This window comes from Melospiza georgiana, chromosome 5 (assembly GCF_028018845.1).
Source record: "Melospiza georgiana isolate bMelGeo1 chromosome 5, bMelGeo1.pri, whole genome shotgun sequence".
Classification (NCBI taxonomy): Eukaryota; Metazoa; Chordata; class Aves; order Passeriformes; family Passerellidae; genus Melospiza; species Melospiza georgiana.
In genome coordinates this window covers 13,901,649-14,130,421 of record NC_080434.1, presented here as the reverse complement: position 1 = coordinate 14,130,421, position 228,773 = coordinate 13,901,649, and the positions used below count along the sequence as shown (strand labels likewise).

Sequence of the window (228,773 nt, the reverse complement as noted above, 5' to 3'; positions counted from 1 at the left end):
ATTCTACCTACAAACATTGCCTCACCCACACAACAGCTGTGGTGTGACTCTCCCATGCTGAAGACATGGCTGAGGTGGTAAAGCAGGATGACCACTTCCTTTCCTGCCACTCGCTGGCTCACTGCAAACCATCTTCAGCAGCAGCAGGAGTTTAAGCCAAGGCACCTGACTCGGGCTGACGCAGGGCGGGAGCGCTGCAGGATCCATTCCAGCGCTCATTAGATGGGCGGCAGCAGCAGCTGAGGGCAGAGCGTGGCTGAACTGCTCCAGACAGAGCTGAAGCAAATAAAATAAAACCTGAAAAATTTTCCATGAAGTTATTTCCTGCTGTTTGAAAACAGCATGGTCTCAGCTGCTTGTTACTGCCTTTCAGCCAGTGGGCACCATGCTTCCATTTCTGCCTACCAGGTGGTGTTCCCTGATCCTCTGTGGGTTTAGTTTAAGGACAGAGATCAGTTTAAGCAATGCTGAAACAATGATTTCCATTAACCCCAGTGTTTTTTTTTTTCCTATGTTGGGTTACAGAACGCCCATATAAATCAGCTTTCTGGAAAATGGTGGTGTGGGGCAGCACTAATATCTTCAACTATTGCAGCTGGATCTAAGAAAGGATGTTTGTCTCCAGCCTCACTGGCTGGGGTCACTATGGATATTCAGCCTCTAATATGTGATATATGGAGAAAGCATTAACTTTGCAGAGCATCAGGTGTTTCATTATTTATAGTTCCCCAGGCACACATATATTGATTTCAGCAACACCTCCTTGAAGGAGTGTCAGCTGCACAAAAGATTTTCTGGTGACCACATGGAGGCTGGTCACAGTTACTATAATAAAAAGCTATGTAGGGAGTGCTCTTCTTATAAAAGCAGAGAAATGTAATTAAAATTATTTTTTTCTGGTAGCCATCATTTAACCCTTACTCACACACTAATTTGCCAAACTCCTTTTGCTGTGAAATAATAGATGCTTTGCCTTCTCTGTGGAAAAATTGTGTAGTTGCCAGAATCTGATTGAAAATAATATACCTGAGTTGGTCTTCAAAAGTAGGACAGACTTTATACAGATAGTAGTAGTGGGGTGTTTCAGTTTCATTCCAGATATACCACAATGCCTTCACTCCACCTGTAGAGCATGTTGCTGCTGCCTTCTGTGGGCAATTACTTCAGAATTTGTCACTCAGATATAACCATTTAAGGTAGGATTACTGAGATCAATATTTTCACATTAACTTTATTTCTAGTCCACTTATCTCATATGCTGTCAACTAGACTTAATCGTCTGTCCCAATTTTGTGTTTCCATTTTATGGATCTTCATTAATCTCTTTGCTGTCAATCCCATTCTGTTTCTCCACACCTTCCCAGCTGCAAATCCAATCACTTTTCAGATGATTGCTCAAATATACTTAGATTTGCCTGAAAAGATTGGTTTTGTCCTACACGTTAAATTTATCCCATTATCCACTACAGGATGAGGACATTTCTTGTTATGCACAATATATAACTTTATTGTGATCCTTTATTATGAGCAAAGTTTACAGGAAATATTAAATATTTATTAATTCATTTATTAATTTATTTATTAATTTAATTTTGTTAATATTTTAAAATATTAACATAATTAATTTAATTGTACTAGGTAGGTGTTCATTCAGATTTTGACATCCTAACTATATATCTATACCTATATTTAGTTTATAAACTTGGTCACTGATTTAATTAATCTAGCAATGAGATTTTATCCAAAAGTAAAAGACCCCATATTTGATAGCTGTTCACTGCCTCATTTGTTATTAACATGATATGGGGTTATCTTTAAAACAGAAAAAAAGGCTTATTTCTTTAGCTGCCTGTTATTCCAACAAGCTGATGCAGATTTGAAGAAATCTCTTTAGGATGACAAAGGGTTCACCCTTACAGGCCAGGAATAAACATGCAAGAGCTTCCCACTACATGGGTTGCAATCCACATAAAGCTGTCCTTTGCCATCTGCTTGCCACTGCTGAATCCAGACCTTGGTGGCCTCTCTAAAACCTGAAAGGTAGCTCCAGAAAGTGTGAAAAAATATATCCCAGGCTGGATTTAATACTCCTTGGATATAATATCTCCCTTGACCACTATGTTGAATTTTCACACAAAATTTATGAGATTATCTACATTACCAACTTTTCTCACACAGTAATAGATTACAACCTGCAATCAGATCCAGTAGTCAAATTCTATGTGTGTAGAAGAATGAAAGAAAAAAAGATGCAGATGTGAGAAACAAAATGGGACCAAATCCTGTTGTTGGGTGTGTTTGAGCTGCAGCTGATACTGAAAGTATGCAATGAGGAAACACATTTGCAGGAGCTCCAAATCCAGATAATCTTCACCTGAATGCAGCCTCTTAAATCAGCAATGTAAGTGCAGCATTATGAAAGTTATTCCATATCTACAGGAGATGATATCCTAGCACTTACTATGCTTCCCAATCTATGTTTCTCTAAGCTTTGAAGCTTTAAAGATCAAGAACTGTCTGAGAGCATGCAAAACAAAACCATTACAACTGTATCTAAAGACCCAGAAGTCGTCAAGCAGAGGATTGCTCTGAATTAGCTCTTCCCAGATTTCCCTTCAGTGACGTCAGTGAGCTGATGTGAATGTTGGCCCGCACTGTGCGCAGCACTGGTGGTGCCAGCGAGCCAAAATACAGTACGTGGAAGTTAAAAGTCAGTTAGCAGAGTTCAAGCTGCAAACAAGATGCAAATAGCAAGAACGATTGCAATGGCATGCCATGGGATAGGATGCATTTTCTGTCCCTTGCAGTCTTTAAATCAAGGTTAGACAGCTAACAGACTTGTTCTATTTCAGCCACAAATGACAGGGCTTTAGGCAGGAATTACAGAGTTAAATGAAGTCAGGCTAAACGATTAGGCTGTTCCTTTCTGGCTTTCCCATCTATGAAAATCCAGCTTCCCAGGGCAGCTGCCCTGATCACAGAAGAGCAGCCCACACAGTGTGCTTGAGACTGGAAACCTGCTGCTATCACTTCATCAGCTGAGGTCCCCGCTGAGGACTTGTGGCACTGAGAGGAGGGAGGGTCTACACATAAAGCTGTATCTTAATATGCTAAGCCACTCTGCCAGCTGATTCCCTTGCTGCATTGAGCTAAGTAATTATTTTAAATAGCTGTAAATCAGAAAAGAGCTTTGCTTGTAAAAGTGAAATATACTATAATCCACGTGTGAATTAATGCCCCTGGCTACTTTCTGTCTCTCACGTGTACAAACACTAAAAGCAATGAATTCACCAGCAGTTTTGAGCCTTTGTATTCCTCTTCCAGATTATAATTTCATAAAGAGTTTTGATGCCTGAGTTTTGGCTGCTGTGCTGCAACTGACACTACCACAATTGCATTCCTGAAAGGTTCACATGTTTTCTTAAACAGTCTATTAAGACAAAGCTATAAATACACAAGAACAAAGCAGTTTTCCTTGTCCCACTCTAAGTGCCCTGACCTGCTGATTTTCAGGGCACACAGTATTATGCAGTACTATGTATTTCTTTGGGAAGTGACAGCTGGAGGTGTGGCTGGATGGGGTGAAAACACCCCAGCAGCCATAGGGGAGCAGATGTTTGTGTTACCTCCTGCAGCAGGTTTGTTTCTATTGGCAACTGTAATACAAATGCCAATGTGTACAATTGCTGGTAATTCTGCTCATGTCACTTTGGTTGGTGGTAGTGGAGCACCTAGCACCTTCTGCATAGGGACTCATTTTTACTAGATGTGAAAACAAATTTATCCAAATCTTAACTAATAAATCCTATTTGATTGAAAGTACACCAGATGAGTGCTGGAGACAAGATGATTGCCTGTTTTAATTTAGGTCATATAAGCTGCATCTAAAAGCAGCTCTCGACAGCTTCCTCGAGCCTCTTCATGTCAGCAGGGGGAAATCCTACTTTTACAGTGCTGTCACTGAATTATCCAAGATCTTATCATTATTTTTATAGGGTTTATCACTACAGAATCTTTATGGGGCTGAGAAGGCTCATAATCACCATTCCACAGAGGACTGCAGGCAGATGCTAAGATAAGGCACATTTACATCTTGCCATGGACAGAGACCCCTGAGGCGAAACTGAACCTGCTCTTCAGCTGGAGGTGTCACAGCACCACCCTAAAGGGCCCCAGCCTGAAAGAGCAGACCCAAGGTGGGGTTATATGCCAGAAAAGCCCCAACCATCTCACCATCACAGTTTCTAGTGCCAAACAGTCTTTGCAGTTTTGCAAAGACAGTGATGACAGACAGTGAATGCACTGGGGTGGGGAGCTCCCTGTGGAGCCCTCACTCCATGTGTGCATCAGCAATGCAACCTGCACTTCCTACATCCCAAGGCACTGGCTTTGGGCTTGTTCTTCGCTGCTTGCTTTTCCCAGCCTGTTCTAGCTGTATTTCACTGCTAACCTTTTTCTTTTTTTCTCTGTGTGTGTGTGTGTGTGTGTGTGTGCATTCAAGAATAAAATAACACAGGCTTTTACCAATTTCAGCTATGTATTTTCTGCTCTGGTGGTGGGAATGTCAACTATGAGATGCTTGAGATCACAGCATCACAGCAGTGGTTTTAAAGCTTCAAACATGGACATCACACTGTTACCCACAACAGATTATTCCCCACCATAAAATAGTCAATAAAAATATATTTCTAAATGTTTTTTCATCACTCCTAGAATATTCACAAATATTCACATCTTTGACTATATTACCTTTAACTTAACCCTAAGCATTGGTTGCAATACTTCCATGTATCACACTGCAGTAAATACAGAAATCAGTGTGTTTCAGAGTGAACTCAGCCAAAAAGGATAGGAAGGAGAAGCTTCTTAAGCCTTTAAGTAAGGCATAAGATAAACTTCTGTAATGTATTTAGAGGAAAAAGAAAGATTGCTAGGCATCTGTAAAAGGAATGCAGGACTTCTAAACCCATGTACATTCATGCACTAGAATATGACAACAGGAACAAGAAGATACCATAAAGAGACTAAATTCCTACAGCTAATTTTAGGCAAGAACTGTCTGTAGGCCCAGCTTACTATTTCAGTTATATTTGCCATGTGTTCATGCCTGACTTGACCACATTGTTTCTGAATTCCTGCATCAAAGGGTTTATGGCTGCTTCTTTCAAAATAACTCAATGTGCATCCCATCTCTGAACTGTGCTGAAAAATGCCATCAGGAAAATGAAACTGGATTCCTTAACATGTTTATCAGAGTAGGTGTCTTGGGTACAGCACAGCTGGGGTGGCCTCTCCCAGTGCCACAATGCCCCCAGCCACAGTCGTACTCTAAAACTGGGTGCCAGCACTTTGGGGATTAGAAAAGTGCATCTATTTTTAAATACATTTTTTTCCCTAACAATAGTTACTAGCCTTTTTTAAGTCACCCAGGAAAAGAATTAATGCTATGCTTTTCAGACTTTACCAATAAGAATGATATGACACTTTTGAAAGGAATTGTGAAGTGTTTAGCTCTAGAACAGGATATACAGCAGATCGCACACTGAGGGAGTAGACCTCAGGCAGAGGGAGCTGTGACTGCCTGGAAGGGGCAGTTTATACCAGAAATCCCAGTTTTGTTCACATCTAGCAAAAGTAAACCAGCATTGAGAAGGGCATTAAATATCCTGGTGAATTCAAATGACATTGTTCCTCTACAGCACAGTACTTATTTGACTGAAAATTCAGAGAACAGAGAAACTGGGCACTCTGCTGACTTTGGCCTCTGCCCAGAGTCATGATACAGATCAGCTCCCCACTGCCACACAGGGGCAGGGACATCAGGCTCCAGATCATGCCTGCCCCACACAGGGACTCACTCTGCCTTCCAGCCTCCCAGCCCTGACCACATGTCCCTTCCTCTGCCCACCCCAAACCTACATCTGCCTACCTCCAAAATGAAAACAGGCAAAATGCTCAGACCACCACACAAACCCAAGTAATCACACAGGGCAAAATGACATTGTCCCTTCAGTAAAACCTGCGTGTGCTCTCTCTGACTCCATCTTCAGTTCATTGCTGCATGGTGGGGAGGGAAGGGGAGGAGGCCACTGAACTCACTGCGGCTGTAGGTATTTTTCTAGGTCTGGGAGCAGTTCACAACTTCCTCACTTATTCTAAAGAAAACAACACACGCAAAAGTGCTCCTGCAGGGCTGAATATGGAGTCTCTCTCAGGCTCAAATCTCAGTTTACACCCATAGAAAAAAACATATTGCCAGCATGAGCTCATGACAGGGTGATGTCTCTCTGAATGCTCATTTTGGCTTATGCACTTGGAACAGCTTGCTGTTTTCTCTGTAGCTCAGTCGTGCGATATTTCACCTCACTCTTCATCAAGAGCCAGGAGGGGTCTGTAGTGCAATGGAATGAAAAACTAACAGCAGTTTTAATTTAATGTGCATTTCTTTTATGAGAGGGCCTTTTGAAATGATAGACAAAATTTTTATTTTCATGCACAAAGCCATTCTCTGCTAGGGGAAGAGTTTAGGTCTGAATTTTCTCTTTCTTTTTTCTCTCTGTCATGAATGAGCTTTCAGTTGTTGACACAGGCTGTCAGAATTTCATTGCACTAAACAGATTGTTGGCAGCTGGTGGGAAGGTAAAATGAATTCATCTACATTGAAATAATAGTTTGTACTTTAGAAAGTGGCATTCATTTACAAGCCTTAAAGCTCTCTACAGATGTGAATGAATGAATGAATGAATGAAGCTTTACAGTGATCCATTGGAGGGGTAAGCAGAACATGCACTTTTCAGTCCCAAGCACAGAAGGCACCTGACTTGTCCAAGGTTAGACTAAATGCACCTGAACCAAGATCTACTGAAATCAATAAAACATTTCCTGCAACTTCATGACATGCTGAGCTGAGAGCTAAGCTAGTGACAGGAATAGAAAATAATTCATAACCCTCAAATCTCTCTTCTAATTGCTATTTTAGGCTACTTTTCTTCCTTCTGTTTTAGAACAGGCTTAAACCAGAACATCAGCCAAACCACGAAAATTTATTACATGATAATATGATACAAGAGAACTTGTGTTAAAGATTTCCAGAAAAAAAAACACATTTCAAGGACAAATAATAGTATTTTGTGGCCAAGATAATATTTAAAGGAAATCAGAATGAGTTGAAATATTCCCAAAGGCTTCTTTGCTTGAACACTAAAGCCTTTATCTGAAATTTTTATTTACTGCAACAACTTTATGCCATTACTGCCTAGGTTAAAGGCACAGGGCTATAGCAGAAGTACCAGCTAGAACTCAGGACTCAGTAGTATACCAGGGAATTGAAAAATCCAAACCACTCCAAACTGTGCACTGTTAGGCTGCTAAACAGATGCAAGTCTTTAGCAATGACTTTAGCAATGACTAAAATAATCTTTTAATTTAAACCACACCTTTTTAATTGCAATAATTGCCATGTAGTCACTGTAGGATCCACTTGGAAATACAGATGTCTTTTAACTACAGGGAAGAAAATTATCATGGGTGGGATTAGTCATACCACAGCAACAGGAAGATACCCAGTTGCTCTGAAAAGACAAGCTTATTTACTTGCACACAATACCATCCAAACAGCTCTACTGCTTTCACACCCAAACTGGGCAAAGCAGAACTGCCAGTAAAACTTTGGGACTTCTCTACTCTGCAGTCAACAGCATCACCAACATTTTTATCCTATCAATTATTTGTAATATCTGCTCCTGCCCTGATTTACATGGGCTTTATATTAGCTATGGTTTTATTTTCTCTAGGTGGTCACTTCACTGCATATTTAAGCTAAATGCAGTTACAGTAATGGAGGATTCCCCCAATTACCTGCTAACCAGAGTCCTGCAACAGAAAATATCATGGCACTAACTTCATCCTCTTTCTCTCCTTCCCCAAGTTCCAAACCACTTATTCATCCTCTGGAGATGTTCTGACCAGGACAAGAATGGAAGTTTCTTCCAGAAACAGAACAGAAATGGCTCTCCAGCTAGCCCTTTTCTCTCTTACATTAGCAGCCTTCCAGGCTGAGGGCCAGCCCTAACTGGTGGCTGAGCCAGGAAAGGACGAGATCCTTTGGACTGTTGGAACTTCCCAGGCCAAAACTAACATATTCCAATCAAGGCAAGAGGTGGCCAAAGCAGGCTGTGGAGCACAGGCACAGGGGATAAAACCAGCCCATAATATCTGTGGGTATCAGTTTCTCATCAGGCAGAAGATGCATCTTCATAAGCAGCACGTTGAAGGAGCCTGATGCTGGGAGGCAGAAACCTGGCTGAAATGACAAGGTGTGTGTCCACAAGGATTCTTCAGAATCTCCCCACGCCGGGAAACAAACAAATAAACCCCCCAAAGATCTCCTGGCTACTAATGATTTCTTAAGCATTTAGAAATCCAGCCAGAATGAGGTTGGAAGCCCAATTAGGCCTTTGGATCATAGACTTGGAACAACCTAAGACAGACATCCTCAAAGGGCAAGATACTCTGCTTTCTCTGCTGATTACAACCCCCATCCAGAAAACTCACCTCAGCCTCCTTCAGATCTGGTTTCAAACATTTTCTTCCCATCTGTGCTGCTTTCTCAGCTAACTCTGTGCAATGCTGCTGTTGATGGATTACACAAAACACAGATACAAGATCAAGTATGTATTGGTAATGTGGTAAAGACTCTCCCATCCATATTTATTTCCAAGGACCCCACTATAAATGAAGGCTGCTCCCCCTAAGCCAGAGAAGAACAATCCTTGTATATTCTCTACAGGACTATTTTAGTTCATTCACGAATTATCATAACATATAAAAACATATGTAAAAAGTATCGGGTGAAACGCCTGCCTGACTGGAGTCAATGGCAAATCTCCCATTTACTCCAAAGGGACAAAATTTCATCCACTAAGTTCCAAAATGAACATTTTCTGCCTTTATTTTCTTGGATATAAATACTAGGCAGATGCTCTGTGTTTGCTCAACAGCTAAAGAAAGTCATTCTTTTCATGCAAAATGCAGTATTGTCTCCCCACTAGAAAATGCACTTTGAATAATTTCTTCAGAAAAGTATACCAAATTGTCAGGGTTTGTACTGTCTAATCTGGGTTTGGCATAACCAAGTGAATTTGCTGGCTGCTAGCCCTGCCATTAATAGTAACAGCACAGTTTGGGACTTCTCTTTTGGTTTTCCACTTGCACATGCCTCTGTGTCCAATTTCAAACACAGTTAATCATGAGGCAAGGAAAAAAATGGCCAAGTGGAAAGGTTGAGGATGGGGAAATTCATCTCAACTCCTCTCAGTGAGTAAAAGGGCAAAGACCTGAGCACCAGGGAGATTAAAATGGGGCAGAAAAATATGTTCAGAGAGGATGCCTGGCCATTCTGGCAGCAGTTATGACTTGCTTTCTGCTGCTTCTCCACACAGGTTGTTGCCCCTCAGCCACAGGACAAGATGCAGGCCAGCATTTCATCTGCTCCAGTTCACACCTCTGTGCGTTAACCTCAATTTGCTGCCTCAATTCGCACCAATAAACTGGGCAGTGAATCACAACAGGCTGGGACATAGACAGGCTCCTGCCAAGGGCTGCCTCTGGCCTGACATGGAGGGCAGGCGTGTACATGGGTGTTTATCCAGGGATTGCAGCCAGTTCTCCTGTGCACTCAAGTCATGGACAGCAACATGGCATATCCAGGGACATCCAACTGCTTCTGATCACAGGTAAAAAACTCCCCAAGAGGTGAAGATACCTGGGAAAGAAACTGTCTTCTGGGGGAGGATGAAGAGTGTTGAAATTCTCTCTTGGGAGACTTTGATTTCCTACTAAATTACTCCGCTGTGAATTCATGCCTGGCTTTCCCTCTACCCATCAATTAATGTATTAAAAAGCCTCACCAGAGTGCTGGGAGATGCAATTCCCTCTTCAAAACCTACATCTAAAGCAGCCATTCAATGCAGGGAGCTTTTGTATGCCCAATTTCAGAAGCCACTCCACATTTTTTGACCTGCTAGAGAGACAAAACCCTTTGACTAATATCTCCACCTGGGTTTTTTTTCCCTCTTTGAAGAAACAAAGAGAAAAGGCAAAGGCACAACAATGAGAAAATGGTTCAAACTGGAATTTTAAATTGGTGGTTAGACAGAACAAACATTGATCCCTTGGTTCATCCCTTTCTGAGGTGGGAGAGGACATGAAAGAAAGAAGCAGTACATTAATGCAGTTAGAACATTTCAGAATTAATTGAAACACCCTATCCCAGCAAGCCCAGCACAGACCCTCTGGCTGCCTTACCCCAATAAACATTTACTGATTGTAACTGATTATACTTTGAAATACAAAACCATTCAATGTGGTAGAAATCACCTCCCCTGTTATGACTAGTAAAGACTGAGGGCATAAATGTGACTGCAGAATTTGCTGAAGAGGGCTTATGACCAAAAGTGCTGGCAGAGAAAAGACATTTTAGAAAATGCAGCCATGAGGACAATGTAACTTGTAAATTTCTCTGCCAGTGTATGCTGGGTGGATTTATTTACCTTTGGTCTATGAGGCAAGAGTCAAGACTTATGTGTTGGCTTAAATCTCTACTTAAGGGGAAAGAGGAAAAATTAGGAAGCTTTATAGTATGAAGTTTGGGAGGTTTGATCCTATGGCCCTACTTCTGCGGTGGGTTTATAGGACACAAAAAGCTTGTGAAAAATCTTACTTCAGTGTTCCTTCTCAATACTTATTCTCTTGTGCACTTTTTATTTCTACTTTCTTCTGTCAAAGGAGAAGAAGCACAGAACAGATGTGGAAGATGTAGATAGATGGAAAGTGAATCAACCAGCCAAGAGAGACATTTCAAAAATGTTAGTGCTCTTTTCACCATCTTGTCCCTGGTACCTCCAGCATCCTGTTCCCATCACACAGGTGAGGTGGGCAGAGTTCACAGCAGGCTTGGGCTCACACTGGGGGTTTCTGTGGGCAGTACCACACACATGAAAGCACATTAAATGATGTATGCATGAGCAAAGCTGGCTTAAAGATGTGAATCAAGGAGAAAAAGAAGGAAAATGAGTGAAAAGAAGGACAAGGCAAAGACAGCAAATAACACCAGTTTATCAGACCATTGAATGAGAGTGTTTTTTAATTTCAAATGCAGTATTTAAAAATAATAATAAACTCATCATATTAACTGAGGCAACTGATGGAAAACAAATGCATGGCTTCAATGAGCCAGATATGGAAAATATGCCAAAGAAGAAATTTTGGCAAGACAAAGAAGACTTCAGAGCAGAGCAAATACAAGAACACTTCCTCTCCCTCCTCCTGTTATGGGATGCAACAGCAAGGATCACCATACACACGGAGTGCATATCACAACATTCACATCTTGATTTAAAAGGAGAAAGGAATGTGAAATAGGAACTGCAAATTTAGCTTCTCAAAATTTATTTCCTCAGCAATGTGCATACGTTTTATTTTCTCCAAGCTTAATATCCAGCATGTAAGTAGATGGTTGTATGGGGTTTGCATGCCAGGTTTTGGTAGTGTGTGCTGGTGGGGATGGATGATCAGGCAGCAAACAGCCCAAGGAGCTGGGCACATTTCCAAATAGCTGACACTGGCCTGCTGAAGTTGCTGTCACTGCCACTAGTTTCAAGGAAAGGATGGCAAGAGGTGAGACATGTATGGAGCAGCACAGGCTGGATCTACCTCAGTATGTGTGTGAAAACCTCCAAACTGAGAGGTGGCTGGTAGACTCACACCACCTTGAGCCCTGTAGGAAACATTTTGGATTTTAGTAGCAGAAATGCTTCAAAATTAATATTTGGACCAATGGCCTGAATGCAAAACTATCCTAGCAATCCCCAGAGATTTGTAAGAAACAAGCTTTGCAAGCAACTGCAGTCATCCAGCCCCTGAACAGGAACTAAGCACGATGGGGCAGGATCCATTTCTGTGCTATGCTTAGTTACTGCTCAGGCTGTGTATTTGCTAGGGACAATGATCACTGCAGGGAGGCAATGAGCAAAGCAGCTGTAGAATTTCTGTTTCCCAAACTGCATTGACCTTGCCAAACAAAATTTAGAAATCCAATGGAGCGAATCAGTGACACTTCTCAGTCCCATTTCAAATGCAAATGCAAATGCAAAAAAAAAAAAAAAAAAAAAAAGCATTATAGTTGTGGCAAATTATAGATCACAATCATTATTCTTATTGTTGTGATGCTTTCAGACAGTAGAAACAACAAAGTTGTCAGCAAAACAGCTTTAGAGTCTCTTCAAACTCCAGAGTGTATTTTAGAAGACATGACCCTGTAAACACAACTCCAGTGTTTCCAGCAGGTGATCCCTTTCTAACCTCTAGGCATCAAGAAACCCATTTCTTCTTCCCCTGTAATACACTCACTTTGCTGATGGTCTCTGGTGCTCAGGAAGGAAAAAACAGATTATTATTTCATTCTGTTCATGAGCCAACAAGGAGGGTTTTGGTAGGAGTGGAAGAAGGGGCAGAGCTCTGGGATGGGAGGACAATGATGTGGCTGTGTCTCTGCTCACCCCTCCATTCTGGAAGGGGCAGGCTGAGAAAGAGGAAGGTCAAGGTGTGCACAGGAAGGAGGAAAGCAGCATCTCACTATGCTGACCATAGTGAGATGCTGCTTTTTAAGATGTCTTAACCAGCCTCAGCACAGGGGGAAATTACAGCAGTCTAAGCAAAACTAAAAGCACTGAAAATGAATCTAGAACGCTGACCATCAAACACATTTTTGCAGGAGGCTTAGCTGACTATAACTACTTATCATCAAAATGAAAGGCTAAGACATTTTAATTTTTTCCAGAGTAAGGTTCTCAGGGGACATTACCTTTATTCTCTCTTGCATAATACAAATTATATTCCCCTTTTACTGAAAGAGAGAAGTGATTTCACGTGAACTGCACGTGAGAACATACAGGAAAACCTTTCAGAAAATTTTAAAAAAGGGAGAAAAAAAAGGAAAGAAGGAAAGAGGATGAGGAAAGTGTAAGTGTATTCTTTATACAGGAACATTTCTAAATTCAACCACATACTACCTTGGTCCTGTCTACACTAGAGAAAAACACCACATTAAAAAAAAGTGAGAACTGACATGGCTTAAAGCAAGGAGAACAGTGTGAAAACACAGTATTGCCCTGAGGTAGGAGTGACAACAGCTGTGTTATTTTAAAACATGCTGGCTCCTAGTGGTTAACTGTGAGGTGTGTCCTGCAGAAAATCACTAGTTCTGTCACATCCCACACACCTCTCCACACAGGTATCAGTTATCACCAGAGTTGTTTCAAATTAACTGCTGCAGTATAAGCAGGGTGTAAGACACACACTTACAGAACAGCACACAGACATTTATGTTCTGGCTGTTCATTTTATAAACACACCTCACCTCAGCATCCTTTCTGTCTTCCCTTTGAACAGAGCAACAACATTTAGGCCTTTCTTTTTGGAAGATGTGTATGGAGATGCAATATCCTCCAGAGTAGAAAGTTCTCCCATTTTCTACTTGTGACCATTATTGGTAATGGCTCCTTGCCTGTGATTTTTTCTTTTATTTCTCTATAGGTACTGTGTTACCATGAGACTTGTATGTCCTGGAATATTCCTGAGTCCAAAATTTTAGGACAATTTAGAAGTTTGACCACAATTTAAAGAGGACAATTTAGAAGTTTGACCACAATTTAAAGGTCCTTATTACCTGCAATACTAGATCTGTTTACTATTCGCAGCAAAAATTTAGGACGTTTAAGAAACTAAGGAATTGTGAAACAGTAAAAAGCTAGACATTTTCTCATCACAAGGACAGCTTTTCACTCAAAGCCATTTTGGCATTTCTCCACCAGAATGTCTCCTGCTCAGCTTCTCCAACCCAAAGCAACTGCCAGGACAGTCAGCCAGGTTGGCCTGAATGTTTCTCAGTGGAATACTGAGGTTTAGCAACTATTACTGGGCACACTGCTGAGCTGAATATGTTAAAAAGAGAAAAAAACCAGATGTGATTTACTTGAACATCTTCCTCACTTTGGTTTAGGTTTCCTTTGTGTGTGTCTCATTCAATCTCAGGCTTTACTGCTTGCCTATTTTCTGTTACAAATGTGAAAACTGTTGTCAGATTTTGTAATTAAAACCAGTGTGAGGCATTGTTAACAACCACTGGTACATCTTATACACAGTGTGCTGTACTACTATGATTTCTCAAGAAAAATCAAGTAAGGTGAGAGGAACTGTGAGGATGAAGGCAGAACAATTATCTATCAATCTATCAACATTGGGTTGCAGATCAGGTTATTCAGTCAGTATTTTCTGTCTCCAAGAACAACTTCCCACCACAAAACACTCCTCCTGCATAGTTCTGTCAGTGTTTGATGCAGCAAGGCTGAACCACACAGGGACCTGAAAGAGCAATTGATAGCACTGCTCACTGCACCTGGCCAACATGAAGCTCTCCAAAACAGCTGAGGATCTCACAGGCTCCTCAGGGATGTTGTTGATGGAAGAAGGCCAGGACAAGTTTGGGGGAAAAAAGAAAGGAGTTATCAGATCATAATTAATCAGGCTGGAGATATGGGCTAAAGATAGCTTCCAATTTCTTAGCAGTGTTTTCACCATTAAAGTTTCCCAAGAACAAAAACTGAGAAATTGAAACCTGTGAGAGAATACAAAACTAAAATTGCACTGCCACAGGGTTATGTTATGGGCAGCGTGTGGACCTTCTCTTCAGTGTCTGAATCTTTGAAACTCACTGTGCCATTTTAAGCACAGTCTTTCTGTTCTAATCACTCCAGAAAAACTGCATCACTGAACTGGCAACTAAAACTGCACAAATTCCAGGAGCAGTTTCCTCTTATACAATTAATGGACATTTACAACCTCACCAAAAAATTAAAAAACAAGCAAACAAAATCTAACTAACAAAAAAATAATTCAAAAAACCCAAAAATAATCAATGAGGTTTGCCCAGGAAAACAAAAAAAAATGCACTTCACTACAATAATTTATGTAAGCAGTAAGCAATTTTATCTACGCTTTCATTTAGCTGCTGTGATTAATTGCTAGTTACTTTCAAATTTCCTGTTGAAGTTTGATTTAGGGCAACACAAAACTCCTTCACTGGGATTTTCAGTTCCAAATAGAACAAAGTCATTAACAGAATTAATATATTCTGGCTGGTTTGCATTGCCAAGCTTTCTTTAAAAGAAACATGCTCATTAGCATGTTGCATGGGAAGAAAAGACATTGAATGAGCAGGAAAGAATTAATACACCTACAGGACATGAAATGTGACTCATCTGGCAGCTGAAGCCATGCTCAAATTTTTGTATGGAGCTCTTACATTCATAATCTACACTGCTGCTTTACTGAGAGCAGATCTCTAGTTGTCAGTGCAGGAAGTTGGCTTGTCAAGGGGATTTACTTGGAAATAGTTAAGCCACATTATGATTTGTAGTGTCTTTTTCCATTAAAAAAAAAAAACAAAAAAACAAAAAAAAACAACCCAAAAAAATCCCACTTTTGGATGCAGCACAAAGGTTTTTCTGATTGCACAAGCTACATTCTTATCACAATAGTCTCCCAACAGCAATGCATCCTCTCAGCAGGATATTCTGTGGCTATAAACTCACTTCTCATTCCTCAGCTCACCACTTACCTGTCAGAAAAAAACCAAACTCAGTGTTGTAAGGCAATTCCTACATTCAATCAGCTGTAAAAAAAATTATCCTATTTTTTTAAAGATATTCACCATACAAACTTTGGCTTTACTCTTCACACTTTACTTTTAAGCCTTGTTTAGAACTCTGCTTGCAAGCACTTCCTCAGTAAAAATCCCAGTGCAGCTGCAAATCTCTCCAGACTTATCATTCTGCAGTGGTCCACAATTCTTTACCTGCCACTGAATTTTCTGTAGTATACTGAGTTATAATTTGGAGCATGAGAGCACTGGAACATGCAGGTACATACGATACCTGCACTTTTCAGAAATACATTTATAGCTTGCTGTAAAAAGATTTGCATCAAACTGCCCACATTTTCATTTCACCATTGGCTGCACCCACATTAACACACTCTTGCTCCTTCATTATTCCATTCTAATCCAGAAATGTCTCCCCTACTCCAGCCTGCCAGGTAAATATAGTAAGTTTTCAAATATTTCCTTTCAGACATAATAGCTCTTGTCTCCTTTAGTCTTAATTCTTCCACCATCCTTTTCACCTCCCTGAGAGGTTTCAGTTAATTACAGTTTTCTTATCTGGCCTCTGCCAAGTCTTATTTTTCTCTACGTGTAGCCTTTGGTTCTCATAATTCATACTGATGCTGCATTGACTTTCCCTTGCTCTGAAGGACTTAGCCCTGCATTACCTGGGAAAAACCAAGACATTTGCATCAGCATCTAAAACACAAAAATTGTTATTAGAGCAGAAAGAGTAAAGCTGACATGTCTTGCAGACATGCTCTCCCTAAAAAATAAAGCAAAGGTTGCAAAAACACATTGGCAGAAATGAGCATTTCACACATTACCTGCACTTCTCAAACACAGGGGGGAACGTGTGCAGGTTTTTTGAAGAAAGAAAAAAACTCCAGCACAATATAAATTTCCCAAGCATTTTCAACTACAGTTTTCTTGTCAGTGATTTCAAACTTCCTTGCAAGGAGACATTTAACAGATTTAGCTAACAGACATTTAGCTCAATTATTTTACTGCTGAGGTCTAATTTGCAGGGGAGTGCCTCCAATTAATCCATGCTTTAGATAGAAGTTTGAGGCTTGTATATTCATTATATTCAAACAAAAACCCTAAAGGAAGGTTAACAAAACCCTGGTGCAAATATGCACCTGGAAGAAGTTAACATGTTACTGACTTAGGTAACACAATTAAGTGTTACAAACACTTATCCCACAGATTCAAGAAAGCAGCAACAGGAAGACAGTAACGCCTAAGGGATGATCCTGCCACAAAACTCTCACCCAGAACTCATCCTAGAACTCATACTTCACTCCAGAGGTGTTTCTGGGTTTTATAAAAACACACTAGAGAAAATGCATGAATGTATCTGTTTTGCTAATCCCTTCATGCAGACAGGAAGCTCTGCATAAAACAGCAATCAGTACTTTCTCACTTCCCATTACAGCTGATGTGCAAAAATGTTTGTTACTGTGCTATGGGAAACACTCCATGTCGATACTGAATTACTTTCACTTCAATACAGTTCTTTTTTGCTCTCCTTACTATAAAAACCTTAATGGAAAAAAGACATGAATTCATATTGTATGGAAGGTTTTATTGATTGCTAAATTGCTGTCACTTACATCAGGTGTAGCACTTTCATTCCAATCCAACAAAACTAAAAAGCAGCTGCTGTTAGACACTTGTTTCTGTGAGCCTTTCAGCTGCCAAATACAAATTGTTCTGCACCACTCTCGTGCTGCCAGCAACACAACAGCATTGTAGTTGCACAGTTTACACTGTATGCCTCAGTATCAGCAAAGAGTCATCTGAAAAATTCATCACTTTACCAGTTACACTTTTTTATTTTACAAACAAAACCCATTTCCTCACTTCTCTGCAATTTTATACACAGTATAAAACAAATCTCAGGGTTTGTGGTAGAAGCCTATACAGAAGACAATATCAAATTTTATGGAATTAAGTACAGTAATTATTTTCTGCGATTAGACTCCCATTCAAGATTACTTAAACTGACACTGCACTGTGACCCTTTCCAGAAGCATGGATAATCCATCCAGTAGATCAGATCCTCCTCTTTTGCTTCACCTTATGACTGACATTGACAAATCTAATGCCACTGTGTATCCTACACGATCAGGCCTATGTGTGTCACAGCTGACTATCCAGGCTTACTCAGCACCAGAGAAGTACTTTGATGAAATCTGATAATCTTGATGCACCATAAACAATACTTACATAAAAACATGTGATGATATTCACATTACTGTCAAAGGGAAGAAAAAACTGCTGGGAAGGAAACAAACAAGTCAATCAAATGTTCAAGAATACACTTAAAAAAACAAAAAAAATCACACTTAGAACTGTGGCAGCCTATCCTAGGGCCAAAAAGGAAACATATTATCCCAAGTAATAGTGCACGGCCTTTAATGTAAAAACAAAATCTTTACTGAGGGCACAAAAAAAAAATGCTCTCATAACCACTGTCCCAAGATAGCAGATGTCCAGAGAAGAAACACAGGTTCTTAAGGAGACTTTCTGATCACTCTTCAAAATTATAAAGAGTAAGTAAAATAAATGCAGTTTCTGAAGTAAAGTGCCAGTACAGAAAAGACATGCTAGAACTGTGGCCCATAGCTAGAGAAGTAATTTCTCCTTCCTCATTCCAAATTATAAAAAAAAAAAAAAAAAAGATACTTCTTAAAAAAAACCCAAAACAAAATGGAACAAAAAAAATCCTCAGCAATCCCACCTCTTTTCAAGTTAAGTTGTTTCTCTCTGCTCTGATTTCCTAAACAGGATTTCACTGTGAGTAAAAAAAATCTGCACAACACCAATAATTCACTGATTTCTGGAATGACGCATTAGTAGCTGTATACATGCATAAGCTACAATCTGGATTTTTAACTGTTATATCAGTTACCATGGAAAGAACTGTAATTAAGATCCAGAAAAATTCAAATTACCACTCAAATAAAAGATTCCTAATCCAACTCGTAAATATCAAATATTCCATTTCCTATTTTGTGAAGTTTTTTCTGACAGTAGCTGTCAACTAAAATTCAGTTATTTATGCAGCCTGGACTCCCTTAAAATGACACTGTCAGACATTCAGATTATAAATACAAGACTTCCTATGTATCATAAAAAAGACAAAAATTGTCATAATATAAACAACACATAATTTTACTAGCTTTTTGTAAATTACATTGCAAATAACTCACTTCTCTAACACAAATCCTAGATTTGAAAGAAGTCGAACTGCTAGAGAATAGAAATAATTATTGTGAACTGCTTGACATCAGTGCTTGATATCAGTGAGGCCACAGAGTAATTCTCTAGCCAATGCAGCTATTAATCCTGCTAGCAAATTTGCCAATAACAGAATGGCCAGATGACAATGATTTTCTCTATTGCTCTGTGAAGAGAAAGTACTTTAGAGCAGCACAGACATCACAGATAGTAGTAGCAAGGAGGTTTACATGGTTTACTGCTTGTTATGTGACTATTCATAGAGCCAATGAAAGATTTGTCCCTCCACAAGTACAAACTATCTTTCAGTAACAGTTTATTTTAAACTCCTTCTTAAGATCGTGGGAAGACAGCAACCTGTAAAATAAGGCTTAAATGAGCTAAGAGCTTTTCCTCTAGCTGAGTTTTAAAACTTCACTGCACTCTACTGTCATATATGCTTTAGATAACTGGAAAAAGCAAACAGTTCATCTGCAAAGAAAGTCAACTGGTCCTGCAAACAAAGTGATTTGACAGCAGTCCTTGCTACAGAAGGCCCACTCTGAAATAACCAAGTGAAGATGAGTGCTTCCATTTGAACACTTTCCTGGGGAAAGATACACTCTGAAGATCCATTTCCTTCAATAACACAGCACCAGCAATGTTCAGTGGCCGTGTTTATAAAGCCAATTACCTTATTATTGTGTCGTCCTGCTTGTTTGTAAATTACTCAGTAACTCTAATTCAGTATAGACTTAGACTATGTACAATAAACAATATTGGTCTAAAATCTGAAAGTGTCCCTAAGGAACTTCCAGAAGATGACTTCTATGCATAAATTTGTGATTAACTTTTGAGGTCAACAAGGGTGCTTCAGACAACTTAGCTCATCAAAATATTTTTATAAGAATCTGTTGAATGTAAGCCTAAAAATTAACCACCTGCACACCTATCTTTTTCATGAGCCATACATGCTTCACAAAGTAAAGATTCAACTGGTTTGCTGGAATTGCAACAAAAAAAGACAAAAGGAAAGAGAAATAAAATTTATTATAAAACATGTTGAAATAGCAATGACTTAGCTGACTTCTTGCTCTGCTGTTCTAGGCAGAACAAAATCTGACTGAATGCTCTCAGGAAAGCCAAAACAAAATTACAGAAGTAGTATGTTGCCACACTAAAATCGCTTTCTCTTGATAATTTCTGGTTTCCAGCTGACCGGATGGGTTTCTTCAGTCTAAAGGGAAAAAAAATTATCTCATAAGGATTTTTATATTAAACTTGAAACTCACCTATAATTGAGGTTTAGTTTAAAATACCATTTATGAAGTATATGTACTCTATTTCATAAGTAGCATTATTATTACTTAATCTACAATGTAATTAATTTACCCAAATTAAATTTTCTATCATCTCACTGTCTGAAATACATAGCAATACTTTTTCTGTACTTGTCTTTTTTTTTTTTCCAGCAAGGAAAATGATCAGGTTGCCAGTGGCATTTCCAAAACAACACTGTGGTTATCAAAGCACATGAGCAGGAGCTGCCAGTGACAGGCTTTCCAGACATATCTACATCAGTATTGGTAGATGTCATGGAGTGTATTTTGCCCAGCTTTAAAACTGATAAAAAATTCCTGATTCTTTATACTTAAGAGTTACTCCTAGTCTAATTCAGTGCAAAATTCCAAGGTTTGATTAAAATTCTTATATTCTTTATATTGAAGACATACACAGATAAACTATACAATCATCTGTTGTCCTCTCCACTGGTAAACCAATTCATATTTTAGAATAACAGTTTGAAAATAAGCTCTTGACTTCAAATTCTAAAAACTGTCAAGGCCAATAACTAATTCAAATGATATAAATAAGTACAATAAACCTTAAAAGTGCAATCCTTTTGCTGATTCCCATATTTTTATCAATACAACCTCACATAGTTCCCCACTGGGTTCAAAACCCAATGTACATGATTGTATTCAAATTTCTCCAAACTTCACCAAAAAGGCCCTTTACAGAAGAGTTCACAGACCTGACACTTATTTGTACTACAGCATATAACAATAATTAGGAATGCAGAAATTAGCTACTGTCCTGTTAATGCTAATACAGAGATTTCTTTCAAACTTCAACAAAATGGATTACATAAGTATGAAAATGTCCCCTACAGATATGTGTTATATTTGTCTGAATTTTTCTGATTTTATGAAAATACTTTAAAAAGACTTTTTGACATACCGCAGTATCATCTTCTTTGTATACTTTTATGGTTTTATCAGCTTCAGCCGTTAGCAATCTGCTTTCTGACTGGTCAAAAACACAAGCAAATATTCCTGATTCACTGTCCAAAGAACCTGGCTGTACAGCTGCATGTACTCTCTGGAAATTGTATCCAGTTCTCCAGTCCCAAAGGTGCATAGTGCCATTATCAGCTACAACAAACAAACAAACAAGCCAGTAAATTTCTATCAGTCTTCTAAAACCACCATCATGAACAATTAGTAAATACATCAGGAAGACATAACACCACATTCATGTAGAATAGCACAGTACATCCTATAAATTTTCCTGTTTTCTGCTGTTTTCCTTCTCAGAATCTCATCCAGATTTTCATCAGATAACCCCGAGAGATGATACATTACATCACAGGGCAATTGCACATGTTGCTTTGGAGGCACAGTAAGGACAGGTATTCTGAAAATCAAGCTCCCTGCTCAGTAGCTCCACTGAAGTTGAATGAGGAGGCATCATCCTCCCAAAGAGATTAGGACATTGACTTAATGCAAAGTAGGTTTAATGTTTGCAGAGATTTTATTCCAAATCCAGTTTAAACCACCTGCAGTGTTGCTGCTACTGGCATCAGCTACAGGGCATTCACAGCAATCTGAACGCTCTATTCAGAAGGATACTCTCAAGAAAATTTTTCAGTTAGAAAACCCAATACCCCTCAAAAGCATCATCTAGCCAAAACAGATTTATTAAAAATTAAATTTCTCCACAGCTGCCAGCTAGACTAGAAATCCAGATATTTCAAGAAGAGTGTTTCTACAGTAGAAAACTCCAAGGTAAAATCAACTTATTTTGATTCAGTATCACCTTCTCTGAAGCTGCTGTAGATAGCATTAGGATGTAAAGGGGAGAATTGAAACCCCAATTTTAACTTTTTAGAACTCACAATTAATATCAGTAAAATGGTAATAGGGGTTTTTTATGTGGAGAAGGTGTTTTTTAAAACTCAGCTACTACAAACATTAAAAAGTCATAAAAGGATGTTCTGAAAGTGTCTTCAAATAATAATAATGACATGTAAGTCCATTTCAGTATTTTGTGAAGTTCTTGTTCTTACACGGGTGAGCCATTTGTTAAACACAGCTTTATCCAAGTTTTAAAATCAAGGGCCCCTTTCACATAGATGGAAACATAACCAGAGTAAGGTGATAATGTAACTGGCTGTTTCCCAATTTCTGCTTAGCACATTTCCATCTTACCCCACATCCCCAGCCTACAGGACCAAGGGCACATTGGACAAAGTGCTTTATTCCCATTTAGCTTTAGCAAGATGCTTCTACATCTGCTAGCCAGTGTCACTGCCTCAACATGCAGCTAATTCCAGAGGAGGCACTAATGACCAGCAGATCATAAAGGATGGACTCTGGAGCCTTGCAGCAGCAGCCAGCTGAGAAGAGAAACCTCTTCCATGCAGTACATTAGAAGTCCTTCAAATTTATTTTATTTGCATGCAGCTCAGAAACATCCGAGGTCATCAAAGTGGCCCTACTCACAACAAAATGAAATTATGTCCTGCAGCAGTCTGACAGGCCTAGGTAAGGCAGAGCTCCATGAGCATCTCTGCCTAAGGATCTCCAGCCATATGTACATGGGGGAGAGGAGAGGAATGTGTATTTCTCATTTTTACCTCCTGAGACCAGAACACCATCGGAATTTACAGCCAGTGTGTTTATAATAGCATTGTGACCAGAGAGATTCTGGATGAAGTTTCCATCTGGGAATTTCCACTGCTTAATATTATCTGGAGAACCAGATGCAAATGTGTAACTGAAAGAAAACAAACAAAGTATATTAAAGCTCAAAATAGCTGTAGTGAGAGCAAATGTCCTTCATTAAAACTACTGCTAAATGCTAGTTGCAAAATTACTTAATATTAAAACTGCTTTTCTGACAGGTTTACTTCACATGAAATTAAGCAATTTTATGAAGCCATGAATTACCTACTCCCACTGTTTTCTTTCCTCTTCATAAACTAAACTTTATAACATCCTGTATGCCATAGATTTCATATGCAAATATCTGAAATGCACATTAAGTTCTCTTCAGTTGTTATTCTGGCAAATTTTCAGGTATCAGGGCATCACCAGAAAAGGTAACAGGATAAAAAGGCAACAAACCCCAAGCACAGGCTAATGCCTAGTCTTCCAAAATTACATAAGCAAGGAAAAAGCCCTGCAAAAATGTTACTAAGAAATATAATTTCTTCCACTGAGTCACCCCAAAATAAAAATTTCCTTCATTTTAACATGTGCAAGCAGTTACATGGTTATTTGGGTAGCACATACAATAGCCTGTAGGAATACTTTAATTTGCCACAATATCCAGAGAATTTGCTGTCTATTTAAAAGATAGCACAAATAAAAAAGTTGAGTTGAGAAAATACTGCAACATTAAAAAAAATAGTAATATTGAACTGTAGACTGACAGTTGCTATCATTTGACAAGAACACTTCAAGTTTATTTTCAGAAAGGTATTATCAATGAAGTTGAACCCTGAATTATTTTTTTTTTTTCAGAATGTAAGTAAAATAGAGCCTTTTTCTACAGCTAACAGACTACACAGTTTTTCAGGCACACACTGGAACAGAGTTTATTCATATCAAAGATGATGAATTTCTGATAGAAATGACAAAATGTAATTTTAAAATATTAAAGGCACAGAAGCAATCAAGTTCTATGTAAACTCCTTTTGTCCACTATTTTAATGGAGATCCAAACAGGCAACAGTTGTGCATCAAAATACAGCATCTAAATTCAAAGCACTTCCAAGAACATCTGCTTCAAAGCTTCAATTCTCACACTGAGATTTTTTTAAGGCCAGTTAGATTGAAATGTCTTGTGCAGTGAACCACATATTAAAAAGACAGACCACTCTATTAATCACTGTCTCCTTTAGCATTAATCTCATGTGTGCATTGGCCCATTACAAAACTACTGCAATTCCCGCCCACAACCATTCAGTTACATATTTATCATTAGCCTTATGAGCACTATATCACTGAATTTTAAGGACTGAATGAAAGGCACACACATAAGCAGCTCTGGGATATAAGGCAATCTCAGGATTGCTAATGTACACCAATGCCAACACTAGAGAAGCACACTCAGTGCAGTAAAATGTATCTGATAATTGATATGTACATTTTTGCATCATCCTAAGTGCATTAGTTTCTCACATTATTATGCTCTACCATTCTAGATCATCACTCACATTTCCTCTGTTGAATTCTCAAAAAACTATGAAAGTGTAGCAAAATAAAGAAAACTTACTGTCTTGGATGTAGCACTACTGCTCTTACAGATTTCTTGTGATTTGTTAAAGTAACACGAGTTTTTCCTGCCACCAAGTCCCAGAGCCGTATGGTAGTATCATGACTGCCTACAATGAGAAGAAAATTAAAAAAAAAAAACAGTAGAAACCATCATCTTGATTTTATCATAATCATTACTTTGCTAAGGCAGCCAGATTGATGTGAGAGAGACATAAATACTGTGCTAATGCCACCTCAGATGAAGAAGATTCCAGATTGCAAAAGTATTTTTACTCAGTTTTAAGAAGTATCCAGTTTTGCAGGATAACTTTAAGAAGTTACACTCCAAAGCTTGATTTTGACATAATGGGAAAGAAGATGAACACTTAACCACAGTACTGGACACTCCTGAACTGAAATAGGGAGAACTGAAATAGGGAGAACCGAAATATCACAGAAAATGCAAGTCTCAATACATATTAGAACACAAATGAAAACACCAGAAAAAAAGGAAGTGCAGAAAAGCATTCAAGCAATGCACAGCCATATTTGATTAAACATACCATTAATAGTATGTAATAACCATTGCATGGCCCATTTTCAACAGAAACTAGTACGAGATTTGAAAAATTAACCAAGATAACATTATGAACATCACACAATTACTGAACAAACACATTCACCATTAGGTTTTTCCATCATGTTACTCATGAAACTACACCTACTATACCTGTAATAATTTGTGGTTCTGCAGCTTGGCACTTCACAGTTGCTACTGCATTTGTGTGTCCTGACAGTGTGTGCACACTGGCTTTTGTCCTTACATCCCAAATCTATGAAATCACAGCAAATGTGTCAGAGGTCAGTAACAGGAGAATATTCAATGTATTTTAGGCACTAACACCGATTACATAATTTCCTTGCCATAGTCTTACAGATTAAAAAATGGTATTTAGGTGGTATTTTTCACCCAACCATTTATTACAGAACTGCCTCAGCTGGCAAATTTCAAGAAGAGCAGGAACCTGCCAGTTATATGCCTTCCAGGCATAGGGATAATTCAAGCCACCATAATCCCACACCGCCTTCTAAATACTAAGCAATCCTACGTATGCTATGTAGTCTACCTACTAAACTAAGAAATAAAACATCATCCTGAAGTGACATGGCAAGTTTGTGTATTTGGGCTTCAATTTTATTAACAATGTAAGACAAAGCTAACACAAACCACCTTAGCATTTCATCTAAATTGATGACAACTTTTGCTAAGTGCTCATTTTTACAAGTGAAGGTATTGAAATACACACATCAAGATGTTCAAACACGACACTTACTCGTGCTGTTGAATCCCTGCTGCATGTCACCAGCACATCTATTGTTGGATGCAAGTCTAAGCCATAAACAGCACTTAGATGACCGTGGTAATGTCTGATAACCTAGATGAATAAAAAACCATGCAAACTAATAACTGAAAAAATATTCTAAATGCTTTGATTTTTGTATTTGCTACTACCAATTCCTTCAATTAAAGAAATTGCAGCTTACCTTATTGTACTCAAGATCCCAGCATTTCACTTGTTTGTCTTCTCCACAAGAAAAGAGGTATGGACTTCTTGCACTTACTATCACCCCGCGTACGGTACTGATGTGTCCCGTCAAAGACAATTTCAATTTGCCACTAGCAAGGTCCCAAATCTGCACCAAAATAGGTATTTTAAGGTAGACAGGAAAAAGTTACACAGTGAATCTGGGTAAACAGCCCAGATGTAACTGATCCTGCTGCAATGTAAGATAAAAATACAGTCACACAAACACTTGCTCTCCAGATACTACCATGTAAGAAATGAAATCTCAAAAGAAGAACGGCAGCTACTCCACAAATCCTTTATGACAAGGTAACAAAAGAAAAAATGTTCTGCAGTTCATTATTCCACAAACAGCAAACAAGAAATTGTTTCCAAGGGCTGGAAACATTTTTAAATAAAAAGGGAACAAAAAAACCCCACCCCTGCAAACTCTGTCAGTCATTTCTTCCAAGCTCTTACCTTTATGGTTCTGTCAGCAGAGCCAGTAACAAACCACTGATTTCCTGGTTCCACTGCAATGCATCTCACCCAGCCCAGATGACCACTGATAACCTTCAGAAAGAACCAAAAAAACTTTATATCAGAAATAATACAACACCTTTTGAAGTAATTTTCCTTCTTCAACACTGAAATTTGCTAGTATTTACCAAGAAAAGTCAAATGTGAAATCAGATCTGAAGACAGCTTGATTTCTACTCCAGTTAAAGGGAAAACTAGAAATTTACATAATACACCAGACTTGGGGAAGCTGCAATATGTAAAGACCTTGTTTGTATAAGCGACTTTTTAATATCCTTTGCGAGTCCATAACACTGTGGCTCAACACTTGAAGCTTTGCAGAGAAAGACCATATTTGAGCACAGATTCCTTCTGCTGCTGGACAGTGTTTATACAAAGAACAATTATAAAAACACTGGCTATTAAATCACATTTCTATATAATAACCCCTTAAAGCACACCATCGCCTTCTTTTCCCCAAAACAGGGGTAATATGAGAGTTGGACACTTTCCAATAAAAAATAATGGAGCTTGATCTCACAAGAAATACTCTGCCAACACATGCTTTGCTTTCAGCAGCCCATTTCTCTAAATTTTCCAAGGTCAGACAGCTAAAATCAAACCTCATAACTACTTTCACTGGATGTCATGTTTCAGGTACTGTCATATGGCTCATTTTGAAAGATTTAAAACACAATGAAGTTTCTTAGGCAGAAATACAGCAAACCTTTCACCAAATTTAACATAACACAGCTACGAGAATAAAAGAGAGGTTCAAAGCGAGACTGTGTATACATAACTTAGTTGTGATCACTTTTTGATCACATTTTTAAATCACATTTTATTATATTTTTGTGAATGAGAACAAAAACTATGATTTGAGGTCTTACATAGAGTATGTCTACTTTTATATGCATGTTCATGTCATGTAATTTCTAACTTACTCTGTAGAGTTTCCAAGGTGGATGCCACTGAGGCTTGGGCATGGTTGGAGCCTTCTTTGGCATTAATGCAGAATTTTTGTTTCCACCAGCTTCCACCATAGCCTGTAAATTAAAAGAAGTGTTAGTCTTCTGGTTGGTAGTTTATCTCTTTGTCCAAAGCCTAAAACATTCTGCCTTCTCAAAACTGATTAAATTTAGTCAGTCAGGAGATCTCCAGACAACACACACAGATCCAGAAGCAATCTGGTCAACACCATGTACCGTTCCAGTTAGATGTGCAACAGACTCACCACAGCCATCCCAGGAGGCTGGGAACGCTCAGACATTCCAGCATGCCTGTAAATGTCACCCACACCAGCAGCTGTCCTGTTTGCATCCAGCCTGGGGGGAGTGAAAATGGGTCATGACTGGCAATTGACTTTCTCCTGCTAAATGATAAGGCATCACAGGGCTGCACCCAGCTGAGTGCTGTACACCTCTCAGGATGGAGAGTCCACAACCTCTCCTGGCACCCTGGCCAGGACCTGGCCACCCCAAGGTACAGATATCACAAAGCTTCACATTCTTCTCTTCTAACTAAACAAAGTTTCCCTTGTCCCAACTTCCACCCACTACCTCTCATGACAATACAAAATAAAAAGCATACATAAAAACAATGCCTGTCCACACTAAAAGCAGTTCCTTTAAGAATATTCTAATTACTCCATGTAGCTCTTATCCCAGCTTCTGTGATTTGCCTTGCAATTCCCACAGATAACAATGTCAATGAGGCAACACAGCAGTACCTGGACTGGGAAGCAGGAAGTGCTACAGCTAAGGACTGTGCTGCAGATTCACTTGGCATCCTCTGGACCTTAGTATCTGCTGTCAAAGCCACACCTTGAAAAAAAAACAAAAAACATATCAGAAACAAAAACAACTCCATTAAACAGGAACTCAAAAGTGTATTATACAAACATATATAAACACATATACCTGCAAACAAGGGCCTGACACATCTGTAATATAAACTCTCATCCTTCAGTAACATTTTCATATCCAATTCAAATCTACTGAAATCTTTATTTTGGCACAAATCCTTTCCATCTTGATCTACTACATATATGAGTACAAAATTTCTAGAGTTTAGAACAGTATGCCATTGGAAACAAAAAAAAAGTCTAATTAGGAGCAGCATCCATCTCTATATCCAGCTTTAACTGCTATGGAAATCCAAACATCACAGAAATAAACATGATCTTGTAAAGCATTTGCTAACTTAGGCCCTTTAGTACAATTTATAATCCATCCCTATGCAGTGTTTGGCATCACACAGTGGTGCCAGAACTACAGAAGGTTTAGTCCTACTGAAGTGAGAATTTCAGCTACATATTCAGATTTTTAACCTTGTCAAGAACAGCAGGTGTTGTCTAAGAAGAAATTAAAAACTCTTTGTAAAGTACAGTTTTGGTGCAGACTGGTGAATTTAACTCATCATTTTATTTCTTCTCCTAACCACTTCTGTCAGTTGACAACAAACTCAGTATTTGGGCAAAATATTCAGGTTAAAACAAGAAACAGCCAAGAGAGTCTGATTTTGAACCCTGATATAAATGATTCTATTAAAAGAACACTAAACTGAAAGAAGACACTGTGAGTAATTCTTGTCCCCATAGTTAAAAGCAACTATGCCTGTTTTTTTAACCGTTGAGGGTTCACTGAACACTCACATCTGTTAAGTTATAAATCAAGACAACAGATTTCCCACTACACATAATAAACTTAAGCACAATAAAAGATCAACAGCTAAAACTAAATTCTTACAAGAACAGAGCAGGATCAGTCAGTAGCAGTGGCAATGAGCAACTAGTGCCTGTAACCCTTACAAGCACTAAAATTATTACACCCTCAAAACTCTTCCCCAGAGCAAGATGGTGAAACTTACACCTGGTGATGAAAAGCAGGCAACATTCCACTACTATTAATTATGGATTCACATCAAGAAGAAGCCTGCTCCTGCTAGGATGGAGGATATTTTCTTCATACAGGAACCCAAAAAATCCATACAAACACTTGCAAAATTTTACTTACCAGGTCCAGATGGGTATGGGTGAGTACCAGTTACCATATACTCAACTTCTTGCCCTAAAGAGCAAGAGAATGTTATATTAATAATTACATTTTATAATGCACTCAAACAGCAAATAGAGGAAAAGAGAGCAGATAATACACAGCAGAAAAAACTAGTAATCACCTTCAATGTACATAGACATTTCTCATTTTCATTAATTTAATTTGTTCTGGTTATCTCCATTTTAGAAAATTCAACTGTAAAAAACAATTAATTTGAATAGTGAAGCTACCATTCAGTTATCAAGAGGACTCAAGAAAAAAATCTTCACACTGCCTTTGAAGGAGATATCATAACTACAAAGAGCATGGGTGTCTGAAATGTAAGCTAGTTGGTTGGTTGTCTGCACTGTCAGAATTGAAAAAGGTTCTTTTTTTCTTAAAAGATTTTTCATTCTCTCTCAACGTGTTTCACAATACTTCCAAATAAAGCACCTTGGGCGGAATCTCAGTATCAACTGAATATCAACTACCTCAACTAAAACGAGGCAGCATTTTTAGAAAAGAAATTTTCATATGAGATCTAACTAACACACACACATACACACACATTTTATACATCACAAAACATATATTAAAAAAACTCTACAGATTTGAAATAAAGCGTTTTCTGGTTTAAAAACTGCACAACTAAAAGACTGTAAATATACTATGAAACAAAGCTAAAATAACAAAAAAACCACCCCAAACAAAAAACAACATGCAAAAATGCAAAACAAACAAAAGTAAAAAAGAGGATGTCCTTAATCATGAACTTGCAGACATAAGAAATACATTATTCAACTCTAACACTTAAGTATATTACACACTAATATTACCAAAAGTTACTCTTTTCACCAACTAATCACAATAAAAAATCCACAGCACTCAATAACTCCTTTGTTAAAATCAGCTTCCCCCTTCTTCTGTATCACTTACCTCTTGTGGACCCTAGCAAGAAAAATACCAATCAAAAAAGGTTTCTTTGATATCTGTATTTATCTCCAGTGGATTAACACTGGACTGCATTCTGCAGATTTTACACCAGTGAGACCGTGACAAGAGAAGGACAAACAGAGCACTAAGGGCACACTAACCTTGGTTTCCAGAGTACTGTTTGTGTCCATAGGGATCCCCGGAGTTGGGGCCCCCCTTCTCCCGCAGGTTCTCCTTGAGCGAGGGCATGTGCAGCACCGAGCCGTACTCCGTGCGCAGCTTCACGGCCATCTTCACCTTGTGGCTGCACGAGAGCAAAGCAAAACCTCACTGAGCCCCAGCCTCTGAACTGCTAACACGTTCTGGAATATTGCACAGGGATGTCATACAACTTACTCGACAACTCTAATATTTCTCTCTCCCCCCAAGATTACAGTGTTGACAGTACAGAAACATCTGAATTTCTGACTTGAGTCAGAAATTGACAATCACTGACAGAGTTTAAAACTTCACTGGGTGCAGCAGCACTTACCTTTCTTCATCCAATGGGATAGGCTTGGCATTGTCAGCTACAAACATGTCATGGGTTCTCTTCAAAGATCTGAACACAAGTGTGTGCACAGAATGCTTCTGGACTTCCTAAAATAAAGAAAAGAGCATTTAAATAAGTTTGAACAGATTTAAATGAAAAACTGAACACTGAAACATAAATTGAACTGAGTAGCAATTTCTCAGTTCTGTTACATGACATGCAACCATTCTGTTCACAGAAGACACTAATCTTCTTGGAAACTAAAAAATTCATTATGTCAGTTGTTTATTCAAAATTATATTCTATTCCTTGAAAACTTACAAGACTTTGAAAAGCAAGCCAAAAACTTTTATCAAACTTTCTGCACTGGTATCTACATGACAAATCCATGAGTATAAAAGTTCTATCCCACATCCTTCCCAAATCTGTTTATATATGTAGGCAATAAATAAGTCAATTCTTTCTGAAAAAAAAAGAAAAACCTGTAAATTTTCCCTCTGTAAAATTTTCCCTTTTTACTACCACTGTAAACAGAACATGAGCAATATGAATTTCTGTGCACAGTACCACTTCATGTTAACATGGCTAATTACCACCTAACAACAGCAGCTGCTGACACCACAAACGGAGGAGTAGGTACCACAATGTCTCCCCAACAGGGAAGAAATTTCTGCAAGTAATTTTTGACAGATGCTTTTCTGTAAAACACCAGCTCGTAGTGTTGCATCTGGCAGCAGTCGTTGCACCTCCTTCTATAACCCCGACAGCCCCATGTGCCTTCAGAAGTGCATGAAATTCACCCCACAGTAAAGATTCTACAACCTATAAAACCAGTGGGCTTCTCCACAGCTGTGCTCCCAAACCCTCACAAAAAGCCCCTTTTTGTGGTTTCCCTTATGGGCTAACAGTCGGTAGCTCTCTGGTGGTAAAACACCCGGGCATCAGCTCTCCACAATCACAGAATGTGCTGAGCTGGAAGTGGCTCACAAGGATCATCGAGGTCTGGCCCTGCACAGGACACCCCCAAGAGTCACACCCTGTGCCCAAGAGCATTGTCCAAATGTTCATTGAGCTCTGTCAGCCCTGTGGCTGTGACCACTGCCCTGGGGAGCTGTTCTAGCACCCAACCACCCTCTGGGTGAAGAACCTTTTCCTAATATCCAACCTAAACCTCCCCGACACACCTTCAGGTCATTCCCTTGGATTCTGTCACTGGTCACCACAGAGATCAGATCAGAGCCTGCTCCTCTGCTTCCCCCTCACGAGGAAGCTGTAAACTGAAATGAGGTTTCTCTTCACCCTCTTCTCCAGTCTGAATATGGCAAGTGACCTCATCCATAAGGTTTTTCCTCTAGACCATTCATCTCCATAACCTTTACACCTTTTTCTGATACTGTGGTACCCAAAACAGTACCCAGCACTGGAGGTGAGGCCGCCTCAGAGCAGCTTGGAGCGGGACAATCCCCTCTCCTGACGGGCTGGCGATGCTATGCCTGATGCCCCGCAGCACCAATTCCGCATTCGGCACAAGCCTGGCAAAGCAAACCTGCTGCTCACTCCCGCCCCAGACACGCACACTCCCATGGCCCGCACCCGGTGCGTTCTGCGGGCACCTCGGTGTCCCCGGGCCGAACCGGGCGGGGGCCGCAGATGGAGGCGCCGCCACGGACCGTCCCCACAGCGGCCTTTCCCACCCAGGGGACAGCGACGGTGGCGGCTGCGGGGCGGCTCCCGCCCGGCCCCGACCCGCTCCCGCTCCCTGGTCTCGCCCAGAGCGCCTCGTCCCTCACCTCCGCCATGGCGCCGCCGAACTCCCCCGGCCGCGGCCGCTATGGAGCCACTTCCGGCGCCCTCCCGCGCCGGACCGGAAGAGACGCATAAAGAGGGAAATGGACGGAGCGCCAAAGCAGAGGGGCGGGGCTTATGGGAACCCCTCCGCTCGGCGTGCGGGCGTCGCGGGTTCGAGCCCCGCTGGCGCTGCCGGGGCAGGCGGTGCGAGTCACTTCATCAATGTGTACAGATATATGGAGGGGTGGTGACGGGAGAATGGAGCCAGGCTCTTCTTGGTGCTGCCAAGCAACAGGACAAGAGGCAGTGGGCAGAACCTGATGCACAGGAAGTTCCACTTGAACATGAAGAAATACTTCTTATACTGTGCAGTTGATGGTGCAGCGGCACAGACAGCTTGCGGAATCTCCCTCACTGGAGATAATCAAGAATTCTGTGGACACAGCCCTGTGCCGCATGCTCTGGGATGGCCCAGTCTCATCCGGCAGGTGTGACCCGGTGACCCCACTCCCTGCTGTCCTGACCCCACTCAGTGCGCTCCCTCCAGCCGGAGTCATCCCGGAGCCATCCCCCGGGTACGGCGTCTCCGGCGGGCGCAGCGCGGGCAGCGGCCGGTAGAGGGCGGTGTGGCGCTGCGGGAGAGGCGCCGGCGCTGCCCCGCGCCCGGCCTGCAGCGGGGCCCGAGCGCTGCCCCCTCAGGGTGAGGGATCGGGCCTGGGCTGCGCAGTCCCGCCATACACTGTTGAAGCGCGGTGATACTGGATGTTAGCCATTAGAGCGGACCTTTTGGGAAGAGTGTCTTTAGTTTGGCTCCAGGGGACCTCATTTCCATGGAGAGTGGAGCATGTGAATGAGCTGGGAACCGCCGCACTTCATGGCAAAGTGTTGGCTGTGAAAGGGCAGAGGCTGTAAATCTCTTCCAAATGTACCCTGCTACTCCACCTGACATTTCACTTCCATTCGTGAGCAGGATAACCACATGCATATGTGCAAATTTCAAATAGGCACCTACTTTCTCCACATACACTCATCTGCTCGTAATTCCAGGAACTCCTGTCCTCCTGAGCAGTAGCTGGGATTTGGTCAGCTCATCTTTTGCAGCCACTCCTTCATGCTGCTCTTTTTTACCCCTCACTCTGTCTGCTTGCCTGCATGCCTGAGCTGTGAACAGTTTACAAAACAATTTGAGATAGAAGTAATTCAATGCAACGTGGTTCAAACCCACCGTCTTTATTAGCTACAGGACAGCAGTAGCCTGGGATTGTTTCTGGCACACAGCTTGCCTGCTTGACATGAATATGGTATCTTTTCTGCAGTTGATGGGTCACGTCTGGTGGCTGCGCTGGTGGTTTGTATTTAGTAATTTAGAATACAGTGATGGAAAAGTGCTTGAAGTGGCTTTGAGCCCCAGCTCCTGTTCTAGGTAGAGCTGGAGAAGATGTGCCAATTACATTGTGTCAGTAGCAGTGGAGAACTATTGCCAGCTCAGCTTCAAGCCAAGGCAGCCAGGTTTCATGTTTAACATGTCAGCCTATTTTGGTAGTCCCTCTGGTGAGGCTGGCAATTCCTGTTGGATTTCAGAGCTTCCCATAAAGACCAGCACAGCATCTCATGGAGGGGGAGTGTTGTCTGTCCTTGCTTAAAGTGCAACTAGAGTGCAAACTCCAGGGCAGTGTGTCAAAATGGGGCAAGTCTCTATCATCCTCTTGGACTGATGAGGTTAGACTGAAAATACACAACATTTGAAAGGAAACTTGGGGAGAGCTAGGAATTTCAAACAGGTTTATCTTTCTTTTTTAAGGTTGCACACAGAGTAGCATGTGCCTGCTTGATCAAGCAGGATTTGATGTGTGGAAATGGTTTAAAGGCTCCAGCTGTCTGTAGAGTTGTTTCTTTCCTATTTTCTGTTGAAATAAGTCAACTTATTTCCGCTGCCTTTTAAAGGGAAACCAAATTTGAAATATACACTCTGGTAAAAAAATAAAGAAAAAAATATATTTAGCAAGAAAACTTGTGTGTGCTTGTTGTTACTATTAATATTAGTATTCACATGGCCCTGGAGTTGCTGTAGTTTTCTAATTTTTTTACACATAAACATTCCTCATAAATTTATAGTCTGAACTTGTTTCCTGTTATCCTTGTAATACTTCAGAAACTCAGAGGACAAATTAATCTTTTCAGAGATTTCAGAATGCAGTTAGAGGACAAATTTAATTTTTTTCCTAGAAGGTTTAGTCTAGGGTGAAATTTAGTCCTGGAGCATCAATAAATCATGTCAGTAATATTAATAAGAATATGCACTTCATTAATTTTCTTTGTTACATATGGCTTCTTGATGTGTCTTGCATGTCAGCAACAGCTGCAATTCTGGAAATAGCTAGCTTTGTATTTTTTATAAGCACTATTTCATAGAAGGTGACTAGCAAATTGCATGAACTTTTAGTGTTCTATTAAAGCCAAAGGGAATAGCCCAGTCATTAATGTTGCTCCCAGAACATGGAGATAGCATTCATTATCATTTACAAGAAAGCTTTGAAGTAATATTTGCTACCAGTAAAAGCAAAGAAGAAAAAAGGATGTTCATCTCAGTGGAGGTGAACATTTAGGTTCACAATATTCTTTTCATAGGATGACACTGTTACAACACTAGTGGTTTAAAAGGACATTTCCAAATCAACAGCTATTTTTAAATTGAAACACTATAACTCAGTGTAAGCCAAGAAGGTTCTGTTCCCCAAGACCTCTTCTGGGGATCCATCCAGCTCTGAAGAGCCGTGATCTGGTGATCGTGCCTGTCCTGGGTCAGGGGGTTTGTGTAAAGAGGGTTGCATCACTGGCCAGCACTACAAACACAAGGGCACCGAGCAAACAGTTCCTCAAAACACACACACACCTCTGCCAGTAAGTGCCTTTTTAGTAAAAAATGCTGTACACAGGGGTGTTCTGGAACACCAACAGGTCCATGGAGTATTATTGCAGTTTCCAGCAGACATGCTGTGGTATCACCACCCCATTAGCTCTGGGAACACACTATTGCAGTTTCCAGCAGACATGCTGTGGTGTCACCACCCCATTAGCTCTGGGAACACACTATTGCAGTTTCCAGCAGACATGCTGTGGTGTCACGACCACATTAGCTCTGGGAACACACTATTGCAGTTTCCAGCAGACATGCTGTGGTGTCACCACCCCATTAGCTCTGGGAACACACTATTGCAGTTTCCAGCAGACATGCTATGGTGTCACCACCCCATTAGCTCTGGGAACACACTATTGCAGTTTCCAGCAGACATGCTGTGGTGTCACCACCACATTAGCTCTTCTCATCAACCACGTGAATTGGAGGAGGGAGTATGAAGGAAGAGAGGTTCTTCTGTTTTTGAAGAGAGCGCTTCTTTGATACCATTTTTAGAAGAAATTTAAGCTATAGTTTTGCTTCTTCATAAGGCTTTATTCAATCCTTATAAAGTGTCAGCCTGACTGTAATGGTTGCAAGCATGAGAGTTAAATCACATCTCACAACCAAGATGCTAATGGAGATGAACTTCTGCTGCCAAAATGCTTTCCTGCATGCGTGTATGTTTGCCAGGATAGACTCCTCTGTACGCCAGTCCAAATTTGGACCGTTTTTGCTGATAAAAGTCTCCAGGCACAGCCTCTGCAGTGCAGACAAGGCCCTTGCTCACCAGATGGACAGTCCCACGCTCCCTGCCCTGAGGTGTCTGGTCATTTGGCGCGAAGCCGCCAGCCTGCTGGGGTATGACATGCACGTGTTGCTCATGGAGAATGCCCATGGAGACACCACCACCCAACTCTCCAGGGGAAGCCAATGAAAGGTACTGGAGCTGAGGGGTCAAAGGCTGAGTTTCAAAGGGGAAATCCCATCTGAAGGCAGAACAAGCCTGGGGGTTTCCCATGATGGGGCTCTGCAGTTGGCTTGGCGGCTCCTGCACCAACCCTTGTCATTCAGTCTCTGACAGCCTCTGCACAAACACAACCAGGGCTCTCCATCAGGAGCTAAAGAGAGCTTAATACCTGGAGGAGGACACCATAAATTACTGCAGAACATGCTGATCATTTCAAGTCAGATTTACCACAAATATCACTTGATATTATTAATATTTAATTAAGATTTTTGTGAACTGAACTGGGATAATTTGTGTTTCCAGCTCAGGAATAGTGAGGCCTAGTTGTAGTTCCACTGTACCACAGGCTTCTTGTAAGCCCTGGGCAAAAGTTCAAGGACTAGATCCCTTCCATCTGTAAGATGAGGGTGGCTGAACTTCCCTCAGAGGTAAATGGAGGGAAAACTGTAGTTAAAGTTAGGATATTCCCGAAATCAATGATAACATCTTGGCTAGCATCCATAAGTGGTGATAACTTGTTAATTATGTTACTTTTGGCCTTAGACAGATTTCTTAGTGTCTGTAGGGAGAAGTTTGTGTTCTTCCAAATCTAATAGTGATGGTGATGTCCTCATGCTGGAGATCAAATTCAGTGGAGTTTCAGCTCCTTGAGCCATGGCTGATTTGGGCCCAAACTGTTTAATAATTAAACCAGTCAGGTTAAACAGGTTTCATATTTTGCAAATCTCCATAGTTTACTAGAATTCTGACAACAGCACAAATACAGGAAAAAGCCTAACCAATAAATTTTAGCTGTTCTTAACTTTGCTTCCCGTAAAATCCTCCTCTCCATCAAGTCAGTCTTTGAAATGGAAGCTCAGACCACAGTTTGCATCCCTTCATTGGTTCAGACATTGATATGATTGACTTCAGAAAAGTGTGCTGGCTCCCACTTTAATTTAATTTAATTCAGTACATTATAGTCATCTGTAATGCCAAAGAAAATCACAGGATATAAACACACTGAAATGTTGAAACTCTGCTAATATGAGAGCAGTGATATGCAACTTCCTATAAAACATTAGAAAGTATGTTTGAGTATTTCGTTATGATTTCAAGTAACTTCATGCTGTGTTCCCTTAAAAGATTATTTAAAACATTCAAATAATATTTGAAAGATGTAATTTTTGTATTAAAAAAGAAAACTAGCAAATTAATATATAAAATTGAATTATTTTAGTTCATTTACAATATCCCAGAGCTATATTAATGGAATAATATTGGCTTATGCTTACAGTATTAATCTGATCTTTAATAAATCAAAACATTGATTTTATGCAAAATTATTAATGTAATGAATATAATGTACCTTTTTTTTTCACTTTTGTGTTAAAAGACCCAAAGATTTGCATACCTATCAGGCACCATGAAACTAGTTAGAAAAATGCAGAAATCTGTATGATGTGAGTTGTCTTCACATTTAATAGCATATTTCTGAAACATTCAGTAGGGAAAGAAAAAGAAGCCATCACAACATGACATCTAATAAAGTTTTTTTCTTTGACCATTCCCTTTTCCAGCTGCTTTAACACACTTGTGATTTTTGAGAAAATGATAACCTTGTGTAATCTGAGCAAGAGGTGCTTTTAGGGATCTGAACATGTATTTGATGCCAGCATCAACAGAGGTCTCTGGGACATATAGATAAGAGTTTTCCAGAGGAATTGCTCAACAACTGATGTATTCAGGCACAGAGTGAAGAGTTGAATATTAACAGAGACTCTGATTGCTCAGAAGGGTTGACCCTATCGCTGTGAAGCTGGAAATTAGTGCTGCTGCATATATATAAAAGAACAGAGGTGACCTGTCCCTGTCAGAGCTGATGAAAAGAGGAGATCCCTGAGCTGCTCAAGCAAGCCAGCACCATGAAACTGCTCCTGCTGTTCCTGCTCTGTGTGTCCTCCGTTCAGTCCCAGGGCTCTCTTGACTATGACGAAGAGGTTGTAATACTGATATTGATTAATAATTAGTCATTAATAATTAATTTAATTTAATTGCATGCATGACTTCCTCAGCTTATATAAGTTAGCTAAATTAGAAGTTGTGGGAAAAGATAATCCAGTGCATATTCCTTTTCCGATTGAATTGGTCAAAAAATTAACTTTTTATATGTAACCCCACAATAGCTATCTTCTGAGTTTGGAGATATTTTCTTTCTATTTCTTTTTCTGCAGGGAATGAAGAATGTTTGATGGTAAGATCAGTTATTTAGCTGAGTTTATTTAAGGATACTAATTTAGCAATGTTGACATATGATATTACAATTAGTATTAGGTAAAAAGGAGTAGAAGTGTGTAATAAATCATATCCTGTCTCAAAGACAGTTAAATCTTTTCTGAAGAGTCAGTAGACATTAAAAAACTGAAACTAAACAAACTACCAGTTTATACAGCTTAACACTGGAAATTAAGAGGTACAATTGCGAAACAGAAGGAAAAGCAATGAGAATAAATATAAAATAATGATTTAATATATATATTTTCGTTTAAGTAAAATATTTCAGTGGGAAACACAATTTAGAATTTTGGTGCACTTCTTTATTGTTTGAAAATCCCTGTAAAAATTGAATTGGTCACACTTTCTGATAATCTGAGCACTTGTGTCTGCACATTGACTACTGATAACACTAATGTGTTAAATAATTTTCAGCAATTCTGTGTATTGTATGCTGCTTATTTTTGAAACTACTTGAAGCCTCTGATGCTGGATCCTTTCAAAAGTTTGTTATTTGGAGCTAAGTCTCAGTGGGATTGGAAACGGCTGTAGGTTTTGATTCAGCAGCTCAAACAACTATTAATTCGAATGGTTTTGTTTGAAACAATGCTTAGGGACCAGGCCTGTCTCTTGCTCATCCTCCTAGACTTTGCTGTTTCTGCCAGATATGGGGAATGTATGCGTCAGAGAGCTCTACAAACCTACTCTGAGAAATGTTATTAAATGGTTTTCCTAATTTCACCAGTTAACAGCGGGTACGTGGCTTGAGACCTGATGATGTATTTGACAGTAGCATGATTTTCTGAGACCTTACAAATATTCCTGTAGCCCAATAAAAAACTGAGACACTGAAAATGTGCTGCTGAATACACTTCTTAGCCCCTTGGATGTCTAATTTTTTTGGTAGCCTACTACTTCAAGTTTCATGGTGCTTAGTAGCGCTGAACTATGTAAGATTTATTCCTTGGTCAAAAATTGTTATTGAAGTATAATTTTACTGTGGTTTGAAGAATTTTTATCTAGGTGTGAAGAGTGTGACTAGTCTTACAAGGGAGGGGATAGCAATGACCTTTACATAATGGCAACGACTTGCATAATGTCATACAACATTTCCATTATGGCTTTTTCATTCCATTCCCCGCTTTTCCTTGCTGTTTAAAATACTAAAGAGTGCTGAACGGATGCTCCACCGCGTGCAGCCCGTTTGGCAGCGGCAATCCCACATTCAGAGAGTTTCTCTCTCCCTGGCCGTGCAGGATGAGAGCCCCGTGGTTGACGTTCGCGGCCACCGCCCCGTGGACAAGAGGGTGGAGACGGCGCCGCCGCTGCGGCCCGTGGCGCCTCCCATCAGCGGCAGCGGGTACCGGCCCCGGCCCCCGAAGCGGGGCAAGGCGGAGGAGAAGAAGGAGCGGACCGTCTATCCTGATGCCGGGGGCTGCCAGCGAGCGCTGGACGAGCTGGTGGGTGTCTGGCTGCTGAGGCAGCTGGTGACATAGTGCCCTTTCCTTCCAGCGCGCCCCACGCGGGAGTTTCCCTTGCCAAATAAAGCACGGCCATTCATTTAAAGCAGACCAGCTTTTCTTCGCTCTGCTTAGGTTTGCTGGGACTGCAGTCAGAAGGGTGATATGTCAGAGTCCATGGGATTAGCGGCGGAGTCAGCCTACTAATGACAAGATGGGGGGAAGAGAGTTGAACTGTAAACCAGGAAAGGAAGTATCTGTGGGTTAGCTTGCCCCTTCTGCCTGATTTTGCATAGGTAATTGTTCAGGACAGGAAAAACCTCTGCAGAAGTGCTGGATTCAGTTTCAGACAATCTTGAGGAAACCTAGGGACCAAAAAAACCCCATCCTCCCATGTCTTTATTAAAATTCGTTTCAAAATGTAATTCTACTCTACCCTCAGTCACTGCTGCAGCTCTCACTGCGTACGAGCATGCTTGGCAGCCAGCACACCCCTTGCTGCCTTGCCATGATCCCTGCTGGAAAATGCAAGCTGCAGCACTGCTGAGAGGCATCTTAGTGACTGAGCACAAGTTTGAGTGTGGAGGCTCACAACAAAAAATGAAGTTTGTTAAAGCTTATCTAGATGCTTAAATACCTGTTCTCTCATGACAAACTCTTTGCTGTGTTCAAAGGTATGGCTGTTCACGGATGGGTCTAGAACTTCTTTACTTTTATTCACAGCCTTTTTTCCTTCTTTTAAGGGAGTGCTGTGTCCAACTGGATGTGAGCTGCGAACTCTACTGCTAAAACAGGAAAAATCAGTGAAACCAGTTATTAATGATCTAAAAGTTAAAGTGAACTCTCTTTCGGAGAGCTCCTTAACTTTCCACGAATATGTGACTGTTCTAGAAGATAAATTGGTAAAGACGCAAAAACAAAGAAAAGGTATGCTACTTCTGTGAACTACTAGTGTAGATGGTATTGAAGTTTTATTGGCATTCCTACAATTACTTTTTAGTAGGACTTCTTTAAAAAATTAAAAATACCATGGACTATCTAGCAAAGCAGGATTCTGTGACCGTGACCTCTTAAATCTTAAAAAACATCCTTTGAGAGAGGCGAAGGAATGGATTTCATGCTAAGGCAAGATTCTTATGAGCCCTCTAAATGTAAATCATTCACATGTTCCCCTTACCTGTTTTCCTATGTCCATCCAATCCATTTATGACCAACCTCTGGATTGGCACCATGGCTCTCCAGAAAGAAGGGAATTACTGCTCTTTGGCAGAGTAAAGCACCATTGATAAACCTATTAGCTAGCAAAGAAACAGCAGTACACATGGACCACTTCCCTGAGAGTATCTGCACAGTTTTTGCACACTGTGGAAAAGTAAGCAAAAGAAATGCCCTTCCTGCCTTCCTTCCTAGTGGCATCTCAAATTGTACTTATAAACTGCTCTTCTTCATTTCCTAACTGGGAAATATGTTGAAAACTAATCTGCTTTTCATCTCTTTGCTCTTCTAGACAATGATGATTTACTTTCTCAGTACAACACAGAAGTGGAATTGCAGTATAATTATATAAAGGATAATCTGGACAATAACATCCCATCTAGCCTCAGGGTCCTTCGTGCAGTTGTGGATTCTTTACATAAAAAGATACAGAAACTGGAAAATGCCATTGCAACCCAGGTGGACTACTGCCGTTCCCCATGTACTGTTTCCTGTAATATTCCTGTGGTTTCAGGCAAAGGTACTCATTCAACTCTAATGACATCTTTTCTCCAGTTTATGTCACTGTGCAAATTGATGCATCTGAAGCCTGTACAATTGATTAGGGTATTAGGAAAGATGGAAATCCTAGGTGAAAAAAAAATAAAACTTTTCTGGATTATGCTGGTCAGACCAAAGACCCTCTTATCCAATATCAGTCTTCATAAGTGATCAGTTGGATTTTAGAGAAATATGTGCTTCAGGGCCTTTGTAAGGTGGAAGTGATGCTTTTGTGACTATCATAGCTGTACTCTTGATTTCTTTCAGTCAAGAAAGGTTCTTCTTTCAAAGGCTTGCCTAGTTCAAAAAGTCATTGTAAGGTATACAGTGTTGCATCACTTAGTTTGAAGTTTCAGAAATTTCTCTTTGGAAAAGCTGCGTAGTGCAGTATTCTTTCTTCCATTATTCTTTCACTTGATGTATTACAGAAATCAAAATGAAAGTAAAATATTATCTATAGATAATTTAAAATGTTCCCATATAACAGCAAACAAAAAGATAAGAAAACTGTTCAAGTTCACAGATCTTTCAGTACTAGTATCTGTTTTATTCTTGCAGAGTGTGAGGATATCATCAGAAAGGGAGGTGAGACATCTGAAATGTACCTCATCCAGCCAGATCCTTTTGTCAAGCCATACAGAGTGTACTGTGACATGGAAACAGACAATGGAGGTTAGTGTGAAATAACTATGTTGTTATAATATTGATTTACCAATGCTACCAAAAAATCAAATTAGTAATTTGTATTTTATAAAAAGAAATATGAAATTTTATCTTTTGTAATTACTTGATAATTAAATCTGATTGACTTGTTCAGAGAAGTCTTGTTGAGTTCATCTGCTGATGCAGAATAGGATACTTCTGTAGTGAAACTGGAAATAAATTGTGTATGTATCTCACTATGACCATCATGGATTTGCATAGATGGGCAGAGAACGACAGCCTGGCTCATTTCTTATCCTGTCACTTGACAAAAGACCAGGGCTGTCCTTCAAGTTCTGCTTTTTCCACCTTTCCTTATGAAGCAAGGTTCTACTTAAGTGTGAGCAAAAGGGGCAAAGCTGAGCTCAAAAGCAGTGAAAGGACATGCTGCAAGGAAGCCATATGCTCCTCTGCTCCTGAGGTGAAGTTAAAAGGGCTGTATCTTAGTGTCAGATGCTCCTTTTGTACTGGTAATTTAATCTAAATACTCTTGCTTCTGCAGGCTGGACTCTGATTCAGAACCGCCAGGACGGCAGTGTTAATTTCGGAAGAGTGTGGGATCAATATAAAAAAGGATTTGGAAATGTTGCAAAGAGTGGAGGGAAGAACTACTGTGATACACCAGGTAAAACACCGAGCACAAAATGCAAAGAGCTGTTCTTACTGAAACCATTTTCTTCTATTTTTTGAAGCTCTTAGATATTTTTAAAATTAACTAATCTGCTCCAGCAGACCTATAGGCAAATAATAAAGTTGCCTTGAAGTAAATTGCGAAGTCTGTTTCACAGAGCTCTCACTTGTTGCTTCTCAGGTGAATATTGGCTTGGAAATGACAAGATCAGCCAGCTTACCAAAATAGGGCCCACTGAAGTTCTAATTGAAATGGAGGACTGGAATGGTGATAAAGTATCGGCTCATTATGGAGGTTTCACCATACAGAATGAAGGAAACAAGTATCAGCTTTCTGTTAGTAACTACAAAGGCACTGCAGGCAATGCACTGATGGACGGAGCTTCCCAACTGCATGGAGAAAACAGGACAATGACCATTCACAATGGCATGTACTTCAGTACTTATGACAGAGACAATGATGGATGGTATGTACTTGCACTTGACATTTAAAATAAAAATAGAGCTGGATATATAATATTTCTGTAATTTGCCATTAGTTTTCACAGCATTTTGTAGCATGTCAAAATATGTTATGTCCCTGCAAGTTACCAGCTAAATGTCAATGGAGTTCTCTTGGCATAGCCAAAAGCCAGGTAAAACTATATATTAGGTTAGTGACAGTCTACAACCAAGTAAGAAGCAAACATGCTGAATTTTATTGCTTCCATGAATGACTTACCAACAAAAAAAAACCCCAAAAAACCAAAACAAACAAAAAAAAACCCCAAAAAAACAAACAAACAAACAAACAAAAAAAACAGGTAGCAAATCTGGATGCAATATATTCATAGTCAGAGACTGACAGCAGCAGTGCTGAGGACACTAAGCAGGAATATTGGAACTTACTCCATAAAAATATAATGGATCCTGAAGGAAAAGGCAGGTAGCATGTCCATTTAAAAAGCAATGTTCTGCCTACTCAGAAGACAGGAGCTCAGTTGTAAAGTATATAATAGAGCACTGTGTCTCTAACCTGTGCTTAATACCTGATTACATAGTCATGAATAAAGGAATTGTTTAGGTTGGGGAAGACATACATTTCTCATTGCTTTCTATCTTTAAATTTCATTGATATTGTACTTATCATTATGAACTGCAAATAATCACAGTTATCAATCAGTAAACTAAAATGATATTCCCCAAGAGATGCAATTAAATTTTGATTTTTCTTAGCTGCTTTATCTTCTGAGAGCACTGTGTAGTGCTTGTGATGGTCAATCCCTTAGAGAAAGTTCAGAGAGGACTTAAATTGTTTATTATGGTTTGAAAATTTCAGTGCGCAGGCAGGTATATGTACTCTGTTGATCTGCTAGCCTATATTACAGATGTCACTCTCAACGCCTTTTTATTTTTTTCCCCTCATCAGGTTAACTGCAGACCCAAGCAAACAGTGCTCCAAACAAGACGGTGGTGGATGGTGGTACAACCGCTGCCACTCAGCCAACCCCAATGGCCGATACTACTGGGGAGGGGCCTACAGCTGGGACATGGCAAAGCACGGCACAGATGATGGTGTCGTGTGGATGAACTGGAAAGGGTCGTGGTATTCAATGAAGAAGATGAGCATGAAAATCCGGCCATACTTTCCACATTAACCGTTATCAAAATGTACAGAATCAGGAGTTTTCTTTTAGTATTTGTACGTGGTTGTCTTTTTAGCATGGTACTCAGTCTTATCTTTACATATGAGAACCCAATCTCTATGTACAACCATATTGTGACCTAAAGTGAAAAGCTGTGTCAAATATAAATCTAAAGCTGTCCAATAAAATAGCTCACCAGTGTATTTTTCCCATTTTTCATTTGGGCATAAGACAGAATTAACTATTATAGAATAACACTGATAAAATAAAACCAACTTGTTTCACTCTTTTACAAAGGTCTTTTGTATCTTTTTTAAAGAGGGGGAGGATTATTTCTAAGTGTTTTCTATAAACTAATGAAATCTTAAAACTAAAGTATTCTTCAAATTATTCTTAAGTATTCATGCATGATCTGGGGAGAAGGAAATGCATTCCACTAAATAAGAGGCAGTTTTATTCTTTTGTATTATAAAAGTAACAGTAGCTACCTGTGTAACAAGTTGAGAAGGAGTAAAATTGGAAAGAGTATTGAACAAACCAGTAGGTGACTGGTCCCTTGGCTCAAATCCTGTTGCTGGATAAAATATGTCCTTTTCTGGGACCTGGTCATGTACTTGCTTTCACACATATGTGCTTTCATACAATCCCTATGATGGGACTGGAGTAATTAATGTCCCCAGTCACAGAGTAGTGGAGGTTGAGTATTTCATCAAACCCAGTAGTCTGTGTTCCCTTGAGCAGTCAAAGACAAGACTGCCCAGCCCTGGTAGACAGGATGAACATCTCAAAGGGGTCTGCCTTCCTCCACAAAGAAAGGGACCCAGATCAGTAGGGGTGGATGGATCCCACCTGAAACCTTTAGTGTTTATTTAATCTGTGAAGCCCAGGAGGACAAGAAAGAGACATAATGGCAGCTTCTCACTCGAGGAGCACATGGATGTTCAGCATCCACACAGGCAGGCTTCCACTGAGGCTAAGGAACAAAAACTGAATGTGCAAGTGGAAACCTGTTTTCCAAAAGCACAGACCCCTCCTCACACATGAGTGTAAAGATGTCTTTGCTCTTCAGCAATCTTTCTGAAAAGAGCAGACAGTGCTTGTATTTGAGAAGTGCTGAAAAAAAGACTAAAAGTGAGCTGCCTTACCAGTATTTGATGATCTTGTTAAATGGTATGCAACACGTCAATGAGATTAGAGGTAAGGAAGTTTGCTCACGCCTCTCTCTAGAAGCACAGAAATATTACTCAGTGTAAATACTTGTGTAATTTATGCCATAAAATATAAAGGTAAATACAATGTGGTCTTCTGCAATTGTGTGACCAATATAACTGATATTCCATGCAGCCAGCTTTTTTCTAGAAGATCCTTAGCATACACTGTCAGCAAGCCGATTTAAACCCCTTAGAAGAATTCTTGTTTGGCATCTGTGCTGAGAAATATTCAGGTAGTTCCTCATCTTGCTTGGTCTGGTTAGTCATAACCTTTTAGCGGTTGCTAGAAAATAATAGCCTGCTTTGGGAGTTGCATTTTGATGAGTTATCACAGAATTGTCTTATTTTGAAGCTACTAGTATGCATGATAAGCTATCTAGGATTCATCAATGGGATGGTCAATCCATGTCCATATTTATAAAATCAAAGCTTAGGAGATTCTTACAAGTCAGTCCTAAAATGCATGCATTCTTTATCAAAGTGTACTCCATGCTGCGTGTGTGACAAAAATGAGAACCCACACCATCCTTGGTTCTGTCTGAGACCTGGCTCCCACTGCTATTGTAGTCCCCTTAAAATGGAAAGGAGAATGTGAATGTTGAACTTGGTTAGACTTTCACAGTCCATGTCAGTGGAGGCAGGATTTTGTTGTGAACATACTTCTAAATCTTTTTACTTCTTTAATACTCCTAAAACAAAGTAAATAACTCAAATTAAAAATTTTTAACTCAAGTCAATGTGTGAGCTGCCAAAGACATGGACAAAGTTCATATCAAAAGGGTTTTTAAATCAGTATTTCCTTGTCAGTTAAAAACAAAATCAAAAAAGTCTCGTTGATAATTAATCACTTTTTATTTTTTAATCTCCAAATGTGCTCAGTTGCCTTCAAATTCACAGGGTACATACATACATACATGTATAAAAAAATCTTTTCAACTTGTAGCCATAACACGCATTAAAGGCCTGAATTTCTACAGCGTTTCTATGGGCCTGATTTTCATTCTAACAGTTTTTAGGGAATAATCAGAGGCTTTAAATGGCAGCCAGACTACGCCATTTTCGATCTCGTAGGGGACATTGTACCTGGGGTCGTAGTGGCCGCCTGGGTAGTAAATGCCATTGAGGTTGGCAGCCTGGCAGCTGTTGTACCACCAGCCCCCCCCATACATCTCAGCACAGTTCTCCTCCCAGTGGTCCTGGTCCCGGTCAAAGGTGCTGAACTTCATCCGGGCATGGGAGGTGTACTCGGTGCCCTCTTCCAGCCAGCCAGCCACCAGGGCGTCCCCGGCGGTGCCCTCGTAGGAGGACACGGCCAGGGTGTACCCCTCCGCTTCGGACCCTACCTGCACGAGATACTCTGCAAACACAGCATTCCCATCCCAGTCCTCTAACTCTACCCGCAGCACAGTATCATTCTGAGTCAGCAAGTGCAGGTTTTCATTGCCCAGCCACAACTCTCCTCGCCCCCTGCCATCCACGCTGCCGAAACCTTTCTTGTAGTCTTGCCAGGTGCGGTTAAAATTCACTGATCCATCCATTCTTTGTTGGACCAATAGCCATCCTCCCAAAGTGGTCTCTTGGTCGCAATAAACTGACAAAACCTTATTGGATCCCGCTGGCTTGATTTTGAAAATGCCACTTTTGGCACCAGAAGTGTGTTTCTGGCGGATATCATCACAGTCTAAAAAAAAAAGTTGATCTGGTTTGACAGAAGTTATCAGCAAAATTTAATAAAAGGTTCAGAGGAATCCAAATACCAATAGCTCAGAGGAAAAGTGTTAAACACGTCTTGGACTATGCTAGGTGTAGTGACAGGCAACATTAGAAAGAATTCAGGAAAGAAAACTTTACATATTTCTTACATTGTGAATTGTCTATGTAATACCTGAGTATTAATGAAATATTTTCCCTTTTGTTTCTGAGGTGGTAACAAACAGACACAGTGCTTGCATTTAATCATCACACTGTTGTACTACAGTATCTAAAATCAATGTGTCAGTTTGGTTATGGATGGAGTTTGGCTCCATTACCTCAATAACTACCTTTCCCAGTGCTGGGTGTCCTTCGCTTCCCTCCTGGCGATCTGTAGCTGCGTGCCTGAAAGTCTGGGGTATCCTCTGCACTCTGATCATGTTCCAACCCACCTAGCTGCTCATTTATTTCACGGATCTTTACTGATTTGGTTTCAAAAGTAGAGCCTCCCTTCTTGAAACTAGAAGAGCTGGTTGCTACAGTCTTGGAGTGACTTGCACTGCCAGATGGGAATCCAGATGGCTGAAGTCTTCCAAAGTCATCTTCTTCCTCCTCTCCTAAGTCTCCAAATTTGACTTTTCCCCCATAAGCTCCTGTACCTATGTGGCTACTGCCTGTGTGCTTGCTGGTAGTGAAGCTGCTAGATCCACTAACGTGCTTAGTAGCAGCGGATGGAGAGTCGGGGGTAAAAAATGACTCTAGCTCAGGGAATACAGTCTCTAGCTTGTGCACGGCATCTGCACCACTAAAATGGTAGGTGGTCCCTTCCCCTCCAACATTTCCAGGTAAATAGGCGCAGTCTGAGCCATCAGAAGAGACTGTTTTCTCAAATACTTCTTCTCTAGGGCCATCAGGCCCAGAGACGACTTTTCTGGTGGTAGTTTTGGTGCATCTACGAACAGCGGAGGAGGTTTTGTCTTCCAGACTAAGGGTTTCTCTCCCATGAGTGGGAAAAACTACTTTGCTGGGGTATGAAGATTCATCCCCCCTTGCTTCTGCCGTGCGATACGAGCTGTCGCCTCGGGAGGGTTTCGTGTCTGCTTCTGGTCTTTCTAATACCACTTCCATCTGCTTGATGTCATTAATTATGTTCAGAGCTTGCATTTCTGGGAGAGGCTTATGCTTAAAATGATCAGGAATATTAGAGTCCTTAAGTGGCCTCATTTTCAGTGTGCTCAAGGGAATTGTTTGAAGCTCTGGGTGCAAGTTGATGGAGTTGGCTTGGACAAGCTGCTTCTGGATGTTGTCGTAGCTTTCTGTGTCCACCTTGTAATCAAAACTTCTAGCACAGGTTCCTTTGCAAGCTCGTATCTTAATATCAATGTCCACCTACATAACCAGAGAGAAGTAATTTGGTTAGGGAGCTTTCCCAACTTTCTCAAGCAAGGATATCTTCTACTGAGCAGGGGAAAGATGAGAGCTGCCCTAGTACCTCCCACCTACAGCTGAGAGTGGAAGATTCTGTCATGGGGTTACCATTGCTTTCTCAAATGACCAAAATGATGGATTTCTAGGAATCAAAATGAGCCTTTGATAAAAACCACTGTTTGTGCCATGACTTTTCCTTGCGTTACCATCAGAAGAACTGTTTGCAACCTGGGAACACAGGTTCTCATACCCAGCCTTGCTGTGGGCAGCAGTGGCAGCGCTGGGGATTGACAGAGCACATCCCTTTTCTAACTACTCAGCAGCTCCTTACAGGAGGAGAAACGCCTCATACAGAAGCAGTTATCAGTGGAGGGATCATGGCTGTGGCCTGAGAGAAAAGTAGCAGAAGGGACTAGAAACTCACGTGACTCATGTTGGTTCCTACAGAGCAGAAGTAGAAAACCAGGATGGATAGACAGCAACTCATTTGGGGATTTGTCTCAGCAAGTCAGGTGCTGTGAGATTTGCACCATGTTTTCTCCCAGCAGGAGCACTGCTCACCACAATGCACGGATCCCCTTTCTGTAGCTAAGCACTGGAGAGCATGGGAAGTGCACGGCACCACCTACCTCCAAGCGCTTCATCTCCACCACTTGTTCCTGGATGCTGCTCTGCAGAGCTTTAATCCTGTTCACTTGAGTGACAACTCTCTGCTTTAATGTCATAATTCTCCGTCTCAGTTCTCCTGACAGGCGACCATAAGTCTCATCAAGCTCTGAAATAAAAATGCCTCACAGTCAGCTATGCCTGTGTGCTTTTCTTTCCTAAATATGTATCATATTTTAAAATATGTAATTAAACACATAATTGAGAACATATTTCTCATAGTACTGAGCAGATTAAATTAATTTTTGCTAACTAGTTAAAAGTCTGTTACTATGATTGTTCTGTTTCCTGATAATAATATCCAGTGCAGCCTGTATTTTCACTACATATGGCTTATTCACAAGAAAGCAGTAATTCAGTAATGGATAATAAAACTGGGCCCAAGATACTCACCCTGAGCACTGTCCAGGTTTGGTTTTATTGTATTTACAGTTTCCACAATTATCTGATTGGACTTCTTATAGTTGTTTTGATTATCTGAGAGCAGTTTCTTGATTTTTTCTATTCTTTGACTGAACTCCTGGTCCTTTTCTTCAATCAGTCCTTGCATTCTGCATCCTGATGGACATTTTGCACCCTAGAATTGAAAAAGGGAAATAACTGTGCTAAAATCCTCAAGAGTAAACATCTTGTACAATAGAATCTGTGAAGCATGTACTCAGAAACCTGCTGTAACTGTGGGGTGTGGAACAAGTAAACCTTTAGTTTCCCCTCTCCTCTGTTCCTCATGGGTGAGATTTTTTTGTAGATACATATATATTTCCTAAGGGTCTGCTGTAAGAAGTCTGTCATCCAGTTTGAGGGAGGATGTTAGAAGCTAGCATTTTTAAGCAAAGTTTTCCTCAGAAAAGCTTAGTGTTCTGATGGACTTAAGCTCTTTGCCAAGAAGTCACCAAATAAATGTAGCATAGAAAAAAAAAAGGACTAAGATGCAAGAGGCAAGAGAGGAATTTATAGCTTATGTACAAAAACATCTGGTCAATTATTATGAAACATTTACCGAGCATCTTGTTATCTGACTTCCTGAAAAATTAACTAGTGAGTGATTTGAGTATGTGATTTCTAGCTACTTCTTTTCTTTTTATCACAATTCTCTTTCTGATGCCTTTATTTTATGAACTCCAAATGTGGTAATACCAAAATTCTGAGAAGAAACAATTCTTATGTTTTTCTACGGCGAGCCTTTGTTTATTTAATCTGTCTTTTCCAGACTTACTTTCTCTTCTCATTCTGCACCACTGCAAACTTCCCCCTGTTTATTTTGTCTTCATTTTCCCCTTTTCTCCTTTGTTTCCCACAGGAGACCTGTGCAGGCTGCCCCAACCTGTAGCGTTACCTCGGTCGTAATGCTGAACCCTGTGCTGGCCTGTGGCACCTGATGTAGTGATCCAGCTGCTGATCCAGCTGCTGATCCAGCTGAGCCCCCCCTTTCCCCCCAGTGCCAATGGCTCACCCAGTCATCATCTGCACAGAAGGGCCAGTTCTTCTCAGACTGGCAGCTGGACGGGGACTTGTGCTCCACAATCCTGGGACCACGCACTCCTGCACCCCCCTGCTCAAAGGCAGTCTTCCCATCTTGGGCCTGCCAGCAGGAAAAAGGGGAAAAGTAAAAGCAAGGTTCAGTGAACAGCTGTCAAGGAAGCAGAAACACAAAGCTGATGTCCTCACGCAGCTCGTGGGTGGCTATGACAGCCATCTGGTAAGCATCACACCCAACATTTCTTGTAAGATATTATATCGTTTGTTTAGTCAGCATAAAGCTTTACATCTCTTAAAATTAATGCTTTCATGTAGAGAGCTAGTGATGCTTAGGATATATTATGATCTTATCATTCCACAGAAATATTTTGTCCTGTGTGTAAATATAAAATTAACTTGAAATTAGACTGAAACTGGAAAAGTAAAAATAAATACTTTAAAAAATACTATTCCTATTAGCTGCAACACTCTAAAATTCTTATTGTCACTTCACCACCTTCAGTCTACACAAAAGTAGCTTACAGATATATGATTTTTCCACTAGAGTTTCTGATTATAATCACAGTTGCTAACTGGAAGCTTGTAACAGGGTTTTGCCTGACAGAAAGAGCAAGAAAGCTACTAACACAAAAAAACAATTTCAGTGGTGGATGGATTTCACTATGTTAATAGAAAGAAGCAAAATAAATACGCTGAGGTTTTCTTCAAACCTGAGAAGAAAAAGTGATATACAAGTTAATTCCAGGCCAAAACACAATGAAGATTCCCGCAGTGTTATCACTTAGTAAAGGACCATTTTTTCCCTTTTTTTTTTGTTTTCATTAAAGAAACCTGTGTTTAAGATGTAATTAAGTCTGACTGGAATCCTCTGTGCACCTTTTGTGCTTTTCAAACATTATAATTAATGCTTGAAAATATTAATGACTACTTATTATGATTGATGATTAATTCTGAAGCTGAGAAAGTGATCCTAATTCTAATCTCCAGGGTCAGAACCTCTCTGAGGAACTGGAATGTTTTATTAAAATCAGCAGATTCAAATTCATTAGTTTGATTAATTAATGATTTGATCTGGCCCAAGTGCCTCCTAAAAGTAGCACATATATCCAAAAATGCCCTTTAGGCATTGACAATTCCAATATGACTGCTTCTGTTTTGTCTCAGCTGCTTCATATAATTTCTGTCATTTGTTAAAACAGGCACTTTATTTTAAAAAATACCCAAACCAACAGTCACAAAGAAAAATGTAAAGAATGTAACATAAGATTATGGACTGAGTCCTCGATGGGGGAAAAAAAAGGTTATATTAGCACAGTTGAAAATCGAGTTAATCTCTTTCCTTATCAAAAATTTGATTCTTACTTAGCTGTAGTTTAGGCTGATGTTGCTGCTACAAGAATCCTTGTTTTTAAATGTGTCTTTCATACTAAAAGAATTGTGTGTCACTTGTACGTAGAAGATCCTGCTGAAATGAAAGGGGCACATTCCTATACTGAAATACTGTCCAAAGGAAAGCACAATTCATCCCAATAAACATGAAAATTCTTGAATGGCTGGAGCTACTAGCATCCAGCCAGTTATGTTAAAGACTTAGAGCATCACCTATGAATGTTTGAATTCATGTAAATGGATTTGCTTTGCTGCGCTTGAAGCCTGGCAAATTCAGCAAAACTGAGTTAAGCAAAACTATAGAGGTCTAGATACTCCAAAAGTAGTGATGAAACTTCATCAGTGAAGTAGTTACACTAAGCTGCTGCATATGTGTGTGCACTGAATTTTACAAGCTAGGTGATAGACAAAATGTATCTATGTCATGAATGAACATTAAATAAATGCTTACTATTCAAAGCAGAAAGATACAAAAAGAATCAAGTAAGCAAATTCATACCCAGGCTATGCTGAGGCACAGGAGCACACTGAGGATCCTCACAGGTATCATCTTCAGGAGAAGAGCACCAACTCTGACTGAAAGGATGCTTTCTGCCAGTCTTTTGGTGCAATTTAAATCTGAATGTGAAGCTGAGATTAATCATTATGCTCCCTTCTGTTTGTAGAAAAAACACACCACATGCCTCCCTCCCCCTTCAATGATTACTTAAGGCCTCTTGCACAAGTTTCTGGTGTTATTTGCTCCAGATAAGTTCGTTCAACACCAACATGCGGGCAACACCAAGAATTCCAGGAAAAAATTCTGTCTAAAACTGTTTCTTGTAACTGGACAGCCAACCAAGATGTGTGTCAGAGCCAGTGGGATCCAGCAGTGCTTACCTGCTGGAAAACACACACTCAGTGTGATGGGCATTTGGCTGCATAAACAAAGAGCTGATATTTGAAAAAGGAAGTTATTGCTTTGCCTGCATGTTGGTGTTGAACAAAATATACTGAGGTCCATGGAGAATGTCCAAAAAAGCTCAGTTTTTAACTCTATAATAGACACAAAAGTCCAGTGAAAATCTCTTGTGAGTTTTGTGAAAAAATTTGTGATCACTTGTGAAAAAGCTTGTGATCTTCCTGCTCAGGAGCACAGGAATTGCAGGTGCAATCTTTGTGGGTTCCCCTTGGGCATACAGTCATGGACTGTGCTTTACCACAGGATCATATATGATATTTCTTCCACTGAACCCCTTCTGCCTCACACTGAGCACGGGGATGGTGCTCCACAGGCAAGCATCTGCCCAGAGCTGTACACTCTTTTCATTGTAGGGTGATGCTCTGCAGACTGCTTAAAGCTTTAAGGATTTTCCTGTGATATATTATATTCATTCCCTGGCCATGAATTTCCCCTTTTCACAGTTGTAGAAACCAGGTGGGAAGGTTAAGTCCAAAAGCAGCTATTAATTTTTGGGATCCATTTTGATAGCCTGAAGCCTTCAGAGCACACCCTAAGTGCAGCTCCCATTGCTGGCAGCTGCCTCTCTGTGCCAGCACCACGGGGCTCAGGGGGAACAGCTGGCAGCCAGCTCGGGGACACACGAGTGTCTTTCCTCTGGTCCCACAGGCACTGGCTGATCAGGGCAGGAATAGCCCCTAATTCTGCAGGGTATCAGCTGTAAGTAAGGCACCACTGTGCCCCACCCTGTCCTGCTACCTATATGTGTTAGAATCTATGCAACAACTAAAGCATCCTTCATAATGCAGATGTGAGATGTGCCACTTGGGTTCTAACTATTCCCAGTTTGTCAATGCTTTATTTTGTGATCATCAATAATAACATTATATTTGTAATTTAATGGGCCTTAAAAATCAATAGTAGTAAGAGCACACAAAGCAGAAGAATTTCTGCCTTTTCAACCACGGTGACAGAGGATGTGACAATTTGCTAGGAGATGTTCCAGGCACTGGTCACCAGGGTAACAGGGGACATGGCAAGTAGCATGTTCCAGACCTCTTCTGACCCTGGGGGATGGCACAGCTCTCTGGTGACACTCAAACACAGCAAACTTAACTCTGGTCCAAGTAAAACTCAGCCACCAAGGCTAGAGGGACTGGAAAAATAATTGATATCTGATCATAAACATTAGGTAAGCTAAGAGGGGTTTCCCGCTTGCTGTGAAGGCAGCTGCTGGGGGAAGCTGGGGTGAAGGAGGAGCTTCTCAGGCTTTACAGTCAGGGGCTGAATCTGTGTGCCTGACCTTCAGCCTGTACCTCTGCTTTCATGTTGCAATCATTCAGTCACTTCTGTCGGTGTTTGTTTGAAAGGCTGGAGGCCAAGAGCTAGACAAACTTTGGATTTAACTTTAATTCAGGATCAAAGGACAGAAGTGCAGTTCACTACTTCATCTGCCCTGCTTTTGGCTAAAAGCCACAGTATTAGGGCTTAGAGGTGGTTTGTGTGCCCTAGATGTGAGCCTCACCTTGTTTGCCCAGCACCCTCTGTGTCTGCTGCCCCACCACCAGCTTCCAAGTGGTGCCTTCTGCTCCTCCTGCTTGCTCATTCATAACCTGCCTTTGGATGCTTTGTCTGAGACTTTATTCTCCTTCAGACTCAGCTCTCATCTTCACTTTCTCTTCATATGCTCCTCAGACTACCTAACACTTCTGAAGTCATTACTAGTCAGTCCCAGCACTTTGTCCCACATTTTCCCAATGCAATATCCCAGAACTGAGGAACCCAGAAGTCCTGCAGTCAATCCACTTTATTTGCTTCTTTCTTCCTCTACATCTTCCTCATTCAGTTTTTCTTTTCCTCTTACTTTTGGAGTTAGATTCTTCTTTTTTGTGCTCCAGTGGTCTTTGGAAGAGTCACTGAAAGCTCAAGGTGTGAAACAAAGGCTACCAAATCCTTTAATAAACTTTTATAAAGCGAGAGGTACAGACTTTTCTAAATACAGGTAACTTTTACTATAGGCTACAGTCTGAGGGTCATGTATGATAAGAAATTATTTAGAAAAGAGAAATATGCTCAGCTCTCAGCATACAAAATAGGGGCAGTAAGTTCAATTGCAATGTACTTGCTTGCAAAAAATAATACTGAGAGCATTATTCTATTTTAAGAGTTAGAAAAACCAGGTCTTTTCCAGCCTCTTTCTGAGAAATATGGTATTGGAAACCTTAACAAGGAGCTTCCAGAGGCACAAGTGTTGCTAGATTTCTTCCAGGGCCCAGAGAACACAACAGTAGGCTGGGACCCTGAAGACTCACTGATTAACTCTGGCATAGGACTTCATTGAAAGATCAGGCTTCTTGGATTTGCTGATTCTGACCCTTCTGAGCACTGGAGCAAATGCTTCTCTCCAGAGATGAAAATGATTTTTGAAAACTTAAAGATACCCATCAGCAAACCAACTGGAAGAATAAGCTGATCTTGGTTAGGGTGAGCAATCCATAAAATGCCAACTCATATCCATGAAATGTGTGTAATTACAGCAGATGGCCATCAAATTGCAGCCAAAATCTAAACCAGGAGAGGCAATAACAATTCTCATCTAGCAGAGTGTAAATACAGAGGTGAAAAGAATACTTTTTAAATCCATGTTGCAAATATATAAATAATATCAACCTAAAGTCATGCCATAGGTGGCATAAATTGAAAACAGAAAGTGGAAGGGACTCAACCAATGTTACTCAAGTGGTGTTGGCAGAACAAGGAGGAGACTGGGCTTGCCAACCCTTCCCTTCCATCCTTCTCTCCAGCCTCTCTACACATACTGCTTCAGCTCCATGGAGCAACAGGAGAGGCCTTACAGCACAAAATGGTCATGAGGAAAACTGCTTTGCTTGGTGAGGAATTGAGTGTCAAGGCCGGCAGGGAGCTGTGCACCATGGCTGGTTGGACGAGTGCAACAGATTTGTGCAAATATACCAGTTCAGTGGTGTGGAGGGGTCATTCCTCTTCTCAAGCCATTGTTAACCTCATCTGACCCTAGCTAATGAGGCCTTCTTCTCTCCTGAGAAACCTGTCTTCCTCTTAAATTTTGGCCCAAGAGAAAAAATTCAACTATGTCAAAATCTTAATAAAAATGAGAGAGAGTTGGCAGTTTATTGTGATGTGGAGACTCAGATTCAGGAAAGATGCTCAGCACCAGCCTCAGGAGGCATCTGGGCATCAAAACTGGAAAACTGCTGAGGTAGCATGAACTGACTGTAAGGTCTCTTTTATCACTGAAATGTCCTCCTGTCTCTAAAATAAAGCACTTGAATGTGCTATTTAGAGGTACCAGGCAAACTTCTGGTCTTTCATAAGTAGCTAAAAATATAAAGACCAGGATACACTTCCTATTTTACTTAATGCATCAGTTGAGATAGTTATAGTTTCTAGCTCTGGGTGTATCTTTTGTTGAGCAATTTGCTCACAAACCTAATTTGGTTTGCTAACACATCCCTCAAATGCACTCATCAGATTTTGAGGAGATACATTCAGACAGCACTGCAAACTCTTTGTTGGTCATGACCTGTGCTGTGGATTTGCTGATGTGGATCACATGGGAAATTATTATCAGGTCCAGAGAAAGAAAATACAAGTAAAACGCAATCAATTTCTGCTGCAAATTTTATTATTTCTTGGTTGCATGGCACTGAATACGTTGAAGCAATTTTAAAATATTTGTGTACTACTATGTGTCATATAGGAAATGAAACTTACTCCGAGTAAAATTTGACAAACTTGTTAATGTGTATGGTCTGGAGTAAAATACCTTTTCTTGGTCATTGATACTACCTAGCACATCCCAACTAAAAATGTATTCATTACTTTGTGGTAACCTAAGTTAAATAGTCTTCAGCAGTAAAGTAGGCTACTTTCAACTTGCTATGTACTTTGATCTATGTCACCAAACAACTTTATTAGAAAACTTGAAAACTTATGGATACTTGCCACATTTATGGAGAAATAGGTTGAACACATCAGTCTAAACAAAGAGCAGGAACTGCTGGTGTGAAATTCAGGAATGACTGAATCAAGTAGGTTTGATCCACCTATCAAAAGTTTTCATTGCCTTGCTTGGCCAGCTGTAGACCACAGACCACAAACTCAGGCCTTTTTGTAATAATCAAAAATTTATTGAGAATGTGTACAGAAAAAAAAAAAACAACCATCAACAAAGGTAAGCACTGCTCAGGGAAGGGGTTGGGTATCTTACAGTCAATGCTGCTTTGTAGTCAAAACTGAACTGTGTAATGTTTGTTAAGTTCAGTGTCTTAGAAAAGATTTGCTTTTCCTGTTCAGACTGGTCTTTTTCAAATCATTCTTTATGCATCTCCAACCTAAAACAGAAAAAAAGAGTATTTTAATGTTCTTCTAATGAAAGAAGTACATAAGGCTACGATGGATGACATGTTGATAGTGTCCATACATAGTTATATTAGTGGGAAATTAAAAATGCAGCATTTAATATACACAAAAGCAAGGGATTATTCTTGATCATGAGATTATCCATTTATCCATCCATTAAAAGAAACAGTAATGTAGAAGGTGCACTAAAATTAAAGTACTAATGTGACTACTACTACTGTGACAAAATAATAAAAAAAGCCAGCTTCTCTAAGATGCAGTGGGCTTAACTTCAGCTGTCCATGCTCACTATTTAAAATTATTACTGAAGTGTTTCAACTATTATTGAAATGTTCTGTGTTAATTTTAAATATCTCCTTGGCCCTGTGCTCGAACCTGTTTGACATTGCCTAAGCTGTGCTGCTGTCCATCCACTGACAGTCTGTTGAATGGGATGATTTTCATGGCAGATTTCTTCATGGAGTACCACCGGTCACGCCAGGTTGCCCAGATAATGCCATTGTCAAATCCAGCAGGACCAGCATCTTCTGATGTGTACACACCACCTAGGAAACACCAGTTGGAGCAAAACAGTTGGTAGCTTTCTAAAATAGTGCCCATACATTTTTCTGGTCCTGACACCTCCATGGCACCCCTGGATGATCTAACAGACTCCGTTCACTCTCTTTCTCCCCCTATTTTGTTTCTCTCAGGATTGATTATCCCACTTTGGAATGGAGAGCAGTAACAAATTCCTACCACTGGTGTTAACAATTATTGCAAAGAACAGACTATGCCAGCTTTGGAAAATCCAGAAGGCAAAGTGTACTCTACAAACACGACTCATTTCCCTTTGTCACTGAAACGTGGTGTCCTGGATATAAGCATTCAGAAGACACTTACCTACATAATATTTGCCATTGAGGTGGCCAGCATGGCATCTATTCATCCACCACCCAGATCCATCCTGCTCAGCACAGTTGCCTTCATAGTTATCGTTGTCACTGTCGTGGGTACTGAACCGCATGCCATTGTGGTAGGTGTAGGATTTATCACTTGGGTCATCCCCAAAATTGAATCCATCAAAGGCATCCCCGGCGTCACCCCCGATGAAGTAGGCGTAGGTCAGTCTGTACTTGTCCTCTTCACTCCCCACTCTGAACACAGCGTAGTCGGCAGTGCTGGGAACAGAGGGCAGGGCTCAACATGGGCATGCTGCATTCCCAGCACATGCACAAGTGAAAAATGCATCAGCGCTAAAACTGCAGAAAAGGCATTTATTGCATCCTAGCATTTCAGAACGGATTGTTTTTATGTGACTGTGGGCCTCAGTTCAGTGACATACATCCGATCAACTTTTGTGCTCCAGTACCCGACATATTTTCTGATTACTAGTCTTTAGTGATGTATGAAATATCTACATTATAACACACACACAGACACACACAGACACACACATATATGTAGTCCATAAGATATGTAAGACAAAGAAACTTGGAGAGAAGAAGGAGATTCTTTCTGCCTAATAAATGAGTGCTGACAGCATGTGGCCTTATGACAGGCCCACGTGACTGCAACACCCAGTGACTGCTGTCACAGCTGTAAGCTCAGGAGCCAAAGCAGTTCCATGCACACGTTATCTGGTCTAAGAGTTCATAAATTTTTAGGAGCAACCTTTTGTCAGTACAAACTGATGCAGCAGTGGGAGCAGGAGGTTTTAAGCTGTCATTCTCAGAAGCAAAATAAGCAAATACCTTTTTTTGCCACTCCAGTCCTCCAGCTCTATTCGTAAGGTGTATGGCAGAGTGGACTGTGTAGTTATTAAATGCATCTTTTCATTGCCCAGCCAGAACTCAGTGGTGTCATCTGGAGACAGATGTCCAAATCCTTCCTTGTACTGAACCCAATTTTTACTGAAGTCTTCGCTCCCATCCAGTCTCTGGAGAAAGAATACCAAAAAAAAAAATAAAAACCTCAGTCAAAAAGATATGTATCATATGTAGGTAAATAAAAACAGTACTCATGCAAAAAGATTGTTTACAGCAATAATACATAAGTGACATACCCTTTGTAGTACTGTCCAGCCATTGCCATATGAGTCAATCTCACAGTAGACTAGGAATGACTGCTTGGCTCTCTGAGGCTTGATAAAGTACAGTCCACTTTTCCTTGCACCCTTATTTGCAATGTCCTGACAATCTGAAGTAAAGATATTCCAAAGATCATTTCCAATCTAGCTACAATTCTATCCTTACATTTATTTTATATTTTAACTTTTTTAGTGCAAGAAATGCAACTTATCTAAATACCATTGTTGCAAATTAAGCCACTGAGTCCACACAGTTCAATGTCATTGCCATAAAAAACCCTACTGAGGGTCACAGGACTTGTGTAAGGTGAAGATGAATTTAGTCTCATGTAGAGTTTAAGCAGTGTAAAACATAGTCATTGCATTGATTACCACAGCAACAAAGAAAGTTAATTCTGGACCAAATGGAATAATTACATTTTTTTCAACATGGCTTAGTAGAAATTTGATGAGTTATCTTCTCTTAGTCCCAGGTCCATGGAAACTCCAGTTACATCCCTTGTGTTTAGCACACATTTTGGGATAATCGTATTTTGGCCAAAGAGGCCAAGCAAGAACTAAGTTCCATTTGAATCCTTGCCTGCAGATCATCTAATCTGTACTGACTGGCTTTATAATGTGCAATTTTATGTATCTTTGCAGAAGTCTATGACCCACAAGATTCCAAGTGAATCATTGCTGTGATGCCAAGCAGCAGCACTCATAGTGAATTAACCCTCTACCATAGAGGGAACATTCTGCTCACCTCTTCCAGTGGTCTCGTAAATTTCAGCCCGGTCCTTGCACGGCTCCTGACAGAGTGACTCAAGCTGGGCAATCTTCTGTTTCAGCTCTGTGATCCTGTTGCCGTTCATTATATGTGTGTCTGTCAACTGTCTGGACAGAAAGACACAAAAATGGATTGTTGTACCTGCTGTTTGAGAATGTGTAATTCCTATTCACTCCCCTGGACACATGCCTCATGGATCTAATGCATCCCTGTAAAATGGGGTGCCTCTCTCAGCACTGGTATTCAGAGTTAAGGACAGGCAAAATGGGAAAGCACAGGCTTAACCTCATGCAAAACTTAACCATATGCAAAACTTGACTCTAACCAGCAAAACTCTAACCAGTAATTAATGTATTAATATAACTCTATGGAAAGTTTTACTTTCCTCTCCTGATGTAAAGAATAAACTCCTCTTCAATTATGGATGTATTTGTAAAACATAAGTGCTCTAAATAAACTGCTGAAAGTGTCAGAATGCCTAAGAAAATCTTTGACATAATGTCATAGAAGCAGAGGTCTGTCAAAAAACATATCCTTAAGATTTAGTAAGATTAATGATGTTTTCAATTCTATTTCCAATGTTTACTTATAAAAGACTATCATTAAGTTTATAGTTACTTATGGTTTAGAACTAGGTAACTGAGCTACTTTTCATGGATGTATGCAACAAAATTGGCCAGAGTAAATGATTGCACAAACATTCCACATGCTCTGCTTTACAGCAAAAACTCATGACCTCCAAAGGTCATGAAAAAAAATTTAGGGAGAGCTGGCACAGCAGGGGAAACATAAATAAAAATATTGCCAGGCTTCATGGCAATTCTTATCTTGTACTTCTTGCACAATTAAGTTTGTCCAGGTGAGCAGAGAATTCAGTATCAGATCCTCATGATCCTTCTGTGTCTTGCTAGGTAGCTACTAATGCCAGTGTGGACAGAAGTGTCCTCAAGAGCACAAAAAACCTTTCTGAGAGAGGCTTTTTGGCACTTGACAAAAGAACAGAAAGAAAACAATTTGAATTGTCACTGACTAAAGAACTGGAAGATACCTACTGTATAGTAGTTTCATGAGACAATATAGTCTTTTCATATCTGACAATTTCTTCAATTATTTTCCTGGACCTCTGAGTGTAATCATCAAGTGCATCTGTAAAACAGAAAAGGTACAAAATAATTGTAGTTAGGAAAATTAAAAAAAGAAAACCACATAAATAATATTTTTCAGTTGTGTGCTTATTTTTATATGCTCACTTGGTAATATCTGCTTTTCTGAAGGATAGAGGTCTTGGATGTGTTGGATCAGTTCGTTTGCTGTTACTGTGGCATTAGAAACACGCTGCAAAAGTCTCTCCATTTCCAGCAGGTCATTATCCACAGTGGCGTGGTATTTAGCAAAGAAATCTGCAATGCCACAAGTTGTTGGGCAGAAGCTACCCTAAGGAATAAAGGGACACAGTTGTCAATGTTTCAGGGCAAAGCAAGCAGAGCAGAATGTGTGGGCAGAGGAACTTTCAGTCACTGCTGGCACAAATGATAAAGGATAAAAAAGGGCAGGCATTAGCAGCAGACTTTGAATTTTCAGAGGCACTACATGCACGCAGCAAGAAAACTGCATGCCATTATTGTAGCATCTGCTGGATATGTGCTTTCATCCACTTTTACCAAGCATATACTGCTATCAGTAAATGACAGGTTTGAGCAAAGCACACTTAATAAGTACAGAAAACAATGATGGGGTTCAAGTGATAACACTGGTTAATAATCAGCATAGAAAAGCTTTAGTTACATTCTTAAGACAAAAGAAAATTGTTCAGGTACTTACAAATCTGTCATCCAGTATGCAGCAGTTTTCTCTGGTAGCAATGTACTGAAGAGAAGAAAAGAGGGCTGTTTTTAGTGGGTTTTCTCCAAGACCCCTTTCTGCGCTAGCACGCAGTTTCCTTCAGGCTGTCCCTTCACTTACCGCCGTGCTGGTGGACAGGAGCAGGGCGAGGAGCGAGCCCAGGGGAGCCCAGCGGCACAGCCTCAGCCCCATCGCGTCTGTCCCACCAGGGCCCCTGGCGCAGTCCGCAGCCGAGAATGTCCAGCCCAGCGCAGGGGGCAGCAGTTTAAGGCAGCAGGCTGAAGCTGGGGGCGGGCACTGGGGGGTGGTGGGAAGAGGTGGGGTAGGGATCTGAGGTGGATTCCCAGAATTTGCACATACACTCCTCCCATTTTCAGAACCCGCTTTGCGCTTAGTCGCCTGATCTCTGCTCCAGCCAGCTCTCAGGGGAGGCAGGAAGGTGAGATAAGGCATGGAGACGCTACACCTCGTCACAAACATCATCAAACTCACACATCGCTTCGTAACGGGCTGGCAGAGGTTTCACTCTAACAGCACAGGGAAAAGCCACAGTAGCAATCTGAATTATCTGCACCAACTATCAATTGCCTAACAACAAATGATATTTTCGGATTAAGTAGGTCATTCCCATCACAGATCTCTACATGTTTTGCAAAGAGACTCAACACCATTTTCCCAGTTCTGTAGATGACAAAACTGAGGCAGAGAAAGGTGTGAAGTCATTGGGCAGTGGCATATCCAGAAAAGAAGTCCGTGGTATTTCTCACAGGCAATGAATGTTCCCTATCCTTCAAAACAGTGAGTCCATTCCAATGACTTTGGTCAATGCTTCCTTGCTGGAGAGCTAATGTTGTTGGTATCTGCCTTCTTCTATACTGCTACAAGAGTGCTGACAAGCCCTGTCTTCTGCCATGGGCTTTGTTCCAGCAAATTACTTTAGTATGTCCTTTTGCATGCTCTCTGTATTGGGAGCATTGACACCCTTCCACTCATGACCCAGACCCAATGTCTGAACTATGGCTTCTGCAGAGAAAGTCTGATTTTGTGCCTGTACAGCACAATGTGTGAAAAGGCAGTGTTGAATGAGGCTTTTGACTCCGTTACACGTTTGACCAGATGATGAGAAGAATGGTGAGAATGGGGCTCAGGGATAGATCTGTTGTTACTGGGGTCAGCTTTGTGATTTCAGGCAAATGAGTTTGTCTCTGTACAGCAGGATCAATTCTTCAACTTGGCTTAATAGGGATTTTAAAAAGGGGAAAAAAGCATTCTATAGGAACCAGACTATTAGAAAATTAGATATGATTATGCCCTGAAACATGGAGAGTTCCTGACCTGTATGTCCTCTTTCAATCTGGTCAAATCGGATCAAACAGAAGGCGCCCATCATGTTCAGAGATCCACCCACATATTGCCAGAAGGAAATGTGAGTGTTTAGGATGCTAAAAATCAATCTGATGTGACACAAGTTAGGCTGAAGCATTGTGCCTGAGTGTCAGCTTTCCAGTAACTGCACTGATCACCAGTGAGTTAGTCGCCAGGCTGCCAAAAGTCTTTTCCAAAGGATGATCGATGCTAAAGGTTTGTCTTTCTAAATCTGCTATTAATTCCCTTCAAGAGCTATGTGCAGAATGAGCTCTTGTTGACCTTACTGATACAAATAGGACCTTTTACAGAGTCACTTCTGTTTCCTAAAGTGGGAAAATAAAGTAAATAGGACTGGATAGAAGTCAATCTGCTATTGTGTTTTTTACTGTTGCTTCACTGGTGTTGTTAATATTGACTGAGGAAACTGTGGCTGAACCTCCTTGTCACTGCTGCTCATACACCGAGCTTGCTTTGCTTCATCTTTGCAGCTCATGACACAAGTGTCCACAGTGTCCTAGAGATACCATTCCAGAGGCTGTGCACCAGCAGGACTCCCTTAGATATGGCAAGAGAGCATGAGTGGGCTGCTTGGATGAACTTTGTTAAGTAACAGCTTGAACACAGATGTACACTGCACGTACTGTTTGTGATGCAATAGGTGAACCACGTAGCACAATTCAGGTATCCCTCATCCTCTGACAGAATAAAGAACACATCTTTCCTTTTTGTTGTTAGAAGTAGCACATATAGGCTTGAAACTCTATCAGAAGAATATTTGGTAGCAGAAAATGAAAAAAAAACTGTCTTGTGTTCCTAGGCAAGAATTTCAGAGAAGATGACAACATTGAACTCTGGCAGTAAAAACCTAGTTCATATTGAGTTTAAAACCCCAAGATTTTATAGTTAAAGCATAAATATGGCTATAATGACATAATCACAATGTCTAAATAGAGTTTCAATGTTCAAGGTAAATGTCTAATTGGTGGGAAAAACAAAAGGATCATTATTCTTACAAATGGCTTAGGAATAGGAAAACTGAATTTTCAGTCAGATGCTTATGTTACACAAAATTATCATATTTACATTCATGAAGGAGTCAATTTTCAACATTGCCTCAATGATTACCAAATATTTGCACACTGCAATTATAAGTGTTGCTTACCTGTATTTGTCATTACAACTGTGGTACTTCTCAGCAGAAGATGTAAATATTTAAACCTCAGGAAATTTTTGTTTGCTTTACTGATTACATGGTCATGAATAATTAATCAATTCATACGTTTGCTTATTTTTTCTTTTCTTCTGTTATTACACTTTTCATTACTTAGAAAGATCTTTGTCCTACTTTTAATTAAGTTGAAAGCAATACATATTCTTAGTGGAATGACTATGTGGTGTTTTTCCTCTTCTACATACCATTTCGTCTTGGTGGGTCCTGGTTGCAAAACAGCTGACCCACTTACCAAACCAGTGTGCCAGAGACCTAATTTTACCCTCAGATGTGTCCAGCCTAATTTAGCCAAGTTGATTTTCTGGTCAGTGTTTTCTTTCCAGTAAGTCTGATTGCTGGTTTGGTAAGAGATGAGGAACAATTCCTGGTAGCACAGATGGAAGGAAGAGTTCTCAAACTCAGTGTACTCTTTTCCTGCAATTTATTTTTGAGGAGAGAGTAAAAATCATTATTTGTTTGAAAGAGCTTTCTTCAACTCAGTATTGATTAGCATTTTTTGTCAGCCACTGGGACACTAGCCAACACCTGCCCATCATTCATAGAAAACCCTTCCTCAGAAAAACAAACATCTTTGTGTCTGTAAATTAGTTCCTAATATCAGAATATCCTTATGGCTGCCTTGGAGAAACATCTTTTTTTTAAGCTTATACTTACTTGCCTTAAGCATGTAACCTGAGAAATCAGTCTACAACATTTTAGAAATGTTTAGTGATGAGTTTTAAGATTTCCAATGGGCTTTTATTACTATTTGACTGAAAGTGTTCAGTGGAATTGAAATGAACTTGCATTTTTTTGATGCTTCAGAAGATATTTTTCCTATTTAAAAATAAATAAATATTGAAAGATACCAAATACTAAGTTATGAAAAAAAATCCCTACAACACTTTGCTATTTATCACCAACATTTATCACCCTGCTTGCATTACTAAACAGATTAGTGGGCAAAATCCCCTTTTCTAGGTCAAACAATAAGTGTGATAATAAGGATGAGAACTATAGACAACTAAAAAGCTGCCTCGTAGCAAAGCTACACCAATGGTGGGTGAGAAAGCCAAATGCACTAAAGTGAAAATGAAAAAAAAGTTTTGTAACTTATCTTTCTCTTTCAATTTTCAAAATGTGGGCGAAAGGTAAATGACAACATTTTTTTCCAATTGCATAGTCCACTCTGTGCAGCACATTTCTTCCTCACCCTTCCTGAAGTGAAATGAGTAAACAAAATCAGTTGCTGTGCAAGGGAGAGCCTTTAATTTCTTTACACTTGTGACACCAGTACAGGTACTTTGCTCAAATACTGGCTGGAAATAGTTGTTTCTTTGAAAACTGAGTGAAGAACAGTAAGAAATGTATGTACTTCATGTCAGGCATAACCTTTCATTTTGGAAAGAAATTATGGGGTATTTTGCTGCCTCCACACTGGGAATATGCACTTTAGAGTGTATTCTTTAATACTTACAGGCTAATGTATTTTCTTAAATCAAAACATGGAAGTTACAGTGATTCATGACTGTTCATATCAGCACTTTTAATAACATAAAAGATGCTTTGTTTTTTTGCAAAGAATAACCAAAGGTTATTGCTTTAATACATAGTTTTTATTTTGACTTAAATATCACTAAAAACAAATTTAAATAAATATGTTAAAATTAAAGGCCAAAAATCAAGACACCTAATCATCATAATAGTTCTGAAGATACCTCATATCTATAGGTCAGATATTGATGGTTTGAATGAGCTAGTATCTTATTTTTGAAAAATCCTATTATGTTTCTGTTTAGTTAGTTCTGCTGGCCTAATTTGATGCATTACAGATTTTATTTAAACTTCTTTCAAATCTTAAGGTATTAAGAGTGATCTTATGTCTGAAAAAAAGAATGTGATATAAAGGAATGGAGTCAGGATGGTTCAGAAGATAACTGAACCATCCTGACTCTGATAACATTCTGCTGTTTTGTCATAACTGAGGTTTTCCTGTTAGTTAGTTAGTTAGTTAGTTAGTTAGTTAGTTAGTTAGTTAGTTACTAACTAAAATTTTTGAGAATGTTAGTTAGTTACTACAGTACTAACATCCTGTAGTACATGATGTTATAACTTGAAATTCTAAAAAACTCCTACAAAGCCCTAAACCATGTCCAGTGAAACATAATTTTTGAGCTTATTTAGGGGTATTTAGTGCAATATAGTAAATTCCCTGCCTTTACTGATCTACAGAAACTGTTTTCAGCTGTTGATTCACTTAGAAAAGGTTGGTATTCAGACTGTCTTCAGAAGAGAGATTGCAGTGTATGCTTTACCTTGAGGGCAAGAACAGTGAACTTATTTGTTAAACAAAGAGATGCACTAATTTGAGGGAATGAGATAAGTAGTAAATTCAAATATTTGCTGAGTATTTTGTAATTAGTTGAGAGGACAGAGCCTCAATAAACTAAACAGAGTCTACTTCAATAATCAAACATATAGGCTGATATTACTAGCTTGGACAGGAATTTTTTGACAATAACATTAAAGAAAATACAGCAAAAATGTAATGTATTTCACAATAAACCTCTGGAAAATACTTTGCTTGTACTTTTTAAGCAATCAGAGAAAGCCTGACTGTCAGAGAAATCCTAGAAATATAATGGAAAGTGTATTTGTTTTGGAAAAATGCCCTCTGTATTGTCCTCCCTGACTTCCAGGATTAGGCTTGAATGCCATTAATTCAGGATGATGGAAGCAGAAGAATGAATTCCACAGTTCTCTTACACATTACCTGTGCTCCATGCTGGTGCACCAATCTGTTTACAGGAAGAGAAGCACAGGCTTATGTTTGAAACATCAATAGCTGATTAAATGTAAATATAAGCATTTAGGGTCACTGAGGGAAAGAGAATCTCAGATTTTTCTACATGTAAATCATAAGCAGAAAAAAAAAAATCTTCTTTATTCTTCTTGTTTTAATCTGTAGTCTTTTTATTTCTCTGGCATAAAAAATAAAGCCAGAAGATTTTTCTTTCTCTTGCTTTCTTCTCACAAATGATGAGAGGAATTCTGGCTTATTCTTAAAAATTTTACATTAAGCAATGGGTTCCTATCACGCGAGTGAGTTGTGACAGCTTTTATTGTTGACCCAAATCCCCTACACAGGTGACAAATACAGTCTCTTTACTAGCACCTCCTGCCTGTGAATTCCACACAGGCTTGTTACTCGTTGTGGTTTCTTTTGGGCCTCACCGACAACCACACAGTGCCATCTGGTGTGCTCAAAGAGCAATAAACTGTTCCTAAAATCTCTTAAATCATCTCTAAAAAACCTCAAAATAAAGACTTGACCATCACAGAGCATTGCTTCCCAAGCGTACCTGGAAAAGAACCACTATATAATTTACCTGTGTTTTCATTCAAACAATCCTAACCTCAGGTGTAAAATAATGGGCTCTGAGCTAATCATTACTACTCAGGATGGAATGATGATGGTAATGAAAATTCAGTATATTTTAAGAAAATAATTTCTGAAATGGAGGGGATAGAGGTAGTGAATAAATTATTCTGTCAGCAAAATGGATGATTTTTCTAGAATCTCAATAAGCTTATTAAGCAGTGTATTTATTTAAGGACAAGTTAAGTTGAGTAAGAAACACATTTGCTGGGGTGTTATTGTTAGGTTGGATGTGACATACACACACGTGATTAGGGTTTAAGAAGAAAAAAGTTTTTATTCTGCATGTTTTCTAGCTTATATACTTTTAACAAAGTGTGATTTCAAGTCATTAATTATATTATAATAACTTATATTTATTGGTGCAAAGCAATTAGCATTAATATAATTGGCAAAAGTTTTACAGAAATTTAATAAGGCATGTATATACATTTACATATACACATAATTTAGTTTACAAAATTTTTCATGAATTTTTTCATGTATTTTTTCTAATGTGTTTCTATGCTAACAGCCTTGTCTTTTTCTTTACTATAGATATATTCAAAAATCATCAATTGTTATTTCTTCTATTAACTCAGCTTTGCTTGCAAGCCAGCTTTCAAACCCCTCCATACTGGGGGAACTGACAGAATACAGGCTTTGATCTCTTTATCACTTCACTGCACCATTGCAAATAATGGAAACGATCCTAAGTCCTTTCCTTGTGTTTTTGGGATATTAACTAATGGGTGTGTCTTAGTATTAAATATATGTTGGATATTAATTGTCTCACACAGCTGTCAACATCCATATACAAATTTGCTAAAATTGTATTTAAGGTTCCATAAGGACCTTGAAATGGTTTCTGACAAAGCAAGATCCAGTTCTTCCCCTGAACCATGAGCAGTGGCTGTCAAAATCCATGCTCTGAAAATACCTGAGAGAAGATAAAAGAAAAAAGCACCTTCTAGACTCCAAGGCAGTTTCACCAAGGTACACACACACATGTGAATATTTATTTCTTAACGGAGATAAAATGCCTGCTTCATCCAGAGAGGCAGAAGGGCACAGAGGATGCCGGCTGCAGGGAGCAGCAGGCTGGTTTTGGGGCCAGGGACTGTTTTTAGGCGAGGAGGGTGTGGACAGCAGTCAGACACAGCCACCTACCAGCCTCCGGGCCCTTGGCCTCGGCAGCCAGCCCTGCTCACACCCACGAGTTCAGCTTTGCAGCATGAAAACGTGCCCCAACCCATTCCAGTGCAACCTTGACTTGCATCCATGGGCAATCAGGGATTCTCTTTATCAGGGATTGGCATTTATCCTGGATGGGTTCAAGCACAGAAGGCAGGACTGCAGCACGCTGGTAATAGTGTCCCAGCCAAGTGAACCACACTTGAATTTCACCCCAGGGTTTGAGAGGGTTGCATGACTTGCAGAGGATTAGCCCCGTCCCCTGCCATGCCGCAATATGTTGGCATGTGACTGCAATGCATTCTGCATCAAAACACACGTGGAAGACACTTTAAAGTTCACTTACAGAAAGCATCTGTCTTTATGTTTATACGGGTAGCCATGTATTTTGTACCAGATGGTGCTCTTTCTGATTCTTGCTTCAAAGTTGACTTTAAGGAGCTACAATAAATATATATTTAGGACAAAGCTCTCTAGAGTCAAATATACATAAATTACCTGGAGGTGAATATGCATAAACCACCTGCTGGTTTTCCTCCCCTACTGTGATTATTTGCATGTTTACTACTTTATAGGTACTCAAAACTTGCAAATTTTCAACATAATAATGAAATACTTTCATAGTGTAATAATAAAAATCTGTATAGGGAACCAATTGTTTTTTTCTTTATGACCTCCTTGGTTCTGCCTCTTTAATAGATTAGGACAGGAATTGTTCATCACTCAGGCACTGAGAACATAAAATGGTGTTTTATAGCCCTTCTTTGCCATAGGAAAACATTGTATCTTGCTAAATAAGGAACCAAATTCTGAGATCAGAGCACGATTATTTCCTATCTTCTCTCAACTGTATTATTTCTAATCACAATTTGAAAATAGTCTAACTGGAATTGTCTTATAGACAATTTCCAGAAGTACTTATTTATTTTCAACATGGCTGTTGTTTACATCAGTAAACCCCCTCTCATCATCACCACGTACTTAGCATTGTCAGTGTTACAACAAACGTTTTATTTTTCATCACTCTTGCAAAGTGTTATTGGTTATTGCAAAGGTTATTGTATCATTTGCAAGATATAATTAAAATCCATTTAGAATAGAAGCGTACTTGTTAGGGAAGGCCAAGCTGTTGCTGTGCCAGAGCAGCCTCGTTGATGCCACACACGGAGGATTGGCTCTGGAGCACCTGTACACGATCAGCTCTCCGTGCAGATACCCAGAGACAGCCTCCAGCTCAGACACCAGGAAATCGTTCCTCCTTATACACGAGGGAATTTCCTGGCGTGGTGACACTTTCCTCACGTCCACAGACTAGAAATTCAGTCCAGGACCTGAGAAACTCTTTCTGTCAGTACAGAGACGTGCGAAAGTCTTAATCTTTAATAAACACATTTTGTATTTAGGCGAGGAGGAAAAGGTTTCATAAGGACTCCATAACCGGACTATCTGACACACTTCTGGCGTTATCCCGAGCCTCATGACGGGGCTTCTCCTGCCGAGGCTTTCCCCGACACACGATTCGGAGAGACACGGCTACTCTCGCCAGGCCCGCAGCTCCTGGGGATGCGACAGCCCCGCCACCGACCCTGTCCAGCACGGGGCCGGGCACAGCCCGAGCCGGAGAGGCCTTGCTCGGACGCGCCCGGGGCCGGACCCATCGCTGCCCTACAGCTGACTGGCGCAATGAGTACACCCGGCAGCAACCGTACACCTCCCAGCGCTCTCGCCCGCGCACCCGGGATTTATGAACTTTCTCCCGCCCCTTTTCCCAATCGCCTCCGCAGGCCCCAGCTCCTCCCCAGCCTGTGTCGGGCAGCCTCAGGCGGGGCGGTGCCCGTACTCCCGCTGCCCGCACCATGAGCTGCGCCGCGCTGCTGGCGCTGCGGGGCCCGCGGCTCCTGGGGGCCGCCGCCCGCCCGGCCCGCTGGAGCCGCCGGCGCAGCGCGGGCTGCGAGCCCCCGGCGGGCGCAGCGGTGCGCATCGGCTGCGCCTCGGGCTTCTGGGGGGACACGGCGGTCGCAGGTGGGCGGTGGGGCGGCAGCGGCTGCTCGGGGGGCGGCCCGGAGACCCGGCGGGGCGGCGGGGACCGGGGTCAGCCCGGCGGGCGGCGGCCCCAGCGCCACGGAGAGCCCCGTTGCGCAAGCGGCCGGGCCGGGGCCGCCGCCGCACGGCCGGGCGGGGCCGGCACCGGGACCAGGGGTGGGCACCGGGGGTACCCCGAGCTGATGGTGCCTTCTTGCCTGCCCCGGCAGTGCCGCAGCTGCTGTACGGAGGGAAGCTGGATTTCCTCGTCTTCGATTACCTCTCCGAGATCACCATGTCGCTGCTGACGGCCGCCAAGGCCCGCTCTCCCGTAAGTAGAGCCGGTGTCCGGCGCCAGCGTGCCGGGCTCGGCCGGGGCGGGCGCGCTCTGGTACTTTGCGACCTCCCGAGCTCTCCTTCAGCACAAATCGCGCCCGAAACCTGTTTAAGACATACCTGGTCACGGGGACACGGTTTCTTAAGTATACTTGTTATTCGCATGTATTTATTTACATCTGTTCAGTTTCATCTGGTGAAAGTGTTCGTGTCGTTTCCCATCGTTACTTAAATGATGGTATTATTTGAGACGTAGTGGTTCTTCGCTGTTTTCTGTGTTAACCAAGGAGAGGGGTTGGGTTGACCTACGTGTAAGAAATGGTTACAGCTCTTAATTATTTCAGGTTTTAGGCTACACTCCGGATTTTGTCTCCACTGCCATGGCTCCCTATATAAACGATATTCACAGGAAAGGTATGCTACTCCTTGCACGAGTTTCTGTGTTAATTCAGTACACCTGCTTAGGTAAGCAGGCTGACAGAGTTGGGACTGTTCAGTCTCGAGAAGAGAAGGCTCTGGGAAGATCTTACAGCGCCTTGCAGTAGCTAAAGGGGGCTTGCAAGAGAGTTGGACTTTTTGCAGGGATATGTAGTGATAGAAGAAGGGAGAATAGCCATAAGCTGGGGTAGATTTAGATTGGATGCTAGGAAGAAGCTCTTTACTGTGAGGGTGGTGAGGCACTGGAGCAGGTTGGCTGGAGAAGTTGTGAGTACCCCATCCCTGGAAGTGTTTAGGGCCAGGATGGATGGAGCCCTGAATAACCTTGCCCATAAGAGGGGACTTGGACCTAGGTGATCTCTAAGGTCCTTCTAATCCAAACTATTCTAGAATTCTATGAAAAATCCCATTGTAATTGATGTGGGGTACAGGTCTGATGGTGAAATTGGGTTGATTTAAGGTATTTGTTGCAATTGCAAATACATACGTGTATTTCCATGTATTTCTTACTATAGCTTCAATCTGTGAATGGTAGATTGTTTTACAGATCTTTTTTAAAGCGTGAGAGCTAGATGTTTTCAAGGTATTTTAAGTTTTTCAAAATTCCCACATAGTTCTACAATATGATTTTCCACTGGGTTTTTTGTTTGTTTACATTAGCAAAGCTTCACAGTGTCTATTGCTGTTCTGCCGGAGGTGTTTGATGGTGTCTGTCTGCCTCATTATGTGTGTCTTTCTGGTCACTTTCTCCTTCCATTCATAAATGATAGATGAGAAGTATCTATAGGAGTTATTTTTCTCTAAACAATTTTGCACTGGCTTATTCTGATCCTTTCACAGGTTAAATGTGGTTTTATTTTAATGTGGTTTTTGTATTTTGCTTGACTGAATGTCTGTTACCTTGCAAAGATGATACCTTGCTTGTGCTCCAGCACACTTTTTAAAGTACAGGTGATTGATTATTGATGCTGCTGAACTTTATTTGCGTTTGTTTTTTTTCTGTTAGGTGTCCGTGTCGTCAGTAATGCTGGTGGAATTAATCCACTTGCTTGTGCAGCTGCCCTTCAGGAGGTGGCAAAGAAGGCAGATGTTGATTTGAAAATAGCTGTTGTTGCTGGAGATGATCTGATGAGTGAGGTATTTCACTGTGTTTTACACCCTAGTAGCTCAAGTCTGTATAGCATGAAGATGGCATTTACTGTCCCATAGGAACCCTGTGTGTCTCTATGCACTAGTCTTCTACTATCAGAAGCATTGTTCTTCATAATCTTTTATGTTCTTTTAGTTCATGAATATAATTCTTGGCACATCTGCTGTTTGGTATACAGTGGGGGTGAATTTTATAAGGTTCTGCATCTTCTATTTAGCTTTTTGAAGCAAAATGTGCATCTTCTGTAAAGTCTGTCTGCTCTTCAGGAGAAGCTATTACATGCAGTTATTTACTGCTTCTGTCTAAACTAGGTAATCATGCCAGTTAATTCTTCTCAATGTGGTGTAGCTACCACACATTCAAATGTTTATCCCTTCTAGCTTTTTTAGTGGTTTACAGGCATTTCCTGATGGTACTTTGTTTATAGATAGTTGGTTTTCTGGTTTTAAGTAATTAGTTTACAGCCAGTAAGGTAATGTTAAGTGAGAGGATTGAAGTTCAAATATAAAAAAAAATTGAAAGATTAAATACATGGGATTTTTTTTTAATTTAGAGAATTGCACTTTATCTATGAAATCTGCAGAAAAAGGTTGGCCATACCCAAAAAGCTATTGCGAAAAGAGTTTGTACATAATAGTAGTTAAGAGAGGAGAGGTTTGCACTGTGGTTAAATCTCTGCCTGTAACTTGGAAAATGATTTATCTGCATAGGATCTGTTACCTCTTGCATGCTCTTGAATGTGGAAGACTGTCAAGTAAGATTCCTTATTTGCAAGTTATGTGTGGTGCTTGGACTTCCTTTTAAGCCACTTCTGCCCTGCTGAGATTACTGTCTGTGGGCCAGAATTTCATTACTGGTACAACAGTGGTTGTTGTTTGAGCTTGTTATGAACGTGTCTGATCTGAAATGCATTGTTTTCTGTGCTGTTGCCAGTACATAACCTACAGGAACAAAACGACACAGCTTTTATGGTCTACAGACAACTTCTACTGTTGATACATGAAATATGGTAAATGTTACTTGTGGTTTGGAGGATTTCGGTCATTTAGAATACCAAATTAGTTCAGAGTGGACGTTTGGGTTTTTTTTCCCCACACTAGAGATCCCACCTGTAAATTAGTATTTACAGTTTACATGGGTGTTGTGTCTATGCATTCACTGTCCCCTCAGTCCACAGGATTGCCAAGCTAATGCCTAATTCATGGTCAAAACCACACCCTCCCCTTGCCCCTACTTTTCCAGAAACACAGCTTATTCTAAGTACCATATCAAGCTGCAGGATTAACCTTGTTCTCTGACCATGACACCATTGCTGATGTGGCAGATACATTTCTGATTGCAGGGCTTGATTTATTTAGTCCTACAGCAATTAAACACCTTTTAAAGCCTAGGAAATACACCAGATCATTGTTGTTGGTCATATATAAATGAACATTACATTCTTTAAAGACTACCTTAATTTTCTGCATGCTGGAAGAGTTGTGGTTAAAAGTGTATCTAAGGCTTTTAGCCATTCACCGGATTGGTATTGTTAATACTTTTAATAATTATACTTGGCTTAGATTTGCTATGATGTGGATCTGTTGTTTGATACTAAAGAGAGACTAACAGTAGAAACTTCAGAATATTCACAACTTGTGTGTTCTGCTTGTTTTCTAACAGAAAGACAACTTAAAAGGAGCTGGTGTCACCGATTTAGAGAGTGGCAAACAATTTCCAGAGAATATTCACAGCATGAATGTGTATCTTGGGTGAGTTATTTTAGCAAGGTGTATTTATTATGAACAACTAATTTTAACACCTTGAATACAGGAATTTATTTTGCTTTGCAGTTAGAACTACTCAGTAGATGAGGTTCACCTTTGAATTAATTCAGGCAACCAGAAAAAAATTTGTTTGTAACTAAGTTTTAGTTATAACATTGTAAGTTATGACTTCTTAGGAGTACACCGTCTGAATTATCAGGTTTTAGTTGAAGCCAAAACAGTGTTAGTTCAATTATAACAATTGCAAAAGTGCTTTTTCATATGCTGAGTATTCTGTTGCAGAATGGAGTAGTTTATTGTGTTGTCACTAGAGAAGTGCAAACAGGGAATTCAAGTACTGGGATGTGGTCAGTGCTGTAGGAGGTTCTGTTATGTTGTGCTGAACTCTGTCAGGCTTTGTACAATTGAAATTTTGGAAACCAGTTTTTCAGGATAGTCACTTGTTTTGAAAGATCTCCCTTCCCTCCTTTATGATGCTTAGGGTTTCCATAAGTCTGTGAATGCAGTTATTCTAGCTACCTCTTTGTGAAACTGCATTTTCATTGTCACCATCCACTTCTGATGAATCAGTGTGAATCAGGTCTAGTAAAGGGAGATTACTGAGAAATGAGACAGTGGTCACAGACATCTCTTCCAATTGATGGTCCTGGTGATCCCATTCTTGCACAGTGCTCTTGAAGTTGGACAATATTGTGAGTTCTTAAATCACATGGGTAATTGACCTGAAAGGTTTAAAATTGGAGGACTAAGTCACCAGGTTTTGTCCCTGAAGAATGTTCATCTTTATACACTTTATGCACACTGAAAATTAAATGGTTAATGAATCTCTGAAAAGCACTCTTTTCTGTAATTTATTTAGAAATGTCCCACTCTGCACTTTATCCAAGAAAGTTTCCATGGACATTAAGGGAAGTGTTCCAGTTATGTTATGTAGGTACCTGAATCTGATAGTGCCCTGATGACTGCTCTTTAAAATACTCTTGATGTACATACCTAACCACAGGTTTGTTGTTGTAGTAGATTTTACTGATTTCTTATGCAATTTTTAAGTGTTTTTTTTAGCCTGTGTGTGTCAGGGAACTGATGCTTTAAAAGATGAAGGTACTTACTGCTGTGTTTTGTCATTTTTAGAGCCAGACCAATTAGCAGAGCTCTAGACCTTGGAGCTGATATTGTTGTGACGGGCAGATGTGTCGACAGCGGGATCGTATTGGGACCACTCATTCATTCTGTAAGTACAAGTTAATTTCCAAATGCTAATGAATAAATGTGAGTGAATATTCAGCAGTTGTCAGACAATTTTTGTCCCTTATGAAAATGTAGATACTAAATAAAAATAATGAGCATCTGTATTTTTTTTCTTACATGCGTGAAAAGTGTCAGCTTCCGCTTCTCCTAGATTGATTGCAGGCATATTTGTTAACTTGTTAATTTGTTACCATTGAACTAGAAAGTACAGGTGAAGTTCAGGAAGTCTTAGCCTCTTTCACCAATATTTAACTCTTACCATTTGTTTTGGATTTTTTTCCCTTGCCTTTCTGAAAAATTTGGTGTGCAAGTATATTTTTCTTTACCACCAAGTGTCAGTAGTAGAGCTCACTCTGGTTGGGGGGTGGCATGTGAGGTGGTGTAAAACATTGGGGTTTTCTGTTCAGTGGGTAAGCAGTTTTGTTTAAAGTAGTCAAGTTTCAATGCAGCATTTCTGAAAGTCCTTGAAATTCAAAAATTACATTGGCATAGTATGTAGTTTTCTGAAGTATTTTTAATAGGCTTTCATGAATTTTTGTGAAGGATCACACATGGCCAAATATAGAAGCTTTCTTTTGGTGTGTATTTAAAAAAAATAGGGTATGTGTTTATTATACTTTCTATGACATCATACTCTTTTGACTTCAAACATTGCCTAATTAATTTTCCATTTATAACTTCCATTATGACTTCTTGCTTTATTCCTTGTTGTTAACTTTCACAAAATAACAACTGTCATTGTGTATTACCTACTCCTGAGAGACCTTATCTAATTTATGTAGGAAGGGTTTTAGGAAGATTTCTGCAAAGTGCTAAATAAGAAACAATTACTGTATAGCTTGCAGGTTGAACTCAGGGAAAAGACTCTAGCTAAAATTTCTAATTAAACAGAAATCGTCCCGTTTTTGAGAGTGACTGGTAGTACTCCAGGAACTGATAATTTTCAGAAGTTGAAGACACAGTGGTTTGTCCAGGTGACGCAAGATAGGTACTATACTTTCAAACCTGTAGGTTGTTCACTTTTAAGTAATATGGGTGTTGCCCTTCCAGTTTTTTTGAAGAGGGTATGACTTTCAGAGTTTAAATCTGTTGTGGTGTATCAATGGGAGCAAAACTGGAGCATGTCAGAAGTTTTTTTTGCTGATTTGCTGTATAGGAACTCAAATCCATGTACAGTGCCTGCCAGTTATTGTTATTTAGATTTAAAATATATCCAATGCATTGTTACTCAAAGCAATGAACATACTGTGTGCAGTTTTTTGTACTGTATGAAACTTATGTGCATTTAAAATATTTTTGTTTTTTCTTCTAGTTTGGCTGGAATAGGGATGACTATGACTTGCTAGCTGCAGGAAGGTAAATGATATAAGAAGAAATGGGGTAAATCTATATTTGATATCATAATGTCAAGGTAGCAGCTTTTTCAGCCCCTACTAATTTTTCATATTATCACTGCATTAATTTATTTGCATGTTTTTGTTAGGTTTTGAGTTTTTTCAATGCTCACTTACTACTCTCACTTGGAATTGAAATTATAGAAACTTCATTCTGGAACCAGCTTAAAATAAGAAAAGAAAGAAAGGGTTGAAAGATTTTATTTAACAGCTTAACTTTCTCTTGCTGTTCATTTTGTGTTGAGAGATGAAATCTTATACTTCAGGCCACTGATTCCCAGGTTTTTCTGTCTGGCTGCCACTGTTGATAATTGGAGTGGTTGCAGGGCTAACTCTGAAAGATGCAGAAAAGCAGGTTTGGTCAGAAGGCAGCATCCTGGTATGGTTTTGTTGAAGCTCAGTGTCGTGCTCCCATTTACAAATCCTTGTTGTAGTCCTAAGGTTAGGAATGTGTTTCAGAAAGGAGTAGAATTATGCCTCCTAATTTAATGTTGTGCATAATTTATCTGAATTGAAGTCCTCATTATGAAGACTCATTATATGAAGTCCTTAGCCTGAGCAAACTCTAGTGTTAGTGTTCTTGAACTTCTGCTTGAGGAAAAAATGTGGAGAGAAATTCATTCAGGCTCCACTGAGGGATGATGGAAATGAAGATTTTCCCCATAATTCTGTTAAATAGTTATGGACTATCACAATCAAAATTAGAAAATAGTAATACATAATTATAATACACTGTAGTGAATATATAAATGCAGAGGTGAATTTTTTTTCTCTTCATTTAAAATTGGTCTTTGTCTGTTTAGTTACACACAGTGCAGACTAGTAAGATACTGAATTTTAGGTCAAGATTTGAAATGACTAGGAGAACTTGGTTTTAGGTGTGAGGTAATCTAGGTATTCATTTTGTGTAAGAAAATTCTTGCAAAACTTTTCCCTTTAAACAATTCAGGATCCCTTTTTATGCTTAATGTATAATTCATAATTGTGTTAGATACTTGTGGAGAAAAATGGCATGTTTTTAATTTAGCTCTATTTCCATTGTATTTTAAAGCTGAATTTGTAAAAATTTATTTTTGCATTTTACTTAGTTACTTTAATGCCATTTTCCCAGTCTTGCAGGTCATCTCATTGAATGTGGTGCTCAGTGTACAGGTGGAATATTCACTGATTGGCACACAGTACCAGACTGGTAGGTAAACTTGAGACCAGCATGCATGTTTGTAGTGGACTAAAGATGAGATTTTCTGCCTGTATCTGTGTTATGAAAACTGCTTCTACCTTTTTCTTTTTGGGGACACAATATGGGCCTCTTGATATTTTGCCACCTCAACATTACTTTTCTACAAGTTCTGGTTTTCCTTTTTGGTCAGACAGGGTCTTTCTTTTGTTAACTTCAGCAGATTTTGAAAAACAAATTAGCCCTTTGATTATTTTTTTCCCCTTTAAAACTATTTTTTTCCTGTTCCCTTCAGTATCCTCTGCTTTTTGAAAAGATTTATTATTGGCTTTCATGTATGATTGTATCAGAAAAGTCAATATTGATGTTTTGGATGCTGTTACAATAGTCTTCGGTTAGATGAGAGATGCTTGCTGGTCAGTCAAAATTTCACATCATTTGCTTTGGTAGGTATGAGTATATGCCTTAGTTCTGTCCTGCTGAATAACCCAATGAACACAAATGTGTTGGATGGTCAGTCCTTCCAGAAAATTCTGTGTGTGTCTTGTGTTCAGAGGTATTGAATTAGAGTTACGTGTATGTGTGCTGTTCTGCCTGCTGAGGGAGCCAGCTTTTTACCAACCTGTTTTTAAAAGTAGTTGGGGAACACATGAGAAAGGCAGGATGAAGAGCAGCAGGGAGATGCAGGAGAGAAGAGTGCTTTAATGCAGTGTGTTCCTGCACTCAGGCTGACTCTGGTCCAGGTGGTGACCCAGCAGGACTGTGCCCTGCTGTCTGAAGAGCCATAGGGCTCCCTGGATTTTTTCTTCTCCTTGTCTTCTCCTCTGCTGCTGATTCAGAGTGTGATCCTAAAAGATGTATGCTGCTTTTCTGAGTTCCTAAGCGCTGCTGATTAAAGGTGAATGCATGTATGGCATTGAAACAAACAGGATTGGACATTTCTTCTCACCTACTGGAAGTTTACTGAGCAAAGTGCACTCACTCTTCACTGTTGTATTCTATGGGAAATCAAAGGAGAGAGTTTATAGTAACAAGTTGGTTTGGAAATTTAGAATTCCTATTCTGATGTCTTTCCCAGTCATTTAATTGTGATGATCATGAAACTTCTTAAAATCTTTTGTAACTGTGACTCCAGAAGACCTTGCTTTATAAAAGAATTAAAGTGAAAAAAGAGAATAGTAATTTTCTTATTAAAGTGTTTGATAGGTTTTTATTTTTAAGGATTTTTCTGTGAAGAGTGTCCATCTGGCTTTTAAAAAGAAAGGCACCTTGAATATATGAAGCTGTTGTGAGCTATTGGAGTGGGAGTAGCTCATTTTCCAGAAGGGTTTAAGTACACGAATATGCGTAGCTAATAGTTTTGTATCTGTAAAATCACAGAACTTTGTCTAAAATCATAGTAGACTTGTGACAGCTGACTGGTGCTGAATTGAATCTCTGTTAAAGAATATAGAGGTTTAACACCTGATACTGCTGTTACCGTGTCCCCTTCGATATGTGTACATACCCTGAAACCATACATGACTGTATTTGTGTTAATATAACAGTTATTTATTTACCTTCAGTTTAAGTCTGCTAAAAAGTTGATTATGGTGCCTTAAACTAGTCAGTTTGTTGGCAATTTTTGAGTCTTAGACAGGTAATTGATGAAATTCTTGAAATAAAATAATGTGACACATCAGCCTGTATGATAAGCTGCTAAAATCAGTCAAAACCAGAGTAATGTATGAGCTTTGATTTTAGGTTTTGAGCTGTAGAGTGGAGATCCACTTCACTAACTGAAGTGGAATTGGGATCCAGCCCATCCACTTAGAATATGGGGAGAAGAAATGCAGGGAGAAGATTATTTGGATAAATTTTGGCTTCCTGATGAATAGTGGTTGTCTATATTTAGGCCCAAAAACATGGAGGGCAGATATTATTAAGAGTCTTGGGATGCAGAAAAATTTGTCTTCCATTTAATAGTTTAGTAGTAACCTGTTCTCTCCTGAGTTTTACAAAATTTTCTGGCTTGGGGTTTCTCGTTGTTTAGATAGTCTGAATTTGTTTTCAGATAATGCATTCATAATAATGTACAATAATAACATGGTGTCTCAGTAGTGACCAAAACATCCCATACCTGCAGCCACTAACTATATTGCAAATAGTTCACCAGAGCTCTGACAGAGTTTGCAGAAGTTACATGACTGTGTCTGTTAATGATTTCTTGCTCCTTTAGAAAAAATGACATTTTTAGCAGTCTCCTGGAAATAAGTGAAAATAATTTACATCTCAATAAATCATTGTGTCTGTGGTACCTAATGTTAAATCCAAACCAGCCCAATTAAATTAGTAAATAGGAGGGGGAAGAAGCCAAGTTAAATCTGTGTTTATCATTAATGTGCCTTTCACATAGGGGTTTCCCACTCCATGAGTGTATCTCTGCAGCCCAAGAGCAGAAAACCCATCCCGTGCACTTACACTGGTGTGTGGAACCTGAACACTGGAGGGCAGCCTCTCTCCTCCTCACACCTCACTGCGGAGGGTGAGCTTCATTAGCCTCCAACTGGGGTCACTTTTTGGACTGTCCTTGGGGTTTTTTTCTCTCCAAGAACAGTAATCCATGGGGCTGTTCTAAGAAGGACTGATGGGTATGTTTTTTTTTCTAACTTGTAAACAAAACCCAAAGAATTTGCTGCATTTCAGGTTTATAAAGCTTATCTGTCTATTGTTTATGCATAAGCAGAAATGATTACCTCTGTAAACAAGAGTACTTTGGTTAATCTAAATGAAGCCAGACAAGTTAGAGCTTACATTCTGTCCATTTGCTATCATGTCTTGGTGAGTATTGAGGCACTGGATTGAATCCACTTCATTCATCCAGCATAGTTGGTGGATTTTTGATGTGGGTGGAGGGGTTGTTTGTTTTTAATTTTCTTGAAATGTTTGATGCAGATACTTCTGGGAACTCAATTCCATTGCAAAAGGGTGCTTTGAATCTCAGGAATATTTGTGTGGGCATTTAATGGTTAATTACTAAAACCTAAGCTATTCTTTAATTTCCTTTGTTGTCTCCTGAAAGTAAGTTTTTAATGTAAAACAATTGAAGTGCATGTTCCAGCTTGTGACTCTCCAAGTTACTTTAGTTGATGGAAGCTGAACTTACTTGCTTTCTTTGTGTTCACCTAAGGCACTGAGATTTGTGCTGTGTGTATCTCCTTAGTGCATTTGGGATATAGGTGGGAATCTTGAAGCTGTAAGGTTTTGTCCAGTTTTCATGAAGACAGCAGATAGGTAGAGGGGATAGGTGCTGTTTATTTTTCCAGTGAGAGGGTGGGTGCTTGACTCTTGTGTGGATTCTCTGATGTTTAGCAGAGAAAGTGCAAGAAACCGTTAGTTCATAGTCTATAGAAAGAGTAATGTGCATTCCTAAAGTCTGATTTTAAGTTAGTGTTAACAAAAAAGACACTTAGTCCATTTCTGTTATTTGTATAGTAATACACATCAGCAGAGGGTCAGCAGAAGTGATAATACAGCACTGCTCCCAATTTAATGTCTGTTAGCAGACATTACATTATGTTGTCTGCAGCTTCCAGTGGGGAATTCATGTCATGTGTGAAAATTAACTGTACTGCTAGAACTACACTGATAATTCACAGATCTCTATTTAATTTCGTTTGTCCCCAGACATTGCTGTCTCTTGCTCTTATTTAGTGCCAGTGGGTGATTAGTACATTGTTTTGTTTTGTTTTGAAATGCAGGAGAGAATAAACTAAGGCTGATCAGTAGATAATCATTTTGAGGAGATGATAAACACTGACATTTTGCCCTAAGCCAAGAGTACATTGGTTGAGACTGCATAATCCTCTGGCCTGGGATGACCAAAAGGGTAAGTCAATAGCTGTAGACTCTTAAGGGCTGGATCCAGATTTCTTAATTTGAGACTAGAACAAAATCCAGCATGCAAGTCCCATTCAGCAGTGAGGAATGTTATTTTCTCTGTAGCACCCTCTGTTCCAGGCAGGTGAGAACACCAGGCAGCTGGTCTGTTTAGCCTGAAATTGTCTGGCCATTTGAAATGGAGGTACAAGACATAGAAATACCCTAGTCAGAGGGGATAAGTGATGCAACCACTAAGTCTTGCCTCGAGCAGAATTGCATGTTAGGAAACATTTTGGTACCTACACATGAGGAGATGCTTATACCTTTGCTTTGTAAGTTTGTGCTGATCTTGCCTGATGTAGTAACAGTTTCGAACCTGTTGTCAAAACGCTGCTAGGAGTGGTAGGAGCTTCTGGTTTTTGCCTAGTAGCATTCTGGTTAAAATGCATAGCTAAGGAGTTGAGAAGCTTGGCTCAGAGCTCTCCTTGGTGTGACATTCACTGAGTCACGTCCCAGGCAGCTGCATTAGCTGTAGAGCTGAAAGTTCACACCACAGCTTACTTGGATCCTGGTTCACTTCCACTGTGCATTGCTATGGGGTTTTGTTTTCATTCTTGCAGCAACTTCCCCTGCAAGTAAATGTACTGCACTCCCTGTCCCATCTTCTGTTGCCAGTAATCTCCATTGAGCAGTAGTGGTTAGAATGAGGTACTTGAGGGATTTGACACTTTTGATGGGAGAAATACATGTTCCATCTCAAATGTCTCTTTCCCTGAGCCAAAGTACTGGTCATGGATTTTACTTTGCTTGTAATGCAAATGGTGTAAGAAGTATGGCAAAACAAGGAGGAAGTTTATCTTGATGGCTCCTCAGAGGCTTCTGAGTAGTGTTCCAGAGTAGACAGGGAGGAGATCCTTGCTTAGACAGCTTGATTTATCACCTGTGACATGCCCATAAGCTGTAACTTTTCTGAGAGCCGAAGCTGAAGAAAAAATAACATTTTACATGGAAAAAATTAATCCAAGAGTAAGTTGTTGGCTGGCAGAGAACTTGACAGAAAACTCAGATTCTTGATTGCTATAAGAGTAAGTTGATGAGATGGAGACTTCAGCAGCAAAACCAGTTTTGTAACTTGGTTATTCCTGTGCTGTAGGTCTTCATTGAGACCTGCTTTAACTGTTAACTCCTATCTAGGCCCAGTTTGGAGGGGTTTTCTGAGGTATAATCTTAGCTTGGTCTCATTCAGTGCTCTGGTTTATTAATGTCTATATTATATATACATTCATTTATAATGGATTTACTTGCTAAGTGGCAAACGTGCAACCTGAAATGGACCTTTTGGACTGAACAATGGTAGTTGTCATCTCCCCTCAGAAACTGATGTGTGTTTCTTGTGTATATTGACCCTGTGCTGAAAGAACGGCTTAAATATTTTAAAAGTAGTACTTGATATTTATTTCTAGTACTGTATTTTATTAATTTGTATAATTTAATTAAAGTGAATTGTATTAGTTCCCTTTTGGAATTGTTTCCATTGCTTGCTACCGCTTCATCCTGCATAGGAATTCTGTCACTAAACTGATGCAGTTCTTTAATTGATGAAGGATGCCACTTTGCCAAGGTACCTTTGGATGCTGTGACTGTAGTTGCTGATAAAGTTCATAGTTCTGTGCTTACTCCCCTGCTACACTATACAAAAGGACAGCTTGGCTATGGGTTATGGACAGCCTAAAGGTGGCATGTTCCCCACAGAGCAGATGTCATGTGGTGTGTTGTCATTCAGCAAAGCCTACAAGTTAATCAGGCAAAGAGTTGCTGTTTTGAGTGATGGTCAGGGTGATGGTGTGACTATACTGCCTGTGGTATACCCGAGCCAGGCAACTACTACTGCTGAAGAGCTTTTTATGCCTTTAAGTAGCTGTCATTTGCCTGTATCTTAGCAGTGACAGACCAGTTTGTTTCCAAGGTGAAAAGTAATTTTAAGTAATGTCTTTTAGCAGTTTACAAAATAGATTTTTGTCTTAAGTGTGTGTATGTTAATGTGGGTTATTAATGCCATCTGCTACAAGATAATACTGGATATTTGTATTTTCCCAGTCATCCAGTTACAATAGAGGTAGAATCCAGTTGCTTCTTACCCAGATCATTGCATCTCTATGTTGTGAACTGTTAAAAAAGTGAGGGAAGCTTTCAAGGCTGGCATAACCTGGGGGAAAAAGCACATCTTCTGCAACCAACTTGCCATGCAGAAAAGTTCATTGGGTGGTGGTGTACCACAGGGGGGAAACAATATCTGCTGTATTTTGATCACATTAGGGGATGAAATTTCTGTCTATTTTGTCTCACTATTACATTTAGGTTTTGTTTTTTAATGGTTTGGGGGTTTTGAGAGTGCAAGTTGGGCAAAATGAAGTTGAATCAATGTTAGTAGACTCAGTGGTTCAGAGTAGGAAGTTGAGTATCTACAGTTCAGTTCTTCCTTCAAGACAAAGATCACTGGAGAGCACTGTAAGAGTTGCAATCTTTTTTGAAATTGCTGATGGCTGAGATTCCAGTGGGCTGCAGCAGGGACACTGGCTGTCAGTGCAGGGACATGGACTGCTCTGGGTGATCTGTCTTCATGTGAGTGCTGTCTCTTCTGGGGATCTGATCTGATCAGCCTGCCTGCTAGCAGGGCACTGGGTGCTGTTGCATTGAGACAGGACAGATAGGTGGTAGGGTCAGGCACACAAACATGGAACTGAGAGGATAAAAGCTTCTTAATTCTAGTCTTGTTCAGTCACTGATCCTGCTTTGTTATCCTGGCCAAATCATGATGCTTCCTCTCTGTGTCTCCTTGCATCTGAAATGGGGATAATTACACATTAGTCTGTTCCCAGATGTTTATGTTCTAGACCAAGAATTGAGGGCTTTTGTGGCTGTTGTTTTTTACTATGTCACACTTCAAAATTTTGAGTAGTACATACTTCTACTACCATCTTTTCTCTCTCTTTATCCCCTCAACCTCCCCCCCACTAGAAGAGCCTGTATATGAAATTGTTAATTCCATTCAGTTCTTTGCATTCACCAGGGCAGGCTGGTTTTGTTTCCTATATCTTTTTAGTGGTGTAAATAGTTTCAAAGACCAGTCAAATGGAGTATTACCTTAACTGATTTGATGTGGTGTCCACCAGCTACCATACTTTTCAGTTTTGTCTGCTATAAGTGTTAAAAGTTGCTGATCTCTAGTAACAGATCTTGTGTCTTAATCCTTTCTTTAAAATAATGGAGTTATGTTTGAATATTCTTGATGATAAGGAATCTGCTCAAACTCCCATGAACTTTTACATATGTCCCTTAAGAGTTCACTGGTATTTTTGCTTACTTTCTTTCAGACTTTGTGGATTTATGTTATACAAACTATGTTCATGTAACCTTTGCTGATAACCAATTCAGTTGTATGTTCAGCACATTGTTACCACTACCACCCAAAAATAATTAAATTGAGGGATTAACTGGTTTTAAGTTTGTATGGAAGACCTGAAGGTCATTGGCTTTAACGAGCATGGTAAAGTTCATCACCTTTCATTATTATGACTTTTTTAGAATGGTTTAGCTTTTGCAAGGGACTGTATCTCCTTAACTCTGCTTGTGGTATTTATTTTATGTTGTGGGACACTTGTACAAATTTCAGGCTTCCTGTGAGAGGGAAGGGAGCCAGGTAGAATTTTCAGAAGAATCTTTGCATTCTTAATTTTAATTATCAGGTACTTCTGAAAAGTTTGAAGTTCTTAATTTTGCTCAAATTCTCTGTAAAAAAAATGAAAGCCTTTTAGCTAGAAAAGCAGATGTCTGGATCTTGTCCACACTGTAATGACCAGTATGTGCCTCCTATTATGAGTTATTTGATCACTTTTTGTATATTTTGTTTGTGAGAATGTGAGAAAGAATATTTTAATTTATGAACATGTCTGTAGTTTCACTGCTTTTCTTTTTGCTGTGCCTTGTAATTTTCTGTTAGTTCTGTCTTCTATGTGCTGAAGATCTTTCCTTTCATATGTCTTCCTGTTTTTAGTTATTACTTTCCTGTGTATAATTTATTATTAACGTGTGAAGTTATCCTTTGTAGGTGTGATTATTCCTGTTTCCTACTTCTCTTCATCTCTGAGGTTCCCAGCACGGTTTGTTCTCCCTGCTTTGACTGCCTTTTTACAAATCAGAGTGCAAGGTTTGTTTAGATGTCTTCACCGTCATGCTGTGTGTGCTGCTGTAGCCAAATGGGGCCAGAATTAACCATGGTTTATTTTACTCTAAATTTACATCTTTAATCATAGTCCTGTAATTCTTTCAGCTTTTTACTTGAACTGTTTCTGTCGGTGTCCTTCTCCATTCCCTTCCCTACACCAATGTTTGCAGGTGGAATCTCCTGTTATATCTATGTTTCTTTGCCAGACAGTAGACTACATCCTCATATTATTTCAGTTGAACAATTTGTTCAAGGCTTGTTTTTTTTTTAGTCTATGTTTCTGTAGAAACAACCAGATAAATTGTAACTCTTGACAGGTTTTACTTGATTGGCCATTACTAAGAAATTTTGGTTTGTTGTTCATATTTCTTTTCACTTTCCCTTCGTATTTATAAGGCTTTTTTCTTAATGTTTTTATATTCTAGGCACAACATAGGCTTTCCCATTGTAGAATGTTCCTCTGAAGGAGACTTTATTCTTTCCAAACCACCAGACACAGGGGGACTGATTTCTTTTGGCACTGTAGCTGAGCAGCTGGTGTATGAGTTGGGCAATCCTCAGCGCTATCTTTTGCCAGATGTTACGTGTGACTTTTCCCAGGTTTCCATCACTGAAATTCCAGGTTAGTCCTCTTTCATGTAATGATATCTGTGTCAATGAAGTGTGTTATCAAACAAAAGCAGCTACTTTAATTTCCATTTAGTCTCTGCATATTTCTTGTTAAATCAGTTCCTTAGAGTCATGTTGTATTAAACTGATACTTTCAAGGACTTCTTCTAGAAATTCTTTTAGAAATTTTAAATGTAATCTTATTTATCTTGCTGGCTGACTTATTTTTTATTTTTGATCACTGCTCCTTTTGCTTTACTTTTTAATGCCTGCCTTGCACCTGTCAAGTCCTTAGACTATTTATTCAGTGAGAACAACATCAAGACAGCTTCATTATGATTTCAGTATTTTTTTTAAACTGCAGCTAATTTTTTTTTCTCAAAAAAATGTTTTGTACATGGTTTTACTTAGGACATTTGAAGTGTTGGTAGCAATGAAAGGCTGTGTCTTTCAAAGCACTGCTTGGCAATGGCGTTTTTCTTAGACATTTAGGTGGATCGTGCTAGAAGAATGATTAGGTACAGGATTTCCACCAGAGAATCTTTTTTTAAAAAGTCCATTTGCAATCCTCAAAACACTTAACAGCCAGTAAACTAAAGATAGATATAATGTATGTTCAGAATTTAGCTTCAAAAAGAAAACAAAAAAACTCCAGGCTTAACAGATACAGAGACCTGTAATTTGAGTAAGACAGCTTGAAAAAAATTTTATCTACAGTCATCTAGAGTTTGCCTTTTACTGGATCTATATTATATTTTTTTCCTTCTAATGAAACTTACTTGTGACAGAATGCCAGGTGTCTTTCTAAAGCTTAGAACAATCGAAATCTCGAATTAAAAACTTACTGGAATAAAACTGAAATTGTGGTAACATAAAGCATATATTGCTTGAGTAAAAAAGTACATAACAGGTACAGTGAATCTTCAGCTCATGCAACAAACGGCTGTCTGATAAGGCCAGCTTGCTGCTTTTAGCCCCTAGTCTTTCTCTTTTTAAAAAAAGAATCCCTAACCTTCCTATGAACTTTTAGCTTGCAAATGACCTGATATGACATGTTTGAACTTAAAATGAACTTTCACATGAACTTTCAGTTAGTCCTCTTAGAAATATAACAGATGGAAAATGGGCAGATTGCTTAAATATTTTAGTTTGAAGTGCTTTGACACGTACACCAGTAAAAAGAGGCAAGCTATCTAATTTTGCTGTTTATATTGCTGATTTTATTGTTCTGTTGGATTACTTGCAGGGTTTGAGCTGAGAGGAGCTTGTTTTCTTTTTGTCAATGGATGCTATGCATTTGGTTTTGTGGTATTTGCTTTCTTGTACTATGCTTTCACCTGGAACATAAAACTCTTCCATATCTTCACCCTGAATGGAGGGATGCAGTTCTCTATTTAGAGAATTAAATTAACCTCATGTCAGTCTTGAGAGACAGTGATGATGTTATTTGAGTAAAATTTGTACTAGTGACATTTACTTTTTTAGATAGGCTCTGATCTTTTCAGAGTATTTATATAAGGCTTTGAACTGCTTCTTAAATATTTACAAACACAGGTTAGTCACAGGTGAACTACACTATAATTCTGGCACTAAAACATGAGGTGCCAATCCTGCACTGCTGATTTTCAAGGAGTAGCACCTACTGATTTTCTCCACCTCAAGCTTGAACCTGATGGCATCCCAGCAATTTTCTGCTTTTCTCTTTTTGCAATAATATCCCTAATACTGAACATGGTTGTTGCCCTGGCAAATATATTCAGACTGTTTCTGTTATTGATAAGAAAGCTAACATTAAGTTACCCTTCCCTTACTAAGCTCTCAGCCAACAGCTCTTGCTGGTTTCTCATCTTGCTTTGATTCTTTACCAAGTGAGGGATTGCAGTCCACTCCAGCCAGCTGCAGTAAATTGTATGCTCTGTGTGTGTGTGTGTGTGCAATAACTGGATATTAAGAGGAATGAAACTATTGAGTCTAATGTCCTAAGGCTGCTTTCTTTGTCAAGTATTTTTTAAGTGCATGAATAAACATTTCAATCGCCCTCTTAAAAGGCTCATGGCAGACATAAATTCAGTCACCAGTTTGCTGCTGTGCCTTCTAAGGCAGGAAGGACTGTTTTCTGAAAGGTTTACTCTTCTGTGGCAGTACAGCTATCAATGATTTGCTTTTTAATTAAATGCATTTGATTAATATGTATCACAAAAGAATGTCTTTGAAGTTATATTGAAGAAGCTGAAGTACTGATTTTTAACTACTCTAGGTTTTGATGGTGGAGCAGTGAAAGTTTGTGGAGCAAAAGGATTGCCTCCTTCAACATTTTATAAGGTATTACCTCATTTTTTGATGTGAACGGTATATTTTGATTTACAAGATCTTAAATTTTGGAGACACTGCTAAAACTTACCACTATCCTCATCTTCTCTGCCCTAAGAGTAAAAGAAAGAGGGGGAAAATCTGGAAAGGCAAACCTTTTTTATATGCAAAAACCTGTTACTTTGTTTAAAAAGTATGTATTTGTATAGATAATGATTGCCAGAGAGCGTTTATAGCCTGTCAGTACTGAATTCCATGTAACTTCATAATCTCTTTATCATTAGGTAAATGCCACTTATCTTGATGGCTTCAGAGCTACTGCTGTCTGTCCAGTGGGAGGCCCAAAGGCAGTTCAAAAAGCAAAACGCACTGCAGAAGCTATTCTGCAAAGGTTGGTATTTGAGTCTTGGAAGGGGATCTGGTTTGCTCCTTTTTTTTTCCAGATGTGATGAAAATAGAACAGTGACCCATGATGGCAACATTACTAACCTTGTAAGAATCCTAGAAGATTATAGTTTTCCTATTGGGATGACATTTCAAGTCTTAAGTAACCTTTTCAAGAAACCTGTTTTCAATATGTAGCTGCACTTCGGTTAGGTTGGACAGAGTGAGAAAAGTGTCAAATACATTTAAAAATAGGTGGCTGGAGAGAGACTGAATTTAGTGAGGAACAAGCTGTGGTTGAGATTAAATTTTATTAGATACCAGAGATAAACCCATGTGAAACTAGTTTTCAGCAGCTTTCACAGAACTTTTTAATGAAAAGCCTTACTGATATGAAATATAGGAAGTTTACTGAGTTTGTGTTTAAAACGTGCTTTCTAAAATGTGACCCAGTGATTTTTGTTTTTTTTCTTAGGACAGAGTTACAATTCCAAGACAGAGTGATAAACTTTCAGTTGTATTGTCATGCCAGTATATTTGGGCATGGAGGAATTCCTCTTAAATATAATTCCGTATCAGGAATCTCTCTGCTTATTCCAGTAGCTCCAGTCTTTCTAGTTAAGAGATCTATTTCCTTGTGCCATGTTTTATATAAAGCTTCTTCCCCATCCTGTTGTAGACTCCTGCAGAAACTACACTCGAAAAGTCAGAAATCCAAGGTTTACTGTGAACTTGGAGTGATTATTCATGTGCCTGTGTGCAGCACTGTGGTGAAGGAGGAGTTGTCTGACTTCCCTCAAGAGATATGGCAGATAAGAGCAGGTTGATATGGGCTGTGGAATTGCAAATGCTAAAAGCTCCTGTCCAAGAGCTATTGAGAAAATCCAATTATAAAAAAAACCCATCAGAAAGTGGCCAATACAAAGACTCAGAGCCTCTGGAAGGCCATCTTTCTGGAACCTAGATGTTTATTTTCGGAAAAAAGTAGAATGTTGTGTTTTCTATTTCATATTTGCTTTTGGACATTATTTCAGACTGGACTATATTTGTATCTTTGAATGAAACAGATTGTAGTGCTGCTGCTATCTCTGACATCTAGAAAATTAATTCAGCCTGTATACTGTGCTCTCTTGCATAATCATCAGAGGAAAGCTGAAGTGAGGTACTTGAGGGCTGATTAACTGGTGTGAAAAGTGGTCTCTAGCCCGTTAGCTAGTGGGCTAGTTCTCTGTTTTGAAAATTACAATATACACATTCTGCATCTCAAATGTAGTCTTAAACAGCTTAATATGTGCAATTGTTTCTTTGACACAGCAAAAGATTGGTGTATGTCAGCCCAGATAGAGAATAAGAATTAAGCTGTTCTGATCCCTCTCAAAGGATGCTCTGTCAGCAACTGTAACTGTTTCAGATACGTTAACATAAGGTTTTCTTCCTGGTTTCTGTTAATAAAATCCTGGAATTGTCAAGGTTGGAAGAGACCTTTAAGATCAGCAAGTCCAACCATCAACTCAGCTTCATCACTGTAATCCCTAAATCATATCACCTAGCACCAGATCCAGACATCTCTTAAACACCTGCAGGAGTGGTTACTTCACCACCTCCTTGGGAAACCTACTCTAGTGCCTGACAGCTTGAACAGTGGAAATTTTTTTTCTGATACCTAATCTGGATCTCCCCTGTCTCAATTTAAGGCCGTTTCCTCTGCTCCTCTCACTGCAGGCACAGTAGAAGGAGTTGGCCTCGTCCTCAGTACACCCTCCTTTTATGTGTAGCCTTTTTCCAGGCTGAGCATCCCCAGCTCCCTCAGCCATTCCTTGCAAGACATGTTTTCTAGACCTTTTACAACCCTTATTGACCTTCTATGGCTGTGCTCCAGCCCCTCAGTGTTCTTTCTAAAGTGAGGGGCCCAAAAACTGAACACAGGATTTGAGGTGCGGCCTCACCAGTGCCGAGTACAGAGGGACAATCACTGCCCTGGTCCTGCTGGCCACACCATTGCTGATCCAGGCCAGGATGCCACTGGCCTTCTTGGCCACCTGGGCCCACTCTGGCTTGTGTTCAGCTGCCTGTCAGCCAGCATGTGAGAGTCTCTTTCTGCCAAGCAGCTCTCAGGCCACCCTGGCGCAGACTGTGGTGCTGCCTGTGCTTGCTGTGACCCAAGTGCAGGACCCAGCACTTAGCCTGAGTGAACTTCATGCAGTTGTCTTTAGGCCATTGATCGAGCCTGTCTGGGTCTCTGTTTCAAGAGAATGTTCTAAGGATGTGATCTTTCAACTACCCAGCTTCCAGTCTGTTCTAGGTTAAGTTCTATCCAGTAGTTGAGTGGCAGCAAGTGCAGAAGAAGGCGCACAAATTTAATTGCTTCATTGATACAGATCAAATTAGTTGTTAACCTAAGACATTGAACAGCTTTGGCAGCTTGTAAGATGACTTACTTTACTTCTTTCATGTGTACTTCTCCTTTTACTTGTTTATTCATTATTGAAAGCAGAAGGCATTTGGCAATATGTGTGTGAAGAAGTCTTGAAATATCTCTGGTGTCCTTCTATGTTCATGATTCTTCGTTGCATTATTAACACAGGAAAGGGCTAAAAATTACCCACAGCTCTAGTATCTGTAACTGTAGTGTTTGTAGATATATAAATTTATATATATCTAATAAATAATAAATAATTAAAATAATTTAAAATAACTTAGTACAGACACAGTTTGCAAATTCAGTTGCCTTAAATGAGATTGTCTTATTTTTATCTCGTCAAAAATAAAGGTGGACTCATTTCTATTGTGTGAACACATTTCCATCTCTTTACAGCAATTAAAAAATTGTATCTTGTATTTATGTCCTGTATGCTTCATTATTGCTGTGGTTATGTTTATGACAACAGTGATAGATTAGCAGCATGCTCAAAATGTTCCACCAAAGCAAAAAATGTTACTTGTTTCACCAAGCAAAATATATATCCTTAAAAATTCCAGTATTTCAACTGATAAAGTCTTTTATACAGCTGTTTGACAAAGTTAACTTCTGTGGTCCACACAGGGCTACTTCAGATAATCATTTTGAGACCGTTTACTAATAAAAAAAATCATTTATTGCAGGACTCGTCTTATTTTCAGTCAGCTTGGGTATGAAGATTACAGTGCAGTTAACATACAGGTTTTAGGGTCTGAAGATACATATGGACCTCATGCTAGAAGGAATATAGAAGGTGTAAGTATGCAGTGGAGTGTTCTTAAACTTTTAATGACCTCTTTTAATCTTTCCATATTGTTATCTTTTCCACAACTTTAAAGGAAGTCATTATCATCTTGGGAATTTCACCCCTTCATGTTGCAAAGAATTCACTGTCACTACTTAATGTAGAAAATTAACAGTGACAAGGTCTTTGCAGTATTGGGTCTTCCAGAAGCACTGATACAAAATCTTACAAAAATGTTGTTGTACTTTGTTCTGATGGTCTCCTAAAGAAATACCATATTATAATAACTTCTGTGGCATAAACTTAAATTGCATTAGATGTAATGCAAAAAGACCGCACTATAAATATTGCAGTCAGGAAATCTCAGCATTTATGTTGCCTGCACAACTTCAAAATTTTCTGTCAGTACTAGATACAGTACTGAAGAAATAATCTTCAGCTATGTAATTCTGCACTGTGAGTGCATATGTAAGAATATGAATGATGGCCATAGCCACTGCAGCTGTGATATCCATGGTCTGTTTTCCTAATCTTGAGAATGAAAGTCCTTTTTAAAGAAGGAAGACTGTTAATCATGTCCTCACTTAGACACAGTTTAAATATTTTGATAGTTTAGTTTGTTCCAAAACAGTAGCATTTAATTCTTCTTTGTCAGTGGCAGCCTTGCAAAACTCTTAAGGTACACGTGGCAAAACTCAGCTCTGAGTTTCTTACTAGTGCTGACATTTTATCCAACAGTTTGTATCTAAAGGAAATGTGAATGTGGTGTGGAGAAGGACAGTGGACTTCTTACTAGTGAAATTGAGTGTTCTTAGAAATTGGTCAAGTTATAGCTGCAGCAGTTAATTTCAGTGCTTGAGTTTCAATTCCCTTCAGCAAAGCAGCAAGAGTTGCCTCCTGAGGACTAAGCTTTATAATGTGGTCTCTTTCGTTTTAGGACCATAAAACCTGCCATTTTAAGTGTCTCACAAAGAGTGCAGAATCAAAATTTTGAAAGAGAGGAACAGATGTTCCAGATGTTCAACTTGTCTGTGTTCAGTTTGTACCAACTCCTGATCATTACACAATGTAATGTATTCTTTAATTGAATTGTTGTATAGGAAGTTCTGTACAAAGTGAATAATGAGTTGAAGTAGAGCAGTTTCTCCCTCCTGATTGTTCAGTTTGCCTTGCTTATAGTACATTAAAGAAATTTTTTCAGTGGAAGAGTATTTTTAGTACTTTCTGTGTTTCCAGCCTCAGTTCCCAGCTCTTATATTAAAAGTAAACAGAGTGTTATCACCATTGTATGTGCTTCTATCCATGCCTGAAACAGGATGTGAGAGCTAAGGCTGAAATACAGGAAATCAGACTCTATTACCTTTCATGCCTCCTCCAGCATTTTAGAAGAAGCTAGCCAGGGGAGCTTTCATCTGGAAAGGAGCCATGGTAGTTTGAGAAAAAGGACTGGGGAGTGGAGCTGGCTTTTCCATTTATAATACAAAGTCATAGAACCCCAAGGAGAACATTTACTCATGGGGGCTTCAGGTAGGGGTAGTGTAGTCACTTAAACACTCTTTCTTACAGTGTCCCTCCATGCAAATTTAGACCTGGTTATTTGGGTTACAAATCACAGTACTCAAAACCAGAGCCATACTATGTTAGGCAGCATATTCACACATAAAGGAAAATAGTTCCTGCTTTGAAAGTTCTGCTACCTAAATTTGAAGCAAAGAAGCAAATAGGTACATGAATACCAAGACAGGGTAAGTTGAACAATACTTGGAGCTCAGTGTTGATATGTGGTGTGGCTGGACTACTTCCCATGCACATCTCTCATACTGGTGCAGTGGTTAGCCTTTGCAGCTGTGAAATCACTGTGTCTCCCAGCCTTAGGTAAGCCTCTAGTCTGAGCTGCTGTGTGGAGGATTGACTGTTCCTGACAACACAAAATACCCTTGAGAAATAGGAAAGGGTGGCAAGCACTTCTTTTTCTCAGACTTTGCTGCCTGTCACTCTTGATAGCACTTTGTCAGCACCAGCCCAGCCTAAGCTAGAAAGGGACCTGAATCAGCACTGAGTAATTTTAGTGATATTTGATTTTTAGTATCCTCTGTTCTGTTGGGGAGGAAGGAGTTGTGACAGTGAGTTTGTGGTTTGGAAATCTGGGATATGTTTCATGTAAGCTGTTTTTTAATAGTACATCAGGCATTAGAGTTTGTGGCATAAAAACTGTATATGTTCTGTTAGTTTTCTGCTAACCCTTTGTTAATTGATTTCCATGATATTGTTGAGACTTTGTTTTGCTGGTTTTTTTGTTTTAATTCTGATACAGTAAGATTAATTTCTTCAGCCTATATATATATATACCAGTTTTAATACTGAGTTCATCCACTTCAAAAGGATTTTCGTAGACATTTGTATCTTGCCTTTGCAGGCAAGGAGGTAAAATGGAACTTTAAATGGAATCTTGATTATATGGTACAGTTTAGAACCAGAAAGCAGATGTGAATGCATGAGGATGTTTTTTTGCAAGAATGTTTCCAGTTGATTATTATTTGTAGTAATTTAATAAATCTTTTGATAGCTTTAGGAAGACTGGATGTTAAAATTCTGCACTTGTTGGGTTGTATGGTTGTATATTTTTTGTGTATTGATTCCAATGGTAGATCCTTCAGTGGCTGAAAACAGAATTTTTTGGAGAAGTAAAATTTGAAATGAGAGACAGTGCTCATCTGCAAGGACAGGTGTTTTGGCTAGAGTAGGGAGCACATTTGGTTTATCTTTAGTGGGAGCATCTGCTCTTCTCTCTGAAAACATGGTGGTTTTTACAAGTTCTGTTCTCACATTTATCTCCCAAGGATTAGGTTTGAATTCTTTTCTGTGGACAGATCTGCTTCCTTGATGCTAAGAGAAGTGAACCTGGCTCTCTAACTTGTCCCCAGAGTACTTTCAATGCTCTTAGAATAAGAGCAAACTTTGTTTGCCTGTTCCACTGACAGTGAAGCCAAGAATTTGCTATTGTTAGTTACAGCACTTGATTCTTGGAGAATGCTGGAGAGCAGGCACAGTGCCGTAGTGACTTGAAATACCCAATAGTTGATTCCATGGTATTCCAAAATAAAGATAATGAAAAGCTGGCAGCAAATGATAGTGATGGTGGATAAAAAGTCACCGAATGATTTAACTCAAATACTGAGCTACAGTTATTTTTCAGTTTTGTAAATTTAACCAATGTTCTGCATCTAAGCTAATCTAATTTCAACCTTTTTGAAGCAGGGACCTCGGGAAGCTGTTATTTGGCTTGCTGTACACCATAAACAAAGAGAAGCTGTAGAAATCTTCTCCAAAGAGATTGCACCAGCTGGAACTGGCATGGGTAATTATTCATATAATCTAAGAATTTTCAAGTTATTTTTTCTTTTTATTCTCTGAGCATGACTAGCACCCAAAAACTTGGTCATATTAGGCTTTCTTATGTTGTTCATAGTGAAATAGTAATTTTTAAAGGTGTATAAGCTCAGTGTAGAAATGCAACAGACATTAGCAGAATGATAAAATGAAAGTCCTCAAAGTTCACCTTTATATTCCTTTTAGATTCTTTATTCTTCCCGTGCTGTTGTTGTTCCATCCTATTTTTTTCCTTTTTCTCATCCATCTGTTTTCCTACATGTGACTGCACTGATGTGCAACAGTGATTTACTTTTTTTACCATGTTCCTAAAACTTAGTAATGCTATTAGACTTTTCTGAGTGTTACTCAACTGGCAAAAATCTACTGTGTCCAGCTATAACACTGCAGTTTAGGAAGAGATGTGCAGTTTGAGAGTTCTGAAGGTTCTCTTCATACTTCATTATCTGGTGTTGCTACAAAGGATTTTTATTGATGCTACTGTACTTTCAACTGTTTAATGTATAGCTGCTTGTGTAAGTAATAACAAGACTCAGGTATAATTTAAAAAATTTAATACTGCAGTGATGGTGCTGACAATCTGCATCTTAATTCCCATTGCGTATTAAATACCCAACTTAACTCATCCTGCAGTATGAAGTCTAACCTCAAATTATTCTGTCCTCAGAATTTGATTTTGTGTTATATTGCAAGATTTCTTTTTGAATTGATGTGTGAGGTAAAATCCAACCACTAGAATTTAATTAAGTCCATCCTAATTTTGAGGGTGTATTTTTAAGTATTTGCTTGAAGATCATGTAATGTGAAATGATCTGTGCTTCTATCACTTGCCAAATGTTTGTTCCAAAAAAGGGCACATTTTTTTTTTTTTTTTTGTAAATGTCATTGGTTTCTCTAAATTTTCTGGGGTGACCTACTGTGTGATTATTTTGAGCAAATTTTTTTCCTTTCTACTCCCAAGGCCTTAGGTGTCACCACTATAACTATCTGAGTTCTAAGCTCTTTCATGTGTTTTGTGCATAAATCATGAGTACTCATCCCACTTCTATTATCCATTCTAAAAGAATTTAAATTTTGACAGCCTAATTTGAGGACCAGAGTTTAGATATTTTGCAGTGGCTTCTGCATATCTTAATGAAGACTATATCTAGGATTTACATAGGTCTTCAAAATGAAATTCCATGGGCTTCACCTGAAACTCTGAAGTTCTGTAGCAAATCTAAAATACTGATTAATGGAGAAATAGTTAAGTGTTGCCTTGCAGTTAAGGAATGAATTTTTTGCTAGTTGGTTAAAAATTGTGCAGAAGTGTGCACATTCTCACGTTCTGTGTTTATAGTCTTTCTATTTGCAGAGAACAGTTTAATGCAGGTTGGGGTTTTCTTTAAAGCTGTATTTATAGATACAAGGTCAGCACATGGTGGTCCTTTTTTCTTTTTTTTTTGTGTCTACAATAAAGAGATGATGATGTAGAATTAACTGTAAATACTCATTGAGATAATAGTTTAAAATGTTGTAGTTCTGAAGGCTGATCAGCAGGTCAGCATTTACCATAGATGTAAGTTGCTTATAAAGGCTTGAAGTTTTCCTTATGAATGAAGGACAGTATTTTCAGTTGGACCAAACTATCATTTCTGTAACTACTTAGGAAATCATAACTGAAGTAGTTTCTCCTTTTTCATAGTGATTTCTCCATAGCAGACCAAGACAGTAAAAATATATTCTTATTATTTATTCTGTGCATGCATAGACAGTGCCCTAGAAAACATCCTTTTGAATTAAAGTAAGCTGTGTGGATTTTAAAATCATTGCTTTTCTCTAAGGTCCAGAACTAATGGATCTGTACTTGTCTCTTTATTCCTAATCTGTGCTTCTTTTATAAAGCAATTGCTGTGTATTTAAACCTTGTTTGAAGTCTGAAAGTGTTGGTTTTATTAAGGGTTCGATTTTTTCCTTTTACCACAGATCTTTATAGAATGAAAAAGTGAAAAATCTGCCTACGTGGGTTGGGTGAAATATGCAGAATTGAAATTGAGTTACTGTAACATGTGAACTTCTGTGCCTTGAGGTGACTGGCAAACTTTCAGTTCTTGTTATCAGGGCTTTCAGTGATGAAACAAATGCATTCCTATGTGGAATAGGTTAGGCAGTCTGTGTGGATGATGGTTGGAGTGCTGAGCTTGTTTCCAAAAGGAACAGTTTAAGCTTTCTAGAACATCCTGTAGAAGTTTTTCTCAGAAAAAAAATCTGTTTCAATTCTTAGAGCTGCTGCTAATGACCAGCAGTGGGAAAGAGGCTATTTCTGGAATCATCCGAGGCATCTGGTGATAAATAGCACTTTTCCTTGCCAGGTACAGGACTGCAAAAAGGGTTTTGGCCTCCATGACAAAAATGACTACTGTCAAAGGCTATCAGGGCTGTTTACTGACATGCTTCCAAGTGCATAGTCATTCTTTTTTTTTTTAATTTGTGGAAGATATACTGGAACTGCTTCATACAGTCACTTGTTTCAGTTGCTGTTGTGTGGTAAATTTCTGTATTACCTGTGCCTGTAAACTCTTACATAAGCAGTGAGGGGTCAGATTTGGGATCTGAATGCTTAGTAAGCTACTTGTTGGTGTGGAGTATGTTTAAAGCTGTGATTAAGAAGAATGTTTTTAATTTTCTTTCTTCAGTGAGATTTAGAATTTTGCAACACTGCCAAACAGTAATTAGTGGAGTACTAATAACTGCATCAGCTTAACGATGCTTAATTTCTGACAGACGTGTGGAATTCCAGACCTTGCTGTGAAGAGCAGAACAAGGAATTCTTGATGCTTAATTGTCTTAAAATGGGCAGGTCCACAGACAAGACTTGTAGGGATGGGTGAGTGATCTTGGGAACAGAAGCCAGAACTAAGACTATTGAGATCGTTGTTGTCCTGGGTGAATTCTCCAGTAACAGCACCTGGTGTTCATTTCCCTTCCCCTTTTCCCTGAGCTTCTTCCCTCCCTTCTATTTGACTAGGACATTTTTTGAAATTATTACAATTCTCTGGAGTGTCACAGCTTCAGGGAGGGGCAGAGCATGCCCCATGGCAGTATGGTCACCCTCATGAGAGGGTCAGATTGTCCACAGGCAGAGAGCCCAGAACTTGAGCCTTGCATGCCCTGCGCAAGTGCTCTGGGCAGTGAACACCTGAGGTCCCATTCTGTACAGTGCTGCACCACTTTTTCTCACTGGACATTGAATAAAAATAGCTGTGGCTGCTGTCTCTTACATGGATAGAGCGTGTCTGTCAAATGTGGCTTTGTGCTTTGCACATGGATCTGTATGATGTAACTGCAGGTGGCTTTGTTCTGCCAAAATGGTGGCAGCTCTGGGGATATACAACGAGTGAGATTTTAAGCATGAGTGGCTTTTCCATATGAAAATCCTTTAAACAGTGAAGTCCTGTGTTTCAAAGGTGGCCAGCTTGGTCATACACCTCCCGACTCTCCCATGTTAGTTCACTTCCAGGAGGTGAGATAGTGACTATGAGAGTCATTGCAAATAACCCTTCTTTCTTTTTCTGCATATCCTTTTAATGAAGTATTGGAATTAAAGTAGAACAGAGGAAGAACAGAGGAAAAGCAGAAACAAATTACAAATCTTTTATAATGGACACCAGGGAGGAAGGAGAAGTTGATGACTTGTAAAGTGATGTCACCTGAACTGAAACACTTTGTTCCATTACTTTTGGACATTTAAGAGTGACCTTTAAAAAACAAAGTACACTTTTAGATCTGTACTGGAAAAAAGGAAATATTTTCTCTTCTGCTTGAAGTGTTTATAGTGGTTGAGGAGTACTGTTTCTAACTATATTCTTCTTTCTCAACAGTAGCAGTTTGGTGCTTGTCACTCTGAAGCGCTGTGTAGGCAGTTGTACAGATAATAATCTTCCTTTGTAGCACCTTTCATCCAAGAACCTTTAGCAAGCTGTGTGAAGATGATCAGCTAAGCTTTCTAACATCTTAGTAGCATTGGAAAGTATTCTGTCTGCTTTACAGATGGTTTCCTGAGATAGTGAAAGAAAGCATAAGCACAAAAGAATGTGAATCAAGAGTCCTTGGTTCTGCTTTCCCTGTAAGAAATGCTGAAGAGCAACTCCACCAGTATTTAAGGGGACCAAAATTTAAGTTGGCTAAAATATAAGAATGGGGAGTAGAGGAGAAGAGAGATTGAGAAATGAGATTTGATGGTTCAGAATAAGTGTGAAGAGTCACAAGAGCTCCTGCTGCATCTTTTGTAGTGAAATCCAGAGGCACTGTCACTTCTGGTGTTTCATCAGGTGATTTAAGCCTGCTAGTCACTACTTGTGGAGTTGTCAGCTGGAGTTGGTCGGTAGTTTTTTTTGGGCACTATCTTAATATGAAAATTACAATTTGTATGTAAAATAGGTGTTGATTTCTTTAATAATCAGTCCTAAAAGCCTACTTTTGGTGTTTTTCACTTAGGCTGAATTTAAATCACTTGAGTAAAAATGTTTTACCTATTTGCTTGATAAACTTTGGAGGGAGTTTTCAGTTGGGGCTTTTCAGATTTTGCAGGGAACAACAGTAAAATTAAAATAACTTCTTTTCCTTCCTGTAATTAAAAATCACATCGTAATAATTTTGTTGTGGAGTGATCTTCAGAATGCTTCGCTTCAGAGACTTAAAACTGGATGTTAGGTCTTGAGTATCAGATGTGCTTTTTAGTAAATTTAGTCTTAATGTCAGTATTTAGTAACTTCTGACTTACTTTGCAGCATGTGACTTTTGGATATGATATAGTTTTTGGGAATTGGTATATGTCAGGGATAATAAAACTCAGGTCTCATAAAAGGAGAGCATTGCATAGCTTCTGATCAATTTAAGAGTGCTTAAATTGTGATTCCTTCCCTCTCCCCTCCACGCTAGTAGAACCATCTAAAGGCATTGTGCTGATCTGAAATTCCCAATTTCTTATGAAATTGTATCCTATGCATAAAAAGGAATGCTGTCTATATGTTGAAATGGGCTGAAACCTGTGTGTGTTTGTGCTCTGCAATATATGCAAGGAGTGAGACCTGCAAGAGGGAATTTTGAGATGTTGCGTTTTTCAAGAAGCTTCTATAGTCAATAATGAACGACTGAGATTTTCATAGTTATTCCCTGACTTTTTTTCCTAATTCTTTTTAAATTCCAGTTGTAAAGCCCAGCAGGACACATTGGCATACTTTCACAGAAATTGTTGTGAAGTATTAATAAAACTGCAGATGAGGCACTTAAGCCCAGAGAAGAATTTGAAGTTACTGTATATAGGCATGTCATGTTGGAGAGTGATTTGTTGTTTATTTTCTGTTTGGAATGGAAGACATTTATTGTAAACTTCTGTTGAGTGTGGTATTTAGTTCACAAGTTCAAATGCTTAATCAGTTTTCATTTAGATTATGCTGCTGTGATGAACTTAAAGGGATACATATTATTAAAAAAAAGGCCAAGCACACCTTATCCCATCTTTCAATATTTTTTTGCAGTTAATACTTGAGTTTAACCTTTTAATTGATAAAATTATTCTTTGTTTAGTCCTCAATAGTCTGAAAGTTGATAATGGCCAGGTTTTTTTTTATCAGCAAGCAGCAGGTTTGGTTGGCTTTATGCATCTTGGTCTCCTGAAAAAAATAACTTTCAATCTGTTTGTACAGTTCTGTCCTAATAGTGGGGTCTTCACAGGTATCCTGTTAAGTGAGATTCCTATGCTTGGCAGTGGAGAATCCTAGGCACATAACTCAGATTTTTAAATCTGTAGTAACCTATGGGAGTTCAGTGCAGTTCTACAACATTCAGTCCATAGAAGTTCACCCTCACTTCATGAGATCTAGCAAACACAGACTTGGTTTGTATTACTCAGTGAAAATCTCTTCATTATGTACAGTCCAGTCAGCCAAATGGTTAGAATTTAAATAATGTCTGTTGATTCAATGTCTTTATGTCGTCTTCTTTAATTCAGATACTTTATTCTGAGTGAAATGCAGTAGAGAAGAGGCTCAAGAAGAAGCCTTACTGTGGGAATCTGGTGTTTATAGTTTAACGGGGGTTCAGTAGCTAAGAAATGTTTTACTAATAGCTGAAATCATGTGCTGACCCTTATTTCACATTAAAATGACCGGAGTTTGACACTAAGATGACAGCTGGTTAATACAACTTGAGATTTTAAAGTGCTTGAGTATATGTAAATATTTTGACTGATGTCCTGAGTGTGTTGGAAGATACTTTTAGAAATGTCCTTGTTGTAGCAGTTTACTGCAGTCCCTGTTTTTTTGAGAATAATAGTGCAGAAGATAAACTATCTGCTGTTTTCAGAGGACATAGATAGAATAATTAAGAACGTACAATTGACCCCTGTAAAAAAAGGCTGTATGCATTTTATACTGGTGCTCAACCATATTGTAAGAACTGCTGAGTATAAAACCTGAGACTTCAGATTTCTCCAGTGTGATCACTTAAAAAAATAATGCTTGACAAGTGGACTACTTTGTCTGGTTTTATATATAAAAACCTATTTCATTCCTTAGAATGTGTGGTAAATACATTAATAACCTATTGGTTGAGCTGATTCAATCACTGGAAGTATAAGGGTCAAAAGCTGAAAGCTGTTCAGCAAGAGACATTGCTGTATCTTGAAATTCTGTGAAACTTCAAAAAAAAGCCCTTAAGTTTAATAAAACTTAAAGTGCTTGAAGCTTTTTAGATTACAAGTAGTTGGAGCATTTTCATGCTTTTTTACTCCAAAGCATTTTACAAAATGCTTCATGCAGTCTAGCATCCTTTGTATATTGCATAATGTTTTATTCTGTGGAAAAATATATGGAATTCTACAGAAGGGGTTTTTTTTTTGACAGAAGTGGATTAAAGAATAAGTAGTAATTATCCAAAATTAGGTGTGACCATTCAAGTAGGATTGGAATAGGATAGAGGGAATACTAAGGAGGCAAAACATCTGGCTTTTCTGCCATTTGTAAATCTAGTGGTGAATAATGAGAGTTGGAAGGAACGAGGCTTGTTTTGCTGGGAATTTGCATCTCATAGGTTGATTACAAGTTCCAACCAGGGTGTTTTCTGCTGTAGGGCATTTTACAGGGCGTAGTATATATGATACAGATTATAAGGTATTAGAAGATGGTGGTTCTGCATATTGAAATAGGTGCTTATTTGGGCTAATTTTATGCATCTTTTATCAGGGCTGGTTATCAATGGATCCATTCCCCTGAATTTCCCCAACTGAGGGCAACACTGGTTTTCCCAAGTACTCTTTAGTTTGCTTGCTACCTCTGCTCATGAAATTTATCATGTTTTCTTTTCCAGCACATCATATGGGATTTTTAGAAGAATTTGTATTTGCAAGTCCATCCACAGAAGGGTTTTACAGGGTGAGAAAATAAAAAAAGATTAAGAGGCAGCTGGAGAGATAAAACATACATGGGAAACCAGAAATTGTCAAGCTTTTGTAGCAAGGACTGTGTCCTGATTGGGCTTCACCTCGTATTATTTACATGGATATCTGTTCCTACATCTCTGCTCACAGGGAAGTGCCAGTCATGGGATGTTAGTGTGCTTTGGTATTCTTGAGATTCCTCTCCATCCTTCATATTTCGATCAAATTTGCCATTGGACCCAAAATGTGGGAGTCTGCAGGTGTGCTGAAACAATCATGAACTAAGGAAGAAAACCTGACAAATAATTAAATATATGGATGTGTATACACAGAGGATGATGGTTTAGTTTTTGTAAGATAATTGGGCTGAAAATGTGTAAGACATAAAGTAGACTAGAGAAAGGAGTCATAAAATGAGAAGACAGGATAAGACTGTATGAAAAATTGTGCAGATTAATGAAAGAAAAGCACTTTCTAACTAATAATATATTTATTGAATAGATTCAGTGCAGATTTAAACCTTTAAACACAGAGTCTGAAGGAAGAGTCCCATACCAGAGCTTAGTCACCTAGAAAGGAGTACATTTACCATTCTTACTGCCTTAAGTTTTTCCAACCGTGCAATATATTTGGGAGTTAATAAAAACAGTGGAATCCCAGTGGTGTAATTCCCAGTACTCATTGGTTTAAAATGCCCAGCCACCTGGAGAATTTGTAGTTCTTAGGCTTGGTCCCCAGCCACTGTGAGAAAATAGAAGGCTTTTTGGGTCAAAATAAGTGTCATGATACTCAGTTTGACACCAAAAAAACACTGTACCTACAGATGAACAGGATATGGATGCATTGAAAGGAAGGTCTCCCATCTAGAGGTAATCACTCCAATCTTCAGTGCATCAGTTTTATGCCATTCTGAGGCACGGAAGCTGGCAGAGAGTGGTGGTGAGTTCGTTGTCTTGAAGTGAAGCAACATGTTCAAGAGGTTCAGTGGTAGCAGAGGAGACAATACTTTTATCTTCCTTGAGGCACTAAGGAATGGAGCTCTGATGACAAAAAGTGGTCATGTGAAGTTTCTGCGAAAATAGATCAAGAGCTTCAATTTAGCTGAGAATCTTAGGGATTTGAGACTGCATTTGAGACTGATTGATATTCTTAACAAGTAGGACAAATTGTTTGTGTTATTGTAGATAAAGATAAGCCTTCCAGAAAGGAGGGAGAACATCTGTACAGATACTTAAACAGGCAATGCAACATAAGCATAAATTCCTGCATGAAGAGATATTTTTATAAGTTTTCTTGGGGACATCCAAGGCAATCATATTTAATTAGCAGAAGGTAGATCTAAACACGGTGACAAGGTTCACTGTTTCTTGGTTGTACTACACCTTCCATTGCCTTCTTTTGGTTTACTGGAGGAATGTAATAGGAATCTGAGACCTCGGTTGAGGTGAGGTGTAGTGCTCGTGTGCTGTTTACAGAATTAACAAACTGGTTGTGGCTTACAATCAGTAATTGAAGATTTGCTTTGTCTTCTCTGCTTGAGCCCTAACTAGGAATTTCATATAGATAAAAATTAAATTTGACTTTATATTGCTTCCATCATATTTATATTTACATAAACAATAATCATAGCATAGAACTTTAAAATGTTGCTCCTGGGATGTTGGTGCAACACTTATTATAGTTTTGCACAAAGGTATAACTTTGCTCTGCAGTTGTAGGGATAGCTGTAGTAGCTCCAAAGACAGATATGCTGTTACAGTAGCTTGTGCTCCTGAACTTCAGAAAGACCAACAGAAGAAGGTTATCCTAGCCTCGAGGTGTGAGCAATTGTTGCTCTTACTTGGACTGTTTTCTTGTCGTTGTTGAGAACTACTTTGTTGTAGAAGTCAAGGTCCCTTGTGTGAAAGCAAGCAAATGAAGAGTTTTCTTTAAAAGCTTTCAGGAAGTTGAAATTGATGTTGGAGCAAACTCTGGTATCCTTAATGAGCAGTTCAGCTGCCTAGCAGGAAGTGACCCATATGACATCCACAGATAATGTAACTAGCTTTATGGACCCGTATTTTCAACTTGACCTTACCATATCCACCCTCCTTCCCCAACAACCTAAATAAACAAACTAGGCACATAATTCAATAAAATCTCTGCATCTGGTTTTGTTGCTGAGTGGCAGTTCTGCTTGAATGATTGCACAGGTAAGATATATAGGGCTGAAACCTCACTGGATTATTTAAAATTGTGTAATACTTACGTAAGGGATTCTTTTGTTTTCTGTCCGCCACCACATTTCTTTTTAGCAGTACATAGTGAGCAGGAGATGGTTGTTTGTGATGCTGTTTCTTTTGAAGGTGTTTTTTTCTGTGTACTATAAAACATTATAGACTTTTTAGGGGAAGTCGCTTCTGATGAGCATGAGTATGGCAAGGCTGTGTAATCTCTGCTGCCACTAGTATGTGTCCACATTGACAAGGCCCTGAATCCGAGCTAAAGCAGCCTGCTGTGGAGTAGAGCTCATCACTGTTAGCTCTAGTATCACAACAGCACAGTTACCTGGCTTTTAGCTTGCTTGGAGCACTAACTGAGAGCATTCACACCTGCAGAAAGTCTGAGGCCCTTTTTAGCCAGAATTAATTTGGCCAAATATACCATGTGGGCAGCTTTCCACAGCACTTCTTTTAAAGGCACTGCTTTACACAGTTGTTAATTAATTCCTAGGCTGATGTAATGTATGTGTTTTACTGTTTCTTTCTCCTCCTGTTTGGAGCTCTGATGCATCATGTGTTCCTGCTGTCCATGCCACACAGAAGGGTGAGAAGCTATACTCAGGATGAGGAGAGCAGAACTGTTTCTTTCAGAAATACTGAGCTGGGCAGATGGGTTTAATGACAGAGCCTGGCAACCTGATAATACAGTGCTGACTTAACCACAGATCTGGGCTCGTGCCTTAAACTCCTGAATTGCCTCGGTACCACAGAGAGAGAATGGGATCTGCACTACTCAGCACCTTAAAAAAGCAAAGTTAGTTTAAAGGCTAGAGAGAGTGATTCAGATTTAACAGTTAATCTATGCAAGCAAAGTCATTAAATACTAAAAGAAACCGTGGTTCCTCAGAATGTTTTCTCTGCTTTCTTTGAAAGTAAATAAAACAAGAATGACAAAAAAACTAAGACAAAGTTCTTTTTTATCAAATGTGTTACCTCCCTGGCATTCATATACAAAGTATTTGATTCTAAAGATTTAGTTCACACTTTGCACATTTAAATTTTTTTTTGTTAAAATTCATAGTTACGTGTTTTGCCTTTTAACTTGTATAAAATGTTCCGTTTTGTCAGTTTATGGGAATGTATGTAATAAATGCAGAGATTTCCCTGCATTTATTAAAAATGGATAAATTCAAGCTATGGTAAGCTGCAAGCTCTGACGTTTTGAAGAAGGCTTTAACCATTCTTTTGTGAATTTAATTTCCTTTTCCAGCCCCTGGCCTCACTGCAATTGTTGGAGGGCGCCCCAGAGTGTAAGTTAACTCCTGACCATTAACTTGTTGTAATGTGTGATTATAATGTTCCTACCAGTCACCATCACAAGCTTCCCCAGCTTGGGACAGCAGCCACAGAAGCAACTAAATCTTCCTGTGTCACTGTGCTTAATAATTGATAATAGGATATGTATGCAAATAGTAAAATTCTTTATTGAATTAAATGTGAGTTACTTAGGTTTTTGATCAGCTCATAGCAATGTCTTTGCTTAATGAGCTGTAGGGAAAGCTTGAAATGTGACTTTGTGGCAAGGCAGTAGCTCAACCACATTAATACATGCAAATTTCTGGACCAGTTTTCTCTTGTAGTTGGTAGTTTGGAATATGGGCCCACCAAATTTACATTTGTATGAGTTCACTTCACCTAGAAATGTAAGGTCAAATGCGAGAATATCCCACAAAATTTTAGCATGAAACCATTTCATGACTGAGCTGAACACAGCAATATTGAGCATGTTTAGAAAAATTGGCTTGATTCACTTTCTAGATATGGCTAAAATCTTGTGCTGATTTATAGCCTCACCTTTTGATGCTTATTCATCTAAAACTTTCCTGTCATTTAGCAAATACTGCACATGAAGGTGGGAGAAGAACCTGTGGCTGTATTTCCAGTAGCCCTGTGTAGCTGGCCTAGGTATCCGTGTGGGGCTAATGGCAGTGTAGTAGACTTCAATGTCAAGAAGTACATCCTTTGTCAAGAAAATATTTTTGCTGTTTTGCCTACTTTTCCTTAGTAAATTTTTTTTTCAGTTTTTTAAACAAAATCTTGCATTCCTAATAATGGAATTTAGGGAGTGTTTACACTCTTCAGGCTTTCCAAAGTTTGTTGAAAAACCATTACTAGACATGGTTGAATGGATTTAATTTCCCACGTGTTTGGTGTATGAATAGTCCAAAAGGTGTATGATCTGCAAGTTTCATTAATTTCTAGGTAAATGCATTTATGCTTGTTGTTTTGTATGTCTAGGTCTCCAGTTTTGAAGCCATTTTTCTTCTATTATCCCAAAAGCAATGTTCAGGTAAGACCTACTGCCTAAAGTCTGAGTTCTGTTTTCTTGGAAGTAATTTGAAAAGTCCTGCTGATTCAGGCATTTTTTGGTGACTTTCAGTAATAAAACTGCAAAGTAGTCTGGTGACACTGATTAAAAAATATTTCCTGAGAGACTAATGTTACTCACACAGAATGTTTTGCAACAGTTGAACGTGCCAACCTTCCATTTTAATTACTGCAAATTTTGAAACATCTTACATCAAAACTGAGCTTCTCTTTTCAGGTTCCTGGAATTGTAGGTTTGAATTATTTTTACTGCATTTGCAAAGAGTGCTTAAGAAAATTGTAGACTTTTTTGGAGGTTAATGCAGTCTCTTTAAGGAGTAAGCAGTTGGGTGTTCAGAGAATGGAACATTAATCTTGTGAACTTGGATACTTCTTGTGAGTTTTTGGGGTGTGGTGTATTTTGTGTATACTACTGGAAATAAATACTAAAATCATTGCATTTCCTCTGATTGGACAGGTTTATAACAGGTCTATAAAAATAGTAGTAATTTCTATTCCTGCCTCTATTACAAAACCTGTCAAATTATGAAAGCCAGTGCTACTATTGTGCTGTCATGGAGGAGCCTATGACTCTGTGCCCCTGTTTAGTTCTCAGCAATAGTTTCTTTCGGTCCAAGAATTCACAGTTCAGATGTATAGGTGGCCTAGGTGAGACGTTGCAGTGTAAGATGACATGTTCATCTAGGGCCTACTTCTTTTCTGTGATGCAGATACCCCTGTCTAGTTCAAAGATTTCAAGATAAACTTGAAGAAATTGCTTTTGCTGAAACCATAAAGTGCTTGCATTTATAAACATTGTCTCTGTTCTTCTGTCAGGTATTGAATTTATCATTTGGAAACTGCAGACAAAACTGGATATATGCCTTTCTTTTTCAAGTAGCTTGTACCTACTGCATCCCTCTCATGCCAGGGCATCCTAATACTCAGTAAAAGCCTTCTCACCCATCCTCTGTCAAGAAAGTGGCCCAAGGCTGGAATGTTGGTCTATACTAGGCCACAGGTATTGTGACCTAACAGGTCACAGGTTGGTCAGCAGGCTTCTGCTTAGGGTGGCTCTGGGAAGCTTTGGGAGCACAGGCAGCAAGTGAAAAAGTGGGCAGGGGGGAGCGAACAAAACAACATGATCAGAAAGGGACTGTTTTGTTTTCATTCTTTAACATTCATACAGTGCTTAGCACAACCAGCCCTATTCTTTAAGTAGTATTCTTCATTAAAGGAAAATATTTTCATTTCACAGCTTTATACAGAGGATGCAATTTAGTTATTAAATCTAAGTTAATTACAAACTCTTCACAGTGGAATAACATCAAAGAAACCCCCACCTTTCTTGTTGTCTAAAGTTGAATTACTTACTTTGATCATCACTTTATGTGTTGCCTTATACAAATGGCTTGTCTTTGCCAAGTCTAGTGTGACATTATTATCTTTATGGAAGTTTAGTCTACCAATGTCTTGTTCAAATTCAGTATTAACTAACTTAATTAGCACTGTGTTCCAGACTTGGTAAAATGCTGATGAGATTAAACAGTAACCTAATTTAACAAGGAAAGTGTCTCATTTACTCTTCTCAATACAGAAAATCAGAGTCCTTGCTCCGTGTAACTAATCTGATAGAGGCACTGCTATGCTGTCAGCAAAATGCAGTGTGTCCTATCACTGTTGTCCTGCAGTAATATTGAGGGTAAAAACGGGATGCGATTCAAGTCCTTGATTCAACATTCTAGCTGTATTTTAAAAAATATTGCTCAGTAAGAGATTACAGAGTGAGTATGGCATGAATTAACTGATTTTCTAAATTAGAAGTTCAGTTACAAAGAGTCTAGTTTGTTTAGATCAGCATTTGACCTAAAACTAAAAAAAATTCCATAAGCAGATTATGAGTTATGTTAACATTGCTACAGTGGGTTCTTTTCTTTTGTGTTAGGTAACAGCTTTCTGGATGTCAGTTTGGATTCAATGTCTTGTTTGTTGTTTCCACTGCTTTTATGCAATTGTACTGATTTTATCATAGATCACCAGTGATTTCAGTTCACCAGTTCAAATAGTAGTTGTTTTCCATGTGTACTTTGAAGGTAACCTAAAACTTTTACATAGGGAGAAATTGCAGCAAAGCTACTGAAGGCAAGTTGTTACTAGTTATTCTTTAAGGACAATCTTAAGAAAGAGTGCTGAGTAGAGTTATTTTGCATTTTCTGTCAACTGAGCACTAATAGCTGCTGCAGCTAAGTTCATTTATATTGTTTTGTTCTGGAAGTTTAACCTGACTGTGTCTGAATCTTTCATATTGGGAGTCCTCCAATACAGATGTAACGAATGCCATTATTCACTTCCATCCCACTTCTTCATGTCCTATCTGTGGTCCCACAGGTAAAACTGAAGGGTAGCCTGCTGTGTGTGTACTTTCTACATCCTTCCTCTTGATCAAAAGGATGATTACTGTTAAAAGCTGAGATACTGCTCCATATATATATCAGGGAGCAAGACATTTTTTTTCCCCATGTTGTTGGAGGTGTTGAGCCACTTGATCCATGGCTGGTGCCTCTTTCTCTCTAAGGTCATTGCTGCCAGTCACTTGGGATACAGTGATGATGTGCTGCACACAAATTGCTGTCCTGTGGGTCACGGGAATTTGGCTTCATCTGGATCTGACCTGACTAATTGCACATTAGTTAGGTCACAATAAATCATTACTAGCATGGCTAATTCTTCTTTCAAGAACTGGATTCTTCCCTGTATTGTGGTGCTCTTATCTGGGTGGCATACAGCATTTTCCTTGAAGAGATGCTCTTTTTCAGATCATCTAGTCCCAACCTTCACTGCCATGGGCAGGGATACCTCCCACTAGACCAGGTTGTTCAAGGCCTTAACCAACCTGGCTTTGAATACCTCAGGGAGGGAACATCCTTAACTTCCCTGGGCAGATTGTTCCAATGTTTCACCACCCTCACAGTGAAAAATTTCCTCCTAATATCTAAACTAAATTTCCCCTTTTTCAATTTGTACCCATTACCTTTGTCCTGTCACTACTGTTCTTGACAAAGAGCTGCTCTCCAGCTTCCATGTAGGCCCCTTCAGATCCTGGTGAGCTGCTGTGAGGTCTCCACGCAACCTTCTCTTCTCCAGGCTTCCTCAGTCTGTCTTTGAAGGGAAGCTGCTCCAGTCCTTTTATGAACTTCATGGTCTCCTCTGGACTTGCTCCAGCAGATCTGTGTCCTTTGTATTTTGGGGACACCAGCACTGTACACAGTCCTCCAGGTGGGGTGTCACAAGAACAGAATAGAGGGGGAGAATCACCTCCTGCAGCTGACTGGCCACACTCCTTTTGGTGCAGCTCAGTATTGGGTTGACTTTATGGGCTGTGAACGTACACTGACGGGTTGAGTTTTCCATCAGCCATCAGCCCCAAGTCTTTCTATGCAGAGCTGATCTCTGAGAAATGGTCTTAAATATCTGTTTAAACTTTAAACAAGACCTGGAACACATTCACGAGACATGAGCCAACAGTGTGCCCAGTGCCATCCTGGCCCGTGTCAGCAATAGTGTGGCCAGCAGGAGCAGGGCAGTGATTGTCCCCCTGTACTCAGCACTGGTGAGGCCACATCTTGAGTCCTGTGTCCAGATCTGGGCCCCTCAATTTAGGAGGGACTTTGAGGTGCAGGAGCACATCGAAAGAAGCTGGCAAAGCTAGTGAAGGATCTGGAGCACAAGTCTCACAAGGAGCAGCTGAGGGAGCGGTGGTTGTTTAGCCTGGGGAATAGGAGGTTCAGGGCAGACCTTATCACACACTACAGCTGCCGGAGAGGAGGTGGAGTCACCATACCTGGAGATGTTTAGGAAAGACTTAATGTGGCACTTAGGTCAAGTTGACATGGTGGTGTTGGATCATAGGTTGGACTCAGTGATCTCAGAGATCTTTCCCAATCTAATTGATTCTGTGGAGCCATAATGATAGGAACGTGCTACTTTGAACATCCCAGGATATTTAAAATTCTCAAGATCTATTGTAATTAGGCTGGAGGATAAGGGGAAGAGGAAAGGAAGTGTGTCCTCTCCATGGTCTGAGTTTCCAAAGAGAAAAGGTAAAAGGTGTAATTATCAATGGTTGCTGATAGATGACTCCCAAGTACAGGGATGACAGCAATCCTGAGTGCAAATATCAGATTAGTTTCACAACCAGCAATTATATCATATCATTAGCCAGTGTTACAAAGTACAGCTTGATAACCTCAGCCCGGTTTCCATGGGTGATAAACATTGTAACAGAGAACACATACTGCAAGTAAGGCGGTACATAATTGAACTTAAGGAACAAACACATCAACTTGGTGAGCGAATAAATCATTGTGGCCAGTGGCTATTAAACTAATGCAACAAATGCTTGTAAGAAATTTGTTCTAATATAGTCTACTCAGATCTCTTTTTATCTCAGTCCATTAACCCCCGTGCTGGGCGTGAAAAAGGTTGGTTGGGGTTTATTTCCAGCTGGCAATTAAGTGCCACTCAGCCACTCTCTCACCTCCCCCCTCCCCAGTGTAACAGGGAGAAGAATTGGAAAAATGGTAAAAATTAAGCTACACAAGTTGGGATAGGAACAATTTAATAATTAAAACAAAGTAGTAGTTGTTGGTATTATTAAAAAAGGGATGTGGCAAAAAAGTAAGAGGGGAATAAAACCCAAGAAAGGGACACACCTGTAGAGTGTCCCTCCACCCACTGACCAATGTCCAGCCTATCCCCCAGCCGTGATCGGTAGCTCCCAGCCAACTCCCCACTCTCCCCGTTTATGTAAAGGGCATGATGCCCTTTGGTGTAGAATATCCTCTGGCCAGTTCAGGTCAGCTGTCCTGGCCGTGCTCCCTCCCAGCTCTCTGTGCACCTGCTTGCTGGCAGAGCATGGGAAACTGGAAAGTCCTTGACTTAGAGTCTACTGAGTGTTGCTACTGAGCAACAACCAAGCCCAAAATTCCTGTATTGATGTATTTTTTTAGCAACTTTCACAAAATATATTTGAAGATAAACACAGAATGCAGTGAGAAGTTTGTCTGTAATACAGACAGCAATATTAAGAAGAGGGTTGCATCATGGAAAAGGTGGAAATGTTCAAGTTTTGGGATTCAGCTGTCAAGAGTTGTGACATGCAATGTTGCCGTATATAGAGTGAGATGGAAAGAGATTTGTCTTCCTTTAAAAAATACCAAGCTGGACAAAGAATTCCTTTGGGGTTTTTTATACCATTTTTTCCCTAAACAAAGATTTCTTTTAGGTTTATAATGAATTATTATTGTATTGTGACCTTTTAAAAGGGAGCAACAGAGCCTTATATGTAAAGCTATTACTGGAAGTCTGCTAGATCAGTACTTAATTAGGAATGTGCTTTATTTATTCACATTGTAATGTATTTCTGATTTGACTGTTTGAAAATCTGTGTTCTTTGTACAGATCAACCTATTTTTAAATGGGCAGCATGTTGAGATATTTGAGGAGGATCTCACGTTTACATCAGATGAGGTGGTTTCATTTGATCTACCTAAGATTAGCAGTGAATTGAAAGGTATGTTCATCTTTGTACTTGTGAATTTATCATCTGCTATCTTCATCCTTGTAAGTTGTGTTGGATTTTGTCTCTGAAATACATTTTGCCTCCTTATGTGATACATTTTTATGGCTGTTGCAAAGGTAAACTGTTTTCTTGGAAGTGTCGTGTAGTATTTGAGACTATAAGAAGTATGGAAGTACATTTTTATTAAAACCTCTAAGCTTTAAATACAACCGAAGATCATGTAAAGCTGGCTTGAAATTTCAAAGTGATTCCAAAGTATACTGTAATGTTAGCTTTCGTGAGTGCTGTGAATAGTTGGGTTTATCTTACATCAAAATAGCGTTCAGAATAGAGGACAAATGAACAGAATTATTTATGGACTCACAGGACTTAGATAATTAAAATTCGCTCCTGTTCCATATGGCAGCTTTCACAAAATCAACAAGAAGGGGATCAGCCTGGAACTGGTGACTTTAAAAGAAACTATACTGGGGTAATAAGCCAGTGTGATTGTGTAGTTGCTGTGCTGCTGCTAGACTTGTCTAACCAAATTCTCTGAGAAGAAAAAAAACCTTGAGAAGGGCTAACCAGTGAGCTGAACGGAGCAGATCAGGATGTCTGCAATGAAAAGGAAATGTTAAATCAGAGTTGCTCATACAAGCAATTATTGAAAGCGCTGGACATCTGAGAATTTTTGTTATTGCTAATGGCTGAACTATTTACGGTATTTCTTAAAGTATAGCATGCTCCATTATTCCCTTTTGGTCCAAACAGTCTTCATTATCTTATTTTTGCTTACCAGAGAACTGGGAGAATTAGTTCAAAGCTGTGGCTAGGTATTTGAAAATCTCAATCAGATGACTCTGCCTAAAAATTACAAGTTGGAAAATTTTCTGAAAATAATACTGATGGTGAAAGAGTAATTCAGGTATTAAAGTCTGTGTATACTTAAAAAATTAATGCTATTAAGGCATTTATATGTTAAGGTTTACACTGGATTCCAGATAAAGGTGAGCAGTGTTTTCTCAAAGCTAGCAGTAGAACAGTGTAACAATTAATATGAGTTAGTAAGGAATGTTTGTATCACATAGAGAAATTTTGAAATATGTACATGACTTTGTGTTTATTGCCATTTGAAAGCCACTGATAGTGGATGCCTGATTGCCATGCATGTGTTTATTTTCCCCATCTATTCAAAGATCTCTTCAATAGAATGATTTGTGCTGTGTGGAAACAATTTAAAGTCTTAAGTAGGTTTCAGCTCTTATATCTATTGGAAATCTAATGTCTTAGCAGCATCTCTCAGCTCCCTGGGAGTTCTCAGGAGGGCAGAGTGGTACTTGCACCATCAGACTGGGCAAGTTAAGGAATAGGAAGTAATTATTTGGCTTAATGAAAGGGTTAGCAAAAGTCCTGGGTTTGGGGTTTTTTTTCAGGGTGACTACAGTGCTAAATATGGGAGAAACAAAAAGCTGTTGGACTCCCTACTGCCTTCTTATAACTTGAGAAAACTTTCAGAGGTGCCTGACTCCAGCGGTTAGCTACTGAATTCTTCAGGCCTTTTTTCAGGCAAAATTCCACTTTTGAGAGACAGCAGAATTTCTCTGGTTGTTTCCCCTGAGAAGCATCTCTAAACTTTTGCCCTTGGTTGTAAATATAAATGTTTTCTGCATGTGACTAAATACTTACCTACTTTTGTGGCTTAATGTAGGACAGCATGGATGAGAAAGACAAATGGGTTAGACTGTAAAAGGAATAGCCTCTGCTAAAGCATTTTCTGTAAGCATTTAGAGAGGAAAGTATTTTTCTTAGTTTCATGGTTATCTCAAGGGTGAGGGACTGTTAGTTGTCGTTGAATAGATAAGAGAAATATGTGAAAATGGATTTAAAATATGTGCTAGATGTGCTTCTGAGAGGGTGGAATTTGTATTTACCATTTTCCCTAGCTTTGAAGGGAATTCTTTTGTACATTTGTTTAAGATGTTTATTAAATGAAAACAATTTCCTGATAAAAAGATAATGAAAGATAAATCAATTAGGGTAATAATATGTGAGAATACCAGAAACACTGACTTAAACTGGTTTTGTTTAAAGGGAGATTGTCAGAGACTGACTGTGTAAAACATCTGATGGAGAAAAGATTTCTGTAGCTTATGCAATTTAGATATTGTCAAATTTCAGCCTGTGATAAAGCACCACATTTTGTCTTGAATGGTATATTGAATGAAATTATTAAAATTAATGTGATTTCTCTAGTGTAGGAAGTGTGGTAGTCTTGTCCAAAATGAGCAATGAGCTTTAGGTGAATTTTCAGATCCACTCTCAGTGGAGATGTTTAATCACAAAAAATATTCCCCAATTAAATAAATACACCCTTAAATATTTTCTGCCACATTTCATGGTACATTTCTGCTAGCGAGTGAATGTGGAAAAGATTGTGAGCTTCAAGCTCAAAACAAGTGTGCTGTGTTCCTCTTTCTCACTGTATGCTTTAACTTCTTCAAATTTCATGTTACTGTGAGTTTTACCACTGAGGAACTGATGTGCCAGACTGGACTGTAATCACTCTTTCAGCTCACCTTTCACAGAGACCCAATATATATTATAAAACTCTAGGTCTTAATTAAAGCATTTCAGTGGTGATAAGTTGTTTGGCAGATTGTGGGAATATTTTCTGATGCAAGTGTGCCAGTAGAAGAGGTTGCTGTGGTGAGCCCCTAGTTCTTCATTATGTTTTCCTTGTTGTTGCCATGTGCCAGCAGAGCTCCTCCTGTGGGTGTTGACTGATCTCCTTCAACCAAACCTAGATACACTGTACAAATTATGTGTCATGCCCTACTGAGCCACTTTTGTTATCCAATATATCTCCTACCCCATACCCAAATGGATTTGAGGGATCTGTCCAGCTGCCACTGCCACAGACAGGGTCAGTGAAAACTGCAGCCAGTAGGACTTGGACATAGTTTCTCTCTTACCCAGGTCAGCCTGGCTCACCTGGTTCAGTCTTTGTCAGCAATTTCCTGTGGGCAGGAAGCAGTTGAAGGTTAGGATGATTAGGCTAGGGCTGGGTTTACCTGATCACCTGATGCAGTTCACAGAGTACATACCTACTCATGCCTGCATGGTAGGTGCACTAAGCTCTAAGTGATACCTCAGGCCAGCATTTGGAGCATAAGATCTATAATACTGGTCTCCTACTGCCTAAAATTAAATCAAAATTTAAAAAGGAAAAAAAATCAACCCAAATAGGTTGGTATTCTCAGCAGAAGCAATATAGTACAAAAGGGACAGACTGATGTATTTTCACATTGCACTGTGCCTTGCAACATGAAGTTAGTCCAGCATAATTGATTTACAAGACCTTGTATCAATGCCTTTAAATTCAGGACGTTTGTGACTTGCTGCTTCTGGCTGCCATCAGCAGCAGTTGCACCAAAGCTGCCACAAAGCAGGAAGGCTGTTACTTCCCTGCCCTGCATATTCCCCCTGCAGGTGTCTAAGGAGCAGAGAGAGGGGGAGAACTGCTACTTGTGTCCAGAAGGATGGAAAAAAAGACAGGAAGGGGACAGAGGAGAGAAGGACTGAGGGATGAGAAGTTTACTGCGAGTCAGGAGTGGAGGTCAGTCTGTTATTTGATGGTGAGGTTGAAAAGCCAAGGAGAGTTCATATGACCGTAGGAAAGTTGGATCAGAAGCAGAACTGACTGAAAATTACTCGATTCTTGCTGCCTAAAGCTTGCATATAGCCCATGCTTCAAGTTGCAGTGTTATGCTGTGATCAGTGAATAGCTCAAACTCATTAGCAAAGTGGGTGCTTCATCTCTCGCTTTAGAGAACAGGAGGTAGATGGTGACAGCCTACTACACATAATCAACAATTGCAGGAAATCTGTGCTGTGTAACAACCACCAAACCTCGGGTATATACTGTGAGAATCCCACAATATTAAATGCTGGATTTGGACAGCACTGGGTTTGCTTTTTGATGCATAGATGGATAATTTATTTCGTATCAGCTTCATTCAGTGAAGTGCAACAACCTCCATGTTCTTTAAACATCCAATACTCAGACATTGACAATTGAGACTGGCTTCCTAGAAAGCATACCTTTTCTTATAAAGATATTTACAAAAGTAGTAACTTGAAATCTTAGGTTTCTTCTGTACATGTGGATAAGAAGCTGTATATTGCAAATGCAAATGAGAGATGCAGTCTTGAAAAGGAATTTGTTACTCTTTTCTACAGGTATTAGCAGATAATTCTGTAACGTCTGTTCAGTCAGGACAGGAGCAACTGCAGGTATCTTCCACCTGCATTGGAGGCAGGAATCTCTGTCTTCAGGGGACAAAAGCTACTGGCTAGCCAAGAAAAGACAAGCAGCTGCTATCCCTCCTTCAGAGGTCCTGCATTGCTAAGGCCAAGATGAAAGTCATATTGAAGGGTCATGGAAAAGGGGATGCATTTGGCTGTAAAAAAGTAAAAGGGATTTGGGAGATGGAGCAGGAGGGATCAACTTCCTAATGTTGGCCCCTCAGTCTTGCCTTTTTTTCTCTAGGTGCTCCTGTGAGAAGAAGGACTGGAAATGTTTTCAGAGTACTGCAAACAATGCAAAAAACATGGACCTAAACTGACAGTTACTCCTTCAAAATGTGCAATTATTTGTAGCACCATTAAAATGAATTGATTTTTTTGTTGTACAGATCTGCCAAGTGGTCCACACACTTACCGCTTAGAAGATCTTGCCTATACTAGAAGTGGAGATAAAGGCAATTCTGCAAACATAGGTATTTTTCTTTCTTTTGCTTTCTGAAGTGATGAAACATTTTCACATAAGAGTTACATATCAAGTGCTAGTCTTAATTTGTTTAAACATCTCTTGACCTTTTTTTATAATTGTGCTGAAACAAATGAGAATGTGTATTGAATATGGATTTACTGATGAAATATCTGTAGTCTTCTGATTAGCAGCTGTTGTAATCTGAGGTACTAAGAAAAAATACTAGCACGTCATACTAAAAAGAAAGGTTTTTGTTTTGGGTTGGAAAGTTGAGCTCCCAGAAGTTAAGAAATGCCTTTTTAAAGTGTCTTTTACACATCACTTGCTAGTCCTTCATGTATGGATGTTAGATCATATAATTTCTTGGTTGTCTGATCATGTATAATATTTTCATATATTAATTTTATAACATGTCTATGGCTAAAACATTGACATTAGTAGGAAACGCTAAAGTTGTTCTCATGCATACAAGAATGTTTTTATTATATTGCTAATGCAAATGGTATATTTCAGTGTGCAGTCTCTTTGCATTGATTGTGCTGCTTCTTGCATTGTTTAATAATTCCTTCTATTCCTTACTTCTGCATGCAACAATTGGCTCTCTTACTTGTTGGAAGATGAGAGCGTGTGGTGTTCAAAGCTCAGTATGAATTAAAGGTGCGTTTGGGATTTGATTTGCTATTAGCTGTCATGCTAAAACTGATTAATTTTGTTCATTTGTATTCAGGAATATAGTTTTCTTGTCCTTGTTTGTGAAACTAGTTTTTTTGGGTTGAAGAATGAAGCAATGTTGATTTTTTTTTCTTTTTCCTATTTTTTCTTTTTCTTTCTCCATGATTGATCACTGTTGCAGTGTAGCATTGCTAAGTCATGAATGAAGTATATGTAATAGACTGCTTCAGATACAAGGACACTGCAGCTTTTCTAAGGAACAACACTAACAACAACAAACTTAACCTCTAATTTAAGTCCAGCTAGAAAGGTCCCAGTGATACAAAGCTGTTTTCCTGATCCTGCTCTGGAACCTCAGCTTCAGCATAAAATTAGCTGAAGCTTATAAAGCATGTTTACAGAAGTAAAAATGTAATTGCGATTTGTCATACTTACGTCAGAATCCCGTGCAAGAGGTGGGGCAAGGACCAAACCTTTGGTCACTGATCATTCCTTGTTGTGGTTAATTGTGATTACTTAAATATCTAAGTCTTGCAAACCATTTAAGGGAAGAGAATTGCCTGTGGGTTGTTTGTTGTGATGTTGTTGTTCTTTAGGTGTCTTTTCAGTGGCAGGGACTGTTTGCAGCAGAAAAAAATCCAGTGATCACTTAGTGGTAACTTAGCATTCTTTGGTGTCATGCTCCACGCTACATCTCTACTGACAGAGGGAGAGCTGTCATACTGTTGTGTTTTTTATTCAGGAGCTCATTAAAGGGGATCCATATGTACAGTTTCAGTTAAGCGGAGGACCTCAAATTGGTTTTGAAAGGATAAATACAAATTGGTTTTAACAGTTCCTATTTCATCTAATGCCAGTTAATGCCTAACAGGTGTGATAGCACGGCATCCCCTCTACTATCCATACTTAAAGAAAACTTTAACTGCTCAAGCCCTGCAGAATTACTTTCAACACCTTTTAGAGCATGAGAAACCAGAAGAAGAACTAGTAACAAGGTGAGTAGCTCGCTGTGCATCCCACAGTAATATGGTAGATACATGATGGTATCAGAGGTTATCTTAAAATATGTTAATATAAATATTGTGAGTTTATATGTATTCTCTTTGGGTTTTTTAATGTATCTTCCTTTGCCTTTTTAAATAACAACATGAGCATAGTCACTGAGAGCATGAAGTTGGGCCTCTCTCGAAGCTGGACAAAGGCCGTGAATCCGTTTAGTGAAGGCATTTAAATTCTCAGAATTAGCATAGTAGTGTTGGGGCTGTTCCTTTGTTTTGTGCCAGTACAGAATGTTTTTACCAACTAGAAACAGCTTCCAATGCCCTTTGAGAAATTTATCTTTCCACTGGTTTTGCATCATTTGGGAACTGCAGGAGCCTTAAAAACTGAAGCTTCCCAAGCCTCTGAGCCAGTGCTGAACTAAGAGTTAGAAATCTGTAAAACACTACCTGAAAGACATTCACACAGCCACTGTGGTCTGGAGCCCAAATTTACCTGATGATCCATCAGAAATGGGCCTCATACTGTCCCTGTTTCTGCAAAGCATTTTAATATATTCCTTGTAGTACTTCACTCTCACCCACTTTTGTGCCATCTATACCATGCCAGAATTTAAAGAAAAAACATAGCTAATTTCTCTTAAAATCTGAAAGAGAATACATCCTAAACAGGACACTTATGTGATGGTCACCTACTAAAGAATATTCTCTGCCAGCAGATAACATTCTTATTTTTGTGTTATGACTGATGCTCAGGGCCCTTCCTGGGGACTGAATGAAACATAGACTGCTCTTGCTGTAGCGTGAGGTAATGAAGCTCGCTCTTCTAAGGATGTCCAGTAGAATAATCAACAGATTTTAAACCTTTTTATCTCTTTGAAAACAAGTAAAAGCTGAATACTGCCACTAAATATTCGGTCTTCTAAAACATGTTTTGATACAAAGTCAGTTCTGTTGCATATAAGGAGATTTTGCTAAAATCCTTTATGTATTTCCATGGGTAGTGGATAAACTGTTGCCTGTCTTTTTGTTTGTTTAGAAAGCTTGAGTCAGAAAGGTACAGCTCAAAGCTCAGAGAGAGCTTGGAGTTATTTTAACCTCTGATCTTTGAATTGTAAGTGCTGGTTTTGTCTTCATAAGCAGCTCAGTGCAGATCTCACCCACTGTTTCATAAGTGCTAACAAATCTATGTATCTAATAAATTGTGATACTAAGAATTGTAATTTAATTTCCTCGGAAACAGAGCAGAGACAAGAAGAAATAAACAATGTTGTTCCTCCTAATGATAGTAGAAGTGGATTCATTGTCATTCCTTAATGCTGTTTATGTTCATAAATAGAAGTAGAAATTTTCTCTCTTTGGATGTAGCCAAATTAGTTTGATTAATTAGATTATCTGTTTGTGGTTTTGGCTTCTTTTAATGATGTGATAATGGAGCTCTGTGAGTAAATTGGAAAGCTGCTGGGGAAAAAGAATAAAACCTTTTGTGGAAATATTTAGGATTATAAGGATTATGCTCATGTGCTTCAGATTTCTTTTTTAATTACTTGTTTATTTTTTAGTTTTAACTGTCATTAAAAAAGAGTTGTCTTACTGTCTGATTTTCCTTCATTTCTTTTATTTAAATAGTGAGTAGTTAAAAACTATGTATTAGTTTTGCTACTATAAACATACCAACTATGGCTCTTACTCACTATAGAACAATCTATTAACCAGCTGCCTTTCATGCTTTCTCACTAGAGGTATTAAATAGGTGTACTAAACAGAGGAAAAATGGGATTATTTTGGTAGAGGACACTGAAAACACATGAATTTCCAGATCTGCAGGTAAAATAATAGAAAAAGATGGTCTTTCAATCCTCAGGTGGTTGCTTCCCACAGTAGAGTGCTGCTGTACATTCTTAACAGATCCAAGTATCTTAAGATACAGAACAAGAAACTTTCTATGCAGTGGTACTAGATCAGTAATTTAAGAAGGATAGTAAAACTATCCTGTAAGGTTTTTCTATTTTCATCTTCTGAAATGTGTTATATGTAATGTTTTGAAAACATTTCAATGCTCAGAAATACTATAAATTGACAGCTGATTTCTTCCTATGCAATGTTTTCACCAGGAGCTGAAGAACAAGAAATGTGGATGCTGATCCTTCTAGATGGCTTTTTCTTACATACATTTGTTAGGAAAAATAAGTATTTCTCTGCAGTATCTCTCATATGCAAACACTTCTTAAAGCCTATGGATTTGGTTCCTGCTTTCTGGTGATGAAAAGAATCATGTCTTTTCCTTGATTTAAATGCATTAAATAATTTTATATCATTATTATATCCGTGCTTTTTAATGGGAGATTGACCAGAAGACCTTACTTCTCTGAATACTATGGACAGCACTTTAAAGAAAGTAGTTAATCAGGCACTCCGTTGTGCCTAAGCGTAGGAATTCAGCTAGAACAGTGAATACTCCTTGTCTTACTGGTTTTTGTCACAGATACAGTATTCTTTGAAAGGTTTATTTGTTTTCTATGTTTTTAAAAGCAGCTCTTAAAACATTTAATTAAGTTGTACAATTAGATTCTTTTTCCTTTAGATCTTAGATAATTAAGCTTAAATTGTTTCATTATGCTGAGTAAATGCCTGCCAGCATTTTGGTCAATGTATTGTTGCTACTTAAGACTATTATAATTGTTATAGTGGTTTTTCTTCCTTTTATTGTGCAAGTTTATATTCTTTGTGGAAATATTTTGGATGCTCATATGCTACAGACAAGCCTTAAAATAGTGAAGATGTTGGCCATCATATATTATTTTGTAATTCTCATTTTAGCTACATTACTCCACTGTAAATAGTTTCTTAAAGTAAACAGAATGAATATGCCATGTAATAGTGTTCCAAATTAAGATTTGTTGCTTGTATTGCATATTTCCTCTGCCAAAACTACTTCAGAAAGTGAAATGAAATTCTTCCACTTACATGCATCTGCATTTATATGCTCTGAACATTCTCTCCTGATTTGTTTCTCCTGATTGATTTTCATGACACTTCTTTTGAGAGATGAGCTATTAGGAATCAAAATTCCATCAGTCTAGTTCTTGAGAAGACGTCTTCCAGTTGTGAAATTCTTTGCTGCCTGGAAATCTTTGCCAGCTTTTCAGAGTAAAATTCATAGTGTAGTGCTTTGCTTTGGTAGATCTCTGGCTTTTGTGGTATGTGGTGATTGGAAATTTTTATTTAGTTTTTCAGAAGATTTGGTGGAGTTGTGCCATATAGTTGATTATGGTATTAAATTTAGTAAATTAGGTGGGTAACTTCTTGTAGAATTGCTTTATTCTTCATATTCTTGTTGTCTAAATGATCACTGATAGATTAATCTACTTTCCTGCCTTCCCAGTGGATTTGTCTTTAAGCATGATAATGGTGCCTGTCAACTAGTTTTTGAGAAAGGGTAACAGAACACCAACACCAATTTTTTTTTCTTAATAATAACTAATAATACTAACACTAAAGAAGAGTGGGGTAATGAAAAAGTTAAAGGAACTCATTGAAACTTTTTGCCTGGGAGACAGACATGGACACTCTGACTTCTTGCTTTCTACAGCAAGAACTGAAGTGATTGCCAGGCTGCTCAGCAGAATCATCTCTTTCTATGAGAGGTTTAGGTCATATGCCCAAGATAAAAGGGCAGACAGGGCTGTGAGCACCAGCAACAGCCATGGTTTTCCCAGTGCTCAAAAGGAGCTGAAAGAGATAAACCTCAAAGTGATAAAATCAGCAGTGTAAGAGCACTGCAAGAAATTGTGCCTCTTTTAGGGGAAAGATGTAAAGAATCTGTCCCAAACAAATGAAAATCGGGTAGGTGACTAAAGCAAAGTAAGTGATGTTGGAGGAAGCGGGATTTAAATTGGGTATCATCTTTGTTAATGCCTCATGGCTTGATGATGTTCTGATTTAAATTCTTTCCTATGGAATTAAAGCAAAGCTGTCAGGTACTTGGATGAAGAAAATATTGAAGGAAAGCAAAACCAAAGAAAACCAACAATAGAAAGAAGATGGCAAAACACTGCAAGGAGAGGCAAATGGAAATATACTGTAGACCTATTTATGGAATTTGAAACAATAGGAAACCACAGAGCCATTTGCCAAACTGCTATGGAAGTTTCCAAATTGGAACTGCACCAGTCAAAAGCAAGGATGGAAAAATGCTTACAGTGGTGATGGAACAGAAACATAGGTCTGTCACACTAAAATAAAGTTTTATCTGAACAAAGTGCATGGCTCCAGGAAAGCTCTGATTTGAATTTGCCATAAAGTTATCTGTTTGTCGTAAGAGCTGATGTAGTGACTCACAGAGGTTTCTCAGTAATGAAGAGGGTGTCTTTCCAATTAGCTGGCAGCATTTGTTAGCAAAAGTGAGTTCCAGGAATTAAGTGATTGTACTTTTCAGTATCAGAACTAGGAGCTAATACAAATATTTTCTTTTGCCCCTTGTGTTATCCAAGTTCATATTGGATCTTCAACCTCTGGCTTTCAGATAGCAACTTTAACTCACAGAAAGAACTCTAGGAACAACCCTGTTAGAAATCGGCGATTTTTGAATAGAGGAGAATTATTACCTTATGGTCCAGCTTTAAAACTATTAAGGGGTAGTAATTTGGAGTAAGAGAAAGGAACAAGAAGGCAAGGCCTTGTGTTAATCTTGTTACTTTTTGGACTTTGACTCAGCAGTGGGATGTGATCAGAAGCATGAAAATTTTGCATGCTATTTTTTTTTTTTTCTATATGTGTTTCTTCCAAAATCTGCTGACAAATAATGTGCAGTTTTTATTTTACAGATACGAGTTACCAGGAATCCATGGATTAAATTTTGTTCTGAAGAATTCCCTTGGTGGTGGTGGTATAGCATCCCTAAGAAGTGACCCTCAGGCATGTATCAAAGCCATCATTTTAATGTCATCTTTAAGTCATCTTTTATGGGTGTCTTCATAACCAGCTTTTGGGCTGGAACTGTGAGGTTTGGCTTTGATTCTACTTCCTTTTAATTTCCTGTTAATAGATACTATTTATTTAATTTTGTAAGGTTTGAAAACAACATAGGAAAGTAGATTTGGAATATTTGGTGAAAAAGATGTGCACTAATAAGATAGCACATCATAAAGAGCAGTACTGATTTAAAGACCACCAGTTTTTTGATGCACCAGCAAAATTAGTTTATCATAAACTAATTGCAGAATTTAATATCAGAAACTTATTTCTCATTTTGAAAAATGCAGGTTTACTAGACAGTTCTGATTGTTTCCAAGTATATACAGGAACCATGCTGTAGGACAACTCATTTAGCCTATCCCTTCTATAGTTAAAATACTGATAAATAATGTGTATAAACATGAAAAGCAGATGGATATGAGGTCTTTTGTATTGATGATTTTATGTGAATCTGAAAGTAAGAATTTTTTTTGCAAATGTACAATCTGAGTATTAAATATTTAAAATATCTAAACCTGAAGATGAGATCCTGAGCAATGCTATGGTTTACATAGCTGTCTCATAGGCTCAGAAATGCTCATGTGTGTATAATCTCAGCATAGTCAAGAAGACTGCTCGCAAAGTGAGCTGATGCTATGTATGAATAGATAGAATTGAACCCCAAATTAATTGATTTTAGCAGTAGGTACCAAATAAATGGAAGAAACTGTTCAGTCTATTCAAATTTGGATGCTTGAAAACTCAAGAAACTTAGAATGAATTCTCACCCTGATTATAGGAAAAACACTCATATGAAACCATTAGGAAAAAAAAACAACTTTTAAAAGATAGTATGTTTAGATAGTAAAATAAAATGTTGATTTGTTTCTTTTTTCTTACAGGGTAAAGCACTTGGACAGATGCTGTTGGATTTCCAGATTAAAAATGTTCCTGATTTAAAATCACTGATAGAATAACAAGTGTTTAATATATATGCTTTTAACACTAAGTGGTATAAAAGCATGTTATGAACAAGAACTGGCTTCTTGAATGAGAATTTTTTTCTAAAGTTAAAGAGTAGAAATTTGAGTTATTTCTCACAGGTTTAGCTATATGGCACAGATTGGCAAATGTTTTGAGTAATACCAGACTAATAGCTTTGTCTGTGTCTGATAACATTTCCTGTCTAGATAATACAGTGGATGAAGAATCAATTTATTTCCTGAAAAATAGAATTAATCAAATTGCAACATAACATTTAATTACAAGGCAAGATAATCTTTATTTCAAGATGGAAATTACCTCCTGTTCCGTCCATCTCTCTTTTCCTTCTCTCATCCTTTATTTGGAAACCACTGGGACTGCTGTCCTGTCAGCTGTGTGTGTCCTGTGCAGTGAGTGAGGCTGGGCAGCCTGCTCTGCACGGCTGGGAAGGCAGCACTGTCTGGTACTGGGGAACAGTTCTCCCTGCTGGGCAATAAAGAAAAGTTATAATTGGTACTGTTATACAGTGACTGGTCATAAATGCTGACCTTTGGTGGTGATCCACCAAACTTCCAGCACTTTGTCTGGTTAATGACAGACTTTTTTATTGCATTTTCCAATATCTTTTACTAATTAATCCTTCAGTTGAAAGCACTGAGTAGTAGTAAATTGCAGATCTTAGTGTGGTAATAAATTTGAAGATGAGGAAAGGAGAGTCTGTCTGCTCACTCCTTCTTGTGGTGGTGTAATCCTGGCAGGGGTGAAGCAGGGGTGGGTGGTTTTGTTCCAGGGCTATTAAATCCTTGATTTGTGCAGCAGAGTAATGCCTGGATTAAGTTTATTTGACTGTCATTTGCATTGCCCTTCCCACAAAAAGGTGTCTTCTGCTGTGAAGAAAAACGATGTTAAATGTATGTACTCTGTCTTTATTCTGACTCCCAGTTATCACCTCTCCATCTCCCTTCCTGCACAATATGATTAGCATGTTCAAATTGGGATACTTCTGAACTTCTTCATCTCATTAAGAAAAGATTTAAAAATCTGTATCAAATTTCCTGGGACAATAGCACGGTGGAAATTCTGATGAATGTATTTTCTCTGCAGAAGCTGTAAAAATACTACTCCATGTGTTCAGGCATTTTATATTCAGAAATTAATCTTTCTGTTTATTTTGAGGAGATTGTATTAATTGCTTAGTGCTGACAAAATGAGACATTACTAATAGCAGAAAAAACTATGGAAATAAGTACTTTTTAAATTGTCACCTAACCTATCTGTTAGTTCCTAAATTTCCAGTGCTGTATATCACTGTTATTAATTTCCTAGCCTCTTGCTTGCTAATGAGGACTATGCAGCGAATTGTTCCCACGTTTTCTGTGGTTTTGTTCATTTGAATTGAAAGCATCATAAATTAATGCTTTATCTATATAAACAATTATTGCCTGAGCTAGTCATGGGTACCGTCCATGTGTAGAACATGATTGTCAGGTTGTAAAAAATGAGTCATTACTTCATTGCAGAAAAAAGGCAAAGTTAATAACTTCAAAGGGAAAATGGCATGCAGGTTTTATGATGTTTACAGTCATTGTTTGTTAGAAAACTCTCCTTAATAATTTGGAAGCATACTGAGAGAAGTAAAAAAGAAAAAGTGATAGACCTCAGTAGCAAACCTAGAAGGATAAAAAGGCTACAGTAAATTTTTGCAGTTCACTCAATATGCTGCTTAAGTGACTCTGGAAATGTGTATGCAGTAAGTTTCTGAATAAAAGTCAACATTAATAAAGTATAAATTTGTTTTACTTGTTTATGTGGTTTCTTCTTCTGGAAGAGAGTGATACTTAGTTTAGAAATTCTTTGTTTGGAGTTGTTTCACTTGCCTGTAATTTCATGCATTGTCTTGCTGGTTCCCTTCTTGGTTCAGACTTTTTCTGTTATGTCCCTAATCTTTGTTAAATATAAAAACCAAAAAAGTAAATAATACGATTTACTGGAGAGCTGGTCACTTAGAGCTCTGTAATGGAAGCTGTAATTTGCTGAAAGGAATGGTAGTGTTCAAATGGATTGGATATTGGAATACAAAGGTGTTATTTTTTATCTCTGGAGTAGCCCTTTTGGATGTTATTAAACTATCCTTCACAAACATGTTTTCTGTCCATTATTTCTTTCGGCACACCAGCTTAAACCAAAATGGCTTTGCTCTTCAGATACTTTTCTTGCAAATTATGTCCTCCAAAAACCCCTATTCAAAGATGTTACTCTCCTTCAGTATCTTAACATGTTTTGAATTCATGAACCTCTGCTTATTTCAGCAGTCCCAGATCATCTGAAAGTAAAGCTAATTGAGAGAGGTTTGGTAAAATACACATAAAGGTGAGCATGTATGCAGTCAGCATTGGTCTAACTTCAGTAAGTTAAAAAATTCATTTTGCCTGCTCGTTAAACCAAGTCTGTTCCTCATATAGGCAAGAACATACCCTTCCAACTCCCCGCCTTTCCTGCCTTTTCCCTACTGTGTTAGCTGTGAGAGCAGGATGGAAATAGTCATGTCTAGTGCATAAAATAAGGTTCTTTCTAATACAGGAGTTTCAGTGTAATGGAAACTGGCTTACACCTCTTACTGAAGTTTTTGTACTTTGGCTCATCTGCACTACTAAACAAAGGCTGCATTCTTACCTCTCACAGCTCCCTTACTGCATCTCAGCCTAACTCTCAAAGCATAGCCTTTATCATTAAATTATTCCATGACACTTAACAGTCCAAACAAATACTTCCTCAGTGGTTTTGGGTTTATATTTAATATTCCAGAGTGATTTTCCCACTTAAATTTGTGTACTAAAGTACAAAAGCTATTATACAAAAGTCACCTAAGAATATGTGCCAGTGTTTGATGCACAATGTATATTTTTAGTTTTGCCATCTCCAGTAGAGATGTTTTTCCATTAAAGTACACGTTTTCTTGTTTTCTTCCCCTTTCAGATGCAAAATTATGGTAAGTATACTTTACATTGCACTGTAGAAGTTTAACAGTAATAGAAGTGCAGCCCCTTGGGTTTGAAAACAGAACATGCTGGGTTGCAGGTTGCTTTTTAAGAATTTGAATGGTTTAATTCGGGAATTACTTTGATGTGTTGTACTAAGTGCTTTGCACGCAGTAATGCTCACAACGGTTGCAAGGTAGTGGCAAAGCTTTCATTACCTGAGTGGATTCCACAGACCCATCTGTTCTGTAATGCCTTTTGGGCTTGTTCACTGGGGTTTCTGGGCCAGTGAGTGAGTGAGTGGCTGGGGGGAGGGAGAGAGGAAGCTCTTCAGTCCCTGAGGTATGAGGAAATTACACAGCAGAAGTGTCACACCTTTCACCTTACTACTTCTTCAGTTTCATCCTGCTTTCCTTTCTGGATTTACTTGAAATGGACCCTGGTGATTTTGGGATTAAAGCTAACTGGCATGAAGAAAATAAACAAAGGTTGCCTCCATGTGAAAGATCCCATTGGGAAGTGTCTGTATCTGCCAGGGAGTTAATTGAATTCCTCTACCTACCTTTGGACAGGGAAGAGAAACCTGAGCTGTAGGACTGAAGCATCTCTACCGCCTGTTTCAGCAAAGACCATCCAGACACTCCCTAGACAGCTTTAGGGAAGGGGAGAGGGGGAGTCTTGAGACAGCAGTGCAGGGCAGGAATGGTGCTCATCCACACAGGAGGGAAACAGGAATATTTCTGTGCCAGGACTTTTTTGTGGAGTCTGACAACCTTCTGTGCCTCCAGCTCTGGGCTGCCTGCTGTGACCATCACCAAATCGGTGACACCCTTTATGAAAATGAGGTGTTTAAATTTCTTTTCCCCTCATCCATTAAAAAAAAATGCACTAGTTAAAAATGAGAAGTTCCTCCTTCTCCTCTCCCCCACTTTTATTTACTAGTAGCAAAAGCCTCAAACCTTTAAAATGATGTTTTTTAACAGCTGGATTTGAAAATACTTTGGTTTAATTATATAATTGTGTGTCTGGTGGCTAATCTGCAGGGTTCCTGTACAAGCATCATAAGCTACATCTAAAAGGTATTTTCTCTTTTGTAAGTGATGTGATTTGAAGTAGGGGACTTGAGAGGGGTAAGCCTCTTGCATAAAAATTTGGCTGAGACTCCAGAGAAAATCCCAAAGGCCTGATCACTCTGTTAGTAGTGCTGGGACTGTGGCCTGTGAACAAGAGCTTGTGGGGGGGCTCTTTCTTTGCAGATGAAGCAAGGTGAGGGTAGTCTTAGCTTCCCAGGGAGCTGCTCTCTGCTCCAAGCAGGAGGAAACAGAAGGGCACCAGCCATTGTCTTTTGTTGACAAGTAGTGAGGTAACCTCCTCCCCCGAAATATTTTCTTTACTGAGGAAATGGGAAAACTTGCTTTTGGTACATCAATAAACTTTTATGTTTACAAGATCCTGAACCTGGGTTCAGAATCTGTGAGGGTAGAAGGCTCTCACCTGCTGGGTCCTTTGTATCCCCTTTGCCTTCCAAATCATACCAGAGTTGTTTGCTAATGGAAAGAAAAGGGATAGTGAACACTCTCTTCTTTGCTGGTGTGACTAAAGGGCTTGTACAGCTCTGGGGTGGTCTAGAGGTCTCATTCGTGTTCCATAGAGTTTGAAGTGACTGAGGAGAGAAAAATAACCTACTGTTTCAACGCGGTTTGCCTGTGGAGAGCTGCCAAGCTGTTACACACCATCGCTCCTCTTCCCGCTTCCCCGTTTCGTATTTGGCATCCTGAGGTTGCAGTGTTTGCCCGAGTTTAAAGGAAGGTGCTCCACCAAACTTCTCCAGCATTCTTACACACATATTCTCTTTCCCCCTCCCTCCACCCGCTCCGCGTTTCTCAGAGGCGAAAGCTCCCCCCTGCAGCCGGAGCGGCAGCGGCACGAACAAAGATCCATGGCAGCGGGCCGGGCCGCGGCGGCGGGGACTCGGTGAAAGGCTGCAGCCACGGCCGCCTCCCCTGCCGCTCTCCGCGCCCTGTCATCTTCCAGGTAAAATGAATGTCTGTCCCATCCATCATCCCGCCATCCCCGAGGGGGCGGGAACCTGCTTGGTTACTGAAACTTCCGAGCCCCGATCTGGCGGCATTGTTGACCTGACAGGGCTGCTCTTTTGTGCGCTCCGTTGCCAGGATTTACCCATTTGCATAATGGATTAGCATGAAACTGAACGCACGGGAATGCCGCTCCGCCGTTTCCCACTCTTTCTTAGCTGGCGGACCTTTGGGGCGAGTTCATTTATAAATGTGACTTGCCGCTATCCTCGGAGACCCGTTTCCTTTCAGGAAAGGCAGACGCTCCCTCCCCCGTCCCGCCGCCGTGCGAGCACCGCGGCCGCCCGTCCGGCCCCGCCGATCCGATCCGGTCGCCGCTTGTCCCCCGCGACGGCCGGGGCAGGCACCCGGAGCCCCTCAGCCGGCGGGGGAAGGTGCACGGAGCGGCTGTGGTCCCGGGAGCCCCTCGCTGCTCTCCCCGGGGCGGGTGAAGGGCTTTACCCGCACTTTTCCGTGCACTTCTACCTGGGCAGCGCGGGCCGTAGACGGGGCGGAGCTGCGGGTGGCTCCAGGCTGCGGGCACCGCGCCATCCCCAGTCCCCGAGGGACGCCGGGCCGGCTGAGGGTGCCCGCCGCGCCCGCCAGTGAAGCCCGCCGGTCCTCGGGGCGGGCGCTCCCCACACGCCCCTCTCCCGGTGGGCCGGCCCGGGTGCCCGCCCCGCCCCGCCCCGCCGGTAGCCTAGAAAAGCGGTGCCGGGGGCCAGGAGCTGCTCGGAGGTACCGAGGCTTTCCCCGCCGACCATGAAGAATCCGGTGCCACAAGCGGCCTCGCTGCTGCTGGAGAAGCTGCTGCTCCTCGTCCACATCCGTCCATTGCCCGCGGGCTCCGGCCGGGAAACGCCACCGCCTGCGCCCGGCTACTACGACACCAGCTGCTTCAAGCGAGGAGACCTGCTGGAGGTGCCCCGCACCCTCTTCATCCACTTCGGCATTTACCTGGGCGAGAACCGCGTCGCCCACTTGATGCCCGACATCCTGCCCTCCATCACCGGCGACCGTCGGCAGATCCAGCAGGTGGTGACCAACAAGCGGCTTATCCTGGGCGTCATCGCCAGGACGGCCAGCGTCCGGGTGGACACGGTGGAGGACTTCGCCTACGGCGGCAGCATCCTGGTCAACCACATGGACCGGCTCTTCGAGGACCAGGTGCTGGGCAGCGAGGAGGCGGCCCGCCGGGCGGAGAAGCTGGTGGGCGCCACGGCCTACAGCCTGCTCTGGAACAACTGCGAGCACTTCGTCACCTACTGCCGATACGGAGCCCCCGTCAGCTTCCAGACCGACAAGGTACGGCCCGGCCAGCGGCGGCGCTGCCCTTCCCCCGGCGGCCCCGCTCCCCGCAGCCGGCCCGGCCCCGGGCCCCGGGCGGGGGTGCCGGTCCCGCCCGCCGGCCCGGCCGCCGCTGGTGCCGCTCTGCCCGCAGCGGGCAGTGCCGCCGGCGCCGAGCTGCTCGGGACGGGGCGAGCCTGGCCTCAGCTGGCTTCAAGCGGCGAGAAAAGCGAAGCTGAATTAGTAGAACAATTAATACGCTTCTAAAATGCTCTGAAGCTACAGGTTCTAGCCGGAGCCACAGGCAGTACCGGGGCTGATGCTGGGGGTGATGCGGTGCCAGTCCAGCTCTTCCCCTCCCTCCGGGGAACCTGTGTGAGAGCTGAGGCTGCTCTGTCCCGAGAGAGTGGGTATCGACAGCTCTGCAGCCAAAGCTTTCCTCTTTCAATCTCATCTTTTGCCCATTTTTTTTTTTTTTTCCCAGTTCTGTGAGACCGTGAAGATGATTATTCGGGACCAGAGGAGCGTCCTCGCGTCGGTGCTTGTGGGACTAGCGTCAATAGTCTGCCTAGGTGTGGCACCCTCCACCACACTCCCCACCATCTTCATTCCCTTTTTTCTGTGGATGGCTGGCTAACAGCCTTCCTGGAGTCTTCCATCCAGCGTCTGTAAATAGGATGTATACTACTGTATTTATGAAAGCACACATTACTCACTGGCATCATGTAAAGTTTCTTAACTTTGTGCACCATTTTAAAATACAACTTTGTCTAGAACACGGTGCATAAGGCATAGCTTACTGTGTAAGCCAAATAACAGATTTCCTGAAAATCTCGGTACATTTTAACACACCTTTAAATCATGGAAAAAGTAGGGTTGCGATGCAGTTCTGCTCCTTATCATTAGCCAAAAATGATTCTAATGACATCCTTCATGTTCTTCAGTTGTTTAGCTGCATACCTGGGTGCCATAACTATTAATAAAAATGGATGATGGAGTTCCACAAAATTATGGAAATGGAGAACAAACTGCTTACCTCTTCCTTTTATAGATATAGTGTATATTCAGAAATTACTGTCTCCATTCCTAAAATACTCCTTGGTGGAAATGCAAGTAAATTGACTCTTTTCTGAGAGCAAAGAAGAAAAACCAACCCTGAGCTGGGTGCTGCGGGAGCACATTTGGCCAGACCAGTTAGTTTCCCTTTGGGGAAATGTTCAGAAATCTGTCATTTGCATTAATTGTGTAAACACTTGCTACGTTATTGAGCAACTTTTTAATTGGGTTAGTGATAAGGAAAGAGGGCAATTCCTCACCACTTTCCCTGCCAGTGATAGTGGCTAATATAAATGGCTACTGAGGGATTTAGGAGCTATAGGAAGAAATTTGCTTGCTTTATGTCAACTAGTGATGTACAGATGTTGGGACATTTCCAGCATTCCAGGGCACATGGCAGGGAGGAGGAGGAGGAGAGGCACCAATTTAGTTCCAATCTTTCCTCAGCAGTGGAACCTGCATAGGTGCTGTAAAGTATCAGGGATCATTTGGAGCAGTTTCTATGGTGGCTGTATTGTCATTTTGGATATTGCCTTAAAACATTTTCTCAGTGAAAGACAACGTGTCTTCCTATACTCATCTCTTGTAAGTATTCACTTTCAAGGCAGTAGCTGGTGCTAGAAACATTTCATCTTCAATGCTGAGGCCTTTCAGTTTATCAAGAATGTGTGAAGTTGGATTTGAAATCGAGTTCATGTAGGCAACTATTTAAATGCTAAAAACATTTGCTACTTTTTTTTTTTTTTTTTTTCTTAGCAAGGTTTTTTATGTATGCAGAGAAATTGTTCAGCTCCTGGAATGCCTTGTGTGCATACGTGTGCTTACTTGTTCACATGCTGTGCTTGCCTTCCTTCCTAGTTAAAGGCCAATATGATGGTGTCTTCACTAAAGACTCAACCCCAGACTTACTTCTTCTAATGGTGTGCAGTGTCCTGCCATCAGCTCTGTTGCTGAAATGGCCACTTGCCCATTTTTAGAGACACTCCTTTTAACTGTGCTATAAACCCCCTCCTCCTTCCCCTAGACCTTACAGATGCTTGAAGGTTGGATTTTTAGAACTGAGAGTGTACTTAGCTACTCTCTAATCATCATCTTCTGGCTGCTCCACCAGCATTCTCGACAAAGAATGTAAAGACTGGGGTGAAATTCCAGCTCTTAGGAAAGAGCAGCATGACTCCTGCTGCCATCAAATAGGGGATTTCAGCCCAGCTTTCACATGTTCAGTCGGCAGCCCAGCTCCGAGCAGCTGGATATCAATTACTGCTGGATCCTTGTAAACAACTTCTATTCTGCTTTGAAAGATTGCAATGCTCACTGTAACTGTTTCTGGTAAACTTTTGAAATTAAGGTGTTTTTTAATTAACATGAGTTACTTTTTCATTACACATGCATTAGTAATATTTACATAAACCCCAATGTGGTTTTTTTACTTGCTGTGAATAAGGCATGAGCTGTAGTCATAACTGTAATTACATAAATTTTATTCATTTAAAAATGTCTACTGACCTCTTGAAATTGAGTATAATGCTGTAGCATTACTCTAAGGTATCCCGGTAGGGCACTGAACAAGCCATTAACATGCAGTTACATGGTGTCTGATTACAGGTGGGCTTTTCTTTTACCTTTTATTTAATTGAGATTTATAAGAATTCCAGTAATTCTTACAATCCACATATACAATAAACAACAGGGTCATGACCAGTAACCGAATCACACCATGGGACTCTTGGAAGGCAGAGAAATATTCCTGCTCTAGCTTCGGTATCAAAGGACCTGTCCTCCTGCACTGCTAACACTGTGGAGAAAAAAGCATCCAGATTGACTAAACTGGGATTTTCATAGGTGTCTACAAAAGAAATGAAAGCAGTTCCTTGCAGGCTTTCAGATGTTTTAGTAGAGAATTTTCCTTCAGCATATAAAGTTTTAAAGTTATGAAATGGTCTAGAATGTCTTGCTGCATCCTTTCATCAAAGACAAGTAATAATGGCATAGGAGCAGAAATTCAGCTGCATGTTTAGGCATCTTTCCTACCAGCTGTAGCTCTAGCAAAGATCTGGAAATTTTGTTAAAGTCAGGCATGAGTCAAATCAGTCATACTGTGAGGAGAAAAACAAGACTAGCAGGCATGAATTTTCGTGTTCAGCTCAGCGGGTGGTGTTTGTGCTCTGAAATATTTTGGTAAATGTCAGTGTCAACTTTTTTTTCTGTAATTACTTGAGTAAAAATAAGCACTAGCTGGAGCATTGCATTTCAGACTTGAGCTCAACTGTGATGCCATTGAAATGAAGAAGCTAGTTATAATAAGAAAAACACAGAAAACTGTGGAGCAGTTCAGCTGTTGGGGAAATGTGTGTGCTTAGAAGTGAAATTGTTCATCGGTAACTGTAAGTGATGGTGATGGGGAGTGTAAATCCAGAGCCACAGCTCATTATAGTCGAGACTGTTTTGAAAAGCTGTGTGGTTAAACCAGAATATGTAATGAAGGAGTGTGAGGAGTGAAGGAGTATTTCTGTGCCACTGGAAAAGGCAAGTAGTGAAGACATCAGGGTTAAAGGATAGATGTTTCACTTCAGGCTTTCCAAGGAAAACAAAAATAAAATTAGTAAGGTTCAAAATGTTTTTAGAAAATCCTTGTTTAAAAGAAATGAACAAAAAAGGTAAGTTACTAAATGAAGACATTAGAACATTGTGCTTTCTGGTTTTCTGTTACATTTATTTTAGTTTGGAACATAAATGATTACTCATTCTGTGGTGAACAGTCATCTGCTGCTTGATTTCACTCTGCATTCTCCTGTGCTGAAGGAGAATGCTACATATAAATACTGTTGAGGCTTTTAATGAAAACAAAATCATAGTAATACTTGTTAAAGGCTGAGGGGGTAGGGAAGAGGGAATTAAACTTGTGTGTGACTTGACATCGTCCAGACAGGTTTTAGAATGCAAAATGCAGCAACAAGAAACATAAGAACTGTGATCTCTAGAAATTATGTGGTGCTGTATTACTTGTTGCATGTTCTCACATTAAATAAATCATCACATACCACTGGATGATACAGAACTATGTTAGACAGTCATTAGTTAGCATCTCCTTTATCCACTGAAATTGAAGTTCTCGGGTGACTCGGAGCATCTCCTCATTATGCTTTGTAATAGCTTTGGACTTGATTCACCTGAGTACTTAACTGTCATGAATGAGCTTTCCAATGAGAAGTGAAGACAGAAACGCTTAGTAGTTTTGAAGCTCTTTGCTGTAGTGCATTCCAGTTTCTTGTCAGCCTTACAAAAATCTTTCAGAGCATTGTGCTGGTAGAATAAACAATCTCCTCTCCTGCAGGAATGGAACACTACAAGTATTTGAAAGCTTTTAAAGGCATAATTTCTGGTGTCTTGTGTGATGTAGCTTCAGTTCGGAAGTCAAGAAAACATTTAGGATATGGTCCTGAGCTGAGAGACTGTGGGAGAAGGGGGGCAAGTTGGGAAACCTTTAGGAGGCTTAAGTCAGAATTACATTGATTCCAGTGCCACAGTTCTGTCCGTCACTAAACCGGGGAATTGGAGTTACTGCTTCTGTGTCTCACAGGGTAGAAAACTTTCTGTTAGACTTTCTGTAGTGTTTTTAAGTTTTCCCTTTAAATAAGAGAACTTTGTTTAGCTGTGTAGCTTTTGTTTCAGAAGTTGCCTCTTCTGTATTGTGTGTCTGTAAACTGCAAAACTGTTGGTGACTGCTCTGTGCTAGTGTGATTCGGAGCAAATGAGCTGCACAGTCCCCAACAACTATATCACAACACCTACAACTTGGTGCCTGGTCTGATCAAAGCAGTGGGAATGTGGCAGGTAGATAATGCAGGTTTATTTTACTTGCAAGGGCAGGGCATATTAAGTGTGGTGAATGCAGAAGCGCGTGCCTGAAGACTCAGATGTAGGGCACATTGTTGTGTCTGCCTTCCTGTGCCCAGCTGGAGTTTAGAAGGTTTGCACGGGGGTTGCATGATAGAACAGAGATTAAAAGGATTAACTTACCTTCCCTTAAAATGGGGTGGCTACCCTTCACTTTTTTAAAATTTTGGTCTCATCGTTACAACAGTGATTACTGATTTTTTTTTCTTTTTTTAACAACTCAGGCAACACCTGTGACTGAGTTAGAAGGGCAAAATGGTTCTTTGTCCACTCTGTGTTGGAACAGGCTCCTCTGGGATCCCCAAAGCAGGGTGTCACTTCTCTGTTGGCCCCCATGATGTTCAGAATGGGAAACAGATCTCTAGATGCAGTCAGAAACTGCTAAGCCTGGGACATTTCTGGAAGTCATTCATAACATTTTCAGGTAAAAAATAAGGGAGAGACTATTATGTTAGATCAGAGGTCTGCTTCTTTACTGCACTGTTGCTTTCATTGTAACAAATCCTCTTAATTAAAGCAGATAACCTGCTGTACCTCCCAAACTATTGGCTACAGTGCCTCTTTTTTAACTCTTTCCTATTTCTATAACCATGAAAATAATCATCTCTGATTTCTGGCTGCTTCCAGGACTTGGTTGATATTTGCATAAAGTTGTAGGTTTTTTTGCATTGGACATACCTAATAAATAAAATGCATGGTTCCTCCCCACAAGGCATTTTCTGTGCTTGTGAAACCAGAGCTCTGTGAGGCTAAGAAGGCATACTATAGTATGGAATTAAGAATACATTCAAATGAAAGGTAATGCTCTGCTTAACTTGCCAAGCCACCTTCTGCTTGTGCATAGGCTGAGATTTGCACCCATGTTCCTTGTAGTTTTGCAGAAAGTACCTGCACAATGCCATTTAGTACTGCACATGAACAGAGGGAGGGGTGGGTCTGCTACTACTACATGGAAGGAAAAAAATTAATAATTAGTTCTAATAAAAAATGAAGAAATGTGGGTGTGAAGATAATGACGAGTTTCCCAGACTCCTGCTGGAAATATTAGGGTTAGATATTAAACAGAGTAACTTGCTATTTATATTTGCAGACTGGATTGTAGGTAGCTCCAAGTAAATATTAAGGAGAAGGGAGGCACCTGGTTTCAACCGCTTCATTTAGTGTCTAAATGACATGATAATGCACTGTGTACGTAGCCGGGAGCCAAGGATGACTTGGTTGCCTCCAGAACCAGAAACAGCATGGCTGTGAAAAAAGGAACAGTGCACTTAGCCCTAGGGGGAGGGAACTGTTCAGTACAGCACCATCTATCCCAGCTCTGTCTCTTTTGGAGCCTGAGCAGATACCATTTCGTGACCCTGTCCTGCATTGCAGTCATACCTGCTCACCTGAAGCAGGAGATCTGAATCATGCAGATACACTTCAGACAGTTTCAATTCCATCCCAAGCCTCATTTTATTCCTGGGTGAGTTACACAGATTGCAGCTCTGACGGTATCTCAGGAGTCCTTTTCAAAGTATTTCAAATTTTGGAAGAGGAGCCTGAAGGTCTCACACAGGGCTGCAGATCATTTCAGACTGTCAAGTGTGGAAGGTTGCAATGGCCTGAAGTATACATGAAGATGTAGCCTGTGATATCCACAGTCATGTTACTACAACCCATTACTCATCTTTTCATCAACCTTGGGATGTAAACAAACCTCAGCTCCTCTGGAAGTCCAAATGTGTAATAAACTAGGACATGACCTTTACAAATAGGTAAAAATAACATTTCTTCATCCAGTACCTCAGTCATTTATCAGGGATGACTGCATGGTAAAGACAGCTGTTTGTATTCTTTTAGTTACTACTCCCAGTTTCTGGCAGCAAGGACGTTTGGTTGCACTGTATGCAAGAAAGAGCCACTCCAGTGTACAAGAAACTATTTTAGAATGACAACTTCATCATGTATTGACAGACAGGGTGTAGACACAGTATAATGTCTTTTCAAAAGCTTGCCTGGAGAAAGCAGTAATTCTGCTTGGCTGATAAACTGAAATTCCAGCAAGGAACAGAGCATTTCTATTTCTGATGTCTTTGAGCAATTCCAGTAACTAAGACTATTAAAGCATTGAGAACTGTACAGGCAGTAGAGCTGGTGCATAGTCATGAAATGTATTTCAAAATTATAATGAGGTTTTTATGACTTGCAAAGAGATTTTTACTAGCAAGCTGAAAATATCCACCCAAACCAGTTATAGAAGTTACTTTCCCTCAGTAATTTTCTAGTTTGCATTTTTCATTCTGTGGAATGTTTGCATTGAAAGTTCTCTAACAGACAGTACTTAATGCTGCAATTAAATACAAATCTGTGCTTGCAACAGTCTGTTCTTATGGGAAAGACAGTGGAGTTGTGACATTAATTGTGAGCTCAGTATATAACTGAGCAGGAGGGGAACATGGGATGTGAACAAGATATCTATTTTTACAAAAAATATTTGACCCTAATTAAAAAAACCATGAGAGAAATTCCTTTAAAAACCTTGCATAATTAGGACTGCACAGTTAAAAGTTATAGCATTACATTTATAATTAAGTAGCACTACAGGCTTGCTACAACAGCATCACTGGGTTATGTTTCCTCCAGCTAAAACCAATAGGAGCTTTGTTACTGTCTTCATGGAGAGCAAAATTAAATATGAAATATTGCCACCAATTCCCTGACTTCTTCAAAATCTGTGAAAATTTAATACTATGGTCAGAAATGAACCCCTAGTAATAATGAACTTTACATAGAATTATGATTTGAAGAATCATACACATCAAAAACTTTGCAGCTTTGTTTTATTTCTTTGTAGTTTTTCACATCTTTATAGTTAGCTGTCTACAGATGGTTTTGCACTGCCACCATTATTTCTACCTAATGTTCTGTTGGTCTAGGCAATGCTCCCTTCATGTGGCTTGAGATTTTTTTTCTGTGAGCAAACCTACTCCCATTATTATTTAGGAAAACTGGACTTTCAATCCAGAGCTGCAGCAAGACAAGCAGACACTGTTAATAACTTTGCTACCTTTGAGCACCTCGAGCTTATAGATGAGGACCAGATTTTTACCCTCAGAGGAAACTGGGAATGATCTTGGCAACATGTGGAAGTCAGTTCAGCAAAGTATCATTCTCCATGGATGAGTAACAGTGAACACTTGAGGACAGGGTACAGGTACAGATGGATTCTTGATATTTTCTCAGAAGTTTACAATTTGCAAACTTCCAGCTTTAGAGCTTTCATTCATTTCATCACGTTTAATACTCTTACCCTGTGTGAATGTACCTTACTTCATTTTTAGTTTATCAGCCTGATAAACTAAAATGAAAGGCTCTATGGCAAGGCAAATTATGATATATGAAAAAGCACTTTTTAAAAAATTTGTTGTCCCTCCCCTTCTTGTACTACAGGGAACAATAAATAATCATTTGCAGTACATTTTTCCACTTACAGTCTTACAGCTCAGATATTCCTGATGTGAAAATCAGAGTTTTTGCTGTTTCCACAAAGTTGTACTTTGGGAAACAGCTCATTTGGCACCATCTAGTACCATGGCTGCCCTCCAAAATTTACTCCCCATTACACTTCTTAGTCCAACAGTATCATCCTGGGTCTTTAAAGCTGAACACACACATCCTTCAGTCATTACTTGGAATTTACTCATCTGTGCTAAAGTACCTTTTATTGTATTCTCAGTTTAGAACTAATGGGAGGCTCTGTTCTTTTAAAAAAAGAACTAGCCTACTTTGAAAACTGCTCTATCACTTTTGTGTTGAATATTGCTACAACCTTTTTTTTTCCTATAGCCTAATTCCTCAAAAGACCTTTTCTTTACCTTTCAGTTCCATCTCTGTCAAATGCCTGGCTTTTAATATATTTTAACAAAGGTTTTTAAAAAAATGTTATTATTAGCTTTTATGTTAGCGAGGTGATCCTCTGAATCTATTTTCCCCAGGGTCCTTGGGGTTTTCTACATAATTAGCTTGTGTTCTTTGTCTGGATATGAGACAGACTTTTTGAAGCATGGCACTTGTAGTATTATTACAGAGTGTCCAAAGAAGGGCCAGGAAGATGGTCAAGGATCTGGAGGGGAAGTCATATAAGGAGCGGCTGAGGTCACTTAGGCTGGCCTAAAGAAGAGACTGAGGGGAGATCTCTCTGTGATCTATAGCTTCATTGTGAGTGGTCAAGGTGGGGCAGACACAGAGATCTCTCCTCTGTGCTGACCAGTGACAGGACCTGAGGGAATGGCCTGAAGCTGTGTCAGGGGAGGTTTGGGTTGGGCATTAGGAAAAGGTTCTTCACCAGAGGGTGGTTGGGCACTGGAACAGCTCCCCAGGGCAGCGGTCACAGCACCAAACCTGGCAGAGTTCAAGAGGCGTTTGGATGATGCTCTCGGGCACAGGGTGTGACTCTTGGGGTGTCCTGTGCAGGGCCAGGAGTTGGAATCAATGATCCTTGTGGGTCCCTTCCAACTCAGGATTCTCTGTGATTCTATGAAGTCTTTGCCTTTGCTTGCCCCAGCTCATTGCCTTGCCTGCCTTTGCCGGGCCAGAGGTGCAGCGAGGCAGGCCGCGTCTCCCCAGCGTCCAGTGTGGAGACGAGCGTCGAAAAATGGCAAATTGATCACCACCAACTTGAAGAGGTGTGAAGAGAGTCGCAGCATCTCCCGGCTGCCAGGGAAAGAGGAGCGGAGCTCCTCCAAAAGGACAACTGCCGCGGCTGACCAAGCGCCTTTTAAGATAACACACTCCCACCTAGTGGCTCTCTTAAGAATCAGGAAAATGCACCGTCTCCAGCAAATTGAGAAGTTAACTGTGGAACCCGCATTTAAAGAACGAGTAAGAGAGATATTTACTAAGTCGATATAATTTCTCAGTAGGTCTAGGAAGGTTGGTTTTGAATTCCTGTTTCACTGCTGTACCATCTAACCAGAAATCGGGAAGGAACAGTTAAGCTGCATAACACTGATTTTATAGTTAGTACTATAGGTATTACTATAGCATATAATAGCCCAAGATGTAGTTAGTGATTCTTGGGGTTTTTCACCGCAGTTTTGGTTGAGTCACTAGGTTTTGTAGGACAGGCAATAGCTAGATACAGAAAAGCATTTAAAAATCATTCTGTTAGCTCTACTTAATACCATAAGAAACCTTAAAGACAAATTGTGGTATTCTGTGTGTGTGTAGGAGACAAATATATAAAAATGTGTATATATATAAATGAAAGAAACACCCAAAATGACAGCTAACATTGCTTCAGGCTTTCTTAATTGTGTCTCCAAGCAGACCACTATATCTCTAACAAAGAAAATTACACAGAAGCACTGTAAGTTGTTCAACTACAATTGGTATTGACAGTCCAGAGTTTCCTGACTTAAAAACTACCTAGCAGCTCACAGCAGCTGGACTGCAAATTTAGAAAATGTGAATTGGATATATCAATGCCTTTTAGGATTCTCAGTATAAGCAGGAATTCAAAGCCAAGTATGAGCAACCTAAAGAAACGCTGAACTCTTTCCACTTTTCAAATTAGTCAAGAGACATTTTAAATATTTAAATTTAGGAAAAGTACAATGAAATCTTGTTGTCCACTGTTGCACTCAATGTAATTTATTTCCATAATTATTTAGTATTCAAAAGCTAATGTGATATAAAAGTCTTCAGACTCCCTGATAAACTTCCACCTAATGTCTAGGTTAGATCCAGTATGACCAAAGACTTTACAGTTTAACACCTATTTAATTTCAGTGATGAGATGTGCTCTAAGATTTTCACAGAAACTGCCATGCAATATTTTCAGAGAAATAAAACATTGAGCAGGGAACTGTGTCTGAACTTTCCAATCCCTTCGGTGAGGACTGAGACACCAGTGGTGTGAAGAAGGAAGCCTGCTTTGTAGTTCTTTGTGTTTCACATCTTTCTCTGAAGAAAACTCTAGTTTTAAGCTTGTTGAGGCAGTAGCCATTTCCTTGACAATCCTCTTCAATTCCTCCTCCACAGAGGTGAAGAGGATATATCTTTGTTTCAGAATGCTTTTGAAACATCTGCTTAAAAAGCAGACTGGAAAGCATTCTGTGATGGTGGAACATCAAAAGACCACAGCACTGTAGGACAGGATTTTCTGTGTCTCCCTTGGCCCTTCCCTGCTTCCTGTCCTTTCCTCACTTCACTTTCCTGACATTCACCACTTTTTCTACCAACTCTTTGTGGTTACTTTTTCAGCAGTTCCCTTCTGCTCCTTCCCTCTCAGGCTTAGCTGTATTGCCAGAAAAGTGCCATTTTGCTCAGTGATAAAGGCATGGCTTTTGTTGTGAAGGGCCCAAGTGTTTAGAAAAAACAGAAAGCAATGGTTCTGGACATAATGAGGGGAAAAACAAGACAAGAGATTTGATACACTTTGTTAATGCACATTTTACATCACTCCACATTCAGCAATATTGGTTAAAGTTGATTTAATTCAGTTTACATCAGTGCAATTGTTGACATTTGTACTTATCAAAGTGAAGAAAAAACTTGCTCCAGGATCCATTTTTTCATCTTCATTGTATATTCTTTAACATTGCGTGTTAAAATCATGTGGCATGTGTCTTGAAGTGGTTTACCAAAAAAGGAAATCTGTATTACTTTTTTTCTACAATTGATATTCTGTTCCCCCCTCCAGATGCTCATTTCAGCAATATTAGATCTTGTAATTTTATTATTAAAAAATATTCCAACTTTTTAAGGTAGAAAGCTGAATGAGAAAAAACGTGTTTTTCAAGAAAAAAGACCCTTTAGGCACTAGGATGCCTTGTTAGGAGGATCCCAATAAACAAGCACTGCAGTGCTTGATAAAGTGAAACCCAAAATAAAATGGACTGATTGACTGAAATGAAGTCTTTCCAGACAGTTTACTATAATTAGATTTACAATCATATTATGTCTAGGTTTTCTACAGAGACCTTTGTCTAAACTTCAAAGGATGTCTGGTTCCTTTTCTCCTACCTACATATCAAACCTGTCAGAGTGCAGAGAAATACTACATACCCTCTTTTTCTGCTCCAGGCCATAGTAAAATTTACTCTGACAAAAAAAAAAATCTAATGCTTCTATTAAAGTATATTACAACTGCAGTAATAACCCACTCCAGGAATATATATGGTGGGACTTGCTAGCATTCCAATAAAACAGAAGTTAAATATCAAGGATTTCTGTGTTACAGCTACCTAAAATAACTTAGAAGGAAAAGCACTGTCTGGTGCAGTGCTATAAAATAAAATGTGTAAGAAAAAGACCTCTTTCACATTTTCAAATCTAGCCAAAGGAATCTATGTCATAATCTTGGCAAGACTCTGCCCTTATTCCTCATCCATCAGATTCGTGAGAGTTTCAACTAGACATTAGTGAGGAAACAAACTCAGTGTTAAAAGGAACTGTATAAAGCTTTGGGGCAAACAGTATATTATTTGCAATAATAATAAAATGGTAAATTATGCTGTAATTCTTGTACAATAATCCTACAATAAGTTTCTGTTTATCAGGTTTGAAAGTTAAACAGCTATGTCCTAAGGTACTGATTCAATAGAGGAATAAAAAAAAATGCTGTGATAAATACTAAAACATGTTTTGGGCCTGGTTCTTTTTTCCCATCCTTTCATAAAAGGAAAAACAAGTGAATAAAACTTTCAGTTGTGTAAAATCTCTTCTGAAGACCTGATGTTATCTGATATAGTTTTTAATTTAGTAAAAAATATTACATTCCCCTGTAAATTATGTCTTACTAAGAAAAAGAGTTCAAATATTCAGCTCAGATTTTATTATGAGTCACAGCAAAATCCAAGAAAAATACAGGTTATAAACAGTTGTCCTTAGTAAAGCCTAATTATAGTGAACAGTCAGATCATCAAAGAAAAGCAGCTCACACCTGTGGGCAAGGGTGCAGTGAGAACTCTGATACCCAACTAGCACATGGGGAACAGAGGAAGAAAAGGATCATTAATTTCTTTCATAAGGGAGGGGTCTTTAGCTCCTATGTTCACCTTTGATGTTTAATAAGAGATTATAAACATGGAATACTTTTCAGTGATTTTTACATTCTCTTTTATTCATGCCTTAAAGTGAAAAACCTGATTGCAAATTTGTGTGTTTTCCTTGAGACCTTCTGCTGTACTCCAGAAATGGCAGTACATGGCAACTTATTCAGTAAGGTGTCACTTCTATGAAATACAAAGAAAATGCTGAGGAATCGTGGGTTTGGTGTTTATCTTCTTTTTTCATCTAAAAGAGATTGCCTGCATTCCTTCAGTATTTCCCACCACCAATAACAGCTGAGACACATGGAGTTTTCAGCCAGGGATTGAGCAGTCTCTAAGGTAACAGGGACACACAGCTGCAGTCAAAATGTCACAAATTTGACATTTGACTTAATATACCCCAAACTGATTCCTAAGAGAGGCTTTGTGGCTTATTTAGATGTAGGGGGAGAAAATAACCAAACAGGCACCTCAAATGAAAAGGTGGTGAAATTTAATCTTGAAGGTAATAGCTTTGGTATGTTTGCCATTCAGAACTTTTAAAGGGAGACATACCATCTGTAAATTACACAATTAGTGTAACATGCCATTATTAATAAAAGCACAACATGCATTCTCTTTGAAAATTAAGCAAACTCAAATGACTAAATGTCAAATATGACAATGTGGCAATTCTGTGGCAGTTCAGATTTAAAGTGAGATTGCTAAATGCTCCAGAACATATTCATAATAAAGATGAATTTGCATGTCCTGAAGGTAAAATTTCAGGGATTCTCTGCCTTAGTAATAAGTGCAGTTGAGCATGTAAACCTTAGGAAAAGGGAGGGGGAGAAGTTTTTGGTGAAAGCATATTGGTTTTTAAAGACTTTAATTTGCTAAATGGGGGAAAGAGGCCACAACATTATGATAACAACTTGAAGAACTTGCAAGCTAATCCGACAAACCATATTAACCCTGGTACATTTGATGTGTGCTCTGCTACGTGAGCCCTAAGGAGTTGTGATGGGAGTTCAAGAGCAGGGCCAGAACTGCAGGTCCTCCAACCCAACTTGCTTGGAGCGGCTGCAGTTGTTGTGAGGCTCATGAGGCTCATTTCCAAGAGACTGAAACATTAACTGAGCCAACAGGGATTGAAACCAGACACGTCTTCTCCCAGGCAACCAGAGACAGGACAAGAGAAGGTAGCCTCAAGCTGCACCCAGGGAAGATTTAGGTTGGACATTAGGAAGGATTTCCTCACAGAAGGGATCAAATATTGGAATGGAATACAATGTCCAGGGAGGTCATCAACACCATCCCTGTGCAAGACGGGATGCAACACTTAGTGCCACGGTCAAGTGGACATGATGGTGCTGGTTCATAGGCTAGATGTGGCTTTTCCAGAGGTCTTTTCCAAGGCTAGATTTGGCTTTTCCAGAGGTTTCTTCCTTTTTTAATTCAGCGATACTTCACTTTGGTATTACTTATCAACACGAACGTGAACAAGACTAAACACTCCCTAAAGAACGAGTGCATGCCAGATCACATCCTAAAGGCCCAAATATGCCACTTCGGAGTAGATAAAATCCTCAGGACACAAAAAAAGATATACCAGCCAGGTTCTGAAAACGTTAAGGGCGCGCTCACGACCCGGCCCCGTTCGCCATGGAGCGGGAATGGCACGCCGGGCCGTGAGGCGGCGCCGCGTGCCCGCCCTGAGGGCGGGAGCGGCGCGCGCCGTCCCAACGGCTCCAGCGGCGGCTGCGGCGCGCGCGCGCCGGACACATCCCCCCATCTTCGCCCAACCGTCGCCCGCTTTAAAGAGCTCTCGCGTGCCGGGCACGTTTTCCCCGCTGCTATTGGCTGGCGCCGCCTGTCAATTGTGTCCGTGCCCGCCCTCCGCGCCCGCTGATTGGCCAAGCGGGTTGAGAGCGAGGGAAACCCCATGCGTGCCCGCGGGGCCGGGCGCATGAGGCGGTGACAGCGCCGGCAGCCGGGCAGCGCTCTGTGGCGTTCGGCTCCCGACGGGACAGCGGGGAGTCATGCCCTGGCCTCGTCTGCCTGGCGATAGTGGTGGGTTCGGGTCCTTGCCGTGCCGTGGGGAAAGGCGGAGGCAGCGCGATGAGGGTGAAGCGGTGTAGAGAAAGTGCGAGTCGGCGGGAGTAGCGCAGAGAGATTCCGGGGGGCATTGTGGGGTGTGCGTGTGTGTTTTGAGTTTATTGTCTTCCGTTAGTGTCCCACATGCAGCCGTGCCTCCTCGCGTCCTTGGCTTTTGTGCCCCAGGCGTGCCCGAGGTTGGTTTGCTTCTGCATGGGCCTCTGGCAGCTCCTCGGGGCCGCTTGGCTCCTTTGAGCTCCCGCGGTGCTGCCCTTGCAGATAACGACGACAAAGGGAAAATCAGTAAATCAGTTTGCCTCCCCCTCGCTCCAGCTTCGTTGTCATCTCCATACCTTGTTAGGCCTGAAGCTGCCGAAAGGTTTCCTAATTACGGAATCACTGTGCAGCTTGTAGGCTGTGAAACACAGTAAGTGTAATTCACTTGCTGAAAGGAGATGGGACACTGTTTTTTGCTTGTGCTTGTGGGGGATTTTTAAATTTTTTTTTTTTTTTTTGTGCTCTGCCCTGCTGTTTTCTGGAATCTACTTTTGATGAAGCCAGGAGTTTTGTTAAAAATTTGGCTTTTTTAGTGCCCTGTGACAGATACAATTTAAACTTCTTGAGAGTGGTTACTTGCTTGGATTCCTTCCCCGAAGTGAATACTAGCTTGATGAAAAGACAAAAAATTATATCCCCACCAAAAGTATTTTTTTCCTAGGGTGGGAAATATAACTGTTAACACTGTTCTAATTGAAGGATTTGTGAGGTCTGTCATGTGAAGGCTGTTATGAAAAAATCCACTTAAAAGTAATGACATTGATTTAAAGCACATTTGAAATGTTAAAGCTGGGGCATGAGGGGGAGAATAAGCTGCAGCCCCACCTCTCAATAGTAATATCATTGCACAACATCCATAAATGTAGTAGGGGAACAGGCACTTCATCACTCCATAAATTTGGTCTACAATATATTTAAAAACTTCAGTTTTGTTGAGCAAATAGTACTGGGTTGTTAAAAAATGTTTGTGTGAGCTTTAAGCTGTTTTTAAATTTTTTTCCTATAAAATCTAAACTGCTGATGTCTCAGGACATTGTCTTTTGGAGTCTGAGCCTGCAGATGAAGAAAGCTGAAAGTGTAAGGGGCACTGAAGAACAGACAGTGGAACCTTTATTTTTCTGGTGATGCTGTTTTGGGCAGCATTTCTCGAGAAGTGGCATAGCACTTGGAAATTGCATTTGGACAAAGGATTGAAGTGATGAAAAAGATTGCTCGCCTAAGCAGACCTTAGGGCAGACAATTTTGGGAAAAGAGTAAATAAGAAGTTAAAAGAGGCAATGAAAGAAACATCTGACTTGAGATTTTTTTATTGGCTTGACTAGTAAAATTGGTAATTGCCAAGTGGTGTGATTGTTTTCATCACTTGGGTGACAGAAACCTAAAGCTGTTGGGTGAGACCTTGGCATGCCAGAGAAATAGGAGATAGGGCAGCAGCAACCATATTGATAAGGTTTAGTTTTTGAAATTGTGAAAATGGATAAAGTCATGAGAACAGTGATTCCAGAGGCAGGATTATTTCAAATCTTTAGTTTTGCCAGACTGTTCTGCCTAATTTTATTATATATTGGTATTAACAGAATTATTTATGTTCATGAATTCTTTTACTTCTTTATAGTGACTTGGCATGGATTTGAGGCGTTCCTCCAGTGTATCAATACTAAAATACAATTTTGAAATAGTTGGCATTCTTGTAATAAGAATTCTTATAATAAGAAACTGGAACTTGTCACCTCGAGTAGCTTTTTGGTCCCTTACACAACTGTGATGACGTATTTTATGAAAGAATTCATTCTTCTACTTGAAGGGCAGCGTTCTTAAAAATAGTTGTGCTAGGTGTGATAGCACTTAAGAGAGTTTGAGCACAGATCGTGTAATAATCGATTACATGACATATTTCTGTCGCTGGGTAAAGGTCCAGATTGTCCCAGCTACAGAACAATGAGCTGAAAGCAAGTACCCAGGAGATAGTGGCTGGGTGTAGGATTGAAGCTTCATGCTAAACAAAGTTACAGTGAATAGGCAAGTATAGCATGAGTGGTTTTCTGTATTTTGGTAGCTTCTGTATGCACATAACCACTCAGCATTTGCTGAATTGGAATATTTGTGCTATTCTGTTGAAGCTGTTGCAGATATGCATGAGGAGAGTAAAGCTGCAGCAAACGGATGTGGCAAGATCCGAAGCGGTGCTCAAAATGGGGCAGCTTTACTTGCCCTCATGGAGAAGACTGGATACAGCATGGTTCAGCAAAATGGGCAAAGAAAATTCGGTGGTCCTCCACCAGGTAAGCACTTCTTTTGAGACTGAAGATTGGTGGAGCCTCATGTTGTGTGTCTTGACAGTGACCAGTGGTAGAAGCTTAAGGAAGCAGTCTAAGAAACTCGACACGTATCGGAAGGGTCCTGGTGTGTTTTACAATTTTCAACAATTTAAGATCTCTTGAGCTAGACTGTGTGGAACATTTGCTTTTGGTGGACTTAAAAATCACACCTTTAAAACTACCTTAAATTGGCAGGTAGCAAACAGATGTGGAGTTCACAAAGCCCAGTGTGTTCCATATGACTGAGAACATGCTTCGAAACATTTAGGGACATAGAAGGGAACAACAAGTTGGTGACAGAGGCCTAACCTACTTATTGTCTTCTCTTACACCTCACCACTTGCATTGGCCAAAGCATTTTTTTTTGACTTTTGTTCTCTGAGAGAGCACCAGTGAAGATTAACTCATTTTGTTTCAGAGATGATGATAAAATATTTCTTTTATTTTGAATAATTTTTCCACTGTTGCTGACATCAGCAGTGTACAAGAATTTTGCTACTAAGCCTGGTTGTATGATATGGAATACAATAACTCTTCTTTCTGAATCAGATTATGCACTTAGATAAGCAGAAAGAAGGAAAATTTTTGTGCTGCTCTTTCAGTTCATTCTCACTTGTGGTCTTTATAAGTTATGCTCATAAGCATGGACTTTATTTACTCATTGCTGTATGGAGTTTAAGTTAGAGCTGCATTAAAATTGGAAATTAATTCAAAATTATTTCTCTGGGTTTTTCTGTTTTACATCTTGTCTGTAGTTTTACTAAGCCTATATAAAATAGCAAAAGGAAGCCCTGTGAAACTCTTGAAAATGGCACTGGAAAAAGAACTGCAGGACATCTCTAACTTCAGCCTGTTCTTAAATTATTATACATCTTTTACTTAATAATGTCTTTTAATTAGAACATTAGACAGTATTCAGTGTGTTTGTTTAGCAAAGTTAATTTTATTAATATATTCTGAAACTAGATGGGTTTGACAAGGTACCTCTTCCATCAATCATTGATGTTAGGCATATATAGGCATATATCTTTTCTTCAAATCTTAATGTATTTTCATAGGACATTGAAAATGCATTTTTTTTAAGTGGGCAATTACTGTGAGTTACTATAAATGGCTGTGGGCCAGGTGAGGCTTAGATGTTTGAGATGGCTTGTAGAAAATGGCAGTCCCTTTATAAATGAAGGGTTTCAGTATGAATTTTCCTTGTTTAGGATGTGATTTCTATAAGGTTGTGTTGCTGTCAAAGGATAGTCTCCCTGTCAGCTCTATTCTCAGCAGATGTGGCTGAAAATTGCCCTAAAAATTTACAGGTTTTTACCTGATACAGTTCTTTTTTAGTGTATGCCACTTATGAAAAATGTCTCTGTACAGTGTTTAAAAAAAAAAAAGCTGAAAGTGAATTTTCATAGTTTTATGTCTGCTGCCATCTAAGCAGTGGACCCAGTGATGTCACTAGGCATGTGAGTCATTAGAATTACATGGAAGTTTAAGATGACATGGACACTAACAGTAGGAGGATTATGTCTAATGTTGATTGAGCTGCTGCAAAAATAGGAGTCCCATTTTCTCTTGTGCAGCAGTGAATCAAGTACCTGGTCAAGGAAGCTCTGTCTGCTACTTGTGGGAATGCTTTTGACTGACTTTCCATGTGTGCTCTGCTAAGTACATGTCCCTCACAGCAGCTGTGGCACAGACCAGTTTTTGTTTTTTTAAGTCAGGAGTCAGAGGCTAATTCCAGTTGGCAGTAATGTGCTGTACTGCTGGGTTAGTATGCAGCTTTAAAATGAAAGGGGGATTTTTGTGTGGTAACTGGCTTTTGCTTATTGAGAATCACTGTTCAATCAGTTACTGGGCTGAGAAGGATGGTAAAAGTTTATCTAGTTAATAAATAAATAGATTGTTATTTAATTTCATTACTCCTGCACAGTTTTTGCTCTACTGGGGTGTGCAGTTGCCATCGTCATGGAGCTCCTAAATGTTGTACAGTTGTTTTTTGTTTTTATGTGGGAAGGGACTGGCACGATGTGAGTGATGGCAGTACTGGCCTGCAAATGGTGTTAGCTGCCATGTCCAGTCAGACCTCAGCTCGGGTGGTCAGAGATATTTATAAAGGTGAAAATGATAAAAATCTGGAATGCTGTGTGGAACAGAGCCAGGCTTTTTCCTAGCTAGGTCATGGAGTGTGACTCCAAAATGCATGTCAGTTCTGATGCCTTGGGAGCTTCCCTGTGCACCATGTAGTTCTTTCTGTATGGTTTATAGATGCAAAATGATTTTGTGAGAAGGCAAAAATATTTCAATTCTGTTAATTTTTTTCAAAAGTAAATTACAGACTCTCTGACAATACATTAAGGAAAAAGTGTTAATTACAAAATAATCTAAATATGAATTTATTCTGAACTTCAAACCAAAGTACATTATTTAATTATCTTCTTGTCTTAACTTGGTGAGAGTAATTATTTTTTCACCTTGCCTCATTATGCATTTCACACTAGTATAGTTTTTTCTACCATCTTTGTACTCCTTGCTTTTTCTCCTGTAGAAAACCTTCCTCACCAAACTTTTAGAAAAAGCTTTTAGTCATGATTTGAGTGTCTGCCTTTGAACCTTCTACCGGAGTTGTCTAATTAAAAAAAAAAGAAACAAAGCCAAACAAACGTTTTAAATTTTTTATTATTATTTTGGGAAAATGGAGTGCTGCGTTTGAAGACCATAACTCCATAATATTAAATGCATAAATACACCTTTACATTATCTCTTGAACATATTTTCAGTATGTATGGCAGAGATATGAAAGAATATTTTAATGTCCTTGGCTTAAGGAGAGAAGCACACATGTTCTGCAGCTTTTGGGTGTCAAGCAGAGACTGATTTGTTCTGTGGAATTTTGTTTTTGCTTCTTTTTTTCCTATCATCCACTACTGCCTGTGAAAACTGTGGTCTGTTTCTAGAGTAAAAGTGTTCCATATTTTTGGCTGTTGCAGAAAGTTTGGCTCTGTATCCTGCTTTTCTTAGGGAGTCTCATTTTATTGGATGAATGAAGGTGGGAGAAAAATGTTTGGAGTTTTTGAATGATGTCAAGGAGGAAAAAAAAGTGCTGCAATGGGGACCTTAGTAAAATTTATAAAAATATGGGGCAAGAGGTGCAGAGAAACATTTTGTAACTTTAAGGCATTGTAGTAGAAAATAAAACTGAAGTTCTTACCTAGGTATCTTTCTTAGGTATATCAGTTTTATTAATAACTGAAATAAAAGTGTAAGGGGCATAAAATTATTGAAGTAGAGATTCTCGGTAAACCTGTCAGTGTTTTTGATAAACACATTCAGTGTGTTGTCATACAGATTACATTGGAAAAAAGCCTAGAAGATGGAATTTAAAGAAATGCAAACTTTGGGTTTCTCTCATTTTTAAAAATCGAAACATAAAATAAATAAGACATAATAGAATGTGCTGGTTTTCTGCTGAGACCAAAAATAAATAACTCCCACATTCAAAGTGGATATGGGGGAAATGTACATTTTTACTAAGGTTGCTGTTGGACAATTTATTTTAAGGTTGGGAAGGTCCTCCACCACCTCGTGGCTGTGAAGTTTTTGTGGGTAAGATTCCACGTGATATGTATGAAGATGAGCTGGTTCCTGTTTTTGAGAGAGCTGGGAAGATCTATGAGCTCAGACTGATGATGGAGTTCAGTGGGGAGAACCGAGGCTATGCTTTTGTCATGTACACCACTAAGGAGGAAGCCCAGCTGGCCATCAAGATTCTTAACAATTATGAAATCCGTCCAGGGAAGTTTATCGGTGTCTGCGTAAGCTTGGACAACTGCAGACTGTTTATTGGAGCAATCCCTAAAGATAAGAAGAAAGAAGAAATACTGAATGAAATGAAAAAAGTTACAGAAGGAGTGGTGGATGTCATTGTTTATCCAAATGCCACTGACAAAACTAAAAATCGTGGCTTTGCCTTTGTAGAATATGAATCTCACAGAGCAGCTGCAATGGCTAGAAGACGACTAATCCCAGGTAAACCTGTTTGCAATTAAACTGAGTTTTTATGGAGAGTATCTATTTCCACATTGGGGGGGATGACATGGTGCATCATATCTGTTTTCCATTTTGTAAGGTGTTTTGAGAGTTACAAAACTGCAGTATTGCTTTTTGGCTTAGGATGAGTTTATTTTCTACGTTTTGTAGTTGTGGGGTTTTTTAAGCTTTTTTTTTAAAGAAGCTATAATTTAGGTAGTTCTGACAATTAAAAAATATACATCAGTTTAATGTAATTTAGGTGTTTATGCCAGTATGTGTTTGCATGGGCACACATTCATGCACATGCACAAGGCTCTGCATTCAAATTCTCTTAAAAGTGAGCTCAGAAAGGATAATGCCTTGAATGTGCCTCGTATTTTCTGTGGGTTGTCATGAGTAATGTTTTTTTCATCACTATGAAATACATGAATGTTTCATATTTTAAAAAAGGTAGGTCTTTAGTATTTTACTAGAAAATAATTTTGACAGAAAAAGAGAGAAAATAAATATGCAAAAGTATATACACTATACAAAATATCAAATATATTACAAGTATCCTAATACTATATAATACTTGTAATAATATGGAATATATTCAACATGTAATTGGTATGTTTAATGTATCTATATATCTGCAAAGTGGTGGGTGAAATACCTCCAGATCACTGAATGGAGAAATAACCACTATGATACACGAAATGATGGGTTGACATGAGTAACAAAGCATATTTGGTTTATTTTCTTTTAGTTTTCTGGCATCTGCTGCAACATAGAGTAAGGGTTGTGCTGAAGCTGTACATTTACATTACTATTTCCAAGTGTTGCCCATGCTTTTTAAAGTAGTAGTTTTATTGAAGAGGCTGTGCTTAGTGGCTTTTTAAATCCGTTACTTTTGGTCTCCTTTTGTGTGTCTCTATGTGCATGTCACAAAGTCTTTGTTTTGACAGCTTATGGTGTTTAATGAACCCAAAGTAACAGAGCACTTGTCATTTTTGCAGAGTCTCATTTACTTTAACAATTTCAGATAAATTTAGTAGATATAGGCAACAAAACCCAGTTTCTAGTGGTATGCATCATGTTTTCTTTTTGTAGAGATAGGTGATAAGAATGATTCTGCTTTCCTTTGCATGTTTCTTATTTATATAATGCTTCTTTGCTGTAGGAACATTCCAGCCCTGGGGTCATACTATTCAAGTAGACTGGGCAGATCCTGAGAAAGTAGTTGATGAAGAAACTATGCAGAGAGTCAAAGTCTTGTATGTGAGAAATCTAATGATATCTACTACAGAGGACAAGATCAAAGCTGAATTCAACAAGTTCAAGCCAGGAGTAGTTGAACGTGTGAAGAAGTTGAGGGACTATGCTTTTGTTCATTTTTTCCACCGTGAAGATGCAGTTGCTGCTATGTCTATAATGAATGGAAAGTGCATTGATGGAGCTAGCATTGAGGTAACCCTGGCAAAGCCAGTTAACAAAGAAAGTTCTTGGAAGCAGCATTTTAATGGTCAGATAAGTCCCAGCTCTGAAAACCTCTTAGGGTTTCCTAACAAAGAAGATGGTACTCAGAAATCCTTGGGGAAACCAGCAAGTCTTTCAGTCCGTCTGAATGGTCAGCACAGTCCAAGCCCTCCTGAAGTTGAAAGAAGTACATATCCCATTTTTCCAGGAATAAAGCTTACTCCAATTAGCATGTATTCTTTAAAGCTGAGTCACTTCAGTTCTGCAGTAATGCATCTGGATTATTTTTGCCATAAAAATAGCTGGGCACCACCAGAATATTGCTTGTATTCAACCACAAGTCAGGATGGGAAAATACTCTTGGTGTACAAGGTGCTCATTTCTAGTATTGCAGACGATTCCCAGAGTTATTTCATGCCAGAAAAACTCTGTACAACAGTAGAAGATGCAAAGGAATTGGCAGCACAGTTCACACTTTTACATCTAGGTAAGCATAAATATTTTTGATTATATATGAAGAACTGGAGCTAGAAAAGTTACTTTTAAATGGTCCCTGGCATACATATCTTGGTGCACAGGTGTGTTTTGTATAAAGTAGTCTGCAGAAGGCTTGGTTCCTGTGTTAGTTGAGTCTGGACCATTAGATGAAAGCACTGAGAAAACACTCAAAGTATCTAAACAGTCCAGTGCCAGGCTAATTTTTGCTTACGTTCATCTACTGGAATGATGCATAAGGAAGAATTAGATGACATGTAAGTAACTTAGGTTTAAGGTCATCTGTGAGATGATTACAGTGCTGAAAATTTTTTTGAAAGTCTGTGTTCTAGCATCTTCATTTATATATGTTACATTTTTTAAAAATCAGAATGCAACTACTAGAAGAGGAAAGTTTTTCCATTATAAAATTGGGCAGGGGGGTGGGATTTTTTTTTCTTTGGTTGGGTTTTTTCCCTCACCTGCTCTAATTTTGGTGAATTGGAAAAGTGATTGCAGTACACTGTTAAAATAGTGTTACCATTCTTCTCTTCCTCATACTGCTACTTAACACTTGTTCTTCAAGTCTCTTGAGATGAATGTAGGCTGTGGTGAGGTTTCTCCTTTGCTCCTTTGGATGAGTTCATAGCAGACTTATTTCAGGCTTGGCTGTGATGCCTTTCTTTTTGGCAATGCGCGACTAAAATGTAAACAAGGTTTTTCTTCTTGCTTACATTCTTTCTTCTCCTTGGTTTTGGATTTGGTGTGGCCAAAAGGTCTTAGAGGAAGAAGAAGCTCTGAAGCACAAAGCCTTATACATTGTGTCCACTTCAGCAGCAGTTGGTTTACATTATTGGAACACTTCTAGAAGGTGATGCTTTCAGATGGACAAAGTGATTTTGAATAATAAGTGACTAAGTATCTGTGTCAGGTTTTGTACATACAGCATTTGATTAGTTGAGTGTCTGTTTCCATATTTTTCTAGCTAGGAAAATTAGGGCCACACCTTTATAACCCATGTAATCCTAAACACAAAGATAAAAAGGGTACTTAACACAAAATAGTGATGTGAGGCTCTTCTTGAAAGAAGAATAAGGACAGTTGCAGGTTTTGTTCTTGACCATATGTACCTGCCCAGTTTGCTTCTTTCATTACCTAAAGTTATTTTCTCTCCTGTACTTCTGTGGGAAAGAATCAAGGGAACAATTAAAGTTAGATTAGGAGTGATTATTCACAGCTGTGGGCAAATCCTGACACAGACCATTTAAAAAAATGAAGAAAGTATGTGTTGAGATTTTTATCTCCTCAGTTATAATTACAAATTTTAACTGTAGGGAAAATGTTTTAAAGTGGATTTAAATTAATAGATTTCTAAAGCTTTTTAGCACTTGATTGTGCCATACAATCACAGTTAATGTGAGTTTGTGTTTAGCAGAATTCCCAAATACCAGGTTTGCTTTTTACAGCTGTCTGCTTAATGGCCTAGTGCTAGTAGTGCTGTCATGTTATCTTTGAATAACACTTTTTCTTTTGATGGCCTCTGTGCATTCTGGTTTGTGAAGATTTGGGGCCTGCAAAGAGTATGCAGAACCCTGATTTGTTGCAAACGTGTACAAAGCTGACTTTTGAAAGATACACATCTTTGATTAAAAAAACCCTTTTTGATTTGGCATTGTTGTGATGCTGAAACATAGCCTTAGGGAGTCTAGAAGTACAATTTCCTTTCCCAATCTAATCTAAAGAAGTTGTCTCTGTTCCAGTTCAATATATATTCTGTGTTGAAAGAAAATCTGCAGGTAAAGATGATTTGCTAGATGTGACAAGAGTCCTTCTTCTCATGGAAGTGTTGAATGATGCTGCTGATGGATGTATGGGTTATGGTTTTTCTTTGGGGTTTGGGGGTTTTGTCTGGGGTGGGTTTTTTGATAACTAGCAGTGATTTGAGAAAAGTCTGAGTGTGTTTCTTGGAAGCGACTTACTATAAACATGAGTGTACAAAGATGATGTAGGGGGCTAATTCTTTTTGGTAAGTAACTTCTCTTACAGGAGCCTAATTTTTTGGCCACTTAATTTTTGATGATGTGTACAGGAGGTTGGGTTTTGCTGTTACTTTTCTTTTTAAAGAATATAGATGTTCTAAGGTAAGTAAATGAGAAAGGGCTGCTTTGATTAATAATCTCAAGGCATTCTGGCTTTTTTAAATTTTTCTTTTTGTGGTATGTATTTCTGTATTTCCTTTCACACATTACAGAATACTTGATTTTTACCAAGTATTATATAGTACTGGTACACAGCAGACCTGAGCAGACAGCACTACAACAACTAACCACTTGGTGTCACCTGAATATTTTGAAAAAGATAGTTTTTAGAAAACATGATAGTTCCCTGACAGCAGAAAACTGTTCTGTCAGGGAACAGTCAACAGCCACAAATGGTAGCATGTTTGGAAAGAATACAGAAGTTGCTGGCTTTGTTTAACAAATAGAGATGATAAGTGGTAATTCATGGTTTGGAAGTTTTTTGTGATCTTTAAAAAAGCTCAGAATGTAGTATAAGAAATTTTTTAACAGTATGAATTTAGAAGTCTGAAATGTTTATCAGATGACTTACACATAATGGTTTTTCTTACAGCCCCTGAGCAAGCATATATAACATTGCTGTCCCTGAATGCAGCATGGTGGGATAGTAAAGGTGAGTAAACCTCTCAGGATTGTTCATTGTGGCTTTTTACCCTCTGAGAGACATTGTCTTAGCTGCACAATTTGTTAGAGAAGTTGTACTTTCCTCACAGACACAGCTCTAAAGTGGCTTGCAGAGATTCTCTGTTGCTTTTTCCAAAGGAGACCATACCTCTCCTATACCTGCTGATGGATCACACAGTCTGGTGGTCTTGTTGGTTGTGCAGCACAAAGAAGGTTATGGCTTTTATTCCTAAAATGACTCTTGAGTTATTTTTTCAGTTATTTCTTAATTATTTGCCTTTCCAGCTTGGGTTTAAATTTATGAACAAAAGTGGTACATAAGTTTATGTACAAAAGTGGTACACAGTTTCATGTAAAAGAGACTGTTGTCGCCTCTGACTTTTTTTTTTAATATGCTATTGTGGATGAATTTAAGTATGTATATCTGTCACTTCTGAGACCTCCCTATTTTTTTTTTTGGAGTGCTGTGAGAATGGTTTTTGAAAGCTTACAAGGCAGTTTGAAAATGGCATTAAATCCATTTAATGTGGATTAATGGATGTGTGTTAACTTTACTGCTGGAAGTTTCTAATCCCAGGCACACAAAACATTTCCCAAAGGTTCAGTTATTTTTCAGCTGCTGCTAACGGGCAGGGAACATAGATTTTGGAAATCTTAGTCTGTGTAAGAGAACTTGGAAAAGAATTAAGTTAGACAGACACAACAGTGTTGGACTGACTTTATCTGTGAAATAACTTACCTGCCTTCCGTAGAGTCAGTCACTTCAAAGCAGGATATAATTAACATGTTTTCTTCTACTGCACTGATGATCACAGTGAATTTGGGTTTTGTCTGTGCAGAGTACATCAGGCAGAACTTGGTGCTTAGCTGAGTGTAGACTCTGACCTAAATATGGTAAATATGCAATATGAATGACAGCTGCTCTGGCATGTGTAATGTACGTAGCTAATATAGCTCAGAACAATGACCTAATCTGCACTTGTCTGCATTAATATTTTGCACTCAGTGAAGGTGAAACAAAGGGTTATTATTTTAGTTCACTTAAAAGTGTGCGTGTGTGTGTATATGGGGAGAAAATGCATTCAGTCCTGAAGAATGGGGTCTCTTAAAACTATAAAGCTCTCAGGAACAAAAACCCTTTGAGCGTTTGACTAAACAGTTTCTTAATTATTTTGAGTTAGTGTTAGTGCTGCAGAGGAAAGGGAAGAGCACAGTATTGGTATAAGACTCTGAATGCTTTCATTGTACCTTTATCTTCACTATTAAGTCTATCTTGAAACTGATAATGCAATATGTTTCCTGAAATCAAAGTCACTTTTCCCCCCTCCCCTCTCTTTCCACAGCCAACTGTACACCCTACTTGGTTTGAATATCCCTGAAGAAGAGGAGTTTGGAATTTATTGCTTTGGATCTTGTAATGAAAAGAAAAAGAACACCCCACTGATACATAATTACTGGAAATTCACATTCCATGTTTATTGATGAATAATTCTTCAAAGCATGTGTATTAAGCATTTCAATTTAAAGATTAGTGAAATTGAATGTTAAATTGTTTTGGTTAGTTTGATTAAATTTGGGTTTTGAAATATAATTTGTTTTAAAGATTTTTATTACCTGTAATAGCCTATACAGCAGTAATTTATATTTAGTGTTGAAACAATTTGCCACAATTCCTATTCTTGTATTTTCACACAGAATTTTTTCAGCTTCTATTGTATGTAATAAATCTTAAGCAAATCGTAAAAAATCCCACCAACAGAACAATGAACACCATTCTAGCAATCATAAACCTGCATAATATGAGACTTAAACACCATCTGCAAGTTTGCTTCCATTAACTTGATGCAAAATTTGATAGGAAGAACATGTCTAATAAAATTTTTGCATCTCTCTAGCAGTACATTGATGGAAAACTGGTATTTTGAAGGACTTTACATGACTGTACCATCAGGCTACATTGCTGTAGTTGTAGCACTAAGGTTCAATACCTTAGTTAATTCTTGGAGACAAAAACAGGCAAAAAAAAATCCTGACAGATAGAGATTACATGTGCTTTTATGTACAGCTCACTAGGTTGTGTTTCCTGTTGTTAGCACCTCCCTGTTGGGACAAACGTGTGCTTTCATATTCACAAAGGCCTTACTTTGATCCAGGCTGTCCCTTGAAACAGCACCTGTGCTTGCCTGTGGTAGCCATGTGGAACAGCAGCTTGCTCACTTTCTAATCAGGCCGTGTTCTTCTTAAAAAACATTGTTCAGCATTAAACTGAAAATAGTTTTTGATTTTTAAAATCAGATATATGTAATTCATTTTGAGTGAGCCATCTTTATTTTTATTGTGACTATTTGGCATTTCTCAGTCAAATGCTTTATTTATTGAATGACAAAATAAACCAACCTTTTTTTTAACCTTCTTAACAATCTGAAACTAATACTATAGACCATTCTTATTTTTGGAATTTTATACCTAGTTTCAGTTCATTGACAAGGAATGGACCAGGTGGTTAAAATGTCTAAGGGCCTCACTTCTGCAAGTATTGTTTGTGAGCTGTTGTATCTGAAAATTGTTTGTCAGAAAGGAATATTATGTAGACAGAAAACAATGCAATGGAAAGATTTCAAGTTGAATAATTTTTCTTAAAAGCAATCAACTGTTGTGGTCCACTATGTATTTTGGTTCAGTGTATTTCATCACCATATTAAATTGTCCTTTTTGCTGTTAATTTAGATGCAGTTACAGCAGTTTCATTTCATTTGCATTTGATATTAGCTACCTAATAATTCTTTTACATGTTGCAATTTCTAATGTTGAAATAATGTGTTTGACTTCTGTATGCGAATTAACATTTATATTAAATTTATGCTGTTCATACTTGGTGTGTGTAAAAGAAAAATAAATTATTATTTTACACATGGTACTTTCACAAACTTACTTTGCAGGATTCACTTTGCCTTCTGTAATAACAACCTTTGGCCAGAGCTCCAGTGCTTTCCTGAACAAAAGAAAGGGTGATTAAGGGGCTGAGTGAGGACTTAAAAAAGAAAAGTAATTGTTGGAAAGCAAGTAAGTTGATTAGCTTTTATCGCATGTGAACGTTGTTAACAGGTTAGGATTTCCTAAAGACTCATGAGGAAAGGCAACAGGGAATTTGTTTAATCCGTGTTTAAAACCAAGTGGTTCCTAAGGCCAAGAGAAAAATCAGTTTGAGATAGAATTATACAGTATAAGGCTGGTAAGATACAGGGTGGGTAATTTAAAAGTATTTTCCTGGTAGCCTGAGAATTCTAGTCTACAGACTGCTGAAATAAGCTTCCTTTTATTTTTCAAGTGTCTTGATGAAGACTTAGGTTTTTGCTTTTCTAATGGAAATCTGGACCCAGCAAACCAAGGTAAAATTGTTATTGTTAGCTAATGAAGGGAGCTGTGGCCCAAGGGGCACAAAAATTGCATAATACCAGTGAATACCAGAAGGAGAGATGCAAACAAAAGTGTCTCCTCAGTGAACAAAAGGAGGCATGCCCAGTACTGTAGAAAGCCAGGGGATTGCATTTTTCAGGTGTGTAACACACTTCTTGATCAGATTTCCAACTGAGGCAAACCCTCCCCCCCAGTTTTGCTACAAACTAGCAAATCCCATCCATTATTATTAAGACGAGCATTTATTGTGGCAACTCTTTTCAATATTGCCAACATATGTGAGTACTAAACCATTATCAAGTATTTGAGTGTAATGAGTGCTAGGTTGATGCCAGCCAAATACAACCCTCAGGCAGAATTTGTCTTTGTTCTACAGCTAAGAACAGTGGTGAAAGGAATGAGCAGCTGAAGCAGCAGTAGCACACAGTTGCTGTAATTCAGGCTTTTTGAAGTTTATATAGAACACATCATTAGAAATCTCTAATCAGTGTGCAAAATTGCAAACATATTTTTCATGCTTATAAAAATCTCACTGGAGCTTATTAACCTTTGGAAAATAAACCACCATGTATTTCTTCTAAAAAGGTTGTGACAGAACAGAGTGTTGCCTTTTTTTTTTTTAACATACTTTTGTATAATGTAAAAAGTAAATTGGTGTATGACCCTGTTCTGTAACTGGTGTAGAAACTAAAAGCCACTCTTTGAAAGTAGAGGTCACTGACTTTGGTGAAGCAAATTTCTTTTACTTTGAGCTACACCCATTGCATCAAAAATTTGCCCTAAATAAGAAAAGGAGGTCATTATTCTTACAGTTACCATTTTCATCTCTTTGCCTTTTTTTTCCTCCTCCCTCTAATATTATTACTACCTTGTTTGGGATGGGGGAACCAAAGTTAGCGTCCTATATAACAATCAACAAGAGTTAGTAAATTAATGGAAATTAAAAAATGTTAAATATGAAACGGCATTAAAGAGCAAGTCACCTGGAAGATACTGGGTTAATGCACACTCTTGAGGTAAAAGCAATCCCCAAGAAGTCAGTTGTTCTAAGTCCTCTCTTTAAGCAAATTTCTTGACAGCAGTTGCCATGTATAACAAAGAATGATCAGTTTATCATCTCTTCACACTGTTTAGTGTCCAACCTAGATGAAAGGAAAGAAAACAGGTAATGATCCAGCAGTCTCAAACACAGCTTTCCTGCATTTAGAGCCTGGACAGGCCCCAAACAGCCAGGCAAAGGGAAGGTTTAAAGCAGCCATTGAGAGCTCCTTTCTCTGCCAGCCACTTGTTCACCATACTGACAAGGAGCCCCATGGCTAGAAGTCATTCCAAGTTGTTTGTGGCAGATTTAAGAGACAGAAAGAGTGAATGGCTTAATCAAAGAGAGCATCAGTAACCCTTAACCTTAGGAGCCATGCCCACGCTGCCATGAAAGAAGTGCTGAAGCCAGTGGGATGGCACCTGCTATCAGGAATGACCCAGATGGGACAAGCCTTTTCCAAAAATACAGATGCTGCACAACTACCACGGAGAAGCATTTAACAATGCAACAACTGTCAAACAAGGTCGAATTTTTAGGATTCTAGAATACGAGTAGCTGCTCATGGGAATGAAGAGAAAATCTTAGGTATTGCATGAAGGTGGGTGAAATTTCAAGAATATAAGAACACAAATAGGATCTTCACAAACAGGATCTTCTATAAGATCCTGTTTCAGGCTTTGAGCATATTTTTCTACACTGCCAGAGACTGTGGCTGCTATCAGCTTAAAGCTTCCTGCAGAGGGAAGTATTCACTAGTATATGAAAATAAAATTCATGCAAATACTGGTCCCTGCAGTGGCCAGGCCTTTCTGTCTCTGCTCTACAGCTTTGACAGCAAGGGAGGTGAAGACATTTCCCAATAACTTTTTGCAGGTATTAGTATTTGCAGCACATTCCTAGGAAACACAAGAGTAGGAGGGTGGATTCAGACATTCTGTTGTTTGTATGTACCTAATTTAACATTGGCAATTTCAGTATAATTAAGGAAGAATAGCATCTCTTGGGCAAGTGTATCTGGGCTGAGGGCAGGAAGTTATCACAATCAATCTTCCAGGAATTAATTCTGACTGAGGAGGAGATGCTTCAGAAACTTTGATAGCAAAGAAGACCTTGGGCACAAGTAAAAAACAGCAAACCATCTCAGGATCTCTACAGGATGACAGCAGATTTGGAGGACCATACAAAAAGGTCTAAGGTCTAAATTCCAGGTAACTCTTGAAGAAAATGGATGGTCATATTCTTCATGGAATCCAAAATGTTTGGTTTTTAACGTGAGGTTTTTAAGCCAGAGATAGAGGTAGGTCAGAAAATGTTTAACAGCTGTTTTGTAGCATTAGCCTTTTAAGGAGGGGTGGTGAGCATCTTTCAAAGTCTTAGGGTGAAAACAATGATCATAGGAGCACTGATGAAAGGGTTTGTTTTTTTCTTTAAAGTAGACAAAAATGTAAAAAAGGCAACCCCCGCATCCTAAAAAAGCTCACTTTGGCTATCTAAAGCAGTGTTCATGAGAGAAAACTACCTGAACATTCTTTAAGGCATTATCTATTTTGATGAAACATTCACTACATATTTTTCCTTAAAAAATCTGTACGGTTTTTAGCTACCATGAAATCATACTTATTTTATCCATTCATTGTAGTCAAGAATTTAAGCTATGGAAGCAGTAGAATGAGGCCAGAGAAAGCAGTCACACCGCCCAGTTTGTCCAGCACTCCAAACACACCATCCCATTTCACATCCACCCTGGAGCAAGCTCAGTATTGGCTGATGAAAGCACAGCTTCCAGAAAGGCATCAAAGTCCACAAGGAGTTGAATCTTGCAATATAAATTGGATCAGGGTGTCCTAACTTAAACAGGCACACTACTTTACTGCAAAAATACCTGATTTCTCCAGCATTCAGAGGGTATTTCCTAAGCTCTTGATGTGCACTCTGGCTTTGAGCTTAAGAAATTTTCTAAACCACCTGTTAGTACACCTGGCTCTACATATTGGTAATAGCTATCAGCTGTATTTTCCTGCTTTCCTTTTCACCACTACATGTGGCTCTTAAATAAGTAACTAGTGAATAACTTAATAGCACTATAGGGGGACTCCAGCAAGCCGTGGAGCAGAGTTCAAATCTATTTAGCCCTGGTGAACCTGTGCAGCAGAGTTCATAAACTGGTCCTGGTGAGAGCTGGGTGTTAGCAGAGCTTGCTCCCCTCATCTTGATTTCTCTCACCTGAAGGAGGGATGTGGCCTCCAATTTACCAGACCTCAGGGGCTGAGCTGCTGGTGGGAACACTGGTCTCAGGTTTCTGAGAGGAATGCAGCCAGGTGCTCTCACTGGAGGGTTCAGGATGAGTGTGGATACAGGCATTCACAGGACAAAATGCCTGGCTGCCTGAGAAAGTCATCTGGACAAATTAGTGTATTAAAAAAAAATCTAAGAATATTAAATATTTTCATCCTAATGCAGAAGAGGAATTCTTTACGAGTTCAGATATTGTCATTTGTGCAAACAATTCTTATTTAGGTTCTTCTAATGCCAGAGGGTGAGGGAGGTACCGTGCATGCTGTGCCAGTTAGGGCAGGCATTTAGGGAACCCTCAAATGCCTCTGTACACAGCTGGCTGATGGGTTAGTGCTGCAGCCTTCTCAAAGCTCAGCTTCCAGTTTTCTTCACCCATATTATAAAACCTGATAAAATCAAGCAGGCATGGCTGCTTTTAGGGCTGGTGTAAGGCTAGCAGAAGATTTTTGCTGCAATAGACTGCTGAATTTTGCTGTCCTACCCTAGAATTCCTTGCCAGAAAAGTATGTTGATCCATTTCATGCTGAATTTGAGCTTGTTAAATCCATTTCAACTGCTTGATATACCACCGTTTTGTAATGAAAAGAAGTCACTCTCCTGTATGAGGTATGATTTCATTTTTTCTAAGCTATTCTTTAAGTTTTCAGGAACACAGACAGGGAGATGTCAGACAATTCTGGATAGTGAAAGCCTTCAGTACAGAGGACAACCTAATCAGACATCCCACAAGGTTTTAACAGCCTCATTATTTCATTATTAAAAGCTAACCATCAGTAATTTAAAAACCTTTTTGTTTGCCAGGCTCAAAAGATTTCTTTTTTGTGTATTAACATCCTAGTGTTTGTCAAAGAGGGATCTGAAGAGATAGGGGAGGCATCAAATCAAGGAAAAATATAGGTACTAGTAGCCCGAGGAGGACAACCAATGTAACTCAAGGAAACTTCATGTCAGAATGGTATTAAAAATGTTATGAATTATTTTTGGGAAATTTTTTTAAAATTCCACTTTAATTAAAGTTTACTCATATTCTTGGGTAGTTTAACAGTTAATTAAAAAATTAATTACTGTTGAATGAGGGGGAATTGCAGAGAATATGAGAAAAGTAGGGATAAAAATCTAGGGTACCACTAGGCCTTTTTTAATTGCATTACATGGATAACTATTTCATAACATTTGAAAACCTGTTGGATTATTAGGATTCATAATGGGATAAAGCAGATGTTTGACTATAAATGAGAATAGCCTACCCAAACAATCTAAGTCAGTGTAGATAAGACTTGGATATATTACAGCTTCTGAAATTGAACTATGATCAGCTTTTTCCCTGTATTGCACGTTTTCTCTTTTTGGCCTAATTACCAAGACAGTTCAGCAGGCTGAACCCCAAACTGCCTTTCTGATCGGCTTTCTCTAAATTCTCCTTTCCTCATTGCTATTCATAATTCTGTGGGCCTTTCCTGGCATTTCTTCCCCCCTCAGATATTTTTCTGTGTCACAGATTCATTGAATGCTTTGGGTCAGAAGGGACCTTTCAAAGGTCACCTAGCCCACCCTGCCCTGCAATGAGCAGGAGCATCTTCAATTAGATCAGGTTTCTCAGCCCCCCATCCAGCCAGACCTTGATCCTTGATTACCCTTTCACAACAGGCTTCAGTCTACTGCTGTATTTAAGTGAAAACTATTTGATAGTTTTCCCTTGTCTACAGACATTGTTTTTTTCTTTAAAAAGAAAAGCAAACCCCAGCACAGTCCTCGAGCATATTTATTCTGATTCTTTTACTTAAACCAGTGTCAACATGTCTTAGTTACACTGTTTCATATCTAAATATTCTCTCAGACTAATTCAAACAGACTATGTCCATCTTTAAGAGTGCTTTTGAGATAAGGTACCAGAATATCTTTGAATATGAATTCTGCATCACTAGCACATGGGCTCCTGCCAGTTCTGCTGTGCCTGCTGCTTGTTATGTTTTCTCATATCCTTGAGAGTCTGCAACAGAGTGCTGCTGGAAGCTTACATTACAAATTTCTGCAAAATATCGGATGTAATCTAGTTCTCATGGTGAATAATCTTTTACAGATGTTGCTTTACAAATGGAGAGCTTAATGCATCTACCACTTCTGTAAGTCTTTGGCAAGTGGAAAAATGGTCCCATGTGATCTTTGCATATATTTTGTATTAGTGTATGTTATAAACAGGTACTGTGGTAGTACAGTGTCTGTAGAATTATTTTAAGTGTGCAAACACAATTGATTAAGCACCTGATGAACTTTCAGTGCTCATTATCTGGACAGTTCTGGAAGATACAAGGAGTGGATGGAGGAATGTAAAACACAAATTCAGGTCAAAGGCAGCCAAAGTCTCCACTGAAAATGAAGTAGGGGATTGCAAGAAGTTAGAATCAAGGTATAGAGGAAGTATATGAAAGTTCATGATTAAATTGGTCTCCAAGTGGCAGAGGTATATTGGGTAAAAATCCCCAAAGTGAAGAACAGCTTTCTGAAATGAGATTTCAAGCAGAAAGACACAGACCATGCAAGTCCAGTTCACTGCAATCAGTCCCAGGCTGCATTCCCTAACCCAGGACACACCCTGTTTTCCACAGTGTTCAGGTTAGCTGCTCTCAATAAAAAGCTCTTGCTGCACAACAGAAGTCCCTTCTCCAGAGAACCAACTTGATGAAGGACTTTAAAGAATTTGTAACAGAAAGAAGCTGCCATTTAGGTTTATATTCTGAACTTTACTCCTATAAAATCAACCTCTAAGTAATAGTCAATTGAAGTTTTTCAAAAGCAGATGCGGGGCTAGGACAGTAGGGCAAGATCTTTCCTGGTTATGGAAGAGGGAAAGCTTGGTGGTGATTTCCTTTCCTTCATTGCATGCTTCCCTTCCATCCTGCAGAGCTTCACCTGCCTGAGCTGTCCCTGGCACAGTGTAAATGCCTCTGCTGGTCTCTTGCTCAGCCCAGGTGAGAGCAGCAACACTCTATCTCTGAGCTATTTCACACCCATTCCTGCATTATGTCCAGTCAGTCAGAGCTGGATTTTATGTCTAATGTACAAATTGAGAATTCAATACGCACTAAAACATGCTTGGTTTTGCCTCTGCATTTTCATTCTTTTTTAGCTTCTAGTATTCTTGGACAAGCCTGATGGTTCCTGATGCCCAGAGGCATTGGACTACCCAGATCTGGTTAAGCACAGTCTGTGATGCACCACGGAGTTCAGAGAGAGGTTTCAAGTATCTGACTGCAGGAAAAACAGGGTGTCAAGGAGTTGGGATAATTCCAAATCCCCTGCTGAAAGAGATAACAGAGGGCCAACAAAGCCCTTGCCAGCCCTCAAGGTAGATCAGCCTCTGTAATTGTTCTGCTAGGCAGTGGAGAACCAAAAGCGCTGCAAACAAGCAAGATTTAAAGCAAGCACCAACCCAAAGCAGTAGTAAATATTTGGTACATTTATTTATTTGTAATACACATCTAAAATCCTTTCCTAAATTATAAAATAAAGGCATTATTAGGGCTACAAAATGTCCTCAACCTGGAAATGTTCCAGTCATCAATGAGAAAAATTGAAGGTTGCAGGACAGACAGTAACATGATGCCTTGGCCTAAAAATATGAAAATGTTACCTCTGAGGAAAAATAATCCAAAACAAAGACATTTATACATAGCTTGGAGAAAAGTGCAAAAGGAGTGGTAGTTCTAGAGGGACTAGAGAAAAGATTTTGAAAGCTAAGCATGAATGTTTGCCTAAGCATTAATTTAGTAAGAGATAAAGTGATAATTCTACAATTGTCTTTTCCAGTAGATACACATCAAAATTTTGGAGCACAAAATGAAGATTTTGATTTCTTACATATCCCATCCAAACATGAAAGCCAGTTCTAAACTCCCATCTGAATCATGTCCTAGAGTCTTGAGCAATTATCCTATAACATGGGGGAAAAAAACCCTAGAAAACAGACTTGCTCGTGATTTCTGTGTTAAGTTCTTCCAGAAATTTCTACTGGTTTTGTTTTTTTTTTTTTTTTAGAAATTTCACACCACTGCTGAAAAAGCACGTCAGACCTCAGCTGAGAAGAATGTGTGTGCAAGCCTGAGAGGGGAAAAGCCCATCTTTTAGTTTTTTCCATCAGCATAGCTTTCAAAACCTTGTTACCATTAAACTGAATTTCTGATATGACCACACTGTTCCTATTTTAAAAAATCCTGATGGAAATCATGGCAAAAAGTCAGTAGCTCAAGGTAGGCTTTGAAGGCAGCTAAGCTCAGTGGAGGACTAGAAGCAGCAGTTATGTGAGAGGTGAAACATGGAACCATAATGAATCCTTGTACCTGCAAGGTAGCAGGCAGAGCAATATGTAACAGCCATTGCTCATATCAGCCAATGCTGACAGGATGACAAATGGTAATTTAAATTATGGAGACGATGAAAGCTCTGATTTTTCAATTAACATACAGCTTTATAAAATGAAAGATGTCTATTTTTTTTTTAATGCTGGCTACTTTTCTCTCCAACTTTGCAATGCCTGATACTAAAGGAAGAATTTTAGAGGCTTTCAAGAAAAAGACTCATGTGAATATAAGCTTATGTTTCATTTTTTTTTTTTGACAAAGTAATCAAAGACACTTTGATTACTTTGACAATAATCAAAGACACTGATAACATTTCAGAATAGGTTTTCACTGGACAAAGACTCTGTTCTACAACTAATTAATCAGTTTTAGCAAGTTTTGAATCAGGTTTCAATGCCTATCATTCACTAACCCTAAAGGATGACAGAATCAGTCTCAAGTCTGCCATGGCTTTGTTCATCTGTGATGGACCAGAGCCTGCATGCAGTAGAACACCTCCCAAGCCAAAACTCAATGTCAAATGTTTAAAATAACATCTGGTTTTGAAAAATGTGCACACCTAATGAACCTCAGACATATGCTTACATTTCCATACCCTAAAATATCCAGGCAAAGGGCAAAGAAACAAGGCTTTGCTTGAAGATTTTTTATCATTTTAAATTTTTTTTTTCTGTTGAAGATGAGTTTACTAGAAAAGGCCAAGGGAAAGAAGAGTGCCAGCAATGTCCTTACACAGGTGAAACCCAGGGCACAGAGAAGGGCCTGGGGATGCTGCCATTGCCAGGTCTCCAAGGCAGCCAAAGGCAGCTCCATGGAAATACCTGCCTTAGTGAGAGCCCAAGGGACAATAAATATGGAAAACCTCACAACTGCAAAATGAATGCTCAAAAGGTAGGGATTTGGTTAGCTTTCAATTTTAAAAGAAATTAAGACTGCCTTTCAAGGCACTAAGGCAGCCAAATTCTATCAGTTCTCACTGCATTTTGAATAACTGCCCTGGCTTCTCTCCAGCAGGAACAACTTATTACACTGCTGTTGCTTTGAACTGAGGTCTCAACACATAGGCACAGATAATAAACTTTTAAAAGATTAATGTGAAAAGTAGTAATTCTATCTCTTTGGCTAAAAGATTCATCTGACCAAGAAAACAAAACAAAGCAAAAAAATAAACCTATCAGCCTTCTAAATATCAGACTTAATTGACCCAGACAGATGAACTGTAATTTTGTAGTAGCCTGGGATGTGAAAAATGAGGCACACCCTGGGTGCTGGGCAGGACCATTGTGCTCAAAGTGCCAGCTTATTCTGGTCAGGGGCAGGAAGCAGCTCCCAAGGGATAACTCTGCAGCATGAGCACCATCTCCTGTGCCTCTTGCCCCCCAGATTTCATCAGGAGTATTTACCCAAGCCAAAAGGGTTTGATTGATAAGTTTTAGCACAGATGCTGCAAATTCAGCCTTTAGATGTAAGTAGTATTGGCGAGTCATAGCTCTGTGCCCTTAATAATTTACCTCCCCTTCTACAAGTGTAGTCTGCTGTAAATAGGTTACCAAAGATTTATCCAAGCTGTTGTACTCTGAGGGGCAAAGCCTACCCCTGCCTCTTTTCCTTTCCCTAGTCCACAGCCTGCTCTCCTCAGGCTTGAAGTCCATCCAGTTGTGGCAGAAGACAACCACTGCTACTCCATGGAGGAGTTTACTCATGGGATGCAAGCAACAAGGAAAGAGGACTAAGATTGCTTCCTGTGGCAGGATCCATCCCGCACTATTTCTCTACCTCCTGGCAATCCCCTCTGATTCGTTAAAGGAATTGGAAAAGATACTTCCAGCCTGATAAAACCACCCCAGTGGTGACAGCCAAGTTCATCAATGGAAGCACCCTGTAGTCAAAGTGTTGCCACTGTGGAGGTGTTTCTCTGATACCACACTTGCATAATCTCAGATCATACATGCAATTGAAATAGGCTAAAAAATGGGTTCAAAAGAAGAGGGAAGACATTATTCTGTCACAGGGAAGGATTTCACTGAATTAAACTAAATTCCCCACAGGCAACATACTCACATTTCTGTCTTATTCAGCCCCCTTCCTTTAGTGGAAAAGGAGTGTAAAAAAGTTCAGCAAGAAAATTGCTGCCATTGACTTCAGTGAGCAGGTATTTCAATGCTGACATTTTATTATTAATATTTTTGATGAGGTATTGGGTTAGAAATATGCTCTTTGGTGTTTTTTTTTTTTTTTTTTTTTTTGCCCCCGACCAAAAAGGAAACAAGCAACTGTTTTAAACTTCCTATGGAAAAAAATAAAATAGGAGAAGCCTACTGGAGAGCATTTAAAAGTAGTGCTATTTTTGTCAGTAGTCACCCTGAGTTCAGAGCTAAATAGTAAAACAATAAATAAAACTATAAAGAGTATGCATCTTCAGCAATAACTTGTCAAATGTTGGCTACATGAGGAAAGACATTAAATCACAGCCTTTGGATCTGCTGAGGGAACATCATCAAACCAGTGTTTAGAAGAATGGTAGGTCAAATGTATATTATTTACACATAGAATGCCAACAAGAAGATGGAGGAGCTCATTCACCCCAAATTACCCCAATATTACTCTGAAGTACTTCTCTACTGTCAAGTGCCACCCTCAGCAAGATGCAGGCACTGATCTTGCCTACCCGTGCAGGGTGTGACTGAGGAAAATGTGGCTCATGCAAAAAGGGATTCGGCATGTAGGGGAGAGGATTCCACAAAAACCCAGAGACCAGCTGCCCTGCTGGGTTGCTGCAGCACGCTGTCTGTGTGTGCAGAGGAGAGAGGGAGCTCAGAGGGGAGCTCCTGTGATGGGCGAGGGCTGGAGCCACAGAGGGAGCTGGGAATGCTCAGCCTGAGGCAGGAGCTGGGGAGTGGCTGCCACCAGCACTAGGATGGGGAAGGCTGGACAGGAGACAGGCAGGTCCTTCTCAAAGGTGCACAGGGAAAACACAAGAAGCAATGGTGACGTGTAGGCACTAAGGAAATTCCAACTGACCTTTCTTTCCCCTCCCCTCCAGGGAAGACAGTTAAGGATGCAAAAGGATGCCTGGGGAACATGTCAAATCTATCCTTGCAGGTACTCAAAACTCCCCTGGACAAGATCCTAAGTGCCTGATTTGACTTAAATGTTGGTCATGTTGGAGCAAAGGCTGAATTACAGATCTCCAGAGCTCCCATCTAACTTGAATGAGGTCACACAGAAGAAAAACCAAGTACAGAAGAAAAGCCAATCAAAATCCATTGGTTATCCAGATGGAGGATGGCAGTGGCTGGTCATGACCAGCATCACCAGCATTTCCAGAGGGTAACAAAGTTTGGAAAGAAAACATTTGTGAAAGGTGTGAGATTGAAGGATATCCTTGCATCCTGCCCTTCAGTTCAAGCCACAGGAAGGAAAACCATCAGGCACCCCTTTGCCCCCCATTGGAGACACCTCCCAAGGTTGCTTCTCAAGGACAAAGGATGTCCAGTACAACAGGAGTCCTGGCAATGCATGTGGAGTAAGTCTGCTTTTCACTGGGCTGTGGGAAGAGAAACCTTTAAAGTTTTTCTCATGTGACATCTTGACTGCATGCAGTTTCCTTTCTGTCCTGCATCTTCCAAAACCTCTGTAAACTCTGAGCTTCATATGTAAAATATTTGTTTGCTTTAATCTTAATCTGGCTTGAATGAAAATGAGTGTCACAATGTTTAAAATCAAGACACCATGTAAAATTGCATTTGTGTACTCCTCCTAATGTATCTGAAAGGTATAAATTGCATTCCTGACTAAGTGCTCCAGGGCTGCAGAGTTGGCAACATGGACGTGCTGCCATTTGTGTGGAATTTTCCGGTGGAGGACACAATCTAAAGAGCTGCAAGAGTGTCCCTGCAGCAGGCTGGCACACCAGCAAGCAGCACACCTCAACCCTGAAGGCTCAAAGACTTGCACTACTTTTTGTAATAACTTGTTATAGCTTGGTGACAGCTTGGGGTGAAGAGAAATCAGCTTATATTTTTCATTTTAGTGTGTCCAGCACACACGTTAGCTTTTCAGAGCAATACATTTGTGAGAGCAAGCCTGTGTGCTGGGCTGGGAAAGGTCACTTCTGAGCCAGATCACAATATTAATTGCATTTACTACACTCAAATTTGTAGCAAGTGATTGTGCAAGTCTTCATTTAGCTGAAATCCACTTGCTTATTTCACAGGCTAAACCAAAGAATATTTGTTTTATATGACCAGAAAAAAGAGAAATCTTTGAAGTTTTAATGCTTTAAACACAGAACAACAGCAGACCTACAAACTAGAATTAAACAGGTTAAAAATATTTTTCTTCTGGCTTTTTCACATCTCCTGATATCGTGCCTGATCACATCCCAGCATGATGTGGGACATGCTAACAAAAGACTCAATCTAACAAACATAATTATATATTTTATTAGATACCTAGTTAAGTACTGTATAGATCATTATTGGTTTGTATCTCAAGGAAACTTTCAGTCTCTCACTATGGAGATAAAATGCGACAGTTAAAATATTTTTGACTTGATTTAGCAGCTCTTTGCTTTTTTTAAACAAGCGGCACCAGAGAGCTGCCACGGTAGAGGTTTCTCTTTTTAGGAAGACCACAAAGCTCTAAGGATGCTAGTGAAGGGAGTGAACCCAAATCTGTTCCTTCCATGAGCCAAGTCCCCTTCCTCTTGCTGACCACCACTGCTCAGTTACCATGACGAGGGTTTGTCCCAGAGCTGAGTGCTTCTGAGTTAGGACTTTCTCACACTTTCCAACCAAGGTTTAATTATGGCCAGTTTTACTCCTCTGTGCTCTTCCTGAGGCAGTTTACATGGCTGTCTATTCACTGAAGGTTCACAGGCAGTAATCTTGCCCCCATCCCCCTTCACTAAAAAAAAAGGGCTAACTTTTTTTTTTCCTAATGCATACATAATTGATGCAAACCCCAACACCACTAGCTTTTATCAATATGTTGAAACTTTCTGTGATGGGGTTTGCTTTGAGCTTTTGCAACTGAAGCAAAAAAACCCCAAACCTCTCTAACTAATTAAAGAATGTTTTCCTACTGTACTAGTTACAAAGGAAGCTTGTAAATATGCCTCAGGGGAACTCTGGCATCTCAAAAACCAGAAGAGAAATAAAATTTTATCAAGCATGCTGTATAGTATCTTAATACAATTTGAGGTGTCTCAGAAGTTTGTAATATTGCAGTAGGTGCATGATTTGATAAACACAGGACTCTCTGGGTATTTTTCATCCATTTAGCTTTCCTCCCACCTTTCCAAGACTGTTTCTATTTGTCTTTACAAGTTGTCTGAGCAGAGCCATCTGTCAAATGTAGCAGCAGAGACACACAAACACAGAGGAAGTTCCCAGGCTCAACCTGCCCCAGTCAGCAAGGGCACTGCTACTGACTTTCCAAACCTATGACTCCCTTCAGCCTGTCCCAAGAAGGAGCAGCTGCCACCACCAGAATTGTATTTGCCTTGCCCCCAGATGAAGGAAGGAATGATGACTCTGACTCCATGTTCCCAGAAGGCTAATTTATTATTTTATGACACTATATTATATTAAAGAATACTAAGCTATACTAAAGAATACAGAAAGGATACTTACAGAAGGCTAAAAAGATGATAATGGAAACTCGTGACTCTCTCCAGAGTCCTGACACAGCTTGGCACTGATTGGCCAATGAGTGAAAATAACTCACACCAGAAACCAATGAAACAACCACCTCTTGGTAAACAATCTCCAAACACATTCCAAAGGAGCAAAACACAGAAGAATCAAATGAGATAATATTGTTTTCCCTTTTCTCTGAGGCTTCTCAGCTTCCCAGGAGAAAAATCCTGGGCGAAGGGATTTTTCAGAAAATATGAATGTGACACGCCAGACTTTCTCCAGCAATGCTGCCCATCTCATCTCAAGCAATGGCTCCCACTTTCTTAACAAAAATCTCGAGGGGAGACTCTGGCAATGATATATCAGGTGAGCTCTTCTTCAGTGCAAACAACTTTCAGCTGTTTCTTTCCTTCATGACATCCTCAGTTTCCCCACTCCATGACTGGATGTGCCCCTCTGTTCGTACAGTCAGATGCCTCCAGGGTGTCCTGCTGCTCCAAAGGTGCCACATGTGGCTCAGAGCCTATTTCTGGCAGACCCAGGAAAACTGGCAAGCTATCCTGGATAATTGCTGAGGCACCATGTTCCAGGAACCCAGCTATCAATCTCATTTATTGGCACAGTGCTGCACTGTAGTGATGTAAAAACCACTAAAGGGAAAACTGCTTGGATGGAGCTACCTGAAATATGCTTTTCAGCTTGTTTCTCTACTCCTGATCACTGCATGAAAGTGCACTTCACTGAATTCACTGCAGAGGCAGCAGCAGCAGTTTCATGTCATCACTGTCCCATTTGCACTGGGTGCCCCAATACATTGTCCTCTTCCTCTGTTTCCCCACCCACACCCATTTCAAGTCTCACCTCACAGTATCATTTTTAGTCATAATTTGCAAACCCCTGACTATGACACATGCCAAAGCAGAGTTCTCACCCTTTCCACCAACATTCTATATTATCAAATGGTGGGGGCTGGTGACACCTCGAGTGGCCAAATTTTTGCTGTAGTTACATTGCATGACTCACTCAGTACTGGTGTTGAAATCCCAGATTTTCCTGTGCATGTGATTGTTCTCCCCACCCATGACTGCCAGCAGGACACAAACACCTGCAGTTTTTATCTCACTTCATGTTATACAATGCCTCCTGAAACACAGAATTAGTTGCACACATGTAAGGCCCAAGTGAATACATAAAGTAGAAACCCAAGTACAGACATGCCCACACAGCCTTGATGCCCCGTGAAATCTGCTGCAACATCCTTTTCCAGCACAAACATCAAAAGAACTGCAGCGTGCTGGAGGCCAGCTTGGAAGAAACACTGACTGCATATGACCAAAGCCAGGACTAGAGAGAGCAGAAGAGCTCTGGCTAAAGCAGGCAGCTCAGAAAGCAGGAATGATGCAGGAGTGATGCTGGAGCAGGACATCTGTGGTGGTCCACATGGGCCCAGACACTCAGCATCCCTTGGGATGAGGTGCACAGTGAGCCTGACATAATTCAAATGAGTATTTATACTTTATTAGTAAAGCAGATTAAATGGAATGAGAAGATCCTATCTAATCCTCTTAGCAAATGAGGTTTTTTAAGATGTAAGACTTGTATATGATTTCTAGCATTCAGAATTAAGGACAGTTATTTCTGATTAAGTTTTATTACTACATTCAAAATGAAATTATTCATGATGATTTTTTTGGTTCTAAAAAACGACAAAAATGCAAATCCTGGGATCTTCTTCAGCTGCTTAATATTAATGTCCAACTATGAATTGAACTGAGCTAAAATTGAGTTAAGGGTCACTCTTTTAGGAAAAAGAATCCACAGTTTCGGGAAGATGTGTCTATTTTTCTGTAGCACAAAAATCTCTTGGCTGGTACAGTGTTTATTTCAGATGAAAAAACTGTTATCTCAATAATCATCTTCAAAGAGAGAAAGGCTTTACAGGAAAACAACTAAAAGAAACGCATAAACTTTAAATATATATGGAACTTGTTGAAGTTTGTTTATTTTGGTTAAACTAATAATGATTATGTCTGTCACTATGAGTTCAAATGGCAAGGTTAATGTTAACTTTTACATTTTTACTCTGGCTATAGAGCAGAGGTACTGTCTACTGGGATTTAAACCTGCTGCAAAATTTCCTGTTTAGGGTTTCTATCTTCTCACACATGACCCAGCAGAAGTGAGTCTGAGGTGACACCAGGGAGAGATACAAAATACTGCAGCTTGCTCATCCACAGTCCACCTTTTTGCATTATCAGAGACACCAGTAAATAGCATTAATTTTCAAGTTTGCATTCAAGAAAAAAAAAAAAGTCACCTTCCCTTGATGTTCATTGGTCTTCTGGGGTTTTTAATTGTGTTTACAAGAAGAAGTTACAAATGACGATTGGCTAATTTTAGCAGAGGTGAGTCATAGAGATCTGCAGGAACCAGCCAAATTCAGCATTTCACTGTATTCTTTGCTTATTGAAGACTCTAGATAAAGTGATGGCCATTCATATGGCTACAAAAAATAGTTTCTATTTCTGTTTCTGTTGTGGGGCTGAGCTGAGGACCCCATATTTGCTCCTGTTCCCTGCCATCAGTTTGAACAGTTGCATAAATAAATGCTTCACACACAAATTCACAGAAGCTCTTTTATTGCAGAAAAGTCTTAAATGAAAACTTAAACTCTTAGATTCAAGGGAGGGGGTGTGATGTTGCTGCAAACTTCCACCATCAGACTAGTTTTATGTCATAGCCATCGAAGGTCTTAGGTATTAAAAGTTTTGTATAAAACCTGAATGCAAAGCATTCACCCCCACCTCTTTGATAAGTTTCACAAAACTGTTGAAAACCACTGACTTCCTTCCTTGCTTGGGAAGAAACTTCGCATTCACCAACAAATTAATTATCTGGCTATTACTAAACACAAGTCTTTCCATTTTGTATGACTTGTGTTTAGTAATGGCCAGATAAATTTTCACTTATAAAACAAATACCCAAACAGTGCCACTTTTAATCATGAAAACTGCCATGCAGCAGCTAATGAAGAAAGCCAGACACTGGCCTACCATAAATGAGTCCCCTGGCCCAAAACACAGTTCCAAACATTACCAAGTTCAGTCTCACTTTCGACAGACCATTTCCAAATAAAGCAGAAGAGACATGCAAACATATCTTGCTATAAATCTTTCTCTCTCCAGCAGTTTCCAGAAACTCTAATTCCAACAGGGACCAAATCTAGCAGACCAGATTCAGGCAAAACACAATTTTCATTTAAATCAGCAAGAGCTACTGGTGACTAGCATGCAGCATTAAACCACGTGTACTTATTAGCGTCCTAAGAGAAACATGAATTTTAAAACAGATGGTAGAATTTGAAAGAAATTGAATCACAAAATAAGATCATTAACATAAATGCTTCCTCTTCTAATCAGCTACCACTGTGGTACTATCAACTGGAGTGTTGGGGAATATCATTCATTTCCTCATCCCAGAATGTAAATATATGAATTGTTTCACTCCCTACTTTTCCCTCACCCCCCCCACATCCTTTGCACAGGCACTTTTTTTCCCCCTCAATGTTTCCCTCAGTTAGAAAAAAAATTAGGGTGGACCATTTGCTCTCCTTCCCAACAGGGAAGTTTTCTGCATCTGCTGAAAAAATGCTAAATGTTGACAGAGAGGGATATTTTGGGACGGCATTTCCGACTTATTCCTCCCACACTAGAGTACACCCTGTCAGGTGCAGGCAAAAGAGCTTGGCAAAACAGCTAAAAAAGTACAACCATGGAAGAAAAAAAGCAGAGCTCAGGCATTCATATTTCTCAGTTTACATAGCAAGTAAACAACCAGTACAACAACTTTGTGCTCAAACCATTCAGCTACAAATAAGTTGTTTGTTTCACCTTCTCCAACAGGATTTCTGCAGCCAGAATTTAACCCTCAGTTTAAGTGCATCATGGACCAGAGCATTGGTTAAAATGCTCTTCACTGGCAATGGCTTTGAGAACTGACTTGCTGAGACACAATATAGGTAGGAACTAGAGCTCCAGTAAAACCCAGTCATCACAAGAAACAAGGATGCTTAAAGCATACTGGCATTCTACAAGGAATGTCAAAGCTATCTCAGAAAAAAATCACATAAAAATGGTATTCCCTTACCTGACTGAGCTTTCAAAAGCGCACATCCATCACAACTCCCCAAGAGCAATAAGAAAATGAGCTGTTGTGGCTTCTTTTCCTCGAGGAACACAACAATGCAGGATCCTGCCTAGCCCCTCACTCAGCTGTAAGCTGTTGGTCCTGGCAGATCCTCTCTGGGTCCTGACCTGCCCAAGCCCCAGCTGACTGCAATGGGCAGCTGGTCCTGTAGGAGCCCCAGGGAACCTTTTTTTGGGTGCTGAGGACCTGGCATAGTGCTCTTTTTCTCTGGAATAAGAAGGAGCACACTCCTGAGATTATCAAAAGTTCCCAAAAGGGCTCTGTGCAAGGGGGCTGCTGGGCCTGAGCTGTAGGAGCACCAGGTGCATAATTTTGCTTTAAGCATGCTTAGCCTGAGCAAAAACTCTGTGAAACTGTTACAGGTATCAGCTTAAATTTTTGGGCAAGGCAATCACAGGTTTTGCTTATTTCCAGTGTAATTCACAGTGGCTACATAGGGTTTTAATCTGCAGTAATTTAAATAGATTGTAACAGGACATGGAATTTAAATTCAATGCTTTTGTTCCTCTTTCTATCTAACTTTAGGTGATACAAATGCTGCAGCAACCTAGAAATAAATTTCCAGATTAAAAATGCTCACTGTAGTAATTTCTTTGCATATCTGGGTTGAAGGAGTAAGGCTATATGTAGATATGAGACCAAAAGATTTAAGCATACTATGTTGCAGGTACAGGGCTGAATTTCAAAATCACTGCCACCTTCCCCACCATCAACTTATTGTCAATTATTTATACACAGAAAAGAAATCATGTAGAGATATCCATGTGTTTGTTCTCCCATGAATAAAGGCACAAAACTTCTACCTATTATTTTCCCAGCTGGAAGCTAATCCGTGCTGAATTTTGCTGCAGTGCTGAAGATTTCTGAAAAGCTTCACAGATGATTGAGCTGAAGCTTCAATACACAGGATCTCTCAGTAGGCAAAATAGTATCATCCTCTGTTTGCCTCTATCAGCCTTTTTAAAGCAGGAAGAAGATGAAGAAAAGAACAGATGAACCTGTTGAGAGGTTCTTACAGCATTACTTTCCCCAGCAGTGTTAATAGCAACCTTACAATTTTGCACAGTTATTTCAAGGCCTTAAGAACTGGGGACTGACTTAAATTCAGCAGCGCTGTGCTGCAAATGCAAGTGAAATTGAGTATTTCCATTCACCCTGCAAGTCTGTGGAGCTGTTGGCCTCTCCATGCAGCTGTTTCTGCTGACACCTGATGTTCAATGTGGGCTAACAGGCTTTCACTCTTGCAGGACCTGCAGGGCAGCTCCCTGCTTGGTAAGGACCTGCACTAATTGATCAGGCAAGCTCTTGTCAGCATTAGTATGGGTATAAACTGAGTCTGGAATAGATTTGTTTGTTTGTTTGTTTTGTTTTGTTTTTTTTTGTTTTTTTTTTTTTTTTTTTGTTTTTTTTTGTTTTTCCTGGGGCTTTCTAGGACAGTTTTGAACCATTTATCCCACTGGAGTACTGATTCAACAGAACAGAATGAGATGTTTGATCTCATGATGTATGATCTGCTTTTCTCTTTTGTTTTCAAGTTCACCTGAACTTCTGAACTGGTATCTTTTTCCTCCAGTTAGCTTAAGTGACTGTTTCATGGCACAGTGATTTGGAAAATGCTCATTTTATAAAAGCTTATATTTCAGTCATCTTTCAGCTCAGACAATTATATCACTGAATGTTATAAAGCTAAGGCTGTTAACATACAGATGGCAAAACTGTTGGTGCAGCAGAAAAGGAATGGTAAGTGTTTAATCCTACCAGCTGCTCTGAATCCTGTGCAGGGGCAAGAAAACGCACTAAAACCTCCTCCTTGCACAAGACTAGCTGTGAGCTCCTGATTGTAGGAAGTTCAGCAAATGTCCTTCAAGCTGAGAGTCCAGTCTCTCCTGTAGTCTGTCTCAGTGCCTTCTGGCAAGGGATGCCCTCTTTTAGGACAGCAGTTTGAAGCTTTCTCTGAGACTGGAAAGCTGAAGGGAGCAATGGCAAGATGATTTTGTGCTCCATGAGGAGAGCTGCCATCTCCCCAGGGCAGGTGTTGCAGTTCACTGCCTGGGAGTTTTGCTGTGCTCGCCTTTGCCAGCACAGGTTGACCTCTTAAGCAGCTGTTTCTGGAAGGCAATAGCTCTCAAATAGCTCTCAAAACCAAACACACTACCATCTGACTCCTGCCTTCAATAAAGTTATACAAGGAATAGAATGAAACATTTGCTTACTGATGAAAACTGATTGGAGCCATGATTAATTGGTTTTAAAATCCAAAATGGCAGGTTCATTCCTGGCTGAGCAGAAAAAGCGCAGCAGTTGTCTCTCTCCTCCCAAACAGTTATGATGGTAAGTTGGATGTGATATCCCATTTCTAAATGTTTTGCTTTCCCAGTGTCCTGAGCTGACACAATAAGAATAATTTACACTGCAGAGGAAATACGGCTGGACACAGCCTGAATCCTGTGCAGCTCAGGTCAGAAGTCTTCACTTTCCCTGAGTGCCTTGCTCCAACTGGGATTACCTGAAGTACCACTGCAGTTCAGACCTTGGGATAAGGCACTATGGAGCAATGAAGCATCTAAAATTGGGAGAACAGATTTGTGCATTTGTTAAATTGTGCATTTTCCCAGTGAATTGCTTTATGTTGCTACATTACTTAATACTCTCCATTTTCTGAGCTTATGAAGTGTGGCTGCCATTTAGCAGCACATTGTAGTCCAGAGAGACATGCTGGTAGAGGGATTTATAGCAGTAAGATGGCAGCCTTTGTGAGAAAAAATATGGGTCCTTATTCATCTACACAGGACATTTCACACAGGGACCATTCAGAGGCATTTTTTGTCACTCAGGGATTCTTGCAGTCAAGGTTGGTCTGAAATTTCTCCTGCGTTGTAAAATGTCACTGCAAACATCACTGCCATGATTATAATTGCCACAGTTATTAAATTTGTTTTTCCCATGAAATACAGAGCTGTGAAATAGATATGTTTTCACAATGCAACCACAGCTACTGCTCTTCTCTTTTCTGCTGCAAAGCAAACTCGTGTGTACCAAAGACTGGCATCTTCTTCATGGTAAAAAAGTTATCAAGACAAAACAAATTAATGAACCTCTTTCTTCTGGTAAGGCAGAGCCAAGAAGACTGTTAAGACCATTGAGGAAAATTATAGTAATGGGATAATGGAAAAAATTACAATTTGTGGAGAATGAAGTGTATTTCTTCTACATTTAAGAGTCCTGTGGAGAATAGAAACAGCTTTTCTGTCGAAAGATTTGATGTAGTGCCAAAAATTCAAATTGACACCTTAAAATAACCTGCCAAAGGAAGGGGAAAAAATAACCTTTCTTCTTGAAATCCTGTAGCAGAGTTAGCTCAAATTAGTATATTGTAATACTTCTGCCTAGAGTTATGGGCTGGGGAAAGAGTGACTATTAACTGTGGATTTTGGTCCAAGTTCGTGGAAAAACTGGAGAGTTGCTTAGTAAGGATAACTGTTTTGTGTTTTGGAAGTTGTTTGGAAATTCTGTAATACTGACTAAAACACCACCCGCCCCCCAGCTTCTGCTCATGTGGGGGAATTTTACTTTATTCTAAGAGATTAATTCATGGTCTGATTATTCTGGATGAGAACTTTTCAAGAAATTCTGGAGGGGCACTCATTATTTTGCATTTATATAGGCTGGGTTTTGAGTTGTATTTCTGAAAAATAAAGATGAAACAATGCATCAGTTTTGGAATGCCTGAATTAGTCTTACACATTTTGATGTTTAGCCCTGAAGTACACCATCAGTATATTCATATTTGATTTTTCCAAAATAAATTAATATGTATGCTTTTAATACTGATGACAACACCGAAAGTGTCTATTTCTTCATAGTACAACTAAAAATAGTATTTACAATTACACAGGTTGCCTTTGCATTCAGTGCTATTGCTTCAGTTTGGAAAAAAATGTGGAAGAAGTATAGGAAGAAAAATGAAGCTGGTAAGATGTATCAACATGGTACCATCCAGGTCTGATGAAGACTCAGCAGATAAGAGGACCTGGAGTCTTTGAATAAGGAAAAACTAAAGATTTTTTGCTGTGCAGATGATGCCTACCAGTGTTGATACAAGGAGTTTATCTTCAGAGCATCTCTTACAGAGGAAAACAGTTGCTTAAGACTGTGTCTTGATCTATGTGAAAATGCATGAAAATTGATAAATGTGCCAAATTCAGAAAAAACTAACTCTGAAAGTGTTCTGTTAGTCTAAGCTGTTTGCCAGCTCTGCCACGAACACTCCCAGCTCTTCCCCTGGAGTGAGAAACAGCTCCAAGATGTGTCCAGGACTGTCACACCTCTGCTGGTGGCTGCAGGGGTTTCAGCAGCTCTGCACTGCGTCTGAAAGGTCTTCCAGCATGAGAAGAACGCCCCATGTGCCCCCATGCAGCCAGACCATGGGCATGTGTTGGTTTCTGCAGTCTGCAGAGAATGCCAAACAGGGTGCAGGAGGGCTGAAACCTCTGCTTCAGCAGATGAGCTCTGAGGCAGAGCCAAGCTGCTCTTTGGTACCATCACTAGTGGGAGATATCTGAAACTATCTGTGAGAGGCCAGCAAGGTTACTTCTGCAGTGGCTTCTTACATTCAGATTAAATCAATTTTTTGGAGAAGCCATGAGTGGCATTGAGTATAAACAGAAGTCAGTGGTAGAGTGCTGTGAATTTTCACTGAAAAAAGCCAGTTTTGTACAATATTCCTTTTTTTTTTTTTTTTTTTTTTTTTTATGACAGAGCTTCTGTTCCTTGCTGTGAGTTGATCGCACATTCAAATTAAATATCACAAATCAGTCAAATTAATGCTGGTGGTTCAAGTGGTTCAAGAATGAATCCTGGATTTTCAAAAGATGTTTTGTCTCCTGAGACCTGACTTGAGACCCATCACAAATCCTCCTCAACATTTCAGAAAATGCACTGCCTGATAAGATGTGCAACAGCCAAGCATCATTATTGCTGTCTCTTGGTTGCAATTAGAAAGTCTTGGCCAGTTGTTGTCACTTAGTAAAAGTTTTAATAAGTGTGTAGATACAAAACCTATTATTTTGGCCAGAAATTAATACGACTAATTACATTTTGCTATTTGCATTTCCCCTAAGGTATCAGTATTTCCAGCTTCCTTCCCAGACGGTACCATAAAATTACTTCTACTAGTTATGTAATTTGTTATTAATCTAAATAATATACAAACTGTATTTTGGATTCTCTGGGGGAGAAAGCATCACCATCTTCTCTGACGTAGTGGAAAAACCCTAAACTTCAAACATTTAAATTTTAAATGTGTTTATGGAAAATCAGCATTAATATATTAGTTAGACTAGTTTTTAAAGTTTGGTAAAAAGATTTCAGATGTAAAGTTTCTTTATCTCTGTTGTTTTTGTTTGACTGGGTTTTAACAGCTGGAGGAGTGGACGTGGGGCTAAAGAGGTGACTTCTGTGAGGGGGTGCAAGAAAAGCTTTCTGAAAAGCTTTCTGCTCCCTTATGTCCAGTGGAGCAGCCAATTCCAAAACAGACCCACTGCTGGCCAAGGCCAAGCTCATCAGTGGTGGTGGTAGCACCTGTGAGACAAGGTGTTTAAGAAGGGGAAAAAAATACATCAAAATATTGGTGAGGGATTGACCCTAAATGCATTTTTGTCTGCTTTCAGTTTGCCTGCTGAGAAGTTGCTTGTGGATTTTGGCTTTTTATTGCTAGAGCTGCTTAGCTGAGCTAACAAGCAAGTCAGATGAGATGAGGCCTTTAGCAGAGGTTGCTATTGGTGAACATCTTCAACCGCAATTCAGAAAATCTGAGACTGATGTAACATAGAGTTTTGTCTGTTGTCTGTCTGCTTAAGGTGTGATGTCTGTTTGTTAAGGTCCATTGTTGGGGAGGATCTAAGGACCATCTAAGCTGAGTTCCTCTCTGTAATGAAAGGTTTGATTTCTTTCAAAGTCCTGTGCTCTTGGAATGAGCTACTGATAAATGTGGGAGATCATAAAGCCTTGTAACACCACAAATATTGACAAATATCTGGAAGTGACTTATTTGGAGTATATATTACATAAGGAATGATTCATTTTCGAGGATGTGCTGCTGTGGCCATGTGTAGAGTTGTGTCTGTGCTCTCACTGTGTTTACAGCCATGATCACAGCCTGTGTTCTGTGCCATACTACACCATGCACTCACTCACTGTATCATTAGCATGGGAAGGGCAGTGAACTCTTCTGTTTGTAGCATTTGGAAGATTGGTCCCTATTTATTCATTCAAGAACTGGGAGGAGGAAATACAGAGGAAGCACACATCTGTTTCCTGTAGTCTCCTAGATTTTCACATAGTTGAAAGGCCAAGAATATCTTGCAGCTTGTGGGAAGGTTGACTCCTTTCAGGTCTAAGTCCCTGTTGACCATTTTGGCAGAACACAGAATTGCCTTTCCAGGGGTACTCTAAGTTCTTTGGGTTCTGTTACAGAAAATCTAGAAGTGCTACTATTTTTAAAAGGTACTATACAAATAATACAAATACTATATAAATATGAAAATGTGGTGTTATCATTCATCACTCTGCAACCATTTAGTTCAGACTGCCAAGTCAAATTACTTTTGTGTGTTACCTTCCTACTAAGCTCCATCAGAGGTCCTATGAAAATGCATCTCACTCTGACAAACCAAACAATCTGTTGCCAAGAAACACAGAGAGCTCTTTTAATAAGTCTTTTTCTATCTTTATGCAGTTTAGACAAGAATGGCTTAAATATTTGATCAAAACAGGTCATTAATCAGGAGTTGTGTTAAAAAGTGTTCTCCATCTTTAGTAAAAGGATTTTATTCCTAGAATTTTTAATTCCACAGAAATTAACTCTTACAAATTTCTTGTCTTGTCTTATCAGCCCTTTTGATATGGTACTCTGTAAGTAAGCAAAGGGCTTTGGCATCTTAGTCCAAGGTATAGGCAGAGCCCAAGCCCCTTTGTTTGCCTCCCAGAACTGCAAATAATATTCTTTGTTTTAGCAACAGGTCTTATGTGAGCACTAATCATAATCCAAGCTAAAACATGGGGCTGCAGTGGTTTCCTGGTAACTGCTTGAGTATCCTCTTGACCCAATGGTGTGTGCAAGGCGTGCAAACTACTCCTCACTCTTTTCCTCTGCTCTTCTGAATTTCAGACTTTGTAGGGTAAGAATGGCTGAATTCCCACAGTCACTGTTGCTGGTCATAAACTGTTGTGTGGGGAGTTCTTTGCCCTCCAGGTTATATCCTGCATTTTAGTTTATCTGAACCCTTCCCATCGGTGGATTTGTGACATGAGATCAGTGAAAAGGCTAACTCACTTTTGCAGGGACCTGTGGACGGATGGGCAGATTCTTTGGCACTGGATTGCAGGAAGGGACTGCATGTTAGCTCATGTTTTACTTTAGTTGTAATGGGAAATAAGCAACAAAGGGGCATAGCTTTCATTGCAGCTCAGAAATAGTAAGGTTTTGTGTCTTAGACTAAAAAATGATTAAATAAAGATATGGTTTGAAATCACCAATGTTTAAGTAAATATAACAATAATTAGAATAACAATAACAATAAATAGAAATAGAAATATAATCTAAGTAAAAATACAACTGTATTAAATATATTAAATACTAAGGCTTTGTGCCTATCACAGATGGCTGTATCTGGGGACAGCTTATGTTCTGCATTCATATTCATTCTGCTGGAATTCCTTTCTCCTCTCAAGTGCATCTGCTTCGGTATTTCATCAGAAGAAGAGGTGGTAGGTAGCTGTAATAAGTCTGAATAGCTGAGTTAGTATATTTTACTTTGATCACATAAAAAACCATGTCAAAAACTTGGAGTGCTGCTGAAGAAAACTCAGATTCAGATGCCAGGAAATGCTGGTGCGTAGCATCCTATAAAGGACAGCTGAAATGGTGTTTATAATGACAGTATCTGCAAATGAGCTTCTTCAAACAGTTTCTTCCATGATTCTTCCAACATTTCTGTGAAAAAGAATTATTAGCACAAAAAGAATAATGGTTTTGGTACCTGTAGTGCAAAGAAAACTATTGTCATGGACTCATGGAATGCTTTGGGTCTTGGTCTCTAGGGCTGTTTTAGGCTTTAGGCTTTTGTTGCTGTTAATATGAGATGTGGACTTAGGCACTAGATGTCAGAGTTAGATAAACTAAAAAGTGCTCATGTTGCTAGTTCAAAATAAAAGATTTTAAAATAATACGCAATTTGATTTGGAAAAAACCAAAAAGGAGAAAAAAACAATGAAAAATATCCTCTATATCCCTGGGATGCAGAAAGTGCTTTCATATCCAACATCCTAGTGGCAGCCCTGCTTTCTCCACAGCCTTTCTGAAAGGTTTAGCATGTGGCAACAGTGCACACACTTTAGTCAAAGACACAGGACTCCAGCAGAGCTTCTGTGCAAAAAGCCAGCCATCAAGTAACTCTTGGTGGTGTTTTTCAGCCTGTCCCCTGTGGAGTTTACAGACCTTTTTAGCAGCAGTCGGGGAAGGCACTATTGTGATGGAGCAAAAGAAATCATTTAGTGAAATAATCCTAATGCACTAATTGTATTTCCCTTGCAAATTACTGCTGGATTGAATTTTTCCTGCTGCCTCAGATGTTTTGAAGCTGTGTCTGGAGCCAGAAAGGAAAGGTGGGAGCTAGGACATTTAATTGCATCAGTCCTGGTTACACCATTGCCCACCCCTGCCTTTCCTCTCCTCTTGCTGATATCCCACTGCCTCCAGCACTGCCCTTTACTGAATAAGAGGACAGGGAGTTTCAGTGTGGACTTAAGGGATGTAGGAAACTTGGAGTAAAATTGCACTTTGGTCAGTAACTCTTCTTTGTCCTGTTGCTTCTGGACTGAATCCAGTCTTCACATCAGGAGGTTTTGAGGGAAGGGAAGTCCAGGAGCATGTGTGAATTGAACATCTGGAGAGGAAGAAGAAAATGTAATTCTGCTAAATTGTGGTTTTGGAGGGGATGGGAGCTGCTAGAATTTTTTCAGTGCTTTGAGAATCATAGTGCTGTCCATGGCTGGTCCCATGGATTAAGGACATGGGTGCAGGTATAGGGTGAAGTGTTGAGTATCAAATTACTCCTATCTAATACTATAACAGAGTGTTGCAGTCTATATAAAGATAAAAGTGCCAGAAATTTGGATGATGTATCGGTGTTTGTTCATGTATCTATATGTTCATGAAAAACCTCTCAATATCTCTAATCACTATTGGGAGCAGTGCTGAGATATTTTGACAGAGGCTTTGGGCAAATCCTACTGGAAACATCCTAAATAAGAGTTGGTCTGGTCCCATGGTAAGAAGCCTTCAGAAAAGTGCATCACATGTTGCTCTGAGCACTGCTCTTTGTCCAGGACATAGAAAGTGAATCAATATTGAGCCCAAGGCTAGAACATCATTTTGTAAATCACACAGTCCTTGTATTGTAGCAGCTGCAGTTCTGTTTCATCTGGATGTGGCTAGCTGCTGTCAGAAGCCTAACACATCTTGGGCATTTAATGGATTTCTTGGAAATATTTTTAGGACATTTTTACCATTTTAGCACCATGTATTTTTTCTTCTTATGTTCGGACCTCCTTGCGATCTACCTTGGGGAGTGGCCAGGCCTGGTATCATGTTTCCACTGGAGATTCAGGGACAGGTGATATTCCTGAGGGTCAGGTGTTCGATGGCATGTGACTGTCACCAATGGTGTCATATTGTCACATCTGGAGTTCTGTCTGGTAGTGTTTTCCACAGAGGGTCACTTGTCTGCATTGACAGTGCACTAAGCAAAGATCAACCCTCTAGCAAAATACTCTAGAGGGAATTTTTTCCTCAAAATTTCTCCTGTGGGACTTTTCACAGCTGGAAAGCCTTTTTTGGTGCATGACCGTAATTGCTCTGCTTATAGAGCAAAACAGAACGGAAAAAAGGCAGGAAAAAATTTTCACTCCTTTTCCCACACTGAGCATAAAATGTACGGTCTGGCCTTGAACCAAGGGCCAAGAAATAACCCATTACCATGTAACATGTTCAGCTGGGGAAAGTGGTTTGACATTTAAAAGAGATGTTCTAAAATTGTCTCCTGCACAACTCTGTAGGGATGCAGCAAAATCTGGGCTCCTCCCCAGGGGAAGGCAAGCTGGGAGGTGAGGGCAGCAACAAGGTCAAGCCAGGGCAGGCAGGGCCAGGCATTGCCACCACGGCAGAACTTGGTCCCATGGCACCAGAAGCAGCCAAGAGCCCTGACAAATCCTTTCCAAATGCCTGTACTAGATTTTTAAGCATCCAGATAGATCCCCAGGCTACGTGTTAAGTAGTCTGTTATTAGACCCTTTGTTGAGCTTCATGTGGTGGCAATCAATAAATGCACTGGCTGTCAGCAAAAATCCTCAGGCAGAAATCGTCTGCCACTGGGGTCTGTAATGTGTTTCTCCACCAGGAGAGACACGAGGGTATTGTAAGCATTTTATTCTCTTCACACCTGACATTTTTTTAACTGGGAACATGGATTTCAGCAGCAAGTTCTCACTGAGGTTAATGTTAGAAAGCCTATTCTTGATGTAAAATGCACAAAAGAAGCTCTAGCAATGATTGATACTGTCAGTGTTATTATTCCTGACATTAATCCAAAGTTTATATAATTAAGTTGCCTCTAGAAAACACAGTGTTCAGCCAGTTGTTGCTGTCTTCTTGTTTGTTTCTTTTTCTTAGGGGAGTGTTGATATTTATAAAATGTTTCAAAGGAGTGGCTTTTGCTCTGGCTTGTCTGAATTCTTCCAAGACTGCATTAGGGATAGCTTATGTCACTGATTTGTCTGCATTGATCATTCTGAGGTGTTTAATTTGGTCAGCAGTTGACCTGCCCTTCATTTACTGTTATTTTAAGTGACTACTTTTATGATACGTAGAAGTGATGTTTGTCTCCTTTGTGTGGGCCATCACTGCAGGCTGTTAATTGCAGCAGTGCTAATAAATTAATTTTTACATGTAAAAGTACATGCACACATGTACACATATGGGGTTTAGTAACTGTTTAAAAATGTAACAACAAAGAGGGCCGAGATCCTAGATATAAACACTGAGAAAAAAAATCAATGAGTTAATTTATTCAATGCAGTATTGTAATTAAAAGTTGAGTAACATTAGTGTTTACTAATACATGGTGTTGATTCTAACTTAGACAAACACTTTTCCAATAAAAAAATCATTATGTAAGAATTAGAAGTATTAAGATAAATATCTTCAAAGCAATAAAAAAGGTGCTGTGATTACTGTGTAATTCTAAAGGAAATTACCAGTACCTGTGAAGTATTTCTAGCCTCCAAAGGCTCTCCTTCTTTTTTTCTCTTGAAAATCATACACACGTGTTCAGATAATATTAGCAATGCTACCATGTGTCAGCATAAGTTATTCTACTGCCCTTGCTGCATTCCTCTCCCATGTTAGATCAAGGAGCTGAGCCCATAAGGAGAAATCAGAGTCTGGTCAGCCTCTCGTGTCAGCCTTGCGAGAATCCTTTGAGATGAGGTGCAGGGATGGCTACAAGGATTCCAGAGTGGAGTGGTAGTGACTCAGAACAGGACCATTTCTGCTTAGGTTTTGCCATAATTATTACCTACAGTTTTTGAAGGGGCATCCTGATGCTTCACAGGAGGAGGAAGCAGGCAAAATTCTTCAGTCTGAAGGTGGCTGGTATGTCAGAAGGCACTTTTGCTGTAGAGGCAATTTGCTTCCACTTTGCTAGAGTCTTGGAAAGTGCTTATTCAACCAGTCAAGGCTGGCTTCCCTCGGGAGCTGCTGCCACTCCAACACTAACAGGTAGGCAGTAATTAATCATGTGAAAGCAAGATAAAACAACAGGGAAAATTTTGACCCTTTCATAGCCTTCAGAACATTTAATGAATATCACTGCATGAACCACAGAAACAGCATTAAAGGAAAGACAAGACCCTATAGCTGCATTGCACAACAGTCCCTAACTTTATTATATCTTTTGTGCCTATTGATATCTCCAGCTGCATCCAGGATTTCTCTGTGCTCAAGTCAATGCTGTGACACTCTGATGCTGATCTCTTGTATTAAGTATTTGTTGGAGGCACAAGAATGGAAGGAGGATCTGCTTCCATGGCTCATCTAGGACAGGGCTTGGTGCCAGTGAAGTTAAGGAAAGACTGAATTAAACCTCTAGGATTCCTCTTTTGTCCAGGATTATTTTTCAAATGAGCCTGACTCTCTGACCCCTCCATGAAAATGAAAGAGTAGGAAAGAATTTCCAGTTAATCTTTAAAGTAACATCATTCTTCCCATAGATAAAATGTCATGTTTTATTTAAATATCCTGAATTCTCACTTATAAAGCTAACAATCAAATAAAACCACCAGAATCCACTGATCATATAAAGAATAATAAACTTCTGAATGTGGAAATTTGGCTATTAGCTTTGAAAAGGTGTTCTAGGGTGAATGGATTAGCTCCAAATGATGCAGCCTTATTTAATTATGGAAGCATCACACCACTCTTTTTGTTTCAATTACACTGCTTCTTTATTGAATGTAATTTACAATAATTTTACATATTGTTGCAAAAATTAATTTTTAACAAGGCCATTCCCCTGAATGAGCAGTGATTGAACTGAGGACGTTACTGCTGCTCATTCTTACTGTAAGGTGTGGATCATAGCAAGAAAGGAGAGGATTTGAAGCAGAAAATCCTTTGAAACATCCTGGAACCTCCACTGTCTATCTTGACTTTGCAGTGTCTGAGCTTCAGCCTTCCTTTATTTCCTTGTTCAAGTCAGAGATGTTAATCCACGGGTCTGAAAACAGTGCATGGTTCTTGGAGAGTGTGAGTGAAGGTCCTAAGCTTGGGGGTGTGTGTCAGCCCCCAGCTGACACAGCAGCTAAGTATCCCAATGCTGATGTGTGTGAGGTGGCCAGACAGCAGCTTGGGGAAGAATACAGACAACATGTTCCAGCACATTTCAAACTGGTGGTGGAGCTGGCAGATATTTGTCATCTTTTGCCAGGAAATGTCAGAGCCAGAACCCCTCTCCTCAGCTCTTGGCAGAGACAGAGGTGCAACCATGCCCAGGCTCCTTCTAGAGCACTCCAACCAGGTGTGAATAATTATTATCAGATCTGGAGGGGACCTGAATTTTGTTCTCAAACACTAAAGTTTCAGAAAATTAGAGTGGAAAAAAAAAATGAGTATAAATTGCAAACATAGACCAAGTTCTTCATAAAGCATGTTTCAATCCTAAGTCACAAAGTTGAAGAATTTATTATTCTGCCCAAAACACCATTTCCTGTTGACATAAAAAAAAAAAAAATATGACTTCTGCAACACAGTCTGGGGAAGCTGGTGGGCATAGTTCATTGCTTCCTTCTTGTGTACTACTTAGTGTAGGTAAGCACTGAGCCAGGGCTGTGCATGCTCTTCACATCCACACAGATCCCACAAAGCACAGAAGAATTGAGAGCAAAGAGTTCACAAAAGGAAAAAAAAAAAGCCAGTCCATTATGGCTAAGAGTACAGTAAAAATAAGTTTCCTTTGTATAACCTCAGAATAATGATGACTTCCACATTTTTGAGAGTTTTATTGCTAAACTTTTCATTTGTAAGTGTACTTACTGGTTACAAGAACTACTCTTCGGTTAATTTTTAGTTGGCTGAAAAGGAATGGTAATATTTGACAGTAAATAACAATATATTCAAAGTAACAGATAAGGGAGACAATGAACTGATCCAAGGAGTCATTGCCTCTGTGGAGGCATTGTTATCATCTTTAGAGCAGCACCACTCAGCCGTGAATGTTCTTAGAATTAGTTGGTTTTTTCTGATAAAGCTGTGCTTACTGAAACTTTTCATTTTTTCACTGTAAGTGGGTTCTGTGAAAATAAGGATGGTGGTTTCATGCTGCACTAACACACACTGCTTTGCCTGCGGAGGATTTGACCTTAAATCCTTTCACACTTGGTGCAGTTGGAGAAGCAGGAGAAGGAAATGTCTATAAATGTGATTCTGACTTTTACATCTCTCTTTTTAGTTACCCTAAGTATTATGATTCACTGTGCCAGTCTGGGTTTGTTGCTTCATAGCTGTAGGATTGGTAGGGGAGTTTCACCCTATGGTTCATTAACAGAATTGATTTAAGGTTGAGATTTGTAGGAAATCTGTTGGACCAAAGAGGAAAATATGTGCACACACAGCAACAACAATCTTAAACATTGTCTGGCTCCTTGATCTTTGTGAAAATTGCCAATCTGGGTACTTGACAAAAATGGGAAGTAGATGTCACTTGGATTAGCTATTTTCACAGTTTGTAGTGAATATATGGTTGCAAGGTACTTGCCAATGGAAATAACTGCTTATCTCTGACAATTCTGAAGATTCCTAAAAGGCACTCTGAGTAGCAAATAAAAACTATTTATTAGAGAAATTTGGTGGTATTTTGGGTTTTAATCTTTCCTGTGCTAGAAATTCAAATATCTGTGCTATATTTTATTTTAAACTGCCAATTTACACTCATAAATTCTTATGCATTACATTTATCCCTCTGTCTCAGAGAAAGCCTTTTTATGCTGCTACATCTTATTCTCATTTAGAAGTGTGATATTTTGAAAATCTCATTTTAGAAGGTCAATGTGGGAACTGGAATAGCACAGACAGATACATTTTTCTCATATTTTACTGGACATAGAAATACTTTCAAGGACAGACCTTGTTCAGCTGCAGGGACTTTCATTCAATAAATGAAAATGGAACTCCCTCATCCAAGCCATCTACCACTTTTCATTTCCCCACCATCTTCACCTGCCACCACCCCTGGCATAGATGAGCCATGTATCTCCACATCTTCCTACATGTTTGTTGTTTGTTGTTGTTGTTGTTGTTTTTTGGTTTTGGTGATTTGGAGTTTTTGCTTTTGGTTTTGGGGGGTGCAGGGGTGTGAAGTAATGAAGGAAAATGAGTTTGGGTTTTTTTCCCCTTCCTTTAAATGCTGACTACAATCCAATTTGGTTGTTAGAAAAATTTGTTTTAAACTGACCTACATTCAGTATCATGGATAATGCAATGAATACCTTTTAGAAATCACACCATGAAACAAAATGGACAGCAAGGACTCCACCTAAGGGAAAACTTCTGGGAGTCCCTGCAGCAGCTTCCCAAGGGATATTGGGTATGAGATGTAGCCTAGGAAGAAAACCTGCACACTCTTGAAAGAACAAAGGTCCTCTAGAAAGCTGAGCAGGGGCTACACACTGCATGCTGCTACACTGCCTACAGAGCTCTCACAAGGAAAGTCAGCAGAATCTCAGCCAGTGTGAACAAGGAGTCTGTGGAAAATATTTATCAGTGAAAGGGTTAAGAATGTGCACTGAATTTGAGAGGAACAAATATAACACATCACAGAGGATTGTGATGTTTTGATGTAGAATTTAACTATTGAATTAAAAAAGCTAAACAATAGGAAAGGCTTATATTATTTAGCAAAACTGTTCTTTGGTAATTGAACAGCAACTCACCTCACAGCAAGAGGTTTCATTTGTGAAGTCTCACAAAGACCGACATACAAAAGATGCAATCAAGAAACACAATGTGCTGTAAGCTGAAGCTCAAGTACGAAAGAGAAAAAAGGTGTTATTTCTGACTATATAGAAAATACATTCCCTATTAACGGCCTAAAACCTCTTCCAAATGAAGGATTAGGTTATTCAGTCACATGCAAGAATAAATCACCCACCAGCACACGTTTTCTGAGTTAACTGTGAAGCAGACAAAGTAAAACTGCTTTTAATACTAAGATAGACTAGAACACTATCCATCTGCTAAAATAAATAGATAATTGATACAGTCCTTTGCCTCCAGGAACCAGTTTTGGCATCAGGCAAGACATGAGCACATTTGCCCTCATGCAAATGTCTGTACCTGGAACAGTGGTGGCAGACCCAAGGACAGAAATTGGTTCATTGCAATGGAATCACTGCTCAGCCTCCAATCTTTGGATCCAAGTCTGGAAAGAGCCTTTTTAATGCTGTAGTAAGTACAGAGCAGCCAGTGTTTATTCACCTTGCATACCACATGAGTGAGTTGGAGCATAGTAGTAAGGGAAATTCATGTACATTGACAAAGCAGCATGTGCCTGTCACACTGAGTCTGAAGACTTCTGACAGACCTACCAATTATCTGGAGTGTGGCAATGTATGAATGCACTGTTCCTAAATGCAATTACTGTTTTCAGTGAGGTCCAGCATCTGTTTTCCATGTCAAAATGTTCACCAAGTTTCTGCCATAGATGAAACATTGATTTAGAGATGATGCTTTGATGTAAATCCACTGTGCAAAGTCAAGAAGTTGTGGCTGATGCCAACAGGAACTGGGGCCTTTGATGGGTGACTGGATCAGCAGTACCCAAGGCTATCCCATAGCCTGAGAAATGCAACCAATGGCTCCTGTCTGAGTCGTGGCTCTTAGGGGTTTTGTGGACTAAAGAGCTGTGAAGAGTAGGTGTAACCATATAAACAATGGTGGTACTAATAAAAGTGATTATTATAGACCTTCATTGTTTTGTTATAGACCTTATTGTTTTATTTCTTCGGAGAGAAGGAAAGCATTTTGAAAAGAAATAATAAACTGGAAAGAGAGGGATGGGTATGGTCAGCAGATACAAGCTAAGAGAAGAACATAAGCGGGATTTATATGTTGGTAGTAAATGTTCTGTGGAAAGGATTAAACCACCCAGACTGAATTAAAGCTGAATTCTTGACCCTGAAGAGACCACTTGCATGTGTGTGTGTATGGAACAGGAATTCATCCACAAAGATAAAATCCAATGCAGGGGATGAAAGAAAGACAGTGAAAAGGCTGGGAGAGGGGCTTGAGATTTTTAAGACAGCTGAAAAGATATTTAGTTTGGTTTAGGCAAATAGGTTTAAACAAGGACAATTTAAAATCCTTCTTTGAAACAAAACACTCAAAAAGCTGATTTTTCTTCAGAATAGTCTCATTGTCCTTTGGTTGGATTAGCAGGTATTGGATGACTTTTGGTGATGAGAAACTCTCCTGGTACTTTTCCAGATATATTCCAGACTAAGGAAAGCCTTTGAAAGTTTATCGTCCCAGTTGTGTTATATATTTTAATTTTGATATGTTCAAAGAAATCCCAATCAGATAGAAAACTGGCTGGTAGTAGCTAACTACATAATAAATTTATTTGACAATGTTAAATAGCAACAATGTTAATCCCATAATTATTTTTTCTTAAATTATTATGTATAACAAAATTTCAATGTAAATTGCCTTATTTGCCTTACTAAATTATACATTAAAGTTGAATGTTAAAAAATTCAAAGATATTTTTACATTTATTTTCCTGTCTACTAAAGGAAAGGCTTAAGAATATTTTTCATTTTATTTTCCTGAGGACAAGAGTCCTAATTAAATGCTAGAGCTGTAGACAATGCACACATGCCTGTGATAAATTAGGTTCACTCTGAATCACCAGTTTTCCTTTTATTTTCTTCATGCAGCTTTTCCAGATCATGTTCCCCTATTTAGCCAGTTGTAGGCAAGACTATAATTTATGTTTTGCACTTTATTTTTAATTTTAATTTATGATGTTGTAATTGATTAGTGCAAGTCAAAATGTTCATCCAATATATATCAAAATAAGGACAGAAAAGTATAAAGCACACAGAAGTGACACAGGACTGATGGCTTCTGTGTGAGTCCTCTCTAATACTGCCACACTTTCCCAAACTTGATTCTTGCAGTGAGGGAGGGTCTGCTCTACCCTGGGGCAGAGAACAGTGCTTGGTCACCAGCTGTGCTGGGTGTTGGTTTCTGCTCTTTGCCAGGACAGGCAAGGGCCGCTGGAACTCGTCACTGAGCTGAAGCCTTCTGTTCCCTTTCCCAGGGTGGGTGGGATGGTGCACACCATGCAGCAGGGAGTTTCTCCCTCCAGGAAGACCTGTTTTAGTCCTGAGTGATGACAGCTCAGCCATTTGCTTAAAAAAAACCCAAAACAAGCAACAAAAACAAACAAACAAACAAACAAACAATTTCCTAAATATGTTATCTTGTATCTTCCTCTTGCCTCTGTCTTCAGCTTTGTTACAAGACTAAAAATTTGACCTTAATTTGACACTGAACCTCCTATATGAAAGCATGGCCACAGAGAGAAGTTGGATGAAAAGAAACAGCCCCAATATTCATTAACAACTAAACTCAAGTATGTGAAAATTCTGCAAGATTTCAAACTGCACAAAACCTTTGGAGTGGATACCACATCTGCAGAGGTGCTTCTGTGTTGATTAGAGACATGGCCTTCTATATAAAAAGAATGACTGGCACTAATCCTGAATGTTTGTAATAATTGTAGTAAAGCAGATGTTTTAATTTTTAATGTTGTACTGAAGGATTTATGTGTTTCTTGCCATTCAGTTGCTGGACTTTATCCTTTGAATAAATTGCTTTTTGTTCTTTCTGGTGCAGCTTGATTTCCAGCAGTGGCATTCAGCTTTGTGTTTAAACCTCTCCTTTTCCCATCTGTTACTTTCTATAATGTTAGTTTAATTTTCAATTTGGCATTTTTAGTCTAGGCTAAGGCTGCTCTGAATTTCAAATGAATTAACAAAAGCCAACACAAAACAGTTCTTCAGAACCTGACTTACATATCTGGATAAATGTTTATACCTTTGATTAAAGGTTGTTTCTGCAATATATGATTTATTTCTGCTTAGTATTACTCAGAAAAGTTGCTTTATGCTGACCTTGGACCCTATGAATGGAATTAATTATTTAAACAGAAAACATTCAAAATGTATCCAACTTGAAGGAGATACTGTGTTGACCCTTAATTCTACTTGTAGCACAGACTTGATTAGATTCCAAATTAGTATAATTTCATGCTGGTGAATTAAAAAAAAATAAATTCCTGCTGATTCATTTCTTTTTAAATAACATTTTCCATTTCACTGTTTACATACTTCTCCATGGAAGGTGAAGAAATTTATTTGGCAGCATTCTAGCTCTTGATTCTCTGAAAAGAAAGTGCAGTCTTGAGGAATGTAACTGTACAGTTATCTTGAAATAAAGTGTAATCTGTGACTTAGCTTTAATTAACAGTGGCAATTCCGTTTTAATTTTAATTATTAGCAGACAAGTGAAAGTCTTGACTTTTCTTTCAGCAAAAGTAATGATTTACTTTCTGCAAAAGCAACAATTAAAGCATCCCTTCAGCATCTGCTTTTGAGCTGTTTTACTGGATGTGGGAAGAACTTAACTTTCTCATGGCTTTTGTGTGGCTTACCCAGTATATAAATAATGAGGTACAAAATAATGAGATTCTGCTGCAGCAAAAGCAATGCAGTGTCTTGTGAAGTAGAAAGCAAAGTGTACTTCTATGCTCATTGAAGAACTCTGGGCAGTTACTTTTCTTTCCAGATGTTTTGTTTTAGGCTCCTTAGGCAAGACACTGAGACAAGGATACATAAAAACTTACCAAATGTGGTATCAAAGTAGTAAAACACTAAAATGGAGGATTCTTTAAGAGAGAGTGAATTTTTGTGAGTAGATATCAGCACAAGAATTGATTTCTGGCCTACACTACAACTTTGCAGTCTTTCATTCAATAAATGAATAAATGCACAGCTTTCTACCTTGCAGCCAGCAGTACTGTGCCTTTCCAGGCTGGGTGGCACGGGATAACCACCCCTAAGAAATTTCAGCTTTCACTCACCGTCCTCTCCCAAGTGTAAGCCTGGCAGTCTTAAGACCTGTCATCTGAAAAAAACCAAAAATGTGGAGAAAGATGACAAGAGACTATGTGAAGTTTCATTCTAAAGCTAAACAAGGCATACTACCTTTGCATATAAAAAGCAATAAAGGCCAGAAATGAAAAGTTAATAATAGCATTATTTTGGGCTTGATCAGACAAGAAAAAAAATTGCAGGTGAGTTATAGTGGATACTAACTATTTTAACATCTTGTATTTTGTAAGTTCAAATGGTAATCCTAATTAAGTACACATTTTCTCACCTAAATGCCTAATAGTTTTAATGTCTCAGTAACTACAGTACTACTGCTTTCTCTTGGTAATAAAACTTTATGCATCATTTATGGAAGAAAAGAAAATAATTAATTGCATGATTATATGGCTTTTATCACTACATAACTTGTATCAGATATGCTGAAAACTCATTAATAGAGTGGAACAAAGTTTTTCTTTGAATTTTTTTAGTCAGCCTGATAAATACATAATTACTGGGGATAAACAAAGATGTTACACCTGAAATCTGAATCACCTTGAAATGAGTGGGCTCTCAAAGACAATTTTGCAACTGTCAGAGACACAGCGAAGGTGAAGACAACAAAAACATTTTTTCTCTTCGGATTCCTTGCAAGCCCAGTGTTGAGTGCAGCACAACTGAATTTAGAAATTTGATAGAGGAAGTGTGTTAAATTTTAAAATAATTTAATTATCATTTAAGAATAAAGTGGGTTTTATTGGTACAGTGGTACACAGAAGTCCTCAAGCCTTTAGAAATAAAAATAAGACTGCGCCAGACTATCAAAACTTTAAGCAATTCAGCACAGATTTTCTGCACTAGTTTGTGTCCCTGTGGTGTAGTCCCTTTTTCCTGTGGTGCTGTAATTCTGCATAAGAAATGATTGATAAAACAGTTTCAAATCTAGATTGCTTTTTTACTATTTGCTTGTGAAGTTGTAAATACTCAAGATAAGTACGTGGCCCAAGTGCTAATCTACAGCATCTGTAGGTGGGAAACTGTCTTGGTTATGTTTGATTTGACAATTTAGTACTACTTTTGAGAGTTTCACATTGTGTATTTTCCTTTGCTGAGTCACAGTGAGCTAAATTCATTATTCATTTATCAACCATAGAGGCTTGAAGATACTTTCCTTGCAAGGATGATGAAAAAAAAAAAGGAAGGTATGCTTTTACAATTAGAGTTACCAGTTGTATTTGCTCATGAAAATTGGAGTTTAAAGTTCATCAGAAAATCTCGAGTGGTTGGAAACAAAGTGGGAAGCAGTCACATTTAATCTTTATGTAGTGGACATATTCCCATTAAATCAGTCTGGATCTCTTCTTTTTCCCGTAGAAAAATAAAATAACTGAATAAAACTGTTTATAATTTGTTCCCAACCTGTAGCAATTCCTTTAAACCTGGAGCACTTTTTCACTTAGTCCAAATTTATGGAAAAATACCATTTATCATTAAAAATGCTATTGGGTGAAACATACAGTGGTTGTGTTGATGTTATAATAAGAAAAGGAAGTTTCATTCTATTTTCTGGAAGGCTAAAAACCTCAGACCCTATCTCAGACTTTGCTACAGTTCAGAGAACCCTGCTGAGCCAAAATCTGTGGCTATAATTTAGTTTCAAGCTTATGATCTATAAAAAAGAATTCAAATAATTTCCTCTGAAATACAGTTGTTCAGAACATGCCAAATACTGAGTTGTGTTTATCAGTTGTGCTCTGTATCTAGGTTACTGTTCCCATGAAGCAGGCAAGGCATAATTAAATTCCCACAACACAGAAATATTTGGTACTCTGACAAGTCTCCCTTACAGTGTTGTTGTGTGGGTAAAGTATTGATGGGTTTACCTTCTCTTGTACCTCATCAACATCTCTTATCAGGCTCCTGAGAAATAATAGAAATAATCTGACAGGAGAAGGAGGTCTGCTAATTTCATTGCTACTGTATTATTGAATTATTTCAATATTAGGTGTTTTTTAACATTTCTCCAAATATAATAATTTGTATTTTAGTAGTAAAGGAGAGCGGGCTACCACTAGAGGCCTGGCTGTGCTAGGCACAGAACAAAACCTAAAGAAAACAGGACTTTGAAAAGTGACTTATGCTTGAAATCTACAACAGCTGACAATGCATGATGTGCTTGAGGGAGATAGAGAATGGAAAAAAGAGGGAAATTATATAAGTAAAAATGTTATCAGATCAGCCATCCTGACAGCCACCAGCATCCTTGTACCAGAACTGTGGCTAATTGCTTCGTTAGCTTCTAGACAAAGAAAAATTTTAAATAGGGAGTTAAAGGGGAAGAACAGCATAGATGGGTCTGTGGCCTTCCTGAAGTGATAAGCAGCATGGGGAAAGGCGTGAAAATGCTTTGATAGAAGTGTGACAGGAGATGTTGGAGATGGGATCATGCCAAGGTAGCAGCCAGCCATCAGAGGTAGCAGCCAGCAGCCCAGCTCCAAATGAGGAGTGTGAGGTTGGATAGGGGGAAGATCAGAAAGGTTTTGTGAGGATAAAAGAGATTGTATTTTAAGTAATACAGGAAGATACTTGCACGGGCAGGGATGAGACACCAGTAAACTGCACATAAGGTCTTGTCCTTTCCTCTCCTGGCGAGCTGTGCTGTATTGGACTGAAAGGGTGACAGTCACAAGACTTATGGAAACCAGGAAAAGCAGTGTGCTTAGCAGTTCCTTTCTCTTGGCTGCACCTTACCATGTCTGGAGAGCCCATTTTAGACCTCTAAACAAACTGGTGAGGCAAGACTTCTCCACCTTCATGTGCAAGGAGCCGTGCATGAGCTTCACTACAGATGGAGCTCTCCTTCAGGAACCTCTTTGGCTCCTCTAACAGGGGCTGTGCTCCCTGCTGTCAGATCCCCAGACTGTGCCCAGCTGCACACCTGGACAGACAGACAGCTGCATGCCAGGAGCTGTGCCCGCTGCCCTCAGAAGGAAGGCTGGCACTTTTGTCTGTGAGGAAAGGCCGACAGAAGCCAGCTGAGGGTGTGCTGTGGGAGGAGGCCCAAGGGCTGGAGGGAAGGGCTGAGACACATCTTCCCCTCGCTTGGACTTAGAGCCAGGCACAGTGCCGAGGTCCCCACAGACACAGCTCCATCTTCAGCCGTGGGAATGTGAGGGTCTCAGCTGCACAGTCATCTCATGCTGTGAGCAAGATGGTGGCTGTCCTATGAACTCCCTGTTAGGCCCAGCACCAGGTGCTCTCCTTGCCCTCAGATGCATGGCAGCGCCTCACAGAACTCCTCTTCTCCCAAAGGCACATCTTCTGCCCATTTCCAGCCCTGTCCTTTGTAAATGGCTGCTGGCAGGAAATGCATTGCACAAATGGCTGCCTGTAAGCCATTTATCCTCATTGTACACTGCTGCTCTCCATAGCAGCTCTGCCTGCTGCGTGCGGTCAGAGGGTTACAGCAGGGATGGCGAGCTTGGCAAGGCTGGAAATGAGCTTTGGAAGAACAGACACTTGCTAATTTTTTCTTCCTTTTCATTACAATAATAGGCTTTCTTTTCAAGGTGCACACTAGAAGTTGTTTTTTTTTTTGTTTTTTTTTTTTCCTTACTGTGTTTTTAGACTATGGGATTGATTTCCTGACCTACTAAGTTCTTTTCCTTTTTTTCAAAAGAACCAGTTTTCCTTCCTTTCAGCAAGATCAAGTGGAAGATAATTGAACTTCCTTGATGAAGACATAATTCCGATTAAAAAAAAATTAAGATTATTATTAATAAATAAAAGTATTGTACAAATATGAAAGATCCAATAAAATATGCTCAAACTATTATAAAAAATATACAGTTAAATTTTTTCAATTACAGAAATCTAGAAATCTTAAAAATTAAACCTTACAAATGAACACAGCATGTTTATATGACTTTTTCACAATACCAGCTCATATATGGCTTATTACACTACAAATCCTTATGTGTGCTTAGTCTCCCTATATAATAAATATAGCATTAGCTGTTCTTCTTCAGAGGCAACTATCTTTCATAAGCAGGTCAATTATCTTTGCTATTATTAATTTTATCAGTAAGGAAAAATTTACATGCTAATATAATTCTTTTGATCTTCAATTATTTGGAATTTCATAGTTAAAAAAATTAAACAGCAATGTCCTCTGAGCAACTGATAATTGTTCAGTACAAAATATTGGAGATAATTTTCCTTGGATCTTGAGTGGGTGTAATAACACCAGGAAATGTTTTATAAACTCTCCCATCACTATTCATGTCCTGATCCCAAATGGATAGGCTGCTCATCCTCTTTCTAATAATGGTGTAAGAATTATTTTTACTATTATTATTAACATTACTACTACTATTATTATGGATCTAGAAGAAGAATCAGATGGACACAAGAAAGAAAATGTGTGTTTAAAGGCCAATACTGTCCATGATATGGTCTTAGATGCCCAGAGCTGCTACAACATAATGATATATAAAACCTTGTAACACAGACCTTTAGTAATTTAATATTTCTTCCTTGTCTAGAAAGCACCTGGGATTTTTTCTTCTTTCTTTGGTGGATTAAGAAGACACCTTAAAGCTTTAGAATCTGTCCTCAATTTTCAGAGCAGTTGAGATTGAAATCGTTCCTCAAATGCACCCTCCGTGATTTCCTAGAGTGGAAGCCTTGGTTATTAAAGAGCATTAAAGACACTTACTGATATAACTGGGAAGAAGGCAGACCCATTAATCTGCTAATTTATCTTGTCCTTACCATCAGGTCTCAGCAATTGTGACATTACAGCTTCACCCTGTGGCCTGCTGCACTGAATTTGGTGAGACCCACGGAGACTCCCTTATCCTTGGCGGTCTGGCCATCGCCTTTATTGTAACTACAGACAGATTTAATCACAACTACGTGTTTTTGCACACACAGCCATGTGCCTTTGGGTGTCTGGGCATGTCTGTGGTCTGTAGCCTGCAACACCCACCCCCTGGCACAAGCAGACATAGGGAGCAGAGCTGGCACAGAGCAGAGCTGGGGCAAATGGATGCCTGGCAGCCAGGGCTTACAGAAGACAGACTGCCAGCTTGCTCCTGAAATCTGACTGCCCCAATGAGTTCAGAAAGTCTGTCCTGAGCTGGATCTCTTCAGGAAATTCAAATTCTATTCTCCTGTATTTCCTAAAGCTATCTGGGATTTCGCTGTCTCAGACTCTGCATAGCTCAGCCCTGCAAATGTGACTATTGGACACATTTTTCAAACTTTTTTGTGCCAGATTTTTGGTAATGCTAGAACTGAATTAGAGGGCTTTATGCCTCTTGGTAAGGCCCACAAAAAAAGTGCAATTCTAATGCTGGGGAAAACTTTTAGTAGAAGAGACTATACATAAGGAATTTTTACAGAATATAAATTCAGAATTTTTGCAGTTATGGTATATTTATGGAACACTATGACAGCAGTTCAGCAGTTAGGGGTCTTATTAGAATTATTTACTGTATTCCCACTGCTGCTGTCACTGCTCAGATAAACAACTCTTCATCTTTTGACTTTAGTCCTTGGATTATTTATTTATCATTTCTGCAAGCATCAAAAAATAAAAAATCACAGTCTCTTTCTGAAATATGATTAATTAATTGATTGCTCAGGAATTGTTTCTATCAGCCACTGAAGTTCTTCCAGAAACTACTACTAAGTTTCTTATTTAATTTTTTTGAAGTCTGTTTTCAGCTTTTTATTCCTAGAGGTACCTGAAGTGAATGAAAACATAGGTGTAGATTCTAGGAACAGACCTACACACTTTTTGCTGAGATGACCCTAGGAATAAACCCCCCGTGTTTATTACTTTATTACTAAAGTAATAAAGACAAACAAGTGAAAATCAGCGTAAAATTTTGCAAGTTGGTTACAATTTCCATCAGAGAGCCAATGGGGAATTTGTTTGGGCCCAGATCAGCAAACAACATGTAGCTTGTAAGCAAAGTGTGTTTGCAATCGAGAGCAGAGCCCCTCATCCTTCACCCTGCTCAGCTCCCTTGCTGAAGCAGTGGGGCTGTCAGAATGCTTTGACTCAAGTGGCTTGATGTGATTTGCACATCTTGGCAGTATCTACAAGGCGCCTTCTGGCAGCAGGATGAGCAGACCTCTCCAAAAGAGAAAACTGCTGACACAAGAGAGATGAGCTGAAGAGTTGCACACGATCCTTTTCTGAGCCTTCAGCATATTTATTTTTTGTTTCCTTTTAGTAAGAACTTCATTCAAACTGAAACCCATTTAATAATTTCTAACTCCCTGCCTTTTACTCTCTGCCTTCATACATTCCTCATGTGTCAGCTTAGTTCCTTGTGGATCAGTTTTTAAATGCCAAAGTTTGTGACTTGGTACTTGCTAGGCAAGATTTTCAGTGTTGAAATATGGGCTTTCAAATGTTAAGACTTTTTGCCTTAACATAGATTCTAGTTCCGTAAAAGCAAAACTTCAAGCACAAGTGTTTTTCAGAAGCACTCCCATTCAAAAGTCAATAAAAACATGCAGGAGTTTCTACTCTTTCTTCTGGTTTTGCAGGCAAAATTCCATGTGCAAAATTGTAGGTCTAAGAAGAGGTCATTTTTAAGTTTATCATTACTTTAGGTTTTGCTGTGAAGGGGCAGTTTCATTCACTGCTTTAATGAAATGGCTTTTTTCTAGAGAAAAAGTCTGAAACTTACTCTGACTCTCACATCAACTGTGGGTCACCAATGTCATGTTGCAGTGAGCAAGGCAAGCACCACAAGGTAATGGATAGCTGAGGGTATAATCTATGGAGATGTGGAAGAATCCTACTCTATTCAACACATGCTGGGCTTTTGGTGAAAAAGGGTGCTCATTGCTGAATGTCCAAATGTAAGAAACACGAGTTGTACAAAGCTGAGGCAAGGTCTCTGAGGGATGTGGCTCAGTGTCTTAGAGGGCGTATTTTTGTCAGGAATGACTGAATGGAAGGGGAAAGAGAGGAAAGGATGTGAAAACAATCTTTCAGTATATAAAGGGTTGCATTAAATAAGAGAATAACTAGGTTTTACTAACAAGTTTTAGTCCATGTCTCAGTAGGAGAGGACATGTTAGTCTTTAATTGCAACGGAGAAGATTTGGCTTGCACATTAAGCCTTCATGCTAGCAAAAATGTAGCTTGGGAAGGTGAAGAAATCCCCACCATGAGAATTACTCAGCAGACAAATGTGCCATGAATGGCCTAAGGACAGTAGATCCTGGCTTTGAGGCAGTGGGTGGACCTTCTACATTTGTGAGTCTGCAACCATCTCTAATTGTATGAGATGGTAGAAGTGCAGAGTTAAAAATAGTGGCAGCTTAAAGCAATAATTGTATTTTTATGAATTGTGCAATTGTGATGGCTTTCACAAAGAGCATATCAGACCTTGTAATTCTTGCTTTCATACCAAACTCATAACAAAGGGGCAGGATATCTGAGACCCATTCCTTTGTTTTGATTTCCTATGCGTTCCTCATACTCCACTGCCTGTTTCTGTCTGCATATATGTATATAATTAGCAGCATGAAAAGAAGTACTTTCGAGGGTTTTTTTCTGTAGATTAAAAACTATTTTACAGATAACATAATCAGATATTTTGTTTGCTGTAGTGTATACAGAGTATAAAATCCCTGACTAATGTGGGAGGAACTCAGTGACAAAGAGTTCTCCATGAGAAGAAAGCCATTGCTGGAGGAAGGAAGTGCTCTTAATGGCTGAATATTTCATTTAACTTTAGGTAAATCAAGGATGATTCCTTCAATTAAAGAAATTAACTAATTGCCACTAAAGAGAGAAAGTTTTGAGAAAGTGTTAGCTGCCTATGTTTCCACATGATATTTACTGTACTGTGTTTGGAGAAATGGAAAAAAGAAGGTAGCACAAAATGTTTCTGTTATATACTTTTAATGGCAGCAGATCTACTTGTTTATACTTCTAATGGCAAGCAAATCGACTTGTTGAACAGAGACTGCTGTCTACCTAGTGTAGCTGTCATGAATGAAATCGCCAAACAGCCCCACCCTCCACATTCTCATTTTCCCATGTTACACGGTCTGCTTCCTCACATCTCCAGAATATAACTCCGGGGCCTTTCTCTTCTAGCTCAATACCTTTATTTCCTTTTTTTCTTCCTTCTTTAGATGTGTCTGTCTAACCACCAAATTGTACACAGTTTCCAACAAAGTCATTACATGCATGACCAAACAAACATAATATAGTGGTGTGAAAGGACACTCCAGTTGTATTATGAATTTGCTCATGCATGTGTTCACACCTTTTTGGATGAAAAATTCTCACATCTCCTAATAAAACCTGTATGTCAAAAAATGAGGAAATGAAACATATACTGTAATGATGCTGACTGCATGAAAATATATATTAGAGAATCTGTCATCCACCTTCAAAGCTTTTTCTTTTGTTATTACTTGCTTGAATGTAGACAGTAGGGCAAGCAATAAATGCATCCACTTGATTTCCTTCTCTAAGACTGTGCACACCTCCTCTAATCATTATGGATAAAAACTGCCGAGCACCTTATGAAAAGGAGAGAAACAGAGTTTCTCCAGCTCTTTAGGGTTAGATCACAAGTGTGTTTTTGAAGCAGATCTCCAATCATCCCTATTTATTGCTTTAAATTGCAGAAATTTGGTCTCAATTTTCAAGACACTCAGTCAAAGGTCATTCCTAGGTTTAACCATGCTCATGTTCATGGGCTCTCCATGTCAGCTTCAACTCTACTATCAAGTTGAAAGTAGCTGTTATCTTTAAAATCTCTATACTTGTCTCACAAGTGGTATTTGTACTTTGGTGGACGCTCATTAATGTGTAATCTTTTTTGTGGTAAAAAGATATTTAAGTTAAAAACATGGATAGGATATCTCCTTAGGATAGCTTTTTATGGAGGAAGGATAAAGGATGCTTCTTTTCATGATATCATCTTCTCTGAATCCCGAAGGTAATTGCAGATAGTCGAAGTGCAATATCTCCATTTTCTAGTGTCTTACAGTTACAGCTTCTGAAAATACTGACCTTTGGCGAGTACCAGGAGAACATGACCTACTCACTTCTTATTTCAAGAATCCACAGATTGACACATCCATGCCAAGCATTTTTACTGTTCTTGCTGTTGTGTGTCTCAATGCCCCACTTCCTACTGCAAACTCACTCTCTAGTTAGCAAGCATCGATTAATGAGCTGACCGGAGGGGTGATACCAAAATAAAACCCAAGTGAGATAATCAGCTGGAGAGAAGGTTTTGCTGGGTCTGCATGTGGAGGTGTAGGAGGCCCAGAGCTGGCCCATTGGTCTACTCTGAGTACACTGGGCTGTGCCACTATGGCCAGTTCTCAAGATTTTGTTGGCAACCTCACAATCCATCTACATTTGTGACAAACTCTGCAGGCATGGAATTAATGAGTCTCAGATTTCATTATAAGGAAAGAAATGTTCTAGTCCTCGAGGCTGCAGGGAAAGATGGCTGAATGAATGTAAAACATGCATCTGGAAACTCAAACTCAGGAGCACACAATATCTGTTTTCTTAGTTAACGCAAAAGTTAACTGAGTGTTTAAGAAATTACATGTTCTGGGGATTTTTCTTCAGCACTTGGGAAATCAAAGTTCTCTAGGTCCCATTAAAAAGAGCTTTCATGAAAAGATCATGCTGTGCTTCTTATATAGTGAAAGACATTCTTTGTTATGACACTGGCTTTGTATTTTTCTATTTTTTAATGTATGCAATAACTTTAGACGTAGATCTAAGGGCCTCAATTGTACATCTCAAGGGCCTCAATTGTACATCTCAATTATACAAAAGGCATGTGAAAAATTCTGTATGTAATCAATAGATAGTAGTGGAACATGTCTCAATAGTATAGCATCAATAGACAATGTGCATAGTTTAACAAAGAAAGCCAAGATAGAATTTTGCTCTCTTCCTCCTCCTGTTAAGAAGGGCAAAATTGTCTGTCTTACACTATAATGCTTAAATTAATTAGTAGAAAGACAATGTTTAGTTGTTTCAAGTTCACTTATTCACATAAAGTTTACAAGAAATTTGCTGTTAAGCTGCAGAGAACTTATCCTCATTAACATATAACCAAAAATGCAGGCTGTTATTCTTATGGAAAGCAAAACCAGCATGCCCCTTCTGTGATACCTGTTCTTCCTTTCATACTTAAACACTATACTTTTCATTAAATGCATGTATTGGTACCCTTTCATAAAGCTTTGAAAGGATCATCTATTTTTCACATTCTATTTTGGCTCAGTGACTCCATCAAAGGTTTAACGACCATAAAGAAGTGACAGACAGCTGAATACACGATGCCTTTCTCGCATAGCAGGGTGGGGATTATGCCACACAGGTGACTGGATGACAGAGTGTACCAAGCAGTGGGTTTCACATCACATCTATTCTTCAAGAGAAAAGTGAACACTTTACAGCAAGCTATCTGGCTTAGGGTGGAAGATTTTTTAATATGGTTTGACTGACAGGAGGAGAGAAGAAAGAAAGCTACTGTGTTAAAGAACTTGACTTAATTGCAAAAATAGCAAGTTGGATTATGTAGGAGGTACCTGAGGAAGCAGGTACAATGGAAACAATATAAATGAACGTTTCCCCTGAAGTGTTTTTTTCTATTTTGTTCAAGACAAATTTGTATGGCATGGTGCTTGGTCTATTCTATTTTGTTGTAATTAAAATCATGCCGATTAGAGAATGGATATATAAAATTTTCTCTCTGAAGATTTTTTTGGTATCTATTCTGTGTTTATTGAAGCTGATGTTGTACTTCATTTACTCAAAATATCTTTTGGAAACTACAGTGTTCATGAAAACCCTAAGGGTTTGTAAATTTACAAAGATGAACAACATCTTCAGGGTCCAGGTGTACCTTAGCTTTCAGAAATGGATGAATGTGAAAAATAGTATCATATCTTTTCTGCTGGCTGGAAAAACTGAAGTACTAACTCAAGGTCAAAAACTACACCAGTAACAGACCCAGAAATCACATGGCAAGTGACGTCTGTTTTAAACAGAAAACACATTGAAAAATATATCATGCATAAAAATACACAAAAAGGCTCACATTTCTAAGAGGTGTCACTAATGCTATGGTTTTAAGTAAAAAAATTAAACACCCTGTTTGCTAAATCAGTGGCATCTAACATTTTGACCTTGGAGAGCTTGTGCCATAGGCTTGTAGAGCTGCGCCAATTATGTGCCTGATTACTGGGGCCCAGAACCGTCTGCATCTGGAGCAAGGACTGCATCTGGTGCAGTTTCTTGGCTCTCAAGGCAGTGCCTAACCATTGAACTATGGGTGCTCAAAGGTGGGCTTCACTTTCTTTTGCCAAAGATGTACCAATTCTTTTAAGTTTATGAATCTTTGTTTGTCAGGAGAGCATTAGAATGACACTTTGGTCCAATGATTAACATATTAAGGCTTGGGTCTAAATTCTTATTTTGAGAATATTTAAATATTTTCTGCAAAGCAGAGCAGCTTCAGTAGTATTTTCTTAGTAGATGTAGAAAAGATTCACAGGTAGTTTATTAAGAAACCAGTTCTTCCCCCCAAGCAGTGGTGAGTGAAATTAAAGCAAGAGGAACTGAAGGTGCAATGGGAATTAACAACTGATTGCTGACATTAGTCTAAATAATCCCTTTGCTGTGGCTGCAATGGACAGATTATTTTACTTAACATTTAAAACATGAAGAAAAGCAAAAAGACATAATTTCAAATAGCAGCTGTTTCTTTCAACTCTATGACTAAAATTGCCTCTTCTGTTACTGTGTTCCATGCAAGACTCTTGCTCAACTAAATATAAAAAATCACAACCTCAACACTGACATGCAGTTGAGAAAAAAAATGTCAGAGTTATTCCATGTTTCTCAAATCCTTCAGGTCTTTCTGAAGAGCTCCTGTGCTAAAAGCAGTTATGTTGTGAAAGGAAGGGAGGTTTTACATTTTTTTGTATATTGAAGAAATGTATTAGGTTTGTTCCAACCCTTAGCTTTCTCCACCACTTCACCCAGTAATATTCACATTGGATGTATTTACATGCTGAGTCTATGCTCTGAGCCACAGCCTATCTGTGAATTTTCTCACTGGCTGATAATTATTGGAAGTTAATCCTACTCCAGCATTCCCTCTGTGAAATAATTATTAAACAGGAATAGAAGTGGAGGATGGTGGAGCTTTATTTTATTCTATGTACCAATGTATGCTCAATTTTGAACAAATTTCAGACTTCCTTTCTTGCTAAAAAATTGAATTCTTGCCTATTAAAATGGTGAGTAAACCACTGAAGTACACTTCCTTAATAATCATAACAAACAAAAAATTATATTTTGAACAAATAGGAGCTATTATTCCATCAGAATAAGGTTTTAATATCCAGCTGCAGAGCTTCCTTTAGGGAAGCAGTGTTCCATTGCACTGTCCCTGGGGGACGCCATGGGACACAGAAAGCACGAAATGTGTAACCCAGAGACATCCACAATCAAATAGCTTTGCTCCCTTACCAGGTGCAGGAGATTTAAAATTAGCTTGTGAAACAGATGGACTCTTTAGTGATGAAAAATGAAATTAAATGAGATAATACATTTCTGGTATTTCTACAGCTCATTCTGGAAAAATCAGCCAACATTTTAGCCAAACTAATGCATCAGATGCACAAACTAGGCAGTCTAGGAATCTAGGAACTACCTTTATTTTAGCTGTGCACATGAAGCACCACTCTAGTGTGTTTCCATAAAGTCAATTAAGCATAATATTCAGTTAAATTCCCCAGTAAAATATTAATGTTGCACTGCAGGCTGGTTAGATCATACCGTGATTGTGCTCCGTTGCCAGGCTCTCATCCTTTGGAAATCCAGATGCTGAGTGTTTCTGCATGTTGGGATATTTGAAAGGTCTTTCACCTGTCCTTGGCATGAGCCCAAGACCCAGCTGCCCTGTACCTACCTCTGGGCCCATGTTCTGTGTTTTCAGGCAGGAAAAGGCTGTACTTTTGGCTACACCTTGTACTAGAACTTGACCTCTAAATAGTTTATAAGAAATAGCTAAATTATTGATAGGTGCTAGAAGTGTGCTACAGATATGATTAAAACTGTATGGTGGCTGCTAAAAGGGCTCAGAAAAAAAAGGCAAGTGGGACCAGATGATCTCTGGAGGTCCCTTCCAATTCCAACCATTCTGCCCTTCTGCATTGAACAGGATGTGTACGGGGAATAAATAGGGAGGTTAAAAGCAAAATCAGATTAAAAATTTTGTTTAAGACATCAGCTAGAAATTCACTTCACTGCCTTCAGGCCAAAGGAATATGCAATATGTTCAAAATAGGTAAATGGTTTTGATATTCTTAGGATTAATCTGGTTAGTTTGCACTGTACCATAAATTATTGCTTAATGATGTGTAAAGGAAGTACCATTAGGTTGATTGCAATATAATCAAAATAAAAATTTGTCTCTTGTGTCAGGGTTTCTGAAAATGATTTAAGTATTAAAATAACTAGAATCTTACATTTATTGTAGGAATGTAAGTGTTGCAGTAAGCAATGCAATTAACCATACATTTGTTATATTATATTGGCATGTAATTAATCATACACTAATACATGTATTGCATTTTATATTCATGGTTGATTCACCATGATGATTTACCTCCTGATTTTTTGATGTAATGTAAAATGCAAGAAATTGCATTTAGCAAAATTTTTCTATAGTTCTTTTTGAAATGGAACTATTGTAATTACTTGGCATTTAAAAATTGAATTGGTTTCTGCAATATTCATGTCAGCAAAGCTCTATACAATCATTTCACTGAAGTTTATTGCAGAATTTTTGTGAAAGGACATCCTTTTTCCAGGTAACTATTTCATCAGGATCAATAGATGGTTAAATTGCAAAAGTGCTTGGCAACTGATAGATGGCAACTATGTGAGACAAACTGTTTTAGAACACATCAATCCAAAGATTCACTTTTCAATTTTTACAGATATATTTTGAAGGATTGATAGCAACACTGCTCTTTTTTATTTCGTCCTTTTTTGAACAAAGATTATAAACACTTTTTGCATTTCCACATTAATCCAAGCGTCTGATTCAGTCCTTTTTAAATTTAATTCCCTTTGATAGAGATAATTGCCTTTCTCTTTGTAACCTGGGTTTAATTTAGCAAGCTGGCTGCAGAACAAATGACAGTCCTAAAGGAAATGCATTGAGAATGTTTGAATATATAAAGGAATATACTTAAATGTGTAAATGTGGTTTTGTGTGCTCAATTATACAAAATTATATTTGTTTTCCAACCTTCCCTTTTTGCATAATACCATTTAAAACTGAAGACTGCCAGAGGAACTGACTCTATTGACTCCTAGAGAATTCATGATGACTGAAATTCCCTAGAAGTGTATTTATAAGCTATTTGTGATAAAGGGGCAAAATATTTTATAAAGTGTCTGGAGATGTGCACTTACAGCGTGTCTTGGGTCAGGGGAGGTGTAAAGGACACCTTACTCTTTTCCTTGGGAGTGGTACTCAATCAAGCGTCCTGCCAGCCTCTGTACAGGAAACACAATTCCTCAGCCTCACCTCTGCCTGGCATGTGAGGGATGATGACACTGATGACCTGGGCTACCCATCAGCATTGTAATAGGCTTTGTGCCAGCAGGAAGATAAATTACACAGCTTATTAGGCTGATCTCGGAAACTTTTGATTTTTTTATCCTGTTTCTGGCTGGATTTTAGCTAAGGCAGTGTTACAAAACTACTCCTTTCAGCTGCTTGGCTTAGGAGTCAGCCTGAAATCAATGGAGGGGAAGAGCCCCTTAGCAGGGGCAGCAGTGAGCCCGTGTGAGCTGTTCCCCCTCCTCTCACAGGAGCTGCTCTCCGTGCCCAGGCTGCCCCGTGCCACGAGAAGTGCAGCCTCCACAGCTCAGCAGTGAGACGCAAATGCCACTTCCAAACCTGACACTTGGAGGCTGTTCAAGGCTCTGTGGGAAAGTGGAGTACTTGCGGACTGGTTGATAGATGGATGCGATGCTTAGAGAATGCAAATTTTAAGACATTTTAAGGTAGAAGGTTGCTTGTGTTCAGCTTAAAGTGTTAGATAATGTGTGCAGAGTCTACCACCCTTACACACCAGCACCCTCATGTGCATGCATGCTTTGTATAGAAATATGAAAATGTATGTAGCTATGCATATACCCATTTGTCACAGGGAAGATATATGCAAATTAATCCATAATTTAAGAGTCTAGTAATTTATTTCCAGTTAAGTAGGTTATAAATACATGTGTTTTCTTGACATAATGATAAAACCTCATTTTGCTTTTCAAAGTGTATAGTTGATCTCAGTCTTTAGCATAGTTTCACATTTTAATATTAATAATTGTAATTTTCCTACCAAAAAAGTAGATATATTACAGTTATTTTCAACAAAATACCTAGCATTGGGAAATCTCAGCAGGAAACATAGATCAGATGAGATGAATATATGTCTGGAAAAAATCTTGGAAACAAAATTCATGCACTGTTGTGGCTTACTAAGTTCAGGCAGTCATATAGCTAATGTGTGCCTGGTGATAACAGATCTGCAGAATATCTTACAGACACAAGATTAATGATTTTGGTATTAGACAGGTTAGAATGCTTGAGGAATTCTGATTAACCAGTCTAAAAGTATGCTGCCATATGGTGGGCCAAGATAAAGCTGAGGAATAGATTTAGGATGTATTTTTACTCTGCGACTTTTTCATAAATCTAAGATAAAACTTTACCTGATTGGGGCATAAAGAACACACACTTGTCTGCCACATCAGTATGACAAATATCCATGTGATTAGCAGAACAGAAGTTATAATCTCTGCAAACTGTGAGATCCTGAAAGAAAAAGTTACAAACTTGGGGCTGGGTCCCTGCAAATTTAAAAGAAAAACAAATATTGAAGGTTTCATGGAGGAGTTGTGATTACCCAGGGCCTTCCAAAGAGACAAGAAATGAATCTTGGCCCTGGATCCCAGAAGGGCAGTTCCTCTCTGTCTCCATCAGAAGGGTTGACAAGGGGGTGCTCACAGCCAGGTGAAGGAACCCCAGCCAGGAAGGGGGAAACAAGGGAAGCACAGATTTCCTGTCTTCTGTCTGGGGTCAGCAGGAGATGGAACTGCAGGATAAGGATTCTAAATTCTTTCTTTGGCAGCAGATATGGTGTGAAAATAATGGGGACACATTATTTTCCACGTATGGAAGTGGTCCTTGCCATAATGTGTGTCAAATTATTATTATTATTATTACTGCCATTACACACACCTGAATAAAAGAAGAAACTCTTTTTATCTGTAGAATAGCAGATGGCTTTTCCTGTGACATTTTGTATTTAGTCTGATTACAGGCATTGCAAGCATCCTTTCATACATCCCTCATATTCAGCTTGCAAAAGCACCAACCCTGTGATTGTTATTTTTGTCTTTCATCCTTCCCTGTCTGTCCTTCCCCAGTTTTATCCTCAAACAGAGACTAATGGGAAATGTTTCTACAGTAGCTTTCAATGTTTCTTCCAGCATTTGATGGAACTGGAAAAGATCTCAGTGAGAGCCTTGTACCTTGTCACCCTCAGCAATACTGAGGATAAAGGAAGGAAGTACACCATGTCCCAGATTCAATACAACACCCTAACTGTAGTCCTGGCTTTTATTTAGGTGCCTAAATTATTTTAAGAAAAGGATTAAAGCTTAAGTGCTTTGTTGAGATCCAGTATTCAGATGCTGAGAATTCAGGCATTTCAGTATCACCCCAGAGATTCTAAATACTGGCTGCATGGTCTCTCAGTCCTCTGTGTATACATACAGTTCATTCTGGCTTCTGTGTTAAGAGTGGATTAAAAATGGATTGTCCAATTTTCTGTGCAATGCTCCATATGGCTCCTATTTCCCAGCCAACATTTTTTCCACTGGTCCACAGTTTTACACTGTCAAGTAAGTGGGCTTATAGGAAAAGAGGGAAGGAAGGAAGGAAGGAAGGAAGGAAGGAAGGAAGGAAGGAAGGAAGGAAGGAAGGAAGGAAGGAAGGAAGGAAGGAAGGAAGGAAGGAAGGAAGGAAGGAAGGAAGGAAGGAAGGAAGGAAGGAAGGAAGGAAGGAAGGAAGGAAGGAAGGAAGGAAGGAAGGAAGGAAGGAAGGAAGGAAGGAAGGAAGGAAGGAAGGAAGGAAGGAAGGAAGGAAGGAAGGAAGGAAGGAAGGAAGGATCATTTTGTTTCTCTTTATGTGAATGAAGATCTCTAGCAGTAGCAAACTAATGTAAAGTACATTATTGCCAACATTAGCAGCCATGAAGTGTCAGCTTCCAAAGATTAATTTAAATTTCAGTGAACTCATGCTGTACTGAGCTTAGTGTGTTAACCCTTGTTCGTAACAAGGTTGGTACAAAAATGCAGGCACTCATGGCTGGTGTAATGTATTTATTGACCTTATTTCTGCCAGCTTTGTTCTATAATTTTTCTTCATTAGAAAAATTCATTAAAATCACTGAACCAAGGAAACTAAGTGCAGGGAGAAGTTCAGATATAGTACATTGATTTTAAAAATGACATTATTTTGTTTAAGAGTATGACTGATGAAAATGTCTGCCAGATAAACCTAAGAAATTCAGACTAAGTGTAAGAAAATAACCTAGCTATGACCCATGCTAGATCATGATAATGTGCCTAACTATGCAAGCTGTTGATTAACTTCTGTTTAACCTGGGTCAAGTACTGATTCCCTCCTCCAGCAGCTTTTCATTGTATTTCAGCATATGGCGATTTAAAACTATGAGACTATGGAAAAACAAGTCTGTTGTTTTGGTTGGTTGGTTAAGGTTTTTTTTGTTCAATCAAGTTCACTGAGAATCTTAGGCTCCAGGTGTCTCCCAGGTGACCAAAGACAATCTCTGTATTGCTGTTGTATGTATATTTTTTTTCTTAAAAGATCCTGATGCATTATTCTGCAGTTTTATATTTATTTCCCCTACTGTGGTGACCAAAAGGCAATTCTATCATCTAATAAACAAGACTTAGAATTTCCCACCTCTCCATACTTATTTTTCTTTGAAGTTTCTCCAGACCAAATTATGTTTTTAAATTACTTATATCTGTATTTTCAATGAGGTTTCATTAGAGTTTTCTGCAATTTCATTAATAGCCTCTCCTTACTGAAAACATATTCTCTTGCATATTCCAGAATTTTGTTAGTCTTTGTCATGGTTGACCCACGTTAGCAACTCAGAGGGATGTATTTCTTTCTGTTAACTTTTTAAGAACTGTTGGATGTCCCTCAAATCACTCAGAAGTAGCTCTCAGAGGTATCTAGCCCATTCCAGTACTCCCAAAGTAATGTCTCCTCGTTTACAAAATTTAATCTACTCTATTGATCTATTGAGCTATTGATATGATCCTAGATAATTTGATCCTGTCTAATTTAAGCTTTTATAGCTCATATTATCTTTGAGGTACCAATATTAAGATCTCGTAACCTCTTACCAACACGGCCTAAGTTCCTCATGGAGAAGATCCAGAAATGAGACAACTGCTGAAGTACAACAATTTGCTTTCTCACTTTCTCTCTTTGCAGTCAATGCCACTGTAAAATTTCAGGTCTATTAAGAGAGGTGCAAAATTAAGGCTTTATTGTCTCTTCTTCAGAAATCCCAGGAAAAGGAAGACATGTCTGTCTGCAAGGGACTCTAGCTATCCTTTTTTTCGTCTCCCTGAAAGACTATGGAAACTAAAGTGAGGGATATTTAATATTATCTTTTAATAGGTCATGTCTTATCTTCTTTTCAAAATTGATTTGGAAAACCTGCCAGTAACAGCAAATAGCAAGAGCCAAGAGGGAAAAAGGCAGACATTGCTTTATAGATCAGTTCCTCTACTTCTGTGACTTTGGAATGAGAATACTTAAGGCTACAGTACTTTTGACTACTTGGAAAAATAAAATAATGTACTCTTCAAAAAACACATGAAAGGCACATGGATGTTCACACAGAAAAAACCCAGTAAGATTCAAGGATATTATATTGATTAAACATACTATGCAGAGTTTTTAATCTCTGGCATTAAAGAAGCTAAAAAGCAGCCTGACAGACAAGAAATTGTCAGGGAAGAGAATGTTATTGGGAATATTCTTATAGAAAGTGTTATAAAGCTGAACTTTTATTTGTTTTAAACACGTATTCTTACCTTTGAAGGCACCGTAAAGGAAAAGCCGAATAGTCACAGGCTCACCATGAGAAACCTGGGAGATGTGTGCCAGGTCCTGGATACTTCAGGATGCCCACCAAGAGAAAGGTGAGCTGGTTATTGACAGACAACCTGGCAATCATCATCACTGTTGCTCTGGTATGATGTACCTTGCATCACTCCTCCCTCTCCTTGTTCCAGCCTGCTCTAACCCTTTGTAGTCAGCACTACCCACTAAGGATTTCCTTCATATGCATGTCAATGAGTGTTACATGGCAAGGGATGAATTGATGGAGAAGAGCAACTATAGGAGGTAATTTTGTTGTGGATGGATTTGTATCCCTTCTATTCTTTAAGGTCTATACCACCATCCTAACAACAAGCAGCAAGCTCAGTGTCTGTGTGTAGGTTTTTTTAGTACTATTCCTCTAATGCACAGATGACCATTTCAGATAAAATTAAATCCTGACTGTACTAAAGGCCACAAAAAAAACTTCTTCTGCATTAAATTTTATCTCAGCACCTTTCACCAATGACTGAAGATTTCATATATGTGGTCTCTGTGCCTAGCATCTCCTGGTTCTGAAACTGCTATTTCCCAGTCACATTACCTGAATTTGCCCTCAAACTGGCCCACAAGACCAAGGCCAGGTAAAAGGTGCTGGAAGCTTCTGTGTACCCCTAGGATACTATCTGCTTTATAGAAATACAAAGTTGATGTTGAATGACAAGGAGTGTCAACAAGTGTTGATTTTCCTCTTCTGTCTTTCATTCACCCTTGTTTCTCAACTCTACCCTTTGTCTGGAGTCCAAGGTGTCATTACAATCAGCATGAGATGCTAGGGTTTGAAAGATAAAAGTCCCAGGCTGTTCATTCCATATTTTCTGTTTGCTAACAAGAGCTGGGGGTGTTTTCCCCAGCACCACAAGAAATCCAAAACAAATACCTCATTCCAGAGAGATTTCCGCCTTGCAGCATTCTCAGGGATTTCACTTTAAACAAACAAGTTGTTCTGGTATATCTGAAGGATTTGCACAGAGCTTAAACTCCATGCACAGCTGAACAGCATGTGACTAAAAAGCAACATTCAAAACAACGTGGAAATAGATCCACCCACACTGGAAAAAAAGAGTATTACAAATCTTTGAGGACTGCTCATAAAACCACTAAACAGCAAGCACACCATAAAAAACCCACAAAAATTCAGAACAAAATGGAATAATATTTGTCTTCATTACTCTTCATTGAACTTTTATTTCAAAGGCAGCCTGGGGAGCCTCCTCCCGTCTGCCATGGCAAGGGCTTTGCATCACTTCCTGAAGACACCAGCTGGGACAATGAGGGGATGTGGTACAGAGTGAACCACATGCCTTGAACTGAAACTGCAAATTCCATGTTGCAGGCAAGATAACCTCTTCTGTCTCTAGGGCAAAAAAAACCCCCAAATTCTCTCCCTATCTCATTCTCCATGGAAGTGGCAAGAAGAAGAACAAGTGCTGAATTATCTGGGCCATCCTGGAGACTACTTTAATCCTTATCAGGATCTGAGCCAGTTTAAATCTGATCCTGGCTTCAAGAAGCCACATAAAGTTTTTCTATATCTTGGTTCACAGCTGCAGAAGGTTACTCCTTTAACATTCTGCTTCAGCTGGAGCAACAAGGTTTCCACAAAGAACTGTCCATATGGCTGCAAACCCAAAAATGACTCTTTGCTACTGCCATCAAGGGTATCCCTGGTGCAGCACACCTGCCATCCCTTCCACATAGTTGCTGCAGCCAGAACTAGCCTGCGTCCAGGATTCAGCCTGGTGGCTGCCAGCTGGACCATACAGTCCTGAATCACTCACTGAGGGACACTAGACAGATACCTGATTTACAGCAACTGCACATTCCAAGAAACACCAGCTTGTGGACAGAAGGATTTGTGACTCTGCAAATTACACCTACAGCAGCATTTCCTTGTCACTAGTCTCCCACTGTATGGGTGGGGATGTCTGTACAAGCTGCTGCACCTATCTATACCCTGGAGAACAGAAAACAAAGGAGTTCCTAAGAAGAAGAATGACTTTCTGTCCTTATCTGCATCAAGTTCAGATAAGAACATAGCTTCTGATTATGGCCAGGATGCAGCTAGAGAAATGAATAACCTGAGAGATGCTACTCATGATGCAGACAATATTAAAGAGCAAACAATGAAAGTGGGATGAAAGTGGGCTGAGCGTTTTTCTGAGGCAGAAGGTAAATTACAAGAGATAAAATTGGTGGCCGATGCAAAATGTTTCTGTTGCAAAATTACTCCTGTTGTTACTGTGACAAGCTTTTCAAATCCAGATTACCCAATTAAAAACAAATAAAAATTATGACCAAAAAAAAAAAAAGAAAAGTAGGAGTTTAATAAAAGTCATTGTTTCAAAGAACATGCAAAGCCCAGTGGCTGCAACAAAAATTCCTGTTGGTTGATGGAAAAGAACCATAGGGACTAAAAGTGCATCAAGGAGCAATAAGGAGTGGACAGAGCAGCTGAGATGTCAGAGGCACTGAGAGTGAGAAAGAGAGTAGGGGAAGATAATTGGCTGTGAAGTTTGGCCAGGAGCTGCAGGAGGTGCCAGAGTGAGTGCCAGATCAGATTCAGCAGAGGGGAAGGCAGCTGGAAAGGTCATGAGCTCTGGAGTGAGAAAACACCACAGCTACTGAGGCAGCAAGTAGAAAGAAAAAGGTGCTTGAAAAGAAGAGGTGGTCCAGGACTTCTTAAGAGGAGAAGCTCTGGTATGCTACATATAGACTGATAATTGCTAAATAATAGAAGGTGGATGGGTGCCAAAAACAACAAAATCAGTCAGGAGGTAGAGTGTGTCACTAGGGATAAGAAGTGAGAGAAAGCATGTTTTTTAATCTGTTACCAAGCTGGAAGAGTGAACTGAAGATGACAAAAACAGATGTCATTACTATCTAGGCAGAGGAGGAAAATTCATTTGTCGGAAATTGTCATGGTCTTCTACTTTTTGGGTAAACTTCTGAAGTTATCTACGTCATTATGAAAATATATTTTAGAGTCTTATTTTATTTTATAGTGCTGTCAGTGCTATGAATAAATTGCTTCTCTCCTCAAAAATAATTTTGCTCCAAATGGGAAAATACTTTCTCTGACAACCCTTTTCTACTCAAGCACTGCATTTCATGGTTTTGTTATGACTAAGAATGTCTGAAATGAGATTTTCATATACATCCATCTGTCCAATATTTTCATTTGCAATTTTCTCCTTTTTTCCTCTGCTCTTAAGATTCTACTTGTAAATGGATCATGTGGTATTGTTAGGTGGTTCTTACCACAGTCATCTTATTTTAGTAAGTTTTTAGTACTTGTCAAGCCTTGATATGCTGGAAATAAATCATTATCATGTTCTTTGACACTTTCTGCTTAGGTTTTGACTGTGTTGAAGGTGGGGCTTTCAGTGAGACAGAAAATAATTTACAGCTCAGGGAACCTGATTTAAAACACATCTCACAACCTCTTAGCACTTGGAAAGAGTAATGTTACAAATAACTCATTAGTTGCCAATTTCTTCCTTATAATGAAAGCAACCTTGGTGAATTAAAAAAGCAGAGTTCAGCGAACAGAGCAATGATCTTTGCAAGCAGTGATGACAGTCTTGCTAACGACTGTAGATTTCTCTTACTGCAGAAAAACCATCAACCAGAAAGGGAAAGACCTAGTTATACTGAGATCTGCTCCTTAGAGGTCACTCCTCACGCTCACAGAGCAGAAACCTTTCAAAGCTCCCTTCTTTTCTTCACTAAAAAGCCAAGCTGTTTACTTATAATATATAATACCATCTGGGATGGATATCTGTTTAAATGGAATGGTCTTTTAAAGCAGGATCCCTAGAGGAAAAGCTGAAAGTATTCCAGTCTTCTGATCTTGGTGTGCTTCCTCACCTTGACCGGAGTGGACACCATCCTGTGCCTGAAGCAGAATTTCTACAAAGGCTTGTGAAAGACATCATGAATTATGTCAAATACTATTTACAAAACTTGGGAGCATACCAGGCACATACTCCTTTTCTTATATATATTTGTTCTCATAGAAATGTTGTTGAAAGGGACTTCTGGCATCAAGCCTCCAATGTCAGTCAGGACTGGTCCCAGTCTAGGTAAGGTCAGGTGTGGTTTCTCCTAGCCTTGTCTGATGATTTCTAGGAACAGATTTTTCAAACCACATTGACAGCCTGTTCCAGTCCTCCAATGAAATGCTCCTAACGTCCAATCTCCTCCTCCCAAATTGCAACTTATGGGCACTGTCAGTCATTCTGTCATGTGCTCATATTAGAATCCATTTTCAGGAGAGTTTACATCAATTTTCTTTGTTATGCTGCCCCAAGCAACTAGGGACACTGCTCCACTTTCTCCATTGTTTCCAAATGAAAAGAACCCTCCCTCAATCCTACTCTCTGGTCACTCTCTAATTTGTGAACAATTTTCTTGTATCCACCACTAGATACAAACTCCAGGTGATCTCTTTACAAATTGAGGGCTCTGTAGTTCTCTATGCAGCTTTGCCCTGTTTTTTCTGGATGGAAAGAAACTATACAGTTGTTTCTGGCATGGGCATACCTCTTTTCTATTGAAAATAATTGTGAAGACTCCCCAGAAGGTACAGAAACACAATGACATGTCCTTATTAACTCATGCATCTTAGATTACTTAGCTCAGTGATGCTCAGCATCATATCACAGCCATTAAGTAAAATGCTTCTTTTTTTCCCCTTAGAGTACAAAGACTTGAGCACTCGACAGGAGACAGAAACATTATCAAATCTGAAGTATTCTCAAACATGTGTGAGGGAGTTTATGGGGTAGTTACCTTCATTTCTTCTCAAGGCTTCACTTGCTCTTACCTCAGCTATTACTTCATCTATTTGGGATGTTGAAAGTGATCATTTGTGACAAAACACTTAGAAAGTGTTTAGTTTTTTAGTTCTGGAAAAGACAATAACCCAGTTCTTGGTAAGGCTAATGAAAAAAGCTTTGTTGCTGTTACACAGAATTAGAGAGAACTTTCTGTGAGCTTTAATATTCCTGACAAATACAGATGGCAAGGTTCATCCTCAGATCTTTGTTTGAGGGGATATGTGTGTCATTGTGTTGTGTTTTCAGGATGATAGAGTAGGGTAGACAGGATTCCTGGCAGAAAGTAGGTTAGGTAAAAAAATTCACAAGGAAAGAAGAAAATAATAATTTCATGTTTTTATTGAACACTGGAAGGGAGTATTTCCTTGAGAATGGGTTTGTGAAAAAAAAGTAATCTATTTTAGGGAACACAGAACAATGTAGTGTCTCCAACAGATTTTTACAGAACCAGTCAGTAACATTCTCTGCAGTTTAGAAAAGAAAGAGGAAAAAACTTTCTCCCTACCTTGGCCCTTGTTGCATGGGTTGCAGAGAGTAGATCAACAAAAGCTTGCAAATAAGAAATTCATGTTGAAATATGTTTCATGACCGAACACTGAAAGAGAGGGACGTTACTGATGAAATGTTTGAACTGCATGCTGTACAGCATAAAATGTCCCTCTCTCATACTTTATGTTACAAGAAAGTTCTGATATAAGTTCTGATATTTTAATTTTTTAAAAGGTTTACAAAAATGATGAGAGCCCCTATTCCTCCCTTCTACAGCCAAGTGTATTGCAGGTTCACGTTCTGTCAAAAAATGTACTTGCATATAAACACAAGAATTGAAAGATAGTAATAAAAGTTGTAAATCTTGTAGTGGCTTGGCTTGTGTGCTTGGATAACTCTCACAAATTCAGAGCTTTAGGTGGGCAGGAAAGGGAACACAGAGGAACAGGCTATGAGGTATCAGGGAGAAGAATCTTGCAGATAAATGATTTTCTGCTTGTATTAGCTCTGCCTGCACAATAGACCTAACCTGTGCTAGATCGCCAGCATGTTGCTTTCACTCTGTGTTTAGATATATAGAAACATGCCATGTATTTTTCCAGGAAATGCAGTGACTTGCATTTCTGATTAAGTTTTCTGGAGAAGAACCTATGGAGACAGAGGCTGCGTTTTTCCTAAATCATCAGAAAGATGTCAGTTTTCCAGATGTCTTCATACATAATCTATTCGGTAAATTACTCCATATTTTAAAAGTGCAGAAACAGATCTAGTCTGAGAACTGATGAATAGTGCATTACTGCTAAATACCACAGAAAAGTCTAATGTCATAATTTCTTTTAGGTCCATCCCTTATCCCAAATTTGCATGTTCTTTCTTTTGTTCCATGAACTGAGGCATAGAGATTACAATAACTGTTTTTCTAATCTTTTCAGAAAACAGTTTTCACTAGCTACAGCAGAATATATGAATATATGAAAGAAACAGAGGTTATTTAAATGTGCAACTGAACAAAGCATCCTGAAGATATTGGATATTAAAATTGAATTTGGATATTAAAAAAAAATTACTTGCAGTCAAAATTTCTCAGAATGTATCACCATTCAGGATTAGAAATATACACTCTGTTCTTTCAGAGGCAAACATGTTTGTTTTGTCTTTCATTACCAGTAATTATTATTGCTGTTAAGGTCCCTTGGTCAGGAGAGAGAACAAAGATCTGGTGGTGCAATTCTCTGTTCCACAGATGAAATTCTGACCCTTCTAAAAATTAAGATAAAGGTCTGATTGTGTCTGGGCTGTAGGGTGTAACCTACTCTGAGCAAGATCCTTCACAGTACTCACCCTAATGATCTCAGGATTTCTGGCCCTCACTAGAGTGGAGCCCAGCTGTGTAACCTCAGCTTGGACATCTAAGGATATTCTTCAGACAGAAGGAAGCTGTGAAACTCTCTGCAGAGCCATAAGAAAGGTTACATTTCAAACAGGTAAGGTTGGTATGGAGGCTATATTAAGTAACTCAAGATTTCAAGGGAGAAAAACAGTAGGTTAGAGAGGCATGAAATGCTGAAGGGGACAAAACAGAGGTGGTTGAGGATGGCAGCTCAGCATTGACAAGGATTAGCTTCCAGAAGAAGTGGAACCTGGCCATTGTCCTGACTGACACCTGCCTGAGCAGCAGAAAACCCCTGGAACTCCTCTTGGAGGTGGTGAACATTCTAATGCTTAGCATAGTAGCTCATGAAATCTCAATTGTCTTTTGTTCATGTTTGGTAATAAATAATTATCATGGGGATTTAAACTGTATATATGGTCCTGGCAGAATCTTTTTGTTTGAGCTGAAGGTGTTTGAATAAAGTGATTCAAGGAAGGAGGCACATGAAGGGACCCTACAAAAAAGCTGGAGAGGGAGTTTTACAAGGCCATGTAGGAATAGGACAAGAGGGGATGGCTTTAAACTGAAAGAAGGTAGATCAAGATTAGATATTAGGAAGAATTTTTTTTGCTGTCAGAGTGGTGAGACTCTGGAACAGGCTGCTTAGAGAAGTTGTGAATGCCCCATCCCTAGGAGTGTTTAAGGCCAGGTTGGATGAGGTCCTGAGCAACCTGGAAGGTATTCGGATCTCATGGAAGGTGTTCCTGCCCATGGCAGGGGGATTGAAAGCAGATGATCGTTAAGGTACCATACAACTCAAACCATTCCAGGATTCTACAACAGGAAAACTCTCAGCATTCACTGTAGCTGTCTCCTTGGCTGAATTGTTTAGTCTAAAAATAGGACAGGAAGGTATGGTGGTCTTTGGGTCAATGGAGAGTTGAAAGCAAGCACCCGAACCCAGAAATCGTATTCCCAATCCTTTATGTAAGATATAGCCTGTGGCAAAATATAGCAGTGGCATACATCAGCAGTTTCTTCATCCTGAAATTCCTCCTACACTTGCTTCCTGGTGAAACTGTTTCACTCTGACAAATTGCAGATAACTGCTCTTCTGCTGTGATTACAATGGATACAGTTTCAGCAGGAGTAAAGTCATGAGCTACTTAACTTGGATAGGATGTTTGATAACAATATATTATTTTAATATCATAATCTATAATGATAATTTATTCTCTCAGTATTACATCTTAATAGACAAATTTTTCTCTCCTTGTGCTTTCTCTGCCATTAGCTGCGAATGAACTCTGGAAACTTTGTTCCATTACTGCACATTAACTATTTAAAAGATAGGATTCATTGCCTCCTCTTCCAATATCAATGAGACAAAATAACAGTTAAAAAGAACATTAAAAGCTTAAAGTTTTAAAGTTCAGGTCCTAACTGGTTTATAGAGAAGCTGGCCTTGCCCACTCATGTTTGGAGTTAAACGAAACAAAAGCAACCTGAGCTTAATCCATGTTACAGGCAAATGTTTCAGTAGAAAGAGACCTGAGCCTTAGCTTGGTGTCACTAAAGGTCCCTTCAAAAAAAGGCTGATGGAAGATATGGAAACAAATTACTAGCTAGCTGGTATTAGTTCAAACATCCAAACCCCCCCATTTTATTCTCTCTTGTATCCTTGCTTGAATTTCTGCCCATAAAAGAAGTGGCAACTCACTTAATATTACATGAAAAGTCAGGGTCCAGAGGAGCACTGTAGAAAACATGCACAATGAAATCAGAGGAGCTAGTCTTCAGAGACAGCAGACAATTTGTTAGCATTATTTAGCATTATTTTTACTCCATTTGTTCATAAAATGTTCTCTGAGGGACCATACCAGCACAGATATTTAAAATACTTGGGAAATAAAAATGTTAAATACTGG

General features: G+C 39.4%; 6 protein-coding genes across 6 annotated transcripts; 3 read left to right on the top strand and 3 right to left on the bottom strand.

Moving 5' to 3' along the window:
* Nucleotides 1-17,288: 17,288 nt before the first annotated feature.
* PLRG1 (pleiotropic regulator 1) lies at nt 17,289-32,927 on the bottom strand. The gene is made up of 15 exons (XM_058025042.1): nt 32,861-32,927; nt 31,071-31,177; nt 30,700-30,842; nt 29,585-29,638; nt 28,300-28,393; nt 27,805-27,895; nt 27,515-27,616; nt 26,532-26,624; nt 26,032-26,181; nt 25,821-25,922; nt 25,217-25,319; nt 24,506-24,614; nt 22,863-23,002; nt 21,185-21,378; nt 17,289-20,180 (listed from the first exon to the last, which is right to left on the bottom strand). Exons 1-15 carry the CDS (start codon nt 32,867-32,869, stop codon nt 20,121-20,123), a joined length of 1,551 nt encoding a protein of 516 aa, XP_057881025.1. The 5' UTR covers nt 32,870-32,927; the 3' UTR covers nt 17,289-20,120.
* A 5,651-nt stretch (nt 32,928-38,578) lies between these two features.
* Nucleotides 38,579-45,445, top strand: FGB (fibrinogen beta chain). Its single transcript, XM_058024437.1, has 8 exons — nt 38,579-38,703; nt 40,234-40,437; nt 41,181-41,364; nt 41,945-42,172; nt 42,751-42,864; nt 43,397-43,519; nt 43,706-43,991; nt 44,933-45,445. The coding sequence occupies exons 1-8, from the start codon at nt 38,629-38,631 to the stop codon at nt 45,159-45,161; spliced, it is 1,443 nt and encodes a 480-aa protein (XP_057880420.1). The 5' UTR covers nt 38,579-38,628; the 3' UTR covers nt 45,162-45,445.
* A 1,751-nt stretch (nt 45,446-47,196) lies between these two features.
* FGA (fibrinogen alpha chain) lies at nt 47,197-53,573 on the bottom strand. Its single transcript, XM_058024408.1, has 6 exons — nt 53,514-53,573; nt 51,600-51,728; nt 50,540-50,723; nt 50,110-50,255; nt 48,403-49,441; nt 47,197-48,041 (listed from the first exon to the last, which is right to left on the bottom strand). Exons 1-6 carry the CDS (start codon nt 53,562-53,564, stop codon nt 47,332-47,334), a joined length of 2,259 nt encoding a protein of 752 aa, XP_057880391.1. The 5' UTR covers nt 53,565-53,573; the 3' UTR covers nt 47,197-47,331.
* Nucleotides 53,574-58,101: 4,528 nt separating this feature from the next.
* Nucleotides 58,102-63,270, bottom strand: FGG (fibrinogen gamma chain). The gene is made up of 10 exons (XM_058024530.1): nt 63,155-63,270; nt 63,014-63,058; nt 62,443-62,626; nt 62,245-62,338; nt 61,169-61,299; nt 60,400-60,533; nt 60,089-60,273; nt 59,238-59,515; nt 58,731-58,900; nt 58,102-58,327 (listed from the first exon to the last, which is right to left on the bottom strand). The coding sequence occupies exons 1-10, from the start codon at nt 63,224-63,226 to the stop codon at nt 58,313-58,315; spliced, it is 1,308 nt and encodes a 435-aa protein (XP_057880513.1). The 5' UTR covers nt 63,227-63,270; the 3' UTR covers nt 58,102-58,312.
* Nucleotides 63,271-72,080: 8,810 nt separating this feature from the next.
* On the top strand, nt 72,081-129,773 carry LOC131083494 (uncharacterized). Its single transcript, XM_058024271.1, has 20 exons — nt 72,081-72,246; nt 72,477-72,577; nt 72,927-72,996; nt 74,027-74,157; nt 75,833-75,921; nt 77,068-77,167; nt 78,497-78,540; nt 79,690-79,767; nt 88,267-88,463; nt 90,708-90,772; nt 91,045-91,151; nt 94,247-94,358; nt 97,606-97,705; nt 108,626-108,665; nt 109,654-109,705; nt 115,183-115,294; nt 119,980-120,063; nt 121,600-121,723; nt 126,553-126,643; nt 127,585-129,773. Exons 1-20 carry the CDS (start codon nt 72,081-72,083, stop codon nt 127,657-127,659), a joined length of 1,938 nt encoding a protein of 645 aa, XP_057880254.1. The 3' UTR covers nt 127,660-129,773.
* Nucleotides 129,774-133,470: 3,697 nt separating this feature from the next.
* On the top strand, nt 133,471-161,556 carry LOC131083596 (probable RNA-binding protein 46). The gene is made up of 7 exons (XM_058024425.1): nt 133,471-134,024; nt 134,491-134,578; nt 151,249-151,410; nt 155,002-155,469; nt 156,635-157,417; nt 160,036-160,095; nt 161,450-161,556. The coding sequence occupies exons 1-7, from the start codon at nt 133,482-133,484 to the stop codon at nt 161,473-161,475; spliced, it is 2,130 nt and encodes a 709-aa protein (XP_057880408.1). The 5' UTR covers nt 133,471-133,481; the 3' UTR covers nt 161,476-161,556.
* The last annotated feature ends 67,217 nt before the right edge of the window (nt 161,557-228,773 follow it).

Coding starts and splice junctions, on each gene's coding strand:
- FGG (XM_058024530.1), bottom strand. CDS start 63,226: ATGGGGCTGAGGCTGTGCCGCTGGGCTCCCCTGGGCTCGCTCCTCGCC. Junction 62,339..62,442: donor AGAAAAGCAGATATTACCAA/GTGAGCATATAA, acceptor TCTGTTTTACAG/ATGCACTTGATGATTACACT. Junction 60,534..61,168: donor TTACGAGACCACTGGAAGAG/GTGAGCAGAATG, acceptor TCTTTACTTCAG/ATTGTCAGGACATTGCAAAT.
- LOC131083494 (XM_058024271.1), top strand. CDS start 72,081: ATGAGCTGCGCCGCGCTGCTGGCGCTGCGGGGCCCGCGGCTCCTGGGG. Junction 77,168..78,496: donor TGGGACCACTCATTCATTCT/GTAAGTACAAGT, acceptor TTTTTCTTCTAG/TTTGGCTGGAATAGGGATGA. Junction 79,768..88,266: donor TGGCACACAGTACCAGACTG/GTAGGTAAACTT, acceptor TTTATATTCTAG/GCACAACATAGGCTTTCCCA.
- LOC131083596 (XM_058024425.1), top strand. CDS start 133,482: ATGAAGAATCCGGTGCCACAAGCGGCCTCGCTGCTGCTGGAGAAGCTG. Junction 151,411..155,001: donor ATTCGGTGGTCCTCCACCAG/GTAAGCACTTCT, acceptor ATTTATTTTAAG/GTTGGGAAGGTCCTCCACCA. Junction 160,096..161,449: donor AGCATGGTGGGATAGTAAAG/GTGAGTAAACCT, acceptor CTCTTTCCACAG/CCAACTGTACACCCTACTTG.
- PLRG1 (XM_058025042.1), bottom strand. Junction 27,617..27,804: donor AGCCTCCTGGGATGGCTGTG/GTGAGTCTGTTG, acceptor TTTAATTTACAG/GCTATGGTGGAAGCTGGTGG. Junction 24,615..25,216: donor AGAACCACAAATTATTACAG/GTATAGTAGGTG, acceptor TTCTCATTGTAG/GCAGTCATGATACTACCATA.
- FGA (XM_058024408.1), bottom strand. CDS start 53,564: ATGATACCTGTGAGGATCCTCAGTGTGCTCCTGTGCCTCAGCATAGCC. Junction 50,724..51,599: donor TCTGTGCAGATGATGACTGG/GTGAGCCATTGG, acceptor TTTCAATTCTAG/GGTGCAAAATGTCCATCAGG. Junction 50,256..50,539: donor AAACCTGGACAGTGCTCAGG/GTGAGTATCTTG, acceptor TTTTTATTTCAG/AGCTTGATGAGACTTATGGT.
- FGB (XM_058024437.1), top strand. CDS start 38,629: ATGAAACTGCTCCTGCTGTTCCTGCTCTGTGTGTCCTCCGTTCAGTCC. Junction 40,438..41,180: donor AGCGAGCGCTGGACGAGCTG/GTGGGTGTCTGG, acceptor CCTTCTTTTAAG/GGAGTGCTGTGTCCAACTGG. Junction 43,992..44,932: donor GACAGAGACAATGATGGATG/GTATGTACTTGC, acceptor TCCCCTCATCAG/GTTAACTGCAGACCCAAGCA.